The 250786-nt window shown below is 48.9% G+C and overlaps 18 protein-coding genes and 6 long non-coding RNA genes across 41 annotated transcripts; 10 read left to right on the top strand and 14 right to left on the bottom strand.

Annotated features, from left to right (window-relative positions):
• The first annotated feature begins 17292 nt into the window (after positions 1-17292).
• LOC144983648 (uncharacterized) lies at positions 17293-19648 on the top strand. Its single transcript, XM_078930641.1, has 3 exons — positions 17293-17932; positions 18263-18684; positions 19156-19648. Exons 1-3 carry the CDS (start codon positions 17900-17902, stop codon positions 19292-19294), a joined length of 594 nt encoding a protein of 197 aa, XP_078786767.1. The 5' UTR covers positions 17293-17899; the 3' UTR covers positions 19295-19648.
• A 6152-nt stretch (positions 19649-25800) lies between these two features.
• Positions 25801-31486, bottom strand: LOC101163462 (voltage-dependent L-type calcium channel subunit beta-4). Of its 3 annotated transcripts, XM_023949090.2 has the most exons (9): positions 31415-31486; positions 31059-31078; positions 30091-30171; positions 29937-29995; positions 29735-29844; positions 29502-29653; positions 27256-27351; positions 26969-27154; positions 25801-26899 (listed from the first exon to the last, which is right to left on the bottom strand). In XM_023949090.2, the coding sequence occupies exons 3-9, from the start codon at positions 30133-30135 to the stop codon at positions 26639-26641; spliced, it is 909 nt and encodes a 302-aa protein (XP_023804858.1). In that variant the 5' UTR covers positions 30136-30171; positions 31059-31078; positions 31415-31486; the 3' UTR covers positions 25801-26638. The 3 variants fall into 3 exon arrangements, with proteins under 3 accessions (XP_023804858.1, XP_023804856.1, XP_078786700.1); XM_023949088.2 differs by having other exon boundaries at positions 25801-26902; positions 31059-31486; XM_078930574.1 differs by lacking the exons at positions 31059-31078; positions 31415-31486 and having other exon boundaries at positions 25801-26902; positions 30091-30575.
• Positions 31487-34656: 3170 nt separating this feature from the next.
• LOC144982095 (ribonuclease-like 3) lies at positions 34657-35064 on the bottom strand. The gene has a single exon (XM_078930227.1). It carries the CDS (start codon positions 35062-35064, stop codon positions 34657-34659), a length of 408 nt encoding a protein of 135 aa, XP_078786353.1.
• A 4010-nt stretch (positions 35065-39074) lies between these two features.
• On the top strand, positions 39075-41862 carry LOC144983666 (uncharacterized). The gene is made up of 3 exons (XR_013647432.1): positions 39075-39979; positions 40312-40903; positions 41377-41862. It is a non-coding gene; the product is annotated as an uncharacterized LOC144983666 (long non-coding RNA).
• Positions 41863-48617: 6755 nt separating this feature from the next.
• On the bottom strand, positions 48618-52561 carry LOC144983660 (uncharacterized). The gene is made up of 3 exons (XR_013647423.1): positions 50989-52561; positions 50779-50909; positions 48618-49450 (listed from the first exon to the last, which is right to left on the bottom strand). It is a non-coding gene; the product is annotated as an uncharacterized LOC144983660 (long non-coding RNA).
• Positions 52562-54659: 2098 nt separating this feature from the next.
• On the bottom strand, positions 54660-65797 carry cacnb4.1 (calcium channel, voltage-dependent, beta 4 subunit). 4 transcript variants are annotated; one of them, XM_023961304.2, is made up of 14 exons: positions 65664-65797; positions 64544-64627; positions 60825-60995; positions 60441-60563; positions 60234-60361; positions 59438-59514; positions 59082-59101; positions 57684-57764; positions 57530-57588; positions 57328-57437; positions 57095-57246; positions 56077-56172; positions 55790-55975; positions 54660-55723 (listed from the first exon to the last, which is right to left on the bottom strand). In XM_023961304.2, the coding sequence occupies exons 1-14, from the start codon at positions 65724-65726 to the stop codon at positions 55460-55462; spliced, it is 1614 nt and encodes a 537-aa protein (XP_023817072.1). In that variant the 5' UTR covers positions 65727-65797; the 3' UTR covers positions 54660-55459.
• On the top strand, positions 62687-88970 carry LOC110016524 (uncharacterized). Its single transcript, XR_013647409.1, has 6 exons — positions 62687-63021; positions 64450-66289; positions 82563-82733; positions 86258-86383; positions 86456-86623; positions 87377-88970. It is a non-coding gene; the product is annotated as an uncharacterized LOC110016524 (long non-coding RNA).
• LOC101155173 (semaphorin-5B) lies at positions 69017-85930 on the bottom strand. Its single transcript, XM_004066755.4, has 22 exons — positions 85661-85930; positions 79038-79203; positions 78765-78864; positions 78648-78693; positions 77598-77660; positions 77434-77532; positions 77146-77359; positions 76784-77069; positions 76395-76530; positions 75494-75701; positions 75212-75419; positions 75021-75138; positions 74753-74937; positions 74524-74667; positions 74206-74353; positions 73896-74121; positions 72274-72495; positions 72034-72204; positions 71661-71810; positions 71395-71430; positions 70862-71073; positions 69017-70668 (listed from the first exon to the last, which is right to left on the bottom strand). Exons 2-22 carry the CDS (start codon positions 79171-79173, stop codon positions 70507-70509), a joined length of 3270 nt encoding a protein of 1089 aa, XP_004066803.1. The 5' UTR covers positions 79174-79203; positions 85661-85930; the 3' UTR covers positions 69017-70506.
• Positions 88971-91138: 2168 nt separating the features above from the next.
• On the top strand, positions 91139-92310 carry LOC144983663 (uncharacterized). The gene is made up of 2 exons (XR_013647427.1): positions 91139-91871; positions 91971-92310. It is a non-coding gene; the product is annotated as an uncharacterized LOC144983663 (long non-coding RNA).
• A 1933-nt stretch (positions 92311-94243) lies between these two features.
• On the bottom strand, positions 94244-96880 carry LOC101174898 (OX-2 membrane glycoprotein). Its single transcript, XM_004066750.5, has 6 exons — positions 96736-96880; positions 96155-96244; positions 95832-96083; positions 95250-95570; positions 94902-95010; positions 94244-94819 (listed from the first exon to the last, which is right to left on the bottom strand). Exons 1-6 carry the CDS (start codon positions 96773-96775, stop codon positions 94780-94782), a joined length of 852 nt encoding a protein of 283 aa, XP_004066798.1. The 5' UTR covers positions 96776-96880; the 3' UTR covers positions 94244-94779.
• Positions 96881-102291: 5411 nt separating this feature from the next.
• LOC110016526 (uncharacterized) lies at positions 102292-107364 on the bottom strand. The gene is made up of 8 exons (XM_078930597.1): positions 107083-107364; positions 106697-107014; positions 106496-106625; positions 106338-106422; positions 105143-106272; positions 104757-105074; positions 104544-104685; positions 102292-104470 (listed from the first exon to the last, which is right to left on the bottom strand). The coding sequence occupies exons 1-5, from the start codon at positions 107141-107143 to the stop codon at positions 106165-106167; spliced, it is 702 nt and encodes a 233-aa protein (XP_078786723.1). The 5' UTR covers positions 107144-107364; the 3' UTR covers positions 102292-104470; positions 104544-104685; positions 104757-105074; positions 105143-106164.
• A 988-nt stretch (positions 107365-108352) lies between these two features.
• Positions 108353-122697, bottom strand: LOC101174650 (uncharacterized). 5 transcript variants are annotated; one of them, XM_004066749.5, is made up of 7 exons: positions 122640-122697; positions 112323-112402; positions 109836-109980; positions 109499-109768; positions 109296-109428; positions 109054-109087; positions 108353-108688 (listed from the first exon to the last, which is right to left on the bottom strand). In XM_004066749.5, exons 3-7 carry the CDS (start codon positions 109891-109893, stop codon positions 108542-108544), a joined length of 642 nt encoding a protein of 213 aa, XP_004066797.1. In that variant the 5' UTR covers positions 109894-109980; positions 112323-112402; positions 122640-122697; the 3' UTR covers positions 108353-108541. The 5 variants fall into 5 exon arrangements, with proteins under 5 accessions (XP_004066797.1, XP_078786751.1, XP_078786747.1 ...); XM_078930625.1 differs by lacking the exons at positions 109836-109980; positions 112323-112402; positions 122640-122697 and adding an exon at positions 118059-122611 and having other exon boundaries at positions 109296-109425; positions 109532-109768; XM_078930621.1 differs by lacking the exons at positions 109836-109980; positions 112323-112402; positions 122640-122697 and adding an exon at positions 118059-122610 and having other exon boundaries at positions 109532-109768.
• Positions 112242-114073, top strand: gemin8 (gem (nuclear organelle) associated protein 8). Of its 2 annotated transcripts, XM_078930636.1 has the most exons (4): positions 112242-112383; positions 113135-113327; positions 113370-113516; positions 113583-114073. In XM_078930636.1, exons 1-4 carry the CDS (start codon positions 112381-112383, stop codon positions 113840-113842), a joined length of 603 nt encoding a protein of 200 aa, XP_078786762.1. In that variant the 5' UTR covers positions 112242-112380; the 3' UTR covers positions 113843-114073. The 2 variants fall into 2 exon arrangements, with proteins under 2 accessions (XP_078786762.1, XP_023805081.1); XM_023949313.2 differs by having other exon boundaries at positions 113135-113516.
• Positions 122698-125513: 2816 nt separating the features above from the next.
• On the top strand, positions 125514-138168 carry LOC101175630 (neuronal membrane glycoprotein M6-b). 2 transcript variants are annotated; one of them, XM_023949308.2, is made up of 7 exons: positions 125514-125756; positions 133522-133708; positions 134861-135020; positions 135301-135469; positions 135910-135983; positions 136061-136126; positions 136519-138168. In XM_023949308.2, exons 1-7 carry the CDS (start codon positions 125687-125689, stop codon positions 136672-136674), a joined length of 882 nt encoding a protein of 293 aa, XP_023805076.1. In that variant the 5' UTR covers positions 125514-125686; the 3' UTR covers positions 136675-138168. The 2 variants fall into 2 exon arrangements, with proteins under 2 accessions (XP_023805076.1, XP_078786709.1); XM_078930583.1 differs by lacking the exon at positions 125514-125756 and adding an exon at positions 126447-126474.
• A 334-nt stretch (positions 138169-138502) lies between these two features.
• LOC101174406 (ras-related protein Rab-9A) lies at positions 138503-142543 on the bottom strand. 2 transcript variants are annotated; one of them, XM_011486223.4, is made up of 2 exons: positions 142368-142543; positions 138503-140263 (listed from the first exon to the last, which is right to left on the bottom strand). In XM_011486223.4, the coding sequence occupies exon 2, from the start codon at positions 140139-140141 to the stop codon at positions 139539-139541; it is 603 nt and encodes a 200-aa protein (XP_011484525.1). In that variant the 5' UTR covers positions 140142-140263; positions 142368-142543; the 3' UTR covers positions 138503-139538. The 2 variants fall into 2 exon arrangements, with proteins under 2 accessions (XP_011484525.1, XP_004066796.1); XM_004066748.5 differs by having other exon boundaries at positions 138503-140239; positions 142368-142537.
• On the top strand, positions 141027-145447 carry LOC144983673 (uncharacterized). The gene is made up of 2 exons (XR_013647438.1): positions 141027-142225; positions 142330-145447. It is a non-coding gene; the product is annotated as an uncharacterized LOC144983673 (long non-coding RNA).
• Positions 142614-145058, bottom strand: tceanc (transcription elongation factor A N-terminal and central domain containing). Its single transcript, XM_078930557.1, has 2 exons — positions 144704-145058; positions 142614-144632 (listed from the first exon to the last, which is right to left on the bottom strand). Exons 1-2 carry the CDS (start codon positions 144841-144843, stop codon positions 143669-143671), a joined length of 1104 nt encoding a protein of 367 aa, XP_078786683.1. The 5' UTR covers positions 144844-145058; the 3' UTR covers positions 142614-143668.
• Positions 145448-176009: 30562 nt separating the features above from the next.
• On the bottom strand, positions 176010-181666 carry LOC101173845 (ribose-phosphate pyrophosphokinase 2). Its single transcript, XM_004066745.5, has 7 exons — positions 179910-181666; positions 178531-178714; positions 177904-178002; positions 177704-177828; positions 177411-177584; positions 177166-177325; positions 176010-176756 (listed from the first exon to the last, which is right to left on the bottom strand). Exons 1-7 carry the CDS (start codon positions 180029-180031, stop codon positions 176664-176666), a joined length of 957 nt encoding a protein of 318 aa, XP_004066793.1. The 5' UTR covers positions 180032-181666; the 3' UTR covers positions 176010-176663.
• Positions 181667-182631: 965 nt separating this feature from the next.
• LOC101175137 (histone deacetylase 4) lies at positions 182632-216739 on the bottom strand. 3 transcript variants are annotated; one of them, XM_078930390.1, is made up of 28 exons: positions 216722-216738; positions 216355-216616; positions 214045-214309; positions 207263-207331; positions 201579-201871; positions 198965-199115; positions 198155-198278; positions 196311-196429; positions 192790-192918; positions 192611-192720; positions 192400-192534; positions 192153-192324; positions 191515-191732; positions 190023-190238; positions 189705-189900; positions 189325-189458; positions 189151-189253; positions 189026-189072; positions 188055-188162; positions 187274-187329; positions 187093-187180; positions 186892-187011; positions 186723-186820; positions 186531-186649; positions 186326-186459; positions 186122-186206; positions 185897-186041; positions 182632-185190 (listed from the first exon to the last, which is right to left on the bottom strand). In XM_078930390.1, exons 3-28 carry the CDS (start codon positions 214064-214066, stop codon positions 185148-185150), a joined length of 3234 nt encoding a protein of 1077 aa, XP_078786516.1. In that variant the 5' UTR covers positions 214067-214309; positions 216355-216616; positions 216722-216738; the 3' UTR covers positions 182632-185147. The 3 variants fall into 3 exon arrangements, with proteins under 3 accessions (XP_078786516.1, XP_078786524.1, XP_023804915.1); XM_078930398.1 differs by lacking the exon at positions 207263-207331 and having other exon boundaries at positions 216722-216739; XM_023949147.2 differs by lacking the exons at positions 214045-214309; positions 216355-216616; positions 216722-216738 and adding an exon at positions 211051-211264.
• Positions 216740-221187: 4448 nt separating this feature from the next.
• Positions 221188-228873, top strand: aamp (angio-associated, migratory cell protein). The gene is made up of 11 exons (XM_023949221.2): positions 221188-221509; positions 221590-221727; positions 225756-225875; positions 225960-226099; positions 226169-226313; positions 226387-226470; positions 227218-227333; positions 227404-227498; positions 227568-227658; positions 227992-228146; positions 228545-228873. The coding sequence occupies exons 1-11, from the start codon at positions 221416-221418 to the stop codon at positions 228618-228620; spliced, it is 1254 nt and encodes a 417-aa protein (XP_023804989.1). The 5' UTR covers positions 221188-221415; the 3' UTR covers positions 228621-228873.
• Positions 226905-236314, bottom strand: LOC144983654 (uncharacterized). 2 transcript variants are annotated; one of them, XR_013647414.1, is made up of 4 exons: positions 235932-236314; positions 229655-229947; positions 228901-228945; positions 226905-228599 (listed from the first exon to the last, which is right to left on the bottom strand). It is a non-coding gene; the product is annotated as an uncharacterized LOC144983654 (long non-coding RNA). The 2 variants fall into 2 exon arrangements; XR_013647415.1 differs by having other exon boundaries at positions 229655-229821; positions 235932-236313.
• Positions 231062-234272, top strand: LOC101158991 (G-protein coupled bile acid receptor 1). Its single transcript, XM_011492791.4, has 2 exons — positions 231062-231211; positions 233042-234272. Exon 2 carries the CDS (start codon positions 233089-233091, stop codon positions 234112-234114), a length of 1026 nt encoding a protein of 341 aa, XP_011491093.1. The 5' UTR covers positions 231062-231211; positions 233042-233088; the 3' UTR covers positions 234115-234272.
• An 876-nt stretch (positions 236315-237190) lies between the features above and the next one.
• Positions 237191-241868, bottom strand: LOC101158742 (keratin, type II cytoskeletal 8). 2 transcript variants are annotated; one of them, XM_011492790.4, is made up of 9 exons: positions 241713-241868; positions 240633-240841; positions 240504-240564; positions 240336-240431; positions 240093-240257; positions 239893-240018; positions 239601-239821; positions 239495-239520; positions 237191-237905 (listed from the first exon to the last, which is right to left on the bottom strand). In XM_011492790.4, exons 1-9 carry the CDS (start codon positions 241791-241793, stop codon positions 237898-237900), a joined length of 993 nt encoding a protein of 330 aa, XP_011491092.1. In that variant the 5' UTR covers positions 241794-241868; the 3' UTR covers positions 237191-237897. The 2 variants fall into 2 exon arrangements, with proteins under 2 accessions (XP_011491092.1, XP_011491091.1); XM_011492789.4 differs by having other exon boundaries at positions 237191-237868.
• A 363-nt stretch (positions 241869-242231) lies between these two features.
• LOC101158252 (keratin, type I cytoskeletal 18) lies at positions 242232-244912 on the top strand. Of its 2 annotated transcripts, XM_004084524.5 has the most exons (8): positions 242232-242621; positions 242692-242774; positions 242839-242995; positions 243065-243226; positions 243296-243421; positions 243612-243841; positions 243990-244024; positions 244470-244912. In XM_004084524.5, exons 1-8 carry the CDS (start codon positions 242232-242234, stop codon positions 244652-244654), a joined length of 1368 nt encoding a protein of 455 aa, XP_004084572.1. In that variant the 3' UTR covers positions 244655-244912. The 2 variants fall into 2 exon arrangements, with proteins under 2 accessions (XP_004084572.1, XP_011491090.1); XM_011492788.4 differs by lacking the exon at positions 243990-244024.
• Positions 244913-250786: the final 5874 nt, after the last annotated feature.

The following is a 250786-nucleotide window of genomic DNA, read 5'->3' as shown; positions in this document are numbered from 1 at the left end:
AGGACATTTCACTGTCGCCTCAGGAATACAGACATCAGAATCCAGGTTAGTCTCTGTCACCATGAAAGTGAACAGGCAGGTTGTTCTCACACTTGACCAACAGCTTCCTGTTAGTCAGCACACTGCCTTGATATTGGCAGTCGGGGTACTTGGCTCCTGGCGCCAATTCGCACCTGACGATCCTGAACGTTCCTTTGCTCAGTGTTTTGTCTCCGTATGGCTCTCCTTCACCTATACAGATTTGTTTAACTCTGTAATCGGAAGAGACGATGAAACTGTTGCTATCTTTACATTTCCGCTCGCTGATGTGGCTGTTTATTGCTTCCATCTCTTGGTGACAGTGAAGCAATTCCATGCTGTCACGTACGTGCTTCCAGGAAAAGCTTTCATATGTAGCCAGAGATGAGTCATCAACCAGCATGAGGATCAGCAAACAGCTCAGCAGGATCTTCATGGTCACCTGGAAGCAGAAACAACAACATCTGTTGGTTTTTCAGCTTTTCTACCAAAGCAGCTGCAGATCCTCAACACTTTCTTCCAGAAAGCGTTTAGCAGAAACCAACACGTCTAGAGATCCTAATGGGACCAGGATCACAGTGATGGATGGCGTTTCTGCAGAAACCATGACATTCCTGGAATTCCCTGTTTCATCCCCAAAGAAGGACCAGGACCTTCTGTTCTAAACGTCTGTCTGTCTCCGTTCAGAAGAAGGAACCAGCAGATAAAGCAGTTTTCTAAGGACACTTTCAAAGTCCCTCAAACTGAAAGGTCTGAAAGGAACTCCAGACTTTCTGGAGAGTGAACTGATGGCTGATGGTCTCACCCACAGTCTCTGGTTCTTCAGGAGCTTCAGAACGGGATGCTGGACCCACGCTGGTTCAGGCAGGAGGACCTCTGAGGCGTCAGCTGCTGAAGGTCTTCAGTCTCTGAAGATCTCACAGGCTCTTTATAGAGAGCAGACGGACAGGAAACGTCTGCAGGGACAGATGCAGATCAGAGAAAGGGAAGTGAAGACCAGAGATACAGATAGAAATGCCTTTATGGCGCTGGTAGGCCGCCCGACCACCGCTGATCGGCTGGTGGGAGCCGTCCACAGTCTGGTGAGACGCCACAGCAACGAGAGGTGTCTTAGTACGCGAGCTGTGCGTTCGCTCCAACCAGTTCCGTCGTGGCGGGGGTGGGACCCGGACAGAAATCACGGTTAAAAACAATCAAAGCACAGCAGCAGCTTTAATCCCCTATTTGCGGGGAGAGAAGGGCGTGCAGCCTGAAACACCTTCCTGAAGAAAAAGAAAAATGGTTTGCAGGAGCCTTAATTGTATGTGCAGGAAGAAGGCCAGTTTAACATACCGGTCACTGAGAGGAGGGCGGATCTAGGGGAACAGAGTCACGTCACGCTTGCAGACTACTGCAGCCACGCCAAAGGTGCGTCAAAGTCTGTCCGATTTCTCGTGTCCAGGGAGCTGCCTGCCAACCCCCGTTCCACTTCCCGATGCCTTGATGTATGGCACAGCACAAGTTCATGTCCCAACGGGGAGGAGGAGGGCTTTTAAAGCACCGCCACCAAATGAACACAAGCCTCATAATTAGTGGGCGTGGCCTACTTGCCACATGTTCAAATAAGGTGGTAGGGGGCAGGGCAGCTGATGGAGCTAATGCCAGGTGGGCTAGATTTAGCACACTTTTGGTGCTGGGTTATGTGTTGTGTTGTTTTTTTGTAGTACTGTTGGCTGACAACATTTGTGTGGTTCCTTTCTACTCCCATTGTGTTAGAATTTGAAGAAAAAGTGGAAAAGCATCTAATTAGTATGAATGAGATTGAAAATGATGAACAAAACTCTTAATATATGAAAAATGTTCAACATCTTAAGGTTTAAATGGAATATGAATGTAAAGACAAGATTTGAAAATGCATGAAAAAGAAAATTCAATATGAATCCTTGGATAAATGGAGAAGGATCCAACTATTTAGAAGATGAATAAAAAAGATGAATAAACTGGTAATGGATGAAAAACATGGAATGTTTAACGGCTTGAATGAGAATCTTAGATGAACAGTTGAGGAGAGAGGTTTAACTGGCAAAAACAGCCTAACTTCAATCCACTAATGGGAACAGAGACTGAGTGGTGATGGGGACAGGTTACCATGACAACAGCTGAGGTTGACATCCAGCCAGACTTTTGGTTTGCCTTCTCTGTATTCACCGTGTATTCATGAACATGTCCATGAACCAAACATACTGGCTGTTAGGAGGGATTTCAAACTCACTGAATTAGAAGCCCAATCATTTCTGACAGTTGGTTCATACAGGATTTCTAATTCATTAGATCAACCTCAGTGTCGTCATAGTAACCATCAACTATAAGCCCAACATGTGTCTCCTACAATCTAAAGAAAAAAATCAATTTTCAAAACCAATAAGATTGTTTCGGCTGTGGCTGTAATATTGTTTTATTTGTATATTTGGAGTCTTTTTCTGTTTTCTTTGGTTTTCTCTGTCTTTCCTTTTCCTTTCACTCCTATAGTTGTGTGCAGATTGGATTCCAGTATCCAGAGCAGCTGATTGGCTGTGGAATTCCAGAAGCAGCTTTAAAAACTGCCACATGATCTGTTGGAACCCCCCCCCCCTCTCCAGCTGACAGCAGCAGAGCATTTGACAAACATTGTTAGAGGCTTTTGTCCTTGAAATGTGGGTTTGGTTGTTTTTCATTGTAAATAAATCCCCAGCTTCATTTCAGTCTGGGTCCCGTAAGAGTTTATGAGTCATTGGTGAAGAGAATTTTCCTTTATGTTACACCCATTTACAAACCCCTAGACAGGGTGTAACAAAGATATATAAACATAACTTCAGAATAATTGAAAGAAAAAAAAAACGACACAAGTTTGAGCTCAAAAAGCTCAATATTTAATAACCGCCAATCAAATCAAATCAAACTTTATTTATGAAGCACTTTTCATATAAAAATATATCACAAAGTGCTTTACATTAAAACACAACAAAATATAAAAACAAGCTTTCCTTCCACTTTCGGCTTCTCCCATCAGGGGTCGCCACAGCGAACAAGTCGCATGGTAAATTTGGCAATGTTTTACGCCGGATGCCCTTCCTGACGCAACCTTCTCAAGCCGGGCTTGGAACCGGCAGAGGTGGAGAAGGGAAGAGGGAGCAGCCCGGAGTCGAACCTGGGTTTCACGGACGGAAGGCGCCGCAAACCAGCACGAGCTAAACTGGCTCATACAAAAATATAAAAACAAGCAAGACGATTAAAAAATAAATAAATAAAAATAAATAAATAAATAGGGCCCCCCTCCCGTTACCTAGCCCCCCACTCCTCTCACACCTCCCACCCCCCTAACTGATGGGAAAAGACACAAAAACATGATGCTGGAAACGCTGGTAATTGGAACCTCCCCCTCTGTGAACAGCCGCATACACAGCCAAATGCAGCTTCACAGGCGGGGGCCGCTCCACCACAGCTAAGCGGTGATGCAGGTCCCCATCTAGAGCCGCAGTGGCTGAACAGCAGCCGTCCCAGAGGGAGGGGTTCCAGCTGAGGAAGCACCGGAAATAAAGATGAATGAAAATGAGAATAAAACAGTAAACATATTGATAAAAACAATAAAACATTGAAATACGGTAAATTAAAATAACATGATTAAAAATCAGGTTCAAGTTCATAAAACAAGATAAAATGGATCTTCTTCTTTCTCTTTCGGCTTTTCCCATCAGGGGTCGCCACAGCGAATCATCCTTTTCCACCTCACTCTATCATGAACATCTTCTACCCTAACATTAGCCAACTTCATGTCCTCTGTTAAGACATCCGTGTATCTCCTCTTTGGCCGTCCTCTTGCCCTCCTGCCAGGCAGCTCCATCTCCAACATCCTTCTACCAATATATCCACTATCCCTCCTCTGAACATGTCCAAACCATCTCAGTCTGGCTTCTCTGACTTTGTCGCTGACACAGGCAACATGAGCCGTCCCTCTGATGTACTCGTTCCTTATCCTGTCTAACCTGGTCACTCCTAAGGAGAACCTCAACATCTTCATCTCTGCTACCTCCATCTCAGCCTCTTGTCTCTGTCTCACTGCTACCGTCTCTAACCCATAGAGCAGAGCTGGTCTCACCACTGTCTTGTACACCTTTCCTTTGAGTCTTGCTGACACTCTTCTGTCACACAACACTCCTGACACTTTCCTCCATCCGCTCCAACCTGCCTGCACTCGCCTCTTCACCTCTTTTCCACACTCCCCATCACACTGAACTGTTGACCCCAAGTACTTAAACTCCTGCACCTTCTTCACCTCAGCCCCCTGTAACCTAACGCTTCTACCTTGATCCCTCTCGTTCAGACACATGTATTCTGTCTTACTACGACTGACCTTCATGCCTCTTCTTTCCAGAGCAAACCTCCACCTCTCTAGCTGTTCCTCCACCTGCTCTCTACTCTCACTGCAAATTACAATGTCATCCGCAAACATCATTGTCCAGGGAGATTCCTGTCTTACCTCGTCTGTCAGCCTGTCCATCAGCATAGCAAACAAAAAAGGACTCAAAGCTGATCCTTGGTGTAGTCCCACCTCCACCTTGAACTCCTCTGTCTGACCTACAGCACATCTCACCACCATCATACTTCTCTCATACATGTCCTGAACTACTCTGACATACTTCTCTGCCACTCCAGACGACCTCATACAGTACCACAGCTCCTCCCTCGGCACCCTGTCATACGCCTTCTCTAAATCTACGAACACACAATGCAGCTCCTTCTGACCTTCTCTGTACTTTTCCATCAACATTCTCAAAGCAAAAATGGCATCAGTGGTGCTCTTACGGGGCATGAAACCATACTGCTGCTCACAGATCTCCACCTTCTTCCTAAGCCTGGCTTCCACTACTCTTTCCCACAGCTTCATTGTGTGGCTCATCAACTTTATTCCTCTATAGTTGCTGCAGTTCTGCGTGTCACCCTTGTTCTTAAAGATCGGAACCAGAACGCTTCTCCTCCATTCCTCAGGCATCTTCTCACTCTCTAGAATCCTATTGAACAACCTTGTTAGAAATTCCACTGCTGTCTCTCCTAAGCACTTCCATACCTCCACAGGTACGTCATCAGGACCAACGGCCTTTCCGCTCTTCATCCTTTTCAGAGCCTTCCTAACCTCATCCTTTCCAATCTCTGCTACTTCCTGCTCCACAACAACCACATATTCCTCCCTTCTTTCCCTGTCATTTTCCTCGTTCATCAGCTCCTCAAAATACTCCTTCCATCTTTTCTGTACACTCTCCTGGGTTGTTAGCACCTTTCCATCTCTGTCCTTAATCACCCTTATCTGTTGCACGTCCTTCCCATCTCTGTCTCTCTGTCTGGCTAGCCTGTACAAGTCCTTCTCTCCTTCCTTTGTGTCTAACCTGTCATATAGCTCATCGTAAGCCTTCTGTTTGGCCTTTGCCACCTCTCTCTTCACTCTACGCTGCGCTTCCTTGTACTCCTGTCTACCTTCCTCAGTCCTTTCTACATCCCACTTCCTTTTAGCCAACCTCTTCCTCTGGACGCATTCCTGTACTTCCTCATTCCACCACCAAGTCTCTTTACCGTCTTTCCTCTTTCCAGATGACACACCTAGCACCTTCCTACCTGTTTCCCTGATAATCTCTGCTGTAGTTTCCCAGTCATCTGGAAGCTCATCCTGACCACCCAGGACCTGTCTCAACTTCTGCCTAAATTCCTCACAAGTTTCTTCATTCTGTAGCTTCCACCACTTGGTCTTCTTTTCTGTTTTCCCTCTCTTCTTCTTCCTGGCCTCCAGAGTCATCTTACACACCACCATGCGGTGCTGTCTGGCTACACTCTCTCCTACCACCACTTTGCAGTCAATAACCTCTCTCAAATGACCTCGTCTACATAGGATGTAGTCCACCTGAGTACTCCTACCTCCACTTCTGTATGTCACTCTATGTTCCTCTCTCTTCTGGAAGTAAGTGTTGACTACAGCCATTTCCATCCTCTTCGCAAAGTCCACCACCATCTGTCCCTCCAGATTCCTTTCCTTCACACCAAACCTGCCCATCACCTCCTCATCACCTCTATTGCCCTCACCAACATGCCCATTAAAGTCTGCTCCAATAACAACTCTCTCTCCTCTGGGAAAACTCTCGATGACCTCATCCAACTCACTCCAGAATCTCTCCTTCACTTCTAACTCACAGCCAACCTGTGGCGCATACCCACTGACTACATTCACCATCACCCCTTCAATTTCTAACTTTAGGCTCATCATCCTGTCTGAGACTCTTTTCACCTCTAGAACACTGTTTACAAACTCCCCCTTCAGAATCACTCCTACCCCGTTTCTCTTCCTATCAACACCATGATAGAACAGTTTGTATCCTCCTCCAATACTACGTGCCTTGCTGCCCTTCCACCTTGTCTCCTGCACACACAGTACATCTACCTTCCTTCTCTCCATCATGTCTGCCAGCTCTCTGCCTTTCCCTGTCATTGTGCCAACGTTAAGAGTCCCTATTCTCAAACCTATGTTCCTGCCTTTTCCCTTCTCTCTCTGGCCACGTGCCCTTCTGCCTCCCCTCTTTCTTCGACCAACAGTAGTCAAATTTCCACCGACACCCTGTAGGTTAACAGCATCGGTGGCGGTCGTTGTTAACCCGGGCCTCGACCGATCCGGTATGTCTAAAGTGTTGTGGATGATTCGCATGGTTATTTTGGCAATTTTTACGCCGGATGCCCTTCCTGACGCAACCCTCTCTATTTATCCGGGCTTGGGACCGGCACAGAGGCAACTGGCTTGCAACCCCTGTGGCTAGATTAAAAACAAGATAAAATGGATAAAAAATAAAAAAATACATATAAATGAATAACTGAATAAATACATAAAAGTAGTAATAAATGAGCTAAATGCCAGGTTAAACAGATGGTCTGGAGCCTTTTCTTAAAAGCATTAATGCTCTCTGCGGCTCTCAGGTCCTCTGGCAGACTGTTCCATAAACGGGGGCCATAGTGCTGAAACGCAGCCTCCCCATAGGTTTTAGTAATCAACTGAATTGAACTGTTCCTCATTCAAGATGAACAGGATTACTGCTCCTCCATTTTAGTTGAAGTGACTTGCTTCAACAGCATTCTGTCCAATGACGTTCAAGCAGAAACATAGCTCAGGTGAAAACTGAACTTCCATTCATCCGTTTTCCACACAGTGACATCATCAAGTCCAAAGGGTGCAGCTGGCAGAATTCCCTCCATCATGTGTTGTTTGAAGGCTTCATAGGAAGAGTGCAGTGGCAGGCGGAGTCCAAGAATCCAAGGATTTGCTTCTGGGAAGATTCTGTTGCCCTCATGTAGGAACTGAATTAGTGGACGGTGTGGAAATCCCAGTGGAGGCTCTGTTGAAGCTCCAGATGGAAACTCCAATACCTTCTCTAGGGTGAATGGACTGCATTCTCCTTCTGGAACCCAAGAAAGTGGTGAGAAACACGCATGTTGATGTGATGTTTAGGCCAGAACGTCTAGCCCTAACCTTTGGCATGTGTTACTTTGGAGCAATGTGCACGCTGACAGAGGAGCACAAAAGCCTCAGTCAAGTCCATTTTTGGTCAAATATTCCAACCCAACATGAAGAAGTTTAAGGGAGCTACCCACGTTCAAACAAGCAGACTTCACAATGTCACTTCAACCATGGCATTTTCAGCATTTCTGTTCCTGCCAACCAGGACAACATAAGGACCACTGATCATTGTATTGATGAAGTCTGTTAGTAGAACTTGGACCTTCAATATCAATGAAACAGTCCCGCCAAAAGCATGTGGTCATGTTTTCTGGGTCTCTCCTGTTGCTGCCTTGCACAGAGAAGTCCACATCAAATAAAGTGCAGAGGTCCTTGGCCTGCAGTGGAATCTCCTCACTGACAAACATGTTGGAGAACACTGCCGGATTCTTCCTCAGCTCCTCCAGTAGACCAAGTGTTTTGAACCCCTCAACAAACCTATCCAAACATTTGAGAATGTGGGAATGGTCCTGGGCAAATGAGGGTTTCATTTTTCAGACAGGTGAGACAGGTGAGACACTTACTGGTCCAGGGCAGTCGCCAATCTTCCATTGACCACTGTATTGTCCATTCAATGGAGAACAACGTTCTCCTGCTGACTTTAAAGAACTGTTCCCTGAAAGCATGGTCACCAACTTCATCCACCGTGGACGGGGGGGTTGGTGTCCCACAGATTGGATTGAAAAGTCTTTGGGAAAAGAAATGTGGACCGACTCCTCCATGGACCACACACACAGCCATCATTTTGCCCCCCCCTCACATGTCCAGTTTAGTCTGCAAAGCTAAAATGAAAGAAAGAACAGTCAAATCTAGCTCTGCTGTAATGCTTGTTCATTTAACACCTTCAAATACTCTGATTCATATTAGTGCTGCTACAAATAACTTTTTATTGCATTTCAAAACATGCTTCAAAAAGGGGATTCAGTACATTAAAGAAATGAAGAATCAGGGAAAAATCCTAACCAAGAGTTAACAAATGAAGGCAAAAGAACTAAAAAGACGATCCAGACAATAAACACATGAAGAAACCTGCCCAATACATCAAAAACAAACAGAATCAACAAATCAGACAGGAGAAATAAGGGAGCAATCATGTTTCAGTCATCTACATTTCTAGAATTGTTCCAGTTGAAGGAGGACAGTCCTAAGAATTTGGGCTTCCATACCTTGAGGATCCAGAGACAACTGCCGGTCTTTCTGGTGTCCCTCAAAGATCTTTGACTGGTGGACGGCCCTCATCAACAGCCTTAGGGCCTCTCTTGTGGGGCCGCCTTCATCAACGGTCAATCATGGTGAGTGAATCCTGCTGGAAAACTCCGTGGATGCTTTCCCCTTTCAAGTGGGGCAGAAGAACTTGACAGACATGAAGGTAACCCAGAATCATTTCTGTATCCAGAAATGTTTAGTTCTATTTCCAATCTAGTTTCACTTCCATCCAGAACATATTTGTATGTCTGCAGTCCACAAACAGATGAGAAATAGTTTCCTCTCAGCTTTAGAGAACAGGGGCCTCATTTCTAAAGGTTGCGTACGCACAAAAGAAGGCGTACGCCACTCTCTACGCAATAGTTGAGATTTCTAAAAAGCAAACTTGACGGGAAAATGTGCGGTCCTCCACGCTCTGACCCAGGCGTACGCACAAAAACGGGTGAAATGAGAAACGGCGACACCGTCGGCAGATGGAAGAAACACGTGAAAGTGACAATGACAATCCTGTCATGGTCGGACTACTAGGGAGACCCAGATGCTGGAACCCGGAAGAAACTCGAGCCGAGGTATAGTCAGGAGGTTTAATCAGAAAAGGGGTGAAGGTCGTGGATGCAGAGAACGGCTGGGAGCAAGGTGGAGCACCGAGAAGGTGTAGGCAGCTTGGACGATGGGGAGCGCCGAGGTCGGCGTAGACAGTCTGCGTCGAGGGGGAACGCTGAGGACAGCGCAGATAGTAAGCGATGAGGACGGCGAGAACAGCTTGGCGTGAGTGGAGACACCGAGGACGGTGAAACAGGAACGGGGCGAGGAACCAGCGTGTCCAGTGGAGAGATGACCTGAAGGCATGAGACAAGGGTGAGTACACGGCTTGGATTTTCTAGAGCAAAGTTACTTTGACTAGAGGCCAGCCGTAAGCACCGGAGTGAGTATAACGGACTGGCGCTGGATACTGGTGTGGATCCCCTTAAGAAGGTCTGCAGCATGATGAAGTGATGAAGGGCAGCTGGTTCCAATCAGAGAGCAGGGAGGAGGAGGCAGCTGACGGAGGCACCGTGACAAATCCTGCCTCTCATAAATAACATGAAGACTTCACAAAGCAAGTCTTACAATTAACAGCCTACACCAACACCCGTTTGAACGATCAGCAGTGAAACAAACAAAAAAGATCAAACGAAAATTCAAATGAACACATATTTGCAGAAAGAAAAGTGAAATATGTTCTGCAATATTGGCATGTTGTGCAATTCATCCTCATAAATAATATAGTTAACAGAACGAAATAATGTACAAAACTGATATTCTCGTCAGTGTGTCCGTCTGGAGGAGCAGATATAGATGCAGACAGACAGATGTACTAATTGTCCACTGGGGAAAGTTGTTTTCATAGTAAAACATTTCTTCATAAGCTATGGAATTATGGTATTCATGCATATGCCTTTAGTTTGTTTTATTCTTGATAAAACAATGTATGGCGTATGTCTCAACCATTCAGAAAGCAACAAGAAATTACATTTGCGCGGAACAATTTCCCATTTCCACGTGGATTATTACCGACATCTGTAGCTTGTCAGATGTAATTAAATGGAGGGAAATAAAATGCCCCATCACAATGCGTAATGACGCACAATGGCTGATCTTAGAAGATGTGGCAAATGGAAGAATTCGGAGTGAACGCATCTTTAGACAGCAAGAAGACTTGCTAACAAACGAGGACGAGTGGCTTATGAGCCGGTTCTGACTTCCTCCAGCCGTCCTGTTGGACCTCTGCGGGCTTTTGGGCCCGGCGTTACAGAGGAGCACTCGGAGGAACCACGCGTGTCACCCGGTGCATGCATCTGGCGCTCTTCTGTACTAAAAACCAACTGGAGACGTTTTGTTCCTGACAGTTTCTGGAGGAAAGGCTGGAGTGTGACCCAAACATTTATGATAAATAATAAAATGAAAGAAGTTTCTTTGAAAATAATTCACTAAATTTACCCCCCCAATCAATTCATGCTAAAATACATTGAAAAAATGTATCCTAACTGTACTTTTTGCAGAGAATATCCAGAAACAATCAACCATCTTTTTTGGAATTGGACTGAAATTAGAATTTGAAATTAGAAAGTGTTTACGGGGCCGGGGCCTTGGGGGGTTGACGGGTCGGGGTCTCCGCTGAGGCAATCGGCGGTTGCCCCGACCGGTTGGCTGCCTCGGTCCCGTCGAGGCCTGACTGGAGCTCTTCTAGGGCCGGAGCTTGGGGGTGGGGGCCTGGGCTTGCTCCGGGGGGCCGGCACTTTCTGGTTCCTCTCTCTCTGTGTGGGGTGGGTGGTGCTGGTCCGGGGGTGTCGGCGCCTCCGGGGATGGGGCCCCTGATCTGGGGGGGGCGGGTCCCTATGCTGGGGGGGGGGCTGGGGGACGGCTGTTTGACCACCGGGGGACAGTCTACCAGCTGTCCCCAACCTACCCCTTCCTCATATAACCTCATATTAGGGTGAGGGGGTGGGGGGCTTAGCCTGCGATGCGCCTTAGGGGGGGCTAGTAAATGTCCAACACAAGAGGCCCTCAGCTCTCATCTGCCTGCCCAGCTGTTGGACAGGACAAGTTGAAAGTGTTTACAATTTATTAGACATCATATTAATCCCAACTTTACTTAAGTTTGAATATATCATTTTTGGCTTTCCTAATAAAAACTTGAACTCGAATAAAAAAACTCTTAATTTTTTTAAATTTTATATTCATAAATGTAAATTTTCTTCATGTTGTATTTTTCCCCTGTGTTAAAATATAAATGTATATCAGTAACATCTCCAAGAGTCTTAATCAGAAATGAGGAACCATCAGACATTCTTGTCAGAGAGAACATTGACTCAGTTCAAGTTTTCCTTCAAGATCAGAAGTCATATTCATGTTTTCTTTATATGATTCTGACAAGCGCGTAAATACTTGCTCTCTTCTTCTGAGTGAAAAGCGACTTTAAGAAGCATAAAGTTGCGCAGCGCCACCTTGTGTACAGGAGTATTTCTGTTTAACATTAAGCGCCATCTAATGTCAGGGAATGAAATTGCATGTTCACTCGGCTCATCGTCAGCGAAAATCGCAAGGGTGTTAACACAAAAAACGTGTTGAAAAACGCTGGCAAATAACGTGCGCCAATATTCGTCCTGTGTGCACGACCCTTAAGCATGTCTGGGTTGTTCCAGATGGGGTCATTTTCACGGTAAAAGTGAAGATTTTGACACTTTCAGAAATTCCCACCAGGCTGTTAAAGTGGATTTACATGAATACTTTGGAAACAGTCCTGTTTTGATCATAAATGGTAGATCTGACAGGTTGATCTTTCCACATAACACCTATTCTAAGTCTAACCATGAGTTAGATTCTGGATTGTTTTATAACCATTTGAGGATTGTAATCTATATTGTAATCTGTTAGTGGAAGTGAGGTCATTCTAAGCCTCCACAGCTTTCTGCAGAGTTTAAAGGTTTAGACTCATTCCTGCAGGTTTATTGATCCATCATTGGGACCAGAGATACTGGCTCTACAGAAGTCCTAGTTCTGAACTGATCAGGATTCCAAATGTGGGTCAATAACTGAGTCCTTGTGAGTCAACTTGATACTTTTATTGATGAAAGCAGAACTCCTCTTTGTTTGGAGTTGGAGCAAGCAGAGTACAGGAATGCAAACTGTGAGCAGCACAGAACAGGATCAGCTGATCTAGATAGGCGGCTCTGCTGTAGTAAAGCCAGATGTTCAATGGGATTCAGAGAAGGTCAGCAGGACATTTCACTGTCGCCTCAGGAATCCAGACATCTGAATCCTCGCAGGTCTATCACCATGATAGTGAATGGGTTCCTTGTTTCTACACTCAACCTTCAGGTACATTTGGTCTTCATGAGTGCCTTTATATTCGCAGTGGGGGTATGTGGATGTTTTGACCCAGTCGCAATTGACAATCTTAAACATTTCTGTGCTCCACGTGAATTTTCCATCTGCGATTCCTTTATCCTTACAGATTTTTTGGACCTTGGGCTCGCTAGAGACAATGAAAGTGTTTTGATCTTTACAGCTCCTGCCGTTGCCCCAGTTTTTATTTATTGGTTTCATCTCATCGTCACAGTTACCCGCTTTCATTTGGTCGTGGATGTGCTGCCAGCGAAACATTTCGTATGTAGCCTGAGAAGAGTCATCAACCAGCATGAGGATCAGCAAACAGCTCAGCAGGATCTTCATGGTCACCTGGAAGCAGAAATAACAACATCTGTTGGTTTTTCAGCTTTTCTACCAAAGCAGCTGCAGATCCTCAACACTTTCTTCCAGAAAGCGTTTAGCAGAAACCAACACGTCTAGAGATCCTAATGGGACCAGGATCACAGTGATGGATGGCGTTTCTGCAGAAACCATGACATTCCTGGAATTCCCTGTTTCATCCCCAAAGAAGGACCAGGACCTTCTGTTCTAAACGTCTGTCTGTCTCCGTTCAGAAGAAGGAACCAGCAGATAAAGCAGTTTTCTAAGGACACTTTCAAAGTCCCTCAAACTGAAAGGTCTGAAAGGAACTCCAGACTTTCTGGAGAGTGAACTGATGGCTGATGGTCTCACCCACAGTCTCTGGTTCTTCAGGAGCTTCAGAACGGGATGCTGGACCCACGCTGGTTCAGGCAGGAGGACCTCTGAGGCGTCAGCTGCTGAAGGTCTTCAGTCTCTGAAGATCTCACAGGCTCTTTATAGAGAGCAGACGGACAGGAAACGTCTGCAGGGACAGATGCAGATCAGAGAAAGGGAAGTGAAGATGAGGAAGAAGTTCCACATTCAGGAGAAAAGTTTCTCAGATAAACTGTTTCCTTCAGGTTTCCTCTCTTCAGCCTGACTGTTAGAAATGAAGAATCATGTTCAGACTGACAGTCATGTCAGATTTAGCAACAGAGGTGGTTTCTAGATGTTCATCAGAGATTCTCTACCTGACCGTTGAACATCATCCCTTCCCTTTTGATGAATCACAGTGAGAAAAGCAAAAAAATGTCTGAGAGAACTGATCAACAGATCCAATGTTTCATCTGTGAAGGCGTCTGCTGGAACTGAAGATGTTCAGGGAACCACACAAATAAACCAAAGTGCTAGCCCTGGGGGGTCAGCTCACCTTTGGATGGGGCCCCTGGGCTGGGGGGGTTGGGGGACGGTAGCCTCACCAATTGGGGGCCAGTCTGCCAGCTGTCCCCGACCCACCCGCCTTCATCTTACAGCCACTTATTAGAGCAATGGGGGGGGGGGGGGGGTCAGCCTTCGATGCGCTTCAGGTGGGAGCTGCTTGGCAGTGGCCCCCCTCCTATTGTTGCTGCATGGAATTGGACCCCTCCCCTCTTGGTTTTAATTGCACCTAAGACATGTAGAACCACTGTGGGGGGGGGGTTGGACATCACTAGCCGCGGTTACATGGACAGAATATCTTGATGGGATCAATGGTCGTGTTAAAATTCACCCGTTCACATGGGATCAGAAAACCTTTTTCCGATTAGAACAAACGTTCCCATGGCTCACACTTTCAGTCGGAATGAATAATCTGGGCATGCGCAGTAGTGTAAAATCACCCGGATGCGGAACTAAGTCCCGTTGTAAACAAACCACTGCCACAGAGAGACAGCATGTGCTGCAGCTCTGTAATACGAGACGATCTTCCAAACGTGCTTTTATTAATGTCATGAATATTATGAAGCGCCTGTTCGCTCATCGTTATATTTAATCTGTGTGATCAGTGCTGTTTTGTGGAAGAAACAGAGCTGGAAGAACAAGTAGGCTTAGGACAGGCTAACACGGGCTAACAACATTAGCCTTGATGGACACAAAATCCAGGACCGTGCGAGAAACGCAGCAATCTGCATCTTAGCTGCACATAAATATGTGGGAATAACATCAGCCTTTATTTTGTCGGGACACAACTGGAAACACAAATCCACGTGACTCCACGCGACATTTATTTCTGCTCTGAAAAGTTCACACAGACCGCCCCAAAGCCACTCTGTGCTAGCGGCCCGAGCTCTGTTCGAACACGGTTCCTCCTGAGTCCTGCAGCCGCTAACCCAGAGCGGCAGGGCGGCTCACAGTCTGGATTCTCCCACACATAACAAAACGCACACGTAACAAAGCATCCTCCCCCCTCGGACACAAAATTATTAATCCAGCTCCTCTGATCACTCGTGTGCCAGTGGACTGAGTGAGCGTCGGGGGACACGAAGCGCTCCTTCCCTGCATCTCCTTCGTGAGGGGTGTAAGAGAGGGGAGAGCCAGCGGGGCGAGAGCAGAGCGGCGCTTTTCACGGGGCGTCCGCAGAGCCACACACCATCTATGCATGACGTAACCCAGAGCAGCAGTGACACACGATTGGAATGACCGTTTACCTGCTCCACGATCGGATAAACGATCAGTATAACCCACCTATCTCCATCGGAAAGAAATTCTGATCTGAACAAGTCTGACCGGAGCAGAGTATTCTGAAGGGCACGTTTAAACGACGCATTTTCTTTACGATCAGGCGTTCATTCCGATTACTTTTGCCCATGTAAACGCTGCTACTGCCAGCAAGCAGGAGAGGTCCTCTTAACTGTCCCCTTTATCACACACACCTTTTACACCTCAACAATATACACTCCAACACACACACACACACACAAACACACACTCACAAACACACATACTTCACAAAAGGAAGGTGGGACCTCGGACCATCTGGCCCCTACCCCATCACTGGTGGGGGGCCCTGGCTCATGCCTGGGGTTGGGGAGGCTGTCCGGGTATGGGGTTCAAGGCTTGAGCCCCTGGCAGGATGGGGGGCTGTCTGGGGATGGGTCCCGTGCTGGATCCCCTGGTGGGTCGGAGGCTTTCCTCCTGGCTGGGGGCTGCACTCTCCCTCCGCCTGTACCTCCCTGTTCTTTGGCATTGGGGGCCCCTGGGGTGGCCCTGCTAGCCCTGGTCTGGGTGTCTGACTGGATTGCCCGGCGGGTGGATTCCCTCTTTCTGCTATACTGTGCGGGAGTGGGGGGTCCCCTGGCTATGTCCACCGATTCGGCGGGACAGCTGGGCACCCTCCCTCTTTTTACATTCCATCATCCACCTCAGCAAAACATAAATACTCACCTGAACACAGGTGTGGCTCACCTTTACCCAAACAGCATGTGTGATTTACATGTGTTGGTTTGTGTGCATGTGTGTGTGTGTGTGAACTGTAGTTGTGTTCAATACATGTTGACATGATTGCATTTGAAGATTTTTGGAGCCAACAGGTCCTTGACCCTCGGGGGAGGTGGTATCGTGTGACCATCTACTCTGACTCTCTGTGTGTGACTGGAGGGGCAGCCGCTGAACCACAGCAGGTCGAACGGGGCAGTTCTGGGTCCTCCAGCTTGTGTCGGTGGGTGGTGTTGAAGGACAAACTATTATTATTCTCCCGATCCAGTTGGAATCGTCCAGCGTGCTGCCCTGTACACAAACTGGTGGGGGTCTAAAAACCTGGACATGTACAGAAACCATGAGGGGGACGTTCTGGAGGATGAATCGCTACACTATCCAATGAAAGATGATCTCTATGACCGTCAACACTTTGACTCTGAACAGATTGAAACTGATCTGGATCAGAACTTTGATGGAGCTGGGAGGTTCTAGAACATTCAGACGTCCCGGTTGGATCTTTGGAGATGATCTGATTGATCAGAGGTAGCTTGGTTTGTGTGGTTCCCTGAACATCTTTAGTTCCAGCAGACGCCTTCACAGATGAAACATTGATCTGTTGATCAGTTCTCTCAGACATTTTTTTGCTTTTCTCACTGTGATTCATCAAAAAGGAAGGGATGATGTTCAACGGTCAGATAGAGAATCTCTGATGAACATCTAGAAACCACCTCTGTTGCTAAATCTGACATGACTGTCAGTCTGAGGCAACGGCAGAAAACAAACTGTTGGTCAAAGAAGACGAGAACCAAACAAAATACGTTGGAAATGATTTGGTTTCAATTCTTTATTATTTCTCTTCTGGTGAATTTTAAACTGAAATAATAGAAAAAAGCTCAAACTAAATGAATAAAAAGCTTTTGTCCAGCTTGGGGGTTACTGCCCCGAGTGCTCCTATTACCACAGGCACCACTGTCACCTTCACTTTCCAGGCTTTCTCCAGTTCTTCTCTGAGTCCCTGGTATTTCTCCAGTTTCTCATGTTCCTTCTTCCTGATGTTCCCATGGCTTGGCACTGCCACATCCACCACAACGGCTTTCCTCTGTTCTTTATCCACCACTACAATGTCTGGTTGGTTCTCCATCACCATCCCGTCAGTCTGGATCTGGATCAGGATCTTTGCTCTCTCGTTCTCTTCCACCTTCAGAGGTGTTTCCCATTTAGACTTTGGGGTTTCCAGTTATCTGACGACGTTGAAACCTTGGCATGTGGCGAGCAGAGACAGCAGAACCCTGTGTTGGTCATCTTATCGCTTTAAGGAAAACCACATGACCAGAACAGTCCATGTATCAGAACCAAGTAACCAATACCAACTGATCCAGGGACTCCATGGACGCAGGAACTGCAGCCGATGAGGTGGAGGAACAACCCAAGTCTGAACACAGCTGAGGTTCTGGTGGTCGCCATCATCAGGCGCTGGGATTTAAAGCCATCTGATTGGTCAACAAAAAACGGACATAAAAATGGACATTTAAAGACCAAAGAGGATGATTTCCTCCTCCTCCTCCTCCTCGCTCTTCATCCTTCATCTCTGGTCTCTGTCTGACTGTTACTGAGCTTCCAGTGGAGCCTGTGAGGTGATACCATGAACCGCGTAAAGCAGGGGTTTGAACTCATTTTGGTTGGGGCCACATTCTGTCACGGTTTTAGGTTTTTCTGCTTTTGTGTTCTAGTTGTTTTTTGTTCTGGGAGGTTTTGAGTTTAACTTCCTGTTTTATTTTGTAGGGTTTCCTGTCTTGAGTGTTTCCACCTGTGTCTCGTTTGTCTGCATGGATTTAAGTCTCGTCATTCCCTTCCTCCTGTGCTCGTCCATAGTTTGTAGTTTGATGTTCCTCTTTTTCGAGTATTTGAGTGTTTCGAGTTTTGGTTTTCCTGCATTGCAGTGGTTTTTGGTTTCTAGTTTTAGTTATTAAAATCCTTCTCCACATGAAACTCCTGCCTCCTCCTCTCTGCACCTGGGTACTTCCTCACTAACCCCCCCGTAACACATTCTGATCTCAAGTGAGCCAGACCGTAACATAAAAGCCAAAGAACTTCTGGTCAGCTGGTTATCTGTGGCTTTGTTTTGGGGTTTTTTCATCTCAGTTGGAAAAATACCAACATACCTAATTACTTATTATGACTCATTCATTCACAGAGGCCAATGGATCTGAAATAAAATACATTTCACTTTAAAAATTGGTTTACTTTTACTGGAACTTCAGACACCTTTCCTGCCATTTTCCTCCTTTCAAAGTACCAGCTCTACTAACTAATGTCAACTCATGTTTAGAACTTGTATTTCTCCAGGTGGGAGACTCCTTCAGGACCACGGCCAGCAGCTTCATCCCTGAGGGGGTCACTGCCATCTGGGACGGGCTGGTGGGGGACTTCATGGCTGCACCTCCTGCAGAAGACTGGAGCTCCACAGCAGAGGACGTCCATCAGAGGAGGACGTCCGTCAGAGGAGGACGTCCGTCAGAGGAGGATGTCCATCAGAGGAGGACGTCCATCAGAGGAGGACGTCCCAGCAGCTTCATCCCTGAGGGGGTCGATGCCATCTGGGACAGCCTGGTGGGGGACTTGATGGCTGCACCTCCTGCAGAAGACTGGAGCTCCACAGCAGAGGACGTCCATCAGAGGAGGACGTCCATCAGAGGAGGACGTCCGTCAGAGGAGGACGTCCATCAGAGGAGGACGTCCTCTAAATGCTGTGGATCCACGGACAACAGGTACATGGGACGTTGTCCAGAGAGACCCTCCAACTGAATGTTGATGGACGGATGATGGATGGATGGATGTTAACCTGCAGTATGTGTGCAGATCCTATTGATCCTTGTACTTTTTTTTATTTTATGAACATATTAATAAATGATCCAGCTGAGAGATTCTTTGAACCATTTTGTCTGTAGAAGATTCAACATTGAATAGAAAATCTAAACATTCAGATAATGAACAAACCACCCACCCTCCCCCGCCCCATCATGAAAATGAGAGAGAATAAAAATAATATTGACATAGATCAGAAGACCACAGACACAGACTCAACCTGGTAATCTGTCTGCAGAGATCCTCAGATCTCCTCTTCCCCTTTAATCCCACGTCTGTCCTGCTTGACACATGTAGCGTGTCTCTCATGAGGACTCGGTCAGAGAACTGGCTACATTGCACGTCTGTCTTTTCTCCACACCTTCTCTCTGCAGAGATCCTCAGATCTCCTCCTCCGTTCTCCAGTTTCTCCTGATTTCTTCCCAAACTCTTGGTTGGAGCCCGGCTGGGTTTAAAGGAGAACATGCAGTGGGAGCTGTCCGGATGGTGGTGCTGAAACCTTCTGGAGGCTGAGACACAAAGACATCAGCTTGAAATGTTGAGCATGAAATCAGAAATCCAGTGAATGGATGACAGAGAAAGACGTTCAACATGAAGGAAGCTTTGTGGGACATGTTCCAAACACTGATTGGACAGAGAGCCATGACTCACCTCTCTGGCCAATCAGAGCGCTCCACCAATGTTCTCATTTCTTCATTAAACCTAATATTCCAACCAAGCTGTCCAGCATCAGCTGTTCTGTTGTGGAGGCGTGTTGATTGGTGAGGCTGAACTACGTCTTTGGACCTAAACTGTGATGAGACACATTTCCATTCCAGCTGACATCCTTTCTGTTCAGCATTAGATGGAGAAATATGACCATCAGAACCTCTGAAGGTTCTAGTTCTAGATTCTATTGGGTCTGAGTCTTTATGGTGAACAGCTCTTCATCACAGCTCTTCATGGAGTAAGGTTCTGCAGGTCCTGCATCAGTAGAACCTCTGAAGGTTCTGGTTCTAGATTCTCTGTGGTCTGAGTCTTTATGGGGAACAGCTCTTCATGGAGTTAGGTTCTGTCGGTTCTGCAGGTTCTTTAACACTGAGTCCAGCACTAAACTTGTTCTGCATCAATGGAACCTCAGCTTTTATTTTGAAAAGTTACTTTCCTGTCTTCAGACTCTTAAAACTGAAATAAAGTTTAACAATCGGACACTAAAAAAGAATGTTGGTCAGGACTTTCACATTAAAACAAATAATTAAGAAGTATGTCTGTTTTTTCAAAATAAAATAGTTTCCATTCATTCATTCAATTGTTTATTTCAAATCAAATCAAAAATTACATAAAATAAAATAAGTCAATACAAGACTGAAAATTTGATTTGAAAGGGGATTGGAAGTAGTTTATGCTTATAGGAATCCAATCCCCCACTCATAACCGACAACAACAAAATTAAACATTTGACATTATAATGTTAACTCAATACATACATTAGACAAAGACAGACAAACACGCCCAAACACTCCGACCACACCCACGTAAAAGAGAAGATAAAAAGGGAAGAAAGAAACAGAACACCTCAACTGAAAACCAGAACAAACCAAAACACACCAACAACACGAGTAAGCATATATACACACATGTTCTTTTGTCTGTTCCTCCTCCCTCCTTCATCATCCCCACCTTCCTTCCTTTTTTTCTCCTCCTTTATGTATCTTTTTTTCTTTTTCTTCCTTTCCCTTTCCCTCTCCCATAGCTTATGGAGATTCAATAGAGAAAATAAATAAATAAACCCACTAACTCATAGATGTAAAACATGTCTACCATGGCCCCACTGTATTCCTAAGCCTGTTCATCATTGTTGCTTTGCTTCATGGTACTTATTCATTAGGTATCTTTTAAAGAAACATTTAAACTGGACAAGACTTTTACAAGTTTTCATGTCCTCCAGCAGATCGTTCTAGAGTGTGACACCCTTCACTGAGATCCACATGGACTTTAGGGTTGTCCTTACTTATTGGTTCCTCTCAGGTTGTTGTCAAAATATGTATTAATTTATTTTTGTATTTTTTATTCTTCAGTTCAGCCTCAGTAGTCCTGTGTTTCAGAAATTTTTCATATAAATAATTTTTCTTTTTGCATTTATTTACTAGTCCGTTGGTTAACCATGGAGTATTGAAACTTTTTTTCTTTTTGCATTTTCTAATTGGACAATATTTGTCATAATATAAACTGAAAACTTCCATGAATGAGTTGTGAGCTTTGTTTACGTCTGACTCGTTGTAAATAGAATCCCAGTTAGGATAGATCCCTCCTTAAATGCTGCTCAGATTTAATCCTACAGTATGTGTCATCATTTTGATTGCTTATCTTATGTCTTACATCACATTCCATAAAGATGGGAACTTTATGGGAACTAATGTCATTTAGTAATGCACCACTAACCATATTATTATCAAAAATATTGGGAAAAAATGATCAATTAAAGTAGTACTGCATGATGTTATCCTGGTTGGTATTGTAATGAGAGGATGCAAATTAATTCTATACATAATATCCATGAAATCTTCTGTATTTTTGTGTTTGTTTGAATTTAATAAGTCTATATTGTAATCACAACAGATTATAATATCTTTCAGTTTTTTAATAGTAAATATCTTTTCCATCCATTCATTGAATAACTTAATGTCTGATCCTGGTTCTCTGTAAACACAACTTACAAGAATATTTCTCCTTTTCTGAAACACAATTTCAACTGTGATGCATTTGAATATTTCATCCACAACAAAAGACATATTTTCAATAAGTTGACTATCCATGTTTTTATCAACATATAAGGCCACCGCCTCCTTTCTTACATTGTCTACTCTTAAAAAATATTTCATAGCCACACATTTGAAAATCTGTACCTTTGTCTTCATCTGTTGTTGTTTCTGACACAGACACTATGCTGAACGATGACTCACAGTGAGACAAGTAATCCTTAATATTTTCAAAATCACAATATAAACTCCTACTATTAAAGTGAATTATTGATAACTTGTCGTTCAATTATATTGTTTGTTTAAATGTAGTGTCAGTAATATAGGCACATTTATTGCTATATTTCAAAATGTTACAATCTGGATCTATGTCAATCATCCTGTTTTGGTGTTTGTTATCAATCAACTGGGGAAAATCGAGATCCTCATCAGAAAAATCTTCTGATGAGGAAGAATTGTCGGATCAGATCAACACGCTGCAGAAAAATCCTCTCAGATTGTGTGAGGCAGAAAGAGAGAGAGAGAGAGAGAGAGAGAGACATTTATGTTGGTTATGTTAAACACACAAACTTAAAACATAAACATTGAACAACATGAACAGAAAAAGGTGTCTGGTGAAGCCAAGGCTTCTATCTACCTACAAATTGATAGAACCTAAATAATAAAAGTAGAAAAAACAAAAACACTTCTCAAAATTACTTCACAACCACCAGAGTCTCTCAGTCCAGAAGGTATTTGGATAGATTTGAAATGCTCTTCTTGTCGGTCGTTGAATGGAAAGTGTTGACCTTTGTTCCAGGCAGCAGATTTGAATATGCAGCTGTTTGGTCACCGGTAACTGCAGCTGCTGTGTCTCCTGCAGGTTTGATTCCACATTCATCCAAAGAATTTAAAGAATTACTCAAGTATTTATACATTTATTTGAAAAAAATAAGACCCATTTCATCAGAAAATCTCCACTAATTCAGGAATATAATTAGGGAGGAGTGAAGACGAATGATTTAGAATCAATGGTTGGAACTTTCAGAATCAAATGTTTCCAGACTTTCTAGCTAATCCTGACTCATTCTGGTTTCATTTTCCCAAAAACATCTTCAAAAAAGTTGCTGGATTAGATTTTTCTTGATGTGACTTTGAAATTTCCGAACTTCCTCTAAAGATTTCAGAATTTCACCAACAAGTACTTTTCCAGTGGAAAATGCTATGTAGTCCTAGTTTTGGCCTCACTGCGCCCCCCTGTGGAACAACAGAGTAATGACCACAAACAGGAAGACAATGTTTCATCAGAATTGGTTTGACCTCAAGATCATTTTGGAAACGATGTTCTTGATTCAAATGGAGAAATTCTTCAATGAAAAGACTTAAAAAGTCAATTTGATATTTAATGTTCAACCAAGGAATTTCAGAAAACCTGCAGAGAAATTCCAATTGCTTTAATCCATTTAATAAGAAATAGAAGATTGTCTTCCAATGTTCAAATTAAACTACCAAATTTAGTCATAGATGAAATAAAACTCACTGAAAAATGTGATGATAAATATGTAAACAAATCCTTTAAAGGTCAATTCTACCATGACTTTAACAGTAAAGTATCATCAATCTAAAATAACAGACACATCAGGTGATCAACTATGGAAATTCATCAAATGGCCCGTAGTCCCCAAAATGAAAGAAATGCATCCAAATGAAAACAGATCATCTGAATTGACTGTGTTTGAAATTGAAGTCAGACTGTATTTCTCCTCATTGAATGGATTCAGAACTCAAATCCTTTATTGATGACATTTGGAAATCTGCTACAGAATAGTTACTGATCTAGAGTCCAGATTGTTAAATGCCTTGAAATGTCATTGATGCTGAAAGATTTCTAGATTTTTAGACATGTAGACGTTGTTTTGTGTGTGTAGAGCTGTGCCTTGCATCATTGTGTGGTTGTGTCTGAGAGTTTGTAATGATTATATTTCAATAATAATCAAATCTAAAAAGAGGGCGTCAGCAGCTTTAGCATCACCCACCAAGCTTTAGTTTGATGTTTTCTACTGGATTTATTTCCTTTTTGTGGAATAAAGTTGTTTTTAAAACATGATGGCGCTGAAACCAGGGAATTCTGGGATATGTCGGCATGTATAAATGCACTGTAAACTACAAATTTGATGAGATTACGTCATTTCCGCCGCTACTACACGATGGCGGTGTCGATCAGAGAAACTCGGGCTTTTCCGCGCGCCCGTCGGTGCCCGCGCTCCTGAACGGGTCAGACTGGATTCGTGATTCGTTGCTCCTGACCGGAAGTGACTGATATGGGCAGGTTTACGGTTTAACGGAGAGTCACGGCTGTTTGGGTCCCGTAGATTCAATCCCGCATAGAGAAGAGAATATCAAAGATAACAACATCAACTCAGAACTCTCACTCTGTCCCTTTTTGTCTCCAGCAAACCTTCAGTAATCTGTAAGGGATCATGGATGATCTAATGGATTCCCGCTGAAGGATCCATGTGATGTTTGGTTTGATCGTAAAAAACTACAATTTACGTTGAAACGTTTCTAAAAATGGTTAAAGCTATTTTAATGGCTTCGACAGAGGGAAGAAAATTCCCTTTTAGATCCTAAAATTCAATTTTAAGATCATTTTTCTAGTAAAACCACAGATGCTGCGTTCAAGTGCAGCTCTGAAATGAGCCAGCAGGTGGCGCCTTTCCTGAGGCGCAGCAGGTGTGACATAGTGATCGTTCGCGTCACCAGCTGAGCCAACAGGTGCGGCGGCGTGGCTCGTAGATTCAATGACAGTTGAGGCAAATGCTTGCACTGTGTGCGCGTGCGCGCAAGTTCCCGCCTTAAGGTGACAGAAACATGAACAGTTTCATGTTAAACGGAAAGTGATTTTTTTTTTTCTGTCCTCTGATCATCAGAGTGAAGATGATCCGCTGCAGCAGGAATCTTCTTTTTAAACACAGACTGAGCGTCACTGAAGCACATAGACGATCTTTGTGATCCTTTCAACATAAATCAGAACTTTTATTGAGACTAAACAGATGATGAATGGCTCTTTTATTTTGAAGCTGTCATCTTCCTGCCTGCTGGGATTCCTTTGTCCTCCTTCCTGTTCTGCGGGGAGAGGGTTCTGGATCATGTTCTGCCGGTGTGGACCGGCGGAACACGGAGTCGGATCTTCAGACTGCGAGACCCAAACCCAAAACCCAGAAGAACTTTCCTGTCTGTCCTCCGGTCAGAACCGCTCCAGACGCAGAGGTTTGTGGATTTCTTCTAGAGTTCATCACATGTGGGACGTTTTCCTGCAGAACCTCAGGTTCTCATGTGGACCAGGTTCTAGGTTCCTGAAGCAGCAGACCCGATGTTCTGTCACATCCAGCTAACCATTCAGTCCTAAAAACTCTAAAACCTTCTAAGAACCGTTGATCCGGATGTTCTTCTCTGTTCTACAAATGTTCTCAGACCAGAACCTTTTCACAGGAACCATCTGGGTTTCATCTGGTTCCTGCTGAGAGAAGGATCGATGTAGCTCGACCCAAACGGACCTGGAAGACGGTGGTTCTGCTGCAGGAGAACCCATTCAGTGGAGGCACCGCTCCTGCTGTGAGTTAAGACGGATCCTGGGACGTGAGGAGGAGTCTGCTCCTGCGGGAGGTGCTGCTCCTGCAGGAGGTGCTGCTCCTGCAGGAGGTGCTGCTCCTGCAGGAAGTGCTGCTCCTGCGGGAGCTGCACCTCTGTGGTTCAGAACCAGGATTTCATGGAACAGGAAGAGGCGGAGTCTCTCAGAAGTTAAAAAAGAAAAACTAGAATCTTTTAAAATCGACATTTTTCACAAACTCAGAGACCAGAACCTCCATGAGACGGATTCAGGAGGAGATGCTGTGAGGTGGTAACCATGGTAACCATGCTCCATCCACCTGCTAGACCTGCAGCACATTTGCATTTATTGGACGATAGTCTGAACTTTTTTTAGCTGTGGGAGCAATGCATCATGGGATTTTAACGCTTAGAAAACAAAACGATGAAGAATCGGAAACTGAGGAAGACGAAAAGAAAGTCGTAAATGTCTAGACACTTTGAAATGTCACACTGACACACACACATTAGAACACACACACACATTCGTGCACACACATGCACACACATTCACACACACACAGAGGGGTTTGAACCCCCAGCAGTGGTAGAGCGGGAGCCCCCACCTCGTTTCTCTAAAGTAAACAGGTGGTTTCCGTGTTTCAGGCGGGAGCCGCTCTGTGACTCCGCCCCCTCACCACGCAGGACTGCTGCTTTGGGACTTCAGGTTTTTATTTTGCTCTTCTTTCATGGGGGGTGGGGGGGTCGATTTGATCAACATCACCTCAGAAAAAGGAAGGGGGGGGCTATTTAAGGTTGGATAGAGCATGCTCTGCAGTCCGGACAACATGCCAGCGGCGCCGAGCCGGACCCGTGGACCCGCCGCTTCAGAAAAGAGTTCTGATCTTATTTTGAAGGAGTCTCTGTGGGCCTGAAGCTCCAAAACCAACAGAAAGTTCTGGAAATGCATCAGATATTTGCTGCTGTCAGAGAGACCGGCTGCTGTTCCGCCTCAGAACCGGGTCTGGGTTCTGCTCACTGAGATGAGATGCTAAAGCTACGCTACAGAAAAGCTGGCCTTCCTCCTCCTCCTCCTCCTGGTTCTCCTCCTCCTCCTCTTCCTCCAGCAGCAAATCGGTTTGGGAATGTGAAGCACCAGAATCAAAGCTACCTGAACGGCAGAACCGCTCCGCCGGGCCACCGGGACGACCCGTCCTGAAGGTCCAGAAGGTCATCTGGGTGGATGCAGAGGTGGGTCATCTATCAGCATGCAGTAAGCTAAAGGTGGAGGTTTGTACAAGGCCTGGGGGGCTGTCCCTGGATCTGCCGCCATGCTCCAGGCGCCGCCGCCGTCTCAGGGTTCTGAGTGGATCTGCCGGCGCTCAGACATCCCATCTCCTCTGCGCAGCCGGAAGGTTCTTTAAAAAAGTGGAGTGGGGGATCCTCCTGTTGACTCCGGGTCACCGCGGCCCCGGCGGTGGCCCCGGCGGTGGCCCCGGCGGTGGCCCCGGCGGTGGCCCTGGCGGCGGCCCAGGCGGCGGCCCTGGTGGGCTCAGAGTCGATGCCGGGAGTCGTGGCTGTAGCCGCCCGGGGAGCTGCGGTTGCGGTGCGGCTTGTAGGCGTCCTGGTACGGGTCCGGGTAGTCCTGGTAGGGGTCCTGCTGTTCCCTGCTGTGCTGCGAGCCCGACGACATGCGGTTGCGGCCTTTGTGCGCCCGCTCGTTGTGGTAGTTCTCGTCCGCCGCCATCAGGTTCCGGCGCTCGTTGGGGGTGGCGTGGTCTCCGGCATGGTTGCTCTGCCGCAGCTTCTGGCTCTGCTGATCACAGACAGGTTCTAGTCAGAGAACGGGTCCAAAGTGGCGAGGGCGGCGCCGCGGCCGTACCTGCAGGCCGGAGATGCTGGTGGAGAAGGGGGTCAGAGCCGTGGAGCCCAGGTTACGGCCCAGCAGGGGGTTGAGGGGCGTGGCCAGGGAGGTGTGGGTGGCCTTCCAGTACGCCTCCAGATACTCTGCCAGGTGCTCGCAGGCGTCCTCCAGCTGGTTCTCGTCCAGGATGACGTCAAACATCTCCTGATGATGGACAGGCAGACGGTTAAGATAGACCCTTCAAAATAAGAGCCTCTGGTCTGCAATCAGCCCGCAGGAGGACTGGAGCCGGGACGGTCACTCACCGGGGGACACTGAGCCAGTTTGTCTGCCGCCACCAGCTGGACGTTCAGGTGTTTGCTCTGAGACTTCCCTCTGGATTTGACCAACCGCTGAAGAACCTGCAGGACAGAAGATCCGACAGACGGTTTGGACGATCACAGGTTCACCTCCAGGACATTTCTCTGAAAACTCAGAGGTTTTCACATCATGATCGCCTCCTCATCCTGGCTCCTCCTCTCTTTACCTTTAGGAGAACTTTGGCGCTAACCTTCACCAGGTGACCTGTGATCGTCTCCCGTTTTTTCAGAGTAAGAGTGACTGTTAGTTTGGTTCAGGCAGGGGAGCGACGGGAGGCTTTTAGAATAATAAATCCTGCTTCATGGTGTTTTCTGTTTGCCACTAGAGGGCGCTGTAGGGATCAGTGTTTGCTATAGAACAGACATGGAGGAGAACGTGATCTTTCTCCTGATCATTTGCATCGATGCCTTATTATTTTTCTCCCTCTCAGACAGGAAATCATCAAAGCGGGTCACAGAAGAACCGCTGGAATCGCCCTCATTCAGACACGGTTCCTGTAGAACGCAGCTAAAAAACTGGACTGATGTCGTGAACCCAGATGACCGAACTGATCAACTAAATCACGCTGACGTCTGAACTTCATCCGTGTTTTCCACGCACTACAAACAGAGACAGACGGTCAGAGCTTCTGTGTGGCGCTGAGGCTAAAACCTTGACAGTAGCTCCTCCCACACGCCACGGGAGCGTCTAGACCAGGGGTCGGGAACCTTTTTGGCCAGGAGAGCCATAAACGCCACATATTTTTAAATGTAATTTCCAAAGAGCCATACAATAATGTAGAGTCCCTTTCCCACACGGAGACTTAACCTCTCTTAAGGTTCTTTATTCTGGTTACTGTAGACCACAACAAACTCCGTACAATTAATTCAGCAACTTCTGAATCTCTCCCGCTGAGAGTGAGATGAGAGCGCTTCTCCCAACTTTATATTCCCCTGCTCCCGCTCCTGCCCTCCCATTTCCCTTATTTGGCCCATAGCTGAACCCCATTGGTCCAAATTACCTAACAACAGGCTGAGCGACAGAACTGAGGGCCAATCAGATCTTTGCTTCAATGAACTCCAGAACTTTTTTTTTTTTTTTTTTTTTTTTATTGAACAATTGCAACTTACAAAACAAGAAAATACAACAATTATGCAGAACTCCAGAACTTATAACGCGGCCCAACAGCCACCCAGCCCAACTCAGTCCGCGACAATATGTTTAAAACTAAATATACAAATGAATGTGTGTATTTGATGTAATTTCAACATTTTTAAAGTACAATAAGTCTGTGGATTCTTTTCAATAACATTGTTATGCTGTTGCTGATAAATGATGAGTATTTCTCGTGGTGGTTTTGCTGATTGTCTAGTCTGGTTGATACGTGTAGTTTCTGCTTCATGCAGGCGTTAAGACTTTAAACGTGATCTTAGGTTGGTCTGAATGTTCTTTAGATGTGAGAAAGACTGCTCACATGCAGACGGGGAGCCAAACACACACTCACGCTGCAGTGAGTGATGGACAGCGGGTTTTACATTATTACAATCCCTGCGCGATTCACCTGCTGCCGGTCCCCACAACCCCTCACCCCCACCCTCTGCTTTCTTCCTCACACATCCCGTCCCCGCAAAACTGTGCGCTCTTTCTCAGACACTGGAGCGCGCAGTTTTAGGCACGGCAATTCACAGGTTTCCGGGTGGTACAAACTCTGTGAATTAATAGACAATTGTAAACTTATACTAGTGCTGGCGCAGATTTCTCTCTCCAAGCACCGCTACTACTGCGCGCCTCTGGCATCGCATCGCGCCCGAGAAGGACTGGTCTAATGAAAAAAAAAAAAGTATATTTAAAGATTTGTCTGCGTGCCACATGTGACCATCAAAAGAGCCATATATGGCTCGCGAGCCATAGGTTCCCGACCCCTGGTCTAGACCATGAGCACGTCGTTGGAAGTGCATTGAAAAACGTGTGAACGCAGCGTCACGCCGGGCTTGGATCTGTGCAGAAGAACCCGACCCATTGATAAACGGGAGCGACTTATTTTCTGATTCCACGTTCTTCATTCTTCTTCTGGTTTCCTTCTTTTCGTCTCTTCGCTGCAGAATCATTTTGACTAAGCCGATGGAAACATTCCCTGCTGGTTCTGGATTCTGGAGTCCGGTCTGGATTCTGGAGAACCTGTTGGTGTGTTTGTCAGGGTGTGAAGGCCCACCTTTGGCGAGGACACTTTGACGTGGACGATGATGGGGGCCAGGGAGGTCTTGAGCAGCTGGGCGGGGTGGTTGATGGTGTCTGCGTCCAGGACGACCAGCTGCAGTGAGCGCGCCAGCTCGAAGATCCTCTCGATCTCGCTCTGGACCTCGGCTGCGGGGCAGATCAGAATCCGTCATTTGCACGGGCAAACCGGAGCGTGGCGGGCAGAGCCGGCGGGGCGGGGCCTCTGACCTAAGCTGGAGCGCGTGTTGGACCTCTCGATGATGGCCCGCTTGCTGGGGTTGTTGAGGACGGACCTTTTGGCCAAAGAGATGTCGGCCGTGACCCGCGTGATGGTGATCCTGCAGAGGAAGAGCAGGAGAACAGCATCACGTCCTGCAGCCTCAGGTCTCTAAACGGACCCTGTTCTCCTCCTCAGACAGTCGGTCCTTACCTGCCGTCAAATCTGTGCTTGAGGAAGTCGAACAGAGCCTTCTGCATCATGTCGGTGACCTGCAGAGAACATCAGCAGTTGAAGCTTCAGCCTCGCTGGCAGAAAGGAATCTGAGGTCCAGAAGGATGAAAATGTCTGCAGAAGAAGTCCTCACCTCATAACCCTTGAGCGACGGTCCCACCAGCACCACGGGCCTCATGGAAGGAACCACGTCGTACGGGGGAACGTGCTCCGTCTGACGACAGAGAACAGCTGACTGTGACACACGCTTCAGGAAACAAACCGATCAGACGGTGGAGAAATGAGCCAAACACTCGTCCATGAATGGTTCTCATGTGACGTCTGTGCAGCGCCCCCCGGAGGCCAGAGCCGTTTATTTTCATGTAATAGATTTATTTCCAGCCCTGAAGATAACGTTCCTGAAAACAGCGTTCATGACTGACGACTAGCTTTAGCAAGCTTCCTGCCTGTTATTCAGTTCTGCCATGTTCTGTGTGAGGCGAGAACAGCTGATTGAAAACATCACTGAATGTCAAGAACAGACAGGAATGTTTCTGCAGGAGCCTGTAAGGTTTTCTCTGGGTTTTTGTTTTATTAAGAGGTGTGAAAAGGAGACTTTCAACACCCTCCTGTCTGCGCAGCTGCATTTGACCCTCTCTCTGCGCAGATGCATTCGACCCTCTTTCTGACAGATGCATTCAACCTTCTGTCTGCGCATTTGACCATCTGTATGCGCGCCTGCATGCACCCCTCTGCGCTCCCGTCCCTCTGTCTGCATGTGGTTGACCCTCTATATGTTTGTGGTTGATCATCAAGGGGGCTGAAGACTTCACATGACAGAAAACTATGTAGTGATGTTCTCATCAGCTGCACAGACGCAACGAGAACCGTCCCATTTAGAGAGGAGCAAACTCCTGAAAGCAGAACTAGAGTGATGGTCTGTGTGTGGAAATCATCTGAACATATGCGTCATCAGAAGCTGCTCCATGATGGATGAGGGGTATGTGTATACTTCAGCAGGACTGAAGTATCACTTCCTGCAGGCGCTACGAGTCCTGTCGCTTCACGACGGCGCCAACAGGAGTGGAGCGGATAGGAGAGGGGCGGGATTCACCAACTTACCACTTTCTGTTTCTGCTTCCCTGTGGGGGGAGAGAAGACAGGCCGTCAGTGGGGCAGAAGCTTCAGCTCTGCATCATAACAAAGGAAACCTATCAGCTTCTACATCCAACAGTGGTTTCTGTGGTCCTAAGGTCATATTCACAAAGCCTCGCCGCTGAGTTCACTGTGGTGAGCCCCAGTCTCTGAGCGCCTGCAGTCCTCAACTGGAGGAAGAGGAGGATGATGGGAAAATGTAGCAGCAACTCTATGCAGTGACCTTAAGCTCTATGTGCAGCTCTGAATGTGTCTGTGTTCATCTAGCAGCTGGGGCTCTCAGCTGGCAGGTTGACCCCCCACCCCCCAGCAGGTAACCTCACCTGCGGAGGATATGAGCGGCCGGATTGAGGCAGAGACCTCATCCTCTACACTGGAAGAGGAGTTCCCTCCAGACTTACTGGAAAAGACAAGAAGGAATAAAGAGACAGGAACAGCACGGCATTAATGCGGAAAAAACAGCCTTCACGACTACACTTCCCACAATGCACTTAGGACTTCTGTAGGATTCCTACTCTGACCAGAAAGTTACTTTATTTAGAGGGAAGCCGTAAAAGATTTAAAGAAAAACATTTGTGACCCTCAAAACCCAAATCATTTCAATGATGGTTTTAAAACATTTCGATTTAAATATTTTACTATTTAAATGAATCTTTTCCTTTATAGGACATCTGTTTATTCTGTTAACCCTTAATATGGAGACGAGGAAGAACAACGTGAAGGGGAACGCCATGGAAGTGGGTGGAGCTAACGGTTCCTCTGTGATCTCATCAACACGTATGCAAGCTGGCCGTTCTGGACCCCATATGCATTGAGGTTCTGGTTCCCTCATGGATTGAGGTTCTGGTTCCCTCATACACTGAGGTTCTGGTTCTATAATAGATTGAGGTTCTGGTTCCCTCATGGACTGAGGTTCTGGATCTTTAGTAGATTGAGGTTCTGGTTCCCTCATTCATTAAGGTTCTGGTTCCCTCGTACACTGAGGTTCTGGTTCCCTCATACATTGAGGTTCTGGTTCCCTCGTACACTGAGGTTCTGATTTCATCATAGATTAAGGTTCTGGTTTCCATCATGCATTGAGGTTCTGGTTCCCTCATGGACTGAGGTTCTGGATCTCTAGTAGACTGATGTTCTGGTTCCCTCATTGACTGAGGTTCTGGACCTTTAGTAGATTGAGGTTCTGGTTCCCTCATACACTGAGGTTCTGGTTCTATAATAGATTGAGGTTCTGGTTTCCTCATTCATTAAGGTTCTGGTTCCCTCATACATTGAGGTTCTGGTTCCCTCATACACTGAAAGAAGACTGAAATATCCTCTTCATCACTGCTCAGGTGTGTCGGGTGGATGACATCATGACCCCCTGTCCATGCAGATAAGGAGAGCACAGGGGAGTGAGGATGATGATGATGATGGGTTAGGATGAAGAGGAGGACATAGCCACGCCCCCTAATATTTACATCCCATGACAGAACAGGAAGAATCATCAGAGAGGAGGTTGATGGAGGAAGAGGAGGAGGACTGGAGGGAGGAGGATGAAGAGGAGGAGACCAGGAGGCAGATGGTCCGCTGTGGATCTGAACTCAGCTTTGAGGATTCCCCTCATCCGTCCTGGAGAGGGTCGGGTTCTGGTCGGGTTCTGTTCTGTTTTCTGTCACATCATTCTCAGAGATCTTCATCCGGTCAGTCCTCTTCCCCAGTGATCTTCATCAGGTCAGTGTTCTGCCCCCTGCTGGCCAAGCTGGGAACTGTGCCATGTTTTTGTTTCTAAAGGCCTGTACACACCGGGGCGAATTTCACGCATGATATTCGCCGACGTTTAACGCCTCGTGACTAAACAAAGGGCACCAATGTGAGTGTGCACGCCAACGCGAAAAACGCCACGTGTCAAAGCGTCATTTTTTTAAAAACACCTTTTTCTGGTTTGAAGCACCAAAAACTGTACGACCAATGAGAATGGCGCTTTTGCACACGTGTCTGCAGCTTCTGAAGTTACAGTAAAACACAACTTGGGGGCGCTCAAACACAAAACTGTCTTACTGAGCACACATACCAGCGAAGAAGATAGACGCCAAGTAGCATCTACACTGCCGTTTCATTCTAAAATATCCCATGATACATTTTCCGCTGCACGGTGGTGCAATGGGTAGCGCTCTTGCCTCACAGCAAGAAGGCCCCTGGTTCAAGTCCCGGCTGGGGGACATGAAAAACAACATCAATGGGGGACCTTTCTGTGTGGAGTTTGCATGTTCTCCCCGTGCATGCTTGGGTTCTCTCTGGGATCTCCGGCTTCCTCCCACCATCCAAAAACATGCTTCATAGGTTAATTGGCAACTCTAAATTGACCATAGATGAATGGGTGTGTTATTGAGGACATTCTACCCTGTGACAGACTGGCAACCTGTCCAGGGTGTCCCCTGCCTTCGCCCACAAGTGGCCGGGATAGGCTCCAGGAGCCCCGTGACCCCGAAAGGGACAAGCGGTATAGAAAATGAATGAATGATGAATGAACATTTTCCGCTCCTGTACCAGTCGATAAAACTCCCCATGTTCTTCTCTTCTCTTAAATATGGGATCTACCCAAAATCGGCGTCTTTCATCATTCTACAGAACAATAATTTCTTCATCGCTGGAGCTGGAGTTGGAGCTACTGGTGCTGGAAATATTCATGTTTGCTTTATATGAATCTGACAAGTGCGTAAATACTTGCTCTCTTCTTCTGAGTGAAAAGCGACTTTAAGAAGCATAAAGTTGCGCAGCGCCACCTTGTGTACAGGAGTATTTCTGTTTAACATTAAGCGCCATCTAATGTCAGGGAATGAAATTGCATGTTCACTCGGCTCATCGTCAGCGAAAATCGCCTGGGTGTGAACACAAAAAACGTGTTGAAAAACGCTGGCGAATAACGTGCGCCGATATTCGTCCCGGTGTGTACGACCCTTAAGCATGTCTGGGTTGTTCCAGATGTGGTCATTTTCACGGTAAAAGTGAAGATTTTGACACTTTCAGAAATTCCCACCAGGCTGTTAAAGTGGATTTATATGAATACTTTGGAAACAGTCCTGTTTTGATCATAAATGGTAGATCTGACAGGTTGATCTTTCCACATAACACCTATTCTAAGTCTAACCATGAGTTAGATTCTGGATTGTTTTATAACCATTTGAAGATTGTAATCTATATTGTAATCTGTTAGTGGAAGTGAGGTCATTCTAAGCCTCCACAGCTTTCTGCAGAGTTTAAAGGTTTAGACTCATTCCTGCAGGTTTATTGATCCATCATTGGGACCAGAGATACTGGCTCTACAGAAGTCCTAGTTCTGAACTGATCAGGATTCCAAATGTGGGTCAATAACTGAGTCCTTGTGAGTCAACTTGATACTTTTATTGATGAAAGCAGAACTCCTCTTTGTTTGGAGTTGGAGCAAGCAGAGTACAGGAATGCAAACTGTGAGCAGCACAGAACAGGATCAGCTGATCTAGATAAGCGGCTCTGCTGCAGTAAAGCCAGATGTTCAGTGGGATTCAGAGAAGGTCAGCAGGACATTTCACTGTCACCAATACAGACATCAGAAACCAGTCACGTTTGTGTCATCATAGAAGTGAATGGGCAGGTTGTTCTCACACTTGACCACCAGCGGCCTGTTAGTCAGCACACTGCCCTGATATTTGCAGTCGGGGTACTTGGCTCCTCTGTTCAATACGCACCGGACGATCGTAAACTTTCTGGTGCTCGTTATCATGTCCAGATTTCCTTTACCCTTACAGATGTCTCTGAGTTCGATCTCGGTAGAGACAATGAAAGGGTGGGCTTCTTTACAGGTCCTGACGTTGATCTCCCTGCCTCTTATCATTTCTTCACATTCGTTCTCCCCTATTGGGTCACGTATGTTCTGCCTGCGAAACGTTTCAAATGTAGCCAGAGATGAGTCATCAACCAGCATGAGGATCAGCAAACAGCTCAGCAGGATCTTCATGGTCACCTGGAAGCAGAAACAACAACATCTGTTGGTTTTTCAGCTTTTCTACCAAAGCAGCTGCAGATCCTCAACACTTTCTTCCAGAAAGCGTTTAGCAGAAACCAACACGTCTAGAGATCCTAATGGGACCAGGATCACAGTGATGGATGGCGTTTCTGCAGAAACCATGACATTCCTGGAATTCCCTGTTTCATCCCCAAAGAAGGACCAGGACCTTCTGTTCTAAACGTCTGTCTGTCTCCGTTCAGAAGAAGGAACCAGCAGATAAAGCAGTTTTCTAAGGACACTTTCAAAGTCCCTCAAACTGAAAGGTCTGAAAGGAACTCCAGACTTTCTGGAGAGTGAACTGATGGCTGATGGTCTCACCCACAGTCTCTGGTTCTTCAGGAGCTTCAGAACGGGATGCTGGACCCACGCTGGTTCAGGCAGGAGGACCTCTGAGGCGTCAGCTGCTGAAGGTCTTCAGTCTCTGAAGATCTCACAGGCTCTTTATAGAGAGCAGACGGACAGGAAACGTCTGCAGGGACTGATGCAGATCAGAGAAAGGGAAGTGAAGATGAGGAAGAAGTTCCACATTCAGGAGAAAAGTTTCTCAGAAAAACTGTTTCCTTCAGGTTTCCTCTCTTCAGCCTGACTGTTAGAAATGAAGAATCATGTTCAGACTGACAGTCATGTCAGATTTAGCAACAGAGGTGGTTTCTAGATGTTCATCAGAGATTCTCTATCTGACTGTTGAACATCATCCCTTCCTTTCTGATGAATCACAGTGAGAAAAGCAAAAAAATGTCTGAGAGAACTGATCAACAGATCCAATGTTTTATCTGTGAAGGCAGCTGCTGGAACTAAAGAAGATGTTCAGGGAACCACACAAATAAACCAAAGTGCTAGCCCTGGGAAGTCAGCTCACCTTTGGATGGGGCCCCTGGGCTGGGGGGGTTGGGGGACGGTAGCCTCACCAATTGGGGGCCAGTCTGCCAGCTGTCCCCGACCCACCCGCCTTCATCTTACAGCCACTTATTAGAGCAATGGGGGGGGGGGTGTCAGCCTTCGATGCGCTTCAGGTGGGAGCTGCTTGGCAGTGGCCCCCCTCCTATTGTTGCTGCATGGAATTGGACCCCTCCCCTCTTGGTTTTAATTGCACCTAAGACATGTAGAACCACTGTGGGGGGGGGGGTTGGACATCACTAGCCGCGGTTACATGGACAGAATATCTTGATGGGATCAATGGTCGGGTTAAAATTCACCCGTGCACATGGGATCAGAAAACCTTTTTCCGATTAGAACAAACGTTCCCATAGCTCACACTTTCAGTCGGAATGAATAATCTGGGCATGCGCAGTAGTGTAAAATCACCCGGATGCGGAACTAAGTCCTGTTGTAAACAAACCACTGCCACAGAGAGACAGCATGTGCTGCAGCTCTGTAATACGAGACGATCTTCCAAATGTGCTTTTATTAATGTCATGAATATTATGAAGCGCCTGTTCGCTCATCGTTATATTTAATCTGTGTGATCAGTGCTGTTTTGTGGAAGAAACAGAGCTGGAAGAAGGCTGAGGACAGGCTAACACGGGCTAACAACATTAGGCTTGATGGACACAAAATCCAGGACCGTGCGAGAAACGCAGCAATCTGCATCTTAGCTGCACATAAATATGTGGGAATAACATCAGCCTTTATTTTGTCGGGACACAACTGGAAACACAAATCCACGTGACACCACGCGACATTTATTTCTGCTCTGAAAAGTTCACACAGACCGCCCCAAAGCCACTCTGAGCTAGCGGCCCGAGCTCTGTTCGAACACGGTTCCTCCTGAGTCCTGCAGCCGCTAACCCAGAGCGGCGGGGCGGCTCGCAGTCTGGATTCTCCCACACATAACAAAACGCACACGTAACAAAGCATCCTCCCCCCTCGGACACAAAATTATTAATCCAGCTCCTCTGATCACTCGTGTGCCAGTGGACTGAGTGAGCGTCGGGGGACACGAAGCGCTCCTTCCCTGCATCTCCTTCGTGAGGGGTGTAAGAGAGGGGAGAGCCAGCGGGGCGAGAGCAGAGCGGCGCTTTTCACGGGGCGTCCGCAGAGCCACACACCATCTACGCATGACGTAACCCAGAGCAGCAGTGACACACGATTGGAATGACCGTTTACCTGCTCCACGATCGGATAAACGATCGGTATAACCCACCTATCTCCATCGGAAAGAAATTCTGATCCGAATGAGTCTGACCGGAGCAGAGTATTCTGAAGGGCACGTTTAAACGACGCATTTTCTTTACGATCAGGCGTTCATTCCGATTACTTTTGCCCATGTAAACGCGGCTACTGCCAGCAAGCAGGAGAGGTCCTCTTAACTGTCCCCTTTATCACACACCTTTTACACCTCAACAATATACACTCCAACACACACACACACCCACAAACACACACTCACAAACACACATACTTCACAAAAGGAGGTGGGACCTCTGGCCATCTGGCCCCTACCCCATCACTGGTGGGGGGCCCTGGCTCATGCCTGGCGTTGGTGAGGCTGTCCGGGTATGGGGTTCAAGGCTTGAGCCCCTGGCAGGATGGGGGGCTGTCTGGGGATGGGTCCCGTGCTGGATCCCCTGGTGGGTCGGAGACTTTCCTCCTGGCTGGGGGCTGCACTCTCCCTCCGCCTGTACCTCCCTGTTCTTTGGCATTGGGGGCCCCTGGGGTGGCCCTGCTAGCCCTGGTCTGGGTGTCTGACTGGATTGCCCGGCGGGCGGATTCCCTCTTTCTGCTATAATGTGCGGGAGTGGGGGGTCCCCTGGCTACGTCCACCGATTCGGCGGGACAGCTAGGCACCCTCCCTCTTTTTACATTCCATCATCCACCTCAGCAGAACATAAACACTCACCTGAACACAGGTGTGGCTCACCTTTACCCAAACAGCATGTGTGATTTACATGTGTTGGTTTGTGTGCATGTGTGTGTGTGTGAACTGTAGTTGTGTTCAATACATGTTGACATGATTGCATTTGAAGATTTTTGGAGCCAACAGGTCCTTGACCCTCGGGGGAGGTGGTATCGTGTGACCATCTACTCTGACTCTCTGTGTGTGACTGGAGGGGCAGCCGCTGAACCACAGCAGGTTGAACGGGGCAGTTCTGGGTCCTCCAGCTTGTGTGGGTGGGTGGTGTTGAAGGACAAACTATTATTATTCTCCCGATCCAGATGGAATCGTCCAGCGTGCTGCCCTGTACACAAACTGGTGGGGGTCCAAAAACCTGGACATGTACAGAAACCCTGAGGGGGACGTTCTGGAGGATGAATTGCTATCCAATGAAAGATGATCTCTCTGACCGTCAACACTTTGACTCTGAACAGATTGAAACTGATCTGGATCAGAAATTTGATGGAGCTGGGAGGTTCTAGAACATTCAGACGTCCCGGTTGGATCTTTGGAGATGATCTGGATTGATCAGAGGTAGCTTGGTTTGTGTGGTTCCCTGAACATCTTCTTTAGTTCCAGCAGACGCCTTCACAGATGAAACATTGATCTGTTGATCAGTTCTCTCAGACATTTTTTTGCTTTTCTCACTGTGATTCATCAAAAAGGAAGGGATGACGTTTAACGGTCAGATAGAGAATCTCTGATGAACATCTAGAAACCACCTCTGTTGCTAAATCTGACATGACTGTCAGTCTGAGGCAACGGCAGAAAACAAGCTGTTTGTCAAAGAAGACGAGAACCAAACAAAAACGTTGGAAACTATTTGGTATCAATTCTTTATTATTTCTCTTCTGGTGAATTTTAAACTGAAATAATAGAAAAAAGCTCAAACTAAATGAATAAAAAGCTTTTGTCCAGCTTGGGGGTTACTGCCCCCAGTGCTCCAATTACCACAGGCACCACTGTCACCTTCACTTTCCAGGCTTTCTCCAGTTCTTCTCTGGTGTTTCTCCAGTTTCTCATGTTCCTTCTTCCTGATGTTCCCATCTCTTGGCACTGCCACATCCACCACAACGGCTTTCCTCTGTTCACTACAATGTCTGGTTGGTTCTCCGTCACCATCCTATCAGTCTGGATCTGGATCAGGATCTTTGCTCTCTCCTTCTCTTCCACCTTCAGAGGTGTTTCCCATTTAGACTTTGGGGTTTCCAGTTATCTGACGACGTTGAAACCTTGGCATGTGCCGAGCAGAGACAGCAGAACCCTGTGTTGGTCATCTTATCGCTTTAAGGAAAACCACATGACCAGAACAGTCCGTGTATCAGAACCAAGTAACCGATACCAACTGATCCAGGGACTCCATGGACGCAGGAACTGCAGCCGATGAGGTGGAGGAACAACCCAAGTCTGAACACAGCTGAGGTTCTGGTGGTCGGCATCATCAGGCGCTGGGATTTAAAGACATCTGATTGGTCAACAGAAATGGACAAAAAATGGACATTTAAAGACCAAAGAGGATGATTTCCTCTTCCTCCTCCTCCTCGCTCTTCATCCTTCATCTCTGGTCTCTGTCTGACTGTTACTGAGCTTCCAGAGGAGCCTGTGAGGTGATACCATGAACCGCGTAAAGCAGGGGTTTGAACTCATTTTGGTTGGGGCCACATTCTGTCACGGTTTTAGGTTTTTCTGCTTTTGTGTTCTAGTTGTTTTTTGTTCTGGGATGTTTTGAGTTTAACTTCCTGTTTTATTTTGTAGGGTTTCCTGTCTTGAGTGTTTCCACCTGTGTCTCGTTTGTCTGCATGGATTTAAGTCTCGTCATTCCCTTCTTCCTGTGCTCGTCCATAGTTTGTAGTTTGATGTTCCTCTTTTTCGAGTATTTGAGTGTTTCGAGTTTTGGTTTTCCTGCATTGCAGTGGTTTTTGGTTTCTAGTTTTAGTTATTAAAATCCTTCTCCACATGAAACTCCTGCCTCCTCCTCTCTGCACCTGGGTACTTCCTCACTAACCCCCCCGTAACACATTCTGATCTCAAGTGAGCCAGACCGTAACATAAAAGCCAAAGAACTTCTGGTCAGCTGGTTATCTGTGGCTTTGTTTTGGGGTTTTTTCATCTCAGTTGGAAAAATACCAACATACCTAATTACTTATTATGACTCATTCATTCACAGAGGCCAATGGATCTGAAATAAAATACAGTTCACTTTTTAAAAATTGGTTTACTTTTTCTGGAACTTCAGACACCTTTCCTGCCATTTTCCTCCTTTCAAAGTACCAGCTCTACTAACTAATGTCAACTCATGTTTAGAACTTGTATTTCTCCAGGTGGGAGACTCCTTCAGGACCACGGCCAGCAGCTTCATCCCTGAGGGGGTCGTTGCCATCTGGGACGGGCTGGTGGGGGACTTCATGGCTGCACCTCCTGCAGAAGACTGGAGCTCCACAGCAGAGGACGTCCATCAGAGGAGGACGTCCGTCAGAGGAGGACGTCCAGCAGAGGAGGACGTCCATCAGAGGAGGACGTCCATCAGAGGAGGACGTCCATCAGAGGAGGACGTCCGTCAGAGGAGGACGTCCGTCAGAGGAGGACGTCCGTCAGAGGAGGACGTCCTTCAGAGGAGGACGTCCATCAGAGGAGGACGTCCATCAGAGGAGGACGTCCATCAGAGGAGGACGTCCGTCAGAGGAGGACGTCCGTCAGAGGAGGATGTCCATCAGAGGAGGACGTCCCAGCAGCTTCATACCTGAGGGGGTCGATGCCATCTGGGACAGCCTGGTGGGGGACTTGATGGCTGCACCTCCTGCAGAAGACTGGAGCTCCACAGCAGAGGACGTCCATCAGAGGAGGACGTCCATCAGAGGAGGACGTCCATCAGAGGAGGACGTCCTCTAAATGCTGTGGATCCACGGACAACAGGTACATGGGACGTTGTCCAGAGAGACCCTCCAACTGAATGTTGATGGACGGATGATGGATGGATGGATGCTAATCTGCAGTATGTGTGCAGATCCTATTGATCCTTGTACTTTTTTTTATTTTATGAACATATTAATAAATGATCCAGCTGAGAGATTCTTTGAACCATTTTGTCTGTAGAAGATTCAACATTGAATAGAAAATCTAAACATTCAGATAATGAACAAACCACCCACCCTCCCCCGCCCCATCATGAAAATGAGAAAGAGAATAAAAATAATATTGACATAGATCAGAAGACCACAGACATAAACTCAACCTGGTAATCTGTCTGCAGAGATCCTCAGATCTCCTCCTCCCCTTTAATCCCACGTCTGTCCTGCTTGACACATGTAGCGTGTCTCTCATGAGGACTCGGTCAGAGAACTGGCTACATTGCACGTCTGTCTTTTCTCCACACCTTCTCTCTGCAGAGATCCTCAGATCTCCTCCTCCGTTCTCCAGTTTCTCCTGATTTCTTCCCAAACTCTTGGTTGGAGCCCGGCTGGGTTTAAAGGAGAACATGCAGTGGGAGCTGTCCGGATGGTGGTGCTGAAACCTTCTGGAGGCTGAGACACAAAGACATCAGCTTGAAATGTTCAGCATGAAATCAGAAATCCAGTGAATGGATGACAGAGAAAGACGTTCAACATGAAGGAAGCTTTGTGGGACATGTTCCAAACACTGATTGGACAGAGAGCCATGACTCACCTCTCTGGCCAATCAGAGCGCTCCACCAATGTTCTCATTTCTTCATTAAACCTAATATTCCAACCAAGCTGTCCAGCATCAGCTGTTCTGTTGTGGAGGCGTGTTGATTGGTGAGGCTGAACCACGTCTTTGTACCTAAACTGTGATGAGACACATTTCCATTCCAGCTGACATCCTTTCTGTTCAGCATTAGATGGAGAAATATGACCATCAGAACCTCTGAAGGTTCTGGTTGTAGTTTCTCTGTGGTCTGAGTGTTTATGGGGAACAGCTCTTCATCACAGCTATTCATGGAGTAAGGTTCTGTAGGTTCTGCAGGTCCTGCATCAGTAGAACCTCTGAAGGTTCTGGTTCTAGATTCTCTGTGGTCTGAGTCTTTATGGGGAACAGCTCTTCATGGAGTTAGGTTCTGTCGGTTCTGCAGGTTCTTTAACACTGAGTCCAGCACTAAACTTGTTCTGCATCAATGGAACCTCAGCTTTTATTTTGAAAAGTTACTTTCCTGTCTTCAGACTCTTAAAACTGAAATAAAGTTTAACAATCGGACACTAAAAAAGAATGTTGGTCAGGACTTTCACATTAAAACAAATAATTAAGAAGTATGTCTGTTTTTTCAAAATAAAATAGTTTCCATTCATTCATTCATTCAATTGTTTATTTCAAATCAAATCAAAAATTACATAAAATAAAATAAGTCAATACAAGACTGAAAATTTGATTTGAAAGGGGATTGGAAGTAGCTTATGCTTATAGGAATCCAATCCCCCACTCAACCCCACTCATAACCGACAACAAAATTAAACATTTGACATTATAATGTTAACTCAATACATAGACAAGACAAAGACAGACAAACACGCCCAAACACTCCGACCACACCCACGTAAAAGAGAAGATAAAAAGGAAGAAAGAAACAGAACACCTCAGCTGAAAACCAGAACAAACCAAAACACACCAACAACACGAGTAAGCAAATATACACACATGTTCTTTTGTCTGTTCCTTCTCCCTCCTTCATCATCCCCACCTTCCTTCCTTTTTTTCTCCTTTATGTTTCTTTTTCCTTTTCTTCCTTTCTCTTTCTCTCTCCCATAGCTTATGGAGATTCAATAGAGAAAATAAATAAATAAACCCACTAACTCATAGATGTGAAACATGTATCCCATGGCCCCACTGTATTCCTGAGCCTGTTCCTCATTGTTGCTTTGCTTCATGGTACTTATTCATTAGGTATTTTTTAAAGAAACATTTAAACTGGACAACACTTTTACAAGTTTTCATGTCCTCCAGTAGATCTTTCTAGAGTGTGACACCCTTCACTGAGAGCCACATGGATTTTAGGGTTGTCCTTACTTATTGGTTCCTCTCAGGTTGTTGTCAAAATATGTATTAATTTATTTTTGTATTTTTTATTCTTCAGTTCAGCCTCAGTAGTCCTGTGTTTCAGAAATTTTTCATATAAATAATTTTTCTTTTTGCATTTATTTACTAGTCCGTTGGTTAACCATGGAGTATTGAAACTTTTTTTCTTTTTGCATTTTCTAATTGGACAATATTTGTCATAATATAAACTAAAATATAAACTGCCATGAATGAGTTGTGAGCTTTGTTTACGTCTGACTCGTTGTAAATAGAATCCCAGTTAGGATAGATCCCTCCTTAAATGCCGTTCAGATTTAATCCTACAGTATGTGTCATCATTTTGATTGCTTATCTTATGTCTTACATCACATACCATAAAGATGGGAACTTTATGGGAACTAATGTCATTTAGTAATGCACCACTAACCATATTATTATCAAAAATATTGGGAAAAAATGATCAATTAAAGTAGTACTGCATGATGTTATCCTGGTTGGTATTGTAATGAGAGGATGCAAATTAATTCTATACATAATGTCCATGAAATCTTCTGTATTTTTGTGTTTGTTTGAATTTAATAAGTCTATATTGTAATCACCACAGATTATAATATCTTTCAGTTTTTTAATAGTAAATATCTTTTCCATCCATTCATTGAATAACTTAATGTCTGATCCTGGTTCTCTGTAAACACAACTTACAAGAATATTTCTCCTTTTCTGAAACACAATTTCAACAGTAATGCATTCGAATATTTCATCCACAACAAAAGACATATTTTCAATAAGTTGACTATCCATGTTTTTATCAACATATAAGGCCACCGCCTCCTTTCTTACATTGTCTACTCTTAAAAAATATTTCATAGCCACACATTTGAAAATCTGTACCTTTGTCTTCATCTGTTGTTGTTTCTGACACAGACACTATGCTGAACGATGACTCACAGTGAGACAAGTAATCCTTAATATTTTAAAATTACAATATAAACTCCTACTATTAAAGTGAATTATTGATAACTTGTCGTTCAATTATATTGTTTGTTTAAATGTAGTGTCAGTAATATAGGCACATTTATTGCTATATTTCAAAATGTTACAATCTGGATCTATGTCAATCATCCTGTTTTGGTGTTTGTTATCAATCAACTGGGGAAAATCGAGATCCTCATCAGAAAAATCTTCTGATGAGGAAGAATTGTCGGATCAGATCAACACGCTGCAGAAAAATCCTCTCAGATTGTGTGAGGCAGAAAGAGAGAGAGAGAGAGAGAGAGACATTTATGTTGGTTATGTTAAACACACAAACTTAAAACATCAACATAAACATTGAACAACAGGAGCAGAAAAAGGTGTCTGGTGAAGCCAAGGCTTCTATCTACCTACAAATTGATGGAACCTCAATAAAAAAGTAGAAAAAACAAAAACACTTCTCAAAATTACTTCACAACCACCAGAGTCTCTCAGTCCAGAAGGTATTTGGATAGATTTGAAATGCTCTTCTTGTCGGTTCTTGAATGGAAAGTGTTGACGTTTGTTCCAGGCAGCAGATTTGAATATGCAGCTGTTTGGCGCCCTCTCGTGGCAGTCACCGGTAACTGCAGCTGCTGTGCCTCCTGCAGGTTTGATTCTACATTCATCCAAAGAATTAAAAAAAGTTCAATTATTTATACATTTATTAGGAGAAATAAGACCTATTTCATCGGAAAATCTCCACTAATTCAGGAATATAATTAGGGAGGTGTGAAGACAATTGATTTAGAATCAATGGTTGGAACTTTCAGAATCAAATGTTTCAAGATTTTATAGCTAATCCTGAATCATTCTGGTTTCATTTTCCCAAAAACATCTTCAAAAAGTCGCTGGATTAGGTTTTTTGTTGATGTGACTTTGAAATTTCCAAACTTCCTCTAAAGATTTCAGAATTTCACCAACAAGTACTTTTCCAGTGGAAAATGCTGTGTAGTCCTAGTTTTGGCCTCACTGCGCCCCCCTGTGGAACAACAGAGTAATGACCACAAACAGGAAGACAATGTTTCATCAGAATTGGTTTGACCTCAAGATCATTTTGGAAACGAGGTTCTGGATTCAAATGGAGAAATTCTTCAATGAAGAGACTTCAAAAGTCAATTTGATATTTAATGTTCAACCAAGGAATTTCAGAAAACCTGCAGAGAAATTCCAATTGCTTTAATCCATTTAATAAGAAATAGAATATTATCTTCCAATGTTCAAATTAAACTACCAAATTTAGTCATAGATGAAATAAAACTCACTGAAAAAATGTGATGATAAATATGTAAACAAATCCTTTAAAGGTCAATTCTACCATGACTTTAACAGTAAAGTATCATCAATCTAAAATAACAGACACATCAGGTGATCAACTATGGAAATTCATCAAATGGCCCGTAGTCCCCAAAATGAAAGAAATGCATCCAAATGAAAACAGATCATCTGAATTGACTGTGTTTGAAATTGAAGTCAGACTGTATTTCTCCTCATTGAATGGATTCAGAACTCAAATCCTTTATTGATGACATTTGGAAATCTGCTCTAGAATAGTTACTGATCTAGAGTCCAGATTGTTAAATGCCTTGAAATGTCATTGATGCTGAAAGATTTCTAGATTTTTAGACATGTAGACGTTGTTTTGTGTGTGTAGAGCTGTGCCTTGCATCATTGTGTGGTTGTGTCTGAGAGTTTGTAATGATTATATTTCAATAATAATCAAATCTAAAAAGAGGGCGTCAGCAGCTTTAGCATCACCCACCAAGCTTTAGTTTGATGTTTTCTACTGGATTTATTTCCTTTTTGTGGAATAAAGTTGTTTTTAAAACATGATGGTGCTGAAACCAGGGAATTCTGGGATATGTTGGCATTTATAAATGCATACAGACATCCCGCCGACGTCGGTAAACTACAAGTGGATGAGATGACGTCATTTCCGCCGCTACTACACGACGGCGGCAGTGTTGCCAGATTGGGCGGTTTTCCGCCCAATTGGGCGATTTTGGTTCTAAATTTGCGGGTAAAAATGGCTTTGGGCGGGTATGCATAATTTGGGCGGTTTTAGGGTCTGTTCGGCGGGTTTTTCCCCCTCATGAATACATAATAACGGACTACTTTAGTAGTGCGTGTGGGCGGAGCTACGAGCTAACGTTATGGTCTGATCGCTGCATGTCTGTGTTTATCAGTGCATGGTAGACACGGAGAATGTGGAGAAATAAGGTTTAATATTTTGAAGAGTTCTACTTAGTAATCATGTTTCCATGTTTGAGTTCATAAAATCATCCCAGAGAAAGTCTCTGCTTCAACTCCCGCAGTGAAAGCTGCATCTGAATCTGACGCCCGTGTTTCCACAGTTTGAAGCCAAAGCCCCTCCCCCGCTGAAGCCAAAGCCCCTCCCCCGCCCCTCTACCTGCTTTTCCGCTCCACCTGTTCACATCCTCTGCAGCTCAGAGTTGTTTTCCCCCGCGCTCCTCCAGTGTGTCCAAGCAGTGGCGGTTCTACACTAACTTACTCCCTGGGCGAGTAACCCCACCAGCGCCCCCCCCCCCCCGCACACATACAAAATTTGACAACATCCTGTTGTGTTCCCTATCTTCTATTTAGCCATTTTACTCAAAAAAAATGCATGAATTTTCTAGACTCGTATTACAGGGGGGTCAAACTCAGTCACACAGGGGGCCTAAGTTAAAAACACGCTTAAGGTTTTGGGCCGAAGAAGATAAACATTTACTGAACACACTAAAGCTAAACTTTAAACCTTTTAACTGAACTTTTTGAACATAAATATGAATAAAAACAGGAACATTAATCCAGAATAACTCAAGTTAAACCTTAAATAACTTGTAATATTTTGTTCTCCATATAAATATATTCTGTCAAAATTATACAAATATGAACATGCTGCAGAACAAAACAAAGAAAGCCTGGAAATATTAATAAGAAATTATATCAAATAATTCCATTTTTTTGCTCTTTCATCTTTCTTTAGAGCATTTTTTTAGAGCTGGACTCCTGCTTCATTTTTAGCAATAATTTCTTAATGTGTGACGTCCTGTGTGTGTCTTTGTGAAACATATCAGAGGGATTCGATCTAAAAAATAAAACTTATTGTGATTAATATGTTTAGGTCTTATAAAACATTAAAGACTAAATCTTAGAACTCATCAGTGGGATTACTCCAAAAATATTTGGCATTTCCCTAAATTTGTGCAACACCAACAGTAGAAATCCTCCAAAAAAACTCAATCCATGAAAAATGGTCTGCGCTCAACCCCCCTCCCCCCCTCCCCCTCCCCTTCCCTCTGACACACGCGGCTCCGTCTCTATGACGGGGGGCGCAGCTGCGGCCCAGAGTTGATAGTCAGATAGAAAAAGACTCCTAATCACCTGTTAGTGTGATTCAGCCAGCCACCGGCGAGTTGCGCCCCCCTCTCGAGTTTTTTGACTAATGTTCCAAAGACTACCGCAAAGAGGTGTGGCTGCAAGCGTCTTGCAGCAGAGGGCGGTGGTCACGTGCGCGTCGGGTCTGCTGTGACGGAGCAAAGAATTGTGGGAAATAATCCCCATTGCCTGCTTTTGTCGAAATTGGGTTGAGCACGGATGTTTGTTATGCCTAAATCCTTTTCATGTGCCTGTTTTACGTTGTTTCACTCTGAATTATTCTTTTTTTTTTTTTTTTTTTTTGCACCATAAGTGTGAAGAGGAAAAAAAGGAAGACATTATTAAGAGTCTGATGTGTCAAAGTAAAAGCATTAAGTGTCGGCTACTGAAGCAATTTCAACTTAAAAGCTTCAAGCTATCTCTTTGAATATAGTATATACCACATTAAGCATTGGGCACGGCAAATGCCGCCCCCTATGAAGTGCCGCCCTGGGCGACCGCCCACATCGCCCATATCAAAAACCGCCACTGTGTCCAACACAGAGGCTGTGTCCGAATTACCGCCCTAACCCCTAACTACTAAAACCCTATATAGTGCGGCACTATATAGTTCTCTATATAGTTCTCTGAATTTTCAAAGCAATTCGGACACCCGTGCTCACTAGTTTCCTCTTTTGGGTGTTTTCGAATGGCGCTTGGCACGAAAACAAAGTGGCGCATTACCGCCACCACCTGGTCTGGAGGGGAACTACTTCTATTTGACGCCGAGAATGACACCCATTTGTCAAAGTAAAAATATAATAAATATAAACATTTTATGAAGACTATTTATGAATCTGCTGTGTTCTGATCATGGAAAATGTGGCTGATTTATAAATAATAAGATTACAAACACATTGGTGTAGATTTTATGTATTAGTTGATAAATAAACCCTCAAGTCATTAGTCCATGGCAATATTTATTTTTGTGCCGCTGAACGATTTACGGGCTCTTGCGAGGAGGCATTTTTTTTCTGTAGTTTTCTCTTCTACCTTACTGAAAATAGCTTTGTATATGAATTTGTCCGTGTTCCTGGCAATAATTCAACCGTTTTTCATGGGATCAAACCAAAAACGAGCAGATATGCACCATCACAGGGCGGCAAGGAGAAGCAGACGTCTCAGAAGATTTCCTCTGGATGCCCCTGACCAGACATGAACAACCTGTGAGTTAAACTTTAAGTTTTTTTATTAGTTCAATTTAAGCATTTGTTACTAATTGTGCTCAAGGTTACACAGTCTGCTGGGTAAGAGTTTAACATTCTTTTTCAACACTGGACTATGAACTGTATAGTCTAACTACATGAAACACTTGTGAGATCAAAGTTTAGTATTTTTTATTCAGAGTCAAACCATATCACTTGTTTTAAACAAAAATACTTTAATTTTTAAATATTTATATAAAAATCCAAAAACCCAGCCAAAAAAATCCACGAGATTTTCCAGCATTTATAAATACGTCACAAACTAAAATGTAAGACATAAGAATAAAATGAAACATTCAAAAAAATCAGATTTAATTTTCTAAATGAAATAATATATTTTTCTATTTTACAGGGTCTTCCACGTCTCTACTGCTTTGCCAACATAAAGGTGTCTGTCGTGGCCCTTCACGCTGACGCTCAGTCCGACACAAGACCAGACCGGCAGACCTGCAGATCGGTTGACCCGCAGGACCATTGAGCATCTGGTAGAGCAGCTTCGGGTTCCTCACACTCTGGGGGGGGTGTACAGGAGACTGAGGTCCTGGTGTTTCTTTTCTGGCTGGCGTGTGGCACATCATACAGTGTGATAGCCAGGGCCTTTGACATGCCACGGTCCACTGTAAGTAACGTTGTCCACAGGACGACAGACCGCATCCTCCAGCTGATGAGCAGGGTCACCCAGCATCCAGTGGGAATGAACTGCCATTAGTCACCTCAGGTTTTTTAGCAGCTCGCTGAGTCTTCCACCTTCTAAAAGGTCGTGGGGAACACTGATGGCTGCCACATAAGAATAAAGGCCCTAAAAGAAAATGCAGCTTGTTATTTTTTTTTTTTTTTTTTTTTTTTTTTTTTTTTTTTTTTTTTTTTTTTAACTTGTCCTGTCCAACAGCTGGGCAGACAGATGAGAGCTGAGGGCCTCTTGTGTTGGACAGATTTTACTTTAACAAGAGGGGTTATTAATCTTCAGACAAACCAAAGGTATGTCTGGATAAACCCCTTTTGTAATTGAGGCCAAACTTTATTAATTTCAATCATGTCTGAAAATCTTTGGTGTTGGACCGGACGGAAAAGGAAAGAGGGGAAGAAGAGAGAGGGATGTCAGAGGGGGGGGGGGGGGGGGTGATAATAGGAGGGGAAGGGGGATAAGACCATGAAGCAGCATAAAGCAACAAGTTTACTGGTTGTTAATCATTATGGTAACGTTCAAATGTAGTACAATAAGGGCGGAGCCTGTCCACACACACACTCAAATGTTATAAACACACCTGCTAGCTGCAAAAAATGTCCACCTGTCGACATATATACAAAACAGATAGTGTTCACACGCATACTTATGCCTTAAAACCAACTAGTGTGAAATATTTCAGTCATTCAGTCATGCAAACTGTAAGTGCAAAGGTGAGCTAACACCTGTGCTCAGGTGAGTGTTTATGTTCTTCTAAAATGGATGGTGGAACGTGGAAAGAAGGAGGGAGAGTGCCCAGCCATCCCCACCCCAAGACCCCCACCGCAGCAGCAGCGGCAGCCGGAATCCCCCCAACGCCACACGGGAACCGGCAGGGAACAACCGCCGCCCGGGCGACCAAGCCCGCCACCCAGGCCAGGGCCAGCAGGACCGCCGCAAGGCCCCCAGAGCCAGAGAGCAGGGAAGCACGGAGGGAGAGAGAGCGCCGCCCCAGCCCAACCAGGAGAGCAGCCCCCCCGCCGCGCCGGGAGAACCCAACGCAGGGCCCCACCGGAGACGGACGCCCACAGCCCCAGACGAGCACCCCACCACCACCCAGGAGTTCCGGGCATCCCCCCGCCCCAACCCCAGGTACGAGCCAGGACCCCCCAAGGGAGACCCGCTCCGCGCTCCAGGCAGCCATCCGCCCGGCCCGCGGCTGGTCCAGGGAGGAGCGGGGCAGGGGCCCGCCGCCCCCGCCCAAGAGGGGGGGAACCCCGGGAAAAAAAAAAAAAAAAAAAAAGCTTGTTATTTTAACAGGAAGCTTTTTTATTCCATTCAACTGCAGGCTGTATGTGACTCTAAGCCAAATTTATAGATATTTTTGTTGGGAATCCAGGATCAGTCCACAGTTCACAGGTTCTACGTAAAAGCCCAATTTATGTAAATCAAACATTACCCACCTGAAGGATCCTTTTGGGTGATGGTGGGTATCCCTGCATTGCACATCCCATCACGCTGCTGACACCCTACAGGGAACCCATGAGGAATGCGGTTCAGGCCCATTACAACCAGCACCACGCCAAGGCACGCTCTGTGGTGGAGAGAGGATTTGGCATTATGAAGATGAGGAGGAGAGCAATACTTTTGGCGGCACTGGAAGTAAAACCAACCTTTGCAATGAAAATCATTGCCTGCAGTTCAGTTCTGCACAATCTGTGCATCAGCGAAGGGGACTGCTGGGAGCCACAGATGTTGAGCCACAGCAGGAACCAGTAGGACGGGTAAAGTGGCGTCCGTCTGCGAGGACAGATCTCTGCTTTCCTTTCAGCTCCAACTGTGACACACATGACTCCAGAAGACCAGGATTATTGTTAAGATGTATAAAAATAAATGTTAACATATAAAACGTAAATGTAAATATGTACATTTGATATTTATATGAAAATTCTTTTGAGATTGTTAAAAATGGCTCAGATTTAAATAATGCATGTAAATAATTCATTTGTTACTGCATTTATTAAACAAATGGCAAAAACAACGACGACGTTACATTTTGTGAACAATATTTTAAACTCAGGTAAGCTTAACAGACTCTCCTGTCACTCTTTGTCCCTTCTTGCTCTTTCCTCCTCTCCTCTTTCAACAACAACCTTTACCCCAACATGACAACGATTACAGTTTAATGATAAATAAATACAAATCTGATCAAGTGTCTCTTACTCCCATCCGGCACGAGCTTGACTGATAACAAACAGGCTATCTTTCTCCATCCACAGATGGATCAGATTTTCTTCATCCTCGTCATTCCCTACATATATAAACACATTTAAAAAATGTGTTAATAACTTATTACTACGGTTAGAACTCACTCATTTTTTATGTAATATCAACAGCGTTTGTTTTTAGCATTCGGCGCTAATTCGCGCTAGCGTTAGCTTTAGCATTACCGAAATTGATGAGCTTCAAAACAATGTAGATAGTCGATTGAGGAATATAACATATTAAACACATCATCTTACTTATTTACAAATATATTTTACAACAGATACTTGATACTTTTAAATATACTTACATTTTTAAGTCCTCTTTCTCGCGCAATCGTCCGCCATCTTCGAATAATTCAAGCGCAGTGTATTGTGGGTCACACGCAATGCATTCTGGTATGAACGCAGTGCATTCTGGGCAATATTGGCCGATCGAGTGAGCATCGGTCCACACTGGTTTTTCGTAGAGAATTCTGGGAAATTTCTAGTGCACATGATTTTTGAACTGTAGATTCGGACAGCACTACAAAATGGCGACCGCACTATATAGTGCACTATATAGGGGTTAGGGCGGTAATTCGGACACAGCCAGAGAGCACTAAATACGGTCATCATAGCAGCAGGTTGACACGGTAGTAGTCGGGGCGCTTTGGCGCAAGCGCAGCACCAGGATGGAAGAGGTTATACATAGGTTATAGCGGGTTAAGAAAATGAATGGAAGAATGCCGGTCCGAAGTATTCAATACTGTACTCCTTTTATTAATAGTCTGAACTATCTTTGATTTTGAGAAATGTTTTATTTTGAAAAGTCACCGCATCGGGTACTTAATCAGTCCAGTAGGGGGAAAAAATCTACAAAAGCTGTATACTGTTGTTTCTCCCAATCATAGATAGATAGATAGATATGATTGTGCTTTTAGACTGCACAGGTAGCTGTGAAAAAGCAATTCGAGTAATATCCCCTTCCTACATCTGTTTTGAATTTGTGAATGTGTAATTCATTTGACTTGATCTTATTTTTTGTCCCCCCCCCCCCCCCCCCCCCCCCGTTGGGCGGGTTTTGGGCGGGGTCTGGCGGTTTTCAGATGACTTTTGGGCTGGAAAACTGTGACTCTATCTGGCAACACTGGACGGCGGTGTCGATCGGAGAAACTCGGATTTTTCCGCGCGCCCTTCGGTGCCCGCGCTCCTGAACGAGTCAGACTGGATTCGTGATTCGTTGCTCCTAACCGGAAGTGACTGATATGGGCAGGTTTGCGGTTTGACGGAGAGTCACGGCTGTTTGGGTCCCGTAGATTCAATCCCGCATAGAGAAGAGAATATCAAAGATAACATCAACTCAGAGCTCTCACTCTGTCCCTTTTTGTCTCCAGCAAAAATTCAGTAATCTGGAAGGGATCATGGATCATCTAATGGATTCCCGCTGAAGGATCCATGTGATGTTTGGTTTGATCGTAAAAAACTACAATTTACGTGTTTATTATTGTTGAAACGTTTCTAAAAATGGTTAAAACTATATTAATAGCTTCATCAGAGGGAAGGAAATTCCCTTTTAGATCCTAAAATTACAATTTTAAGATCATTTTTCTAGTAAAACCACAGATGCTTCGTTCAAGTGCAGCTCTGAAATGAGCCAGCAGGTGGCGCCCTTCCTGAGGCGCAGGTGTGACAGAGTGGTCGTTCGCGTCACCAGGTGCCAACAGGAGCGGCGGCGGGGCTCGTAGATTCAATGACGGTTGTTTTGGGCCAAATCCTTGCACTGTATGCGCGTGCGCGCAAGTTTCCGCCTTAAGGTGACAGAAACAGAAAGTGATTTTTCTTTCTGTCCTCTGATCATCAGAGTGAAGATGATCCGCTGCAGCAGGAATCTTCTTTTTAAACACAAGCTGAGCATCACTGAAACACATAGACGATCTTTGTGATCCTTTCAACATAAATCAGAACTTTTATTCAGACTAAACAGACGATGAATGGGTCTTTTATTTTGAAGCTGTCATCTTCCTGCCTGCTGGGATTCCTTTGTCCTCCTTCCTGTTCTGCGGGGAGAGGGTTCTGGATCGTGTTCTGCCGGTGTGGACCGGCAAAACACGGAGTCGGATCTTCAGACTGCGAGACCCAAACCCAAAACCCAGAAGAACTTTCCTGTCTGGCTCCGGTCAGAACCGCTCCAGACGCAGAGGTTTGTGGATTTCTTCACAAGTGGGACGTTTTCCTGCAGAACCTCAGGTTCTCATGTGGACCAGGTTCTAGGTTCCTGAAGCAGCAGACCCGATGTTCCGTCACGTCCAGCTAACGATACAGCCCTAAAACTCTAAAACCTTCTAAGAACCGTTGATCCGGATGTTTTCTCTGTTCTACAAATGTTCTCAGACCAGAACCTTTCACAGGAACCATCTGGGTTTCATCTGGTTCCTGCTGGGAGAAGGATCGATGTAGCTCGACCCAAACGGACCTGGAAGACGGCGGTTCTCCTGCAGGAGAAGCCATTCAGTGGAGGCACCGCTCCTGCTGTGAGTTAAGACGGATCCTGGGACGTGAGGAGGTGCTGCTCCTGCAGGAGGTCCTGCTCCTGCGGGAGCTGCACCTCTGTGGTTCAGAACCAGGATTTCATGGAACAGGAAGAGGCGGAGTCTCTCAGAAGTTAAAAAAGAAAAACTAGAATCTTTTAAAATCGACATTTTTCACAAACTCAGAGACCAGAACCTCCATGAGACGGATTCAGGAGGAGATGCTGTGAGGTGGTAACCATGGTAACCATGCTCCATCCACCTGCTAGACCTGCAGCACATTTGCATTTATTGGACGATAGTCTGAACTTTTTTTAGCTGTGGGAGCAATGCATCATGGGATTTTAACACTTAGAAAACAAAACGATGAAGAAACGGAAACTGAGGAAGACGAAAAGAAAGTCGTAAACGTCTAGACACACACACATTCACACACACAGAGGGGTTTGAACCCCCAGCAGTGGTAGAGCGGGAGCCCCCACCTCGTTTCTCTAAAGTAAACGGGTGGTTTCCGTGTTTCAGGCGGGAGCCGCTCTGTGACTCCGCCCCCTCACCACGCAGGACTGCTGCTTTGGGACTTCAGGTTTTTATTTTGCTCTTCTTTCATGGGGGGTGGGGGGGTCGATTTGATCAACATCACGTCAGAAAAAGGAAGGGGGGCTATTTAAGGTTGGATAGAGCATGCTCTGCAGTCCGGACAACATGCCAGCGGCGCCGAGCCGGACCCGTGGACCCGCCGCTTCAGAAAAAAGTTCTGATCTTATTTTGAAGGAGTCTCTGTGGGCCTGAAGCTCCAAAACCAACAGAAAGTTCTGGAAATGCATCAGATATTTGCTGCTGTCAGAGAGACCGGCTGCTGTTCCGCCTCAGAACCGGGTCTGGGTTCTGCTCACTGAGATGAGATGCTAAAGCTACGCTACAGAAAAGCTGGCCTTCCTCCTCCTCCTCGTCCTCCAGCAGCAAATCGGTTTGGGAATGTCAAGCACCAGAATCAAAGCTACCTGAACGGCAGAACCGCTCCGCCGGGCCACCGGGACGACCCGTCCTGAAGGTCCAGAAGGTCATCTGGGTGGATGCAGAGGTGGGTCATCTATCAGCATGCAGTAAGCTAAAGGTGGAGGTTTGTACAAGGCCTGGGGGGCTGTCCCTGGATCTGCCGCCATGCTCCAGGCGCCGCCGCCGTCTCAGGGTTCTGAGTGGATCTGCCGGCGCTCGGACATCCCATCTCCTCTGCGCAGCCAGAAGGTTCTTTAAAAAAGTGGAGTGGGGGATCCTCCTGTTGACTCCGGGTCACCGCGGCCCCGGCGGCGGCCCCGGCGGCGGCCCTGGCGGGGGCCCTGGCGGCGGCCCCGGCGGCGGCCCTGGCGGGCTCAGAGTCGATGCCGGGAGTCGTGGCTGTAGCCGCCCGGGGAGCTGCGGTTGCGGTGCGGCTTGTAGGCGTCCTGGTACGGGTCCGGGTAGTCCTGGTAGGGGTCCTGCTGTTCCCTGCTGTGCTGCGAGCCCGACGACATGCGGTTGCGGCCTTTGTGCGCCCGCTCGTTGTGGTAGTTCTCGTCCGCCGCCATCAGGTTCCGGCGCTCGTTGGGGGTGGCGTGGTCTCCGGCGTGGTTGCTCTGCCGCAGCTTCTGGCTCTGCTGATCACAGACAGGTTCTAGTCAGAGAACGGGTCCAAAGTGGCGAGGGCGGCGCCGCGGCCGTACCTGCAGGCCGGAGATGCTGGTGGAGAAGGGGGTCAGAGCCGTGGAGCCCAGGTTACGGCCCAGCAGGGGGTTGAGGGGCGTGGCCAGGGAGGTGTGGGTGGCCTTCCAGTACGCCTCCAGATACTCCGCCAGGTGCTCGCAGGCGTCCTCCAGCTGGTTCTCGTCCAGGATGACGTCAAACATCTCCTGATGATGGACAGGCAGACGGTTAAGATAGACCCTTCAAAATAAGAGCCTCTGGTCTGCAATCAGCCCGCAGGAGGACTGGAGCCGGGACGGTCACTCACCGGGGGACACTGAGCCAGTTTGTCTGCCGCCACCAGCTGGACGTTCAGGTGTTTGCTCTGAGACTTCCCTCTGGATTTGACCAACCGCTGAAGAACCTGCAGGACAGAAGATCCGACAAACGGTTTGGACGATCACAGGTTCACCTCCAGGACATTTCTCTGAAAACTCAGAGGTTTTCACATCATGATCGCCTCCTCATCCTGGCTCCTCCTCTCTTTACCTTTAGGAGAACTTTGGCGCTAACCTTCACCAGGTGACCTGTGATCGTCTCCCGTTTTTTCAGAGTAAGAGTGACGGTTAGTTTGGTTCAGGCAGGGGAGCGACGGGAGGCTTTTAGAATAATAAATCCTGCTTCATGGTGTTTTCTGTTTGCCACTAGAGGGCGCTGTAGGGATCAGTGTTTGCTACAGAACAGACATGGAGGAGAACGTGATCTTTCTCCTGATCATTTGCATCGATGCCTTATTATTTTTCTCCCTCTCAGACAGGAAATGGTCAAAGCGGGTCACAGAAGAACCGCTGGAATCGTCCTCATTCAGACACGGTTCCTGTAGAACGCAGCTAAAAAACTGGACTGATGTCGTGAACCCAGATGACCGAACTGATCAACTAAATCACGCTGACGTCTGAACTTCATCCGTGTCTTCCGCGCACTACAAACAGAGACAGACGGTCAGAGCTTCTGTGTGGCGCTGAGGCTAAAGCCTTGACAGTAGCTCCTCCCACACGCCACGGGAGCGTCTAGACCATGAGCACGTCGTTGGAAGTGCATTGAAAAACGTGTGAACGCAGCGTCACGCCGGGCTTGGATCTGTGCAGAAGAACCCGAACCATTGATAAACGGGAGCGACTTATTTTCATTCTTCATTCTTCTTCTGGTTTCCTTCCTGTCATCTCTTCTCTGCAGAATCATTTTGACTAAGCCGGTGGAAACATTCCCTGCTGGTTCTGGATTCTGGAGTCCGGTCTGGATTCTGGAGAACCTGTTGGCGTGTTTGTCAGGGTGTGAAGGCCCACCTTTGGCGAGGACACTTTGACGTGGACGATGATGGGGGCCAGGGAGGTCTTGAGCAGCTGGGCGGGGTGGTTGATGGTGTCTGCGTCCAGGACGACCAGCTGCAGCGAGCGCGCCAGCTCGAAGATCCTCTCGATCTCGCTCTGGACCTCGGCTGCGGGGCAGATCAGAATCCGTCATTTGCACGGGCAAACCGGAGCGTGGCGGGCAGAGCCGGCGGGGCGGGGCCTCTGACCTAAGCTGGAGCGCGTGTTGGACCTCTCGATGATGGCCCGCTTGCTGGGGTTGTTGAGGACGGACCTTTTGGCCAAAGAGATGTCGGCCGTGACCCGCGTGATGGTGATCCTGCAGAGGAAGAGCAGGAGAACAGCATCACGTCCTGCAGCCTCAGGTCTCTAAACGGACCCTGTTCTCCTCCTCAGACAGTCGGTCCTTACCTGCCGTCAAATCTGTGCTTGAGGAAGTCGAACAGAGCCTTCTGCATCATGTCGGTGACCTGCAGAGAACATCAGCAGTTGAAGCTTCAGCCTCGCTGGCAGAAAGGAATCTGAGGTCCAGAAGGATGAAAATGTCTGCAGAAGAAGTCCTCACCTCATAACCCTTGAGCGACGGTCCCACCAGCACCACGGGCCTCATGGAAGGAACCACGTCGTACGGGGGAACGTGCTCCGTCTGACCACAGAGAACAGCTGACTGTGACACACGCTTCAGGAAACAAACCGATCAGACGGTGGAAAAATGAGCCAAACACTCGTCAATGAATGGTTCTCATGTGACGTCTGTGCAGCGCCCCCCGGAGGCCAGAGCCGTTTATTTTCATGTAATAGATTTATTTCCAGCCCTGAAGATAACATTCCTGAAAACAGCGTTCATGACTGACGACTAGCTTTAGCAAGCTTCCTGCCTGTTCTTCAGTTCTGCCGTGTTCTGTGGGAGGCAAGAACAGCTGATTGAAAACATCACTGAATGTCAAAAACAGACAGGAATGTTTCTGCAGGAGCCTGTAAGGTTTTCTCTGCGTTTTGTTTTATTAAGAGGTGTGAAAAGGAGACTTTCAACACCCTCCTGTCTGCGCAGCTGCATTTGACCCTCTTTCTGCGCAGCTGCATTTGACCCTCTGTCTGTGCAGGCGCATACGACCCTCACTCTGCGCAGATGCATATGACTTATCTGCGCCACTGCATTTGACCCTCATTCTGCGCAGCTGCATTTGACCCTCTGTCTAAGCAGCCGCATACGACCCTCTGTCTAAGCAGCCGCATACGACCTATCTGCGTAGCTGCATTTGACCCTCTGTCTGCGTAGCCGCATACGACCTATCTGCGCAGCTGCATTTGACCCTCATTCTGCGCAGATGCATACAACCTATCTGTGCAGCTGCATTCGAGCCTCTTTCCGCGCAGATGCATTCAACCTTCTGTCTGCGCAGCTGCATTCGACTTTCTGTCTGCGCAGCTGCATTCGACCCTCTTTCCGTGCAGCTGCATTCGACCTTCTGTCTGTATAGCTGCATTCGACCCTCTTTCCGTGCAGCTGCATTCGACCTTCTGTCTGCGCAGCTGCATTCGACCTTCTGTCTGCGCATTTGACCATCTGTATGTGCGCCTGCATGCACCCCTCTGCGCTCCAGTCCCTCTGTCTGCATGTGGTTGACCCTCTATATGTTTGTGGTTGATCATCAAGGGGGCTGAAGACTTCACATGACAGAAAACTATGTAGTGATGTTCTCATCAGCTGCACAGACGCAACGAGAACCGTCCCATTTAGAGAGAAGCAAACTCCTGAAAGCAGAACTAGAGTGATGGTCTGTGTGTGGAAATCATCTGAACATATGCGTCATCAGAAGCTGCTCCATGATGGATGAGGGGTATGTGTATACTTCAGCAGGACTGAAGTATCACTTCCTGCAGGCGCTGCGAGTCCTGTCGCTTCACGACGGCGCCAACAGGAGTGGAGCGGATAGGAGAGGGGCGGGATTCACCAACTTACCACTTTCTGTTTCTGCTTCCCTGTGGGGGGAGAGAAGACAGGCCGTCAGTGGGGCAGAAGCTTCAGCTCTGCATCATAACAAAGGAAACCTATCAGCTTCTACATCCAACAGTGGTTTCTGTGGTCCTAAGGTCATATTCACAAAGCCTCGCCGCTGAGTTCACTGTGGTGAGCCCCAGTCTCTGAGCGCCTGCAGTCCTCAACTGGAGGAAGAGGAGGATGATGGGAAAATGTAGCAGCAACTCTATGCAGTGACCTTAAGCTCTATGTGCAGCTCTGAATGTGTCTGTGTTCATCTAGCAGCTGGGGCTCTCAGCTGGCAGGTTGACCCCCCACCCCCCAGCAGGTAACCTCACCTGCGGAGGATATGAGCGGCCGGATTGAGGCAGAGACCTCATCCTCTACACTGGAAGAGGAGTTCCCTCCAGACTTACTGGAAAACACAAGAAGGAATAAAGAGACAGGAACAGCACGGCATTAATGCGGAAAAAACAGCCTTCACGACTACACTTCCCACAATGCACTTAGGACTTCTGTAGGATTCCTACTCTGACCAGAAAGTTACTTTATTTAGAGGGAAGCCGTAAAAGATTTAAAGAAAAACATTTGTGACCCTCAAAACCCATTTGGGTTTAAATATTTTACTAATTAAATGAATCTTTTCCTTTATAGGACATCTGTTCTGTCTCCTAACCCTTAATGTGGAGACGAGGAGGAACAACGTGAAGGGGAGCGCCATGGAGGTGGGTGGAGCTAACGGCTCCTCTGTGATCTCATCAACATGTATGCAAGCTGGCCGTTCTGGACCCCATATGCATTGAGGTTCTGGTTCCCTCATACATTGAGGTTCTGGTTCCCTCATTCATTAAGGTCTGGTTCCCTCATACATCGAAGTTCTGATTTCATCATAGATTGAGGTTCTGGTTCCCTTATGCATTGAGGTTCTGGTTCCCTCACACACTGAGGTTCTGGTTCCCTCAAAGATCGAGGTTCTGGTTCCCTTATGCATTGAGGTTCTGGTTCCCTCATACATTGAGGTTCTGGTTCCCTCATTCATTAAGGTCTGGTTCCCTCACACACTGAGGTTCTGATTCCCTCACACATTGAGGTTCTGGTTCCCTCAAAGATCGAGGTTCTGGTTCCCTCACTCACCCTTGGACTCGTCCCCTCTTCTGCTCCTGCTGGAGGCGGATGTTCTCCAGCTTCAGAGGGCTGGGAATGAATCCGATCTCGCAGCCCTCCTTCACCAGCCGGCCGATCCACCAGTCGTTGTTGAACTTCTGAGCGGCGGGAAGCAGAAGCAGACGATGGAGACGGACCTTCCTCCTTCATGACGCCTGCGGCGGCGGCGGCGCTTACCTCTTTGATGTGGAGAAAGTCCTTGGCGTCAAAAGAGATGGCGGTGGCTGGAACCGGGACGTCCTCATCCAAGGCGCCGCAGTAACTGACGTTGGTGCGGACGGCGAACGCCACGGGTTTGCCCTGCAGGACGCCACCAGCAGACATGAATCAGCACTTTTCCTGCAGCTCAGACATGACTGTGCAGTTTTCACGATGACACAAAGATTCAAGAAAATGTTTCTGGTTGAAAAAAAAGCATAACAGGATCAAATCCAACAAGATTTCATCAAAAAAGGATTTCAGAGAAATTCCTTTCAAAATAAAGCAGGAAACAGCAGCAGGGATAGGCTCCAGCAGCCACATGACCCCACGCTGCGACCCGGTGACCCTCGTCTGCGTCACCTTGGCTCGCTCCAGCTGCACGGCGGCCTGCTGCTCCCGCTCCTGGCGGCTCTGGCCCGGCGCCTGGCTCTGGTTGGGGCTCTGGCTCTGCACCTGGGCCGGCACCTCCCGCTCCTCCTCCAGGGAAACATCTGAGTCTGACGGTCTGCTAGTGTAGGAATCCGCTGAGCCCTGCCAAGAACAGAACCACTTCAGGGTCGGTCCATCCACCCCCCCACAGCACAGGGAGACTTTCAAAATAAGAGCACATTTTCACAAACTTCCTGCTTCTTTAATCTCAAAGAGTTTAAGTCAGAAAGTCTCCACTGTGGTTTGGGTCTGGACTGAATTCTGGCCGGATTCTGTCCTGATCCGGGCCGGCGGCACATCGGCGCCTCGGCTCTGTGAGAAGAAAGGAGCAGGACAATCCGGCCGTTTGACTCGTTCTGAAAGTCATCAGCAGAATCCGCGTTTTGCTGGATCCGGTGCTGCTTTCATCAGAACGTTCCGCTCAGAACCATGACTCGGCTAAACGAGTCCATTAGTCTGAAGCCGCGGCCGTCGTCACAGCTAAGCACTTTTTCTTCAGACGGCAGCAGGAAGACAGAAAGAAAGACAGAAAGCACAACTTCAGCACCCGGCCGGCCCGGCTCCATCTGGGCCGGCCGGGTGCTGAAGCAGCAGGAACGGGCAGAACATTACGACCCAAACGGCAGAACATTACGACCCAAACGGCGGAACATTACGGCCCAAACGGCGGAACATTACGGCCCAAACGGCTCTCATTCTTTCTGAGAATCTGGCTGGGCTTTTCCTGATCCCTTCATTCCACCTTAAACGGCTCTTCCATGTCTGCTCCAAAGTTTTCCCGGATCTGGAATCACGTGTCGCTTCCCAGATCCCAGCGTTCCTCTGGAGCTCCGGCATGTGACTCATCATCATCTTCATCTTCCTCATCATCATCAACATCCTCATCCTCATCATCAGGAGCCGCTTCATGACATCACGCCGCGTGTCTGCGGGCGCCTGGTCGCCCGGGCGGGACGCGGACCGGACCGTTCCGCTCCTTACGCTGCTCTGTCCTCCTCGGGGAATCAGGAACTGCTTCATCTCTGGGGGGTTCCTCTGCCTCCGGGGGGGTTCCTGCTGCGGTCCTGCCAGCGTCAGACACCCACCGTGACACGGAGATGCTAACGTAGACCATTCAGAGCGGATCAGCCCCCCCCACACACACCCAACCCCTCCAGGATCACGCTGCACCCATCGCAGGCCTGTGTGTGCGTGTGTGCGTGCACGTGAGCAGGTGCGCACGGCGAGCACTCACCGCCTCCGAGTCTTCAAATCCATGCAGGTACAAATTGTCATACATGGAGGTGTGATGTTCCAGCCAGCGCCTCTAGAAGAACCGGGAGAAAAAGTGAGGGTGGAGGAAGACGAGGGGGGAGATGACGACAGTCCTTTCTCCACAGCAGAGAGGAAGGATTCAGAAAACAGCCCCCCCTTCCACGGGACGGGGGCTGCTGCTGCGGGGGCGGGTCTGCGGGCGGCGGCGGCTTCACGTCCGAGGATGGAGGCGACGGTCCTGCAGGAAGGCCCAGCGTTTCATCTCCACCAGGAACCAACACCGACACGGCAGCACATCCTGCCTCTGTATCCGGGCCCGATGACACGCGCACAAAGCCGCCAGCTGATTGGCCGGCCGGGAGGAGGCTTTCTTTCAGTGCAGTGATGCAGAAGCAGGGAGGGGGAGGGGGTGGAGGTGTAAAAGGGGGAGCGCAGCATCTCTCTATCTCTTCTCTCCCCTTTCAGATTCTGATTCAGAGGCACGAATGCCCCCCCCCTTCATCTGTCCCAGTCCTCTCAGATGAAGGTTTGATTCCCAGTCCTAATGATTAACCCCCCCCTCCCCCATTTCACGGTTTGTGACGAGCCTTTAGGGCTTCATTATCAGGTCTGCCCCCTCCCCCCACCCCCTACCACACACCAGAGGGGCCGGTCCTGGGGTGTAGTGTGCATCCATGTGAATTGTCTAGTTCAATGAAAAAAAGCCCCCTCCTCATTTCCAGTTTCTTTTGTCGTCAGCTTTACCCCCCCTGCCTTCAGACCCCCGGCGAGGACGGCCAGTTCCACTGCCGGAGCGAGGACCAGGATGCTCCAGATGCTGCGGTTCCTATGACGACCACTAGAGGCTGGTGACCCACACAAACACTGAGAGCAGGTGGGAGGGGCTTCTTAGATCTATGACATCATCCACAGGAAGCTAAATTATTAGAACAGGAGTTTGCTCCGCCCACTTCAACAGTGTCCCCAGTATGATGTACTAAATGGGCGGGACTACAGGAGAGTTTAGTCAAAGCTCAGACACAGGACACGCCCCCATGACACGCCCCCATGGAAGAGGAAATTTGAATTTTGTTCAAATAAACAATGATTTTGATAAACAGCTGATTTTTTTAAGAGATGAAGAAAATAGAAAACTAAAGAAATGAATAGAAGTGAGACGATTATTTGATCCTTTGGGACACGGCGGGTTCAGATTTAATGACGGAAACGTTAAATGATTACTGCAGGAACAGGAAGTCACACAAGACGCCAAAATAAAAGCCAAGTGTCTGGAAATCTTACCAAACGTGGTCGAGGCCTGGATACGGATCTGTCCGTTTAGAAGTGACGTCTGACTACATCCAAACCTCTGACAGGCTTAACAACATCACTGCTTTCTGTGTTTATTTTTTAAAGGGTTTTCCTGCAGATGTCATGAAAAAGTATGTGACCGGTGTTCATTTATTTCTTTGTTCTAAAATCTTTTTCTGGCAGAAAGCCCTGGAAATAGCATGAAAAAATGGTCATCCATGATGTAATTGTTGAGTCAGGAGGCTGTGATGTCACAGCAGTAATGAACATGAAGGAAGGGTTAGTGACCTTTTTGGATGGATTTTATCCTGTGGAATCATGGGAAATGGCTCCTTTCTGGAGCAAAAAAAGTAAAAAGTATAAATTTAGGACAAACTGTGAACGCTAACCGTCTTTCTGCCCAGCAGCAGATCAATGACGCACACGTTCTAAATGATGCATTCAGGTTCCAGCTGTTTCCCCCTGAGATGTTTGATTCATTTTCTCATTTCTATACCGTTGATAGCAGATTTGGGTGAGTAATCAACCACAACTAAATCCCTGAAAACCCAGTACTCTGATTACAAAACACACCCGGAATGTAAACAGAGTACTCGATTACTCTCTACATGCAGCATCTATTCAGGATTATATTCAGAAAAATGATTCATTTTTTGGAACTGGAGACTAATGTCGCCCCCTGCTGGCCGCAGTGACGCATGACTCTGACCTTTGTTTCAATGAAAAGTGATTGACACTTTTTAAATTGACAATATGTTGTGTTTCCCATTTAAAAACAGTTTTTATTCAATCATTTGTGGTTGATCACTAAATCTATACTTTAATGGAAGACTATAAGTGTTTAAGTTCCTCCTGACGGCGTGTTCAAACACGTTCATGTTTACGTGATCAGTTTGTTGTAATCCCAACCATCAAACCAAATCCAGCAGCTGTTTAGTTTTTTACAATTTTCTTTCAGGTACAGAACCTAAAATATGTCATAAATCTTCCTCTGCCTGCTTCATTTTAACAGGTTAGATGGTGCTGAAGGAACCCAGAGCTCTCCTATACAGCAGAGGGGTTGGACTTTGATGTGAGGGGTCCGGGACCGGTTCTGCAGTTCGTACCTGTCTGAGGATGAAGCTGGTGGAGGTGGTGCTTCCATCGGACCTCTTGAGACGGCTCCTCCTGGAGTAAGTCCCTCGATTCACCTGCAGAAACAAAACTACAGATCAGACGCACCTGGACAAACCCGAGCGGCCTGCAGCAGAACCAGAGGAGTTCTGGACCAACGCTCTCCTGCACCGAGCCGGATTTAGCGGCGACCGTCTCCTCCAGGGACGCGCGTTAATTATCTGCTGGCGACTCGGCCTATTTCTGCCGAGTCTCTGGAGTGAACGACAATGTCACCGTTTAAAGTCTGCCTCCCCCCAGCCCGGGAAACGGGGCCGCTAATGTGGGTCACCGCGGTGGTTCTGCCCCGGGGACCGGAAGAAAGGCTGGGAAAGAGGGTCTGAGGGAAACGGACGGCTGTCCATCAGGAGGACGCCAAACATCTGGGCTGATCCTGAGGCCTCTGACACCATGACAACCATAGAAAAACACGCAGAAACACCCATCGATGCATCAAACCACTTCAGCTGCAAATCAACCCAAAGTTAACAGGAAAAAACATAAAAGGAAACTTTATTTCATCATAGCTGGAAATAGATCCAGGCATCATCAAGGGGTTAAAAAAGCTCCACAATACATACATGTTGATAATTATATAATTTAGACATTTAATTACCAAATTTGTTATTTTTGGGGTTACTTTGTAACACATTTAGCCTAAATCTCACGTTATGGAAACGGACACACAATCTCAAACTACATCGCTTCATCTCAGGGAACGGTGCGTTTACCTGAGCTATGACGTCATGCCGGTATATTTTTTAACCTACGGACTTTAAACGTAACAAAAACACATCTTTATGTATTAGAAAAGTTTGAGTCGAGTTGAGTCGAGAAAAACGAGGCGCCCTGAACGCAGCGCAGAAAAGAACCGTTTTCCACAGAATAAAAAGGAGGGAAAAAACTTTATTTGCAAACTTTCCTCCTATTTTTGGATCAATAAAGTTTTTTCAAACTAACAGCAGAGACGGTTAAATTGTACTTTAGCTCCACCGGATCGATCTGGGATCAGTTCAGGTCTTTTTATTCCGGAGCTCCGCGCGCGCATCCTTGACATGCCTAACACCCCCCCACCTGGAAGATGGGCGCCGGGATGCCCTCCCCGATCTTGTTCCGAATGTAGATGTGGCGGGACATCTCTGCCAGGACGTCCGTCCAGACGGCGGGCTGCTCCGCTCCAGCCCAGCGCAGGGGTGGCGGGTTCCGGCCGGCGTGCTCCAGCTTCACCGCGCGCGCGAGGACATGAGCGCTCGCGAGGCGGCGGGCAGACAGGTGGCAGGTGAGACAGACAGGCAGGCAGGCAGGTGCCGCTGCTTCCCGCCGAGGGGCGACAGACGCCGCCTGTCAGAGGCAGATGATGGACGGAACCATCACAGGGACGGAGGGAGGGGGGCGTGTGGGTCATTACATTAACTACTTTGGTTTAATTTTCTAAACAAATAATGTAAAAATATTAAATGTTTACACAAACGATGAGAAAATTCATTAATAATTTAAAATAATGTTAATCATTGAAGCCAATAAGGATGGACGGAACTATTACACAGAGGGACGGGGGGAGGGAGGGGGGTGGTTTCTTTTTATCTTGTAATCTTCACTACAAACATGGATAGAAATTATCAAATGTCTATAGGATATAACATTAATATAACCCCCACCCCCGTCTGTGTTTGGGTTGGTACGTCCAAGAACCATTGCAGGTGAGTCTATTGGAGGCCAATCAAAATCTGGCTGCTGGATTGGAGCTTTAGAAACGATTGAAAAAAGGAGAACATCCCGGAGCTGTGAGCGTCCGCGTGTCCGGGTCTCACAGAGGAACCGAGGCTCAGAACCGCCTCCAGAACCAGGTGAGTTCTGTCAGTGGGATGAAGTCACTCATCACATGCAGACGATCTTCTCCTGTCGTTCTCACTCCTGGTTCTGACCCGTTTCTCTGTCTGTGGGCTCATTTATTTATCAAAAATCAGTCTGAGCATGAAGCCTCAACTGCTTCAAACTGTTTCATCAGTTCACTGATAAAAACATCGAGAAAAACTGCCATCGCCCCCTACAGGCCAACTGGTGCACTGAGGTCTGTGGATCAGAACCCGTCGATGGTTCCTGGCACACGGTTCCGGCCCAGTGGAGACAGAACCTTCCAGGCTGCTGAGGCGATTGTTCTTCTCGGCGGTGCGTGTTCTGGTCTTTCCTGGTTTTGAACTTGTCAAGCAGCTGAGAAGGAGCTCCAGACAGAAAACGTTTTAGGTCCTTTAAAGACTTTTTGAAACTCCACAAACTTTAATCTATGAAGTCATTTCACTGTTTCATGATCCAGAAAACTCTGAGTTGCTTTATTGTTTTTTTATCTTTAAATAGAATAGTTTATAGATAAATGATCTTGAACTTTTTTACAAAGTTGTTGTTGATCCTCATGATTTCCATTTTCAGAGCAGATTCCTAAACGTGTCATCGGTCCAGCTGGTGTCACAGTGATGGTTGTCGTCAGACTTTATGAATTCTCTCTCTGAATGTGTTTTATGAAACCATAAAAACTAAAATGTCAATAAACGACACAGAAATGTTTTTACTGGATTGGTGGAAGAACTTTGATCCAGACTCACTAACGTCACGTAGAAGAACTGGTGCAGAAATGAGATAGAAATGCAGCAGCAGATGTTCCTCAAACTCTGGTTTCCGTCGCCGGTTCTTCCCTGCAGATGGCGGCATCGTTCTCTCATCTCCGTCTTTAAAGGCGTCAGAGATCCTCGGGTTTCTGAGGCAGCAGGTCCGGGTTCTGCTGGGTCTTAAGGACGGGTTCTGCCTCAGCTTCATCTGGAGGCAGACACGGTTCCTGGACACTTTTGTCTGAAGGTCACTGAAAGCTTCAGCCGTTCTGTCCGCATGGCCAAAGGTTTTAGGAGAGGAAACCGGACTGGAATGTTCTAGAACCGGACTGGAATGTTCTAGAACCGGACTGGAATGTTCTAGAACCGGACTGGAATGTTCTAGAACCTGACTGGGATGTTCTTGATCCTCACTGGGATGTTCTTGAACGTCACTCATTCAGTGTGAGTTCTATAATCGCATATAAATCAAGTTAATACAAATCAAACACTTCCTTTTACAGTAAAGTAGGCTTTGTATTCAGTAGAATCGGTCAAATACGTCTTCATTTCATTCTGGAGTTTACATTTTGCTGCATTCACTTCCTTCCCCCTCTGAGGTCTCTGGCCTGAGGTCACCTGACTGGAGGTCACCTGACTGGAGGTCACCTGACTGGAGGTCCGGGTTCTCTGCCTCTTTCAGCAGGTCGGAGCGTTTTAGTGGCAGCTTCTGGAGCAGAAACAGCGGATCCACTTTGCAGCTCAGCGTCGCATCAAACCATGCGTGAATGTAAACAAACACATGCAATGTTAAAGACCCGCGGCCGCCGCTTCTGACGGTTCTCAGGGACTTTGATCAAGTCTTCTGGCAGGAAATGTGCTGGACTATGCAGCTCCTGGGATCAGACCGTCCTGCCTCATGACCACGTCGCATCACCGCCATGACGATGTTCTTCTGCTTCTGGAGGAGAAAGTGTTGAAGGCCTCAGGTTTCTGCTCTGAATGACACCTTCGGGGGGGGGGTACGTCATTCTATCTTCAGGTTCTTTCTTCCAGGTAGAGGTCTTTGACGGATCACTAAACTGTCTTCAGACTCTGATCTCTCTAGTCCACAATGGACCAGAATAAAGTCCACCTGCAAATGGATGAAGGGATTCTGACCGGAACCTCCAGCCGGTTCTGATTCGGATTGGGCTGATCCAGTCATTGACAGAAACTTCCTTTGTTTTTCCATGAGAGTCTGACGGAGTGAATCAGAGTCGGGGGTCCAAACTGCAGATGGAGACGCAGAAACGTCGGTCTAACCTGCAGGAAGATGGAAGCTGATGAATTATTCAGAAAAGCTGTTTGTTGATTTCACAAACGGGTTCTGGGGTCCGACAGTGGAGCTGCTCGCTGGACTGTGAGCTAAAACCACTGCAGCTCCATCTTTACACGGCGGGTGGGGGGTCAATCCCGTCTGTTAAAGTGGGGGCTGCAGGTGCACCGGACTGGTCCACAGGTTAGATTCTCTGCTTCTGTTATACATTATTGAAGCTTCTCCTGCAGAAATAGAACCATCAGGTTCCAGGTGGACCTCCCAGCTTTTTGTCCGTCCTGCAATATTGATAGAAGAAGAAGTGGGGGGGGGGGCTGTCAGACGAGCCCCTTTCTTCCTGCGAGTGCATCCATCCGGACGCCCTCCTCACCTCCTGCAGGGCTACAAGCGCCGTACAGAGGAGTTACTGAAGCTCAAAGCTTTTAGTGCGGAAAAGTTCCTGCCCCGCCTCCGGGGGGGGGACAGTCATCTCCAGGTTCACTGAAGAAGCTGCCATGATGCTTCTTTGGCAGTGAAGACGCTGACAGTTTTCAGGAGGAAAATCCAGTTTTATTCACATTTTGGATCAATTACATCAAGGGAAACTGACCTGATGCTTTTATTCTGAAAGAAACATTCACAGAATTGACTGACGTCTTTGATGTCATGGCAACAACGTCGTAAATATTCTGCCTGATTTTTATTTCTACAGTGCACGTCTGACAAAAACTTTTAAGTTTACGGTGTTCAACGTTTGAGGCTGTTAAGAAATAAAACTACAAAGATTGATTGTGAAGCCTTTTACTGTGAACCCCCCCCCCCATAACTCCCTGTTGAGTACTTCACCCCCCCCATGCAAATACTCCAGACCCTTACATGACAGTGACACAAGTGACACCAGAGACTCGACCTGCAGTTCCAGTCAGAGAAACCACCTCCGAGTCTGAACCGGCTGTAAAAACATTTTAAATATTTTCCTGTTTAGAAAAGGTTCTCCATCAAATTTGACCAAAGTTAACAGTAAAACCATCAAAACTGGCGAGATGATTCATGCAAAATTCAAATTTGACTGAAACCTCGGCTGTAAAACTAATTAAAAAACGTCCATTTAGTTTAAGGAGCTGACGGTTGATGAAGGTCGTCTTCACATCCAGTTCATTTCATTAGTGCTGAACTGAAATCAGTGTTTCTGTTTGAAACCAGGAAATCCTAAAAAATATATATATAAACAGAGTTGAAAGACAAAAATGTCCAAATAAGAAGTTGAAAGGGAAATTTAGAGAAAAAACTCAACTTTTCTGGACTGAAAAACTCTAAACCAGAGCATTGGTGCAGGTCCATCTTCAGGTCACGAGTCGCCTCATCAACATTTTTGGTCAACGTTTCGTCGGTTCCTTTTCCAAACGGATGTTTCCGTGAACTCAGTTCCTTTGAAGCTTTTTTTCAGTAATGTGAGGAATGAAAATGTGCCGACAGGAGCTGCTCCAAAGTGAAAACATGAGATGAAAGCGTCCAGACTTTCTTCTTCACGGGTCTCTGCTCCTCATCATCAAATGTCGTCTTCTAGGAACTCCCAGAACCACAAAGTGGATCCTGAGAGTCCAGATCTTAGGCCGACAGGAGGTCCAGAGGAGGTTCTGCCTCCTAACGCTCCCCTCAGACAAAACAAGAAGCTGTTTGGAAAAGTCATGAAAGGTGAACCGACTATCAGAGGAAAAATGAAAAGCTTGAGAAAAAAGGAAGTCTTTGAAGTTCCTGATGTTAGATTTATCTTTTAGAAATATCAAAGTCTGCAGATGAAACCTGGAGTTGTGGACTGAAGACTTTGGAGGCTCCTCCCTCTGGCCTCAATGTTCCTGTGACGCCATGGAGTCAATGTTCCGAGCCAAGGAACCGAGACGCAGGTTCTGGATCAGAACCTTTTTCTACAAAAGGATCAGAAATTTGGCCTAAAAGCATCAAAACAGAGTTTTTATTCTAACCGTAAAAGCAGATGATGAGGAGCAGAAGGAGGCGTGGTTTGGAGCCCCGCCTCCTCTCAGCTGTGGAGGAAGGTCCTGCAGGGGGAGTCGGGGTGGAAGTCGTACTTGCTGACACAGGGGGGGTAGTAGGTGGTGGAGAACATGTTGGTGGAGGACAGCGGGGGCGGGAAGTGGTTGCACGTCTCGTCATTGACGTGAAGGTTGTTCTTGTTCAGCATCTGCAGAGTGAAAAGAGAGTTATGGTACAGCGGACGGACCACAGCATGACCTTCAGCTGGAGGACCCTCAGACGACCTCTGATGACCTTCTGATGACCTTCAGATGACCTCTGATGACCTTCAGATGACCTCTGATGACCTTCAGACAACCTCCTCCGGTCCTCCAGCAGTGTGTCCAGCCCAGCGCGCATACCTTGAACTCCATGGGGATGTACTTGTCGTTCTTTGGTGCAGCGTTGCCCTGCTTGTTGTAGGTCAGGTGGTTGGGGGTGCTCGGGTGGATGACCGCCGACTCCGCCGATGGGCGGTTCAGGTGGTGGCAGTAAGAGTAAACCAGCGCTGACAGCAGCGCCGCGGCGAAGAAGCTGGCTGAGCCCACGGCCACCAGCTGGAACAGAGTGAAGGCTGAAGCACCGAGGGAGGGGGGCAGAGAAGAGGTGAGATGGTCAGCATCAGTGAATCCTTGTTTAGCCCCCGCTAAAGAAGGGCGGAGCTACAGAAGCTCAGGTTCCTCCATGTTTGGAGTCAGAGGTTAACCTCCTCTTACTGCAGTAACTGAAACGTCTTTAAGAAACATTTACATTTATTGATTTATCTGAACTAAACTAAGGTCAAACTCCAGAAGATGGAGAATTTCAGGAAGCAGAGCGTCTCCATGGAAACGCTGACCGACGTTCATGTTTGAGAGGATGAAGAAAAGAGCAAACCTTCGTCTTCAGCTCTCACCTCCACAGCTTTGCTCCTCTTGTCCCGGTAAAATCACTAAAGACAAGAGAAACAGCAGAGTCAGAGCTTTCCGTCCCACCGCCGTCATGGCGAGTTCTGTCACTTCTGAAGGAACGTGTCCAGACAGAATTAAAGGGAAGTCACATGCCCCCCCCCTCCCCACCTCCGACAGCCCGTATCCACCCGTAAGGGCCTTCAAAAGGTCAGAGGTCAGCTCCCTACCCCATCCTGTCATGTTTTCGGGTTTCTCTGTGACAGTGCCTCACCCGGGACCTCGTGGGGCCGGCAGGGTCGGCTCTGGGTCAGGTTCCCCTGGCAGAGGCGGAGCTCCGCCTGCTGCTGCTCCCCACAGCGGCGAGCGCGGTGCTGCAGCCCGTCGTCATCGCACTCCCCCCAGTTTGCCCACTCCCCCCAGCCTGTCCGCAGACAAAGAAAACTTCTCAGGACATCCGATCCAAACCAACACATTTGCTGTTTTCACAGAAGAACCTTCTTGAACGTCCAGCGACCTTCAGGCCGTGAACGGTGCAGCGTGACGCCACTTAGCAGCAGATGATGGTCATTTTCACTGAACATGATCAGAACCTCCACTCTGCTGTTCTGGTTCTAATGGAGAAACACCGCCGGGTTCCCGCGTACCTTCACAGGCGTGGGTATTGCAGAGGGCTTCCTCCGTGTGCAGGCCGATGCAAATGTCTCCCCCGTTCGCAGGAGGTGGGTTGCTGCAGGTTCGAGCCCGCTGGTAGTACCCGCCCCCACAGCTGGATGAACACTGAGACCAGGAGGACCAGCACGTCCAGGCTCCTCCCACTGTAAGGCACAGCAAGCGTTAATGTTTTGGGCGGCGGCGCTGAGCATGGCCCGGATGCAGGCGCCTACCTTTGCAGGGCTGGGTGTTGCAGTCCTGATAGTCCACTGGAGATCCAACACAGGCGGCGGGGTTGGTCCTGCCTTCCGCTGTGGAGCAGCTACGTTTCCTCGTCCGGAAGCCTCCAGAACACGGGTGGGAACAACCGGACCACATTTCCCAGGATCCCCATTTGGCATTTTGGGGGTGGGACAGAGTTCGGCCACTTGACTTTAGTAAGTCTTCAACCAAGGCTAGAAGTACACAAAAGAGTTTTTTTTTAATTTCTTGGAATATACAAGTATTTTCATCCTCTTTTTCTTTTTTTTTAAGCTTAATTTCTTGCTCCACAGTACATATGGTTGAAATGGAACAAACCAAGAATTCTCAGGTTTCTGACCCTTTCCTGCTTCTTTAGTTTAGATATTGGTTTTCTTCCAGAGGTTCAACACCTCTCATGTCATAAATACCAGACTGTGATTGGTCTGGGGCGGTGCAGTGGCGGCCTGTCTCTAGGCGTAGTGTTTACAGAGATCAGTGTGTGGGTATCAGTGTCAGAGGATAAATGTCTTTCATTTGAATTTTCTGACCGGTCAGGAGAAGTGGACTAAGATAAGATAAGATAAGATATTCCTTTATTCGTCCCACGATGGGGAAATTTCCTTTTTGCGGCAGCAGTACAGGGCAGAGAGAGAGCAATATATATAAGAAACAAACTATGGAGTCAATATACTCACATATATACACAATATACACATACATTTCCAAAAAAAAATTGCACAGGATGACCATATATCGGTTATTGCACAGGATAAAAGAAATAAAAGAAATATGACAGAGCCAATGATGTTGGTTAACGTGGTTCACTGGGAGCAGCTAACGTTGTACAGTCTAACGGCAGCAGGTAGAAACGACCTGCGGTGTCGCTCCTTCAGACACTTAGGGTGTCTCAGTCTGACGCTGAAAGAGCTGCACAGTGAGGACACAGACTCATACATGGGGTGGGCGTCGTTCTCCATCATGGATGATAGCTTAGCTACCATCCTCCTCTCTCCCACCTCCTGCATTGAGTCCAAAGGCAGCCCCAGAACGGAGCTGGCCTTCTTCACCAGCTTCTCCAGCCGCTTCTTTTCTGCAGCCGAGATGCTGCTACACCAGCAGACCAATCCATAAAAGATGGCTGATGCCACTACAGAGTCATAAAAAGTCTTTAGGAGTGATCCCTGCACTCCAAAAGACCTCAGTCTCCTCAGCAGATAAAGTCTGCTCTGTCCTTTTTTGTACAGTGCTTCTGTATTGTGTGACCAGTCCAGTTTATTGTTGAGGTGAACACCCAAGTACTTGTATGAATCCACTCTCTCTATGTCCCTTCCTTGGATGTTCACCGGTGCTAATGTAGAGTGAGTGTGCCTGCGAAAGTCTACCACCAGCTCCTTGGTTTTCCCTGCATTAATCTGGAGGTAGTTCCGCTGGCACCAGTCCACAAAGTTCTGAATCAGTTCTCTATACTCTCTGTCATCGTCATCCTAGCACTAGCACTCCAAAGGTGTGTGTGCGAAGCACAACCGAGCTGTTTCAACCAGGCAGCAGTGGATGCGGTTTATTTTTCATTGGCATAACGGCTATGATCGTTCTCGTCATGTCTGGTACTCACGTTCAGACTGACAAGCTCCAGAACCATCGTTGGGGCAGAATCGGGTCTCCAGCTTCTTCTTCCCCAGCTGAAGCTGCTGGGGGTCGGCCAGGAGGGCCCGGCAGGTGTACCTGAATCTCTGCTCTTGCCGCGACCCGTCGTGGCTGACATTGACTGGCATCCAAGGGGTCCACGGGGTGTTGCGGCGAACATCAGGACAGGCCTCTAAGTTACAGACCTTAAACTCCTGGAAGATACGAAGCACAGACGATGTCAGACTGTGCTTTGTTCACTGAAAAACAGTCCCTGCATTCTGTGTTCGGTTTAGTACTGTGGCGCATCCCGGACACACGGCTCCGTTCTCACAGGTCCGAGTTCTGGAGTGGACCCCTCCTCCACATTCAGCACTGCAGTGGGTCCAGGAGCTCCAGGAGGTCCATGACACAGGCAGGGGGCATGGCGTCTTCTCATTGCAGAGCCTGATGCAAAGACAGAAGCTTTGTTACGTGATGATGAGGATGATGATGATGATCCGGTTCACTCCAGACATCTTTAACTTTCTAAAACCCCTTTCTCGTTCAACTTGTGGAACTTGTGACACCTTAAAGTAGCAGCAGAACTAAGCAGCGGTGCTGAAAACTATCCTCACCTCTCCTCCCGACCCTGTCCCACGCAGATCCGACCTCCATGGCGAGGCGCCGGGTTGTTGCAGGACCTCTGCCTCACCTCAAACCCAATGCCACAGCTGCTGCTGCAGTGGCCCCAGGAGGACCAGGGAGTCCAGCCGCCATTCCTGGGAGACGGGAGACACAGAATGAGAAATCCTGAATCTACATTTGAAGCTGGAAGAAACCAGGATTTGGTAAAAATGAACGAACCTGGAACAGTTTGCCACTTGGATGGTTGGCCCTTTGCACTCTAGACCTCCACATTTGGCAACCGGTTCGTCGCAGGAGCGGGACCGACACCAGCAGCTGCTGAAGAAGCCGTCGCCTTCATCTTGGTTGCACGGTTGCCATGGTGCCCATGGACCAAAACCCCCATCCTGCGTCAGGTTCCTCACCTCCACAGAAGCAGGCAGAGGAGATCTGTGGATTCAACCCCTAACATCTACACGTTGGTCCCATAACTGCAGCTCGCTCTTACTGGACACTCAGTGATGTTTTGGGTCCACTGGTTCATGTTGGAACTCTCTTCAAATGTGCAGCAGCGCTTCTGTTTGTGATCCCAGCCGCAGTAAGGGTCTCGGGTGTCCAGGCAGTGACTGTGGAGTTCAGAAAGACTGTGAGCACGCTTTGGTTGTCAGACATGCAGGAGAGACACAGAACAGTCAGTACCGCTCCGTTAGGTAGCTGGAACAACGCTCCAGCGGGATCTTCAGCAGTCGATCGTCAAGGCCTACAAACAGGGATCTGTCACTGTGGAGTAAATGGAGGCTTTTGATTGGTCCGGTGTGACCCTGAGGCTGGATCCTGAGCTCCTCCAGGTAGCAGCCATGAAGCCTTTTGTTGGTTGTGGCCAGGGCTTTCAGGATGGTCCCGTACTCTGTTTTGAACAAGAAGAACATGAGGTTCAGTAAATTAATCCCTGATGTCCAAAAGCACATCCTCACTTCTCACCGGTTGCAATGTACATGACGTGGTAGAGAGCGTCTTTGCCCTGGACGATGTCCACCACCAGCCTGGAGAAGCGCACGTTGTCCTGGGTGAGCAGCGGGTTGATGGTGGCAGGTTGGACAACGTCGTTCATGAGGAAGAGGCGTTGGGCGTCCTGGAGGCTGCGCTCGGTCAGGTTTCCTCCGGGCCCGTCTTCCTCCAACGTACCGCACTGATTAGCAGAGAACAGGACATTTTCACGCCAATACTTGAGCCAGTGCCATACTGGAGAGCGTCAAGGCAAATACTACTTAATGCTACGTACACACCGGGATGTGATGCGGGTTCAAGAGCACATGAAACATCTGCAGGTGAATGTCAGACCTACAGTTGGATGAGTCTTGGTGTGAAATGTCGTAGCGGTGTGAATCTGGTGAAAATTGTTCCAGACATTTTCCTTTACAGCTTTATTCTGATAGAATAATGACAGAATTCCAGCTGGACACAAACCGCTATTATTCATTTCTTCTTCATCATCAATTTTCAAACGGTTGGCACTTCTGTGAATTGAAAAGGACACTACCTATACGTCACTATCAAATCCAAGTCCCTAATTGGTCAAAATTAGACCAAAACTGGTTTTACTTTCAACGGGCATTCATTGGCCGTGTCTTTTGCTGGTAGAGCCCCAAAAGCAGTCGTAGAACTCACATAGGTACACATGAACGCAGGCGTTTTGAACACGGAAGCCCAAAATGTGCATTTATGCACATTTACAAAGATTCTGATTGGAAGTGACCGCTTGAGCGCGCATTGCAGAGGGCCGTGTGACGTAGTTAAGGAGTACTTCATGTGTCAGAGAAGGTTGCATATATTTTCCAAAGCGTCTTATTGGGGTAGGCAGGGTAAAGGTAAATGGAATTACCTGAAAATTGGGGATGGGGTTTGGGGTGGAGAGCCAGGCGGTGCGGGGGTTCTCCTGGTAGCGGAAGGCCCCGTTGAAGGCGAGAGTGATGGCGCTCAGATTGAACGCACACACAGCAGAGGCTGAGAGACTGTTCCTGTGAACACAATCATGTCATCAGCATATATTTGCAGAACAAAATCAAAGGGTACCTTGATTGTGTAACCAAACTAAAACAATGTTTGTAATTCAACAAGTTTAAGGAGTTTGTGTTGAAAAGATGAAGCAGGGAAGGGAACTTTGGTGTCTTCATAAAGACATGGCGTTTCTGCCAAAGCATGGAAGCTGTCGAAACTCTTTTCAAGGTGGAGGACCTTGAAAGGATCAGTTTTCCAGACTAGATTTCTCACACATTCGTGGTGAAGACGCCGTAAATCAGGTCTTGCTCTGGTAGGTGGAAGGTGCTCTGCAGCTCGTTGTAGTAGAAGGGGATTTCTCCGGAGCGTGAGCAGTTCAGCCGGGCCTTCATGAACGTGGTCCATGTGTCCTCCAGCAGGAACCGCCCTCCCATGTCGTTCTTGCAGACCCGGGCCACCCTGGAGAACACCATCTTCCCACAGTCGTTTTCCACAGCGGACTCTCTCAGGAAGAAGTAAGCAAAGGGGCCGATGCCGTAGGATGACACAAAATGAGGCTCTGCAGGAACAGAACAGAGGTGCTTCAGGGGCGGCGGTTCCGCTGTAGTGGCAATAAACGGCCACCGTCCTCTAACCATTCAGCCACTTGGAGTTGTACTGAGCGGTGCGCAGCGGCGGCATGTTCCCCAGGCTCCTATAGATGACCGGGTCCCGGCCGGAGAAATCGATGACGGTGGCGGCGTACAGCTCCCCCCGCTCCGTCACCATGGCAGTGGAGTTGTGGCGGGGGTCGTAAGGACATCGGGCCACGCCGTTAACCGTCTCCAACACCTTACTGATGTTTGACATCTGACAGCAGAGGAACAGCCGTGTCCATCCATCTGTGAGGACCGCAGTCTGCAGAGGAACGGAAATGCACCCACCTGTCGGGTCATGCAGACCGGGGTGAAGGCGTTGGTGCCGCAGGTGAGGAGCCACGCCCCACTGACCAGCAGAACCCGGATGTAATTTTGGCATTCGTCCTGCAGAGAAGTGCATCAGTGAGGAAATGTCCTTCTGTCATGAGTTCAGTAGATGAACGTCTCACCTGAGATTTGCCTTTACTCTGACAAGAGCGCCTCGTGTCTTCATCAGGAGCCCATTCTGAGGCCTGCAGACACCCGGGACTTGGATCAGCAAACGGACTTCAGAGACCACTGTGTACTGATATGTACTGACCGAGTGCTGACCACGTACTGACTGCACACTGACTGTGTACCGACTGCATCCTATATGCGTCCTGACCAAGTACTTACCATGTACCGACTCCGTATTGGCTGTATACGTGCTACTAACTTTGTATCAACTATGTACTTACTACTTATTGGCTGTATACTGTGTACTGATTGTGTATTGACTGTGTATTGGATTTGTACTTACTACAAATCTGCCTACTGACTATTTACTGACTCTATATTGACTATGTATTTAATGTTTACCTTGTGTCAGCAGTATTCTGACTGCACTGACTCCACACTGACTGAACTAAGTACACACTGATTGTGTATCTGCTATGTATTAACTACGTATGGACTGTATTGACTGTGTACTGCCTGCGTACTCTGATTCTTTTCAATACTTACCAAACCTCAAATACATCGTTAAAATAAAAACTAGAAGAGAAAAGAACTTAAACTATTTAAAAACAAAAGTAAATTACCTTTAAAGTAAGAACAAAAATAAACTAAGAAACCTGAATTAATACATTTCATTTTTTTAATTATTTAAAACTTTAGATCTATATAGAACTTTAAAAATGGACACAAGATGGATTAATAAGATAAAAAACTAGAAATGAGGGTTTTAATCTTAAAAATAAAATGCAATCTGCTTCATATGTGTATTTTTTACTGTTCAATACTGTATTACTAAACAAAAATACTGCTTTAATTTGAGCTTTTATTGTTAATTTGAGTTTTCTTTGTTCAGTTTAACGTTCAGTCTTTTATTTTGGCGGACCGTGGTCCTGTCTGCCCTCCTTTCTGTATTTACTCATCTGCATGTTTTCAGGCTCAGCGTTTGATTCCCTAAAGACGTTTTGACCCCTCCCTGCACATCTGCCCCCCCTGCCCCTCTCAGAGGCAGACAGGAAGCGTACCTGTATGAGGGAGACGTTGTTCAAAGTCAGGCGGAAGAGGGCGTTCCTGTCAAAGAGACGTGGTTCTGTCAGCAGAAGAGCAATGGCGTGTTGGGGTTGAGGGGGATGAAAGGTCACCTGGCTCCTACGATCAGCTGCTTCCCGCTCAGGTCCACGGCCAGCTGGGAGAAGTCCTTGGCCTCTGGGTGGGAGAACTCCCACATCCACGGGCGCAGGGCTGAAACCAGGAGAGACTTACAGAGACATGGATCTGTGTGCATAAGTTCCTGTAATGAGACCTTTGACCTTGAATCAACTTTAGGGACTTAATCATTCATCCAAACACCCGTTTGTGTGGTCGGGTTGTCGTCTGACGCAGACGTGGGCGAGGCTTTGCGGCGTGGAGCTCACCTTGGTAGGAGGCGATGGGATGCTCCTCAGAGCTGCAGCATGCAGGCTTGACCTCCGTCTGCTCCGACCGGCAGACGAGCAGTGCGAGGACGAGGCAGGGGGAGAGGGTCCACACCCCCCGCCCTGACGTTACCATGGTTACAGCCGCATACAGTCCAGGAGGACCCTGTTGGAGCAGAGGACAGATTTGTGTCAGACTGCAGGTCACCTTTGTTCTGCCCCTAATGGGGGTGGGGGTTGGGGTGCATCGGCCCCCTCCCTGTCAGCAGCTCAGTCATGGTTAGTTTGTCTCAAAAGCCCCTGCTGTCAGTCTCTGAGCAGACCCTGAAACGGAGGAGGGGCTTCGTGTCAGGACCACAGACTGTAAATGAGAAGTGGACTGAGTGGAACCTGGCGTTCCAAACAGGAAGTGGTTCCCAGTAGCCAAAATCCCATAGATTTCTACTGAGACATAAACAGCTTCTATTGTTCAGAATAAATATTCTGGATCTGGTTCTTTTATTTAACAACCTCTTGATAAAATTATTCAAGTTTTAAACGGACCAATCAGATGCCTCAGTAAAAGCAGGCGGAGCCTGTCGGCCCCCACGTCCAACATTTAAAACGTTTGACAGATTTTGTGTATCCCGCTTTCACGGGGAAGGGGCGTCGCCTTCAAACAAGGTCACTCCTATTTGGTGAGAGTGGTTGCCATAGAAACTCAGACCGATTCGGACCAATCACTGTCTGTTATGTCTGGTTCCAACAAGGCGGCGTCCGTATTGCAAAAAAACGAAGGCGACTGAAATGACTTCATTTCACGCCAAGAAAAGACGAAGACGAGAAGCTGAATATTTTCCGGATCTCTGAGTCGGGCTGTCAGAACCAAAACCAGAGCCGGTTAGAGCTGCTGTTACTTCAGTTGACCACCAGATGTCTCTGTTTTGGTTGGTTAGTCCTTCAGTACCGGAGATGTTTCTGGTGACACGAAATAACGCCCTCTTTTTGAATCAGCTGAACTTTGGACCAGAATTTGTTTACGTTAATTATGTCAAGACTTCACTATTCTAGTGTCGCATTTCAGCCCAAAGCTGTGAGAATCCGTTGGAGTCACGTTAATTGCATTAACATTGAAGAGTTACGGTTTAAAAAACATCTGGAGCTTTAAGGACGAATCTTTTTGAAGCATCGAAGCCTCAAATGTTTTCTGTCCAAAAAGAAGAAAAAGATCATTAAAAGTTAATTCTATGCTTTTAACATTAAAGTAAAAACGTTTTGAAAATGTCTGTTCTCGTTGAATCCGTTTCAGCGTAAACATGAAACGTTAACACGTTTCCATGAAGAGCAACAGAACCGAGCAGCTGACGAGAAGCGGGAACAACGACCCGGTTCAGCAGAGCCTGAGCCTGCAGCTGCCGGGCCTCCAGAACAGGAGGCGTCTGTGCGCAGAGGGAGGTTCCACATTAATGAAGCCACAGGAGCTGAACGCCCAGCTGCCGCAAAGCGGGCCGACCCAGGAGAAGCCCCCCCCCAGGTGGGATCACTGCTGCAATTATTATTCCTGAATCACTGAGACGTCATGGATAGGCCGTTTGCACCGCTGCAGGTCAAATCTGACCCGATAAAAACCAGTCTATTTCATTTCATACTTGTTTTTACATTTGGACTCTGCAGCTCTAGGTCCAAACCAGTTTTTCTGCTCCTTTGACATCTTCATCTTTTTTCAGGTTAAGATCTCTGAATTTTGTTTTTAGCAAAAACATTCACGACTTTGCGTTTTAATTCTAAAAGTCCAACAGCGTAAAAGAAACTCATGTAAATAGAACGATGATGTAATCCGTTTAAAGGAATACAGAATAAATTTGATGAGCAGAAGGTAAAAAACGCCGTTTTAGCCGTGCGTTCAGAGGCTGCTGTTACATCGGTCGGCCACCAGGTGTCCTCAATATTTTGATGGAGATTCAAGGTTTGAGTTTTTATGTGTTTAGACAAAACTATGTGTCAGAAATGTCTCTGTTTTACTTTCAGCTCTTTGTGTCTGTGCTTTTATTTCTGCTGGTCTTCTGTTTCTGCACTTCCTGTAGTGAGGAGGTGAGGGACTACAAAATAAAAGCATTTGTAAAGCATAAACAGCAGATTTTAGTCCATTTTTCCCTCCGATTGCAAACATTGTTCAAAGTGAGACTTGAGATGATGCGTTCAATGCCCCGTTTTCACTCCTGAACTTTTGTGCTCCGCTCGGTTGATCCCTGAGATCTTTCTGGACAAAGTCCTGATGTCCGGCTCTTTCCTTGCAGATAAAGCTGCTGATTGTTGATGTGTACCTAAAGTTTAAACCTTTCTTCTTCTGAGGTGACTTTTCTGCTCTGACCTGAAATCAAAGGTGGGGTTAATCTGGTCAGCCGAGTCAGAAATCCATCCAGTCCTGTTTTTCCGTGAGGATTACAGCGGCTCGGACTCATGTGACCGTTGGGATTGTGGGAAAAACAGCATCACGGAGCCAACATGTGACCTTCTGGCTGCAGCTCACATGGCCAGGTGTGTCCTGATGACTGCCCCCCCCCCCCGCCTCTAGGAAGCCCCCCAGCAGTGGAGCACCTCACTTTTATCACATTTAAAGGTGGAAAAATCCTCCCCCTGACGAGCAGAAACGCCTCACTTCCTGGATCACCTGCTTCATTTGTAGGACGTTAGCCTTTTTCTTCTCAGCAGATCTAGATCTGAGATGCAGTCTTTGAGGATTCAGGTTTGTTACCTGAGGATGGGATCTACCAGTACAAGGCCAGACCATGATGACCCCTCCCTCGTGCTTTTCAGTTGGAAAAGCTTCAGACATCTTCTGTTTCCTTGACTTTAAAGCTACGTTCACATCGGCCTCAGAAACGGGCATTTCCACTTCCAGTGAAAGGTCGATGTAAAACGTGCGTTTTGGCCTCTGCATTCGCGATCACGAGTCGCTACGCAGGTTAAGTAAATTCTGGAGCTCTACACGCATTGAACACGCAAGAAAAGTTAAACCTTTGATCAATCGGGGACTCCAAACATAGAAGTACCAACCGTTTGAAAATCGATCACGAAGTGGAATTAATGAATGAAGGTTGTGCCCGGCTGGAATTCTATGACACCAAGTCTTTCGTTTATCGGAATAGAGCTGAGAAAGAAAAAGACTGGAGTGAGATTCTCCAGGTTTACACGTTTTGACATTTCACACCAAGACTCTTCCAGCTGTGGATGCAGAACATCAAATGCAAAATGTCCAGCGCGTTCTTCAACGCCTGTCAAATGTGTACGTATCTTCAGAAAAACAGACCTTTATTGACGGACTAGAGACTCGATGGAAGACAAAGGACTCGTGAGGATCTCTGCTGAAAAGTTAGAAACTATTTAATCTAAAAAAAGGGTTTTACCATCAAATCCTGAAATAATTTACTGCTTTGTTTTTTTGTTTTTTTTCCTTAGAAAACTTTATTGATAAACGGATGTTTTGAACATAAAAGGTCCTGAAGATCTTCTTCTATGCAGACGATTCTGTTCTGTCCCTCACAGCTTCAGGAAGGATGGAACCTCCACTCCTGAGTCTGAACTTCATCCCAGAACCTCTACATTAAGGAGGTGGTGGTTCTTCTCCTGGGGAGACCAAAGGGTCCTGATCAGGTGGAGCATCCTCACACCCCTGCTGACCCTCTATCTGTCATCGGATTCGAGCCGCTGTCACTGGTAAGTCGGGGGTTGACCGTGAGGGGATCTGGACCCGGCTCTCTAACGGTTAGCATCCGGCAGGACGCTGTCTGTCCTCTGCGTTGATGCATGGCAGTAAATATTTGTTCAGCCCGTAATTTGTTTCTACTCGGCTGGTATAATGAGGGGGGGTCAGCGTCTGACCCCTGTGTCCCGGCCCTTTGTTCCGCTTCCATCCACCCGAGCGTTTGGACTCCATCCAGGAGCCGAGAAAGGAAGCAGGAATTCCTCTGTCGCCCACGAAGGGAAGATGAATTTCTGCTGATGACTTCAGCTCCAAACTGAGGTTTCAGCCAAAGGCTTCAGGCCTGAAGTCAGGTCACGGATGTTTGAGAGCAGACGAGCGCGGAGAGGGCGCCCACCGCGCCTCCATCCAAACACTGAGCGGAGCCTTTCCGAGGCGGCGCTCGGCGCTCCTTCCTACGGGGTGAATGGCCTCTCTGTGCGAGCTGCCAACTATCTGCCAAAGGCGGCTCTCTTCTCGCCCTGAATGGACGGAGTTTAGCCACAGTTAGAAAGACACTAACGCGCCGTGGCCCCCCAACAATGGCCGCCGGGGTAATGATGCCGGTTTGGCCCCGGCGAGAGGAGGTGGAGAGGAGGAATCCTAAAGAGGAGCACAGCTGCACTCATCCTCTGGGCTCCATTTCAGCATGAAAACCCCCCCAGTCATGATGCTGACCCCCCCACCACCACCACCCCTCCCTCAGGAGAGGATGAGTGACGGTGAGTCTCAGCCTCAGTCTGAGCTTATGGAGGAAAATGTGGAAAGATACAGTACAGACCAAAAGTTAGGACACACCTCCCCATTGAAATGAATGGGGAGGTGTGTCCAAACTTTAACAGTAACTTCCTGTTACTGTTGGGTGAAGGTAACCAATCAACCTGTTTTAGGATGGTGGGAGGAAGCCAGAGAAAAACCCACGCATGCACGGAAGAATGCACGGAGAGAACACGCAAACTCCATAGTCGGGAATCGAACCAGGACCTACGACAAGACCGCTTAGCCACAGCCTGTTCTCTACATTTTACTGTTAAACACCTTTTGTTTGAGGCAGAACGTTTAAGTTCCACCATTGGTTCTGTGTCTGTGAACAGTTTGATCCTAAAAGACCAAAAGTTTAGTTTTTCATGAATCAACATTGAAATCAAACTTTAAATCAACCAAAACTCATGAATTTGATGATGAAAGTGAAGAAAACCAGATAGTAAAGAAAAAATAAGAAAATTAAAACATATTTTAAACTCAAAAGTACACATAGTACATTTGAAGGAAAAGCAGAAAATGAGTAAAATAAAATTAAAAAATGAAACAATATATTTTAAACTTAAAAGAATGTTAAAAGTCTGAAAAAAATAATTGTAAATTTGAAAAGAAAAAACTTTAAGCTTAAAAGATTGTCAAAATAAAAAATTAAAACTATGAATTTCAAATTGCAAATTCAAAAGAAAAATATTATAAACTTAAAAGAGTATTAAAAGTCAGAAAAATAAAATTGTACATTTAAAAATAATAAATTTCTAACTTGACAGAATATTGAAAATAAAATTCAAATAATTAAATCATAATACAATTAAAATATAAAGTTGTTTATATGTAAAAATAGGGAGGCTGGTTTATAGTTTTTTCCTCTTTAAGTTGATTCTGATGTGACTCTATAGAAGCAGCTCTGACCAGCAACAAACAGCTGGACCCCCCCCCCCACGATGATGCGGGTCATGGTACGGTCCACTGACCCGGAAAAACGGTTCTACAGGCTGAAAATCACCGTAAGAAGCTTCACTCATTCGTTGCTATGGTTACCGTTTCTGTGGGTTATCCTTCATTGTGGTTGATCTTCTGAAAGTTTTTTATCCACTACTTTCCTAAAATTCGTACAGTGAAGGTGAACCTAAACTTGAATGGTTTTTCCCTGAAACCTTTCAGTTTATGAAGGATTCCTTAAACTTTTCCGGTATTTTTGTTTCATCTTTTGTTTTTGCTGGAAACCATCTTCTGCTCCGACGGCTGTGGGAGGGGCTGAGTCACTGACTGCAGCATCAGCTGACTTCTTTAGAATTTTTTTTTTAAAATCTGCAACAGGAAATAGGCAGCGTTGATGCGCAGAACAAGACGGTCCTCATGAAGCCAGAAACCCACGTTTTTCATTTCCCCCTGTTTGCATGCCACTGTGTGTGTGTGGGGGGGGGGGGGGTGTCCCCCGTCTGTGGCTGTTTCAATAATTCAATAAAGTTAAAGCGACGCACACGGCAGTTCAACCCCGATCAAACGGTCAACCAGCATCAAACGTGGAGATTCTGGTTGAAACAGCCACGTCTGAGACCGCCGGCGCCTCTGGAGCTGCTCAGAGGATCCAGCAGGTCTCTACGTCTCACGTTTGAAGGAAAATCATGAGGAAGTCGATCAAAACACTGAAATGATCAAAGAAACTTTAGTCTGTGGCTCCAAAATGTTCAGACTGTTTCTGAGTCCAACGCTTTATTCTGAAAATCCCATTAAAGTTAAGAGAATAAAACAAAGTCTGCAGTCAAAATCAGCCTCATTCAGCTGCACCTGTTCTATTAAACAACATGATTAAACGGGGGGGGGGGGGGGGGGGGGGCTTTAGTTTCCAGATCAGCTGATTTATAAGATCCAGAAGATTTAGTGCCCCCCCCCCCCGGTCCCAGAACTGAATCTGAAGATGTTTCAGTGGGGGGGGGGCAGCAGCTGAAAGACATGAGAACCCGGCCTGAGCCCCCATCAACCATAGAACGGGGGGGGGGGGCTCTAACGCGTGGTTCTTCTGCAGCTGGTTAAACAACAGAAGGGGGGAGAAGGAGTTCTGAGGATCCATGCTGGAAGAACGCTAAAGACCCAGGAGACCCCCCCCACACCCCCCTGTACTGAGAAAGCAGGAACTTACTCGCTCATGAAGACCAGCACGCGCTCCAGCAGGTCCGGCCGCTGCACATGGCGCCGCTCAAACTCTGCAGCACAGAGCCTGGGCTGAGAGGGGGGGCCGAGGGGAGGAGCACTGCCTAACTCTCTGGGCAGGCAGGGATGCCCCCGTGTGGGGCTGTTGAGGGCATGTTGGAGCAGAACCGCATCCAGAACCAAGCGGGTCCAGAGAGTGGAGCTGGACCGGCATCAGTGTTCTCCTGGGATCCACAGTTTGACCTCTGGGGAGTTTCTGCAGACCCCTGGAGGGAGGCCCCGCCCTCTCTGGGACAGTTGTTGACTCCCCCCTATTTTGGCTCATTTTGCTCTGAGGAGGAGAACCAAAGACTGAAACGGACCAAAGCGTGGTCCTGCAGATGGACTCTGGTTGGGTCCCAGCCTTTGGTGTGACGGTCATGGACAGAGCAGACGGGTCGGAATCCCAGAGTTTGATTCAGAAACAACGGACTCCTGGTTCTGTTCTTTAGACTGTGTTGATGGTTGATGGTGGAGCTGACGTCCACTTCCTGTCACCGCTGTACCTGTGTCAGAATAAAAGCATTACATTGTTTTGTTTCTGCAGATCCATCACTAAGCAGCACAGCAGACGCACTTACGCCTCCTGCAGGTTGGTTCTGCCCCCTGCTGGTTCCCCCAGGCCTGTGAAGGATGAACTTCAACAACTGGGATGAACATTTGGAAACCTTAAGTAAGAACCGGATCCTCACCACAGCTCTGACTCCTGCCACCTCCTGGTTCTCACTGGTTCTCCTGCTGGAAGGGCCCCTGCAGACGGGTGGGAGGCCTTCCTGAGGGGGTCTCCTCCGTGTCATGATGGACTCCATGCAGGCGTGGAACCGTCTCCAGGAGGAGCGGCAGGAACCAGCAGCATGTGGGGTAAACAGGAGTCCCAGCAGAGGAAACAAAGCACCAGGAGATCCTTCTGCTGGTCTGCAGTTTGGTTACGTTTGTGTCCAAAAAACCAATAACACTCTTTTAGCGGGTTTTCTGCTTGGAAAAGTCCTGAAAACTGTCAGAAAGGAAAATACGTCACGTTTACAAGAAGAAAGTCGTAGAATTCTGAGAAAAAGGTCCAAAAGTAATGAGAATAAATTAGGAAAATAGTGATTTAAAGTGGTGGTTTTACAGAGAAACATTGGTGGTTCCTGAAGATCCAGTTGTGGTTCCACTAACAGATTCAGTGAGGATCTCCTGATTCTGCAGAACTGGATCAGCTTTCAGGGTCTGTGTGGAAACATTTTCAAAGATAAATGGAACTGTTTCCACGTAAAATGATGACTATAACTTTATCCTCTAAACATTTGAACTTCTGTCATTTTCATAATTACATCACTTTATTCTTGGAGAATATTTACTTTTCTTAAAGTTTTCAGACTTTATTTTTGTATTTTATGACTTTTTTCTCATCACATTTCGACTTTTTTGTCATAGTTTTACAACTTTATTCTCCTGAAACTTTGACATTTTAAATTATGTGACATCTTTTTTCCTGTAAAATGTTGTTTTCCCCATAATTTTACGTCATCCTCACAAAATATTAACTTTTTTATCATTAAAGAAATGTATTTTTGTATTTTTATGACTTTATCTTGGAAAAATGTGACTTTTTTCTCTTCATTTTTCCACTTTCTTTTGTAACTTCGGCATTTTTCCTGCTCTTCCTCGTGTTTTTTCTCTTTAGTGGTAGAAAATCCTCTGCAGCAGCTGGTTGCTCTGCTGAAGTTCCTGACGATCGTCTGGTTCTGCGCTCGGTTCTAGTGGACCCTGGTTGATGTGACTGTGCCATAACGGTGGGTTCTCCAGCAGCTCAGGTGTTCCAGGAGGCTGCGGGACGTCCCAGGTGGAAACTTTTGTTCTTGTTTTGGGTCAAAAGAATGAAAATGTGGAAACTCTCCGTTTGTGAAGGTCCTGAGAAAGTCATCAGATCTGCATGAATCTGCAGGAATCGGCCGCCCCCCCCTCTGTGTGGGGCCGTACCCCCACACAGAGGGGGGGGCGGCCCCTCAGAGGGGGCTTTGTGCGGCGCATAGAGCTCCACTGTTCAACACCTCTGAGAAATATTGACTCTAATGGTAAAAACCAGCAGCTCAGCCGTTTAGAGACGACTGTGTTGATCTTTGGAGGTTAGCAGGTACTGACCCCCCCCCATATTATATACAGAGTATTTTCAGAGGGCGGGGGTCACAGTGACCCCTGAAATAATTTTAAAAAACAGGGAGGGGGAGTTAGAAAAGCTTAACCAATTATTTAAAGAAGCAGATGTTGAATCTTTTTCACAGTTAAAGGAACAGTTCTGACTCCCGTCCAATGATCTTCACAGATTAGACATTATATCAGAAAGAAAAACTTTAATGAGTAAAATGCCCAACGCAATTGAAGAATACTTTATAAGTATTCAGGACAAAGATTTACCACATAAGAAACATGTTTCTAATACCTATAAGAGACTTGTGATGAGGAACACATTGTCTGTCAAAGAAAAGTGGGAGCTGGAACTAAACACTATTATAGAAGGTGATGTGTGGGAAGATCTGTGTGCAACAAGCCAGAAAGGACCTAACAGTCAAATGTGGAAAGAAATGAATGAGGAGATATTCCAACACCCCTCTGGTCGTCTCTAGACTTCTGAAATCACCCTCATTGCAACTCTGCTGGAGAAAATGTGGAAAGTGGGAGACCTGACTCACGTTTTCTGGGACTGCCCTGTAATCCAGAACTACTGGAGGAGTATAAAGACAGAAACAGAAAGGATGTTACAGAGATCCCTGTTGAACCTCTATTATTTCTACTAGGATTTACTAAAAAAGCAGAGTTACATTTGGAACAGTCAACATCTCAAAGATACTCCTTCTAATAGCCAGAAAATGATTACAATAAACTGGAAAAAGGAAGAGGCTCCAACAAAAGATGGATACAAAAACTCAAACAAGTATATTTAATGGAGCGAATGACGGCATGAAAATGGAAGAATTTACCCAAAGATGGGCTTGTGTTGCCAAATACATCAGAGACTAAAATGTAAAGGTTGCACTGTAGAGGATCCTAGTTAATTGAATTTTACGGAATTTGTTTATCTTACTTTTCTTGTAACTATGATTGTTGTGTAATTTTGTTTAGTGTGAAGAAGCCATCTTTATGTGTAATAATACCTCTGCTCACGCTGTACCCATGTGTGATGTTCTACCAAGGAACAAAAACTCAATAAAGTACAAGTTCAAAAAAAAAAAAAGAAAAGCTAAAAGCTTAAAGAAGAAGCTGAAAGAAATGTCTGTTTCTCTGGGGGGGGGGGGTCTTCCTGTGCCTAAATGTGTTTTGTTTGTTTGTTTGTTTAGGAGGTTTGAGGGGGGGTCTGCAGGAAGCAGACCTGGACGGTGTTGGATCAAGAAGAGCTGGAAGAATCTGGAGGATTCCAGCTGGAGACGGACGCTGATCGTCCAAAGCCTGGATCATGCTAATGCTAGCTGAAGAATGTTCTAAAGGAATAATTCAGATTCATGAAGGTTCTGCAGCTCACAGAGAGAGAATAACTGGGTTAGAACCATCTGTTCATCAGGTTGATCCCCACAGCTAAATAAAAGTGTTTGACCCCCCCACTCCCACTTCCAACGGTCTCTGTTCTAACATGAAGGTCCATCAGAACTGAGTGATGGGTTCCACCGGGTTCTGACAGAAGAACCAGACTCCTGGAGGAGTTCTGAATGAGTTTCAGAACAAACCTGCAGCTCATCAGCATCGATGAGTCTCTGCTGGAAGGAAGGAGAAGCTGATGGACGCTAAACTGAAAAGGAGGAGATTATTCTGAGACCTGCAGGACCGTGAGGTTCTGAAGGTCCAGAAGAACAAACAGACAGAACCTGGAGATGTTCAGAACTTTAAAACATAAGAAAAATCTCATCCTGAAGGGTTGAAGTGAACAGACAGGTGATCTCACCTGAGGAGTCCTGTCACACGCCTGAGGAGGAAAAGTGACATCAGCGTCTTTGGTTCTGGTCCATGTGTGGACTTGAACCCACAACCTTTCCATCTGCAGTCAGCTGTTTAACCTGTGAGCCACTGAGCAGTGCTGCAGAGAGGAGGTGCGTGCTCCTAGGAGGTGGAGGAGAGCAGAGGAGCGTCTGTGGAGACGATGTTCAAAGACACCTGAGGAGGTGCTGCTCTGCTGCAGGTAGAATAGCTCAGTGGTAGAGTCAGTGCTGTTAGAGCGAGAGGATGAGGGTTCAATTCCTGAGGCAGTAACTCACCTCGGGTCTCACTAGGAGAAACATGGAGGAGGTAGAGGAGCAGTAGGATGAAGGACAGGTTCAGAGGAGAGATAGGAGAGGATAGAGCAGGGAGGAGAGGTGGAGGTTGACCTCAACAATGGAAGAGGAAATGATGAGGTCAACCTCCACCTTGATGGGTTGAGGTAGAGAAAATGTAGGACAGGTTTTTTGATTCAGTTTGTGTCCTGCCCTCTACAGCTAATCACCTGTTTTAGGGAAGGAGTGTAATAGCACTAGAACTCCCAGACCTCATTCTGCTACTCCTCAACCCATCAAGGTGGAGGTTGACCTCATCATTTCCTCTTCCATTGTTGAGGTCAACCTCCACCTCTCCTCCCTGCTCTATCCTCTCCTATCTCTCCTCTGAACCTGTCCTTCATCCTACTGCTCCTCTACCTCCTCCATGTTTCTCCTAGTGAGACCCGAGGTGAGTTACTGCCTCAGGAATTGAACCCTCATCCTCTCGCTCTAACAGCACTGACTCTACCACTGAGCTATTCTACCTGCAGCAGAGCAGCACCTCCTCAGGTGTCTTTGAACATCGTCTCCACAGACACTCCTGGACTCTGCTCACCTCCACATCCTGTAGGAGCACGCACCTCCTCTCAGCAGCACTGCTCAGTGGCTCACAGGTTAAACAGCTGACTGCAGAGGGAGAGGTTGTGGTTTCAATCCACACATGGACCAGAACGAATGACTTTGATGTCATTTTTCCTCCTCAGATGAGATCACCTGTCTGTCTGTGACTAATGCTGTCAGGAACATGAATGATTCATGTTTTATCACAAACATCTGCAGACTAAGTTCACGTTTGTTTGAAGGTTCAAATCCATCACTCATCAGGAGTCATCTCCATGATGTCTCTGCTTTCAGACCCTGTGGTGCTGGACCTTCATGACACAGAACCTCACAGTGCTGCAGGTTTCTGGACTCAGAGCAGAACCTGAACAGAACCAAACCACAGAGTTCCTCTGGAAACAAACAGAAGAAACTCCTAAACTTTGGCCTGAGCATCGATGAGCTGCTCCATCTAGCAGAAGCTCATTAACGTTAATGAGCTTCAGGTTCGCTTTAATATACTTCCGCTTCCGGTGCCGCCCCCCCCATCGCGCGCTAAAGTTGAGGGGAAAAAAAGTAGAACATTGGTAGTTACTGTTTATCTGTGGACCACAACCTGCATGGCTCTCAATAAGTCACAACTGCGGCTGCGCCGAATAAGAGAAGAGCTAGACCCGCCCACTTCCGGTTAAAAACAGTTTAAAAAAACAATAATCAAAATGTCCACAAAAAAATCAAAATAATTGAGAAATGAAAGTTTTAGCGGACGGTAACGGCAGCAAAAAGAGGACGTGTCTATGGCAGGCCATTTTAACATTAAAAGGCTAAGTTTGACTATCCGGAATGAACATTTTAGATATCAGCAACGTATTTCTGACTAGTCGTAATTACATTTTGGATAGTTGGAATTGTAATTCAAGATATCTGTAACGTAATTGTGACTAGTCGAAACAACAGATAGAGATATCTATAATTCAGTTTTGCCTAGTCAAAACTGAATTACAGATATCTGCAATGACGTCATTGAAAACGACATTCAACTCGTCACACATCTTAAATGACAATTGTAGATATCTGTAATTCAGTTTTGCCTAGGCAGAATGACAGTTACAGATATCTCAAACGTCATCATCACTAGCTCCTCCTGTCTTGCACGGGCTGCAGCATTAAAAAGACGATTAAAAATCGCTTCGCCCGCTGGCTGCTCTACGACGGAGATTTAGGGCCACCAAAAACAGTAAAATTAAAAGATTTTAAGTCCTAAATTAAATTTACGAGATTAAGTGGAAGTGAGCATGCTGAGCAGCAGGTGAACGCCACACAGCAGCAGCAGACCGACTAAACTTTGTTGAAGAGGTGAGCTGAATGTTTATTGATAACGTTCTAAATGTTTGGAAATTCGTTAGTTTGATTTATGATTTATTCATGTTTTATTCATTGATGGGTGGTTTGCAGGATCTCTGCAGCCCGAAGCCGTCAGTGTCCCTGCAGATGTCCACCTGAATCCTTTCTTTCTCCATTAAAGACCAGATCTCTACGTTTCTGTGACGCTTCCGTCTGTGGAGGAGCACTTTTGGCATTTTCAAAGTTGTAATGCTAACATAACAGACTATTTTCATTCCTCTTTATTGTTTTATGTTGGATCGGGACGCTTCATGTGGAGGAGAGGTGTATGTAACACTGTTTACTTCTGCATTGGTGTTCGGATGACAGGTTCATGACATAAGGTGACAGATGAACTTCAGGATATGTGAATGAAAAGGAGAATAAAGGCTGCAGCGGTTCTCTGCACCCACACGTGTCTCTGAGCTCCTTATTAAACACATAAAACCCCGCTTTACCGACACCGAACCCCGGAAAGCCGGCTCCACTAATAATCTGATTTTGAGTCGCCAAAAGGTTCAGAATCACTTCGGTTAAAGCTATCCGGAAATAAAGCTAGGCTCCGATAAACAGAAGACTTGGTGTTTTTCTCTTTTCTTTTCTCTCTTTCCGATCGCGGTCAGAAGCGCAGGGGAGATTTCCTCCGCCGAAGGCGATTCTTCCTCGGGGTTCACTGTCCTGATCGGAACCCTAAGCCTCCAGTGCGGATTAAGAACGACTCCAAACCATTCTGGGGGGGGGGGGGGGGGGACACCTTCTCTTTATTACGGTGCTCCGTCCTCCGAACACACAGTATCAACGCACACACCTCCGCTCCGTACTCACCCCCATCTCAGCACACACACACGCACGCATGCGCGCGCACACACACACACTCCACAACACTTTTATCTCCTAAATTTACGAGATAAAAGTTGTAATTAAAGAAAACAAAACGTTTTTTGTAAACTAGTCCTAAAACCCCGTCGTACTGCTGCAACATGGTGCTAATCAGTGCTAATTACAAGTTAGCAGGTGCAATTTAAATGATTACAACAACACGCTCTGCTCCTCCCCTAAAGTGCGATGCAGAGCTAATTTGCATACAGATATCTGCAACGTCATTTCGCCTAGTCGAAACTCTAATTCAAGATATCTGTAATTACATTTTGACTATCCTGAATGAACATTACAGATATCTCAAGTTTCAGATATCTCTATTCAAATTTCATTTCAAGATATCTGTAACTTGATTATAGATATCTACAATTAAATTATGACTATCCCTAACTCCAGTTTGAGATATCTACAACGTCATTTTGACTAGTCACAATTCCAGTTACAGATATCTACAACGTCATTTCGCCTAGTCAAAACTTAATTTAAGATATCTGAAAAGGAACATGTAGATATCTTAAATTGACTTGAATTAAAGATATCTTTAACTTGAGTTTTGACTAGTAAGAATGAAATTGTAGATATCTGAAACTGGAATTACAGATATCTACAATTCAGTAACAGATATCCGTAATTCATGAACTGGATATCTGCAACTGAATTGTAGATATCTGTAATTGTAAACCCCATACAAATGAATGGCGAAAGTGATGTCATTTGTCCTAGGAATAATATCTTTGAGGATATCTAAAATTACGATTACGGATAGGAAGAATGTAGTTGCAGATATCTGAAATGTTCTTTTTGACTAGGCAAAACTCAAATAAAGATATCTGCAACACACATCCAGTCTAGCCTTTTAATGTTAAAATGGCCTGCCATACGTGTCTTTATAGTTCAACCACTAGATGGTGCTGTGACACTGAAACATGTCCCGACATAGATGACGTCATCTAAGGTGGCAGCAGGTTCATACAGACTGGAATTAAATGGGGTATTTTAATTCACAAATAAAATTCTCTAGTCCGGCCTCATTTATTCTTTTGCTTTTATAATCCAACACTTCCGGTTTGAACCCTTGAAAAACAAATCAAAATTAAAAATATTGTATAAACTGGTTTAAGACACTCTAAGCAGTTATGATAATATTCTACCTTTCATTTATAAACAACATCTGATTCAGAGGCATAAAGGACAATAAACTGACCTCATGCATCCTTTAATTATATAAATGTGAAAAAGAGGATGAAACAAAAATGAATTTAGTCAAATGTTAACAACTATTTGCCTGATGGTGAATATTTTTCTGTTCATTTCAAGTCTGATTGAACAGAGAAGAAGCTAGAGTTTGGTGAAAACTCCAAGAACCAGAGATGATGATGATGATGATGATGGAGGAGGAAGCTACAGTCAGCAGTAAAGAAAATGAAATGTGGACTTTTATAAAGAAACGACACAAAGATAAAAAGTGTTTTCCAGAGTTTTAATGAGAAACGTTTTTGTTCACACGCTGACCTCCATCCATCCTGAAACACTGGAATCTGCATTTAATACCAGACAAACACAAAACTCTGTCACACCTGCAGCTGAACCACAGCTGAGTGACTGGGAATGATTAGTGCAACAAACGCTGAATAACTTATTATAATTCTGAACAATAAATACAACATAAATAGGAATAAAGTGCATGAAGCAGCTTATGCAACAACTGCATGTGCAAAAACACAAGAAGAGCAAAAAACACATGAAATGTGGCTCCTATTGAGGTAAATGTTGGGAAACCAGAGGCTCTGTGAACACTAGAGGGCGCCAGTCTGAGTCTGCAGGTTTCACTGAACGATCAGAAGAAACAACTTCTCCAGAAGAACTTTGTGGACCAAGCGCCTCTTCTGCTTCACTGAAGCTGCACAGAGCGGCGGCGGCGGCGGCAGCTGTGGCGGCGGCGGATGCAGGACATCTGCAGCCTCGATCCTGGACTGCAGCTTCTGAACTGCTGAAACGCAGATCAAACCTCCTCCACCGTCTGTGTGTCCGTCTTTAACCTCCTGCAGAGAAACAGAGTTTCAGCGAGGAAGAGGAGCTTCAGAAAAGATGAAGAGTTTCAGGGAGGATGGTCCCACAGCTCACCTTTTCCACCTGGAAGCAGCTGCTGCGGCTGCGCAGATGCAGACGGCGAAGCATGCGGCCGTGACGATCAGCGTGATGTGCGACCGAGAACGCCCGGACTCTGAGGAACCTGAGGAGAGAAAGGAAGACCTTTGACTTCCTGAAGGAGCACCTCAGAGTGAAGCGGCCTTTCCCTCAACATGAAACCTAATCAAAGTGAAACCCAGAGCCATGACTCAGCCTGGAGTCATTTACCGGAAGCATGACTCAGCGTTTAATGTTGCATGTGGGGACTTTTCCTGACACGGATACTGCAATGCCTCATGGGAGTTCCTTGCAGAACAGCTCATCTGTACTCTGAACACCAACCTTTGGTCATCACCTCCTGATTCCTGGAGGTGATCCTGTGTCGTCTTTCCCTGCCGGTTCCCTGGTTCAGGACGCAGTCCACGCCGCCGCTCCAGAGGGGCGGAGCTCTGAGCGTGACGCTGCGGCTGCTGGTGACGGTGCCGTCTGGGTTCCTGCTGGTGCTGGTCTCTGTTTGGTTTTCCACCGCGGCGTTTGGGGGAAGCTCCCAGTGGATGGAGGGAGCTGGTTTTCCCGTGGCGGAGCAGCTGAAGGCGTGTAGCTCCTCCCCCCGCTCCTCCTCCTGCTGCAGGAGCGCCGCGCTGGTGTTCACCGAGGAGACGCCTTCAGGGAAAAACAAAAACCACAGCGATCATTTTCTCTGCATTCGCTCCAGAGGCGGCTGACAGAACAGCTGACGGCGCAGGAGGTGCCTCCTGCAGCCCGTCAGGACGGAACCGCCTCCTTCTAAACGACAGGTACGGCGGGACGACACCTGAGCAAAGGTCAGAGGTCAAAACCAACAAGGAAACTCCGAAAGAAATCATGAACCCTGAGAGGGAGTGACATGATCAGATTATTGATCATGGAGGACTGGAGGCTCACCTGTGACCTTCAGACAGGTGTGCCTCCTCTTGGAGCCTTCGGGGTACATGTGGAACAGACAGATGTAGCAGCTCTCGTCCTCCCAGGAGGCGCTCCGCAGGCGGATGGCGGTGGAGTTCAGCGCCGCCCTGGTGAACTCCACCTTCCCCCGGTACGCCGCGTTGACCTCCTGCCCGAAGCGGCGGCTGAAGGTGGCCAGGTTCTCAATGGACTCGTCCTCAAACGACCTCTGCCAGGTCACCTGCTGCACACCTGAGAGGGGGGGGCGGAGCCATGAGGGAGGCTCGCAGCAGGGGGGCAGGTGCCGCGGCGGCGGCCGTTACCTTTAGCGGGATCCACGGTGCATTCATAGTGGGCTTCTCCACCGAACTCCACCTCTGTGCTGCCAGCTCCACTCACCTTGGAGGCGGAGCCTAAGTTTCAATGAAAGAAAAGGTTTTTGATTAAGGTTTAAAGTCATTTATACAAAAATAAAAAGTACAATTAAAAACAAAAAAAAACAGAATTAATAATGAAAGGAAACGTTTTATTTTTTTACATTTTATTTTTTCATGGAGCTTATCTGTAAGTTTGTAAGTTTGCCCCTAACGTAATTATATGTCAGTAAATCCGGTCAAGGTTTAGTGTTTACAGTTATAATAAATCAAACTGACACCACAAATCCAAAAAATTGACTATTTTTGATCAATAATTCACTTTCAAACGGCTTAAATCTGATCTTTCTTAATAAATATTTTTAGATTTTGACTGTAGGTCGGTTCCACAAACGCATCTGGACGTAAAAATGTCTATTTTTGTGACAATCTTCCTCTAGAAATCACAGGAAAAGTAATCAAATTAAAACCGTTTGTCTGTTTGTGTCAATAAAGTTTGATTCAAACCGGAGAAAACAGCTGATTCTCACCTTGAGCGGCGGCCAGAGTGAGGCAGAGGAGGAGCAGCATGATGCTGGTGTGCCGCTCCGATGAAGACCGCACGTTATAAACAACACCCCCCCCCCCCCCCTCTCCTGATGCCGCCGCCGAAAAACGAAACAGATAGTTAAAAGGAGGAGGGGGGGTGCACGATGACGTCCCGTGTCAAAACAAAAGTCTGTGAAGCAGCAGCTGATTCACATCCAGACTGAAAGCAAAATATCTGAAAAGATTAAACTGCTGCAGATTTGATCCTAAACAAACATTTTTATCTCTGAAACGGGATTTTTTCCGTTTTCAGTCTAAAAGCAGCGATCAACAAGATAAACATTAAACGAAGGTCATGTTCCTGAAGGCGTCTGCTGCCTTCAGGAACACGACCTGACCAGAGTCCAGATTGTAGAAAATCACCCACAGAATCAGGCTTTGATTTAAAAATAGTTTTTATCCCAAACCCACAAAGTGTTTGTCTGTTTGGGCTTTTACTTTGAAAAGCTGCATTTCTCTTCCTCTCTTTACTGGACGTCCTCAGAACGAAACATCCCCAAAAGCAGAAGTTCATGTAACAAGACTGGAGGCCCCCCCGCAAGAGACACTTCTCCCTCCTGGGGGGTTTCATGGAAAGCATTGATGGTCGACCCCCCCCCAGCTGACCTTCAGTAGAGCCTGATGACGCTTCCTGAGAGGAAACACCTCCACTTCCTGTATCCAAGATCATTTCAGAAAAGTTACATCACCCCCCCCCCCCCTGCTCTAGAATGTTTCCACAGGTTAATAATAATGAGGGATCTGATCCTTCCAGTAAGACAGGAAGTTCCTCCTAATTTACAGGAGAAGGATTGAATCACCTCAATCCCCTGCCTCTGATGGTCGTCGCCGCAGCACGCCATGACCGCCATGTTTTAGGAACAGGCGGGGTCAGGAAAGCACCCAGCTTACCTGACAGGCACCACCCCCCCTCCTTCCCAAACACCAAAGCTTGTTGTGTCACATGACCCCCGTCCTGTAACCGGGCCACAAACACAGCCCTCAGACCGCCACGGCGCCGCCGCAGGAACGGTGTCATGTGACCTCTGCTGCCAGGAAGGAAGGAGAGATTCTGAGATTTCTGCCCAAACAAAACATCAGCAGATCTACTCCTAGTAGCTCTAGAACGCTCCACAGGTTCATTCCAGACACAAAGACACCAGACAGGACCACCGTAGGTCACCTCTGACCTCTGAGCCTTTCTGCTTTCGTCACCGATCAGAAAAACTCCCAACCAAACCTCTGAAACACCGTTGTTCTGGTCCTGATCAGTCACGGCATGAGAAAGCGCTTCAGCCGCATTCAGAGCAGAAAGCAGAAGCGACTGAAAAGAGGAAACAGCAGAGCGGCTGACAACGGCCTTTGTGTCTGCTCCTCTGAAGACGGGGGTTCGAGTCCCGGACCTGCTCTGCTTTCGAATGCGAGACGGTCTGGATGTCGGTCAGGAGGCTGAGCGTCTGCTCCTTTCTGCATTTAAAACAGGAACACATGAAAATGTGGGGGTGTAGATATATGCTGCATAGATCAGAGAAACATCTGGAGTTTTTACCACAAACAGAAAAAAGGTCATTTCTGCAGAGGAAATAAACAAACAATCGTGCATTAACCTGAAAATATCACTGTAAAACGGGTTTGAAACAGAGAAAACCATTTTTTAATCGGGGGGGGGGAGGGGTGTCTCCTCACTGAAAAGAATAACCTCATCAATGGGTGTGAGGACGACACGCTCAGAGAGCCACTAACAGACCTGGCAACCCTGCAAACCAAAGCAAACACCCAACAAACGAACCTTAAGTGACCCCAGGGGCTTAAAGTGTCACATGACCTGACTGAGGGGCATCCACTTCCTGTTTGAAGTGGAAGTTAGTCTGAAACATTCCTGTCTGGGCAGGATTATTGCCAGACTAGCTGGTAATCAGAGATTATTTACCTCAATGTTAACATGTTTGAATCAAACTTCATAACAATTACAATTAGTTGCTAGTAGGCTTCTCCAGATCCTGCCTGCATCCCAACCAATCTACGACCTGACTCGACCTGACCCGACCCGACCTGACCTGACCTGACCCGACCTGACCTGACCCGACCCGACCTGACCTGACCTGACCCGACCTGACCTGACCCGACCTGACCTGACCCTACTTGACCTGACCTGACCTGACCCGACCCGACCTGACCTGACCTGACCCGACCTGACCTGACCCGACCTGACCTGACTCGACCTGACCCGACCCGACCTGACCTGACCCTACTTGACCTGACCTGACCTGACCCTACCTGACCCGACCTGACCTGACCCTACTTGACCTGACCCTACAGGGCTCCAGAATGCGACTGATTGGTCGCATTTTGCGACCAAAATTTGAGAGTGTGCGACTGAATTTTACATCCAGTTGCACATGTGCGACCAGTAAATTTGCCTCCCCCACCCTCCGTATTTTTTATACATTTAACGTAAAAGGGGCACGTTAATGATTAATGAAATAATCAAAGAGACGCGAGCGCACACGCACGCAAACACACACACTCGCATACATACTCATGAAACGCGAGCACACACTTGCATGATGCCCGTCTGTGAGGCGGCCACTGCGTGTGAGAAGAATAGGGAAATGCGTGGAGGGGGAGGGGCCTAGAGATATTCGCGCGCGCGTAAACATCTGTGGGAAGGAAACGGAGACAAATGTCATCACAACCTGATGTGTGCGTCTGAGCTATGGGTAAGTGAACTATTGATTCGTTATTCCGACCTGCAGCTAGTGTACCAGTGCCAGAGTGTACAGCAGGGGTCTCAAACTCGCGGCACGCGGGCTATTTGGGGCCCCCAAGATGATATTTTACGGCCCCCGCCTTAATATGAAAGTTTAATGTTACTGCAGCCCACCAGTTTTAATGAATGACACTTTTTCATCGTCGTGCACGGAGATGACCAACCAATCACAGTGGGGTAAATGACTGTTGGGGGCGGGACAATGACAGGGCTTGAAAGCAGGACACCTGACAGCCCCCTCCCTCCCCGGACCACATTAAGGAGTTCCTTAATTTCCTTTAGAACGTATCTATTTTCACATACATGCAGTCCGTGCTGAACTTTTCTCTGGGTCACACAGACCCGGAGGAAAGTTTAGGTTTTGGTTACGGTTACGGCGGCGCATCAAACGGTTATGCACGGCTGTTACGGCAGCACACCGTTCCCGCGGGAGTCGGGTCAGCTGAGGAGAATAAATGTCCCCCACGTACGTGACAGCTAACGGGGCTTGAACTTTAAACACGTGTGAGCAACAACAAGATTAGCCTCAGACAGACTGAAAATACGTGGGGAAAATGCAACGATAGGCGTGTTTGAGATGAACCGGCACCTCGCCTGGATCGTTGGGGAGACCGGGGGTGTGGGGGGGGCTGTGAGATGAAGGCGAATCTGCAGCAAGACTAAAGGAGAACAGGAAGTTGGAGTTGTCTTTAACATTCTATTTAGTTTTAATATTCCTCTCCCCCTTAGTGTGATCTGTGTTATTATATATTTTATGATTATTTTAATGTTTTGTAATGTATGTAGCCTTTTTTTTAATGAATTGGTATTTTAAATTATTTTAATTAATCACTCAACTATAAAAACCATCAGGACCCATGTCCCATAATGCATTGTTTTGTAGTCTGTAGGGCAGCTTTCAGTCAGTTCAGTACTAAATTTCCAGCTGTGTTCGCTCAGGTTGGGGTCTTGCTCCCACCCCTTTCTCGCGATATTTTTGTCTCACACCAGGTGATCTGCGCAGCGTTGAGTTCACCTGGGTGATCTCAAACACGCTTATTGTGCATCTTGGCTGCACTTATTTGGTGTTGCCAAGATAAATTTCCATCCATTTTCTTTACTATTTTTACTGTCATGACAGCGACGCTGCAGTCAGTTTACCTTCTTGTTGCATCTTCAAAAGTGCAGAATAAAATGTGACTATTTCAGTTATTTCAGTTCAGTTTAGTTCAGTTTAGTTTAGTTTAGTCATTTCCTAATGAATTCTATGACTTTATGTATTTTATGGTTCATGTTTGTTACACATTTAGCGGTTTGAAGCCCACTGAGACGACTCTTGTTGTAAACATTTGTCTGTAGAAATGAAACTGAATTGAAGCCGGTGTGGAACTAGCCGATTCAGTTCTTAAATTGACAACTAGGGGTCTGACGCGTCGGTCTCCGTTCGCTCGGAAGGACATGTTCCAGCTTCACTACGGCGGTAAGCAGACATGCGTCTGACCAGCTGGGATGTGGGCGTGTCCTCTGACTCCTCAGATCTTTCACTTCCAGTACCTGCCAGGCTTCTTAGCCCCGCCCTCTTTGTCCTTTTGGTTTGGTGACGTCACAGCCAGTGATGATCCCAGAGCTTCAGAGATGGACCGATTCCTCCTCCTCATCTCCTCACGCCATGGCGCCGTGAAGCACCAAACAGCAGTTTCCTCCTTGAGGAAGATGAAGGATGAAGCTGCTGTTTTGGGATAATCATTCCACCTTATAACCTTATAAGAGGAAGCAAAGTGCAGCTATGGGAGAACTGAAGCCTTTTCTTTTCCAGACGGGACTTTCAGCTCCAGAAGGTCAGCAGCAACGTTCTAGAGATGTGGAGGACGCCGTTTCCACGGATGCTGACCACGCAGAATCACTTCTCCAAACCGTGCGGCTGCAGACTCAGACCTCCGTGCAGAAAGCACCTTACATGATCCTGGAAAGTCTGGAAACTTTGGAGGCGGAGCTCGGTGCAGAGAAGCTCCGCCTTCCAACTGTTTCAGCAGGAACCGGTTCTTTAAGCCCGGTGGGCTGAAGGAATGGAGAAGCTTCACCGTTTGACAGATCCTCTGAAGATGTGCCTCCCCAGCTGCTCCACAGAAAAACCACAAGTGAGTCAGAGCCTTTCAGGTGTTTACCTGCTGGAGCTCATGGTCATGACTCATCAACATTTGTAAAAGCTTTTATTTTGAAATGACATTTCTAAAGCTCCAAATGAATCAGAGGAACACGACACTTCCTCAGAAGTCTTCTGACCTGGAGGACAAAAGTTCACATGAGGTCATCAGTTCCACAATAAAAAATGTCTTCAGCGAAGCTGCAAGACCCCCCAGAGGAGAACCCACAGGTTCTTGCAGACGTTCCTGCTCTGATCTGATGTTCCTCTCTGAGGAGATCAGACTCTCATGGAACCAAAACTGAAGATCAAAAGTTCAACCTGAGACGGTTTGTGTTTCTCTGGAAGCCTGAACTTCCTGAAATCCCCCTGAAGGATCTGAAACGTCCGGAGTGGAAATCTGGATCCCATCAGGAACCTGAAACTTCCTGGAGGAACCACAGAAGAACATCTGGGTCCATCCCAGATGATCCTCCTCCATGTTCTCCCAGGGTTCTGGTCTCCAGGTGGACGTTAGAGACGTTCCTCTGATCCTCTGATGTTCCAGCAGTGGATGGAGAATTAAGGTCCTTGATGTTCTGATCCAGTGATGATCAGGACCGCCCCGTTACCACGGGGGGGGGGGGGGGGGGGGGGGGGCGTAAACATTCCATAAACAAATGTAAACATTCCATAAACAAACGTAAACATTCCATAAACAAACCTAACAGACTAAAGGAGAGAACTCAGAAGAAATGACCATGAAGAACTGAGAGACTCTGAGGATCTTTATCTTAAACTGGTTTGATTGACAGGAAGCCACATCATGACCACAGAAATCCTCACGGCTCATTGGCTGCTCAGACTCTGACTTCAGTCAAAAACCACAGAAACCATCGGGGGGGGCGCAGCTCCTTCTAAAACGAGCTTCAAGGAGTGAAAGTGATCAGAAAGTTCAGACAGGAAGTCAGATGGAGCTGCAGGTCCAGCTGACTTCCTGTGTGAAGCTGCAACTTCAGCAGAAGCAGACTCGACTTTTCCACTGCTCAGGTTCAAACACACTAGAACTCCTTCAGAGGCGGTCCTCTGGGGTACAGCCGTCACGTGAGGACACTGCTGATGGTGCTGCAGCTGTGGGCTCTGCAAGGTTCATACAGAACGTTCTCCGTCTGCAGGAACACGTCGTACGCCTCAACGTCCTCCACCAGCTGCAGGAAGACAGGCGGGTCAGAACTGCTCTGCAGGTGAAGACGCACCTGGACCGGTTCTGTACTGGGGGGTGCCAAAATATCGATATGGTGATATATCGCGATATTTAGTCTCGTGATTGATTCTTGATACGTCTTCCTCAAGTATGGACCTTTTATTTACGTTTGAAGACCCTGTAAAACGTTAAATTAACCATTCTTTGGTGAGACGATTCTTCAGAGGGTCGATAGGGGGCGCTCGTTGTGAGATTGGCTGTTGCGGGCGGACGAAGAATACGCATTCAAACAAAGATGGCGGAGGGGGAAAACAATCAGAAGCGAGAGCAGCAAGTTAAAAGACGCTCCGGCAGCATTGAAGCTGCATCACCTGAGTTGTGTGAAAAAGCCGTGGTTGTTGCTGGCCTGAAGCCGACACGGCCCGGCGTGGATACCTTTATCCAGACTAAGGTACCGCCGTCTTCTGGAGAGCAGAGACACAAACGGAAAACGAGCTCCGTCCCTGCAGCGAGGTGGAGAAGGAGGGATTTCTGTTTTTATTGAATGCATTAGAGCTCAGAAATACTGAAGCAATGATCCCTGCACTGTACGTTCAGACCAGAGCTGGAAACGGAAGAAAGAGGGGCATCCCTCCCCTTAGACCCCCCCCCCCCCCTTAGAAAGCAGTTTATGTCTTAAATAACTTAAAGGAAAGTTTCTAGCTACTTGATTTTTTTTCTGGAAGAATTTTATTTTTGTTTCCACCACATTTGCACTAAATGGTGTCATTTATTTTAACAAAGACAATATAATTTGTTCACAGAATTAATATCTGATTCACAGCTATCTTTTTAAAGCAATAGCTATAGCTATTGCTTTTCAAAAGTTAATACCAATGTACCTGGCAGCTACTTGACTTATTCATTTTTTATCCTGTTTACAGCAATTCTGTACTAAATAATAACACTGCTGTTCATGTTCACTATTGTTTAAACCAAATTTTACAGATATTTCCAAATGAAAAGTGTCGTCGTTTGTCAAAGACAGAGTGTTACTGATTTCAGCAATGTCACACAAAAGTCTGTTATTCATTACAAAAAAATAGAACACAGCATGTTCATTATCATGGTGTTTAACCCTTGTGCTATCTTAGATGACCCCCCCCCCCCTTCCATTGACGTGTTCTCCCTACCATGACAAAGGTGGATAAAGGTGGAAAGATTTCATGTAATCCATGGACACCAGTGAAGATCACAAATCATTGAAGAAAAAAGGTTCAGAGCACTGTCTAGTGGGTCTAGATGACCCTACTCCCAATGGTAAAGTGCCTAGGATAGACCAAGGGTTACAAACTAAAAAATAAATGGGGAAACATTTTCCAAAAAACAGTTTTTCAAGTTCTTCTTTCTTAAAGTTTGATATATCGTGAGTTGTTAGAGACGAAATATATCGATTATCACATTATCGGCATATCGTGATAGTATCGTTATCGTGAGCAACATATCTCAAATCGTATCGTATCGTGAGGTACCCTGTGATTCCCAGCCCTATTCTGTACCGTCTGTGGAGGGCTGCTGTCGGGTCTCTGTCGCCTCCTGCTGGGTAAACGATGCAAATGCAGCTCGAGGCAGATGTTCTCCCTCCTTCAGAGGAGAGACGCAGGTGAAGCGGACAGCATCGCTCCTGAAGAGCTCAGGGGAGGGACTCCTGTCTCACCTGAGTGACAAGCATCCGCAGAAAACTCCCAGCAGGACTCCAGAGAAAAGCAGCAGAACCAGAATCAGCACCAGAATCCGTATCCATCCATAAAGGTTTTCTTTGTTAGTTGGTTTTAGAAATGAGTCGATGGTTCGATTCTCTGAAGAGAAAGAGGAGGTTCTCTGTGAGGCAGTGTGGAGACGTCAGAAGGTTAGGGAGGAGCCTCCTGACCTGTGGTTACCACGGTGATGTTCAGCTCCACGGTGAAGGTCCCTACAGCATGAACACACTCACAGCTGCTGTTCTCGCTGTCCTCTGCTCCCAGAGAGCTCAGCTGCAGGAACACCGTCTGGTTCTCCACCGTCATCCTGAACTTGGAGCCACATTCTGGATCAGAGCTGCGTCCAGGTCTGAAGGTCAGTCTGCAGGGCCCCCCCTCGGTGTGGATCCTGCAGACTGTCAGTATGATGACGTTACTGGAATCGTTTCTGCAAACTGGAATCACATCAGGCTGATGACGAACGATCTTATGAATCCATTCTGAAGAACCTGCAGAGGAAGAACAGTTTCAGATGCCAAACCAACGTTAGTCTCAGAAGCTCAAAACTGGAACAAACCTTCAGCGGCGCTGAGAAGCAGCAGCAGCAGCTGCAGAAAGCAAAGTTTGCTGGTTCCCATCCCAGCAGAAGCTTCTCTGCATGAGAGCAGACGTGAACTGTAGACACACAGCTCGTCATCTGCTGAAGAAACCTCACCTGAAACCCCCAAGACAGGAAGTGAACGGCGTTTCGCTCCTCTTGTGATGCCGCTTCAACAAACATGTACCCACAGGAGGACAGGAGCCAGGAACCTCTGCAGCAGCAGCAGGTCACTGACCTGCAGAGGTTCTGTCCAGAGGAGCAGACCTGGACCTCACCAGTTCCCTCTTCAGGATACATGTTACCGGACTGCAAGTTTCTAGAAGTTCTGATGCAAACGAAACTATTCCAAACTATTGGACAGCGGTTCCTGCAGGTTCATGTGGATCTCCTGTTCCTGCTGAGTTTGTGGGTCTGGTTTTTTCTCTGCGCTCACGTCAGGAACTGGAGGAGGAGGAGCCAAAATGCAGGAGACCACGTTTGGTGGCAGAAATGTAAACATTCCATAAACAAACGTGAACATTCCATAAACAAATGGAAACATTTAATAAAAAAATGGAAACATTTAATAAACAAATGGAAACATTTCATAAAAAAGCATAAATATTCCATAAACAAACCTAACAGACTAAAGGAGAGAACTCAGAAGAAATGACTATGAAGAACTGAGAGACTCTGAGGATCTTTATCTTAAACTGGTTTGATTGACAGGAAGCCACATCATGACCACAGAAATCCTCACGGCTCATTGGCTGCTCAGACTCTGACTTTAGTCAAAAACCACAGAAACCAGCGGGGGGGAGGGGGGGCAGCTCCTTCTAAAACGAGCTTCAAGGAGTGAAAGTGATCAGAAAGTTCAGACAGGAAGTCAGATGGAGCTGCAGGTCCGGCTGACTTCCTGTGTGAAGCTGCAACTTCAGCAGAAGCAGAGTGGACTTTTCCACTGCTCAGGTTCAAACACACTAGAACTCCTTCAGAGGCGGTCCTCTGGGGTACAGCCGTCACGTGAGGACACTGCTGATGGTGCTGCAGCTGTGGGCTCTGCAAGGTTCATACAGAACGTTCTCCGTCTGCAGGAACACGTCGTACGCCTCAACGTCCTCCACCAGCTGCAGGAAGACAGGCGGGTCAGAACTGCTCTGCAGGTGAAGACGCACCTGAACCGGTTCTGTACCGTCTGTGGAGGGCTGCTGGCGGGTCTCTGTCGCCTCCTGCTGGGTAAACGATGCAAATGCAGCTCGGGGCAGATGTTCTCCCTCCTTCAGAGGAGAGACGCAGGTGAAGCGGACAGCATCGCTCCTGAGGAGCTCAGGGGAGGGACTTCTGTCTCACCTGAGTGACAAGCATCGGCAGAAAACTCCCAGCAGGATTCCAGAGACCAACACCAGAACCAGAACCCACATCCATCCATAAAGGTTTTCTTTGTCGGTTGGTTTTAGAAATGAGTCGATGGTCCGATTCCCTGAAGAGAAAGAGGAGGTTCTCTGTGAGGCAGTGTGGAGACGTCAGAAGGTTAGGGGGGAGCCTCCTGACCTGTGGTTACCACGGTGATGTTCAGCTCCACGGTGAAGGTCCCTACAGCATGAACACACTCACAGCTGCTGTTCTCGCTGTCCTCTGCTCCCAGAGAGCTCAGCTGCAGGAACACCGTCTGGTTCTCCACCGTCATCCTGAACTTGGAGCCACATTCTGGATCAGAGCTGCGTCCAGGCCTGAAGGTCAGGCGGCAGGACCCCCCCTGGGTCTGGATCCTGCAGACTGTCAGCATGATGACGTTACTGGAATCGTTTCTGCAAACTGGAATCACATCAGGCTGATGACGAACGACCTTATGAATCCATTTTCGAGATTCTGCAGAGGAAGAACAGTTTCAGATGCCAAACCAACGTTAGTCTCAGAAGCTCAAAACTGGAACAAACCTTCAGCGGCGCTGAGAAGCAGCAGCAGCAGCTGCAGAAAGCAAAGTTTGCTGGTTCCCATCCCAGCAGAAGCTTCTCTGCATGAGAGCAGACGTGAACTGTAGACACACAGCTCGTCATCTGCTGAAGAAACCTCACCTGAAACCCCCAAGACAGGAAGTGAACGGCGTTTCGCTCCTCTTGTGATGCCGCTTCAACAAACATGTCCAGAAAGAAGGTTTCTGGACATGCAACTGATGCAACTGAATTGAAGATGGGTTTTCAGATTATATCCCAGACTATTCTTTATTTTTTTTAACTAAACAGTTTTTTTTAAGCATAATCTGCACAAAAGAAACTAATTTATCAAAAAACCTTACCTTTCAATGACAGAAAGGATCAAAACACGTTAAACAGCAGAAGAAATGAGAATAACAATGATTTAATGAAAGGTTTTAGTTTCAAATGGAGAAACCAGAGCTGAGATCTGCAAACTACGTTTCTGAGAAACTGCAGATGAAGAACTTCCCAGGAACCTCTTCAGAGGTTTCTTACCTAAAGATGAGGAGCAAGAAGACGGCAGACTCCACCGGTTATGGTTGCTTCGTCATGTCAAGTTTTTACGTATGTTTAGGTTTTGGATTTTGCTTTGTTGTCTTTCGGTTTTTGGTTTGTCAAGTTTTGGTTCTTGCTTTGCCATGTCAAGTTTTTGTAATGTCATGTTTTATTTAGTCATTATTTGGTTTTTACCTTGTATTTCAGTTTTTGCTTTGTCATGTCAAGTTTTTGCAAAGTCATGTTCTGGTTTTGAAATCTCATGTTTGGTTAGTCATGTTTTTTTTTTTGTTTAGTCATTATTTGGTTTTTGCTTTGTCATGTTAAATTTCTGTATAGGTATGTTAAGGTTTTGTCATGTCAGGTTTTTGCTTAGTCATTATTTGGTTTTTGCCTTGTCTTTTGGTTTTTGGTTTGTCATATTTTGGTATTTGCTTTGTCATGTTAAGTTTCTGTATAGGTATGTTAAGGTTTTGTCATGTCAGGTTTTTGCTTAGTCGTGTTTTGGTATTTGCTTTGTCGTGTTTGCTTTGTCGTGTTTGCTTTGTCATGTTTTGGTATTTGCTTTGTCGTGTTTTGGTTTGAGTCCCGAGTCAACCTCCAGGGCTTCCATTTAAACATGCTGCACCTTCAAAATAAAAGCTCTGTAGTTTCTTCTGGTAAATGGAGGTAAATCTGTTCTTAAGCGTCAGCCATCGCTCTGTCGAGCGGCAGTAAATCATGCGAGACAAACGGGTTTCAGAAGCAGAACTTTAATCTCAGTTTTAAAGATGATGTGGAAAAACAAACATTCCTTCGTCCTTTGATGAGGATCTTCTGCTCCTGTCACCTGATCAGTTCCTGTTCTCAATGAGAACCCATGAAAACAAAGTTCCATATTTTCATTCCATCTGAGAAGAAACTGGAATTCTGGAGTAAACGATCCTCACGGGTTTTCATAGATCTCAGTCTCCTGTATGACCCACGTGACCCGTGTGACCCTGGGGGCGGGGTCACGTCTGTCAATGGTCTGGTAGAGGTCGTCCGTCGGCTGCTGGAGGCTGGCGTACGTGCTGTCGTCATCGCCTTTGCTCTATTTGGACAAAACACACGTCTTCAGGGAAGAGATTGTCCTTTATGATGCTGAAGATCCTCCTGAAGAGGATGAAACTACAACTGTGGAGCTTAAAAAAGGTCAGGGGGTCAGAGGTCAATGATGAAAACGCTTCAGGAGCCCGCCATTTGACCACGAGAGTGAACGCCCCCGGTGGTCATTCACAGAACTGCGTGCTGGTCTCCTCCAGCTCTTCACACCTTCAGCAGAAGCTGCAACACCTCCCTCTGGCTAACCTCATGACCCCGCCCCCACCGTCTGACAGGTGACCTAAAACCATCTGCTGGCCTCATTTCATGAGTCAGTGAGACGCTGGAAGGAAAAAAAACGTTTTTTTAACTTACAGGTGGTCTCTGCAGCTCCGCCTGTCGCTGAGCTCTGAGGAGAGAGCAGAAGGTTCTGTCATGTCCAGAAGGTTCTGTCATGTCCAGAAGGTTCTGTTATGTCCAGAAGGTTCTGTCATGTCCAGAAGGTTCTGTCATGTCCAGAAGGTTCTGTCATGTCCAGAAGGTTCTGTTATGTCCAGAAGGTTCCGTCATAAAGGTTCTCCTTCAGTCCGCACACACCCCACAGGAGGAGGTCTCACCTGAGAGCCGCGTTCCTCAGGACGAGTCCCAGCAAAGCTGCAGCCACCATGACGAGTCCGGAGGCGGAGCTGACCGCTGTGGTGAAGCCGAGCATGCTCAGATCGGACATGACGCCTCCTTCCTCTGCATCTGCTGGAAACAGAATGCCCCCCTCATGCAGAAGTGCTTTCAGGTGGCGGGGCGGCAGAGCGGTGGGCGGTACCTTCCACGGTGCCCTGCAGGTGCGAGCACTCACAGGTGTGGTTCCGGCCGTCCTCCGCCTGCAGAAACAGCGTCTGGTTCTCCGTCACCAAGCGGAACCCGGAGCCACATTCAGAGCTGAAGTTCTGCTGGTGTCGGTACAGAACTCTGCAGTCCTCTCGCCTCCACCGGGTCCGGATCTGGCAGACGATCAGCGTGATGTCCTGCAGCGCCGCCCCAGAGCAGACGGGGGTCACGCCTGGATCTCCCCTCGCCGTTTTCACCAGAGTCACTGCAAAGACAGAACACACCCTGGTCTAAGCCGGTCCTCCAGAGAACCCGCCGCTGCTTCTTCATACCGTCAGAGTCGAAGCACAGAGACAGCAGCAGAAGGAGGCCGGCGTCACGGCGAGCCATGCTGCCAGAACCGCCGTCCGAGAGGCGCCAGAACTAAAGCGCCTGAGGCGGAAGAACGGTTTCAGACCAGAGGCGGAACATGCTCCTCTGCAGAGAAACAAGAACCGAAAAAGGCTTTTTTAATCCTCCAGAACCCCCCCTCCACCGCCGTGAGCGGCCCCGGTTCCTCTGCTGGCCTCAACCTGAGACTTTCACAGATCTGAAAGCAGAGCTGAAGGTGCAGAGACGCTCTGACCGCTGCTGTTCTTCAGAGGGCTGAAGACCACCAGGAGGGGGAAACCCCGGCTTTGAGGTCCCCCCCCTCGCTGCTCGTAAACGTGGACATCTTCCTGTCAGTTCAGGAGGACCGGCGAGAAAAGCCAACCGCCACGCCCACCCAGAAAGAGACTAAACAGACCTTTGACCTCCAGAGAACGGGAACAGGTTTCTGTCTGCGGGGTCAGAGAAGAACCACAGAGAAATCCACCGATGGGAACCAAGAGTGTGAACAAAAAGCTTTTCTGCACTGCTCCACTTTAGCGTCAGCGGGTTTGAAAAGCCTTTTCTGTGAGCTGGGAGGCCTGCAGCTACAGTGTGACCCACATCTACAGTGCAGCGTCTCTGACAGCCTCAGACGCCGCGCTCTCTCAACAACAAAACCCCCAGAACGACCGCAGGTTCTGCAGCTCAGCGCTGCTCACAGAACTAATCCAGACGGAACTTCCTGTTCACCGATTATTCCCACTTCAAAGAGTTTGTTTTTGATTGATTATGAGAAACATTTCATGTCTTCAGTCCAACAGGAAACCACGTCCAGGTCATCCAGAGATGAGCTTATTTGATTCAAACGCATCTTCTGGTTCTGCTGGAGGCTTCAAAGCAGCAACTTCTCCACTCTGACCCAAAAAAATGTAACTTCCTGTTGAAGTTTCAAAGAAAAACAGGTGCTTTTTGAAAGAAATGGTTTTAGGTTATATTTAAATCATTTATGAAGATTAAACCCTGTCTACATTAAAGACGTCATCACAGTTATACCCATATTTGGTCAGATATTCTTAAAATGAACTAACAACAACACATGTACCGTTTAATGTGAATTATTTGTATAAACCATGAATAATTTCCATCCTTTTAGCCAGTAGCGGTTTTAGGCACGGGCTATACGGGCGATTGCCCAGGGCGCAAAAATGCAGGGGGGCGGCACCGGCGGCTCGGCCCTTGTAAAATAATATATACACCACTATTGGTTTACTTATGTCACAGAGTTTGTAACAGCCTAAAACCTGGCGGCGCCCCCGCCCCGCAGCTGCGCTCTCTCTCCTGTCTTTGAGAAGTAGACGCAAATGTGGGTGAAGGAGAAGGGAGGGGGCGCGGGGTGAAGGGTGCAGGCTGAGAGGTGAGCACGGAGCGCCGCCGCGTTTACGCATGCACAAAACCTGGCTAGATCATCTTCTAGGGGGGGCGACGGTCGCGGGCCGCGGCTCAGTGCTTGATGAAAAAATAAAAATAAAAACTGCGACAGCGCCACCATGTAGTGAATTGGCGCCCCTGGCTGCAGCTGCACGCGCTCCTGCTGGCAATGTGTAACAAAAGGGGGGGGGGGGCTGCGGGGAATGAGTTCAACTGTAGGTCGCTTCCAAGTTAAGTGGCCAGATGGGGGACAAGGGCGGGGGTGGAATCCACTTTATAAAACTTTTTTAAAGGTCAGTCATACGGTGACATTCTATAACCTAAATTTTAATAAAGGTATGTTGTGTAATGACTCTAAGTCTCCTCGAGTTTATCACTTTCATGTCTGATGAGGATCTATCAGAAATCTATCCCAACTTTTGGACTGCTCTCAGGATTGCACTCAGTCACTGTGGCTCAAGCAGAGAGGAGTTGATCACGTCATACCTGAGGTCAACAATGTCTCAGGAGCGACTCACTAACCTGTTGTTGGTATCAATCATTCAGTAGGGAGCAGATTTCATATGATGGCGTTATTGACGAGTTTACATCAAGGAAGGCTAGAAAGGTTAAGTTTTAGTCAGTGTTTTCTGTTCTTAGTGCTGCAGTTATATTTATTTTAGCGTGTTATTTGTGTGATAAAAGATTTGTGCTTTGTAATATTTATTTTAAATTATCTTTTCAATATTATGTTTGATTTTATATTTTCCTACCTAACTGGTTTTTATTTTGAAGGGTTTCAGTTTATTCCCGCAGTTTCCACCGGGGGGCGCCAAATCGACAACAATTTTAGAACCGTTTAGAACCCCAGAGGCTGCTGGGAAATTTTTCGGGTTGCGGGATCACGTGAGCGGCGGACCGGTCGCTACGGTCTGGATGCTTAGTTTCTGCGCTGATTTCAGCCCAGACTCGTTTCTAACACACATGTGAGGAAAACGAACCTGCCGATGCGTTCAAGGAGCCAAAGCAGACTCAGTAAAACGTAGTTTGTGTCCACGAACCGGTAACTTTCCAGAGAGCCGACCCGCGAGGGATCGTTGAGGTTGCAGCGGTCCGGTCATGGTGAGGAGCAGCTGTGTGTCTGTAAAAAATAAATTAAAGGTTAATAAAGTAGGTTTGTCAGCAGAAAGCTAGAAATTAAGGTCTCCTGTTTCTACGGTGGCCCGGTAGGACAGAACAAAAATAAAGGGTTTGCCTGAAAGGCGCTTTATTAGTTGTTTTTTTTAAGGTCAACAGATGTTAAGATTTATTGTTTTGCGTTTTGTTTAGATTTGTGAGATGTGGTAAGTTGAATAAAAATATAAACAATCATAAACACAAGTTTATATCGCAAAGCGCCCATTTTTATACACATTGTCGTCACTTCCGGTTTCAGTCCGTTTTTGCAAAAGTAAATAATCGAAATACTAAAAGACTTGTTATAAACCACCACAATAAATGCAGTTAATTTAATTCTGTGACCGACAAAAAATGATACTTATATGCATTAATATGCAGCAAAACATTTTTTACGCTTTAATTTGACCTTTTTTTGTGAATTTTGAAACTTCAAAGTGTTCCAGCGTGTTTATGGAGAAGCTTTAAACTCTAAAATTGATCATAGCCGGCCGCTGATCAGTAACTTAAAGTTACCCAACTGTAACTTTTACTCTACCAAAGTGTAGAAACGTGAGGAAACCAAATAGCCTGATGGGGTCATCTAAGGTTAAGCAGCTTCCAGGTGATGGGCGGAGCCTCATGCTGCTTTATAAAACGCAGGTTTTGGGGGAAAACGTTCTCAGACGTTTCCGGCTCTGGTCTTCCTCCTTCACAGGACATCGACGCCGTGATGAGCCGCTTTTCTGGACCCATGTTTAGCCGCTACTGGCAGCACTACCATCAGGCCATGTCCTGGCAGCAGAGGCACAGGCGCGCCTACTGGAAGGCGATGGAGGCCGCCGGCGGGCCCCTCTGCTGGCAGCAGCAGCGTCCAGACGGCGGGCGGCAGCGTCCTGACGGCGGGCGGCAGCGTCCTGACGGCGGGCGGCAGCGTCCTGACGGCGGGCGGCGCTACGAGGACTGGCACGTCGAAGACGAGGAGGAGGACGATGGAGAGGACAGCGGCTCGGAGATCGAGTGTGACGTCAGCAACATGGAGATCAGCCAGGAGCTGCGGCAGTACTTTGCAGAGACGGAGAGACACCGGGAGGAGCTGAGTGAGTCCGGGAGTCCGGCGAGCTCCGTGTCTGCGCAGCGGCGGCCAACCTTCTCCTGTTTTTCAGAGAGGCAGCAGCAGATGGAGGCGGAGCGGCAGGACAGCTACGTGCCAGCGGACCAGGACCTGCACGCCGCCTCCTGGAGACGCAGCGCCGCCCCTCCCCTGGAGCGGCCGGGCGAGAGGCGAGCGGCCGAGATGAAGAAGCTCTACGGCAAAGACGCGCCCAGGATCCTGGCCATGGAGGCGGCCATGCAGCTGACCTTTGACAGGAACTGTGACCGCAAGCAGCCCAGATACTGGCCCGTCATCCCGCTGAAGCTGTGACGGCTCCCTGTGGGTCAGCGGAACCGCAGAACCGGGAGCCGAGGAGGACGGCAGACATGTTCTCCTACAGCCAGATCTGCGTCTTCCTGTGTCTTTGGTCGTTCCTGCGGTTTAGTTGCACATTTCCTGAAGCTACTTTGGGCTTCAGCGTCTCTGTCCGTCCTTCAAACACGGATTTGCTTTTAGGATTTTATACGGACTCGGTTTGTAATAAAGGTTCTGCTGAAGGAGTTCCTCAGGGTTCTGCTCCCGTCTGTCTTCAGGTCCATGAAGTGATGAAGCTCCGTGTTTCTCAGATCTGTCCTGCAGCTTCACTAGACGAGGAATAGGAGGAAGAAGGGGGGGGGGGGGGGTTCAGTCATTACGGCTCAGATGGTTTCTAAGCGTTCAGGTTGAGTCGTTGTAGCTGTAGCTGTTGTAGCAAAGCTAACAAGTTTCTGTCATTCGAGAACAGTGAAGGGCAAATTTGTCCAAACTACAGATTACTAGTTACTGTAATCCATTACTTTAAACATGGAGGAGTCAGAATCTTAAATGTCAGATGTTCTGCAGGAGCGACCAGAACCCTGACGGGCCGCTCCTCCCCCGTGACGGAGCTCTGATCATCCTCCGTGACCAAAAGACAAAGTTCTTTTTGACGGGTTTTTAATCTGCGGCGGGGCTTCACGTCGCTCCTGGCGCTGTTCAGACGGATTTGGACTTGAATCCCACTCCTCCTCTCCTCCATGACTGCTCCTCCTGGTGTTGATGGGATTAGGAGGAGCGAGGGAGGGGCTCTGCTGAGTCATGACAGGACGAGCAGGAGGACAATCAGCTCAAACTTTGAGGCTGATCTCTTCCTCCCACAGCTTCCTGTCCTGTGTTTATATCTTTATTTCAATCTAAATTCAAAACCTCAAACTGTTCTATAAACCCTGATGGTTTCTAGTGGCGACGCCTCGGAGCAGCATCTGCAGTGTAAACACAAACCCGCAGCGTTGGCTTGTGGGTAAACGCCGCTCCATGACGGAGGACCGTTAGCGACGCGTGAGGTTCGTGTGTTTTCAGTTTCACTCAGATGTTTCCATCAAGGTGAACTGAACTAGGATGCTAAGCTAACAATGAGGTGCAATCCCGCCGACTGCCACTGGGGGCTCCACAGTCAGGAAGGAGACGTTGATGCTCATCCCTTTGACACGGCTGAACGACAAACGCGTCGACTGTTAACGCCATTCTGGCTTCCCTCCACGCCACACTGCTAATTCACGTTAGTTGCTAAACGTGTTGCATGTCAGACGGTTAAAGGTTTAAGGAAAAACGACCCCCCAGGGGTTATGTGGGGAACCGAGACCTGCTCCTAATCCAAACCATTGGGGGCCACAGGTTAAGGGGGGCTGTCTCCAGCCATAAAGGCGTCCAGGACCGGCCTGCCGTGGTCACTCAGGGGCCAAACGCCACCAGAACATCCAGAATTTGGGGGCCATCTTTCAACCACCGGGTCGGTCCAGGTTTGCAGTGCTGCTGCATCTCTGTCCACCTTAAAAAGAGCAGCTGCTCCATGGATTTAAGCAGAACATCAGACTGAAGCCCCCCTCCCTCCGTTTGCCTCCTTCAGCCCTCCTCCAATCGGCTCCTCTTCCTGCACTGGATTTGCCTCCATTTCCTCCAACATCTGTTTGCAATGAGGCGGCGTCCAGTTTGTGGCCTGCATGTCGCCGTCAGGAGCAGACAGGAAGTAGTCTGGTGTCACGATTTACTCATAATTCTGCAGGACGCCGTCGTAAACGTCTGCTCTGACACCCCCACCCCCCCATCGGCTCATTCTAACCTGCAACTTCAGCCGGATCATCGAGTCCGTCCTCCTGCATCGAGTCTGTCCTCCTGCATCGAGTCTGTCCTCCTACATCGAGTCCGTCCTCCTACATCGAGTCCACTTTCTTACATCGAGTCCGTCCTCCTGCATCGAGTCCGTCCTCCTGCATCGAGTCTGTCCTCCTACATCGAGTCCGTCCTCCTACATCGAGTCCACTTTCTTACATCGAGTCCGTCCTCCTACATCGAGTCTGTCCTCCTACATCGAGTCCGTCCTCCTACATCGAGTCCACTTTCTTACATCGAGTCCGTCCTCCTACATCGAGTCCGTCCTCCTGCATCGAGTCCGTCCTCCTGCATCGAGTCTGTCCTCCTACATCGAGTCCACTTTCTTACATCGAGTCCGTCCTCCTACATCGAGTCCGTCCTCCTGCATCGAGTCTGTCCTCCTACATCGAGTCCACTTTCTTACATCGAGTCCGTCCTCCTGCATCGAGTCCGTCCTCCTACATTGAGTCCACTTTCCTACATCGAGTCCGTCCTCCTGCATAGAGTCTGTCCTCCTGCATCGAGTCCACTTTCCTACATTGAGTCCGTCCTCCTGCATTGAGTCCGTCCTCCTACATCGAGTACGTCCTCCTGCATCGAGTCCGTCCTCCTACATCGAGTCCGTCCTCCTGCATCGAGTCCGTCCTCCTACATTGAGTCCACTTTCCTGCATCAAGTCCGTCCTCCTGCATAGAGTCCGTCCTCCTGCATCGAGTCCGTCCTCCTGCATCGAGTCCACTTTCTTACATCGAGTCCGTCCTCCTGCATCGAGTCCGGCCTCTTGCATCGAGTCCGGCCTCCTGCATCGAGTCCACTTTCCTACATCGAGTCCGTCCTCCTGCATCGAGTCCACTTTCCTACATCGAGTCCGTCCTCCTGCATCGAGTCCACTTTCTTACATCGAGTCCGTCCTCCTGCATCGAGTCCGGCCTCTTGCATCGAGTCCGGCCTCCTGCATCGAGTCCACTTTCCTACATCGAGTCCGTCCTCCTGCATCGAGTCCACTTTTTTACATCGAGTCCGTCCTCCTGCATCGAGTCCGGCCTCTTGCATCGAGTCTTTCCTCCACCTCCAGCTGGAACATCTTCTGTTCTGATCAGATCCCAGAGTTCTTCTGGTTTTCACAGAAACATGTCCATGTCCTAAAGTCAACCAGACACCAGTCCTGCTGGATTTTGGTAGAACGTATTGATTCCACCTAACGGTCCTGATGAGTCTAGAACTGTAAAGAATCTATGTTTCACTAAAAACGTCATGAAGGGAATCATGTCTGACTTCAAACAACAGTCCAGTCCAGACTCTGCACCACGTGACCATGATGGTAAAATGGCGTATACTTATATAGCGCCTTTCTTCCTACAAGGACAAAGTCATTTACAGTCACTCACACATTCACACACTGGTGGCCGCTCCGCTGCCAAACACAGGCGCCCGCCTTCCACCAGAGGCAAGGTGGGGTTCAGTGTCTTGCCCAAGGACACTTCGACTCATGGGGCGTGCAAGGCGGGAATCGAACCTGCAACCTTACGATCATGGGACGACCTATGGTGTCAAATTCATGCCTAAACTATTTGGCATCAAAACTGTAAAACCAGCCCTACCGCTGCTCCACGGCCACCCCTTTCCTTTCAGAACCCAAACCGGTCCAGACTTTAACTTTCATGGATCATGCTTGGGGGGGGGGTATGGTTGACATGAACGTTGGTAAAGTCCGTCTGCGTTTCCTCGTCCTCCTTCACGCCAAAGAACGCCGGGAAAACGGAGGTTTGAAGGAGGGAGGGAGAACTTCAAGGTTTCTCTGGTTTCTTTGTGGGGGGGTTTAGGCAGAGATCAGCCACTGTCTAACTGACTCCATGATAAAATCCCAGGAAGACTGTCAATCACTCCTGCAAGCTGGACTCTACTGATGGTAGAAATGATGAGGCTCTCTATCACGGAAACAGATGTTTGATAGTCTGCTGACGTTCTGAGTGGAACGGTTCCGTTGGGTCTCATGCAGAACGTCTATATCTATATAAGTCGAAGATCAGGGACAGAGAATGGAGTTCTGAGTGCTGCAGACCTTCAGAACCTTTGAACCCAAAGCCCGTGGGTCAGGACTGAGCTGACAGGAAACCTTTTTCCATCTTCTTCACTGTTCTTCAGTCTTCAGTTCCTCTAATCTGAACGTTTTGTTCTCTTCCGATGTGTTGGAATCGGTCATCATGGAGACGACCTGTTGCCTAGGCAACCCGGCGACGCACCAGCCGTTTCAGAGCAGGGCACGTGCGCGGCGCCGTCACGCTGCCGCTCGCGCGCTCGTGCCCACACATGCAGAAATAGCCGGCGCATAAATATAGTATGAGCCACGGGCAGCGGGGGCCGCCGCTCTGCTCACCGCTGTTCTCCCGCCTCTGCGGGGAGGAAGAGGAGGAGGAAGGAGCAGCTCCACGTCCCGACATCACAGCTCAGGTGTCACGTGGCGTGCATCTGTGCGCCGCTCACACAGAGGGTCAGCTGCTGTGATGGCGAAGACGACGTCACATCACGAGGAGCAGACTGCGGTCCAAATCTGGGCCAGCGGGATTAGCCGCTGGCTGGATAAACCGCGTTGGGGGGTGGGGGTGGGGTGGGGGGAGGTTAAGTCATCCATCCTGACAGGAGTCAGAAAACATCAACAAGACGAGAGAAAAACGTCATTTTGGCCGCAGACGGAGGAAACATGCATGTACGGGCTGTAGCAATGCATGATGGGATCTGTGGGGGGGGGGGGGGTGCATGGAGCAGAGAAGGAGAAAAAGCGCTGGGAAAAAGGTTTCCCAGGATCCCGTTGGGTTGGAGCGTTCCTGAAAAACGTGGACTCGGACGTGTGACCTGAATCTCTGACACTCTTCCTTAATCCTCGTTTCTCTGCGTTTCCGCGTCGCTGTGTGTCTGTTTTCGCTGGGATTAACCTTCCTCAGCGTCTGATGTTCCTGCAAAGCCACGAGAGGGAAGCGTCTCCTTGGCGACCGGGAGCTGAGGGCGGGGCTGGAAGTGGGTCAGCATCATCCTCTCACATCAGGACCTCCGGAGTGGTGCTGATGCTGAAACCCAGCAGAGACCGGGGTTCCTCTGATGGGGAGCGCGCACGAGGGTCAGGTTCTGCGCACGTGCACGTGGATTAAGAACCGAATCAGGAGAGGCAGAACACGTGGAACGTCCCAACAGAACACAAACCCTCCAGTAAAACCAAACATTCCTGTAAAGACGAGAAGAACTCCAAGTAAAACCGTAAAAAACGCTTTGAGAAACTGATTTCTGCTTCATTTTTGACTTTGTCGTCTTAAATCGGAATCCAAAAGTCGTTTGTTTATTAGAACATAAACTCGACTAGTTTAAAGTTGTACTGTGATCAGATAGTCTCCCACAGTTAGAATCCTGTACCTGAGCGTGTCCCACTCTACACCATTTGTTCCCTGAATATAAATAAAACAGAATAAATACAAATATTTCTCTGAAACTCCAACCAAAAAAAAACAAAGACTCAAGACGCTTCAGACGCCACAGTAAAGATGACTTGGAGGAACGAAGAGGATCCAGAAAAACATAGACGCGTCGCAGAAATGAAGAACCCTCAGAGGAACCGAGACGCCTGAGCGGAACCAAGGTGCTCAGAAGAACAAAGACGCTTCAGAGGAACCAAGCAGACATGAAACGCCTCAGAGGAACTTTTAAACGCCTCAGAGGCCTCCAATCAGGTGTTTTCTATGTCTGCGTTTTTACAAATCCAGGCGGTTCCAGGGTCAAAGACAGGTCACCCTCCAGAACCTAAACTCCGCCCACTTTAGGGCTGAAAGCTCAGGCCTCCATTAAGGCCATTAAACAGGAAGTGGTTTTGAAAAGGAGAGACCACTTAAAGGAGGTGAAGCATCAGATGACAGAGGAGGAGAGCCTCGTTAGTGAGGGGAGATAACGGGTTCTCCCAGAGAACCTCTGAGGACTGTGGTCCAGGTGAGGAACAAAGGTGCAGTTCATCCAGCTGCCACTGGGGGTTCCTGCATACCTGAGTCAGCCGGGACGCTGAAAGGTCGCATACTTCCAAAAATCCCAAACTGTTGATGTGATGTAAAGGAAGGTGATTGACAGCTGGCTGTGGAACCCTCAGTTCTGGCACGGACGTTCTGGCCGCGTTCAGCAGCCGACCGCGGCTTTGGGTCCTTTTGAAAGGCCGGAGTTCTATGAGGTCATTTCCTGTTAAGATGGCAGCGATCAGAGAGCTAAAAAAAACAACCAAAACACTACAAATGTCTCTGCCTTTAATGACAGAGTGCTGACTCCGCCCCCTTCTCGTGCACTGACCGTCAGTCAGATGCTTCAGCGGTTCGGCTCCGATCTGTTAACGCTTTTCTAAGAACTGACAACATCTCTGAAAGATCTGATACGCCGCGGGCCTGCGTCTCCATGGCAACAGGCAGAGCCGGTATCACTGCCATCTCTGATGTTGGGAGCCTCAACTTTAGCAGAGAGTTTTCAGCTGTGGCCTCCTTTTCTCCTGCTCCTCATTAAGCGGGCTGGACTTCTCCTCCCTCCACTCTAACGGGAGACGACAAGCGTTCCACAGACAGACCTCATCGCCTCCTCTGGAGCGGGCTTTGAGAGCGGCGGGGGCGGATGAGAAGCGGCGTGCTCAGGTTGAAGAGGTTCTTGATGAAGCGCCGCTCAAAGATAAACCATCCGTTGTCATGGTGACCACGCTGCTGGGTGGATGGAGCGCCGTTGGGAACAAAAACGCGTCCAGAGGATGAATCCAGTCAATCGCGGTTCTGCACGGATGTTCGGATTCCAGCGAAGATCGTTACGAAAAACAGAAACTACGAAGATCTTCATGAAGCTGGAACGGCGGTTTTGGAGTCCAAGCCAGCATTTTGGCATTAGAGTATTTAGCTCCGCCCCATCTTCAGGCATGTGTGCCTCATTGAAGTTAGTCCTACAGCTTTGTGCTAGCCCCTTCCTGGTCTTCCCGCTGCCCTCGTACTGAAAACCAACGTCCCAGAGGCGTTCCAACACGGTTTGGCGGCGTGAACCCTCCCCTAAAAACAAAAACAAACAGTCCCAACCAAGAGTTCGGCTTGCTTCCCTCTAGGATTTATGGGACTTCTGACTCGCTGGATTGCAACCCAGTCCAGTCGGAAGCGCCTTTCCAAGCCTCCATTTGGGTCAAAGTGTTTAGCTCCGCCCCTATCTTCCAACACCTGTGCGTCTTGGTGGAACCACAGCTTTTTGCTGAATTCTTTTGAGGTGAAGCTTTATGGGAACTGCAGTCTTGCAGAAACCCGGAGACATTTCCCGCTGGACTCTGACGGCTCTGAAGACGGCCGACGCCTCAGGCAGCGTTCACGCTGCCCTCGCCAACACACGTTCAGGCGTGTGTCAAAGTAAAACCATGCAAACGTGTGTAACCGCATGTTCACGCGTCACTGCCCACATGTGCACTCGGGACAAAACGCAGGGCTACTGGACTTCCAGCGGGTCGGGTGGGCGGGGGCTATCTGGAGTTTGGGCGGGTCTCCCATGGGGGGCCCTGGCCTGTCCCTGGCGTGGCAGGAGAGTCTTCTCCTGGCTGGGCTGGAGCCTGCATGCTCCGTGCTCCTGAAGGCTGAGTCGGGTTGCCTGGCGGGCGGATTTCTTCGATCTGCCATCCCGTGGGGGCGTCCGGGGGCCCCCACTACCACTGCTGCATTGCCCTCAGTGGGGGTCTTGGTGTGGTGGCATCCAGGGGCCCTTCCCCTCTTTCTACATTCCATCATCCACCACAGCAGAAGTCAGACACAACAACCCCTTTGTGATGGAAGGATTTGCTTGACGTGTGTGTGTTTGTGTGCATAAGTGAGTGTTTGTGTGTGTGTCAGTTGTGTTTGTGTTGCACGAGCGTCACATGCCGGGTGCGATCGTTGCATCAGAGATGTTCCGACCAGAACTTCTCAACCAAAACCAACCCGTTTGGCGTTTTCTCTGCAGGATTTACCGGCTTTCTGCCGTTCTGGACGGCGACCCGGTTGGCGGATTGGGCCGTGGTCCAGACAGCGCGCTGACCAAGTCTGCCAGGAAGCCCTGTATCTCATCTTCTGGACACGTCCTTAATCTGCATGACCCAGCGAGAGATTAGGGGGGTTCTGGGAGGAAGGCGGGCCTGAAATCCATCTTTTTAGGCCTGGGGGGGGTTTTTCCTTCATCGTTTCTGCTGAGGTTAGGAATTTCTAAAAAGAAATCCTCCAAAAAAAAGTGCTTAAAGTCGGAATAAAATCGGATCCTTTGAACAAAAAAAGGGTTTTGAATTTCCCGGATTAGTCTCAGTTCCTGCTTCTATTTGAAGTTTGTATTTTAATCTCACTTCCAGAACATTGAAGGGAAGCTGTGATGGTAAATGATGTCAGAGTTATTTTCATAAGGTGTTATTTATGATCATCCATAAATGTGATGCGCCTCTGATTAAGGACTAACCTGACAACAGAACTTTATGGACGGAGCTCCAACAAAAAGACTCTTTCTGCCGTCTAAAGCGTCTCGTTTTCCTCTTTTGCTTAACGGTTATCGGCAGGAAACAGGTTTATAGCCCCCCCACCCCGCCCCCCACACCCCGGGGCTCATTCGACCCGACTCACAGAAATAACGAGCGGCTGCTTTTCATTATCTGAAAACTGAAACCGAGGAAGCTCCACACTTCACTTCACTTCTCCGACAAACGCTCCGCCAACTTCCAGGTGGAAGCGCATTTCAAAACAGATCATCTACAATCAAGTCTCATTTAGGGGGGGAAGGTTCAATACAGGAGAAAAGAAGTTAAAAGTTCTAAAAGGACCAACTCAGCGGCCTTGTGGGGGAGTGTCCGCCCTGAAATTGGAAGGTTGTGGACTCAAATCCACAGTCGAGTCACACCAAACGGGAGCCAAAGCCTCCCTGTTTCACACCAAGTGGTTCCCGAGTGTTTGCAGCTCACCCCTCCCCCAAGAAAAGGTTCCTGCTGGATCCTCAGCCTCGTCTTCCTCACGCGTCTGTCTCAATCAGTGAACGGGACGCTACACGCCATGTCCGAGTCCCGGGTCTGTGAGTGGAATGGAACCGACAGCGTCAGTCACAGACTTTAGAATCGCCTGATAAACGAGAAGAAGAGTGGAAACATTATAGGATCATCGGGAGGAGAGATGAAGAAGAGCAGAGAAACCTTCACTTAGACTAAAACATCGGGATTCCTCGAGTCGTCACTCGACAAAAGGTTCCCGTCCGCCCGTCCGGAGGAGCTCCAGAAGGAAGCAGGCCTGCATCTAAACCAGTGATGAAGAACTCTGTTGTCCTCTGGTGTTGATGGGGGGGGGGGGGGGGGTCACGGTGAGGTTCACCTTCTCAGAACCTCGTCTTCACGCGGGTTGAAGAAGGGCGACGCTGTTGAACCGGTTTCACGTTGTTCCTTCATGGTGGGAACCAGGAGGCTGCGTCTGAAAAGAAAGAGTTAGAAAGAGTCTGGAGACACGGATCCAGATATTAAACCAGATAATAAACGGATCCAGATTTTAAACCAGATAATAAACGGATCCAGATATTAAACCAGATAAACGGATCCAGATATTAAACCAGATAATAAACGGATCCAGATATTAAACCAGATAAACGGATCCAGATATTAAACCAGATAATAAACGGATCCAGATATTAAACCAGATAATAAACGGATCCAGATATTAAACCAGATAAACGGATCCAGATATTAAACCAGATAATAAACGGATCCAGATATTAAACCAGATAATAAACGGATCCAGATATTAAACCAGATAAACGGATCCAGATATTAAACCAGATAATAAACGGATCCAGATATTAAACCAGATAATAAACGGATCCAGATATTAAACCAGATAATAAACGGATCCAGATATTAAACCAGATAAACGGATCCAGATATTAAACCAGATAATAAACCAGAACACGTTTTCTTTCTTTTAGGAGTGTGACTCAGAAAAAACTCTACCTGTATTTCAAAACGTCTTCCACGGTAATAAAATGGTCAAATTCAGTTTATTTAATGATCACAATGCTAAGAACTGCAACTGTATCTCACATACAAGTTGCTTTTCTCATTTCCACAATAAAATATTTTCAGTATTAAAAATGTAATGAATGTTTTTAAACCAATAATGTTCTAACAAAATGACTGAGGAAATAAAGTTCTGTTTATATCAACATTAATGTAGATTCTCCAGAACTTTTAAACAGTTCAGGACTCTGACCGGTGCTGCAAAAATAAAGAAAAAAACACAAATTCTTTCCAGAAACAACAAAGTTATGATGATGATGATGATGACAGGATGAAGAACTTCAATGTGTCTCAGATGCTTTATTCCCATCAGTCTGCTCTGCAGCTCCACCTTCTCACACGTGGAAGTAAACACGGATTTCACCGCTCATCGCCACGGCGATGGCCTTTTTTTAGAGTGTTGGACACATCACTGTGATCCATCAGAACTAGAATCTATTGCTGGGAGGTTCTGCAGAACTTTGACCCGCTTTGCAGACAGCATTTTGCCTCCGTGCATCAGCCGCTGAGCAGCTGACGCTCAGAAAACAAACATTATCCAGACAACATTTTGAATCCATACGAGTTTCGGCAAATGAAATATCACGATATATCGCTGAATCGTTTTTTTCCAACCCTCCTACTGAAAAGGAGCCTTTGCTCCTTCTGTCTGCTCTCTCTGGACCGGAACATTTGAACATTTAAATATTTAAACATTTAAACATTTAAACATTTGAACATTTGAACATTTAAACATTTAAACATTTGAACATTTAAAAATTTAAACATTTAAACATTTGAACATTTGAACATTTGAACATTTGAACATTTAAACATTTGAACATTTGAACATTTGAACATTTAAACATTTAAACATTTGAACATTTGGCAGAAACTTCCGTTTCTCTGACACCGGCGGTTCTTCAGAGGAGAACCTCTATGAATTTCCTCATGAGGAGGACTGCATGGGGGGGTTACGTTGGCTCCATGTTGCATGGAAACATGTCTGCAGTGAGTTGGGGGGGTGGGGGGTCCTGATGCTGAGCTGTCCGTCACTCTGCTCCCATGAAAATCTGCTCTAAGAGGATTGGGGGCAGATGGGGGGGCATTGTTTCAGGATGTTTGTCAGGAGAACTGGGGTGCGAGGTGGGACACCCCCCTCCCCAAAACCCCACCCATCCAGGGAGCCTCTTAAAGGTTCACCTTGCTGAATTGAATGTTTTTGGGGTGGGGTCTCAACCAATCAGGAGGCAGAGTTTGGAGGCAAACAAAGGAAGCGGTCTGCGGCTCTGATTGGCTGGAATCAGTATCCAGATGTGTTTGAAAGATTCTAAATGTATCATTTTATTTTATTAGAACATCAAGCAGTTGTTTTATTTTCGCGGGGGGGGGGGGGGGGTTAAAACCCTGATTTCATTTCTCTCTCTCTCTCTCTCTCTTTGTCATCGTCTCTCTGCCTCCAACTCTCAGTTTTTCGCTGAACAGATGGAGAGGGGGCGGTGCGCGCGTGCGTGTGCTTCATGCATGCACATGAGTTTGCATATTTATGCACATTTTGTCCTCGTTCAGGTTTGTGTCAGATTTAGAAAGCAGCCTTTTTGTGGAACAGTCTGCGGGAGCTGCGAGTGCGCAACATATGAAGGCAATCAGGGGGGAGGGGGGGGGGTGTAGGAATCCCGCCATCAGGAAAATCGTCCCCCGCGCTCAAAGATGCGTTTGGGGTCAGAGGAAGGGTTCATTGGGGGGAGGAGGGGGTAATCCACGGGGGTCATATAAATCCGGTCCGTCGGCGCCTTTGAGAGGCGGCGGGAAGCTGAAGGAAGGAGGGGAGGGACAGAGGAGCGGAGGGAGGGGTGTGCACGAGAGAGAAAGAGAGAGCGAGCGCGCATCCAGCCAGCAGCTCCCCCCACCCCCCCGCGCGCACACACACAGTCGGGCATTCACGCGCAAAGAGGCTGCTTTCTGCTGAGATCATGGACGGGACGAAGCCGGTCATGGAGTCCAGCGCCGAGGAGGCGCAGGATGAGGGGCAGGAGAGCAAAGGTACGCGGCCGCTCACGCGCGGACATCTGCGGCTGTCCGCGCGCTTTGCGCCAAACCCGCGCGGCTCAGCGCGCCTCTGTGCGCGGCGCCTTTTCTCTCCGTCTGTCTCTCTGTCTTTCCTCTTTCATCTTTTCTCAGATTCTCAGCTTTGCGTCACGCAGGTGTCCTTCCCGCGGTTTGGCAGCGCATTTCCGAGGATGGGGGTTCGGAAGCAGATGCAGGGAAGGAGGAGGTGGGGGGTGGATGGAAGGGTGCGTGAACGGAGCGTGCATTCATAGATGTGCGTTTCTGCTCCACTGCGAGCGCATTGTCTGTGAAGGCGCGCGGGGCGCACGGCGCGCGGCTGCATTGTTCTCCTCAGGTGGATCCTCCGTCTGCGCGCGCGGGGGCTTTTTCGTCAGGATCCTGAATAATGGCAGCAAAGACGCCCCTGACGCGCAGGGACTCAGCTGTCCATCAATCCCACGCACCAGCGCGCGGCGCGGCTCCAAACGTGTCCTATTGGCACGCGGCCGTGGCGCCAGCAGCCGTCAGTTCTCACACGGTCACTAACTGCAGGATTCCAGCAGAAAACGGAATAAAGAAGCTGGAATTCATCTAAACTGCAGCTGTGAAGGCGTGTCGCTAGTGGGCGGAGCCTCGCAATTGGCCTTTAATGAGGCTTCACAGTCAAATCGTTGTGTTGATGACGGCTGTCATGACCTGATGAGTCATCCAGGTAAATAAAGGCCGTTATTTACCTTTTGTTTACTGATGCGCCTGCTGGGTGTGTGTGGGTTCAGGGGGATGCCAGGTCTTCTGGTACGCTCAAAGTTCAGCATAAACGGTGGTGTCTGGTTCCCTGGGGGCACCGGCTGGATTTTCCCTGAGAACTGATGACATTCAGAGGCCAAACCGGATCCAAACGTCGCTGATTCTCAGCTGAATTCGCTCATGTCACCAAACCTGGCAACGCTCTGGAACCAGAAGATGAGGAGATCTTCCGGGACTAAAGTTTGAAACGGGGAGGACCTCCCCCTCTGCTGAGCCACATGACGACCTGTCATAGAGGGGGGGGCATGGCCAGCACTCAGCCATCGGACTGCGGCGCCACAGGTGTGGCGTTACGCAACAGCCCACCTCCAGCCGCCTCCTCCAGCAGATTGAGGATGTAATCATCTGGCATCTGGAGCGGGAGCATAATCTACTAAGACGCTGGTGATTTGCTGCAGGGGGGTGGGGGGGGGGGTGTCCTGTAAGGAGCTTCTGTCGACTCCTGATTCAGAGAGTTTGGGGAGGGGGGGTCAGAGACCAGAAGAGAGAGTCTCACTCCAACTCCAGGAGGAGGGGAAGGTTCTTCATTTTGGTTCTCCTGCTCGTAACGGGTTTGGATGAAACCCTGGAGGGTCAGGTGGGGGTTAGAATCCGGGCGGTTTGCTCCTGAGCCCCAGGCCTCGGCTCCTCCTGGATCTGCTGTTCCGTCCGTCGCTTGTTCTGAGGCGGATCTACGTTCTGGAGGTGGTTTCAAGTGTTTATGGTTCTAGAGGAGAAGCTTCAACAGGAGGCGCAGATGGAGGCGCTGCCCCTCTAGTTCTTACCAGCATCTGCTGACACAGCAGTCCCGGTTCCTCATTTCTGCTGGAGCTCCGGACCCTCAGAGGTCTCCGCCTCCTGCTCTTCATCATCTGAAGGGAAACACAAACATCGTCAGTTCAGAATCGCTGCACCTTTTTCTAAGGTTAGCTTCTGACACCTGCTAACGTTTCTGTTATCAGGAAGTCCAGAACTGGATTTTTACTAATTCCAGCTTCAGTTTTTTGTTTCTTTGAGGTTAGGTTCACAGCGGGCGTTCAAGACCTCGCTGGACGGAATCTTTGGCACACGCCGTTCACCCTGGACCGTCGCTGACACCGGCGGGTGTGTCCACAGCTAAGCGTCTAAATCTGCAGAAACTCGCTGCAGACTTTTTCTTTCTCAGCTCTATTCCCATAAATAAAAGACTCAAAGACACAAACCGCAGTGATCAACTTCTCCTTGATGATCAACTTTCAAACGCTTGGTGCTCCCATGGATGAAACGGGACGCCATCCATAAGTCACCACCGAGTCTGATTGGTCAAAGTTCAACGGGTTTAACTTTCAACGCGCGTTCAAAAGTCGCGCGTTATGAATGCAGAGCCAGAAAACGTACCTTAAAAATGTGCGTAGCGATGCGTGAACACTGGAGTTTTGAACGCAGAAGCCTGAAAAGAGCGTCGACGTGGACTTTTCCCTGGAAGTCGTGGCTTGAACGCGTTTTTCTGAGCTTGGTGAGAACGTCGCATCAGGCGGGTCTTTGCGAACTCGTCTAGAATCACCTGAACGGGTCCAAAAAGCTTTTCTACACAGGTGACCTGAGAGAGGGCAACACATTAACCGACAGGTGAAAAACTGAACGTGGAGCCAACGCACTTCAGAGTGTGGCCACCAGGGTGCTTATCACAAAACTTTACCCCTTAAGCATCGGAGCCTTAGCTCCAGCGTTGACGCTCTGTGAAACTCTTCAACCGTTCACGCCATAGACGCCATGCCAACGGATTCTGATGCGGCTTTGCATCAATATGCAACACATTCCAATAGTGACGTGTTTGTTGACGTACGTCAGCTGATTCTGTCGCTTCACGTTAGGAAAATGATGCATTTCGGCGCAAAATTACGTAAACTGATAGGGAGATGCGGTACATCAAAGAGCGCCGTGGAACATTCTAAAGTTTGGCTCCGCCCTAATTTCACCTCTGTGGATTGGTTTGACTGACATGCGACCATCCAATACTGAGCCCAGAAAAGGCCTGAGTGGGCGTGTCCTAATAACCAGCAGAGTTTTTACTGTTCCTAAAAATAAAAAACTGCAGTTTGATGATGACAGCAAAGCCGGATAACCTGGACAGCCATTGAGCAGCGACTCAAAGCTCTTCCACAAACATCCTCCTCTTCCTCTACTTTGCCTGAAACCAGCTGGTCTTTTGTTTCCTGTGCCTCCATCTAACTACTTACTCCCCTCAGAGCCCCCCCAGCTCTGGAGGAGGGTGAGGAGGTGGGATGCAGGAGAGAGAGAGAGAGGCTCATGTGTTCTCCGCTCGCCCAAAGCGGGTCAGCCTCCATCTGGATGTGCGCGCTCTTCAGTTTTTCACGTGTCAGCGAACCGGAGTCTGCAAGAATGCAGCCAAGAAGAAGCTTCTGCATTTATGGGCGGAGCCCTGCTTCTGTCCATCAGCCGTCTTTGTCCGCACGCTGCGGTCGTGGTCAGTTCTGAATGCGCTTTCTTTTCAGCGTGCACGGGCTTAACAGCCGTCTCTGGGGTCACGGCGCCGTGGCTCTGATGTTTACAGGGTTCTGCTGTCTAGTCTACTTCTATTCCCTCCTCTCTGATGCCCCCCAGGGGGGCAGAAGGCAAAAGTTGTCCCCTCCCTCTTCATCCTCTAGAAAGGAGAGATGGCTGCTCGAAATCCTGCTCATTTATCGTAAATTAGGAAGTAAATGGAGACAAAAAACATTCTCTCTAACAAGTTATTAGTGTCTCCAGCGGGTCTCAAACTCTTCACCACAGTCTCTAACCAGTCTCAAAGTCATCGCCAGTGTCTCTAACGAGTCTCTAAGTCGTCACCAGTGTCTCTAACGAGTCACCAGCATCCCTAACAAGTTTAAAATCTGTCACCAGCGTCTTTAAAGGATCTTAAAGCCGTCACCAGTGTCTCTCACAAGTCTCAAAGTCGTCACCAGCGTCTTTAACGAGTCTCACAGTCATCAACAGCGTCTCTAACGAGTCTCCAAGTCGTCACCAATGTCTAATGAGTCTCAAGTCGTCACCAGCATCCCTAACAAGTCTAAAAGTCATCACCTGCGTCTTTAACGACTCTCAAAGTCGTCAGCAGCGTCTTTAAAGAGTCTAAAACCTGTCACGAGTGTCTTTAACGAGTCACCAGCGTCCCTAACGAGTCTCAAAGTCGTCACCAGCGTCTCTAACGGGTCTCAATGCCTTCGCCAGCGTCTCTAACGAGTCTCAAATCCATTTTTTACTTTAACCCTCAACTTTTAAATTTGGCCACATTCTCCCAGGAGTCAGCGAGAATCTTTAACTTCGTATAAAAACTGTTTATTTTGCCTCAATTAGAAAAACAAAATTGGAAAAACATGAATTCAAAGTTTGAGGACGAATTATGTAATTTAGTTTCGGCTGCTTCCATCAACATACAAACTAGAAACAAACATCTGTGCGGATAAACAGTCTGAATGAAAATATTCCCAGAAAAAGAGTCGGATTCACCGAATGAACAAAAAAAAGGCTGATAATATGCCCCCCCCAGTGTGTTTATGAATAGCAACGAGTGGCAGGTTGTCCCAGCATGCCCTGTTCCTGAGAGATGCCAGCCTCCTCTGGCCGGCCTCCATAACCCACTGATGCCCAATCTGCTCCTCTTATCCTTGGCCCACGAAGGGGCCGGCGCCGGTTACCACACGTCACCTTCGCTGATGACTGCCCTTGAGCTGCTGCCGGGGGGAGGGGGGTAGCGGTTGCATAACAGCTGAACCAGGAGTTTGTGTCCACTGGGGTCGTTTTTGGTGGACTGAGAGCTGCTGAGGGCGTTCAGCGGCTTTTTGTCATCAGAGGTCAGAGGTCAACAGATCACCTGGAGCTTCCTTACTGCCTCGTTCCAGCCGCAGAGGACTCTCTCATTGGAGGAACCTTAGCTAACAAGAGTTTGTGGTTCGGAAACATCACAGAGGGGTCCACCTGCAGGCCTGAGCTCCTCCCCCAGGGCGGAGCTTTTACCCACCTGGATGCAGAAGCTAAAGTCTCCTGACTTCCCTCTTTGGCGGGACGTCTGGGAAGCGGTTCCATCCATCTGCAGAGTGAGCTCTGTGTTCTGACCCATTTTCACAAACAAAGAGGCTACAAAGAGGGGAGCCAATCAATCACCTCTTTAGTGGCTTATCGGGCGTTCTGAAGAACCCGCATGTCCCAGTTCAGCGGTAGAAAGGCTTTAAATGGCGCCGCGGTCCCTCTAATCAGCGCGATCGGCGAATCGATCAGACAGGACGCGATTTAGCGGTCCATCAAGCTCGGTTACGCTTGGCGGCGCCGTGACCCCGTGGCCTCGTGAAGCTGCAGGCTTCCCCACAAACACCAGATTAGGGTCAGTTCTGCACGGCTTTGCAGAACAATGCCGGCTGGTCTGTAATCAGGGATGTTTGGCGTCAAATGTCGCCGGGCAGCGAGGGGTTGAGGGTAAATACCCGGATGACAGACGTGCGGTTCAGATCGGGTTTCAGGCTGAGAGGAGACGCTTCTTTTTGACGTGGAGCTCACACTCTATCGGCCAATCAGAGTGGAGCCTGAGGCCGGCCGTCAGAAACACCTGACCGTCTGAATGCGCCGCCGTTCTGGTGAAGCTGGTTCTGATTGGACAAATTCCAAACTTGCTGGTCCGGTTCGGAGTTCTGTTTGTGTTTCTTTCTGGAACCAAAGGAGGAAACAGAGGAGCTTTAAGGAGGTTTTCTAAAATCAGGAGACAAAGTTTACTGAGAAGGTTCTGTCGCAGAGCAGAGCTTCATCTCAGGTAGCCCCGCCCCCTGCTCCTCGTGCATCCACCTGCCCCTCTCTCCGTTGTCCCTCTGCTTCTCAGAGGAGCAAAGTCAGCCACTGCCAAAGAACTGGGTCGCGGGTAACACGTTGCCATGGCTGCGGCTGTTTGCCAGCCCCCAGGGCCAAGACCCGATCCTGTTTCCTCTTCGTCTCCCGCTCTCTGTGAGCGTCTGTGAAGACGGAGACAGACTCGCTGAGGTTCTCCTGCCGACCAGCAGAACCTCCTGCGGGTCAGACGGAACCAGAGAACATCAGCTGTGGTAAGACTGGTTCTGGTGTGGCGGCTGGAGGCGGGTCGTCTCCCCGTCTGTTGAACGGCGTGGAGCTGCCGTCTTCCTCTAGCGGAGCAGAGGTGAGGAGGCCTCGCTGTGACTCCTAAATCCTCCTCTAATGAATCGTCCATCGATTTCCGTTAGCGCCGCCGGCTGACCGCTCCGCCTGCCTCCCATCAGACCAATTTAGAGCTGACAAACAGCCGGAGCGGTCCCGCTCCGTCCAGAGCAGAGGTAGAGAGGAGGGGGCAGGGACCCCCCATGATAGGGGAGAGAGAGGGGGCAGAAACATCTCAGGCTTTGTCCCTAGAAACCAGGAATCCCAGTGAAACTGCAGCGTCGAGGAGGCGCTCCTCCTCACATACACCTCCTCACTGCTGCCTCCACCCATCCATACATCCACCTTCTCACTGCTGCCTCCACCCAGCCTCCTCACTTGCACCTCCTCACTGTTGCCTCCACCCATCCATACATGCACCTCCTCACTGCTGCCTCCACCCATCTTCACATGCACCTCCTCACTGCTGCCTCCTCAGAGGCGCTCCTCCACCCATCTTCACATGCACCTCCTCACTGCTGCCTCCACCCAGCCTCCTCACTTGCACCTCCTCACTGTTGCCTCCACCCATCCATACATGCACCTCCTCACTGCTGCCTCCTCAGAGGCGCTCCTCCACCCATCTTCACATGCACCTCCTCACTGGTGGCTCCACCCATCTTCACATACACCTCCTCACTGCTGCCTCCACCCATCTTCACATACACCTCCTCACTGCTGCCTCCTCAGAGGCGCTCCTCCACCCATCTTCACATCCACCTCCTCACTGCTGCCTCCACCCATCCATACATCCACCTTCTCACTGCTGCCTCCACCCAGCCTCCTCACTTGCACCTCCTCACTGTTGCCTCCACCCATCCATACATGCACCTCCTCACTGCTGCCTCCACCCATCCATACATGCACCTCCTCACTGCTGCCTCCACCCAGCCTCCTCACTTGCACCTCCTCACTGTTGCCTCCACCCATCCATACATGCACCTCCTCACTGCTGCCTCCACCCATCTTCACATGCACCTCCTCACTGGTGGCTCCACCCATCCATACATGCACCTCCTCACTGCTGCCTCCTCAGAGGCGCTCCTCCACCCATCTTCACATGCACCTCCCCACCACTGCCTCCTCCTTCAACGTTAACAGGATTTGGATTTATTGCACAACGCTGCTCTGCTGTGTTATGTAAGGCAGCAGCTCTCTGGAGGAACCGGGTCGTTCATCAGAACCGGATCATATTTTAAAACACACAAAGACCGGCTGCTGAAGCCTTTTCAGTTTTGGGGGATGAAGCCGTGGGCGGAGTCTCACGCGGAGGTCGGTCGAAAGCTCTGCAGACAGAAGCGTGGAAACAATGATGCTTTCTAACTGGAGCAGGTTGTCATGGAAACAGCAAAGTGGCACACGGCTCTTTTTTTTCCCTCCATTGGAGTAACTTCCTGCGATGCTGGAGGAGTTATTTTTAACGCCGTTATATAAGACGCCGCTCTTCTGCTGGAAAAGATCTTCCCTGGTTTTGGCTCCTCTTTCAAAGCAGGAGGTGCTCTGTGGAGCAGCGGAGCGCCTCCTTCAACCTGATGTACGAATTCATCAGTGGAGAAGGCTGAACGAATAATGAAACGCTCCCAGCTTTTGGCCACTTCCTGTTGGGTCTGGAGGTTCTGGAGAACCCACCAGAGCTCACAAGAAGGATTCAGCCGATTAGCTGCTGTCCACACACGGCAGACGAGCGCGGCGGCGCTGGAGCGTGCACACTCCAGCCGTGCCTCAGATGTGACCTGAACCCTGAGGGTTCTGGAACCTGCAAAGCCCTGACCCAGCTCTCTGTCTCCCCCTGCAGGATGCTTCGAGTGCTGCATCAAGTGTCTGGGCCGGGTGCCCTACCCCTCGCTGGTGGCCACCATCCTCTGCTTCTGCGGCGTGGCCCTGTTCTGCGGATGTGGTCACGTGGCGCTGACCAGCACCCTCGCCATGCTGGAGAACTACTTCTCCACGGTCACCACCGACCACGCCACCCTCACCGCCGTGTAAGTTCCCCCTGTGCTTCCAATCCAGGTCCACCGCAATGCCGTTCTGGTAATCCTGAGGTGTTGTTGAAATACTGACCTTCTTCCTTCCTGCACAGGCCCCGCCCACCATCTGTGCCACAATTCATCTCTAGAAATTCTTTTTTTTTAAATGAAAAATGACCATATCGTCTAAAAAAACAGAAATAAAGAAATGTGTGGAAACTAACGATCAGATTAACAGTTTTCTTAAATTTGAACTTTAAAGCGTCATAAACTAGGATGTAAACAGGCTTCATTTAATGTCTGATCTTACTTTTCCTAATCAAATAATTCATTTCCAGGCCTGAATATCACCTCCCAGAAAGCAGCTGTCACAGTTAGCAGCTAGCATTAGCAGCTAGCATTAGCAGCTAGCATTAGCCGCTAGCTTCAGATTTCCCTCATAGATCATGTCTTTGAACTGACTGGGAAAGACTCGGACAGTTAATTGAAAAGCTTGTTAAACATGTTTGGCAAGAAAGCGACTTCGGTCGGGGTCAGAGCCGTCAGATCAGAAAATGATCAACAGGAAGTACAAATCTAAGTAAACAAAGTGAAAGCGAACACACAGAAACACAATTGAAACTGAAGAAAGAGGAAGAACAACAAGAGGAACCAAAGACGAGGAGAATGCTCTATACGAGAACAGAACCAAAGGATTATGGGTAACAGTATGACATGAAGGACTTTCTCTGTTCAACCACGATAGCTGTTCCATATTAGCATGAAGCAGCTGTCGTTACAGTACCATGGTCCTTGTTGTGCTAACACGCGTCGCGCAGAAGCCTCTGAAGCATCTGAAGCATCTAAAGCTTCAGATGCTTCAGAGTTTGTAAAAAACTATTTGATTTAAATTCAGCCCTCCTGGCATTTACATCAGACTTGCTCAATTAGCAACTCAAGCCCCGCCCACAACAACAAGTTCTGCAAGCATTGAGCAAAACCAGCACATTTCGAACGCATATTATTGCACTAGCTTAATGCTAGTGTTAGTACTGCACCTTCAAAATAAGAGCCCGCTTGACAGAGCAGCTGTGGGACCCAAGTTCTCCACCACAGACAGTTCTGATGAAGACAGGGAGTGTTTCTCATTTGTAGAGTTTTAAGGACGCCGTCTCCTCCTCTGTGCAGGATCCAGGTCTTTCAGTACATCATCTACGGCATCGCCTCCTTCTTCCTTCTGTACGCCGTCATCCTGCTGGCTGAGGGCTTCTACACCACCGGGACCATCAAGAAGGAGCTGCAGAGCGACTTCAAGACCACCGTCTGCGGACGCTGCCTCACCGCCTTCGTAGGAACTCGCACATCCTCACGCCACTCGGCCAATTAGGGCCAAATGCAAACGAACAGAAGGCTGATTAGCTGTGAAGGGCTGGAGATTCAGTTTGAGCGATTTCAGACACATTCCTGTGTCTTCAGGCTGACTCTGGCACAGTTTGTCCTCTCTAGCCTGATTATTTACAGCAGATGTCAACTTGGATTAGCACAAACACACTCATCCGTGTACGGCTGGCTGCTTTGGCCTTTAAAGGGGTTTTTACGGACTCCCAGTCTCCTCCTGCTCTCTGCAGTTCATGGTTCTGACCTACATCCTGGCTCTGGGATTCCTGGCCATCTTCTGCTTCACCGCCATCCCAGTCTTCGTCTTCTTCAACATGTGGAACACCTGCGCCGGCCTCAGATCTCCGGACTCCAACATCACCTTCCCCGACTCCGTGTGCGTGGATTTCCGGCAGTACGGTGAGTTTCTGCAGGGCAGGTGCAGGCTGCAGGCCTTTGAGACCGGTTTGGATTAGAGCGGGAGAACGCCACATTTGCGAGCTAGCCACACTAACGTAATTAACGTAACTCAAAATGGTCAAACTTTATTTTCAAACATTTTTTTCCAAAGTAGTTTCCAAAAAATGCTCCAGGAGGAGATTTTTGTCTTTATTTTCAAAAACATGGCCTCTGCCCGAGGTCAAAGGTCAATGATACCTTGACTGTGGTTGCAGACTTAACCTAGCAGCATGTGTGGGAAATTTCGTGAAGAATGCTCGTTTTCTTTTGCCGTATTCTGCCAAAATGCTACAAAATATCGGTCTTGTGGCCATTCCATAATAATACCAAAGCTTCTTTTGGGATATACTCGACACACACGCCTTCAGTAAAAAACCATGCCGTCTCCTCTGATCCGGCAGGTATCATCCCGGTGAACGCTACTCCAGGAAAAGCGTGCGGAACCACACTGGTGGACGTCTGCAACACCAGCGAGGTGAGGAGTCCATTTTCTGGGCGGGGCTCCCTTTAGTCCCGCCTTTTCCCCCTGACGTTTTTTTCTCTTGTTCACAGTTCTACCTCTCCTACCACCTCTACATCGTGGCGCTAGCTGGCGCCGGAGCCACGGTCATCGCACTGGTAAGCTGAAAAGGAAATATGCACGTTGCCATGGTGTGCTCATCTGTTGCCGCGGCAACCCCGCCTCTCAGATTGTGAGAGCCTTGCTGAGCAGGCGGACGCTCTGGTTTTGTGTCCAGGAGCGCTAAAGCTAAAAAAAATCTGCTTTGGATCTACTAGGTTTTTATTTTTACTAAATATAAAAAGATCTTTTTTGATCCCGGACAAACCCCCGTCTTTGGTTCCTCTGAATGTTAGGAGGAGGGGTTTCATCCTTTCCTCAGACTTTGTAATGATACTCGGAACGGTCACCTAGATCAGGTGATCACCTGCTGATCCAGGTGATCGTCACGGTAACCAGGACAACCGTGGCGATCGGTGATGCATTTTTTTCCTCGTCTCCCCCCCCTCAGCTCCACTTCCTGATGATCTTAGCGGCCAACTGGGCTTACCTGAAGAGCGCGGCGTCCACGCACGACTACCAGGACATCAAGACCAAGGACGACCAGGACCTGGAGGCCGAAGCTCGCTCCAAGGAGGGCCAGAACTCCTCCTCCTCCTACTCCTAAGGACAGGAGGTCCTGCCCCGCCATCGCCCGCCTCCTCTCCGCACCTCCACCCCCCAATAAACCCCCCTGTAACATCCAGAGCTGTTCCTCACTCCGATACAAAACCATCTCGGTCGCGTTCGATGGCCCGCCAACGCCCTGACTCTCCATCCTCTTCGCCTTCCCACGGGGGTGCTTACCCATAACACCTTCGGGTGCCCGCCCCAGGGGGGGAGGAGCATAGAGGGTCAGGCGGCGAGAGAGAGCCCGCCCGTCGGGGCGGAGCGCGGCTTCCCCCCTCGTGCTCTGGGGCGGCGGCTCGTGAAGGTGGCCCGGCTGTGACGCCCCTCGCCGCCTCCTAAAAAAAAGAAAAAAAAGGAAAATAGAGAAACCATCGTCGTCCTCCGTCCGCGTCGGGGAAGACGAGCAGCGAGCAACTTCCTTGGTTTTTGGTGTTTTATATGCATATATATATGAATATGAATATATAGTGTGAATGTGAATGAAAGTGGTTTTTTTATTACTCTGAAAGGAATGCCAGCTTTTCTGTTCGCTCCTTTCCTCATCTTTTAATCGCTAATTTTCCGGTTATTGTTGCACTATTTAAGAATTTAAACCCCCAAAGGACCCCCCCCCCCGGATAAATAACTAAAATAATTATTGTACATTCTAACAATCTGCTTTACCGCCAAATTGTGGTCTGATCCACACACCTGATCCAAACCAACCGGGGAGGGCGGTCTGCAGGCGTCAGGGCAGATCCGATCCCGGACGAGCCCCCAGCAGCGGTTCCCCCTGTAAATAGCCGATCAGCACCCCTGGGGGGGTCCGGCGTTAATGTACATGCGCCCTTTGGCCCCCTGGTTCTGCATTTGCTTTGCTAACTGTGACGTAAGGCCGTGGGCGGCGTGTGCTGGGGGGCCCGTGTATGTTGGGGGGGCCCGTACAGTCATGACATTGGTGTTCTGGGTTCCGTGGTTTGATGGATTTTTATTTCCCCCCCCCCCCCACGCCTCTCCCCCCTCCCGCCGCAGAGACCGTTTGGATGTTTACACTGAAAAAACTAAAGTCAGGAATTTTTTCGTACGTTCGTTTTCTAAGCTGTCCTCTGGGCGCGAGGGGGGGCGGTGGGAGGAGCTTGTGGTGAGGTGAAGCATGTCGGTATCCGTGTCCGTGTGTGTTCTGTTCCGTGCTTTGCTGCAGGTGCTGTGACGGCCGAACCCACTTCCTTTTGAGGCGATTTCCTCCTTGTTTGCATGAAGGAGGCATGACTGTCTTTGCAGTTTTCAGGTGATGTGTCGTCGTTTGTACTGACAACTATGGTCGGCGGTGTTTGCCCCTCCCCCTCCCCACCTTTTCTAAAGAAACTCCATTGTACTTGGATGGCATTGTAGTCCCTGTAGGTGTTTCATTATGCTTTGACTTTTTTTTAAGTTGGGAAATAGTTCTACGACTCCTATATAGTGATGATTTTTGTAACCTTCTCTAGTAAAACCGATATTTTTTATTATCGTGGCCTCGGTGTCTCCGCCTCTTTATTCAATTAAAAAGGGCCTCCCACTTTTATTTTGAAAGAACCTTTCCGGTACTTTAGCCTTTTTTCAACAGCAAAGTGTAATTCTAGGATAAAACAGGTTCTAGGTGGAAGGTTCTGGGTTCCTGTCATTCCAACATTGCCAAAATAAAAGCACGTCAACAGGAAGTCCTCCAACGTTAGCCGAGGTTCTGGTTTAGGTCGTCTTCACACGTTCCAGCTTTTCTATGAAGCCAAACTGTCGTTAAATGAGAAACGACCAAAACCAGAAGAAAGTTTAGCCAGAAAAACATTTAAGCGTCTAAGAATCTCCTGTTTTTCAGCAGACAACTTTTAATGGTTCTGTTTTAGAACGAAAAAAAGTTTGAACAAATCAACACAGACGTTCAGCAGAAAACATTCAACTTTTAGGCATCAAACACATTTTTTTCAGATGTTTTCCAGATTCATTTAACATCAAGCTCAATAAATTATGATAATGTCAATCATTCCAAAACATTTTCCTTTACAAAATTGATAAAACAAACCTTTTTTTAAAGAATTAAGCTAAATCTATAAAGAATGTGCCATGAATTAAAATTCAATTAAATGTTCAAACATTACAGGTTATTTAATTAAAAAATTGTTCTTGTAGAAGATTCAAACTGTGTGATTTAAAAGAAATACACAAAAGTACTTTAGAAAAACGTCGGAGTTTGCGCCAAGATTCACTGTTTTTTTCCTCAGGAGAAAATAAAACTGCACCAAGAAAATGGTCAAGTTTTAGTTAAAGTTTGATTAAAGATGAAAATAACAATAATTAAGTCTGAGGATGTTCTGAAGGTTTCTAGAAGCTAAAATCTGTTTCTGCATCGGCTGAGAAAACCTTTGACTTCCTGAAAACCATCTGAGAAGGAAACAAAGAACAGAAATCTGGAGAAAAGAAAAAATACAGAACAAGAAAACAAAATTTGGGTAAAAGAAAAGAAAAAAAATCAAAACACACAAATAAAATAAAAGCAAACATGAATTAAAAGAAACAAACCAGGAAGGAAAAAAAGGTGAAAACAATCTAAACTGAGAAAGTGAACCGTTGAGCTGCTGTGGAAACAGGAAGTCCCACTTTTGTCTCTTTTCAAAATAAAACATTTAGCTTTCCTCAAAGTTGTTTAAAACCAAAAAGAGTGAGCAAAACAAATATCCACAAATGTGAGATGTGTGAGCTTAGTACCTGAAAAAATGTAAATCATTCGTTTCTCCACATTGTGTGGAGATCTGAAAAACGGACTGAAGATGAAGAGTTGGTTTGATCGTGACTCCAGACTCGCTCCAAACGTCCCGCGGCGCCTCTGCGGGTCACGTTCCGCGGCGCTCAGCAGCAGCGGGGCTCGCTCTGCGTCTTCTTCTGCAAACGCACCGTGTCGGCGTGAATCACGTGATCGTCTCTGTCGTCGGACGCCAGAACGCGCCGCACGGCCTCCTCAAATGCCGACGCCACATTGGTGGCGTCCTTGGCGCTGGTCTCAAAGTAGGGGAGTCCGCCGTTCTCCCGGCACCACTGCCGCGCGTCCTCGCCGGACACCTGGCGCTGCGGCACGTCCAGCTTGTTGCCCAGGACCAGGAAGGGGAAGTGGTCGGCGTCCTTGACGTCGGCGTAGAAGCTGAACTCCTTCTTCCAGTTGGCCAGGTTGCTGAAGCTCTGGCCGTCGTCCAGGCTGAAGGTGAGCAGGCAGCAGTCGGAGCCGCGGTAGAACGGCGTGCGGAGGCTGCGGAAGCGCTCCTGCCCCGCCGTGTCCCAGATCTGCAGGGTGACGCGCCGCCCGTCCACCTCCAGCTCCTTGTTGAGGAACTCCACCCCGATGGTGTGGAAGAGGTGCGAGTCAAACTTGTTGGTGACGTAGCGGTTCATGAGCGAGGACTTGCCCACGCCGCCGTCCCCCAGGAGGATCACCTTCAGGAGCGCCGACTTGGCCATGGCGAGGTTCCGGCCCAGAGGGGGCGCACGGGTCCGGGGCGGCCGGCCTCAGCTGAGGAGGGGCCACATGGCGTGAGAGCGACGAGGAGCGCCGGCGTCTGAGTTTGGGAGGAGAACAAGCTCTGAAACCACAGGATGCAAACACAAGACCCCATTTGTCCTTTCAAAATAAAACCACCCTAAAGAGCATTTTCTTTTGAAGGAAAAAGTACTCATAAGTTTAAAGTTGACTGAGAAGTTTGCTTTGTGACCTCATTGTCTGATATAAAACTTTATTTAAACAGCACACGGTTGACAAAGAAGTCAGAGCAGCGAGAGGAAAAAGATCTGATTTGATTCTTTGGAGAATCTGCAGCATCAGGAAGAAACGGACCAACCAAGACCATCGTCTTCCTCACGGAGAGAAACTCCAATGGGTTTATGGGAACAACGGTTTCACAAACATCAGCATGAAGACTTTCTAGAGATCAACAGATCCACACTTTCCTGCATTAAAAGGCGTTGTTTCCACTAAAACTTCTAAGAAAAAGTCTTAGGCTCCTCCCTCCCTCATAAACGTGACCTCTGACCCCCCCACGTGACTTCAGATGCTGATCAGGATAAACTTCACATGATCCGCTTTCATCCTCAAACTGATGGAAACATGATGGAGTTCCTTCAAAATAAAACAACAAACAATGCGGCGCCTTAGAGGTCTAAGACAAAACAATCTGACCTTTGACCTCAAATAGAAGCTCTAAAAGTGACTAAAAATTAGACTTATGGATGTTTAGAGAAAATGAAAGTAAAGGAGACTAGGTTCCTTTTTTAGAGACACATTTGAAAACTTTATTTTACTTTTATTGTGGGTTTTTTGCAGTTCTTGGTGGTTTTTGTCATTTTTTATGTTTCAGTTTTGATTTGAAAACTTTTATCCAGTTAAATGTCATTTGAATGAAGTTCTACTGAAGCAGAACTACTTTGTTAAACATTTTAAAGGATTTCACATTTATCGGTCTAGATTGAGTCCACGGCTGTGAAAAGTTGGTCTTTTGGGTTGAACGTTTTCCGTGATTCTGGTTCTGCTGCAGGTTCCTCTGCTCATAGGATTCGGATCGTCTGGACTGAGACGGAGTCAAACACCGACGGTGAGGTTTTGCCTTTAGCGGAGAACTTTGAGACGACTCAGTTACGACCTGCAGCTTTATGAAGCCCATCGGTCTGCAGCAAATACAAGTCTGTGCGTCTGCAGTGAAGGTTTCCTGAGGGTCGCAGGTTTCTGACCGAAGGCGTCATGCGGCGGAGGCGTCACATGAACAGAAACGCCCAGCAGAGAAGCAGAAGAACGCCGTCTTTGTTGCCGCTCTGCAGATTTTCCTCACAGCAGAACGGAGGCAGGAATGAAGGGATGACTGCGCAGACGGCCGTGCAGTCACACGCGCAGTCATGTGCTTCACTCTGTGCCTTTATTCAGAGAAAGCTGAAAGCCGACCACGCGAGTGGGCTGTGGTCTGTGCGGCTGCTGCACGTGGGAAAAGATGAAATATTTAAACCGCAGAGGAAAAAAGAATGAAAAAATACATCAAAGCACAAAAAGTGAACCTTTGATGCAGCTACTTTAATCTGAAAAGGTTAAGAGAAGAGGAAAAATGTATGTAAATGCAAAATATTAACTGTAACAATAAAAAAAAGAGCTGAGTCACAAATAAAACACAAAACTGCCCTTAAGCTAATTTAGCTTAAATGAAAGCAGGTTGTGGAAATGATTAGAATTAAAATATAAAACTGACAGAAGAATAGACAAAAAAACGAAAGTCATGCCTGTAAAAGATAAATAATAAATGTTATACATGATAAAGCTTCATGGAATAATAATTAAAGCCTGAATCAACGATTTAAATGAACTTTTAGCAGAAAGTTGGATGTTTTTATCGCTCATTTGTTGGTTTGACCTTTTCCCTTCATTAAGTTAATGAGCATAAAAGTTTACAGCGACCATAAAAACACCTGAAAGAACAAGCAGGATCCTCCTGAAGGAACGTTTGGAAACTCATGTGGTGCAACAGACGTAAACTCGACTTTGCGTCAAAAGAAAACATTTTACGGTAAGAAATTATCCAGGGGGGAGAGAGAGAGAAAAGCGGTTTTTCGGTCCTGACCGATAATGAGCTATAGTTTTCCCGCATTTTGCCTCCAAAAACGTCAACAGAACCGTCCAAAGTTCCGCTTTCGCCTCCATCTTAGTACCTGTCATGAACGTGGCTCGTCCTGGAGTTCGGCGATGACGTCTAACGTTCAGAAACCCTCACGTCCGTCCCGCCGCGGATCCACCTCGTCCGGTGAGACTTCCTCCGAAGAAAGTCCTCGCGGCTCCAACAAGCGCGGACGGTCACATGACCACTGGACTGCCACACCCCCTCCGGGATGACGTCAGCACCACCACACATAATAAATAATTTGACCAAATTAAAACTATAGAGGTTTTACTGCCGCTTAATATGTAACAATAAAAGCTTTATTTTTATGTTGAAATCTTCAGAGAAAAGGATAAATATGCAAAATACAATAAATATACAGAATAAATAAAAAATGTTAAAGATGTAGAAGTTAACGAGCTACATCCAGTAGTTCAGAAAAATACCATTACAATTGGAAAATAATGAAAGGTCAGTCAATAAAATCAATAAAATGTGGTAGTAAAACTTTACGCTTTTATTGGGAATATGTTCTGTAAAAGTTGTTTATACTGTTTTTAATTATATATATATATTATTTTATTCCTTCATATTTTATTCTGAACTGCGTCTGAACTAATATAAACTACAAAAATACGCTTTAAAAAAGCAGAAATATGTCTATTTTAGTGGAGCGTTTAAAGAAGCTAAAACATGTCAGTAAAACGAGATGATTTTTGGTGATCAGAGATCATTAAAATGTGTCAATAAAGCTCCAATAAACAGAGAAAATGTGCAACATTGACTATAAATACATCTATTCTAGGTTTGTAGCCTTTTTGATGATAAAGTTCATAAAAATGTGGACAGACAGCATCATTCTGGGTTCTCTGAACTGAACCGGATGCTTTTCTGGAAAAGATTTCACATGTAAGTTCCCCCTTTGGGGAGAAAATCTGTGAATGAAAGAGGACTGTCAGACGCTCCTCCATGAAGACGAGGAAGCCCCTCCTCCAAATGTGACGTCTGGTTCTGGTTCTGGTTCTGGTCTCCTTTGTGGTCCAGACAGAACCCGCTTTCCCCGACATTCCTCAGATTCCTTCCATGTGATTTCACAGCGATGTGGAGTCACCACCTCAGGAGGAGGAGGAGTCACATGACCATCATCCTCAGCCGTCACACGTCTCCTGACTCCGTTTCCCATGATGCAACGGAACCGAGAAGATGAGAAAGCTCGAGGACCAACAAGAACATTTGGAAATTTAAGGTCAAACGGCTTCCTTCCTCATTTCAAAATAAAAGCTGAATCATGCGAGTCACTGGTTCTGTCTGAGGAACCTTCTGTCCTCCTCTGATGACCTTTGACCCCTGGAGCTACAGGCAGCTCCAGCGGCTGTGGTACCACTGCTGCCCGCAGACGCTGCAGGTCACGAAGGTCATGGCGTCCTCGCCGGGGCCCCCCCGCCTCACCCACGCGGGCAGGAAGAGCGCCCCCCTGGACACCTGCGTCACCCTGCAGTCGGACCCCCCGCACCGGCGGCACCGCACCCCCCGTGTGGGCGTCCCCTCCTCCAGCCGGGGGAGCTGCCTCTCGTTCACGCCCCGCCTGCAGATCTCCTCCCGCAGCCTGCGCAGCTCGGGGCCGGCCATCTCCTCGGCAGACATGCGGGCGAAGGCCTGGGGGAGCAGGGAGCCGCTCAGGAGCCCCCGGCGGAGGTGCGGGTTCTTGGGGTTCCTCAGGTTTGCCACCTTGCTCCTCACACAGGTCTTGTACCTGAGCTGGTTGGGTTTGTGGAGCTGGTGGATGTGCTCCTCGATGGCTCCCGCCAGCTCTGCTGCCTGCTCTGGGTCAGGGGGGTCAGGGAGGTCAGGGAGGAGGGCGGCGAGGAGGAGCTGGACACATTTGGTTCTGGCAGATTCTAAGGACGCAGATCTCCTCTCTGCAGTGGATCCTGGACTCTGGAGACCCGGTTCTTCCCCCGGGGACTGTGGCTCCGGAGCCTTCACCGCTGTGGGTTCTGGATCTGCTAGAACACCGTCCTCCTCAGAACCTCCAGGAGAACCCGTGCTGCTCAGCTGATCCTCCACCCCTCCTCTGTCTCCGCTCCTCCACCTCCTCAACAAGCCCTGGACCTTCTCCCTGAAGCTCAGCTCCTCGCTGCTCCTCAGCAGCCGGAGCAGAACCTCCTCCAGGCCGGTTATTTCCACCTCCTCCGCCGTGACTCGGAACTTCTCCAGCCTGTTGAGGAGAACGGCGGCGTTCCCGGAGCTCCTCCCCGCAGAGATCTTCTCCAGCTGCAGAAGGAGCCGGAAGAACTGCTTCCGGTCTTCAGGGGAGCTGAAACACAAACATCCCATCATGATCCTTCCTTTAAAACGGATCGAGTCCTTCAAGGAGGACCAATCTACCTGATTTCCTTCATGACCGGCGGTTTTTTTTTCTTGCTAGCAGTCGTCACCGGCGCGCGGGGGCGGCCATGTTGTTTCTGTGAAAAAACAAAAACAACAACAGTTCCGACATTTGCCGCTAGATGGAGCTCTGGTGTCATATTTCACATGAGGAGGAAACCGGAAGTGCAGAACCCGGAAGTTCAGAGTCCGACGACAACAAAGATTTAATTTAACTGTTTGGTTTGACGGATAACGAAAATAAACCATAAACACAATTTTATCTGATAAAACTCAAAATTTCTTTAGGTTATTTGCCCAAATGACACATTAATTACACAATTTCACCCAGAAAAAATTCAAAAAAGCAGTTAAAACCTAAATTATCTTTCTAAAATTTGTAGATTAACATAATATTAATTTAATTTGTCTTCTTTTTTTACTTTTATAACCCATACCTAAGACTTCGTGCTGATGGATTTAATCTAGAAACATTGGTGTACAGTTTTATGTTTAATGTTCCTTACTGTTTGTCATTTTTATGTTCTGAGAAAAGTTTTTTATGATTACAGTTTAAAAAATCTTTATTCACAGAAAAAAAATGTGAACACATTTGAAAGCGATATTATTGACTGCATTTGATAAGAACACGTTCAAAACTATCTTATAAATAAATAAATACACAGAATAATTTACCAGTAAAGGTAAAAAAAAAAGGATTTGACCAGTTAGAAGTAATAAACATAAAGTTTCTAAATAGTCTAATTGTTTTTGTCATTTATGGTCTCTCATTTTTAATTTTAGGGACAAAATAAGCTTGAGTCAGTTTCTTTAAAATTATTTAGTTAAGAGATTGACTCAATAAACATTTTGGATGTACATTCTTTATTGGTAGAATACTTCAGTATAAAAGTAGACAGCAGTTCATTTAGTGCCGTTTTGTTTGTTCAGACCTATGAAAGCAGGAAAGAAACCACTTCCAAAGCTTCATTTGGATGAAAACGTTTGCCTGCATTCCAGGTGACTGCTGTTGGAGGCTTGGCCTGTGGTGGAGCGGCGTGCAGCAACATGCACCTCTCCTTCCCAGCAGCTGTTCTGTGGTGGAGGAAGCTGACATCCATCCTCCTGACCCATTCAAGCTGCAGCAGGAAGCTGCACCGACATGATTCAGCGGCATATATGTGCAAATTCTGCATTTTTCTGAGCCCCTCGGAACCATGATGCAACCAACAGCAGATCAGAGCTGATGTTTGAGGCTGCAGACGCCTGTCGGGGTTTCTCCCAGATGCAGAACCATATTCTATAGAACAAATCTGTGAAAATTCTTTACCTTTTTTCCCTCTTTTCTTTTATTGATGTGATGTTTTTACTAAAACAAGACATCTGTTTTGTCACCAAAGAGCGTTTAATTGAGCTCCGACTTAGATGAACCAGTCTTCTACTGGTTCAACCGGATCATCGGTTCAGCCGTGGAGAACGCTCAATGGAACATGCAGAGAACCTGCAGTTGTCAGGACGACAGATCATGGATCAGAAACCGTCCAATTCGAACCAGAAACATCATCATGAATGAAGGAATGGGTGTAAACCTGTTTAAGTTAACATTTAGTGGCAAATATTGATCGATTTTCGTGTTTTCTCATCTGTTTAGTAAAGAAAAGTGTGAACCTTTGATGGTTTTAATCTAAAAGAACCTCCAGCCTCGTGGATTCTGTCCTTTTCTGCTTCAGATCCTTAAAAACAGGAGTTCTGCTATCAGAACAGGTAAAGCCCCACTGCAATTATCCAACAGTCACACCTGTGGGATTACGATCACTGGGCGTTTTTAGACGTTTTCCTGCACGAAGGAGCCCCCGCCACGCTGCAACACGCACACGCCAAGAGACATCTGTGGACAAGAACAGGCAGGTCTTTCAGCTGTGCAGCACCAGGAGGACGTTAGTGTTTTCCTGCTCAACGGCAGGGATGCTGCTGCAGGAGCAGAGGGCCGGGGGGGGGCATCTGATGGGGTCCAAACGAGTCAGAACCAGGGGGGTGCAGAGTCTGTGGAAAGACCCCCCATCAGTGACAAAACATGAATAAATAAATAAAAACTTTATTTAAACGTCATCTTGATTCACTGATCAGCAACATTCAGCGAGTCGACAGCAGGATACAGAGCCTATGCTGAGGGGGGGGGGGGGGGGTGCTTCAATACTGTGAGGTGTTCAGCTGGACCCCCCCCCCCCCCATCCTCCCTACAACACCCTATGGGGGGTGGACTCCCTCTGAGGAGTCAGTGGAGGTAAAACCATTTAAACGAGTTATTTTAGAGACAGACTCTAATCTTCTCATAAAACCTGACTTACCGTGCAGGAAAAAGAGAGTGACCCCCCCCACCCCCCGACTCGCTCAGATTTCTGCACAAACTGAGCAGAAACTGTGTTCATCTGAGTCTCAACAACAGAAGAAAAAAAAACAATACCACACAAAGATTTTGTGTTTATTGATCAAAATGTAAAAAATTCCCTGCCAAAGAGAAAAATCTTTAATCCAGGCGTTGATTTAAAACAGACTGGAATTCAATCCGTGTGAGACGGACGGCCTCACAACAAAAACGCCACAACAGTTTGATTTGTCTGACGGGAACAGAACTCTACAGTCAAACCTTCAGAGAAGGCAAACGGAGAAAACGCTGCTGCTCGCCGTGGGCGTGGTCACCCTGTGAGGACGGCTGCAGGAGAGCAGCAGAGACGAGGTGAAGGAGAATCCTGGTGGTTCAGCCGAACACGCACACACTCGAACACGAACACGCACACAAACACGCACATGCACACGCTAACACTGTCGTAGACCAACCCACGCTGAGAAAACCACCGAACGAGAGTTCAGGGGAGCAAACCTCTGCTGCCCTGCAGAACGTTGGAGAACCTGGAGGTTCCACAGCGCTCAACTGAGAGACCAAAGAACACACAACACATCCAAACCTCATCCCAACAGGTGGAGGGAGCATCATGGTTAGGGGCAGCCTTGCTGCCTGACGGCACCGTCATCAGCAGGAAAACAGAAGAAAAGGTCTTCCAGAGTCCTGAGATGCTGCAGCTCAAGAGAGGAATTCACGCCAAACATCCCATAATTAGGATAAACGTTGTTCAAAGAATGATCCAGAACTCCTCCTGACTGTTGTGCAGGTCCGATTACACTCTGCTGGAGGACAGTCGGCCTACAGGTTCACTTACTCTGGAGAATTTGTACGTGTTGTGTTCAATAAAACACACAAAAACATGTAACGTTTGTTTGTGTCTTTCTATTGTTGTGACGACACGTTTTCTGTTCAGTTCCTGCAGAAGTCTAAGCGATCTCAACCGGTTCACGTACTTTAGAACCACCGCCTTCTAAAGTACGTGGAAGACAAAGAGAGGCAAGAAAAATGCAAAAAAGAGGACAGAAATGAAGAATAACATGAAAACAGAAAAAGGGACGTTTGACAATAAAGAGACATCAGCTGATCAAGAGACGGATCAATGAACGTCACACTGAATGTTCAGGACCGACGGGCCTGCAGCCGGCACTCCCAGAATCCTTCATGATCTGACTGCAGCTCAACTTCCTGTTTGTTGGGATAAATGGAGGGAAGGCGGCCAAAGGTTTTGTTCTTTTGTTGAGTCCCTGAAAGCCTCTGAACAGGTTTCAGATTAATTAACCCTCGAACCACCGACAGGTGGAGGACAGAACTCCTGACAGCAGAAACTCTGGATTCTTCTGCAGCTTTTCATGAACGGACGTCAGCCGAATGCATGTTTCACCGTTTGAGGAACTTTCTGAATCTTTTGCTCTTTTGGGAGTCAACCTTCATCTTATGAAGCCCCGCCCACCTCTCCCCCTTTTTCTGTGTCAGCCTTGATCAACTTCCTGTTTCGTTTTGACTAATACGTGTTTGACTGAAGTGCGGCGTTTTGCTGAGAGGTTTGCAGGTTGAGGGGATGACTGAGATTGGGGAAAAAAACAACAGGAACTCTTCTTCAATCGACCAATCGATGATGGGGGCGGGTCTTTAATACTGACGCTCGGCTAAGCTAGCCTCTGATAGTTTCTACGACGTCACTTTTGCTTATAGCTTTCATTAGTTACGGTCATAAAGTGCAGAAACACAAAGAAAACCAGGAAAACAAGACGATGTCCGGATGACCAGCATCCGTCCGTCGTGGGGCGCCATGCGGCTTTGATGAAGCAAAAACTGAAAGATTCTTAAAGTAGAACGTCTTCATGGTGTCTGCAGGTGGTGCTCCTCCAACGCTGCAGATGTTCCTTCATCGTCGACCGATCAGACATCAATGCTATTGATCAGGAAGTGACAGAAAACACACTTCCTGTCTCCAATGTACAGAGACAAACATGTGGTTCAGGAAGAATCGGACCCATTGGGCCTGTGATCACAGAACTGTGCAGTAGTAGACCCGGTGTTCACAGAAGGTCCTGCTCGTTGGGACGGGTGGGGTCCCCCCCGCAGAGCCCTGCTGTGCACAACAAGCCCCCACGCTGCTGTTCGTTTACCCACACATGAGAGGAATTCCCAAGGATCTTATCACGTCCTGTTGGCGCTTGTGCGTTCTTTATCGGTGGGAGTGGAATTTTACCAGCCCCCCGCCGCTCTGACAGCAGCTCGCCATCGGGTGGCGCCCTCGGCGTGGCTTTGGGACCCGCAGACAAAAGTGGAAGTGGAGGAGTGCTGTCTCACATCCTGCTCTAGCGACCACGCCACAGTTGATGGAGGGAGGGCGTGACGGCACAATGGTTCTCGCCGCTGCCCTTATAAGGACATGGCGTCGAGTTCCATTCATTCTCACAGCCTGATCGGGCGCCGCTCGTCACACCTGAAGCTTGACCACAAACCCCGACTGCAGGGGTGATGTCTGGACTCCACAGAGGCCTCAGAGAAAGGCGGGTCCCCGTAAGCATCAAAGGTCAACTGCAAAGGTCCCAACAAGGCCACAAAAGCGAGAACGCCAAAGCCTCAGGAACCCTGAGAAGTTCTGACCACATCAGCAAACGCAGAACATGCAGAACTCTCAGATTTAAAAGGAGGACAGTTGTGTTGAAGAAGTCTTCCTTCAGTTTGCACTTTGACCAGACTTCCTGTTTCATGTGTGGAGGTGGAGAGGACCTATTTGAAGACAGACTGACACGTTGGCACTCTGAAGGTGCGAACAACGCGACTTCCTGTTTGCTGGTTGAAGGCCTCCGACTGACGGAGGAAGACTCCGCCATAGTCTGGGTCTCCACAGACAAAGACGGCGGAACGCTGACAGACGGAGGCAAAGAGCCGTTCAGACCCAGACTGGAGCTTTATCAGGACGATGCGTTCAGGGTCACGTCGTGTTTTCACTCAGACACAGAGACATGAAACCACAAACATGTTTATCTGTGCAAAACACGGAAAACGCTCCACCACCTCTGCTGAGGCTCTCTAATGGCTGTGTGTCCGTGTGTGTGTTTGTGCATGTGTGTATGTGTGTCGGTGTGTGTGTTTGTGCATGTGTGTATGTGTGGCGGTGTGTGTGTTTGTGCATGTGTGTCAGTGCAAGTGTGTACGTGTATCTATGTGTGTGTTTGTGCATCTGTGTACGTGTATCTATGTGTGTGTTTGTGCATCTGTGTATGTGTGTCTATGTGTGTGTTTGTACATGTGTGTATGTGAGTGTGTGTCAGTGTAAGTCGGTTTGTTTATATGTGTTCCTGTCAGTGTTGGTGTGTAACTCTATGTATTTGTGTCTGTGTGTGTGTATATCTTTAGCTGTGTGTGTGTTTCTATGTGTATCTTTATATGTGTGTTTCTGTATTTGTGTGTTTGGTTCCATGTTTATCTTTATGTGTGTGTGTGTTCTTGTGTGTGTTTCTATGTGTATCTTTAGACGTGTGTGTGTGTGTGTTTGTGTGTGTCTCTATGTGTGTGTGTTTCTGATTCTCGTCTTTCTCTCTTGTCAGGGTCCGTCAGTCTCTCGTGGTTACCCGTTAGGCTCCGCCTTCGCTCAGGAAATGAGAACCTCCAAACCCCAGCGTCCAAACAGTGTTTTGTCTGCTGCAGGCCTCCGTAGTTTAGTTTCCGTGATGAAACTCAACAGTCACAGGATGTGTGAAGCTGCGTGGTCAGTCCGGGTTTGGCCGCCGCCATCAGATTGCAGTTCAAAGCACTTAAGCTCCACTTTTCGGATCGATGGCGGGTCGAGCCGTTCCACCGCTCAGGAAACCAGGACATGGATTTTCCCGTGAACACATGACAGCCCAGGGTTTACGACCACGGCCGGCGCTGAAACATTGATCAGTGACCGCGCCCCCCCAGGCAGCAGCTGGACAGATGGGGACCCCCCCCTCCAGGAGGCCTTGCATGGTCACGAATAACCACATCCTGGTTTGGCTCCCAGAGCTCCTCCAGGCTGGAATGTGGGCGTAGACCCCCTCCCACCTTTAAAAGAGAAGCAGACGGCGTCCTGCCCCTCCTCCTGTCGATACAGTGCACATTGCTGTCAGACGATCGCTGACCTTTAACCCTTCTGGGCCGTTTTAATCCGTCTTTGTTGCTGTGTGACGGCATCAGCTCAGCGACAGACACGTCCCTAAAGGCCATTTGTTCTGCGAGGAAAGACGTCTCTGCAGACGGAAACGGATTCTTCCTCCTGCGTTAAACAGCCGAGCTGCTTCAGAAGCTTTTGAAGCACCGATCACCACGTGGAGCTACACCAGCGGTTCAAGTCGCTTCCCAGTCGCTCTGAGTCACGGTTTCCTTGGCAACCGCTCTCACCAATCAGGAGCGAGCTTGTCGGAAGGCCACACCCCCACCACTTGAGAGCAGGCAAGACAAAACCTGTCCAACGTTTTGGACGCTGGACGTGGGGGCCAGCAGGCTCCGCCTACTTTTATTGAGGCATCTGATTGGTGCAGTCAGGCCACACGGCTGGGTCTACCTGATCCGTACTGCACATGTGCAGACGTTTTCTTCTTCTACTACTTGGTTTGATGGCAGTCTGCTCTCATCTGTGCGAGGATGCAGCGCCCCCTACCGACACTCTGTTACCTCCGTTAACACAGACACAAAAGCAGCTGCTGTTGCCCCGGGGGCATTAATCACTCGTCCTCTTTTCCTGTTGCAAACAGAGAGCAGAGAGACAGACGCTGTGGTTCCATCATTGAGATTTTCTGCATTTTGCTGATGCTCTTTTATTTTCCAGAGCTGTAATTAAGTTGGAGGAAGCTCTCCGTTGTTGAAGTTACGAGTGTTAAGGTTTACAACATGCAAAAAAATGTTAGAATTATGGGCGCAAATCGGAATCAAACTGCTGAACTGTTGTAAAGTTGGCCACAAACAGGAAGTGATGTCATATCCGGGGACCGACTAGGTAGCAAGAAGTCCTTTCCTTCTCCCGAACACTCACTACTTCTTTTTCTTTAAATGTCAAATTTGACGTCACAAAGTGAAAGTGGAATCGATTTGAGCATTTTATTTATGAACCACTGTGTTCTGAGGATGAAAATGCTGATGGTTTATTAAAAAATAGATTTTTTCATAAAAATTGATCGAGAGCAATGCATTGTGGTCTATATTCATCAACTGAACTGTAGATTCAGACAGAACTATAGAACGGCGAACGCGCTAAACAGTGAAGAAATTCAGCCATAGTCTAAGTTATCTGGGCTTCCTGGAGCTTGTGTCTACTTCCTGTTTGAAACGCCAGGGGGGGGGTCTCACAGTGGGCGTGGTTCACCTGCGGTGACCCGTTCCAGATGCTTCACCACGGAGGTTTCAGTGGAGATAAGCAGGTTCTCCTGATAAGAAGAGGTTTGTGTTTAGCCTCTCGGTGGGAGGAAGCTAATGTGATGCTGGTTTGGCATGATCTTTCCGCCCCCTTCCCCCCCTCCCGCGGCTCTCCGTGGTCATTTCCGCTGGTCGATGGCGCCTGAATTCCAGATATCCTACAGTTTAGATCTTTTGACCTCCTCTCAATCCCTCCACCTTTCGCTCCTTTCCTCCTCTGCATTCCATCGTTTCTTTCTCCTTCATTTCCTGCTTCTCTGCCCCCCCCCCAAAGAGTTACCAAACACATTCCTGCACCTCCCCCCCTCCTTCTTCACCTCCAGCCATCTGATGCTTTGCAGCCAGAGCAGTAGAACAATGAGGGAGGGAGGAGTCGAAGGAGGAGGAGGAGGAGTGACCAGGATGAGCGGTCGGCATGCGCTCTTTATTAAACACATGTGGACGCACGCACACAGATGAATTCCTGAGTGGTCATGTGGGAGAAACACCCACATCTGTGACCCGTGAAGAACTCACACTCGGACAATCAGGAAAGACAAACGTCGACGCGCTTGGATGGGGATCATGGGAGAAAACAGGACGAAAGATTAAAGCATGGAAGCAACGGAGAACGCCATGGAAACGGGACAGGCGGAGGCTCCAGCTGATCATTAACAGACACCATACTCGGGTGAAGCAGATCAAAGTTCTGAACAGTCCCGTGGTCACAGCTGAGAAATGACCACGCCCCCTTTACACACGGCGCTCTCAGGAAAACCAAACCTGCAGTTCCAACAGATGCTCATTGGGTGGCGCTGTTGTCCGAACCGAGGTGTAGAAGCAGGAAGAAGAAAAGCCTCCTGTAGAAGTGCAACCAGGACTAAAGTCCTACTTCTCTACTTCCTGGTGCAGATCTGTTTCCTCCATCACCCATAAATGTTTAACCGGACTTCCTGAATCCCGACTTTGACCCAAAGCCAGCAGAAGAAAAGAAGAAGTAATGATGAACAACAGAACACGGAAGGCGTCTTTAGTGCGGCATGAACATAGATGGACGGGGTTTTGACCTTACACCAAAAGAGGATAACTAGATGTAAACCAGTACAACCAGAGGGAGACGCCAAACACATCATTTGATGACAGAACCTTTGCAGAAACCTCTTAGATTTAGGGTTCTGTTGAGTTCTGATGCCCTCATAGATCACATCTGAGTCCAAAACCAATCCTCAACAAACATAAAGTATAATTACGTTTTCCTTTTCCACTAAAGTAACTTGTACGCAACCGCCGTACCAGATGCTACTGGACCATTATGAGCTTCTTGCTCAAGGACACTTCTTCAAGTAGACATGCATCTGAGACCGCTCTACCTCAGCGCCACAGCTGCCCCATTGGTCCCTCACAGTCATGGTGTTCAGCTATTGGAAACCATTGTGGACTTCTGCTGTCGGAGGAGCTCAGACATCCAGGAGGAACACAGTTGATGTCCTGGAACGAAGCAGCACAGCAGAAGGACACCTGGACACTGTACTGGTGAGGAGGTTGTGGGCGTGTCCAACCAAGAGGAGGCGGGGCATGAGCCCCAGGACAAGATGAGGAAGTCATCTCCTGCAGAGCCCCAAGATCTCCAAACAGTCAATGGAGCAACAGATGTATGGATGAATGGATGGTTGGATGGATGATGGATGGATGGATGATGGATGGATGGATGGATGATGGATGGATGATGGATGGATGAATGGATGATGGATGGATGGATGGATGATGGATGGATGAATGGCTGATGGATGGATGGATGATGGATGGATGGATGATGGATGGATGATGGATGGATGATGGATGGATGGATGATGGATGGATGATGGATGGATGGATGGATGGATGATGGATGGATGGATGGATGATGGATGGATGAATGATGGATGATGGATGATGGATGGATGATGGATGATGGATGGATGATGGATGGATGGATGGATGATGGATGATGGATGGATGATGGATGGATGAATGGATGATGGATGGATGGATGGATGATGGATGGATGGATGATGGATGATGGATGATGGATGGATGAATGGATGATGGATGATGGATGGATGGATGATGGATGAATGGATGATGGATGGATGGATGGATGGATGAATGGATGATGGATGGATGGATGGATGGATGATGGATGGATGAATGGATGATGGATGGATGGATGGATGGATGGATGGATGATGGATGGATGGATGGATGATGGATGGATGGATGATGGATGGATGAATGATGGATGATGGATGATGGATGGACGGATGGATGATGGATGGATGATGGATGGATGGATGGATGGATGAATGGATGATGGATGGATGGATGGATGATGGATGGATGAATGGATGATGGATGGATGGATGGATGGATGGATGAATGGATGATGGATGGATGGATGGATGATGGATGGATGAATGGATGATGGATGGATGGATGGATGATGGATGGATGGATGATGGATGGATGAATGATGGATGATGGATGATGGATGGATGATGGATGATGGATGGATGATGGATGGATGGATGGATGATGGATGGATGATGGATGGATGAATGGATGATGGATGGATGGATGGATGATGGATGGATGGATGGATGATGGATGGATGGATGATGGATGGATGGATGGATGATGGATGGATGGATGATGGATGGATGAATGATGGATGATGGATGATGGATGGATGATGGATGGATGAATGGATGATGGATGGATGGATGGATGGATGGATGGATGGATGGATGGATGGATGGATTAAAGTTCCTGAAATGACCGCAGTATAAATAAGTGACATAAAAAAGACTAAAAGCAGAACCAAACAGTGGAACAGTAGAACCCAGCAGCAGAGCAGAACCTCAAAGACATGAAAATGGTTTGAAGTCGTTTTTTTAAACGTGTACAGAGACGATGCTGCTGCTAACTGGCAGCTTTCCTGAATATCTGGTCAGTCTGTGGAATGTTCCACACGTCGTGTCTCTGGATTAAGTTGCATTCTTTCATCTTCAGAACTTCTGAAGAAACCGAGCCGCCTCCTCTCAGAACCCTCTCTGCTGGTGAGCAGAACCTCCTTCTGAAACCACAGAGCTGCAGCTCTGATTTGTGGATGAAAGACTGACGACAAACTCTGAGGAATTCCTGGAATGACGGAGGAAGAGCGGGTCACGAGGCCCGTCACTTCTTCAGAACCTGCATTCAGTGGCTTGCCCATCAAAAGCTGCTCATGAAACCAGCCCCTCTCTGCCCCGCTCTGGGGCATCTGAACCCTGGGGGGGCAGGTCAGGATCCCTTCATTCCCCCTCGGGCTTTGAACTATCATCTTTGCCCCTCAGAGGAAGACGCTCCCTCTCACCTCCTCGCCTTCAGCTCTCATTTCACAAGGAGGAACATAAAAGGAAGAAAAACACACAATGTGTTTCAGGAAGTGGCAGCCAACAGGAAGTTGGCGAGCGGAACTGCAGTCCGGCGCTGAGCTTTGCTGTTCTGAGAACAATCCTGAAAGCGTCTGTGCATGACTGAAACCAACGCTCCGTCTCTGCTTCCATCTGGAACCGCTGATGCAAATGAGGAGAAGTGGATTCCCGCGCTCAGGAACCACTTCAGAACCGTGCTTACAGGAAACGAGGCCTCTGGGAGCACGGCGGCCTCCTTCCACCTGCATCCAACGCCCCCCACCCACACGGGCGGTGCAGGCGGGGTCGTCTCAGGTCCCTGAATGCAGCACTCACACTATCCCCAAGCAGTCTGGACTGAGAACTGCAGCAGCTGCTGCCAGGGGTTGAAAAGGGGGGGGACTTCACGTCCACGTGGTGCGAAGGGTCCCAGTCTGGCTGCCATGACGGTTACGTAACGGCAAAAACATGAGAGAGGAGGAGGAGGAGGAGGAGGAGGAGGAGGAGGAGGAAATGGGGAGAAGAAAACAAATGATGTCAGGCGTTTGACAGTCAGAGGCGAGGATGGAGTCAGAAAACAAAACGCCGGACAAAAGCCGGGGACGCTGCACCAACAGCTGCAGCAGCACCAGCAGCTGCAGCAGCAGCAGCAGCTGATGCAGCGTCCCCCTGCAGCAGCAGCAGCCTCTCATTCGGCTCAAACGGGTGGGGATCCCATGGGGAGGACGGGCCGGAGCTGCAGCCCCACAAACGTTCAGACAGAACAGCCAACAGGAAGCCCCGCAGACCCCCCCCCCCCGCTGCATCGAGTCCGGGTCACACTTCCTGCCTTTCTGTGTCAGCATCGGGGGTTCTGGGTAAAGACCAAAGACACGCCCCCTGCCGCTCGCTGCCTTCCTGCCGTCTCCGCCCACTCGCCTTAAGCAGCAGGAAGTGAACCGAGCCACTTCCTCCTCGCTGAAAGCAAATGCAGAAGTGAGGAAGACTCAAGGAGAGGAGGTCCACTCTCAGTTCTCCATCTGAGCCTCTTCATCGTCCTCTTCCTCTCAGCACAGAACAAGCCACTGTTCCGCATTCAGTGAAGCTCCTGAGATTTGGAGTTTGGGCTCAAGTTATAGGAAAAAAATGTCTCCTGAAAGAAACCTGAACGTAGATCTGACAGATTTAACTGCAGATGTGATAAAACATCCTAAAAAAACAGGAAGTGTTCTGTTCTACCCCCAGAGTAGAGGATCCTCAGAGAACTGTGAGGGAACTCTTTCAGGTTAAAGGTTCTAGACTGCTGGAGATCCCCGACATCCTGCAGTTCCAGCTGCTGCTCAATTGGAGGCGCTGTTGTCTGAAATGAGCGCTGATGCGATGAGAAGGAGGCCGGAAGAAGAACCGCGGCTCTGAGCGCCGTGAGTAGAGAAGCAGGAGGAACTCAGGAGAACAACGAGGAACCTCCTCCTGATGAGAACAGGACTCTCTGCTACGGTTCTCCTCTGACGTTCTGCCTCAGTGATGTCATGAGTTTCACCTTTGACCTTTTCTTCTGCTCCACGTGACGCTCTGATGCTTTTCTACCCAACTACAGCATTTTGGGGAGAACCATCCCGACCGCAGAACCGCACTGAAGGCGTTTTTCAGAAAACACGCCGTAGCTCCTCCCACATGCCTTTGAACAATGGCTGCCCTCTGCACCAACGGCAGAGAAAGCAGCAGAAAAGTCCCACCAGGGGGGCCACATTGTCCTTGAGCGGGCTGTCGGGGGAGTTTGGGCGGGGGAGACGGCCCACATTCTTCAGCGATGACCTCGGGTTTGGGAAAAAAGAAAGAAGGAACCCAGAAACCTGCTTCAAACGCCGCCTGCTGCCCCAACCAGAGTTTCTTACAGCCAGCAAAAGAGGCAGAACGGAGAAAATGGGGTCTTTGTTGCCCCCCTGCCCCTCCCCTGGGATGGGGGCATATCTTATCTCACCCTCCATTACCACTGATAAGAGGCCAGATGAAGAAATTCCTGCATGTTTGTCCAAATATGGCGGCCGGCAGGCGTTCAGCACAAATGATCGATTGACGGAAGGTTTCCTGGAGCGCCTCCTGCAGGAGAACCTGAGGACTGTTAATGAGCAGCAGTCAGTGCAACAGCAGCGGGGGGGGGGCGTGTAACTGTAACAGGTGTTCCAAACAGGAAGTACCTGCTGGTTCCGAGACGCCAAATTCCTAACCGACCAATCAGATGCTTAAAAAAAAGTAGGAGGAGTCTGCTGGCCCCCACGTCCAACGGTGAACATGTTTAACAGATTTTGTGTCGCCAACTTTCTAATGGTAGGGGGTGTGGCCTTCAACGAGCTCGCTCCTGATTGGCCATGAGTGGTTGCCATGGAAACTCATCAATGACAGCATCTGACTCCAACGCGGCGGCATCCCGTGTTAGGAGGGAATGGCGACAGAATGAACTTGATGACATCACGCTCACTCAATCCAAATCTGTGGCACAGTCACATGCCAATCAATAGACCACGCCCCCAATACTAGTCTAAATCGCTAAACATTGAGGATAAAAACTGTCCCTTTGTACATAAAAAACATCTTCTGTAAATTTCCTCTGTCCACCGACTGTCACTCATTGTAAGCTCCGCCTTTCCAGCATCACCTTTAAGCTACGTTCACACCAGGCGTGTGACGTGCGATCCATATGGCGCTAAACCGGGGTTCTAGAGCATTCCCAGCAGGGAGGGGCTTCTTCTTCTTCTACAGTTTACTAGCGTCTGAGAGGTCAGAGTTCACCTGGTCCGAGGACTTAAAACACGTGAACACTGGCGTGTTGAAGCCCAAAGCGTGAGCATATGCGCCATGACGCAGACTCTCTGGAGGACGTGGTCGCTTGAACGCGCGTCTCTGCACCCGGCGTGAACGCAGCTTGACGGGCCGCTTGTCTGTCCCGCATGGACCGGAGCAGTCCAGACCAAACGGCTCACTGTGAAAGTCTGAAGCTGATTTCTGCGGGTCGGTTTGACCCTGAGAGCGCGGCGTGAGGACGCGCTCCTCGTGCACGGTGACGGCTCAGAAGGCAGGACGACAAATGTCTGTGAGACGCACACGGTTCCTGGTGTGAACGCACACAGCATCACACAGCCGGAAGCTTTGAGTTCTGTGCTCCACAGGAATCCTTTAAGCCGTTTCGGCGCCATAATAGGCGCCGTTTGACAGAGGCAGAGTGCAGGACAAACAAAGAGCCGGTCATCATGAAGGAGTCCACAGACGGGTGCGTCATGTTTCAGACACACGGGGGGGGGGGCAATCAGTGGAGCAGCAGTGGTTTGCTGCAGCGGCTCGGTCTAACGCCTGGAATGCAGCGGCGCAGCAGCAACGTCTGCTCTGCACGTGTGCAGCAGGAGGCGTTCAGGTGCGTTTGAGTCCACACTCCAGATGGAAACAGGATTACATAAGGTCAGCTCTGATTGGCTTCTTCCAAGCATTGTCACTGGACAGCGCAGCATGCAAGCACTGCAGGGGATTATGGGTAATATGGGACGGTTGAGGGCAGACTGTCTGTCTGGTGGATTGTATTGATATTATCATTGCTCATTGCAGTGAAAGGCAGATGCAGGAAATAAAAGATAAGATTTTCACGGCCTTTTCACAATAAAAGCTCAGCTGTGGTTCACGGCAAAAGCCTGCAGAGGCGATGAGATCACATGACGTGGTTACATAAGAGCAGGATCTGTCTGTTTTCTGCCATTTCAGCAAAACATTAGCTGACTTTTAGGTTCAGACTGTGATCTAAAGAAACTAGGTATGGTTTAACATTTAATTTCCTTTTAAATTTAATTTTTTAACTTAATTTTATGGTTAATTGTTTACATTGAATTCCTTTTTGTTATACCATCATACTACCACCACCATGTTTGGAAACTGTTTTGACCTCTGACTACCAGAGAGAAGTTAAAAAAACTACATTTCCCAGAGCCCCGCCCCTTCACGTTTGCTATCATTGGAGAGCTCCAAATGTCCTCTGCAGAAGAACAGCAGGGGTCCTCTCTCCCCCTGGGGGAGTCCTCTCTCCCCCTGGGGGAGTCATCTCTCCTCCTGTCAAGCTTCTCCTCATTCTCTTTCTTGGAGTTTGCAGATGCTCCACTTTGTTTACAGGATTTTTGGCTTGAAATTGTCGTCTTGTCCTCAGAAAACCGAATCTGTTGGTTTGTTTCTCCCTGAAGTTCTCCTCTTGGCGTCCCGGCGACACTGAAAACGTCTCGGCTCGTTTTCTGGCCTCCAGGCGATCCATGGATTCACGCCTCTGTGCGGAATGTCTGACATGTCGGTGCAGAGGACGCCGAGCCTCCGTGGCCCGTGGCAGCAGCAGGATGGTGCACGCTCGACCTGGTGTCACCCCGCAGACGCACGCCCCCGCCCTGCCGCTGGAGCCCCTCGCTCTTCTCCTGGGGTCTGCGGCAAAGCAGCGGCGGATCGGCCCGCTCGAGTCCAGGCCATCGATCTGCTCGAGCCATCTGTTCGCTTATGGCCCGGCGCACGTTTCCATGACAACACAGCGTTGATGAATGCGGTCTCATTGGGTTCTGCAGGCTGTTGGTGTGCGGGATGCTTTTCTGTCTCGGGTTAAACATTTGCTTTAGCGGCTTGAGCCGGGACATTTCTGGATCTGCCTTTCTGATTTCTGACCCAAACTCGGCCGGGCCGTAGAGACTGGAAGCAGCTTCATCAGTTTGTAGCATCTCCCATCGAGAAACATTGATGCAGAAAATACAGACGTGAAAACAGTCCATGACGGTGAAACACGTGAGGTTAAAGGAGAACAAAAACCTCCGTTCAGAACACGCTACGGTTCCAGAACACCAGAACCTGCAGAACATGGTGCAGGACAGTGAAGAAGACAGACAATGGTCGTGAGGACGTCTGCGATGGTCAGACGTCCAACACGCCATCATGTCTGCAGATGATCACGCATCAGGAAGGAGCTGCACTTTCAAAACATCGTCTTATCAAAGTGTCTCCTCATCAGGATGAAGCTCGTTTTGGCCCAGATAAGGGACATAGGTTCTGCAGAACGGCATCAGAAAGTCACCGGGACTGTTGGTGAAGAGCAACCCCGCCCCCCTTCCCCTCCCCGTAGGAGCAGGGAGCTTGTGACCCACACGGCGTATCTTCTACGTGGAGAATACGATCTTTCTCAAATGTTATATATTTTGACACCATCATTGTCGCTGTGAGTCCCACCAATAAGGTTATAAAAAGCACACAAAGAGACCCCCCCCCCCCCCCCCCCCCCCGTCCTGCTCTGACATCTCTGGTTCTAAAGAGGTTTCAGTTCCTTAGAGGTTTGTCCAGTTACGCTTCAACACACACACACACACACACTCTGGTATGTGAACACTTGCTAGATCTGGAAAAAAAGCCTGAATCTTCACATCAGCTGGGACTCATGTCCGTGACCTCCTGACCTCAGCTTGTTGGACCGGTTCTCTGGTTCAGAACAGCTGATGCTAACCCGTTCATCAGCTTCTTCTCTGCAGGCTGAGCGACTGTCAGACAGGATTTTGTGCAGCTGGGTTGCTGGTTCCATGCCTGCTGCTGTCTGCAGCTTCATTTAAATGAGCAGACTTAAGGTCAATTCTGGAATTCTGTTTTCTACATTCAGTTGGGATGAAAGGTCAGCATCCTGCAGCAGGAGCAGCAGGAGGAGCAGCAGCAGGAGGAGGAGCAGCAGCAGGAGCAGGAGCAGGAGGAGGAGGAGGAGGAGGAGGAGTTCAGGCTGACAGTGCTTTCCCTCTCTGTGTCCGGCAGCACCAGTCGTTCTGTTTTCATCTCTGGACTCTCGGTCCATCTGAGGCGTTTCTGCCTCCTGAAAAGCGCCACAGATGTGTTCACGTTGGAGCTGCTGCAGACTCGGTCTGTGACCCGAGTCGTCCTCGTCAGACCTGTGCAGGACGGCGAGGGTCCGGAATGCAGAGGAACCGCCCCGCCCTGGGCTGCTCTGCTACCCATGATGCTCTGGGGGTGTATGCTCTCCTGGTCTCGACCTTAGAAGTGACCTTTCACACACGGTTTACACAAAAACAATGAAGGGGAGGGGCTATGCAAGGAGTCTGGCCTGCAGGCCGAAGCGGTTCTGGGGAACAGACTCCAGAACCGTAACGGCAGCACACGGATGTGGAGAGAATGTTGAGGGATGAAGTTCTGCATCATGAGGGATGACGGCGGGATGACGGCGGGATGACTGAAGGCCTCCATCGTTGGAGGTTTGGTCAAAGGGAAACTTTTGTTCTGGTGGACAACAGGAAGCTGCTGTGCAGAATCCCAGCAGTTCACTCTGTCAGCATGCAGAGGAGCGGACAACAGAAGAGGAGTGGCCATCCCAACAGAAGAGGAGCGGCCATCCCAACAGAAGAGGAGCGGCCATCCCAACAGAAGAGGAGTGGCCATCCCAACAGAACCCGCCCAAACTTGCTGCCGGCTTCATGTTTGGTCTACAGGACAAGAACACATTCCTGGTATTGTCACATCCTCATGGCGGGTCGGCCCGGTTTGTCAGAAGAACTGGAGGAATTGGGATCGTCCTGGATCCTCCTGGATCCTCCTGGATCCTTCTGGATCCTCCTGGATCCTCCTGTTTGGGGGGGCATTGTCTGAGTTTCCCGCCTCCTGCTGCAGCGTCCGGCTCATTTACGGTGTGAGTGATGATCTGAGCGCTGCAGCAGAGTAAATGTTTACATTCTGCAGAGATGAGGCTCCCTTCTCTGAAGGAGGGGTTGGACCACATTCACAGAAGCAGCTGCTTATCTTCGTAGACGCCGCCGTGGCGTCCTGCCACGACCACGAGCGGCTTTGAGAGCCGCGCTCGATGGCGAAACTGCTGCTTTTCCCAGAATCTGCTGGTCTCTGCAGCTCTGAACAGGCCTCTGAGCTGCTCACACAGTGAACGCCGCGGCCTTCAGAATGTCTGCTGGGGGGGCCAAATGCCCCAGCGCCACATCCCATCACGGCGTGTTGTTGTTCTGGTTTTGGCGCCGGGCCAGAAGAAGGCACGAGGGAACAATGGCGGCGTGGGCGGCGTTTGGCCGTCACGTGGCAGATCGGCAGACAGAGGCCAGTTGCTGCGGGTCTGGGAGGGAGTCCAGATAGACTCTGGATGGTAGCGCACTAGGGGGGTAACGTCTGACCACAGCTCCCTGTTAGAGGACAAAGACAGACTCAGGAGGGGTTCGCCTTCATCCGACGGCTCCCAGGTCATTTTAGAAACGTGAAACCTTTCTGCTCAAACCGTCAAAGTTCATCGATCCAGAAGGAGGAACTCCTCCCAGGAGGAGAAACCGCCTCCTTCACCTCCTTCTGTTCCCTAAACTCTGCAGCCTTGTCTTCACTGATGATCACAATCTCTGCAGAGAGCCACAGTCTCAGCTCAAAGTCCAGCGCCGCCGCCGTTTCAGCCCCTCCCTTGGTTGAGGGGGCGGTCCGCGGCGTTTCTTTCATCTGACAGTAAACGGCGTCTGCAGAAGCTCCTCCCACCCGGTGAATGAGTCACAGAGCTGACCTGACACTGAAGCGTGTCGTCACCTTCCTGCAGAACGCCGCGCTCTCCTAAAAACACAGACGCCAAAGTTTCTACATCTGACAGAAACGTTTTAGGTTTCATGTCAAACCAACAGCTGGACTTTAAAAACCTCTGGAATCAGTTTGTCTCCAGCTTCCACACATCCATCAGCTGAACACGGGGCTCTCTGCAGGAGAAACGCTCCTCAGAGCTCCTCCCAGGCGTCCTGCAGACGTTCTGTTCAGATCTCTGAGGGACGCCTCCATGTGGTTCTGGTGTTTGGATCCTATAGGATGAACTCTGAGCAGAAGGAACCTTAGCTGCAAAGCTGAATGAGAATGCAGCAATGCATTGTGGGAAACACGTGACATCAGGTGGGGTCTTTGGGGTCTTGTTTCCAGGGTGAGGCTGCTGGTCCGTTGCCATGGAGACAGCACATGGACCGGTCTGACTGATGAACATTTAGGAGTTCAAGTTGTTTTCTGACGGTTCTGCAGAGAACATTGTTGTGTTTGGAACTTCCTGCTCCTCACAAAGGTCACATTTCAGGCCAAGTTTGGCTTTGGAAGAGTCGGTCCGGCCGATTCGGAGAGTTTCTGCCAAAAACAGCAGATTTTGGAGAGGAAGTTCCTGACTTCTCCTTTTGAAATGACAGAGTGGAACAAAAGGTCTTTTCACAAACACACACACCCGGGGGAGGGGGGCTTTCAGCAAAATCAGCCCAAATCCATCAATGATGTGTTTGATGGAAGTCTGAAAAGGTCAAAGGTGAGCCAAAGAACGTCCTGTTTTCTGTGTTCAGGCTGCAGCGTTCTCGCTCTAATCTGCTTTAGCGTTTCTATTCATTTGTAGAAAAGCAGAAAACAGATTCTGTTCATGCAGCAGAAATGCCACAGCAGCAGCGTTTCCCCTCGCAGCGTCCCGTGTTTGTCTCAGACTGGCCTCCTTCACACCAAACATGTGGTGCAGAATTCCTGCCATGCCGGAGCGGGACGGCTAAATGCAGCTTTTGTCCTCCGTCCTCGCAGGTCCGTTCCTCTGCGCCGGAGCCAGAAGAAACTCACAATGAGGAACAGGTGTGGAGCTCGTAAAAGCCGCGCTCTTCCTCCTGGATGCTGATGCGGCGAACAGAGAACGAGCGCCGGGGTCCTGGTATGCGCAGAGCACGGCCTCCCGCTGGAGCTGGGATGGAAACGCTTCCATGAAACCCAAGGCGGGGCCAAACTTTCCGCTAACGAGGGCAAACGCAGCATTTCTGCCCGCTAACATCACCTCAGCGGGGCGATGCTGTCAGCGGCGCGATGATGTCAGCGGCGTGATGCTGTCAGCGGCGTGATGCTGTCAGCGGCGCGATGATGTCAGCGGCGCAATGCTGTCAGCAGCGTGATGCTGTCAGCGGCGCAATGCTGTCAGCAGCGTGATGATGTCAGCGGCGTGATGATGTCAGCGGCGCAATGCTGTCAGCAGCGTGATGCTGTCAGCGGCGCGATGCTGTCAGCAGCGTGATGATGTCAGCGGCGCGATGCTGTCAACGGCGTGATGATGTCAGCGGCGTGATGATGTCAGCGGCGCGATGCTGTCAGCGGCGCGATGCTGTCAACGGCGTGATGATGTCAGCGGCGTGATGATGTCAGCGGCGCGATGCTGTCAGCGGCGCGATGATGTCAGCGGCGCGATGATGTCAGCGGCGCGATGATGTCAGCGGTGCGATGCTGTCAGCGGCGCGATGCTGTCAGCGGCGTGATGCTGTCAGCGGCGCGATGATGTCAGCGGCGCGATGCTGTCAGCGGCGTGATGCTGTCAGCGGCGTGATGATGTCAGCGGCGCGATGATGTCAGCGGCGCGATGCTGTCAGCAGCGTGATGCTGTCAGCAGCGTGATGCTGTCAGCGGCGCAATGCTGTCAGCAGCGTGATGCTGTCAGCGGCGTGATGATGTCAGCGGCGCAATGCTGTCAGCAGCGTGATGCTGTCAGCGGCGCAATGATGTCAGCAGCGTGATGATGTCAGCGGCGCAATGATGTCAGCAGCGCGATGCTGTCAGCGGCGCGATGCTGTCAGCGGCGCGATGATGTCAGCGGCGCGATGATGTCAGCGGCGCGATGATGTCAGCGGCGCGATGATGTCAGCGGCGCGATGATGTCAGCGGTGCGATGCTGTCAGCGGCGCGATGCTGTCAGCGGCGCGATGCTGTCAGCGGCGCGATGATGTCAGCGGCGCAATGCTGTCAGCAGCGTGATGCTGTCAGCGGCGTGATGATGTCAGCAGCGCGATGCTGTCAGCGGCGTGATGATGTCAGCGGCGCAATGCTGTCAGCAGCGTGATGCTGTCAGCGGCGTGATGATGTCAGCAGCGCGATGCTGTCAGCGGCGCGATGATGTCAGCGGCGCAATGCTGTCAGCAGCGTGATGCTGTCAGCGGCGTGATGATGTCAGCAGCGCGATGCTGTCAGCAGCGTGATGCTGTCAGCGGCGCGATGATGTCAGCGGCGCAATGCTGTCAGCAGCGTGATGCTGTCAGCGGCGTGATGCTGTCAGCGGCGTGATGCTGTCAGCGGCGCAATGCTGTCAGCAGCGTGATGATGTGAGGGGCGCGCAGATGTCAGCGGCGCAATGATGTCAGCGGCGCAATGATGTCAGCAGCGCGATGCTGTCAGCGGCGCGATGCTGTCAGCGGCGTGATGATGTCAGCGGCGTGATGATGTCAGCGGCGCGATGATGTCAGCGGCGCGATGATGTCAGCGGCGCGATGCTGTCAGCGGCGCGATGCTGTCAGCGGCGCGATGCTGTCAGTGGCGTGATGCTGTCAGCGGCGCGATGCGTGATGCTGTCAGCGGGGCAATGATGTCAGCGGCGCGGCATGCTCTGACTCCCAGACCTTCTGTTTGTCTGCGTACACCTCATCCTGGCAACCGCCTCTAGACAACAGCCACTTTAGTTTGTTGGAACGCTTTTAGGGGAATATACTTTTTGTTTAAATGTGTAATGACAAATATAGACAACTAGCTAACCAGCAGGTAACCAGCAGGTAACCAGCAGGTAACCAGCAGGTAACCAGTGGATAGTAGAAGACCGCAATAGTTGTGTCCAAATTCCCCTCCCTCCCCCGTAACCCCTCACGCCTCCCAGTGCCGGACCGCCGTTCTCTGGATTTGAAGGCCGTTCAGAGACTCGTTTATCTTAAACATCTCTTCTCCACAAACCAGTCAAACACTATGCATTGTGGTCTATATTCGTCCGTCTAGGGACATCGATGCAGACTGGGTTTTTGCAGAGACTTCTGGGAAATTTGTAAGAAGTGTTTCTCCATGTCAGCGCTTTAGCATCAGCTCTGTGATGCTGCTGGTTTACTGTTCAACGTGTTCAGCACCATGTTGGTGATGGAAGGTGCTTCATCAGTAAATGATGATGATGAGGATGAGGATGATGATGATGAGGATGAGGATGATGATGATGATGATGATGATGATCCATTAGAGCGAACTCACTGGCAGATGGATCAGTTACTGTGATCAAACAGGTCATTTCACTAACAAACCCGTTTCTCTGTCGCAGAAACCAGCAGCAGTGACACGTCAGGACGGACTCCAGGAAGCTTTTGGGTCAGGTGACCGGGTCAGGTGCCTGGGTCAGGTGACTGGGGCAGGTGACTGAGGCAGGTGACCGGGTCAGGTGACCGGGTCAGGTGACTGGGTCAGGTGACCGGGTCAGGTGTGACCTTCAGCCATCAGGATGGATGGCAGTGGAGGTTTCCTCCGCCGCCGTGACTCGGCCGCTCCTCCAGAAGGCGTGAAAATGAGCGTCTGACTTCATTCTCTGCATTTCCTGTTTGGACTTCAGATAAGAGAAGCAGGTTTGACCTCCAATGCCGGCAGACGCCACGAGAGCGTGACCTCACGGGTCAGACATGCAGAGCCTCTGGATACGAGGCAGAACCAGAACCAGCCGAGGCAAAGAAAACTGGGGTCAAAGCAGCATTGTTGGGTCAGGGTTTCTCTCCTCTGGGGAGTTTCTCTACGTTTACACAAACGTGTGTTTGTCTGTTTTTGCTCTCAGAGCTTCGGCTCAAACACAAAAATGCGCCGTCAACCATTTCCATCTGCGAGCCGACACACAACATCATTATCACGGCGTGGAACCGACAACAATGAGAACAATCACTGGAGGAATCTGGACTACAGTCCCAGCAGAACCACTGAGGGGGGGGGGGGTATCTGAGAAACTGCCACGCTGACCAAGCGTCACGCCGACACCATCAGGTGGAGGGTCTGCAGCCTTCCTGTGGTTCCTGACCTCGGCCTGACTCACCGCTCAGGAAGGGGGCGTGGCCTCCTGAAGCACAGAGCCTCCATTCTTCAGGCTCCATTGAGCAGGAGGCATCACAACGTGTGCAGATGTTGTGCATCTCATTGTGTAACGATGCCTTTGGGCAACAGCGTTGAGCAAGTCTGGAGTCATCCTCTCCTCACGCTGCAACAGCGTGGAGAGGAAGGAGGGGAAGGAACCTGCCTCAACCTCAGGACCTCCCAGCAGGAGAACCGCCGTCAGCCTGTCTGAGGTTCAGACGGGGAGACGCATCGTTCTGCTGAAGAGGGGCGCTCAGGCCCCCCCAGGAACCTCAGCTGAACGTAGACGGGCAGATCTGTAGGGAGGTGGCACTCTGAGGAGGTGCAGTTGCAGGAGAACCCAGAGAGGAGGTGCAGCTGCAGGAGAACCCAGAGAGGAGATGCAGCTGCAGGAGAACCCAGAGAGGAGGTGCAGCTGCAGGAGAACCCAGAGAGGAGGTGCAGCTGCAGGAGAACCCAGAGAGGAGGTGCAGCTGCAGGAGAACCCTGTGAGGAGGTGCAGCTGCAGGAGAACCCACAGAGGAGGTGCAGCTGCAGGAGAACCCACAGAGGAGGTGCAGCTGCAGGAGAACCCACAGAGGAGGTGCAGGTGCAGGAGAACCCTGTGAGGAGGTGCAGCTGCAGGAGAACCCAGAGAGGAGGTGCAGCTGCAGGAGAACCCTTTGAGGAGTTGGAGGGTCTCCAGTCTGAGCTGCAGACGTCCACATGAAGAAACAGAACCTTCAGACTCTTTACTACGTTGAATTGGATCAGAACCGACTCAAATGTCAAATTATTAAAGTTTGTTCTTTGATCATTTTTAGTGGAATTGCAGTTTTTGTTTTGTATTTTCATCTCAAAGTCTTATAGCACACATTATGTAATTTTTTAAATCTGCGTTGTAATACCCGCCGTTGCTGCCCCTGTTTACCCCCTTTTGCCCCGCCACTGCAGGGCCTTCACTGTCCCCCTCTGCCCCTGGTGAGAGCTGGAAGAAATGCTTTTTTTTTTTTTAAATGGCAGCTTTTTTTTTGTTTTGTCAATAGAAAAGGAGGCAGGCCCGGTTCTGTTCTGAGTGGTGTGTTTGGTGGTGGGAGGATGATGGTATGGGGCTGATTGTAGCTTAGTCAGAAGGGTCCGGGTTCTTCAGCAGACCCGTCCAACGGTTCTTCTCGAGGTTTGGTTCCGTTTCCAGCATCAGGTCCACAGAGACTCGGATGACCCGGTTTGGTCTGGGAGAACCGGACCGTCCTGACCAGACAGCAGACCTTTGATGGAGGAGGCCCGCATCACAGATCTGTCTTTGAGGGCGGGGCATGGGAGCGCCTGTTGCCCCCGAGGGGCAGTAATTAGGCAGGTCTCTGTGGGGATTAGTGGGGTAATTAACCTTCCTTCTCCAGCAGGAGTCTGGAGGCCGCCTGCTCACACCTCCAAACGCCGCTGTGAAGCCTGGCGTGAGCCGCCATCTTGGACTGTGTCATCGTCACGTGACAAAGATGCGTCAGCCAGGAAAAAGGCTGAAACGCTTTGACCTCCACTGTGTTTTGGTCTGAAGACACGGATCCTTCCTGCTGCAGATCCACCAACACAACCGCCGGCCGCCTTTAGGCAGCCCACAGGAAGTGACGTCAGCAGCTGTCTCCACTTCCTGTTCTCATGCGTCTCTGGTTCTCCACTTCCTGCAGACTCTGGATGGGAAACGTGCGGCAGCTTTTACCAGAGAGACGATGTTTGTGTTTGTAGACCCCGTTACCATGGAGACAAACCAGCATCTAGAACCCAGAACTGTCAGAATCAACCAGACCCGGCTCTCTGAGGGTCACCGTGGTTCTGCCCATAAAATCTCCTCATTCTCCTCGTCCGCCTGAGGTTATGCAGCGCTTTAGAACCTCCTTCAGCATCGAAGTCCCCAGAGAGACACGAGCAGAGAACCAGGAGGAGGTGGCGGTTGGACGCTCCACAGGATGCAAAACAAACGACCAGAACCGCTCTCTGCAGCCGGGCCCATGCCGGCAGCGTCTGCACCTTCTGTTGCCATGGCGATCAGAGTTTGTCCACCTGTAGATGGAAACCAGGCCGTGGATCCGTCTGAACCCGGGAATGCGGGTGAGGGAGCCAGAACCACGACCCGCCATCTTCTCCGGTTCCAGAGGGCCGCCCCCCTCCTCCATGTGCGTACCTGTCAGGTGTTTGGAAAGGCTGCAGGGCCGTGGAGAGGGAGAACCAACCAGCATGCTAGCATCAAGCTAGCAGCAGGAGCAGAGCCGGGTTCCTCTGCTCCTGCATCAGAACCCTTTTGGCCGGACTGTCAGTGAAGTAAACACGCTCTCAGCATGGGGGGGCCCCCACACACAGCTCACCTTCTGGGGTCGGGCCTCACTGGCGCCGGGTCCTTTAGGCATGTGGAGTCCATGTGGTGCCACCAAACCTCCACCTGCTGCTCCTGCAGAAACTCTGCTGCTCCTCCAGAGAGCAGGAGGAGCAGCAGGAGCAGCAGGAGCAGCAGGAGCAGAAGGAGCAGCAGGAGGAGCAGCAGGAGGAGCAGGAGCAGAAGGAGCAGCAGGAGCAGAAGGAGCAGCAGGAGCAGAAGGAGCAGCAGGAGGAGCAGCAGAAGGAGCAGCAGGAGCAGAAGGAGCAGCAGGAGCAGAAGGAGCAGCAGGAGGAGCAGCAGGAGCAGCAGGAGCAGAAGGAGCAGCAGGAGCAGAAGGAGCAGCAGGAGCAGAAGGAGCAGCAGGAGGAGCAGCAGAAGGAGCAGCAGGAGCAGAAGGAGCAGCAGGAGCAGGAGGAGCAGCAGGAGCAGGAGGAGCAGCAGGAGGAGCAGGAGGAGCAGCAGGAGCAGCAGGAGCAGCAGGAGCAGAAGGAGCAGCAGGAGGAGCAGCAGGAGGAGCAGGAGGAGCAGCTTTACACCCAAAAATCAACTTTGGTTTTTCAGATGTTTGTCATAATTTAGTGGTGATGACCATCCTCCTTTTTCCTAGTTTGTGGATTTTAGGGGCGGGGTTTATGATTGACAGCTGGGTTCACAGAGCTTCAGACACCTTGCTGAGGTTGGCCCCTCCCACTCCAGGCCTTGTTTCCCCCAGAATCCCACATCTAGATTATTAATAAACACAGTAGATGAAACGAGACTAAAAGGGTTGAAGAGAAATCTTGCCTTTTTTCAGCCCCTGATGATCTGCATGTTTCTGTTGTCACACATTCACATTATATTCTGCTCCTTTGCATAATGGGACATTTTTGTATTTATTGATCCATCAGTGACTTTTTGTAGTTTGTTTAAACCTTCATCCAGTCCGTTTCATGAATCCACACCACAAATAGAAAATGGTCTTTTTTGTTTTAAAGCTCTGCTTTTTGATGATCAGCTGATTTCTAAACTGGTAAACCCGTCTCTGTCTTTGAACAGTTTACTGGAAGGAAGTTATTTCTGTCTCCATACATGAGGACAGCTGTTTTCAGTCACTAGTTCCCATCATTTCAATGAACCCGACTTTAGAAACATTTGTCTGTAATCTGTAACATAATCCACATGAACTATTCCAACAGCTGTTTTAATAAGATATACAAACACTGTAGTATTTCCCCAAACGTCAACGATGTACTGTAAATGTGGTAGTACTAACGATGAATACACGAGTATTCTGGATGAATACATGAGTATTCTGGATGAAAACATGAGTATTCTGGATGAAAACATGAGTATTCTGGATAAATAAATGAGTATTCTGGATGAACATGTTAGTATTCTGGATAAATAAATGAGTATTCTGGATGAATACATGAGTACTCTGGATGAATACATGAGTATTCTGGATGAATATGTTAGTATTCTGGATGAATACACAAGTATTCTAGATAAATATATGAGTATTCTGGATGAACATGTTAGTATTCTGGATAAATAAATGAGTATTCTGGATGAATACATGAGTACTCTGGATGAATACATGAGTATTCTGGATGAATACACGAGTATTCTGGATAAATAAATGAGTATTCTGGATGAATACATGAGTATTCTGGATGAATACACGAGTATTCTGGATAAATAAATGAGTATTCTGGATGAATACACAAGTATTCTAGATAAATATATGAGTATTCTGGATGAACATGTTAGTATTCTGGATAAATAAATGAGTATTCTGGATGAATACATGAGTACTCTGGATGAATACATGAGTATTCTGGATGAATACACGAGTATTCTGGATAAATAAATGAGTATTCTGGATGAATACATGAGTATTCTGGATGAATACACGAGTATTCTGGATAAATAAATTAGTATTCTGGATGAACATGTTAGTATTCTGGATGAAAACATGAGTATTCTGGATGAATATGTTAGTATTCTGGATGAATACACAAGTATTCTAGATAAATATATGAGTATTCTGGATGAACACATGAGTATTCTGGATGAACATGTTAGTATTCTGGATGAATACACAAGTATTCTAGATAAATATATGAGTATTCTGGATGAAAACATGAGTATTCTGGATGAATATGTTAGTATTCTGGATGAATACACAAGTATTCTAGATAAATATATGAGTATTCTGGATGAACACATGAGTATTCTGGATGAACATGTTAGTATTCTGGATGAATACACAAGTATTCTAGATAAATATATGAGTATTCTGGATGAACACATGAGTATTCTGGATGAACATGTTAGTATTCTGGATGAATACATGAGTATTCTGGATGAATATGTTAGTATTCTGGATGAATACACAAGTATTCTAGATAAATATATGAGTATTCTGGATGAATATATGAGTGTTCTTGATGAATACATGTTAGTATTCTGGATGAATACACGAGTATTCTGGTTAAATTTATGAGTATTCTGGATGAATACATTAGCAGACGTGCTTTTAGTTCATGTATGGCGTTTTTCTCACACTGCAGGTTCAGCTCTGATGTTCTTGTAGCTTCCAGGTCGTCTTTTCTCAGGATCTGGATCTCAGTCCGTCTTTCCAGATCATTTCATGTCCAAACCTGCAGGAATGTGTGATGTCTATTCTAGGGGGATGTTAGCGTGAACGTCTGCAGCGTTGGACTCAAAGATTTCCTGATGTTCCACACATCCATAGAACCAAAAAGATGCCTTTGAGAACCCGCCTTCAGAGACGCCCCATGTGGAACCACAAGGTTCTCCTGCGGCTGGGTTCTACAGAACATCAGGCTCTGATGACTCCTGAATGTACTCTGTCCTCTTCCTGGTTCATTTCTCTTTGCCCTGTAAGCCACCTCGGAAGCACAAAGCCCCCCAGGGGGAACCATCAGAACCTCTCCCCCCAGAGCAGCAGACCAATGAGGATCCTAGATGATCGATGTGGTTTGGGCTGAACTGAAGCTGCAGTGACTCAGCAGCAGCTGTTGTCATGGTTACCAGGCAGGACACCCTGGAGGGAGGGGGGGGCTTATAAGTGACACACCAACCCCTCCCCAGCACTTTCTGCTAACAGAGCCACCACCCCCCCATAAGCCTCATTAGCAGCAGCTGTTAACAGAAATCCACTTAGATCAGGATTAGCAGGTTTCCCTGCAGTGGAACCAGGAACTCCAGAACCCGGACCAGGTCTTTAGAGTCCACATCAGACCCCCCCCTTAAAGGTGACCCAGACAGAACCACAGGTTCTGAAGTCACACTAGTGCCCCTCAATGCCCCCCTTACAGACAGAGCTGCAGGTCAGCCGGTTCTGCCCCATCAGAACATCCTGGGCGGGTCAGAACATGCAGGGCGGAGAACCCTCACGCTCCATCTGAAGAACCACACGGCAGAACTCTGCTTAGTAACAAATTCTTTTATTACAACATCTGACGGTTTTTCAGCGTCTGGTGACGGTTTGTGGCAGCTGCTGGGGGAGGAGGGTGAATTTACAGAACATGATTTACAGTTTGAATCAGAACACAGAACCCATCAGGATGTTCCTCATTTCAGAACCAACCCCCCCACCACCAGATCAGTGACGGCAGGGGGCGGGGCCACAGGAAGTGACAAGCCCAGCAGAGGTCCGGTGGGATCTCCTAGATCCAGATGGAATCCAGACTCAGATTCTAGATTTACATTTGGGCCACCAACGGATCCACAGATCAGAAAAACAGACAAAGCTCGGCGCCGCGGCGCCACAGAAGCAGCCACAGGAAGCTGGAGTGAAGGTTTTTGGTGAGACGGGCTTCCTGGGTCGTAGGTCAGGCCCCGCCCCTCAGACGGTGCTGACAGTCCGGTTGGAGACGTCCAGGTGGGAGGGGGCGGGGCCGACCGCCCCTGGCGAAGGCATCAGGCTGTGCATTGGTTTGAGGGGTTATACGCTGAGGGGAAGTGACTGAAGACGAGGCGGTGCGGGGGAGGGGGGGGTACAGTGCATGGCGGCAGGGGAGGGGCTTCATGATGAGGCCTTCTCCTGTTCGATGGCTGTGGAGGAGCAGAGGAAGGGTCAGCCGTGTGTGGGGTGCATGTGGTGGGTCTGTGTATGTGGGGGGGCATGTGTGGGGGGGGGGGTGACTCACTCTCTTTCGTGGGCAGCGGGTTCTTCTCCTGCGTCTCCGTCTTCTTCAGCTTGGACTTGTCGAATGACTCCACCTCAGAGATGTCGGGCTTGTCGCTCATGGTTGCAGGTTTTCCTGCAGGACAGGGATTCAAACCTTCAGCGGGGTGGGCGTGGCCTAAACATATGTCATTAGGCAACCCCCCCCCCCCCTCCTCCAAAAAAAGAAAAGAAACTTCCGACAAAAAGAAAGGAGAAAAACTCCTCCCTTTGTCCCCCCCTCCAGTCTGCTTCCAGCCCCCCCCCCCGTCGGGAACGGCCGCGGCCCAAACCCGCATTTCCATAACAAAGAGCGGCGGCAGGTGCTGCCTTCAGAAATGCTCGGAAATCAGAACTAACCGTCTAGATGCTCATTTTCTTAACTGTCCCACAACATCCGCATATTTGCTTATCACCCACAGCCCCCCCTCCCCTCCCGCCCCAAGGGCGGAACCCCCGCCCAGACCGACATTCAGCTTTTCCGCCATGGCAAACCTAAAATCTCGATCTTCTGAAGAAAAGAGCGAAGGAGAGAAAACCCGCCATTTTCAGAGGCGTTTTCAAACACGGACGGCAGTGCAGCGCGTGCTGCTCACGCGGGAACAACAAAGGAAGCTAGCATTAATGTGAGCGCGTGAGACAAAGAGCACGCTAATGTGCCCACAACATTAACACATTTTTACCGCCCCCCCCCCCTTCCCTTTTCAAATGCAAATATAAAAGATTTTAAATGAAAGCAAAAATCCTAACTTAATCACGTGACCCTGAATCTCCCTAAACACCGAGAAAGCCTCAGAGGAAAGTGAAGCGTCAGAATCAAAGACTCACAGGTGATCTCGGAGATGCGTGAGAAGTTCTGCTCGGTGGGGCTCGACTGTGGCTGCTTCGGCGCACACCGCTTTATAGGCTGAAATGCTAATGAGCGTGACGTCACAGCGCTGCCAACACGGGCTTCGAGCTCCCCCTGCTGGACAGGCGGGAACCCTGCAGCTGAACACGGAACAACGCGACTCACTGAAGCCTAAAACACAATGACATGTTTTCATTTTTACTAATACTTTTATGTTTTATTGCTTGGTTAAAGTTTAACGACGCTTTTGTATAAATCTATACATTTGGTGATTAAAAGAAAAACTCTTTAGTAATGGTCAGGACGGACTCCTGTACACTGGCGACCCCTTGTGGACAGATGTATTCACTGCTCTTCCCTGATTTTCATACGTAAAAAAAGTTCAGATTGAAAAAGGTTCATTTGAGAAAAAAAGATTATTTTGATATTTTAGGAAGTGTTTGAATGAATGAACTTTATTAATCCCAACAAGGGGAAACTCTGTGTTTTCATTAGATGTCTAAACTCACCTGAACCCTACAGGTGTTTGGAATTAAGTCACAAGGTGGAATCAATTAAGATCCAACAAAGTGGAAGTTCATCACATCAAAATCCTACTTTGTTCAAGTTTACGGATAACTTTATAAAAAATATATGTTATATTATGGGTGACGATAAATTGGTTCCTGGATTTATGAGCATGTTGCAAATAAGTGACGTGTGGCGTGAAAAGCTTAAAGCTAAAGCGTTTTTACACAACTGCAGCTGTAAGCAGGACTTAAAGGAACAAATTTACTTCCGTTTCTACATACTGAAGCTTTATTTAGTTTCCTCTGAATTCTGCAGCAACACAACAGCTTCAAGGTTTTATTCTTCTGTCAGAAACAGGCAAAGACGCTGATGATGTTCAGACCTTTATTATTAAAGAAGCAGCTCGTCTTCAATTACCTGTAAAAAAAAAATCTTTTCCATCCATTTTCAGGCAATCGGTGACGATTTTCTTCTTTTTAACAAATCAACGCTGGAATCTCTAACAAAAGCTTTTTGGCTTTTTCAGGATTATCTAAATCTGTTAGTAAGGAGTCAGAAGGTAAAATAGGAGAAAAAAATCCTCTGAGAAAATGACAGAGGCTGAAATGTTCTGGGTTTGTGGCATCAGACTGTTAGTGAGTTAGACGCTGATGTTCAGTCTTCATTTAGAAACAGGAAAGAGTCTGGAAGGTTCTTAAGACATGCCAGAGCGGGTTAAAAGAAGGAAAAACAAGACACGATAAAAATGGACCCTTTGGTAAAAGTCAGAAAAAACTCATAAATAAAACTTCAAGGAGAAAAAAAATTGAAATGGTGTTTGGCTCCATCTGCTGGCGGAAAAATGTCACTGCACCGCGTGGGCGTGACCCTTCAGAAGGTCACAGGTACTTGGCTGAAGCCCATCAGGTCCTTTTTGGAGGCTTGTTAAAGGAGGTGTGGGGGTGAAGGGGTCAGTCCAGGTGCCTGATGGGAAAACTATGAAGGCAGGGAGGGAGGTAGGTTTGGGGGGGGCGGCGTCTCCCCCTCACAGCGGCACGTGGCTGAAAAGATACGACACGGACTCGCCGTTGTGGGTTCTCCTGATCGCCTCCGCCAGGATCATGGAGATGTCGATGACCTGTAAAGGAGGGGGGGAGGGGGGGAGGAAATATTCACGTTGGTTTGAACTTTGGTGTCTGAAAATAACCCGAGTCTTTGTTTTTCCCTCTGAAAGTGACCCCCGCCCCCCCACGGCAGTCACAGTGAGCCCTCACACCAGACCAGGAGGATGTTCCATCCTTCCTTTGAGAAGCAGAAGTCAGTACTTGATCTGATTTTCATCCTAAATGACGTTTTCCTGCTTTTTAAATGCGGAAAAAAAAAGTTAAATAGATGTAATGACACCCTGCAGCCACTAGATGGCAGCAAACTCCTCAGGTCCAGCGATTGGGTCACTGAGCTGACATGACCACTCTGACTTGTGGAGGTTCAGTCTCCAGGAATCCAAACCCTTTCTCAGAGGTTCTGGAGAACCTGGCCCCCCATACCTGTATTTTGGGGCACGCCTTCATCTTCTCCTCCTGTGGGATGGTGTTGGTCACCACCACGGCCTCAAAGGGGGCGTTGTTGATGCGGGAGATGGCGGGACCCGAGAAGATGCCGTGTGTGAGGATGGCGTAGACCTTCAGGGCGCCGGCCTCAATCAACCTGGTCGACACACAGAGCAGAGTTTGGGTTGAAACCTGGCGGCCCAACGGACCTGGGCGGTTCCGAAGTGCTCTGAGGTGCCGACTTGTCTGCGGCGAAGCAGATGGTGCCGCAGGTGTCGGCCATGTCGTCCACCAGGATGGCCACGCGGTCCTTGACGTCCCCGACCAGCACCATGCGGTCCACCTCGTTGGCCTTCTTCCTCTCTTTGTGGATGAGAGCGAAGTCCACGTTCAGGCGGTCTGCGATGGAGGTCACGCTGAGGGGTAGGAGCAGAGAACCAGCCTTCAACCACCTTTAAAAACGCTCTGGATGCCAGGAGGTTCTGGTTCCGGTGCAGCTTCAGGCCCAGCTGGGAAACTCTGAATCTTGGCTCACCGCTTGGCTCCGCCGGCGTCTGGAGACACGATGATGCAGTTCTTCCACTCGGGGATGTTCTCCTTGATCCACTGCAGCACGGCGGGTTCTGCGTACAGGTTGTCCACGGCGATGTCGAAGAACCCCTATAAGAGACACAGGCTTGCTCAGGAGGGGGAGGGGCTTGCAGGAGGACCTACCGCGCTCCTCCCGGCGCTGACCTGGATCTGCGAGGCGTGCAGGTCCATGGTGATGATGTGGTCGGCGCCGGCCACCGACAGCATGTTGGCCACCAGCTTGGCCGAGATGGGGGCCCGGCTCTGAAAGGAGGAGAACCGGCTTCAGGGCGGACACCGTCATCAGAACAGAACCCTCCGCTTTTGGGTGGAGTCGCACGTCGCCATGACTACCAGGCATCTTTAAAAGCCTTTTCTGACCTTGAAACTGAAACCTGCGACCACAAACGCCAAACGGACCAGCGTCAAGCACCCCCCCCCCCCAGTCACATGACCCCTTATCAGCTGAATGTAAACGTCCCTGAGAAGCGGATCAATAAAGATGGAAGCAGCAGGAGAGAAACGCTAAAGCAGAACCTCAGCTGGACTCTAAAAACTCCAATGTTGTTTCAAAAACTCGTTTCACTGTAAAAAACAGAAATTTAAAGACGGAAAAAGCAACAATTTTAGGGATTTTTTTACTAAAAGTCCCATTGAAGACCTGGTCTGTCCTCAAACCCAAACGGTTTTCTCAGCAATAATCTGACTGGATTCTTTAGAACTCTGCTCCTGCAGCCGCCGCCCCCCAGGCAGCGACATCACGACGCCGCAGCCTCTGGCCCCGCCCCTTACCTTGTCCTTCTTGTCCTGCCGGGCGTACGGGAAGCAGGGGATGACGGCGGTGACCCGGGACGACGAGGCGATCTTGCAGGCGTTGATCATGATCAGCAGCTCCATCAGGTTGTCGTTGATCTCACCGCAGCCGCTCTGCACGATGTACACGTCCTCGCCGCGCACGCTCTCGCCGATCTCCACGCTGCCGACACAGAGGGGAACACGGCCTTCCCGTCAGGGAACCAGCAGAACCAGCAGAACCTTCAGATCCAGACTGAGAAACCCGGGTTCTCTGTTCAGTTCTAAACTGTTGGTCACTGGAAAGACGTTTGTTCCAGAGCGCCGGCAGACTGTCCAGATGTGTTCACGCGTGCAGCGTTCCCACCATTAGGAGGGCGGTGGTTTGAATCCCACTAAACCCTGGCTGGCATCCCTGACCTCTGAGAACCGTCTGGTCCAAACAACATTTCACCGTCTCTGTAATCGCCGGATGATAATCCTTGTTTTGTGTTTCTGTGGCGTAAACATTTCCTGGAAGGGAAAACCTGCAGCGGTGGAGTCTGTGAGAGAGAATCCACAAACCCATCCACAAAAGAACACGTTCAAAAAAGACAATTATGGATCAGAACATCCAGAAGGACTGAATAACCTTCATGCTCATCAGAATTCAGAGTAAATCCTGCAGAGAGATGGACTTTTCCTGATTTAAATGGTTCTCAAAGCTCCAGCAGAAGAACCCTGAAGCTCCAAGTCTCTGCTCAAAGGTTGTGTCACTAACCAGGTTAGCTGTGCATTAGTTACCTGCCTTAACCTTCATGGCAACAGAGCAGGCAGCTGTGTTTACACGTGTCGTCTGTAGCCAGCCATTTCCATGCAATGGAGTGGCAACACGGGGAGCATCCATTATCGGACAACACCGTGGTTCGGTTTGGTTAAAGTGGAAGATTTAATTTAAAGCAAAACAACAAACTTACACTTAATAAATGTTTACACAACCAGAATTTAAACTTCAACGCGGATATTTACATTTTATTTTTTTCCAAAAATGAGCATTTTAAGAAAATGCTAACAGCGCAACACGGGATCAAACCGTGACCTCACCGCGGGTTTACCCCGCAGCAGCGCCACGCAACGCTGCGGGGGTCTGCCCCGCTTCAGGCGGACCCAGTGCAGACAATCATCCGCTGCGCAGAGCGCCGCAGGCCGCGTCCAGCAGCACAAACCGCCGTTAGCCTCCTAGCTTCGTGTGTTTACATGTGGCGGAAGGATCACGTGCACAAGTCTACGAGCTAGCTTAAAGCTAACTCGTCCACGTGACGCCGATGACACCCGCGAGCCGCGCAGACGAGCGCTTTTCTGAACAAAGTGTGTAGCGCGAGCGGCCGCCGCGCGCTCACCACGTCTCCTGGTTGCTGAACTTCTTCGTGGTCACCTTCCCCAGGTCCAAGCCCAGCCGGTCGGCCACCTTCTGGGACAGGTCGTGGTGGGAGCTCCCGCTGAAGAGCACGATGTTCGGCATGTCGAAGCCCGAAGCCCCGCCGCTCCGCTGCGGCCGCTGAGAACGAGAGGAGGAGGAGGAGGAGCGACGAAGAGGACGCGGCTACAGCAGCAGCAGCTCTGGCATGGCGCTGCCGAAGGTCCGACTCTGCACGGAGGAGGAAGGACTGCGCGCTGATTGGACGGAGGGCCTGTGACGTAGGCTTTTTGTTTACAAAGCGCGCGCGCGCACTCCGACTTTTTCTTAAGTAAACAGCTTCAAATGTCTTAATTACTCATGTTTGTAATCATTAAAGTTCACATTATTATTACTTTATTCATTTTTACACATTAGGTATAATATAGTTTACAAAAAAGTTTAAAAATTATTGCAGTTTATTCAAAAATGGTGTAATTATCAAATATGTTTTAAAGAAACGTGTATAAGTCATTTACGGACATCTTTAAAGGCCATAAAAGACGTCAGAAACCTTCTGCTGGGAGTTAACAACTGTTCCCTCAACCCCCCAGTTTTTGTTAACTCTGCCCCCCCCCCTAATCTGTTCTGTATTTGTTCAGTTAGTTTTAAAAACAGCAGTTGGTTCTGATCCAAACAGCTTTTTACATCAATGTCAAAGATCCTCAGAACTTTACTCTCCACCCAATTTCACGTCCACGTTACCCAGAATTCTCTACTCACCATTTAAGTCTGGTTTCCGTCACAGGTCACTCAGCTTTCCTCTGTTCCAATTACCTCAGGGGTCCCCCAGGGCTCTTTCTTGGGGCCCTTCCTTTATTATTGGGTATCTATTTGGACACTCATCCACTTCTACGCTGATGACACCCAACTCTATCAGTCAACCCAACCAGTCGTCTGTCAGAAGTTAGATTCAGATAAGTTCATCAAACAGAACTTCTCCATGTTGGTTCTGACTCCATCATCTGCAAAGGAAACTACGTTTCTCTATTTTATTAATGACTATTGTTGCCCGCACCCCCACCCCCCCATGTAAAATGTGACATTATATGATCATTCAGTACTGATGTGTACATTTAAATTCGTGTATCATCAATTGTCCCAAACATTAGAAATCACTAACCCCCCCACCCTTCAAAAAGACTGTTTTTTTTGGGGGGGGGGGGGGTCTTTCAACAAAAACATTTCAGAGTAAAGTTGAGATTCATGAAACGTCTGCACACTAGACCCCTCCCTCAGTTTTTCTGAAAAAACTTGGATAACTTTTGATAAAAATCCTGTCAAATTAAAATGAACTGATAAAACCGTGTGACGTGTGGGTTAGACTCCGCCTCCAAACGACCACATAAAAAGTGCTCAAAGACCTGCAGACTGAAGGCCAGCAGTGGTTCTTTCCCTTCGGGGACACAGACGCCGTGGATCAGCTGAGCGCGTGGATGTTGATGCGTGTCACGCTGCTGCATCACTTTAGTGCAGAAGACGCAGGTTTTTATCTGCAGCAGCTCTGTGCACACGCGTGACCCCCGCTTGTGTAATCCAGTTTTCTACTTAGGAGTCACCTGAGTCTTCATGGGTCACATCCTGCAGCAGCAAAAGCAGCAGCAGCAGCAGCAGCAGCAGAAACAGCAGCAGCAAAAGCAGCAGCAGCAGCAGCAGCAGCAGCTACAGAACAGCAGCAGCGTCACACGCCGCTCTTCCACTGAATACTAAACACGATGTGGTTGTGACTCCTAAAGAGTTTGTCGTCGTGTTTGATGCCGTTTCCAATGAAAAATGTTTAAAACAGCTGTTTTAAATATAAACAATGTGTTTCAGCCACAACAAGAAAACAAGTCTAGTTTCAAGGGGGGGGGGGTCATTTCTGCACCAAAACCCACTGGAGAACAGGATGATGGGGGACCCAAACATTTATGATAAACAATTAAACCAAAGACATTTCCTTTAAAGTAATTTATCCACTGATCCATTCATGCATTAAAACAATCGACCCAAACAAAGAAAAACCAGAAACAATGAACCGTCTTTGTAGGAAAGTGTTTAGAATTCATCAGAGAACATTTTCCCTCCAACTTCACTCTGAGATGTGAACTTAGCATTTTTGGCTTTCATAGTAAACATGTGAATCGAAAAATCAAAGTCATAATTCATCTTGTTATAATATTCAACCATTTGAATGTTTATAAATGTAAATTCTCATCATTGTTTCCTCCTGTCAATCAAATTGAAAAGCATCAGTTCTGTCTGTAAAAGCCTGAATCAGAAAGCTGTGAATGTTTTTGTGTGAAATGAATGTTATGTCTTCTCCAAAACTCATTTGTTCTGCTTTACTTCAACTTAGTAGCTAAAAAATAAAAAGAAAGTCCTGCACTGCTCTTTACATCCCAAAAAGGTCAAAGAAAAAACTTTTTTTCCATCATTTTAAACCTAAATCCTGTTTTTTTCCTGACTCTGAGTCCGGATTTTTCCAGGATAAAACTCTCAAATAGCCAGAAAGAGCCGATAAACGGACAGTGAAGCGGCGAATCCAGAGACACTTCCTGCTTTATTGACGGCTGGGACGGTTTTTCCGCTGGACTTTGGGTCGTTGCTCGGCAACCGGAGCCCAAACCTCCACAGCATCAGAGAATTGATGGATTCCTGAAGGGAGCAAAAGACGACAGGAGGCCTTTGTCTGTTTGAGAAATATATTCTATAGATGATGAAATGTTCAAAGCGTAGGTCCCAAAGAAAGAACAGTTTCATCAACACGGACAAACGACAACCAAAAATAGTTTTAGCATTTACATGTAAACCAGGTTTGCTCTGGAGCCACAGTGGTTATATCTATAGAGAACTGGCCCGGGTGGGCGTGGCCACCCATGCCCTCCCCCCCTGCCGTCTGTGGACGCAGAAAGGATCCGTGAACAGGAACATTCTTTGGAGTCTCTGTCCTCAGGGCGCCGGCTCGTCTCTCTCAAAGCGTCCCGGCGCGTCCCAAGTGCAGCAAAACCCAGAAATGCTTCCCGTCGTTTGGACCCGAGTGTCTCTCAGAGGATGGAGACCTGATCGCTGGGCTGCAGAGTCCTCCAGTGTTCTTCTTCTGTTGTGCAAATACATTTCAGTTACGTAGACAAGCAGGCATGCGGACTCACAAACCATGCAGAGTAAAAGTCGGCGCCAGCAGACGGCGAACGCAGGAAAGAACGTCCACAAAGCAAGCCGGGCTCCACCGGGAAAAATGGAAACTCAAACGAAGGGAAGGAGTGGAATGTTTCTGATGATGTGGAGACGCTCTGCTGAACGCTGGAGAGACGCTCACCTGCAGGTTACAAACTAAGCTCCAGAGCAGGAGGTCCATCTACGGAAGGCCAAAAGGGACAAAAACACTTTATCTACAAACCAGATCAAAAGAACCAAAATCCTGTTAAATGACTTTGATTTAAACTGAACACACATTCATGCTAAACCTTTTTAACGTGTTTAGTTCTGATTTATGTTCATTTGTTTAAATACTGAATTTGTTTTCATTTCATAAACTATTTCAAGTATGAATGTTTTATTTTGACATGTTTTGGTCAATTTAAAGGACACTTTTTAATTTTTAAAATGTCCCTTTTTGCCTTCCGTACTCGCTGGCTGCAGAGTGACGCTACTGGACTTGTGGGTGGATGAAGCAGACGGCTCCTCCTCTTCCTCACGCCAAAGTGACGCCGGCCGGCCGCATTGAACGGCCTCCTCTCAGGACTTACAAAAGTGAGCGCGCCCCCAAAAGCGATGGCGGTGACGCTCTGCCCTCGCAGGGCGACTGGAAAACAACAGAGTCTGAGGAGGAGGAGCCTCCAGCAGGCCGCCTCCCACAAGATCACAGCTGTCATCAGTTAGGAAATGTCCAAGTACAAAGTATAATAAATACGACGCTGATAAACGCGGCTGACGCAGCCGCAGAAAGAAAGAAAGAAAGAAAGAAAGAAAGAAAGGGCGTCGCTCCTGCTTTTGGATCAATGCAGTGAAGGAGGCGTCGGCGTGTGGACGGCGCCCCTGCAGCGCCGCAGAAACCGGATCAAAACACGACAGACGCATGACAGAAGTTAGAAAAATAATCTCACGCAGTAAAAAACAAAGAGCGGACAAACGGGCCGTCTGACGTCGACGCGTGGGAATCGAACGTGCTGCCCGTCATACTAGAAGCGCGCCGACCGCTGTCAGCTCACGGCGGCCGGATCCGCCTGGAAACGGGTCGTAAACATCCAGACGCCAGAGTCCTGGCCAGGTGGGCGGCGCCAGGGTGCAGACGCATGCTTTGGCCTTGAACATTCAGGAGCGTGGCGTGCTCGGAGCGTGGCGTGCCCGGACGCATGCTCTTCCGTGGAGAAGGAGGCCACGCCTTAAAGGGAAGCTACATGAGAGGCTGGACCTTCAGCCAGAGCCGGCCGTCGTCTTTTCTTCACGCCGCCGTCTCCGTTATAGTTTTGTACAGAAAAATAGATCCATCCAAAAGTAAAGGAACTCTTCGCCGCCGTCTTCGTCACCAGTAAACATGCTGAAGGACTGCTGGCTTCCCGCCCCGCCGCCGGTTTCCACGGCGACAAAAATCTTTAAGGCAATCTCATCCTGAATGATCCAGACACGGAGCGGATCCTCACCAAGGCACTCCTCCCGCCCGCCAAGCCGCCCGCAGGCGGCGGCGCTTCGCCAAAGCCTTCTCAAGCCAAGAATCCACAGTGAGCGCGGCTCAAGTCGCCGTGGCGCCCGCCCCCCCCTCTGTTCTGCAGGGAAAGAAGTTAAGAAAAGAGGACCCCGCCCCCCCGACTGCAGAGGGGCGGCTGTCTCTGAATGTCAGACGGCGTGAAGCACCGCAGTGTTGCCACGCCTTTCCACGGCGCTCCCGCTCCAGACGCGCTCCACGCCGCCGCCGCGGGCTCACGTGGGGGGGCGCGCGGAGACTGGGAGCAAAAAAACGGAAGTCTCTGAGCGAGTGCCGCCAAGCAACGCCGTCGTGTTGAAGGCTTCAGTCTTCTGGCTTCTGATTGGCTCCCTACTCTGAGGCCGAGCCCACCCCCCTCTCCCTGGTTTTAGGCCGAGGGGCCGCCAATCAAGGTGACTGACGGGGTGAGTGGGGGTTTAAGGGGGGAGTAAATGAAAGGATCGGTCGCCACTTTTCTCTGGAGAGGTCGAAGGTTACGCTGCGACACCTTCGCCGCCGTTACAGCGGCGCCTCCTCCTCCATAGGCTCCTCCTCCTCCGGCCTGCAGGGGGGAGAGCAGAGCGGGACACTTTAAAACGGGAAACGCCCCCCTCCCTTCAATATTTCTGATTCCTAAGAGGAGAAACATCAAAGTAAGCAAAAGAACGGCAGCAGAACCGTTCTGGTTCTGACCGGCGTCAGAACCATAAGTGAGAGTATTGATCGTTTCCAGCGGCCGCTCTTCTGAGTTTGGTCCAGAAAAAACAGAGAACGTTCTGACTAGAAACACTGAAGTGAAGTAACGGGTCACGTTCTGTTCTTTCTTGGTGTCATTTGGGCTTTCTTTGTGGTGAAAACTGTTTCTCTCCTTTCAACAAAAGCAAGTTCCTAAACGGACCACCAGAGGGCAGAAATATGCCTCCAAATGAAGAAGCTGGTTCTCTGGATAGAAACACCTTTAGCAGGCTTTTATTGTGAAAGGGTTGCTGAACAGGAAGTCTGGAGCTGCATCCCTGCAGGATGACGTCAGGTTACAACGATAAAAGCTGATCAAACTGATTATTTTCCTGCAGGCAAAATGTCTTCTGCTGTGGTCTGCTTTGGCCCCGCCCCTTCTTTACTCTATTGGTTGAATGCTATAAAGTATTGAACCACTGTTTTCCTGCAGCTCCTTCCAGTTACATCTACGTTCTAATGATCTCATTAAAATGCATAAAGAGTCTCAGTAAAAACCTATAGAAAGGTGTAGTGAAGCCCCGCCCCCTCACCTCTGGTCCATGGTGCTGGTGTTGGCCACAGACAGGGACGCCATGGCGCTGACGGCCTCGGCCTCCTCCGAATCCGCTCGCTTGGCCTCCAGGAGTGACAGTCCCAGCCGTGGCGAGAAGCGATGCACGGAGCGCCAGTATTTACCTGTGGGGACAGCGGGGAGCAGAGCTTTAGACGCACACCTGCTGCAGCCGCCGCAGACTTTACCGGCGTGGAGGACTCACAGTGGGTCTCTATGACCTTCTCCAGAGAGCGGACGGCGTTGGCGTTGGGCCTCTGCTCCAGGACGGACTTCGGCAGCGGGTCCAGCTGGGCGGAGCAAAAACACGAGTTCATAAGTCAGCAGGCTGACTTCAGGAATGAAGCCAGTTGATAAAACACAGCTGCTTCTATGAGCTCCTCCTCCGCGCTGCAGGAGCAGCCCTCACCTCCTGGCCAAGCAGGGCCGCCACGCAGGCCTCAGAGGCGTCGCAGATGGCTGTGAGGTCGTGACCCCCCTCCAGCGCCAGCACCAGCCTGCCCCCGGCGAGCGTCATCAGCTGCTTGGTCAGATACCCGAAGCCTGGGGAGAACCAGAGAGGAGGCTCAGAGGGGGAAGGAGGCCGGAGAAGGAGGCGCCGGGCTGCAGCTCACATTTGGAGGTCAGGGTGTAGCCGCCCAGCGGTGGGGGGTGTCCCTCAACGGCGTCGAAGCCGGACGAAACCAGCACGATGTCGGGGGCGAACTCGTTGGCTATCGGCATCACCACCGACCTGAAAGGGGGCGGGGCAGATAGTGACCGCAGGAACCACACACATTCATCAGAGGGGGCGGGGTCTCCTCTACCTGAAGGCAGCCAGGTACTCCGCATCTCCCATGGGGGGGTCCAGGCCTCCTGTGAAGGCCACGTTGACGTTGAACCCGACTCCAGGACCGCTGCCCACCTGAGCGACAGAACGCCACGTCACTTTCCACCCACAACAGCCGCAAACACGCTCTTCCTCACAACAGTCACCTCGTCAGGAGCGCCGCTCCCGGGGAAGAAGTTGCCGTCGTCGTAGCGATGCACAGAGACGTACAGGACGTTGGGGTCGTCGTAGAAGGCCTGCTGGGTGCCGTTGCCATGGTGCACGTCCTGAGGGGCAAACACAAACGTAAGCGGACGTGGCGGGGCAAAAGGGGGAGCGGGGGGGGGGGGGGGGGGGGGGGCACTGACCCAGTCCACGATGAGGACCTTGCTGACGCTCAGCCTCTGCTGCAGCAGCCGGGCTGCAATGGCCACCGAGTTGAAGTAGCAGAAACCCCTGAAACCGCAGCAGAAGTCCTCGTCAGGAACTCACACACACACACACACACACACACACACGCACGCACACACACACAGCCTGCAGCCTTACATGGGCGTGCTCTCCTCCGCGTGGTGTCCAGGGGGCCGCACCACGGCGAAACCGTTCTGGAAAGACGGGCAGGTTTCAAACACGGAGAGCTTTGCGGCAAACAGGACAGTCTGAACATTTCAGGATTCCTTTGATCACCGTTACTTCAGCTCCCGGCTCTCACATGAACCAAAACTTCACTGCTCTGCTGCAATAGAAGCCTCTAGCGGCTGCAGTGCCGTCATTTGGCCACTAGATGTCAGTTTCTGAGGCCTTCTCTGCTTCATTGAACCCGTTCACAAAATAACCGCAGCTCTTTGTCCGGTTACGAACTCCAAAGTCCGTTGGGTTTTGACCCAGAGGAAGGCGGCTTGGTGCTGATGTGCAACACTTTGAAGTAACGCCGTTTTCACGCCATCAACGTACATCATGCTGCACTTTACGCCAGAATATTTCCCGTTTACGGCAGACAGACTCGTTAGGTTTCACATCAGAGTTTGTTGGAATAAACGGCTGACGGTAGTTCAAAGAGCGACGGTTGTTTTGGCGTCGCCGGCGACAGCTCCGGCGTGGAAGGGTTATCCCAGCTCATCTTTATCTAAAATACTGAAACTTTATCGGGTTAACTTCCTGAAACAGTTATGCTAGCTAACAAAACACGCAACATATTCAAAGTTTGTGTCATTAAAGTCAACAAAGACAACAACAACATGTCCTGATCACTGCCGCGCTAAACGCCTGAAAGAAGACGGACGGACTGCAGCAAACTGAAGGGGCTCCGGGACGGCGCCCTGAGGACTACCTTCAGCTCTCCTGTCGCCACTTTAAAAACCAGCTCCACCACAGAACCCACGGCGAGGCGAGCGGCGCTGGATGAGTGGACCTCGTTCCAGATGGTGTCGCTGTCCACCTGAAGCAGAAAAAGACTTTTATTGACCCCGCCCACAAAAAAAACGTGAATATTGTTCATCTGTTACAGCTGCTGTTTTTCCCTTTTCACTTTCCAATCCTTAATTTACAGTTTTGAGTTGATGCTGATTTTATGTGGGGGCGGAGCTTTGAGCCCATTGGCTAGCGGGACACGACGGACATCGAGTGACGGGTTATGCTGGTACGATTTCACATATGTCAACCCGAAAAGATTCAAAACAAATAAGACCAAAACAAAAATACAAAAAAACAAACAGATGGTGCTCCAAATAAATTTTTCATTTAGTCAGTTTTATCTCTTTATTCACGTTTTAAGTCTAAATAATACTTTAACCGGTTTCTAAATTTCATTCTTTTGTTTCAAATTTATTTTAATGTCTGTTTTTCATTGACTTGAGATGATTTGACTTCATAATCTAGTCGTCAGAACATCAACATGTCATATGCACTTTTTTTAATCGATTGTACAACAGAACGGGACTGAGTGGCCCCTCCCCCTGGCATTCCAAACAAGAAGTGGCTCCAAGTCGCCAAAATCCCGTAGACATCTATAGAGAAATAAACAGCTGTTACTCAGTCGACTTATTTTGACATCTTTTTTATAATCCTGTTTTAGCTATTTAAACGGACCAATCAGAAGCCTCAGTAAAAGTAGGCAGAGTCTGCTGGCCCCCACGTCCAACGGTCAAATCGTTTGACAGATTTCAAGTGGTAGGGGCGTGGCCTTCCAACAAGCTCACTCCAGACTGGGGAGAGTGGTTGCTATGGAAACACTGACTGGGACCGATGACGGCCAGTCCCTCGTTCAGAATCAGGAGTGAAAGCAGAGAGAGAGAGACTCACCCCCACCCCTCCACACGGAAGCCGCACAAACATGGGGGTGATGGAACCTGGAGATGAGGAGTCAGAAGAACAGTTCAGAGACCCGGCAACACACGGCGTCCCCCCCGACCCGAGTCAGCGCTTACAGTCCAATTTCTGCCTCAGCGGGTTGGTTCCGTACAGCAGAACGTGGGCCTCAGAGTGGACCGTCTGTAGTTCTTCCAGCGTGGCCTTCCTCCCTCGGATGCACTGCACGCACACACAGGATGGGTCAGGGCTGTGACCCGGCCCGGTCTGACCCGGTCCGGTCCCCCACTCACCTCGCACTGCGCCCGAAGCCCCGTCTCCTGCAGCCGCGACCAGATGCTCTGGATGCGTCCGGCGTGCTCCGGGTGGCTGTTGGTGTTCCCGCACATGCACTGGTGCTTCTGCATCAGGGAGTCGTACACCAGCCCTGAAAGACGCACACGCTCAGAGGACACGCCCCAACTCAGTGGACCCGCCCCCGTCTCACTCGCACGCTCAGTGGACGCACCTAACTCACCCACATGGCGGATGCGCCCCCACTCAGTGGACGCGCCCCCGCCTCACTCACACACATGGCAGATGCGCCCCCACTCAGTGGACCCGCCCCCGCCTCACTCACACGCTCAGAGGACGCGCCCCCGCCTCACTGACACTTGCAAGGAAGAGGCCCCACCTGTGGTGAAACGAGGCTTGATGGGAGGATCTGGCAAAGGGACACTAATGGGGAAGGAGGAGGCGGACGCCGGCGAGGACTGCGCCCTGGAGAGGGGGCGGTGACCCGGGAAAGAGACGGACACGCCGGCAGCCTCCAGGGAGGCCTGATAGTTCCTCAGCTGGTGGATCCTCTGCTGCTCCAGCAGGAGAGCCTGCTGCTCACAGAGACACAGGAGCCCCCGTCAGCAAGGAGGATCACAGGAGGCGCCGCCTCCAGCCAGCAGGTGGCAGCAGACACCACAGAACCAAGTCAGAACCAACCCATCGGATCCTCTACCTGTCGGAAAAGCAGCTCCTGCTCCGTCTGGCTGTCCCGCTCCCTTTGCTGCTGCAGCGCCTCCTCCTGCACCTCCTGGGGGTCGAGAGGCTCCTGCTTGATGATGACCCCTGGTGAGGCTCCTCCCTCTTGGTGCTCCCTCAGCTCCTCCTCCGTCTCCTCGGGGTGGCTTTGATGCTGCCGTCCCACGGGGGACTCACCGGGCTTGGCCATGATCTGCAGGGGGGGGCAGAGGAGAACATTTAGAAAGGGGGGCCAAAGGAGGAAAAGATGGAGAACAGTGACGGTGGGGGTGTAAAGAGGCTGCTCCTGTTCTGAGGGAACATGCCGCCTCCCCAATCAGACATTCCTCACCCCCCCCTTTCATCGACCCATTTGGGTCTGAGTCACAATAATGTCTGAAGAGTCGCCTTTGTGTGTTTGTGGGGGGGGTGTTAATGATGTAAATTAGCGTGGGGGGGGCAGATATTCAGGTGTGATCCTGGCGTCCCTCGACTCAGACCCAGAGGACGCCATTGACGTCAGAGACCTCACTCCCCCCTCCCTCTGGGCCAATGTTCATGTCTTCTGTGCATTCATAGCTCAACCCCCCCCCCCGCCCTCACACAAATTCTCACCATAATCACCCCCCCCCCCGCTCCACTTTCCCAGGAAACTCCTCATTAACAGACTCCTGATTCTCCTCATTTCAGGACAAAAACATGAAATTATTCTGAATGTTTTACGTTAAACGATGCTGATAATTTAGAGCTGCAGCAGATTCTGCCCCCCGCCTGAAGGAGAATGACAAACGGTTTTGTTCTCCCCAGATGAAACAGCTGAGCCGTCCTCGCTGTGCTGCCGGCCGCCACGGAGACGCTCTGGTAAGAAGCGGCGCCGCAAACGGCAGGCAGCAGAGGAAACCCCTCCCCTCATCCGCCTCCTTCTCCTCCGGCGTGAATAGGTAAGAGCCGTCAGACAGTGACGGGCTGCCTGCTTCCTCCATGCCCATATAAGGAAGGGGCTTCCGCTCCGTTGCCATGGCAGCGCAGAGTTACCGCCGCGCAGGCCGTAGCAACCGCCTCAGCACCAGAGGCAAACATTTACACGTAGGGGAACCTCGTGCTCGCCATCGACCCAATGCTGCCCACACGCCCCCCCCCCCCCCCCCCCCACCTCCTCTCTGACCAATCAGACCTCAGATCTGAACCAGGAAGTTTTTTTTTCTAAAACATTAGAATAAATTTGAATTATTTCATTAAGAAAAAAAACTAACAGATTAATCTGAATGTATTCTGGATCTAATCTGGATCTAATCTGGATTTAATCTGGATCTAATCTGGATCTAATCTGGATCTAATCCCATCATTTTGATCTAAACTTTTCCTGTCGTCTTCTTTCTTTCAGCTTAAGAACATCAGACATCTCCAGAAATCTTTTCTCGTCTATGCTGGGGTTCCCTAAACTCCGCCCAGCCCCGTAGCCCCTCCCCTCCCCCAGGCTCCGCCTTCACCTTATTGAGGTGCAGCTGCTGCTGGAACTGCTGCTTGTGCTTCTCCAGGAACTGCTGGTGCTGCTGCTGGACCACCAGCTGCTGCAGCGCCAGCGCCTGGGCGTGGGCCTGGGCGGCGCTCCCCTGGGGCAGCGGGGCCGACTGGGTCCTCCCCAGGGGCCGGTGCGGCCGCTGCAGCTTGGCCATGGACGCCGACGACATGGACAGACCGCCAACGCCTGCAACATCAGAGGAGTCCGTCAAGACCTTTGGGGGTTTGGAGGCTCAGGAAAGGAAGGAAGCGCTGAGCGACGAGACGACGAGAAACGAAAACCTTTAAGTTTCTGAATCAGTGAGCGGATGCATCTGTGCTCTGGGGGGCTGTAATGGGCTGTAATTGTGACTTTTTTCTGAATATGCCCCCCAGGATGGGTGAGCTCAGCCCTCCTGGTTGCTCCTGGTTGAGGATCAAAGGTAGTGATTGTGAGGGTGGGCGGGGCCTGCTCTGTCTGGGTCGTTCTTGCTGCTAAACGGCAGATGTGAGGCACTAAGGCCCGATAGCTTAGACCCCTGAACCTGTCACCACATGGGGGGGGGGGTGCACCCCTCCACCCCACAGCGTCAGCTCGCGCTGACCCGCACCGGTCGGACCCTCTTACCCGTCACCAGGGGGCTCTGAGCCGGACTCTGCTCCATCAGAACCATGTGCTGGAGCAGCGGGCTGTGGGCGCCGTGCCCGCCGGCCGGTTCTGCCAGGTAGGGGGTCAGGTGGAACGGCGGGCTGAGGGAGAGCGCCGGCTGCAGACCTCCATCCTGCTGGGCGGAGGTGACCTGCAGGAGAGGGGAGGGGTTTGGCGTGAGGCAGAACCACGGATGAGTCATGGGGGAAGTTGTCTCCTGGCATACGTTGGAGGCGGCGGTGGCGGTGGCCGTGGCGGGCAGCCCCAGGGTGATGTTGGGTAGGGACGGCGAGGTGTAGAGGGAGAGGGGGTTCACGGAGCCCGCCTCGGCGCCGCCGCACAGCCGCTGGGCTAGAGACACCTGAAACACACCGGAGAGTCACGGGCTTTGCACTGCAGAGCGGTGAAATCGTAGAAAGGCGGCGCCCAGCCGTTACCTCCATGCTGTTGGAAACCGCCACGGCGACGCCGTTCTCGTTGGGGATGCTGTTGGAGCTGTTGTTGGGGGAGCTGGGGCCCGAGCCCGGAGCGCTGCTGCACGCCGAATCTGCACACACAGGAGCATGGTCACGCCGCCGCCGGTCGGGGGAGACGGCAGCCGGGCAGCGGCCCCCACCTGCCATGTCCAGTGAGCGCTTCTTGGCGGTGGCGATGGGGCTGTCGCGGCGGCGGAGCAGAGGACTGCTGCGGCGCTCGCTGACCTTCTGCTTCAGGCGGGAGCGCAGCTTCAGGTTCGGCTCGGAGGCTGGGGGGGGAAGAACGAGTCAGAACGCCGCTTCACCTCCTCAGGAGACCGCCAGGCGGGGGGACACCCCCCCAAGGATGCATCAGTGAGGGGGGCAGGCCTCTCAGCTCCAAACCTGGAAAGGTGCCCCCCCCTTTTGTGACACAAACCGTCTCACTCAGCGTGACCCCCCTCCCCCGCTCAGATGCTTCCCAAACAGCAACCGGCTGTAATCTGGGAGGGGCGTCGGCCCGCTGAGGCGCATTCTGGTCTTTTGTGCGGATGGGAACGGCATGTGACACTAATGACGTGTTTATGCTGTCCGGCCAATCAGCAGCCGCCTTTTCTGTCCCTTCCACCACGACAGACGCCGTCTTCCCGCTCCTCGCCTCTCTAACTCCGGTAAAAATAGGTAACAATAAACAGCAGTGTGAAGTCACGCCAACACAACGTGGGCCGCCGGGCGCCGCCGTCCAGACTGAGTCAGACCCATCAACACCGATGGACGTCCAACCTACCCCCCCCCCGTTTAAAACAGTTCCCTTCCCGCCCCGGCCCAGTTCCACGGGTTCCTCCTTTCATTGGCTTCATCTACGCTGTTTTCATGAGGATAAAGGGAGACTTTGGTCCAAAAAAAGTTCATCTTTAAATCAAAAACTAACAGAAAAATGTAGTTTGACCAAAAACAAGAACTTCCTGAGAAGAGATCAGTTCAGGTGGATGTTTTAAGAAAGTAAAAATCAATTGTATAAATAGAGGATTTCTGTATGAAAGCAGGAATAATCAATAAAAAGACACGTTTGACGTTTTACGGCTGCTGTTCTGGTGGAAATAAGCAGCGAATCTGTCATTTCTTCTTCTTTTTATTCAACCGTAAATAACTGAATGTGATTAGAGTCTGTCTGATTCATCTGTGGTCGCTCTACCTCACAATGTACAGTAACCCCCCCCCTCTCTGAGGCTGGGGGTTTGATGACCAGCTGTCAATCAAAGACCACGCCCACATCGGCATCAGTGCTGCGGCGGGACGAGCGCCATGTTAGAGTCATCGTTTCCATGGCAACCACTCCCACCAGGGGTGAGCTTGTTGGAAGTCCACACCCGTTTCGTGGAAAGCGGGCTCGTGGAATCTGTCAATCAAACATTTCCAACAGTCGGGGTGGGGGCCAGAGGGCTACTTCTACTGAGGCATCTGATTGGTCAGTTTATAACTTGAAGAACTTCTTTAAAAAAAGAGGATTATCAAGAAGATGAAGCTAGCAGATCCAGAACGGTTCTGCTGACCAATAGGATGACAGCTGTTTATTTCTATAGACGTCTGTAGGATCTGGCACCTGGCTCCAGCTGCTTTGGTTTCTGGTTGCAGTTCAATCTGGAAGTCACAGCGTTTCCTACAGGGTCAGGCTGATGGACTTTCAGAAGGCAGACAGCTCAGCCTGCATATGCGGATCCTGTTTTGTGTCTCTGTGGTGCGTTTATGGTTCCAGGTAAGAGCTATCAGGATCATTCAGAGAAAAAAACACTCACCTAAAAAAAGCTCCTGATAGAGTTTACAGCCACCAGAACCAGATCGAGCGGCGTCCAAGACAGATAACTTTCTCAGAATCAATCGCTGAGACAAAAATGCTCTGTTCTTCTGGGGTCATAAACTTTGGTTCCTGGTTGTGAGACGCAGGAACGTGGCGTCCATGTCACGAGGGTTGAGTGTAAAAATGGTCAAACGTGTTTCTGTTGCTGTGAAACTGTGTAACTGAGGATCTGGGCGTCAGCAGACATGAGTGGTTCCACTTTAATGGAGGCTTTGAGGGAGCATGAAACCACAAACGCTGCATTGAGGGAACCACAGAGTGCTCTGCATCCCCGCTGACCTGCAGTCGGCTGCAGACCTGCAGTCGGCTGCTGACCTGCAGTCGGCTGCTGCTCTGCAGTCGGCTGCTGCTCTGCGTCCACTGTGGGTTTGAAGCGCCGCCCCCGTGCCCATCCGCCTGTGTGCAGTTGAATCTGCGCCAAGGACGCCCCGCTTTTACGAGACGGCGAGCCCCACGCTTTCCCACCGTTTCTGTGAGACTCTGACCTGCGTGACGAAGGTCAATGACCTCCAGCTGACGGAGGCCTCCTATGTCACGCAACCCCCCCCTGCATTCCTGCCAAAACAAACACCTGTCGTGGTGTAATTCCTATTTGGGTCGCCGTGGTAACCGCATCAGAGATGCACTTGTCAGTCAATCAATCGATGGGAATCGGGAAAACTTCCTGTCCCTTAGCGAACTTTATTTTGAAAAGCTGTTCACCTGAAAAGCAGGAGCTGCTCTGTGGAATAAAACAAAATAAAAGCAGGTTTTTCTTTGTGTTGTTTGTAGTTCTTAGGAAAGAGAGGCGGGGCTGGGTCGGATGCGCCGCCGCAGGAACTGCAGGAGGTTTCTGGGGGGGGGGGTGCAGGAGCGCTGCATAAAGGAGGCTCTACACTCCACGGAGCTGCCATTACCATAAGTAAACCCGCAAAGCACGTCAGCGCCGGGGGCAAACACCCGGGTGGCACAACAGCCCCACAGAAACCAGCCGCCAGCGGACACCATCCCCACTAAGAGTCTGGTTTTCTTGGAGGGGGGGTGTAAATTGTGTGACATTGCTTGATTAGGTTTAATCCCATTAACCAGCTCTGATTTCCTGAACTCTAATCCTCAATCTCTACAACACTTGGAAAAAAGGAGAAGTTTTTATCCTCTTTTTTTACGTTCCTCTCCCTTCTTTCCCCCTAAGGTGTCGTGTGTTTGTGTGGGCCGCCGTTAAACCGAACACCAGCCGCTGTGGCCGGCAGCCCAAAGGCTCAGAGTCAACAGGGCCCGGCCGAGCCGCCGGCACGCTAAGTGAATAATTGCACTGTAAGACGACCGCCGCACACACACGCGGCGGGCGCGCACACACACGCGGCGGGCGCGCACACACACGCGGCGGGCGCGCACACACACGCGGCGAGCGCGCACACGGCCGCACACACGGCTGACAAAAACACCCAGAGGAAAGAGGAAACCTCCAGGAAACCTGCAGCTGAGGCTCCGACACTCTGTGAACCCTAAAGAAGCCAAAGAACCTGGAGATAAATCATCTCCGCTCTTCTAATCTGCACCAAGAACGTTCATCAGTGGATAAAAACCACAAGGGGGCGGGGCATTAAATGCTCCTTTCCCACTGTTTGAGAGGACTGGAAAGAAAAAATAAGCAGGGGGCCGACAACAAAGCCCTGAGGAACTCCAGATGTTTAAAAATGAAAATGTCCCCTTGCTGTAGGACCCCCCCAATGTGCATGTGACTCAATGAAACCAGAACGGAGTCTGCAGAGTTCAATTTCCTCTGACTGTCAGTCTGCTAGCAAAACAAGAGCAGGACGTCAAAATAAGAGCGCGTGGAAGTACCCGTTTTCCGAAGTGGGAAGTCGTCCCGGGGGTTGTAGACGCCCAGCACGGGGTGGTTGTAGGTGGACACGCCGGTCTGTGGCGGGGAGCTCTGGTCCAGAGAGCTGTGCTGGGTTTTTCTGTGGGTCAGAAGCATCAGTGAGAGGAGGCGCAGCATCTCCAGAAACCAAAACCACACGCAGGACCGAGTCCAGCCGAGCTGCTCCTGCTGCCAGAAACCATAGGAGGAGTTTCTATTTACAAGAGTCTAGAAGAACTCTCTGGAACTGGGAGACGCAGCAGAGTAGATGATCTGGATCACATTATTTAATAAAACATTTTCTGAGATTCTGGATAATTTTAGTGATCAGGAATGAGATTCTGGATCATTTCTTCAAACCAGAACCCATAAAGACTTTGAAAGAAACGATCTGCTGAACCAAAATGATCTAAGCGATGACCTGATCCCCCAGCAGCCATCTGAATGTATGAAGGTATGTGCCCCCCCCCCACGACATTTTATTTCATTAAAAAGCCTTCCAGCTTCTTCTGGACTGAGGATTATTATACGCTGTGGAATCAAACCAACTTCCATTAAATCAATAAGGTTTTTCAGATGGCGGGGCTCAGGGTGCCCCCCCCTCGCTCCTTTAAGTCTATGTAGTCACTTTTAGTCAGTTCCTGGAGGCCAATCAGATGCTGATAACGTTATCTGAGCACGGAGACACACAGAAACTCAACCGTGAGGCTGAATGGAGCAGATAAGAGGCCCCGCCCCTCGTGGCGTTTATTGGACTCCTGGATAGCTGGAAGAAGCTTCAGGTCGTGTGATCGGAAAATTTTTCCGATCAAATGAAAAGAAAAGAACAAAGTAATCCTGCAAAGCATTATGGGAAGTCTGAACTCATTGGAGGAAACTGTCAAAGACTTTAGAGGTTTTGCTTCTTTTACTCTTTTAAAATGTAACTTGTGGACAGAAATATCAGGAAAACACTAGAAGTTGGTGAAATACTGTCACTGCCTTCATCTGCAGCATCTGCCCGCAGTCATCATCACCTCACAGGTGTGCACACCTGCAGACGGAGGCTGCCTCAAGGCCTCAGAGTCTGTCATCGCGCTGCAATATCCTCCATCTTTGTTTTTCCGTGTGCACGCGTGAACCCGCTGACAGAGGCGGCGTCCACCACAAAGGCCAGGTGATGTCGTTCGACCATCAGAGACGCCACGCGTCCCATGAACAACACGCTATAAAAACGTCGGTTTACCTTTGAAAACAAAGACTTTTAAGGCTTTTTAAATATATTGGTTTGCATTTAAAAATATATATTTTCAATGTTGTTTTCAATGTTTTAAGGTTCTTTTATCTTTACATTTCGTTTTATAAATATTTTTCAGTTTTGCTTTTTTAAAAAGGTTTTAGGCTGTTTTCTCTAAAAGCTTCCAAAAAGTCATTTTTAAAGCTTTTCAAAATGATCTTAAGCTTTTTTTAAAGTATTATTTCTACTTTTTAAAAATTGAAGTTTAACTAAAAAAATGGTTTTAGGCCTCCAAAAGACATTAATTTTAAGATTGTCCAAAAATGTTCATTTACTGGCAATTTTTTTAAAACTTTGCTTAAATTTTCTTTTCCCGCTCAACTGCAGCTCTTTAAAAACACGTCTAAAGCTTTTTAGGCTTTTGAAAGGACTTTTAAAGACTTTATAGAATTGAATTGTCTCTTTTAAAGTGATTTAAAAAAGATTTTAAAACCTTTGAAACCAGGTTTTTTAGGCGTTTTGAATGATTTTAAAAAGAGTTCAACCTTTTTGATGCATTTTTAAAATGTTTCAGATATTTTCAGGGTTTTCTAAAGTGCAGTTCCTCACCGGTACCAGTAGGGGGCGTCGTTGGGGACACCGGCCTGGTTCAGGCTCCTTTGGGCCAGGGCCTTCTTCTTGTTTAGGACAAACTCTTGGAGACGCATCTTCACCTCCGTGCTCGCCACGGCGCCTGATGGCGGAACGGGAGATTGGTTTGAAAAACAGGAAAATGTTATTTTTCTTTTTTCTAAATTCTACTTTTCATATTTTAAATAAAGTCTGTTAGAAATCTGCTCTGGAAACACAGAAAGGCTTTATAATGAGGGTCCCTTTGTTACTGTTAGTAACTGCATAGTTAAGCATCATTTAACTTATAGTTTTATTCTTTACTTTCCATAAGAATTCAGTGTTTGAACTTAACAATAAATGATCAATTCATTCTATATTAACTACAGTAAAATAATTATTATCTATTCTATTAAGGGTAAACAAACCTTATTTGCTCCAAATAACATAGAAGTATTGATTACTGTAGACATTATTAAGGCTTTATGAACATGTTAACTAACATGTAGTTAATGCATAGAAAATAGTAATTATTAAGACAGCTTTTACATACACAAACTGACAGCACACACACACAAACACACACAGAGACACACACACACACAGACAGACACACACACACAAAAACACACCCACCCACACACACAGACAGACTAACACGTCTTTCATCTTCTCGTGTTCTTCTTCTTCTGTCAGATGTGAGGGAGTTTCATGAACTTCCTGAGGAAACCCCGACCGCCGCTCGCCGGCTCCAAACTAGAGGGGCGGGGTTACTGGGGAAAGGGGGGGGGGGGGGTTGCTCTGACTCACTCTCTTGGCCCCTCTCCTTGTTCTTCAGCAGCTGCAGCTTCTGCTCCCGCTGCTGCTTCTCCAGCTCCTGCTCCAGACGGTGGTTCTCCATCTTCCTCTGGTGCTCCAGCAGCTCCTGCTGGTGCTTCAGAGCCAGGAGCTCCTGCTGCTGCTGCAAGAGGAGGCCAGGGAGGATCAGAGGAGGTGCAGAGGAGGATCATAGGAGGTGCAGAGGAGGATCAGAGGAGGTGCAGAGGAGGATCAGAGGAGGTGCAGAGGAGGTGCAGAGGAGGATCAGAGGAGGTGCAGAGGAGGTGCAGAGGAGGATCATAGGAGGTGCAGAGGAAGATCAGAGGAGGATCAGAGGAGGTGCAGAGGAAGATCAGAGGAGGATCAGAGGAGGTGCAGAGGAGGATCATAAGAGGTGCAGAGGAGGATCAGAGGAGGTGCAGAGGAGGTGCAGAGGAGGATCAGAGGAGGTGCAGAGGAGGATCAGAGGAGGTGCAGAGGAGGATCAGAGGAGGTGCAGAGGAGGTGGAGGCTTAAACCTCTTCCGGAGTCTCTCAGGTAAAAAAAAGATCTAAAGCGGAGCTCAAATAACAACCTACAGACAAACCAACAACCTACAGACAAACCAACAACCTTCAGAAAAACCAACAACCTACAGACAAACCAACAACCTACAGAAAAACCAACAACCTACAGACAAACCAACAACCTACAGACAAACAAACAACCTACAGACAAACCAACAACCTACAGACAAACCAACAACCTACAGACAAACCAACAACCTACAGACAAACCAACAACCTTCAGAAAAACCAACAACCTACAGACAAACCAACAACCTACAGAAAAACCAACAACCTACAGACAAACCAACAACCTTCAGAAAAAACAAACAACCTACAGACAAACCAACAACCTACAGACAAACCAACAACCTACAGACAAACCAACAACCTACAGAAAAACCAACAACCTACAGACAAACCAACAACCTACAGACAAACCAACAACCTACAGACAAACCAACAACCTACAGACAAACCAACAACCTACAGAAAAACCAACAACCTACAGACAAACCAACAACCTACAGACAAACCAACAACCTACAGACAAACCAACAACCTACAGACAAACCAACAACCTACAGAAAAACCAACAACCTACAGACAAACCAACAACTTACAGACAAACCAACAACCTACAGACAAACCAACAACCTACAGACAAACCAACAACCTTCAGAAAAACCAACAACCTACAGACAAACCAACAACCTTCAGAAAAACCAACAACCTACAGACAAACCAACAACCTACAGACAAACCAACAACCTACAGACAAACCAACAACCTACAGACAAACCAACAACCTACAGACAAACCAACAACCTACAGACAAACCAACAACCTACAGAAAAACCAACAACCTACAGACAAACCAACAACCTACAGACAAACCAACAACCTAAAGACAAACCAACAACCTACAGACAAACCAACAACCTACAGACAAACCAACAACCTACAGACAAACCAACAACTTACAGACAAACCAACAACCTACAGACAAACAAACAACCTACAGACAAACCAACAACCTACAGACAAACCAACAACCTACAGACAAACCAACAACCTACAGACAAACCAACAACCTACAGACAAACCAACAACCTACAGACAAACCAACAACCTACAGAAAAACCAACAACCTAAAGACAAACCAACAACCTACAGACAAACCAACAACCTACAGACAAACCAACAACCTACAGACAAACCAACAACCTACAGACAAACCAACAACCTACAGACAAACTTACAACCTACAGACAAACCAACAACCTACAGACAAACCAACAACCTACAGACAAACCAACAACCTACAGAAAAACCAACAACCTACAGACAAACCAACAACCTACAGACAAACCAACAACCTACAGACAAACCAACAACCTACAGACAAACCAACAACCTACAGACAAACCAACAACCTACAGACAAACCAACAACCTACAGACAAACCAACAACCTACAGACAAACCAACAACCTACAGACAAACCTTTTCTCTGGAGTTTTGTCCGTTTTAAAGTAAAACGTTAACATTTTATTTAAAAAAAAAGACTGACAACTGAGGGTAAGGTGGGCGGGGCCACGAGAATGGGAGGAGCCAGACCCGACCCAGGTACCAGGAGAAGTGCTGCAGCCCGCTGACTTCCCCCCGTTTCTACGTGCTCGCCAGGCGGCGGCAGTTCTAACAGAGTGTTTTTATCCTATCTGCTCCCAGAGGCGTGGACGAGATCATCTCCGTCACTATCATACGGGATTCCAACCGGAGCTGCGGCTCCTGTTCAATTCCTGCACAAAACATCCTTGGAAGACTGGCCTCCCAGACATTATGGGATGCCTGTGCCGTGGGATGGCTAATGTCAGGCTTCAGAACGACCCAATCGGGTCGATGTTCTGCTCTGAGGAACGTGAAGCTAAAGCGCTTCTTCCTCTGCAGCTGCTCTCTGAGTGGCGTTGATGCCGCCGCTCTCAGTCGCCGAGCTTCATGGCGTTCTGGTTGGGCCCACCGCCTGCAGCTGCGGTTCTGTCCCGGGGAGGACGGTCTCACCTTGATGTGCTCCTGAAGCTGCGCCTCGTGCTGGCGGGACAGCTGCTCGTGCTGCCGCTGGAACTCGGCGATGAGGATCTGCCGCTGGATCTGCTGCTTCTGCTTCAGCGTCAGCAGCTCCTGCTGCAGCTGCTGCTCGCGCATGGAGGCCGCCACCGCGCCCTGCTGGCCCCCCGTCCCCCCCAGCGGCCCGGGCGACTGCTGGCCAGGGGGGGACGCCTGGTGGTCCACGCGCAGGTCCATGGGGATGGCGGCCGGAGGCAGACGCAGCGGCAGCGCCGAGCTGATGTCCACTGCAGGGAGGAAGAGCAGAGGATGAGGAGCACTCAGCGTTCATGCAGCCTCTGCTGCTTCATTCATGTGAAATAAAACTCACCAAAGATGGAAAAAAATCATGATTATGTGGAAAAAAGATGCAGAAACAGAGATGAAGAGACGGCAAATGCCTGGATTTATGAAAAGAATCAAGAACGGATCAACATCTACAACAAAAAGAGTAAAAAGAGAGAAGTAGACGTTCAGCAAAAGAATAAACCTAAACGTTTCCTCAAGATTCTAATGGACAACAAACCAAAACACTGTTTATTCTTTACAAATATTCAAATGTCCATCAGCATTAACCTGAACAATGGAACAGAGATGTAATCTGATCCTTCACTCCCTCCAGAACACATGTGGGTCTCTCTCCTGCTGGTGTTTGTCTAATAATCGGTGTTTTTACTGCATGAACTCCGTCGTCACAGACATCATGGTCCCTCTGCCATCCGCCTTCTCATGAAGCTTGTAGCCAAAATCCAAAGGTTCTGAAACGGTAAAGAAACGTGTCCCTCTGTCTTCCAAAGTAAAGGCGTCTGCAGCATCGCCACTGAACAGCCGTTGTTGTTTCTGACCTCCATGTTTACAACAGGAAGCAGGACTCGAACCCTCTGAGGCTCTAGAGCCTCCTCCTGGTTGCCCCTCCCTCTGCAGGCATCAGCCCCCCCACACATAAGTGGTTGCGACTTTGCACTTTTTTTTTTTTGCCGTGAAGATGCTTTGCAGGAAAACGGCGATGGAGCCATAAAGCGTCTGCAGAGGAGCGTCCTAATGGACGGGGGAGGGGCTCCTGGGCCGCACGCCGCCGTCAGCAGCAGCTAACGGTAATTGTGCGTCCAGATAGCTTCACTTACTGTCAAGACCGTATGGCGCCTAAACACTCACAAACCCAACTTCCTCTGCGGATCAGCGGGCAGCCCCCCCCCCCACGTGGCTGTCGGTGCCATGGGAGACCAGCAGCAACACATGTGGGAGGGGGGGGTCCCACCTCCCTACGACTGGAGGACGGCGGGTTTTGACGTTTCTATGAGCTCATCTGGATCGAAGGGAACCTAAACTTTACATGTTTCCCAACAGGAAGCGGATTTCCTGCTTTTCTGGTCGTCATAGAAACGTTTAAATTCCTCACTTTGACTCTAATGTTGCTTCTGTTCCTGTCGTCTTCTCACAGTCACATCCTGATGTCTGAGGTCTGAGTCCAAAGAGTCGATCAGCGCTAAGATGCTGTGATGTGGCCGTTTTTCATGCTGAACACCAAATGTGGGCCGTTTCTGCAGGGTCTTTGAAGCCTGGGGGGGTTGACCCGTAAGGGGGGATGTGGGTTTTCAGGTTGTCCGGGTCTGCGGTGGAGCGGCTGCCTCTAAACTCTGGGGAAGCCCAAAACCATTTTCTTCAGGGCTTTTCAAAAGTTAAAGCCACAAATCTGGTTTTTAGTTTGTTCGTTTTGGGACGCAGACAGAAAATACATTTTAAAAAATTATAAATGAATCAAAAAGCAAAGAGGGCAGCCTTGGACCTGGTGGCGTCTCCATGGTTACGGGAGCACCGCTGTGGCTCGTATGGCCTCCTCATGTGACGTCATGAAAATGGAACTGACCCCTGGTATGACCGTGTTCTACCTGCAGACGCCCCCCTCCCCCCCCAGGACAGTTGGGACTATGGCAGAAGGAGGAGCTCCTGAACACGCTTTCAGTACACGGCGTTCACGCTGGACGCTACACGAGCGTGCACGTACGGCTGGAAGAGTGGATCTCGCTCTCTCGCTGCTCTATTCAAACAGACGACTCGGCATCCAAGAACGCCACCAACTATTGATACGCCAGTCACTTAAAGGGACGCCATCCACACGTCACTACCACATCTGAGTCCACGATTGGTCAGAGTTTGAACGGTTGAACTTCTGACGCGCGTTCGATGGCTGCAGGATTTGTACGCTGAGCGTAAAACGTGACCCAGAGAGTCTAGAAGGCAGACGCCTGAAACGCAGATTCCCCGCCGTTCCACGGACTGTGAGGAGCTCGCCGTAACACTTCTGACGTCTCTGTCGACTCTGGTTGAGCTGAGTGGAACGTACCAACATGTCCTGATTTCTTTGTGTTGCTTTGCTTTGGTTTCTGTTTCTAACCTCATTTTCACATCAGCAGTCAGTTCAAAGGGTTCTGTGTTCTGTTATTGGAGGATTTGGTGGAATTATTTATGATTATTAGGTCAGTTCAGTCTCATGGTTTGTATTTAGTGAGGACACTCATGCAGAAACATCAAACTTTACTTTAACTCATGAAGATCATCACTTTTACGTGACTTTTATTCCACAATCTTCACTTTGTTCCACATGTGGCCTTAATGAGGCTTTTTAACCTTTTATTTACTTTGATCAGCAACTTGTTTAGATATTTGAACATTTTTGTTGTTTAATCTAATTCAGAATTTTACGTTTTTACACCACTTAAGCTAATAAGTTCCTGAACTAAATTAACGTTTGTCTTTTGGGTAATTTAGCTGATTTTCATCTGTTCTATTTTTTTTTTTTGCTCTTTTTTTTGCGACTTAGCATTTTTTTAGTTGAAGTTGCCCTCCGTCTGTTCATCAGACCTCCTCCTAATTTTAGAAAGACGACGACCGATTCAAGGAAACGTTCATTGCAGTAAACAGAAAAACCTCACACACCTCCCCCTGCACAAAGGGAGGAGGCGCACAAACCTCACATCTCTGTCACAGGCCTCCTTCCTTCATGCACCTCCTCTTTCTCCCTCAGACTCCAGCCAGCACACTCCTGCTCCTCCTCGTCTCCTCTCGCTCCCGGTCTCTGTCCCTCTGGCCCCTCTGCTCCCCGTTTTAACCAGATGGGAGTCACCCTATTGGCTCCTCCCCCTCTGCTGACATCACAGTCTGTTTGTTCTGCAGCTTCTTCCAGGAATCCGTCGCTCCCTCTCACTCCTCTCTGCGCTCCAACCTGTTTCCGAGGCCAAGGAAAACCCTGATGTGCGCCTCCTCCTCCCCCCCCCTTACTTGCACGCCCCCCTTTGCTTTTAATAACCATCTCTCCTCTTCCCGCCTCAGTCTGATCCCACACGCTTGAGTTCCTGCACCCTCAGAATTTGCCTGCATTTTCCAAACAAATGTGGCCGCAAACTAGCTTCAGGTGAAGCGGAGTCTCTGTCCCTGCAGACGGGCTCCTGCAGACGGGCTCCTGCAGACGGGCTCCTGCAGATGGGCCAATGCAGACAGACTCCTGCAGACGGGCCAATGCAGACGGGCCAATAGAGGAGGGCTCCTGCAGACGGGGTCCTGCAGACGGGCCAATAGAGGAGGGCTCCTGCAGACAGGCTCCTGCAGACAGACTCCTGCAGACGGGCCAATGCAGACAGACTCCTGCAGACGGGCCAATAGAGGCGGGCTCCTGCAGACTGGACCCTTCAGACAGACTCCTGCAGACGGGCCAATGCAGACAGACTCCTGCAGACGGGCCAATGCAGACAGACTCCTGCAGACGGGCCAATGCAGACAGACTCCTGCAGACGGGCCCCTGCAGACGGCCCAATAGAGGAGGGCTCCTGCAGACAGGCTCCTGCAGACAGACTCCTGCAGACGGGCCAATGCAGACAGACTCCTGCAGACAGGCCAATAGAGGCGGGCTCCTGCAGACGGGACCCTTCAGACAGACTCCTGCAGACGGGCCAATGCAGACAGACTCCTGCAGATGGGCCAATGCAGACGGGCCCCTGCAGACGGGCCCCTGCAGACGGGCCAATGCAGACGGCCCAATGCAGACAGACTCCTGCAGACGGGCCCCTGCAGACGGCCCAATGCAAACAGACTCCTGCAGACGGGCCCCTGCAGACAGGCCAATGCAGACGGACCCCGCAGACGGGCTCCTGCGCAACCTGACCCGAAGCAACCGCGGCGTGACGTTGTTTCAAGCGTTTCAGGTCACTCTCTGATCATCTGTGGATCTACGTTCCCGTGGTTTTTTCATAACGATAATTCTTGCCGTTTTCTGCGACATCATTTCTGCAGAGCAGAACTCATCATCCGTCTGTTTACTCTCTCTCCTGCTAGCTTACAGCCCCTCTCAACCCCAACCTGACGTTAGCGGTAGCTTGTGGCCCCGCCCAGCGTGTTTTCTACGTACCAAATACGATATTTTCCAAACAGCTTTTGTTTTCTGTCTTCCCCGGATTCACAACCATTAGAATAAACAATAGTCAGTAAATGTTCCTTCTGTCCTCCATCCTCAGAACATTTACGTTAAGACGCCTCTGGCGCCGACCCGTCTGCAACTTCCAAAGAGAAAACGGGGATTCAGACCTGCACCTGCTGTTCCCTGCAGGACAGGTGTGATGTCATCGCTGTGAGGCCACGCCCCCTACATCCAGACAGGAGGACCTGACCTCTGCAGATGAAACGCTGATCTCTGAGAGGATCCATGCGGAAGCCTCGTCACCTCCTCCTCCTCCTCCTCCTTTCACTCCTTCAGCTTGCCCTTTTCCTCAGGCTCTGCTCCCCCCACAATCTGTTTACAACTCCTCTGGCTCCAATTGCAGATCTATTTATACCAGACAATGCAGAGAGGAGGAGGAGGGGGGGTCTTATTGGAGGTGCAGGCCGTGGAGTGAGCCCCAGCTCCTGGTAACTCCTGATAGAAACGGCATAAACCAGGAGGAGAAGCTCTGGTTTGACATGAGGAGGTAACAACGTCTGTGGAGGAGCGGGCTCCTCCTTCAGCTGCTCCAGACCAGAGCGGCTTCTGCATCCACTCCCCCCGGTGCAGGATCTGGAGGAGGAGGATCCGGAGGAGGAGCTCCGTATCCGAGACAACAGATCTTCAGGAGATCAGATGGAGGCGCTCTGGGGAGGAACCTCCATCATCCGAGCCGGAGGCGCGAAGACGACACAAGCAGAACCCCAACTTCTCAGAGCTGCTCCTCCTGGACTCACATGTCACATGACCTCACTGTCCTTCCTCCTTCAGATTACCTCACCTCCATCCGAGCCCCTTTCTGCTCTCCTCCTCCTGCTGCTGCCTTTTCATTTTCCTCACTCCTCTGATTAATCATCACTTTCACTGGAGTCCATTAAAGCACAAACCAGCGATTCAGAGCCTTTTCCTCCCCCAGGAGTACCGGCAACCCCCCCACAGCCGGTCGGAGGCTGAACTTGCAGAAGTTGCGGCGCTCAGAGAGGAGCGCTGACCCTCATGACGGCCGGAGACGGAGCTCAGGAGGAGCCGCCGAGCTCCTTCTCCAGCCTGGAGGAGCTCCAGAGGAGGAGCTAAAGAGGAGGAGCTAAAGAGGAGGAGCGGCGTCTCCCGGCATGCAGTCAGCACGGACACCACGTCTGCACGCGTGCGGCACGGAGGAGCGACCTACCTGTTGGGATGTGGTTGAGCGCAGACGTCTTCAGCACCTCCAGCGGCGGCTCCTTTCCCAGAATTCCCTCTGTCGGAGGAAGAGAACATTCTGCTTCAAATATGGTCCGCAACATGGGGACGGGCTTCTGTGAGGGGGGGTGGGGGGGTCACAGCACGTGAGGACGGAGGAGGATGCTGGGGGGGGCTCAGCATAGCCAGTGTGGCTAGAACAGCGGAGCAGGAGATGGAGAGGAGGGAGGGGGGAGGAGGAGGAGGAGGAGGTAAAAATAGCTCAGCCGTTTGTGTGTCAGCACATGCAGTGAGCGCGCACGTACCAACACACACAACGATGTGTGTGTGTGTGTGTGTGTGTAGGCTGTAATTATAGTGGCAACATGAAAAGGCTTTTGTAGCTGCGAGCCGCGGGAAGACGTGGCTATAAAAAGAGGAGGAGGGGGGGGGGGGGGTGGAGGAGGAGGAGGAAGATGCATGAGGGGGGGCACGAAAACAGGAGCGCCGCTCCTCCAAGCATTTCTGTTTGGTGATCCCAGCCACCTGATTCATAAGTATTCAAGCAGCGGCGGCGCTGCTGAGCGGCGGGCCGCGCCCCCCCCCCGCCGTGAAATCCCTTTGAAGAAATAAAAGCGAGGAAAAAACAGCCTGATCTATTTCTGGAGCTCTGAACACACACACACACACACACCCACACACACACACATACACACACACACCCACACACACTCACGCACACACATGGAAACATCCACACACACACACACACACACACACACACACAGATGGTTGTGTCTTCGTCTCACACCTCCTCCTCCTCCTCAGTCGGATGGCGGCGTCCATGAATCCCTGCAAAATGTTTTTTGGGTGAGGATCCCCCCACCCCTCCCCCACCCCAGCAGAGTTCGTTAGAACCGCGGGAGGGTGACCCCCCCCCCCCATCTCCGGTCTATTCAAAACGACACGCGGTGAAAGTTTGCAATTGAAATGAGGCGCGCGTGTCTGCCATGACACCTGTGGCCTGCAGGTAATTCAACGCCACTTTTGGCGCAAATTGGCGGCGGCAGCTTCACGCCTTCAGCTTCAGCGGCGGGAATTAGAGCGGCGGGGGTCTTTGTCTGCGGCCACTTAGGCAAAGTGGATCAGCTTTCTGTCCCAAAACCACACGTGGACACCTGACACTCACGTGTGTGTGTGGGGGGGGCAAAGGTGTGTTCACACACACACACCCACACTGACACAAACACACACACACACACAGACAAACACAAACACACCCACACAGCAGCAGCCTCAGACTCCGTCCTGCACCAATAACGACGCATCAATCTTGGATGTAGCCTAGTTACCAAGCAGCCCCCCCCCCTCTGACTCCAGCTCCCCCCATCCTTTGGATCCTTGGGAGATGCCAGGCTATAAATAGATCCTGCCCCCCCCCCCCCCCCCCCCCGAGTCATTTCTAGCTACTTCTGTTGAAAACATGCGAGTGAGGAGGAGAGGGTCTCCTTTCCACCATGCCCCCCCCCCCTCAGTGACAGTCCAGGCTTTGTCCTCCACAGAAGTGAGATGTGGGCGTGTCCTCTGAGGCGTTCCCGCCGCGTGCCAGACAGGAAGGAGCTCCGGCCTCATCCGGCCATCAAGGTGAACCCGACAGGAACCATTAATCAAACACGCCCCCCCCCAAGAGCCTTCTTCCTCTGGGGGCACAAATTGGCTTCCCGAGGGCAGCGGTTGACGTCACGGGGGCCGATGGCAGAGAAGGGGTGCCCCCTGACGCTGGATTCAAACATAGAGGACGAGTTTGGATTTTAAATGAGGGATACACCAACAGAGCGGCGTACGGCAAGCAGAAACCGCCATAAAACACCAGAACGCCGCTCTTTACGTGCAGCCTGGCAGAGAAAAACGTTTTTTTGTAGCTGCCTAGTGAGTCCAAAGACGTGTCACTTCAAAAACATCCGTTAAAACGGCTCTAGGAGGAAAAAACATGTTTTTTTTTCACATCACATGCGACTTTTTAAACATGCGGCGTTCAAAAACGTTCTTTTCCCACCAGAATGCTGCATTTTTATGTCTGTTCTAGTTGGGTAAAATCAATTTTTAAAGTTTGTAAGCCTTCAAACGAACGACGTTTGAAGCCTTACAAAGTTTCTTTTTGAACCCTAGAACCTGCTGGTCATGCGTGTTCTAGTAGGGAAACAGGAACAGCTCTCTACGCCCCCCCCTCATGTGTCCAAAGACCCACATAAACTGCGTTTTGGAGGCTTTATGGCGCTGCTGACGGGGTTTTCCCTGGAGTTTTCTGACCCAGCCGGCTTGCCGTACAGGAAGACAAACGCCAACCTCCAGCTGAAGGTGCAGCTGTGGTTGATGAATCCAACGCCACTCTGACGCTGAACGGAGGATTTCTGAACACGTTTGCAGAGTCTCACTCAGAGAGAAGACTTTCTAGTCCAGCTTTGTCAGACGCTGACAGGTCTGCCTCTGAAGGGGGGGGGGGGGGGGGCTCCTCCTCCTCCCACAGGCTCCTCCTCCTTCCAGAGGAGGCGCTCTGCTCTGCGCTGCAGTCACGTGGTTGAACACTTTTGGATGAAACGCTTTTTAATGAGTGTCCACCGCGTAGCCGCATGGCTGCCTTGTAACAACAAACACCCCCCAGTTGATGCGGGCGCCGCACACACGGCCCCCGCCGCGCCGCCGCCGCACGCTCCTTCTCCTCCACGTTCCGGCAGGAGCGGTTCTCCGTGAACTGCTGGGGTAACCGCGGTCCTCCCCGCTGCAGCTCCAGGGCCCCCCCCGTGTCAAAAGGCGGCGGGTCCGGGCTGGGGGGGGCAGCAGTGTAAAGCATAATTGCTGCAGACAGCTTGTTGGCAGAACACGGCGCGTCCCGTTTCTGGACCGGGACCAGACAAAAGAGGCGGGAACAAAGGGCGCGCCCCGCCGCTTCCATCAGCTCATGTTCGCTCGCCGCCGTCTTTGTCCGGACACCAATTAGAAGCCGGGAGCGGGACACCCACCCCAAGGGGGCCCGGGGGAGGGGTCTGGAGGGGGAGGGGCTCCGGGCCGGCAGCGGCTGAGCGTCATTTGCACACAAAGTGGCGCTTGTGTGTGGCGGGAGGGCCAGTGGTTGAACAAGGCCCCCCCCCCCCGCCCCCCGGATTTGTTCCCTGAAGAAAATGTTCAGCATGGGGGGGGGGCAATCATGCCCCCAATTCCAACCAGCGGGTTGCAGGAGAGCATCAAAGTGACACGGAATCACCGACACGCCGCTGTCACGCACGCCGCCGCCGTCCCCCCCCCCTGGATGTGAACAGCATCAAGCCGTGAGGAGAACAGACCATAATAATGACCGTTTGTGCCCCACATGTGCACGTGCACGTGCACATATCTGCCGTCTAAAAATAGCTCCGGATAATCCGGCTCTCTGTATTGTAGTGAAAGCTTTTAACCCTTTCACCCCCGGGGGGTTTAGGCAGAACCGACGGCAGACTGAAAAAAGATCACTGAGGGGGGGGCAGAAACACACATGAAGGAAGAGTTCCCTTTCCGTGTCTTAAAGCAAAACAAGAGCAGGAGGCTCCGCCCCCACTACCTGACAGGTGTAATAAAAGGCAAATCCACCTGCAGCTCACCTAAACAGTGCTGTGATACGCGCCCCCCAGGAGTAAAACCCAACAAAAGTAAACAAGGAAAAAGAAGCTAAAGAGTTAAATCAACAAAATAAAAGAGCAGAGTTAAACAAATATTCAATTAAATATCATTGAATATTACAAAAATAGGTCAGATTCAAAGTACCTGATCCACAGGTGAGGAAGGTGAAATAGGAAGTCGCCATGCTCCCCCCAGGACTTCACAATAATACCAGAGAAGCTTTTATGCTGAAAGGTCGCGTTCTGGTCTGGAAAAGTCTGGACTTTCCTTCCAGATCCGGCTCTGATCCCCAGATCCCTGCAGGTGATCCGGTCTTTCACAGACGCCTAAAACAATCTCACTCTAACTCACTCTAGCCCGCCGCTCTATAAAGGAGGGGCGGGACATCGTGGGACGGGTGGCGGCGGGGGCATCTCTTCCAGGGAAACCTCTCCAAAAAACACTTTGCTCCTGTCTGCTTCAGGCGTGCTGATTGGCCGGCAGCAGCAGGAAGTAACCTTGAAGCAAACAGGAAACGCTCGGCGCACACAAAACCAATCCCGGCTTTTTCCTCGCCGTTTGTAAATCTGACCACGAACAAAGCTGGAGATAAACCTGCAGAGCTCCGCCCCCTTCTCTGCAGGAGGATTTCTGCGATGCACGGCCCCCTGTTAATGATTACAGCCGTGTCGTCTCCACGCCGTATAAACCTGGAAACGGACGGCAGTAACCTAGAAACCGGCGAGCCTTCGAGGAAAGCAGCAGTGTGTCAACCTCTCTGGTTCAGAGCCATAAAAAGGCTTCACGCCCCCACAAATGCTGCAAAATAAGGCAGTAAATCCAATCTGAGCGCCGTTTATGCTGCGGCGCTGTGCGATAGCGTTCCTGGAATGCGTCAATGTTTGATTTTAGCTCATTGTGTTGTCATTTAAAGACCGTCTCATTCACAAATAAAGAGACGCTTTTAGCCTGATGGTGTCGCCCCCTCCTGCCCCCGTCCATCATCCACACGGCAGCAGTTCCTGGAAGGACAGTGGACTTCTAAGAAAACCGTCCACCTGAAAGAAGTTTGAGGACTTATTTTCTACCGACGTTAAAGTTTCTCTGACTTTTTCAACTCTTGGTTTAAAAAGGAAAGAGGACGGGAATCGAACCCTCAACCAGAGCTCTGACTGAAGCATCGTGGGGCATTCAACCCCCTCCTGTGCTGAAAGTGTAAATGAATCCCACTTTAAGCTCTGGCACAGGTCAGGATCCACTAAATGATCTGGATCTGTTCTGGATCAGATCAGTTCAGGATCCACTAAATGATCTGGATCTGTTCTGGATCAGATCAGTTCAGGATCCACTAAATGGTCTGGATCTGTTCTGGATCAGATCATTTAGTGGATCTACTAAATGGTCTGGATCTGTTCTGGATCAGATCAGTTCAGGATCCACTAAATGATCTGGATCTGTTCTGGATCAGATCAGGTCAGGATACACTAAATGATCTGGATCTGTTCTGGATCAGATCAGGTCAGGATCCACTAAATGATCTGGATCTGTTCTGGATCAGATCAGTTCAGGATCCACTAAATGATCTGGATCTGTTCTGGATCAGATCAGTTCAGGATCCACTAAATGATCTGGATCTGTTCTGGATCAGATCAGGATACACTAAATGATCTGGATCTGTTCTGGATCAGATCAGTTCAGGATCCACTAAATGATCTGGATCTGTTCTGGATCAGATCAGGTCAGGATCCACTAAATGATCTGGATCTGTTCTGGATCAGATCAGTTTAGGATCCACTAAATGATCTGGATCTGCTGGATCAGATCAGGTCAGGATCCACTAAATGATCTGGATCTGTTCTGGATCAGATCAGTTCAGGATCCACTAAATGGTCTGGATCTCTTCTGGATCAGATCATTTAGTGGATCCACTAAATCTTCTGGATCTGTTCTGGATCAGATCAGTATCCACTAAATGTTGTGGATCTGTTCTGGATCAGATCATTTAGTGGATCCACTAAATGGTCTGGATCTACTGGATCAGATCAGTTCATCCTGTTGTTGACGTTCACACGCTGCTGCACTAAGTTGCAGAAAATGTAAGTCTGGGGGCTCATGTGCAGATATTCCTGCACTGACAAATCCCTCCCATGCAAACCCTGCAGCCTTCCTGCTGGGGGGGGGTCTTATCATCCTGCCCCCACTTCTGGTTCTGGGAATATTAACCCGACAAAGGGTTTTACATTTCTCTGTTCTGGGAAGAGATTTGCATGAGACGACATTTAATCTGAAAATCCTGCAGCCGCTGCTGTAAAAGCAGAAAATGTTTTGGTGGAGCTCATTGACAGATTACAGGGGGGGGGGGACGTTTTCCCGTCAGGTGAGGGCCCACCAGTGGGAGCGATGCTTCAGGTCACGTGTCCGGCTCCTGAGCAGGTGTTTTTCTGCCTTCAGGCCTCCTTCAGGAACACGTGAGAACCCTGCAACGAGGCTGGGGAGGGACAAACGCCACTGCGGACTTTAACCGACGCCCCCCAGCTCCTCTGTGGGAAAGGAGCCTCCACCTGGGAATTTCTACTTCCCATCGCAGGAGATAAGAGGCGACAGAGGGCAGCGTGGGAAACAGAGCCAGAACGCTTGGCCCTGCGAGGGCCGGCAGGTTCAGGGCTCCACCCGCTGCTCCGACCACAGGAGGCGTCTGGTGGCGCCGACGGCGTCCCGACTGATCACACGTGTTCATCAGAAGATGGTTCAGGAACCGCTTCAGAGGACGGACGAGTCCACGTATTTACTGATGCGCTTGCTTCACCCGAGAACCAAACGCAGGTCAGTTTCTGACAAACGCTCATAAAAACGAGGAGGAACCCGCAGCACCTCCCTCTCATCCTCTCACCCCCCCTCCATGAAGCTAATAAACAGCCGTGGGAGGGGGGTTCTGCCCCTGAGGCCATGCTCATGGGTCCACGGCAGCAGCAGATCCCCGTGTGGTTCCAAGCTCCAGTCAGAGCTGGAGGACGAGGCTCCACGATCTCATTTCAGTCTCCATGGCAACGTTAGGATGGAATTTGAATAATCTTTACATCATAACCATTAAGTTGTTCCTACAAGCCAGAGGAACAATTTAAGAGGAAAAGATGTGTGTGAAAAGGGGCGTGGTCTTACCTTGCTGGCTGTGGGACGTCATGGCCGACAGGTGGGTGAACGGGTGTCCAGACGGAGCAGCGGGCGCCTCAGAGAGCGTGGCGGGTGTGCGGCGTGTTCGGGTGCAGGCGGTGGCGTGGCGGCGGGGCGAGTGTGGGCTCAGGTCCGTGTTCTGGCTCAGGCTGACGCCACAAATCCGGCCGGGTCGCGTGGAAACGGGAAGCGCACGTCCAGCCAATCCCCATCAGCCTGACGGGTCAACAACTGCAGCTTTCTAAGCATCAACCTGCCAGACGAGACCCGGGGCACGGTGTCAGCGCTGCCGTTTAAGAAAATAATCTGAGGCATCAGCTGATGAGCGGCGCAGATGATGGTTATGTAGATTATCCGCGTGGTTATTCCGGGAGTGTTCATCTGAAAGTGAACTGATGGACCTTTGGAGCCAAACCTGGAGCCTTCATAAAGTCACAACCAGAGGCTTTTATTTTGAAAATATCACACCAAAGGAGAATTCATGTTTTGAAAAGTTTTCCTCGTAGATCCATAAAATAATGTTGGAACACTTTTCCTGATCTTTAACAAACACATTTTTAAAAGCCTCCATAATTATTAACAGTTCCATCTGCATCTCACCAGTGAGGCCAAAAGGCTTCCTTCCTGCTGGTCCTGATCCGGATCTGTGATGTTCACACCGGGATCAGAACCGCGGGTTCCACTTCCAACATAATGGATGCCCGTTCTGGACCTCTGCATCCAAAACTCCCACGTTCATTCACAGCAACATTTACGGCCCGTTTCCGGGCTCTACATGAAAATAACACGACCCCCGAACGCGTGTCGAAGGTCAAACCGGTTTAGACCAATCAGGGACTCAGCGTTGGTCGAGACGTAAACACGGAAGTCCAGCCGTCTGAACACGGACCATGGAGGAGGAATGAAGAACAGCGGTTTGAGTGAGTCTGTCATCTATCGATTGGTGCGCTCTACACGCCGCCTAGTGGTCCCTTGGTGAGGCTCCACCCACTTCTGTTTCTGAATGAGCTTCAAACAGGAAGTCAAAGTGTCGGGCTTTGACCAAACCCCATAAACTTAACCTTTCTGCCCCAGGAGAGAAATAAGTGGTTTTAAAAAAAGAAAATGTTCCTAAATTAGCATTTTGCCCCCCCCCCCCCCCCCCCAATGTTATAAAGTTTGGTCTAAACATAAAATAAATGAGATTATTGTGTTTTTTTAAGCTTGAGATAGAAAAAACAGTCTAAGGAACCGTCTGACATGTCAGGTTCCTTCAGCTGAGATCACGGTACCGCCCCCGCCCCGGGAGGAGGGGGGCATCATGCCCGGGGCGGGGGTAAAGCAGGATGGGGGGGTGATGGTAGTGCTGTGTGTGTGTGTGTGTGTGTTGGCTCTTTGAAGTGGGATGGACCCACATGTGTGTGTTCATTAAAATAGGAGGGGGGGGGGGGTTGTCAAGACGACAGGGCCAGACAGTGCAGCCTCAGGATGAATCGCCCCCCCCCACCCAAAAAAAAGTCGGTCAGTGTCCAGCGAACGCACACTGTGATGGAAAGGCAAGGAAAGGATGGGGGGGGGGGGGGGGGGGGGCAAGTGTGTCATGGGGGGGGGCTTAATACAACACTATTGTCCCAGGGCATCCCATCCGTCTGGAGGGGGGGGGGGGGGTAATGTGAGCATCCGTAGCTTTTGTCTCTAAAACGGTTAGTTTGATGCAGCTTGACAGACAGACCCCCCCCCCCCGAAAAAAAGTTTACCCCCCCCCCCCCATAAAGTGCGGACTCCTTCATAGGGAGGGGGGCGGACTCCAGCCCCAGCGCGGGCGCCCCCATTCACAAAAAAAGGGAGGGGGGGACTGACGCATGCGGAGAATCACGCAGCCCATCCCGCAGCTCTTTCCCGCAAACGCGCTCCCGCAGGCCCGCGGTTCCGTTCCCCCGGTCCCCCCCGGGGGGGCGAAGGAGGCCGGAAAGTGTCGAGGCGGCGCCGCCGCGCAGCAGCCCGAAGGCTCGGCCGCGGCGCGCGCGCTAAAAATAGCTCGGCAACAATCGGCATAACAAACAGCGCCGTCTCTTCCTCCCTGTTGCCCACGCGCTTCCCGCCCGCACGGAACCACAGCCCCGCGCCTTCCGTCTCCGTTCCGCCCCGCCGGTGCCGAAACAAACCCGAACCAGACCCCCGACGAACCCCGAACCCGCCGCGAAACTCCTGCCGGACGCGGCTGCGGCGAATCCCGGCGGGTCCGCGCGAGCGCCGCATCCCTGCGTGGACATCAGAGCGGCGCCGCCGGATCCACATCCACGGACGGCGCGTGCTCACCTGCCGCGGGCCGGCCGTCCTGTCCGCGTGCCGGGTCGATGTCTGCGCCATGTCGGGCCCCGCGAGCTTCGTCGGTGTGAGCGCGGGACGCGGAGGGGGGGCGGCAGAGAGAATCATCTCCTGACAGATTCCGCCATACTGGATTTTTGTTCCAGCCCCGCGTCACTCGGAGCGCCCCTGCGTGCAGAGGCGGGGTCAGGAGGCTCCTGCCAGGGCGGCCCAAAGCGGGGTACCGGAGGGGGGGTCGGCCCGGTACCCCGCTCTGACAAAACGGGAAAAAATCAATTACGTCACCGTAAATAAACAAACACACCGTTTTTAACCAATCAGAGTCTGTGTTTTCATCTGAAATCTGTAAAAGTCTCACCTGTGAGTTTGAGTGACACCTGTCAATCACCTCCAGACCTCCAACAATGGAGTCCTCTGAAAACAGAGTTTTGGGGGTTTTCTTCATGATGGAGGAAAACAAAAAGTTTTCCTTTAGTCAAAAGCTTGAGGAGCAGACGAAAAGACAAACTCAAGTATTCATGACGTAGAAAAGACACTGGGCGGGGCCACAAGCTCCGCCCCTTTCTGGTCATCCATGCAACAACGTCTTTGTTTTCCTAGAATCTGGATCAGAACCGGACTGATGTTGCTAAAGCAAATGTCGGGGGGGGGGGGCTGTAAGCTAGCCTGTAAACATATGGATGATGGGGAAGGGGGCGGGCTTACTCTGACCCCGCCCACAACGTGAACATGTGATGAACTCCTGCCGCTCTGCAGAAACTTTGTCCTAGAAAACCACACAGGGTTGGGTTTGGAACCCTTTGACAACAATTAAACCTTGAAATGATTTTTTCTGATCACTTTGGTTCAATAAATCAGTCAATGGATCATCAATAATATTTAGTGTTTTAAATGAATATAACTTCTCTTTTTCCTATAAATCTTATGTTAATATCACAGCAGCAACACTAGACAAAAGAAACAAAAACAAGCTTTGTGTTTATAGTGACCTAGTGGTAGAGTGTCTGCCCTGGGACTGGGAGGTGAAGGGTTTGAATCCGCAGCATAAAATATGATGAAAGAGCGTATGGAGACAGAGGATGTGTTGAATCTGCTCCACAGTGTTTGGTTTTCTTCATCCGTTCCTCTCATGGTCTTCCTCTGTGGTTCCTGCAGATCTGCTGTCTGAGGATGACTGAGGATGAAGATGCAGCGTCTGCAGAGACACAAACACGTTTCTGAGTTCAGACACTGACGGATGAAGCATTCCTCTACACAGACTGTTGGTTCATCTTCCTCCTCCTGCGGCTCGTCTTCAAGGCCTTCAGTCAAAGTTTCAGCGTTTACTCCGTCCTCTAAGTTACTGATTACATCAACAAAAGTATCGGCAGCATCTCATAGTAAAAGTAATCTATTACTTTACCAATGAGCCCAAAGTTTCTGTCACTGTTTTTAATGTTTATGAAATCCTGCGTCCTCAACACAGAAAGTACCTTCAAAGTAACAGAGTGGAAGTAATAGATTACTCTAAAAGTAACTTGTTCTGGGATCATCTGCAGACCAGAAGAAGTCACCTGGGCGGGTGTGAGCATCTCCTGCTGATGGTTTCGTTCGGTGCTCTGCTCAAAGGCACGTGGGCAGCAGAGGCGTTCGCTCTCTTCTTCTCTGCCTCCTTCAGTTATTTCTGCTGCTGCTCTGACATTTATTAATTGGGGTCAGTATTACTTCAGAGTCTGGGGGGGCCGTCGGGACAGCCGTCTCCATGGCAACGGAGGATTATGCTTTACTTTGTGGATGTGCTGTGGCGCTCCGGTTATGTAAGGAAGGGGGGTCTGGGGGGCTCCTCTGAGGATCTGGGGCTTTTTGGGCTAAAGAAACCTAACTTCACCTCCTCCTGCTTCACCTCCTCCTGCTTCACCTCCTCCTGTTTCACCTCCTCCTCCTCCTCCTCCACAGACTCAGCGGTCAGGAGTGGAGCACTCAGAGTCTCTCCTGCACATCTGCTGCTTTGTTTGCACTTCTGCTGATGCAGATGTGGATTGAACACAGCGGTGTGTGTGTGTGTGCGGGCGCACGCTCCACCACAGCCGTGAAGTCAGAGCGGGGAGCAGCTCGTTCAGGTTTCCCCATGCCGTCTCCTCTGTGGGCTTTCTGCTGTGGGAGCTCTGGTCAGGGGGGCAGGTCTTGAGTGATGGCGTTTCCCAAAATACACCTGGTTTCTGGGCTGCAGAGTCAACAGGCCAGAGCGGCGGGGGCCACGGCGGGCGGGGGCCTCCCCGACCTCAGCAGACACATCACACGGGCTGCGGCCCAGACCACTTGCACGGCGCACACAAGTGGCTGTTAGTGGTTTTGGGGAGGAAGCTGTCGCCCCAGCGAGCGCCGGGCCACACGAGTGGATGTGGACAACGCTCGCCGCCTCACAAAGCGCCGACCCCCCCAGTTCTGGCAAACAGACGCACCTCTGAGCGGCAGGCGGCGCTGCGGACCGGAGGAGGGTCTGACCGTCTGGAACCGGAGAAGATCATGACCCGGAAAACTGAGCTTCGTTGGTTCTGCTGTCGCTGCAGGTCAAAGGTCACACTCTCTACACATATGTGTCCTGGTTTCAGCTGCCTTTAAGAAGATCTGTCACAGTTCAGACCCCCCCCCCCTCTGACATCATCTTGTGGGTGGAGTCAGAATCGATGTTCACCATGAATAAAACCTGAGGCTTTCTATTCATGTTCAGGGGTTGGAGGAGGAAGTGTCGTGGTTTTTTGCCTGGAGACCTGCTGGCTGAGTTTTGGTCTGAAGGGGGCGTGTCCTCATGAAGACGCCACCCCGAACGCCGAAACACGGGAACCAAATGTTTAAAATGTTGAAACGATTTCAGCTCCTCTGAACTGCAGAGCAGAAACTGCAGAAAAACCCTTTTCTGTGTTTAGAAATAATCCAGTAAAGACAGAAAGTGTCTCAAAACCGGAGTGAGACTGAAAAACAACACAAAGGATGAGGAAGATGAGGAAGATGATGACAGAAAATGGGTTTTATAAAACCAAAATACACTCAAACTAAAATGATTTACAAACTACAAACAAAAGAAAATCCTGACTTTGTTATGATTTCTAACAGAAATCAGATGAATTTGAGTGTTTTCATCAGAGGATGATTTTAAATCAATTCAAACTAAAACGGTTTTTGACTCAACAGAATTTGGTTTTTCCCGTCAGACGCTGCAGGTCTGAGGAGCTGCAGGTCAGAGTCTGCATGCAGAGACCCTGCAGCCTCTGCATGCAGCCTCTGAGCTGCGGTCCAGACGTTCCAGGTCTGAGCTCAGCCTTCATGAATCTGCAGGTCTGGAGGGTCTGAGTGGATGTTTCCACGCCTCACCGCCTCAGGAGGGGCCTGTGTTTTTCCACAGAGTGGAGCGTCCCACACTGACGCACGCCGTCAGCCTGAAGTGCTGCGTTCAGAGTCCAGAACAGACGTCTGGATCAGGAGAGCGCCGCTCCTCTGAGGAGGAGGAGGAGGAGGAGGAGGAGGAGGCTTCACCTGCGGGTCCAGATCCGAGGAGATCCGCTGATCTCCTCACAGCAGACGTTCCCTCCTCTTCATCTACTTTTAACGAGACTTTGTTTTTTTTTTTGTTTTACTATGGAGACATTTTCTGTGTAAAAAATTAAAAGTAACCCCCCCACACACACACATATTCATGTCCTAAATAAAGGTGAGAGACTTTTGTCAGCAGAGCTCTGCTCAGTGAAAACATCTGCAGCAAAGCAGCAAAACAACGACGGTGTTCTTCATCAGGGGACTAATAAACAGCATCTGCTGATGCCTGATGACGTCATGCTTTAGGAAAAATCTGTTGATCTTTGCAGCCAAAAACCCGTTTAGAGCATCTGGAACAGCTGGGGGCCGCGGTGCTGCCCCCTGTGGTCTGAACGGGTATTACAGGCAAAAAAGTAAATATCAGGGGCGGGGCTACAACTCAATGTTTCTCATTAATTCAAATTTTCCTCTGACATGTGACAAAAACAAAGATTTGAAACTTTTTTAAAAGAAAGAAGTTTTTTGTCTAAGAAATAATATTATTAGATTCTGAAAAAAGGAGGAAAAAACCCTTAAAAATCATCTCTAATACAAAGAAAACTGTATTTGAACTCATAATGTCTGGTTGTTGTGTTTTTTTCCCAATAATTTTAATATACCAAAACATTTGTTTCAAAGAACATAAAATGCGATTTAACAAAAAGAAAACAGTAAAATCCCAGTAAATCCCTGTGGGAACCTAAAATAAAAGCATTTTCAGCTGTTTCTCTTTTTCTGGGGTGATGGCGCCCTCTTGTGGACTACATTCTAAATGTCGCAGATTGCTCCTTTTTTTAAATAAACTTTATTAGCACTTCCTTATTTACACTACTCTCTACACTCTGTTCTTGAATAACAAATGTTATACCTGCTCTACTTTAACATAAAGTAAACAGTACATTTAGCTTGTTACCGCCCACATTACGTGTAACACGCGGACGTTATTTTAATCTTTATGTTAATATTTACAAAAATCTCCATATAAATAATTTTACAGACGCCTTTAAAAATATATTTAAAAATATACTTGTGTTGTTTCCCACGAGCCCGCTTACTTCAGTAAAATGACCAATTATCTCTGAGAATGTGATTCTCTCAGCCAATCAGAACGATGGACTCCTCCCACTTTGACGGGGACATTTTTAAAACATTTATTCTGTCAAAAAATAAATTTATCTTTGTTAGAAAAAAATAAATTTATAACTACACAAATCAGACAACATAAATAAACGAAAATAAAATAAATCAAAAAGACCAGAAATCTCCGTCTACGTCATCACTGTGCGACTGCGGGTCAACGTGACAAGCAACATGTGAAGAAAACATGCCGCTTTTCGGACATTTAAGTTGTAGATTTACTTGATTTAGTCTCTAGAGACTCGTGTTTGGGTCACACCGTGTTCTGGTTCCGATTCGGGAAGGTTCGGAGCCCAGAGGACCGTCACGTTAGCTAAGCTAGCGTTGCTTCTGTAGGGTTTGTTGGGGAGTTTTCCTAAAAACATGGATGATCATGCAGAGGAAAACACCGTGGAGATCCACGGAGATGAAGAAATCATTGAAGTCATCGATCTCAACGACACCGAACCAGAACCAGGTCTGTGGTCGCGACTTCCTCTTGCGCAGCGATTGTTTTGTTTTTGTCTGTGATGACGTCATAGTAACCATTCCTCACAGAGGATTTGGCTGACGACCTGGACAATGTGGACTTTGAGGAGGCGGAACTGGAGGACGACGAAGGCTGGGAGACGGAGGACGAGATGGAAGCTGAAGCTGAACAAGATGACAGCGAGCTCACCTTCTCCAAACACACAGGTGACCCCATGGAGGCTCCTCCTGCTGGTGGAGGCTCCTCCTGCTGGTGGAGGCTCCTCCTGCTGGTGGAGGCTCCTCCTGCTGGTGGAGGCTCCTCCTGCTGGTGGAGGCTCCTCCTGCTGGTGGAGGCTCCTCCTGCTGGTGGAGGCCCCTGTAGCTGTAGATGGAGGCTCCTCCTCCTGATGGAGGCTCCTCTAGCTGTAGATGGAGGCTCCTCCTCCTGGTGGAGGCTCCTCCTCCTGGTGGAGGCTCCTCCTCCTGATGGAGGCTCCTCCTCCTGGTGGAGGCCCCTGTAGCTGTAGATGGAGGCTCCTCCTCCTGATGGAGGCTCCTTTAGCTGTAGATGGAGGCTCCTCCAGCTATAGATGGAGGCTCCTCCTCCTGATGGAGGCTCCTCTAGCTGTAGATGGAGGCTCCTCCTCCTGGTGGAGGCTCCTCCAGCTGATGGAGGCTCCTCCAGCTGATGGAGGCTCCTCCTCCTGGTGGAGGCTCCTCCTCCTGATGGAGGCTCCTCCTCCTGGTGGAGGCCCCTGTAGCTGTAGATGGAGGCTCCTCCTCCTGATGGAGGCTCCTTTAGCTGTAGATGGAGGCTCCTCCAGCTATAGATGGAGGCTCCTCCAGCTGATGGAGGCTCCTCCAGCTGTAGATGGAGGCTCATCCAGCTGTAGATGGAGGCTCCTCTAGCTGTAGATGCAGGCTCCTCCTCTTGGTGGAGGCTCCTCCTCCTGATGGAGGCTCCTCCTACTGGTGGAGGCCCCTGTAGCTGTAGATGGAGGCTCCTCCTCCTGATGAAGGTTCCTCCTCCTGATGGAGGCCCCTGTAGCTGTAGATGGAGGCTCCTCCTCCTGATGGAGGCTCCTCCTCCTGGTGGAGGCCCCTGTAGCTGTAGATGGAGGCTCCTCCTCCTGATGGAGGCTCCTCTAGCTGTAGATGGAGGCTCCTCCTCCTGGTGGAGGCTCCTCCAGCTGATGGAGGCTCCTCCAGCTGTAGATGGAGGCTCCTCTAGCTGTACATGGAGGCTCCTCCTCCTGGTGGAGGCTCCTCCAGCTGATGGAGGCTCCTCCAGCTAAAGATGGAGGCTCCTCCTCCTGGTGGAGGCTCCTCCTCCTGATGGAGGCTCCTCCTCCTGGTGGAGGCCCCTGTAGCTGTAGATGGAGGCTCCTCCTCCTGATGGAGGCTCCTTTAGCTGTAGATGGAGGCTCCTCCAGCTATAGATGGAGGCTCCTCCTCCTGGTGGAGGCTCCTCCTCCTGATGGAGGCTCCTCCAGCTGTAGATGGAGGCTCCTCCTCCTGGTGGAGGCTCCTCCTCCTGATGGAGGCTCCTCCAGCTGTAGATGGAGGCTCCTCCTCCTGGTGGAGACTCCTCCTCCTGATGGAGGCTCCTCTTGCTGTAGATGGAGGCTCCTCCTCCTGATGGAGGCTCCTCCTCCTGATGGAGGCTGCTATAGCTGTAGATGGAGGCTCCTCCAGCTATAGATGGAGGCTCCTCCTCCTGGTGGAGGCTCCTCCTCCTGATGGAGGCTCCTCTAGCTGTAGATGGAGGCTCCTCCTCCTGGTGGAGGCTCCTCCTCCTGATGGAGGCTCCTCCTCCTGGTGGAGGCCCCTGTAGCTGTAGATGGAGGCTCCTCCTCCTGATGGAGGCTCCTTTAGCTGTAGATGGAGGCTCCTCTAGCTGTACATGGAGGCTCCTACTCCTGGTGGAGGCTCCTCCAGCTGATGGAGGCTCCTCCAGCTATAGATGGAGGCTCCTCCTCCTGGTGGAGGCTCCTCCTCCTGATGGAGGCTCCTCCTCCTGGTGGAGGCCCCTGTAGCTGTAGATGGAGGCTCCTCCTCCTGATGGAGGCTCCTTTAGCTGTAGATGGAGGCTCCTCCAGCTATAGATGGAGGCTCCTCCTCCTGGTGGAGGCTCCTCCTCCTGATGGAGGCTCCTCCAGCTGTAGATGGAGGCTCCTCCTCCTGGTGGAGACTCCTCCTCCTGATGGAGGCTCCTCTTGCTGTAGATGGAGGCTCCTCCTCCTGATGGAGGCTCCTCCTCCTGATGGAGGCTGCTATAGCTGTAGATGGAGGCTCCTCCAGCTATAGATGGAGGCTCCTCCTCCTGGTGGAGGCTCCTCCTCCTGATGGAGGCTCCTCTAGCTGTAGATGGAGGCTCCTCCTCCTGGTGGAGGCTCCTCCTCCTGATGGAGGCTCCTCCTCCTGGTGGAGGCCCCTGTAGCTGTAGATGGAGGCTCCTCCTCCTGATGGAGGCTCCTTTAGCTGTAGATGGAGGCTCCTCCAGCTATAGATGGAGGCTCCTCCTCCTGATGGAGGCTCCTCTAGCTGTAGATGGAGGCTCCTCCTCCTGGTGGAGGCCCCTGTAGCTGTAGATGGAGGCTCCTCCTCCTGATGGAGGCTGCTTTAGCTGTAGATGGAGGCTCCTCCAGCTATAGATGGAGGCTCCTCCTCCTGGTGGAGGCTCCTCCTCCTGATGGAGGCTCCTCCTCCTGGTGGAGGCCCCTGTAGCTGTAGATGGAGGCTCCTCCTCCTGATGGAGGCTCCTTTAGCTGTAGATGGAGGCTCCTCCAGCTATAGATGGAGGCTCCTCCTCCTGATGGAGGCTCCTCCAGCTGTAGATGGAGGCTCCTCCTCCTGGTGGAGGCTCCTCCTCCTGATAGAGGCTCCTCCAGCTGTAGATGGAGGCTCCTCCTCCTGGTGGAGACTCCTCCTCCTGATGGAGGCTCCTCTTGCTGTAGATGGAGGTTCCTCCTCCTGATGGAGGCTCCTCCTCCTGATGGAGGCTGCTATAGCTGTAGATGGAGGCTCCTCCAGCTATAGATCGAGGCTCCTCCTCCTGGTGGAGGCTCCTCCTCCTGATGGAGGCTCCTCTAGCTGTAGATGGAGGCTCCTCCTCCTGGTGGAGGCTCCTCCTCCTGGTGGAGGCTCCTCCTCCTGGTGGAGGCCCCTGTAGCTGTAGATGGAGGCTCCTCCTCCTGATGGAGGCTGCTTTAGCTGTAGATGGAGGCTCCTCCAGCTATAGATGGAGGGTCCTCCTCCTGGTGGAGTCTCCTCCTCCTGGTGGAGGCTCCTCCAGCTGATGGAGGCTCCTCCAGCTGTAGATGGAGGCTCCTCCTCCTGGTGGAGGCTCTTCCTCCTGATGGAGGCTCCTCCAGCTGTAGATGGAGGCTCCTCCAGCTATAGATGGAGGGTCCTCCTCCTGGTGGAGTCTCCTCCTCCTGGTGGAGGCTCCTCCAGCTGATGGAGGCTCCTCCAGCTGTAGATGGAGGCTCCTCCTCCTGGTGGAGGCTCTTCCTCCTGATGGAGGCTCCTCCAGCTGTAGATGGAGGCTCCTCCAGCTGTAGATGGAGGCTCCTCCTCCTGGTGGAGGCTCTTCCTCCTGGTGGAGGCTCCTCCAGCTGATGGAGGCTCCTCCAGCTATAGATGGAGGGTCCTCCTCCTGGTGGAGTCTCCTCCTCCTGGTGGAGGCTCCTCCAGCTGATGGAGGCTCCTCCAGCTGTAGATGGAGGCTCCTCCTCCTGGTGGAGGCTCCTCCTCCTGATGGAGGCTCCTCTAGCTGTAGATGGAGGCTCCTCCTCCTGGTGGAGGCTCCTCCTCCTGGTGGAGGCCCCTGTAGCTGTAGATGGAGGCTCGTCCTCCTGATGGAGGCTGCTTTAGCTGTAGATGGAGGCTCCTCCAGCTATAGATGGAGGGTCCTCCTCCTGGTGGAGGCTCCTCCTCCTGGTGGAGGCTCCTCCTCCTGGTGGAGGCTCCTCCTCCTGGTGGAGGCCCCTGTAGCTGTAGATGGAGGCTCCTCCTCCTGATGGAGGCTGCTTTAGCTGTAGATGGAGGCTCCTCCAGCTATAGATGGAGGGTCCTCCTCCTGGTGGAGTCTCCTCCTCCTGGTGGAGGCTCCTCCAGCTGATGGAGGCTCCTCCAGCTGTAGATGGAGTCTCCTCCTCCTGGTGGAGGCTCCTCGTCCTGATGGAGGCTCCTCTTGCTGTAGGAGGTTCTCCTCTCTTTCTGCTTAAACCACTCCCCGGTTCTCCCTGCAGGTTCCGTGTTCTGCGTGAGTTTGGACCCGGTCACCAACAGCCTGGCGGTGACAGGAGGAGAGGACGACAAGGCCTATGTGTGGAGGGTGAGCGACGGGGAGGTTCTGCTGGAGTGTAGCGGTGAGTTGAGGACCGGAACCACCACCGGATCCATCTGCAGCAGAACCTGAAGAACCACAGACAGCTTTTGTTTTTCCTCACCAGGTCATAAGGACTCGGTGACGTGCGCCATGTTCAGCCACGACTCCTCCCTGGTGGCGTCCGGCGACATGAGCGGCCTGATCAAAGTGTGGAGGGTGGAGACCAAGGAGGAGGTGTGGTCCTTTGAAGTGGGAGACCTGGAGGTGAGCGCCTGTTCTGGGTGTCGGGGTTAACGGCATGCTCGCCGCCTCACCGTCTGGATTCCCGCTTAGTGGCTGGACTGGCATCCCGCCGCTCCGGTGTTGATGGCGGGAACCAACGACGGCAGCGTGTGGATGTGGAAGGTCCCGGCGGGAGACTGCAAGACCTTCCAGAGCCCGGCGTGCCAGGCCACCTGCGGCAGGATCCTCCCCGACGGTGAGAGACCACCACGGGTTCTCAGAGTCAGACGGAGGAGAACCGCGGTTCAGTCCAACCGTCGTGTCTGCAGGGAAGCGGGCGGCGGTGGGATACGAGGACGGGACGGTGCGCGTGTGGGACCTGAAGCACGGGAACGCCATCCACGTGGTCAAAGGTACGGTTGACGGTTTTCCAGTTGACCCTCAGTCGTCTCCCGTTTATGATGTGGTAGGAGGGACAGAGACCCCCCCCCCCCCCCCCCCCCACCGTTAAAATGGTTTATTCCAAACTTATAGCTTTGGTTAAACAAAAATAACCAGAGTTATGATGCAGAAACTCTGAGCTGTAGCTGTTTGTTTAGGCGTTTATAGTTTTATACATTTAATTTGGTCTCTACATGTTTGATCTCTGTTATAAATCCTAAAAAACTATTTTTGTTATTTTTACACTTTAAAAAATGTCCACATTCACTCTCAGCAGATGTTTTTGAACACTGTCACTTATTGTGTAGAGAAGATGAGAGAAAAGGAAGCGGTTGGTACAGTCGTAAAACGATGATTATCAGTTATTATCCACAAAAAGGAATTAAGGACAAAAATAAAAAGCATATTTTAAAACTTTTTAAATCTTTTATTTTTTTCCCGCTCAGTTTCTTGAAATATTTTCATAGAAAATGTTTCAATCTTGTTTTTTTGCCACTAAATACTCGTTAGTATCTTCAGTTTGAGAACATTTTTCCATGAACCTGCATCCGTTTGTTGCTCTGCGGCTGCGCAGACGCAGACGCAGCAGTTTGGACCCTCCAGAATGGTTGCTTAGAGCGGCGCTGCAGCTGCATCCATCAGGGATTTTAGCTTCTTTTGCTCCTGAAACGGTTTGAGGCGAGGAGGCGCTGAAGGGGGTTTCTGCCCCCCTCCCACAGGTCAGGACGGCCACCAGGGGGCGCTGACGTGCCTGGCGTGCAACAAGGACGGCTCCCTGCTGCTGACGGGGTCTGTGGACGGCTCCGCCAAACTCATCAGCAGCAGCACAGGAAAGGTGGGTGTCCCGGTGTCCCAGGGGCGTCGGGATGGGGGGCGGCGGCTTCTGACGTCTGCTTGTGTTAAAGGTGGTGGGAACGTTCTCGGTGGAGGGGGGCAAGGCCACAGGATCCCGGGACGAGGAGGAGTCCAACTCTGTGGAGGCGGTGGGCTTCTGCAGCATGTGAGTTCTGACACGCAGCCGTGCAGGTGGCGCCGGCGCGCTGAGGGTTTGATGCCGGTGTCTTTGCAGCCTCCCGCTCATCGCCGTGGCGTTTCTGGACGGGACTCTGGCGATCTTTGACCTCTCCACCCACGTCCTGAGGCACAAGTGTCTCCACCAGGTGAAGAAAACTCCGCCTCCGGTCACCTGTGGACGGAAACGTCCGTCTTTGTGTTTCAGTTTCTCCTAAAATGTTCTGAACGAATGAAATAAAAAAAGTTAAAAAAGCAAAACCAACATTTCAACACAAAGTGTCACATTTATGCAGGAAAATCCCTAAAATCCTTTGTTTCCTGCAAAGGTTCAGGCTTTTATTTTGGCGGTCGTTAGTTGTTTATATTTAACACTAAAGAAAATGTTTGTAGATTAATTGTTTGTGTTTGTTGTGGTTTCTAATGTTGGGGGGGGGGCTGAAGATGATGAAGATGATGATGAAGCTTGTGTGCTCCCCCAGGCCGGCATCGTCCACCTGCAGTGGGAGGAGTCTTCCTCGGTGGTCTCCACCTGCAGTTTGGACGGAGCGCTGCGTTTGTGGGACGCTCGCTCCGGCGGCCTTCTGTCGGAGTACCGCGGCCACGGCGCCGAGATCCTGGACTTCACCGTGAACAGGTGAGCCGGTCCTGCTGCTGGGGGGGGGGTTGTCTACATCACCCGTGAGCAGGACGAAGATGCTTCACAATAAAAGCCTCAGAACGGGCAAACGCAGCTGCGGGCCGCATTTCCATGAAGGTAGGTTGGAAGAAACTGAACTTTCATCACACCTGGAGCCTGAACGCAGCACCACAGCCTGCAGGTGAGCTCTGGAGGCTCCGCCCTCCTCAGGTGTGTAGCAGGCGCCTCCATGAACATCACTTCACCGCTTCACTGAGGAATTCTGCAGGCGGAAGGAAAAGTAGTTCCTCCCGTTTGGGTTTGGACCCGCTGACACCTGCAGAACCGTCACTGTTGTTCTGACTCCTGAAACTCTCCTCTGAACACCTGTCCTGTTTTGTGTCTGCTGCTCGTAGGGAGGCGTCGCTCGCCGTCACGGCGTCAGGGGACAACCGGGCCAAAGTGTTCTGCCTGCAGAGACCCGACCGATAGGACGAGAAAAAAGGACAAAAGTTTAGTTTGGAGAGAAGCGTTTCTCCTCCTCAGGGTTGGAATAAATGATAAAAAATTCATTTTCCTTTCCTTAAAGAGTCTTTAAAATGAAATAATCCAGTTTTTTTTTTTTTAGTTCACGTTTGCTTTTATTGTGAAGTGATCAGAAATCTCTTCTTCCTTCCTTTTCTCTGCATTGATTTGTGTTTTTTTTCATGTAAATACAGTAAATCTGGATTAAAAGTGCTGTTCAGTGGCATCTATTTCTGTCTTTGTTTACCTCCGCTGGGATGAAGCCTGAAGAAGACGAGGAGGACGGCCCGTTCTGTGGCGAGGAAGCAGGAAGAGCCCAGAGGAAATAAATGAGGGATTTATGGTTATGGAGGGAAAAAACAAACATTCCTGCTGAGTTTTCTGCTCCTCTGCCTCTGAAAGAGTTTCCTCTCCTAAAAACAGCGTTTTAGCGTCTCTGCCATCAGTTTGAGGCAGAAACAGACGTTTTCCTGCAGTCAAGTGCAGCTTTCCAAAGCAGAAAGTCTTCAGTCTGATTGAACAAAACGATAAAATAAACACATTTAGGGAATTACTAATACACAAATCACCAAAAACACATTTTACTGAGTTTTCATGTAAATAAAACACTCAGAGAAAAAAAAGACAGAACTAAACTTCATCACCATGGCGATGAAGAAAACGCCTCTGTTGGTCTAAAGATCAAAGCTAAACTGTTAAAGACGTTTTGGTCAGAAAATAAATGAATGAATTTAGACTGAAGCTCTCTAATTATGACTTTATGTTCTGTTTTCTAGATTCTACTCTTTATCTTTATTTACCCGTTTACTTTCACTGTTTTGAGGACATTTCCGTCCTTTTCCACGCCGCCGCCAAAGTCTCGCCGTTTGCCTCCATTTATGGAGTTTGAGGAGCACCGCAGTGCAGCGGTTCTCCTCTCAGTGGAGGATCTGTCCTCTCAGTCTGCTTCATCTTATCGCGTTACATTTTTGTCACAGAAACAGATGATATCAGTGACTCACGGCCTCCTGGAAACGTCTCCTTCTGGATGCTTCCACGTCCAGCCGCGCCTCTGCCTAGTGTCTGCTTCCAGACGTTATCTGCCTCCCCATCCTTCATGTGTCCCAGCGTTTACTCTGAGCCCCCGGAGGGGGGGGGGGGGGCTCTGTGTTTGGCTTTCCACCCAACGCTGTGTTTAAATGGGAGACGTCTGGTTTCACATGTTGGAGTCAAGCATTCGGCCTCCTTATCCTAGATCCCATCCTTCATCAAGAGTCACACGATGGAACACAACATTTGATTAAATAGGAGGTTTCTAAAGCAGAAAAACCCAAGAAAATGCAAGTTTAAAACACTTTAAGTCTTTAGGTCTTTTATGTAAATTGATCTCTTTCTGTTTTCCTGTCATTTAGTGATATTTGGCCTGAAAACAGAACTAAACTCTCCTGATTTCAGCATAAATGAGACCTTTAGAACAGCACAGCGTCATCAACAAACATCCAGACAGTTTCTGAACCTGCTTAGTCCTTTTTTAGGGTCACAAGGTTGCTGGAGCCTATCCAGGTCGCCAGTCTACCGCAGAGCCAAACGAAAAAAAAAAAAGTTGACTTCCAGGTTGAAGCCCTTCCAAAAGACGAAATAAAGAAAATCTGTCGTTCGTTAAGTCGTTAAGTAACCACTGGGAACAGTCCACACTTTCCTGAGGACGGGTTAACAAACAAGGTTAATCGTGTTTTTTTCCTCAACAACCACTAGGTGTCTCGTTCCAAACGTTAATCCGATCCTTTTGACTACAATGCAAAGGGGTACATTTAGGAAGCTGAGGGTGGTGTAGTGGTCAGCACTCTTGCCTCAAAAAGTTCAATTCCAGGTTGTGTCACATTCTTGTTTTCTCCATTAAAAAGCCACGCCCCTTGCATTAAAGACCACGCCCCTTCGGTTGATTGGATCCTTCCTTGGATGACGGCGCAGACGGGCGATGGTCCAGGTGAAGCCCACCTTTGGTCTCCGGCCTCCCCGAGACCCTGAACAGGAGTACGTGTTCATAAAAAGGTGGATTGATGGGTAAATTTGACATTTTCATTCGTACACATGGGGGTGTGGCCTACTGGCTGACATTTGAGTGTTAGGAGAAACTCACAGGAGAAAGATGCTTTTTCCCTCCTATTTTCAGAACTCCTGATTGGATGATGTGAGTGTGAGGAATGGGAGGGGTCATTTCCTGTGACGGGGGCTTTGTGTGGGGGGTTAATATCATCTCACCCTGGAATGGTTTCATGAAAGCCAAAGGATGTCCAGTCTCTGACGTGGTCCAGAAACGTCCAAGTGGACGCTGCCCTCTTTCCCACCAATCCCTCTGAGGAAAAGCCACTTGGAGCTTGACTGCCTCCTCCTCCTCCTCTTCCTCCTCCTCCTCCTCCTCCCTCAGAGCTCACTTCCCCCTCTCAGGACCTCAGAGAGGCTCCTGCTGGCGTTCCCGCTCCTGCTGTGAGGTGGTTCGGCGTCTCCTGGCTGTGGATGGACCCGCAGAGATGAGCGTCCTGCTCTTCTGACTCGGCTGGAGGACTCACCTCTCAGAGGTAGGCGCCTTATTTCCACGCCTGCTGCTGATTGTCCAATCACACCAAAGGGTTCTCAGCCGGTTCTAAAGCAGAACCCTCTTTGTTTCTCGTCATCACAGCATTTCCAGGCAGAAAGCGCTCAACTAAGCCGTAAAAAGATGTTTTTTCTGTGCTCATTCACCATTTTAAGACCCTCTAAAAATCCCATTACCCGGACCTGGACAGGACTTTGACACCATAAAGTTGGGTTGGCCTTATTTACATGCAAAAACGCTCAAACTGTTGTTTAAAAGCTGCTGAAAAGCAATGAATATGTTTATTATTAGGATGCTTGGTGTGAAGTGAAACGCCACAACTAACGGGGACTTGATAATCCAGGTGACCTGAGAAAGGACTTGATGAGCCTGAAATGTGAGGCGTTAGAGCAGAAGGCAGGACAGCGAGCGACCAGAAACCGGGGCTCCAACACTCAGCGGTCCAGTTCACTCCTACAGATCCATCAATCAGAGGCGAAAACACAAAACAGCACTGAAGAGGCTCCAGCCTCACAGACAGGAGGTTCTGCTTCTGTTTGGAGTATCCAGACGTGGAGGATTCATCACTCTGAGACAGAAAACACACCCCAGGACGCCATAACTCTGCATCCCTGATGATAAACGAGTCCACCTCTCCAGACCTTCATGTAATAACTGCTGCCGGCTGACGGGGAGAAACGATGTTTATGAGCGTCCTCACATCACAGAGAAACGACTGAACATGAGGAATTTCTCAAACGGTGACTCGAGTCTTCAGCTGCATTTTGAAGAGTGGATATTTGAAGGAGTTTAGCAACAGCTGAGGTCAGATGTAACCCTTGTTCTATCCTAGGCACTTTAATGTTGGGAGTGGGTCATCTAGACCCACCAGACAGTGCTCTGAACCTTTTTTCTTCAATGATTTGTGATCTTCACTGGTGTCCATGGATTACATGAAATCTTTCCACCTTTATCCACCTTTGTCATGGTAGGGAGAACACCTCAATGTAAGGGGGGGGGGGGGGGGTTATAGGATAGCACAAGGGTTACAGCCTATCAGTCCTCCAGAGACCTTCTATTCCAGCCTACACGTCTGTACTTTCAGCATCACCCGTCCATAGATCTAAAGCACTAGAGTCCCAAGCGGTGGCTAAGAGCAAAAGATGGTCAAACCTGGTGACCCCATGGAGAGAAAACACTCATGCTCAGTTTGTTGTGGTCATAGAGAACACTTCAGCAACACGTGAGCCGGATTTCCACAGGTCCGTCTGCAGAGCTCCTCCCTTGCGTTGCCTGGGGAGTCCGTCTCATGGCCGTCACTTAGTGAACGTTGTTGCGTCTCTGGTCTGTCCCTCTGCTTCTGGAGGAGTGGTTTGTCCGGCCACCCCCATGTTGAGTAGTTTGCCCCACCCTCTTGGCCCAAAGCTTTGGTAACCACGCCCTTTCCTTGCATGTTTTGTGTCATACATGATGTTGTTGTCCTTCCCAAATGAAACTTTGACATCCATGACAGAAATGGACGACGGTGTGATTCAGAGTATCCGTAACATGGACGTCTCCTTGACAAATTTTACTAATGTTTTATTTTGAACCAGTTTCTCTGCATTTTTGTTGCAAATTTTCTGTGTTGCATGGCATTGCGTTGCGTTGCGTTGCAAAGGGGCGTATGTCAGACGCAGACAGATAAACTTTCTGACTGATGAACGTTCCATCTTCTTGTGTCAACGCAGACGCAGACGCAGACGGACCAGACTAAATCCGGTGCCAGACCTTAAGAATTACCCGACCGTGTTGGTGAAACTGTTCCACTCCAATGTTTCTGTCTTCTATCTAGGATCTCTGTGACCGTTTGGACTGGCTTCTGGCCTGAGGACCGCTGCGATGGACCCCAACGGTTCCCGCTCTCTGCTCTCGAAGGAGCACCTCATCTACACCATCACTGTGCCGCTGTCCACCTCCATCATCCTGGCCAACCTGCTCATCATCGTGGGCATCGCCTGGAACCGCCAGCTGCACAACACCACCAACTACTTCTTCCTCAGCCTGCTGGTGGCCGACATGTTCACGGGCGTGGCGCTGCCGTTCATCCCTCTGATGGGTCTGAACCGGGACCTGAGCTTCAGCTCCTGCCTGCTGGCCCACGTCTTCCCCAACTTCCTCTTCTTGGCGTTCCTCTTCAACCTGGTGATGGTCCACTACGAGCGCTTTGTGTGCATCGTGGACCCTTTGCACTACAGCAACCTGTGGATGCACCGCCACTTTCCTCTGGCGCTGCTGGTGGTGTGGACGCCCCCGCTTTTGTTTGCGTCTCTGCCTGCTTTCGGGTGGAACGACTGGGCGGGGCCAGATTGGACCCACTGCTGTGAGAGCAGCCAGAACCTGACGCTCCTCTCCAACTGCTCAGTGAACAGAACCATCTGCTGCTCTTACCGCCGCGTGTTCACCGACGCCTTCATCTACCTGGAAGTGTACGGGATTGTTTTGCCCGCCATTCTCATCATCGCCGCCATGACTGGCCACGTTCTGCGGATCACCCGCGGCCAGATGAAGGACATCTGTCGCCTCCACCGGGCCGTGGATCGAGGCGGCCAGGCCTCGGACCAGGAGCACCGGCTGAACTTGCGGTACACCCGTTGTGTCGTGGCGGTGTCCCTGACCTTTCTGGCGTGCTGGGTCCCGTACCTCATCTACATGCACGTGTGCGTCGCTTTCCTGATCAGCGACAGCAGCTGGAGCTCCACCGCTCACATTGTGATGTCCTGCATCGGCATCGGCAGCATGGCTGTGGTGCCGCTGGTGCTCGGCCTGGCCAACAAGCAGTACACGGAGCCGGCGTTCAAACTCCTGCAGAAATTCAGGGACAGATGGAGGCGATCCGCCAAGAGGGCGGAGGAGGTTTCACTCTAGAAGAATGCAGGAGCATCTAAATATTTATTTAGTTCATTCTGCAAAAGAAACACAACCTGTGGTGGTTTACATTTGTGGTTCTCTTCGTGTGTCGTCATTTTCACTCCAGAAGTCTGTTTCAGCCTCACTTGTCTTAATAAATTCAAGACTTTGCAGTTTTTCTGGTTCTGAATTATTGACCTTAAACAGTGGATTCCTCTGTTTTATGGCATTCCAGTTCTTAACGGAGACCTCTGTCCTCATGCCGAGCTGGTCACAGACGTTTTCTACTCTGTTTCCATGAAGCGGGCTTTAGTGGGTCATGAGAGCGGGAACACCATAACCGGAAGACGAGGAGGAATGACGGGAGGACAGAAAAGAGCAAAGACAAACAAAAGCAGCTGCTGAGGAGAGTTTTAAGACCATCCTCTTCATGTCAGGAACTTGCCTTGAAAAGCGTGACGATTAAAACGTTTTCTGTTAATATAACTATATTTTACCAAAAAACGTCCCCAACAGGAAGGCAGTCAAAGAAAAAGACAGGAAGTTTTATTTTGAAGTTTTTACATTTCCTGTTTTGATTTAGAAGTTTAAATTGTTAGATAAATCCAGGTTTTTATGAGTAACATTCTGTTTTTTGATAAAGTACCAAAGCCCCCTATAAGATGAATACATTTGAAGGTAGCACTGGTGTTCATGTGTGTACTGACGCTCATCAGAGGCAAAGCAGAGGAATCATTGTTGAAATAAAAGAGAATCAACAGCAGAATAATCATTAGTTTGATGCAGATCACCAGCTGTTGAACTGGTGTCCAGGTGTAGCAGGTAGATTTCACTTGATGTCTTTTTAAGGGGCTGGTTCAGGTTTTCGGGTAGAATGTCTGACGTTTTCTGCCTCTTTATTTACATTTCTGAAGTTAAAGACAACGGGTCAAAAATCCATCCAAATGTTTTACCTACTTATTCCCTTTTGGGGTCACAGGATCACTAGAGTTCACTCAGTCACCATTGGGTGAACAGTTCGCCATGGCATCAACTGAATTATTGGTACAAAGATACCAAAGAGGCACCCTTTGGCGGCATTACGCATCTGTGAAGATGAGTTAAGGTCCTGAGGCAGAGCGGCTGACCTCTGGTCGGAATATTGTAGGTTCAGTTCCTGAGTGTCCTTGGGCGAGTCACTGAACCCCACATTAGTCCTGGTGGTTATAGGCTGGTGCTGGTGTTCAGCAGCAGTGTGTGAGTGTGTGTGTGTGTGTGTGTGTTGGTTGAAGGAAACTGTGACTGTAAAGGTAGTACAGCGCTACACCAGTACACGCCATTTACCATTTCTACTGTCTAGACTTTATTCAACCTTACAGAACTGTTATGAAACCATGGATATGTAAGCTTGTTGTAGCTTTGAAAACTACATTTTTAAACTTAAACTTGGTCCTTTCAAAATAAGAGTCTGACTACTGAGTTTAGTAAAAATCAAATGTGGATGCCTAAAACAACTACGTCAGCCGCAGTGGAACAAGCAGGCAGACGGAATTGGGCTTTAATTGAGATAGAAAAACAAATAGAATCCCACAGACCCCCTCAGAAGACAAATAGTCAGGGGCGCCCCCCAGACCTGCAGATACCTACATACTTCATGAATAGTCTAAGTCTCTGGATCTGTAAAAGTGTGGTAGAAAGAGCTACATCTTTCTTAAAGTGATCCAGGTTTCCACCACAGCAAATTCTTGAACCACTTTGTGTTTTACTAGCTAGAAATTCTGGAAAAGCCTCCAACATCAAGGTGGTACTTTCAATGGCCAAAATGATGACATTGAAGGTAAAATCCACTACATCACCTGGACTGATGTCACCAGGCCCAGCCTGTGGTTGGGACTGACAGGTGAACGCCTGGTCGCCGGCCTTCCTCCCAATGTCACGTTGGGGGGTTAAGGAAGTACCCAGTCGCAGAGAGGAGGAGGCAGGAGGTTCCAGGTCTAATAGGGTCTCAAATTACTCAACAAACTAAAACAACCACTGCTGAGCAGGCAAGGCAAACTCAACACTCGAAAACCACTTGAAACAGGGAAACAGCGTACTATGGAGCAGCACAGGAGGAAGGGAAAGACAGGACTAAAATAGACAGAACAGACGAGACACAGGTGGAAACAATCAGGGCAGATTGGAACAAAAAGGAAAACTCTAAACCATGATACAAAACAGGAAACCTTTCAAAACAAAACTGAACTAAAGTAGAACCAAAAACAGAAGCAAAGAACTCAAAACGTAACACCCAAGGTATCCCGCCAGGCGCAGCCCAAAAAGACTATCTGGGATTCTCTTCCGTAGGCCCACCACCCGCAGGAAGGAATCATTTGGGGGACGTTCACAGCCCAATCCACTGAAATATTTTCTGACCATCAGGACACAAAATGTCACCTGACTGAGTGGGAGGGGGCGTGAGACAGCCTGGCTTATCTTCACAGTTTGGGCTCTGACACCAAATTCTTTTGGAGGGGTTGAACTCTCATCCCCTTTGGAGATGCTCATGGTGACAGGCTGGAGTGGGTTGGCTCTAAAGCCCTCAGCTTGTGTTGACGTTCACTCCGTGAAACATGGGGACCCTATTGGTCAAACAGCAGCGGGTCGGGTCAGAGTCAAGATGTTCTGCAACCACAGGGGGATCGCACTACTCACAATCCCTGGAAAAGTCTCCACCATGGAATCGGAGAGGAGAATTTGACTGACGGTGCAACCTTTGCTTCAGGAGGAACAGTCTGGGTCTTGTCTGGGTCATGGGACAGTGGATCAGCTCTACATGGAGCTAGAGGATTTCATTGGCCTTTACCCATCCAGTACACATGTGCTTTGTAGATTTGGAGAAGTTGTCTGATCTTGTCCCTCATGGAGTCCTGTTCAAGGCACTCTGGGCCTTCTACTGAAGTCCAACCAGAGCAGAATCTTGGGTTTGTACCGTGTTTCTGATGCCTTTTGTCCTCAGATCTGTTTTTTATGGACAGATTTCTGAGAGCAGCCAATGAGGGTTTAGAGACTAGCAGACAAAGCTTTGCTCCATCCATCCAGAAGCTTCTTCTTGTAATGACACAAGATAACCACGTTTTTGCTAGTTTTTTATTAACAATAGAGGTTTTTCTCCTACAGAGTTCAAAGATGCAGACAGACATGAGAACATGGCGAACTGGAAGGACAATAAACAGAAAGCCTTTTTTTTCTTTTGCATCCCAGGACAAACAGCTGACATTTCCCCAAAAAGATCATTGAAAGCAGCTCTAGCTTTGCTCTCCATCAGACAGAGGAGAGACGAGCACAGATTTAAGGGGGACGTGATGATCTAGTCACTGATGTCTGAGGAGAACAACAGCAAGACCAGCACCCCCCCCCCAGAGGCCGAACGCCTGGAGAAAAGCTGGAAAACACTGATGTGAACTACTTCAAGCCCCTACTGCAGCACACTGTTGAATCTGTCGGAGCCACTGTTGGATCACCGAATAATATTAGTACAAGTTAATTTATCAGATGAATTATTAAATAATGAATTCACATTTGTGGATATGGAGCAGAGTTGGAGTTGATCAGTCGGTGTAGTGGGAACTTTCTGACACCACCCGGCCTGACGACACCTCCAACCGGATCAGCAGCCGCTTCTTGGGCACTGTGGGGATTTCGATGGGTTTGGGGGAACTGCAGGTTACCGGGGCAACGGGGCAGTCTGGGACAACAGTGGGTTCCCTCCAGAGGGAGGGGGGCTTCTGGGGCTCCGACGTCCGTTTAGCGTCTGCGTGCAAGTAAGGACTTGGTTTGTATTTAGACATCTGAGCAAAAGACAGGTTTGGTTTTAGTGGAGCACAAACACACAACAGCTTTGTTGGTGTATCTTTGTTAGTGTTCTGTTTTCTGCACATTCTGAATGTTTTCTTCCTTCTGTCCATCAACGGCTTTGAATCAAAGCTTATTCTTTATAAAAATAAAAATAAAAGTTTAAGCCTTTGCTGACCTGAGCTTAGCCCTCACCAGAAGGAAAAGAAATAAATTAATAATAATAAATAAATAAATACATAAAAAAATGAAATAAAATAAAATATAGATCTAGAAAATATAAAAAATTAGAAAAAAAATAAATTAAATACAATAGTTTTTATGAAAAATTGAGAATAAAAATAAAACATAAAATTTGACTTTTATGCTGCATTGAAACACAAACTTGAAAAGTTTAAATATAGAATTTGTTCTTAATGAATTTGCTGGTTCATTCTGGTTTAGTGAGTTAGTATGGAAGCATATTACATTCAAATAAAAAACTTCTGCCGTGATTCTCGTTCAGATTTTTTCAAGAACTAGAAAGCTGATAACTCCAACCATGGGGGGGGGGCGCTGACCTCATCTGCTCATGAAAACTAGATGATGATGATGAAGATGAGCTGCAACATCCCCATCATCATCATCATCTGTTCTGTTCTTCCTACCGACTTCATCCACAAACATCACAGAGAAAATCCTTGAAGAAGTCATAAATATTGAGGAGCAGTGTTTTCAGTTGTGAGTCCATCCTGACGACAACATCAGTCACACAGCAGTGAGCGGCTCACAGTCTGGAATTTTTTTCTAACTTCCAAATCAAATGTTTCCGTTTTTGCTATAATTTTTGTTGTTGCCAGTTTTCTTTTCATTTTTTGCTCCAATCGTTTTTTGTTTTTCACAAATTTTATGTTTTTCGCTAAAATGTTTTACATTTTGACAAATTTTTCAGTCTTTTTGATAAAAAGTTTTAATGTTTTTTTCATTTTTCACTCTCACTTTTTCGTTTCTGTTTTTAGCTCTAATTTCCTGTGGGACCACAGCCAATGCAGTCCTACAGCGACAACTTAAGGAAACGTCTACAAGTTGCATTATTTAAACGTGATGGTTCACTGTAAAATAAAATAAAAACGACATTTGGGATTTCTGTGTAGTTTGTTTTAAGGAGTTCTTGTGATGTTTGTGAGATTATTTAGGGCGAGTTACTGAGAAGCTGCTATTGTTTGTCTGCAGTGTTGTTGTGTACTTTATTGACGGTCCCTGCCTGCCTCTGCAGCTTCAGACCTGTGTCTCTCCACAAACATCACACACTAAACGTCTCTGGCACGGACACTCTGTGGGTCAGAGGTCATCTTTGTTTTACTGAATGGAATACGCTTCCATGAGAAAGAAATGTTTTGAGATGTTTTACATCCGCTGATTACAACAGGATTTCGCCACAAGGGGGCGCACCACTCCAAGGGATTTTTCTGTCTCATAAGTCTTGAAGTGTCAGAACTTTCTTCTAAAACGTATTTCTTTGTCATAATGAAGTCACTTTGCAGCTTTTTCAGCTCTCGGGTTTTAAAAAAGCCTCATCAAGAGAAGATGACAGAGAGGTTCTCACCTATGAGGTGCATGGTGTGCCTCATCCTGTGAAAGGAGGAGCAGAAACCGCCGTTAGGAGACTCCTCCCACATTTTCACGCCACGTTGACCTGCTGCCTCTCCTACCTCTGCTCCTCGTTCTCCAGGAGCTCCCGATAGGTGGCGATCTCGATGTCCAGGCCCAGCTTGATGTTCAGCAGCTCCTGATGCTCGCGGAAATGCCTGGCCAGCTCCTTCTTCCTGTCCTTCAGAGCGTTCTCCAGAGCGGCGATGTCCGCTCGAGCCTTCTCCATGTCGTGGTCGCTATTCTGTCTGGCGTCCTCCATGGCTTTTCTCAGCGACTCTTCCTGTCAGGAGCCACAGAGATCATCAGGTGGACAGACGGGGGAGTTTGAGGAGTTCTGTGTTTGGTCTGTACCTTCCTCCTGAGAGTCTCCACCTCCACCTTCAGCTTCTGGATGATGCGGATCTGATCTGCGATGTCCCGCTTTATGTCGCGCAGCTCCTGCTCGCGCTGTCCTGCAGTCTGGACCAAATCGTTCATCTGAGGAGCAGAGCAGCCACAGTGTCAGCATGGACGTGTGACAGACAGACCTCCTCTTCTTCTCTGCTCCTCACCTTCTTCTGGTTCAGCTGTTCTGCTTCCTCTTTGGCACGAACTGCCATCTCTGAGTACTTCATCTCAACGCTTTGGATGATGGGCTCCAGGTCCAGGGAGCGTTTGTTGGTGTCAGAGATGACCCTCTTCTCATTCTGGACCTGAGACTCCAGCTCCTTGATTTCCTGAAGGTCAGACGCACAGAAGGGTCATCTGGAGGAACGTCTTCTTTCTCCAGAAGCAGGAATGGAACCTCTCTGTACCTCATCAAATCCAGCCCTGAGGAGCTCCAGCTTTCCAAGCAGATCCTCCAGCTCCAGTTTGAGGTCAACAGTTGTTATGTGGCCTTCATCCACTTCCTGTTGCACAAACACAATAAAGACTTCCAGATGATGGATGAGAGCAAGAGAAGAAGACACACCTGTACCTACCTTCTTGGTTATGACAAAGTTGTTCTCCTTCTCAACTCTGTCACTCAACTCTTTCTCGTACCTGCAAGCATTTCCATGGTTACCGTGCTGACAAACACTCAGAGCTTCAGAACCAGAACCTGTGCTGACCTCTTCTTGGTGTCCTCCACCTCTTCCTGTTTCGTGGACAGCTCATCCTTCAGCTTCTCCTGGTCCCTGAGCAAAGTCTCCACCTGCTGTTCCAGCTCGATCTTCTCCTGCCTCACGATGTCGTCCACCCTCCCGGCGTAGTCCTCCTTCGACCGCAGGATCTTCAGTTTCTCGTCCAGCTTTCTTTTCTCGTTTTCCAGGTTTTTCACCTTTGATGCACAGAAACAGGAATCCGTCACAGGAAGAAACATGTTCCCACCAGATGATGGTGCTGCTCCTACTGTTCTGGATGTTTCCACCAGGGGGCGACAAACACCCCTTCAGTCATCGTTTGATCTGTTTCCTAAGAGGTCTTTTAATCGTTTTTAGACAAAATCTAAAATCCTGTGTTTGGGAAGCGTTTTCTAGGACTGCAGGGAAATTCACCTCAGGGTTGTGGGCGGGGCTGTTGGGGCGGAGCAACTCCAGTTGTTGCTGCGCCCATGCCCCGCCCACACTATTCTCTACATCACAAATACAATATTTTTCAAACAGCATTTTTTGTCTGCTCCAGTTTGGATAAAAATATACACAGAAACAGAATTGTTCCTAATTTTCCTCACACATGACCATCATGAGAAAATGCTACAAAAACATATTTACAAACACCGTTTTTCTCTTTCAGAACCCGCTGTTCTGGATTTCTCCACCAGGGGGCGACACACACACAGACTGTTTCTGTGCCTCCAGGGAACGGATTCATTAGAACAAAAGCCTTCAGTCTTAAAGCTCTAAATTCCTCCAGGACACTTGTTGGTGAAACTCTCTTTATTCCCCTCAGCAGCTTCACATTCTGCAGATATTTTATAATCCAGATATGAAATATTCTAAATGAAGGAAAAACGTTTTACGCAAAGTAAAAAAAAGAAATCATCAAAGAATGCATTTGCTGTTCAAATCAAAAATATTTACGCATTTTTTTCAATCTAAAAAGAGATTTTTGTTGCAGAAATAATTTCTATTAATGTAAGTTTGTTCTTCAAAAGCGGTTTCAGCAGAAAACAATGAAACTGTTGAACATTTTTAAAGGAAATTACGCACCGTGTCAATCAACTGGACGAACTTGTCGTTGAGTCCAATCATCTCATGCTTCTCTTTGGTTTTGCTGTTCGGTGATGACATGATGGAAGGAAGCAGGTGAGGTCCGCTGAGCAGGTGAGGTCTGTCTGAACAGGTGAGGTCTGTCTGAACAGGTGAGGTCTGTCTGAGCAGGTGAGGTCTGTCTGAACAGGTGAGGTCTGGTGAAGCCGCGTCGTTTCTCCCGCGGAGCAGCAGCTTTTAAACGCACAGGAGTCTCCATCTCCTCCCCATACCTGCGCTGAGGTCCAATCATCAGATGACACCTGAGGAGGAGAGGTATGTGGTCGAGGTGAAAAACTGGAATTTCTTCTCAGAACCAGTTTTCCTCGGACTCTGGAGCCAACCAGGCCGCTGGTGGGCGGATTTACGCGCAGACACCTGCTATAAAGAGGCTTCCCAGCATCCGTCCGGCGACTCCAAGTCAGCAGAAGTGATCCGTGTGGTTGTCGCTCCGTCTCATCCTCATCCTCATCCTCAATCATGCAAAGGAACAGCAGCAAGAGCCTGTTCGGGGTTCCCGGGTCCAGGGGCGCCAGGGCGTCCGTGTCCAGCCTGGAGGGGCTGCGCAAAGTGCTGCGCAACGAGCAGCAGAGCGACTCCATCCCGCAGGCGCGGGCCTCCCTGCAGAGCCAGCAGAGGGAGGATGCCCCGGACTCCCCAGCTCCCTCCACCACCGACGACATGGAGCACCGGCAGACCCTGAGGGGCCTGAACGACCGGCTGGCCGGGTACCTGGACAGGGTGAAGCTGCTGCGGGAAGAAAACCAGGACCTGCAGAAACAGATCGATGAGATCGAAGCCAAAAGGAAGGTACCTAGTGGACGAGACTGGGATCAAACCCTGGAATCCCTGGAGGATCTGAAAAAGAAGGTGTGCTGTTTTATTCTGAAGCAGATGTTTTGGTTTGAAGTTATTTCTTATGACATGTTTCTGTCTTCAGATCAAGGAGATCACCATGGAGAACGTGAAGATCCTGCTGCAGACCGATAGCTCTGTGCTGGCCAACGAGGACTTCAAGAAGAAGTGAGAACGTGGCAGAACTCTTCTCCACACCTGGACACAGAACTGAGCTTTCTTCTGTTTGCAGGCTGGAGGCAGAAACGAAGGCAAACAAAGAGCTGGACAAAGACCTGGAGGATCTGAAGAGGACTCTAGAAGACACCAAACTGACCCAAGAAAATCTGCAGCAGGAGATGGAACTGGTGAAGTCAGAGCTGGATGGACTGACCAGAGATCACCAGAATGTGAGGCTCCTGTTTGCAGAGTCGCTCTCTGCTCATCTGAGGCTGAACTTCAGCTCTTTTGTCCTGCAGGAAGTCAAGGATCTGTGTGAGAAGATCAAGAACTCAAAGGTGACGGTGGAGATCGAGTCCCAGACCTCCAACCTGGCTGACCTTGTCAAGAACATCCGAGTCCACTACGAGAAAGTAGCAGACAACAACATGAAGGAGATGGACAACTGGTACAAAAGCAAGGTATGACGCTGCTGTCGGGGACCTCTCCACCCCCCCACCCTCCTGACTCTGTCATGTTCTCCTCTGTAGTTTGATAACATCAAAGTGGAGGACGCCCAGAACCTGGAGGCGCTGGAGTCTGGCAAATCTGAGCTCAAGGACCTGATGAAGCAGAAGAAAATCCTGGAGATTCAGATCAAGACTCTCCTCGGCACGGTGAGCAGACAAACACATGAAACACGAGCCGAGCCGCTCGGCTGCTTCTCATTCCTCACAGGTCTGTCATTAACGCTCAACCGCTTCTGCTTCCAGCCATAAAAAAATCTGTAGCCTTCAGGAACACCTGGATGTGGCTGTGAAAACCCAAATAAACACCACGGAATGTCCTCTCCTGCTTTCCGTACAGATCAACAGCCTGGAGGAGAACATCAGGAGGACCAAAGACGAGTGCGCCCTGCGTCTGCAGCCCACCTGGGCCGTCATCCGGGACCTCCAGAGGCAGCTGACGGAGGTGACGCAGCAGATCGAGCAGCAGGCCGCGCAGAACCGGGACCTGCTGGGCATCAAGACCAAGCTGGAGCAGGAGATCCAAAAGTATGACGACCTGATGCGCGGCATCACTGCCGACCCTGAAAGGTGAGCAGAGTTCCAGGCTCCTCCCCCTTTTGGAAGTCGTTCTGTTTAGCCGTTTAAGCGGGTTTTAGCAGAGGAGCAGCCAGAACCTCCAGCGTGTGCTTCAACATGCTCGACCTGTTTGTCACTGGTTGCTCTTCTTCCCTGACAGCCTGGAGTTTTCTTTAGATGAAGCCCTGAACTGTGGTAAGTCCGATCCGTCCAGAACCACAACCACAAACAAACCAAATGTAACTTTTCAACCCGTCAAACCGGAAGGTTTACCTCCGTCAACAGACTGAGATGCTTCAGCCTGATTCCAACCATTTGATTGGCTGCTTCCCAACAGGAAACAAACAAGATTGATTAAATAAAAGTGCCAGAAACCTGGGCCTGGAGGGCGTGAACGGCGTGATTACGCCCTGCAGGCGCTGCACGGAGACGCTTCTCCTCGTTTCTGATGGGTTTGGGAAGAGAGGAGGAACAGGTCACATGATCACTAAACCTGTCAATCACAGCCATCCTGTAACCTTTACTCACCATCTAACATCCGCAGAAATCAAAGAGCACTAACTCTGGAGAGATCGATCAAACAAGGGTTTCCAGTCCTGCTTCTGAACGCCACACCAGAACCTCTCCTTTGTCTCCACAGAGCGGTCCGCGCTCAATGAGGAGCCGCTGCGCATGGAGGAGCAGGAGGTGCAGCAGCAAGCCTTCTCTCAGCCGCCCGCTGCCCTCCAAGCTCCTCCAGAGGTCAAAGGTGAAGGAGCCCTGGAGGCAGAGGAGGGCGCCGTCAACGTCAAAGAAGCTGCTGTCAGCAAGAGTGCCAAGAAATAAAAAACCAAAAAGTCCAAGAAATCCTCTAAGAAATCCTCATCTTCCTCCTCCTCCTCGTCATCCTCTTCCTCATCTTCCTCCTCCTCTTCGTCCTCATCCTCCTCCGACTCAGAGAAAGAGGATGAAAAGACGGAGGACGTGACGGCTGATTGACGTGTTCAAGCTTTTTCTTGTTGTCTCAAATGATTCAAACCTGTGGGGTCAAAGTTTTTCCTTCTCTCATGCTACAAAAATAAAAGCATCTGGTTTCAAAATAAACTGTTTCCTGTTGATTTAAAGCTGCTGCAGGTTTATGGTTCCTGCAGCTGCTGGACATTAAATGTATCATCAAAGAGAAAAACGTAAGAAAGTTCATGAGAAACGACTTTATGACAAACCACCAAGACATTTCAGACACTTATGGTGTAAAACATGGAAGAACAACACATCCCTAAAATAATGAGAAACATTTCTGTTTGGACAGAAACATCCTGGAAATGTCCCTCAGCTCCACCAGCTCCAAGTTTGGGGCGGGGCTTCCTGTGGCGAGCTCTGACCATGAAAGAGAGAAACTTGACTTTATAGACCAAAGTTCTGCTTTTGACACTGTTGATCATAGGATCCTTTTAGACAGACTGGGTTGGAATTTCAGGCTCTGCTCTAAGTTAGTTCAAGTCTTATCTAGAAGACAGGAAATATTTTGTTGACATTCGGGGTTTGTGTCTCAGACTACATGGCCTTGAACTGTGGTGTGCCCCAGGGATCGATCCTGGGACCCCTTATGTTCAACCTCTATGCTGCTACTAGGTCAGTTAATTCGCAGTGATTACATTATTATCAGAACTATGCAGATGATACTCTGATCTATGTGTCACTGACAGCAGGTGAGTGCGGGCCTGTGGATTCACTCAGTGGCTGCATCCAACAGATCAGTGGTTGGATGCAGAACAACTTTCTGGAGCTAAACTCAAACAAGACTGAAGTCATCGTCTTTGGTCCACAGAAACAGAGAGAAAGTGTCAGCAGTTCCCTTCATTCTCTGTCTCTAAAAGCTTCACATCAGGTCAGAAGTCTGGAGGTCATCATGGACTCTGACCTGAACTTTAACAGGAACATCAGCAGCTTTTTACAATCTAAAAAACATTGCCAGAATCAGAACCATAGAGTCAAGGTCTCTGCACTGACTTCCTGTAGCTCAAAGAAACCACTTGAAAGCAGCTCTGCTTGTTTCCAAGTCTCTCCATGGCCTTAAGAGGCAGGGGCCCAGAGTCAGGACTAAACAAGGGGCATCAGCGTTTCAGTCTGATGCACCTAAAAGCTGGAACAGTCTCTCTGAGGCTGTGAGACCGACCTCTACTGTGTTAAGGTTCAAATCCAGACTCAGAACATTCCTGTTTAGCCGTGTTTATACCTAAAGGTTCCTCATCCTCACCTCTGTCCATGAATTTTCTCTTTACTTCATTTAAAGTCAATTTTATAATGATTATGTATGTTTTTAATCTTTGCACTGTTAGGTTTTGTGATATTAATGCATTTTCCTGTTTTGTGAAGCATATTAATTACCGGTACTTCCTGTACAAATTGTGCTAAAGAAATAAACTTGCCTGCCTTGATCAGTTTGTCCTGCTGTCACATTAAATGAAAAATACTGACTGATGGCTTTGAATCTCAAACCATTCATCCATCAAACACTTCCAGGATTCTGGCCTTATTTGGTTCCCGTCCCTCACCTGAGACGTCTTTGGCTGCTTTCACGCTGCTGCTGTTGAACCACAGCAGGTCCAGCGGCTGAAACCAAACCCCAAAGTTCTGCTGACCCGCTTCAGGTCGGCTCTCACACTGGCCAAACCAAAGTGACGCTCGGAGGAAACCAAGTCTGGTTTGGACCAAAACGCCCAGTGTGAATGTGTTCCTGTTCATCTGTCCTTCTTCAGTCAGACCCAGAATCACCAATCAACCTGTGAAAGATGTTTCTGGACTGTTGGAGGATCCAGACAAAACACATACATGAACCAGGAGAACATGACACGTTCTGGTACGGGTTCTGTGGGTTTTGGGTGGTCCGGGTCCGTGGTGGGTCGTAGAGAGGAGAGCGGCTGCATCTTAAAAGGGCGTGTCTTTCAGTTTCCTTGAGGCCTGACGGCCACCTCAATGGATGTCACCAAAATGGAGCGTACCAAAAAGGGGGTTTATTCAGTCATACCTTTGGTTTGTCTGTAGATTAATAACCCCTCTTGTTAAAATAAAACATGTCCAACACAAGAGGCCCTCAGCTCTCATCTGTTTGCCCAGCTGTTAGACAGGACAAGTTTAAAAAAAAAAAAAAAAAAAAAAATGGAGCGTCCCATTGTTGGATGATAGAAGTGACGCGCTCTTATGGCGGACGGCTGATGATGTTGTACGGCGTCCTTACGCCACGCTCTAGTGGTTAGTGAGGTGTGAGTTCTGGCTCCGAACTGACCGCTCACAAATGCTGCACACGTGTACGTGTGTTCAGGACCTGTCTACAAACATATGCATGAACATTTTCTCTCGTTTGGGTTTGGTCTACAACCTCCATATTACCCATGCAGCTTTGACCATATTTCACCCGTGAGGACCGCTGGAACTATGACTTAACCCCAGCGGCGCCGCCGTGGAGCCGCAAGGACAGTTTTTTACAATTTTTTTAAGAATGCTTTAAACTACTGAGTTTGCATGAGTACGCCGACCAACCGTCCACGCCGACCAACCGTAGCTGAAACTGAATCACCTAAACTTCAGATTGTAGAGGTTTATCTGAAATAAAAATGGATTTCACGTATCCCAGCTGCACATAAATCTTAAACTTTGTTTTTAAACGTTTCACAAATCCATCCTCTCTTGGTAAATTGTTGAATGATCTGCAGACCGGTTCTGGTGGGTGGTTTCTATAATATAATCCATTTTCCAGAGAAACGGCATCAAAAACATTCCTCACACGTCAGAATGTCACTTCTTTTGTTCCCCTGAAGCCTTAAAGCTGGTTTGCATGAATTCTCCTCTAAATGGACCACAACAGAAAGTTCCTGATGGTAATCAGGGTGGAGCGGCCAACACCTGATCAGGACGTTTGAGCGCTAAACTTCTCTCAGTTTCAATTACGGCTGTATATTTGTTTTTCAGCTTCTCCTTCAAACAGGACGGTTCTGGAGGCTCCCAGTGCTGCAGTTACACATTAGCTGCAGAACAAAACCTCTGTGTTTGTTCACCGATGCAGATTTCTGCTGGAAAAGCTGTAAAAATCTGCATTCTGACTCGTTTTACAGACTGAAATCTGTACAAACACGGCTACAAAGAGGTTGGTGGACAGAGGTTTGGTTTCTGGATGAATCACTGCAGTCGTGACGGAACAATGGCCTTCATTCAGGAACATTTCTGCTGAATTACACTAAAACCAGCACTAATGTATGTAGATGGATGAATCAGAGCCTGAAGGCCGCGTCACACAGCTGCTATGTGCATTTAGTACATTTTCTGAGTGGGACATGTCGGTCTTTCGTGGTCCATGCCTGATAATTACACGTTTGTCATCGTTGATGTGCTCGGATGGTTTCAGCCGACGTCTCTTTACGTAAATTCAGTTTTGAGATGTTCAAAATTCTTTGGTTGGTTGAGAATTATGCAGTTTACATGTATTTTACATAGTTTACATGTAATTAGGACTTAAATCTGACACAATCGTGGTGGAATGCAGATGTGTGTCTTTCCACAATCGTTTCACGTTTGTCTGACAGACTTTTCACGCATGAATCACTGATGTAGAACATTTATATCACATATACGGCTCACAAATCATGTTAAACTGATGTCATTGACACACAAATCACTAATGAATTGCAGATAAACATCACAATAATCACACGGTTCATGTTCTACGTTGGTTTGCGTGTTCTTTGCGTGTTTATTCGTCTGTGAACATGTCACCCAAAGACTACAACGTTTCTCACTTTTTCCATGTAGATTCACGTACGAACAGTTTACATCTGTGAAATAAGCTGATGCTTCTTCATCCACAGACAACAACTTTCTCCAAACCAACCAACCAACCAAACAACCAACCAACCAACCAAACAACCAACCAACCAACCAACCAACCAACCAACCAACCAACCAACCAACCAACCAACCAACCAACCCCAGGACGGCTTCCTGTTCCAAAACTGTGAAATTAAATATTTGTTATTCGATTTCTTTTTAGTTTGCCGGTTTCTCCTGAAATGTTTCCAGACCTCGGTGTGGAAACATCGGCGGTCAGAGATGGGGTTGTCTGTGACAACGCCATGAACATCACTGATGAGCTGTTCTGGTAGGACGGCTGGTGCTGCTGGGCGTTGGTGGATTCTGCTGGATGAAGACCTCGGTAGAACGTCCAGGTGCAGCAGAGACACCGTTGAAGGATTCATCTCTCGCTGGGTTTGGACAGAAAGCAGACAGAGATGTGAAGACCACAAACTGGAGAAGCTCACAGGAAGGAGACGTGAACCGGGAGAGTTCCCATGCATGCTTTAACTTAGAGACCAAACCTTCACAGGAACAGAGGACAATGATCTACCGGGGAAAAGAGCTTTTCCATTTGACAGGAATTCAAAAACAGAGCTTTGAAAATGCAGAGGCTGCTGTGAAGTGAAGCTTTAGGAGACTTTTCTGTCTGAAATGAGTCTGAAGCTGCAACGTGAAAGAAAGGAAAGCAAAACTCTGTAGAAACAGGCGTGTGGAGCAACAAGAGCCTGCAGGAGGGAGAGAACCTGTGCCAGGTGTCTATTAAGGAGGGGGGGGCTTCCTCCTTAATAGACACCTGCTGCTGTGGAATGAGCTGAGCGGGACACGGCTATATGCAAATCTGGCTGCATGGCTGGAATGTAAATAATCCTTGTTTTAGATCCATCTTTACTTTCATATCAGGATGTTTGTTTGTTTTTTAGAAAAAGCTCCTTTATTTGTAATATTTTTATTGTCACAGATAAAAAAAAAGTTTTCATTTCAAGTTTATCGAGAGCAAAGACGCATTTAGTTTGTGTTTCTGTCACAGAACATTGACAGAAGTCAAAAGAAAACCTGAAGTTTGTATGGAATGAGTCACAGCTGAAAATAACTACCTCAGGTGACAGCCCCCCCCCCCCCCCCCCCCCCCCCCCCCACAGGTGATAATTTCAGGTTCAGTGTCACCTGTCTTTTACTTTTGACAGGTTTTCATTCAAACAAGCCCATACCATCACCCCTCCACCGCCGTGCTCCACCGCTGCTGTGAGGAGATAAAGCTTCAAAGACCATCTTTCCTAACAGTTTTTACTGGTGGGGGCTGGTTGGGGGTCTCCTCGTGTGTCAATGTTTGTGTGTTTTTGTGTGAGAACAGGAATAATAGTCTTAAGCATCACCATTACATTCATTGTTGTCATTAGTGACATAAAACTATGAGGGAAATGTTGGCCAGCAGCCAAACCACCCGCAGAGCTCATGCTCTCCTTTACTGACATGACTCACTTCCTGTTTCAGCTCCAAGCCTGAGCGGCGGCGTTCTGCAGTGAGCGCTGAAGCCGTGGATACGCGCCGTCTGCAGGTCAAATGATCAGAAGTTACCAGGTCGCAGACCGCTCAGGGAAGCCATGGAGGGAAAATGTTCACGCATGGTTGTCTACGGTCGTGCTGCAGCGACGGCTGGTAGTGAATTCTTCTACGACCCGTAGGGGAAGTGAGGACTGTAGTCTGTACTCACACCTGACTAGAACCAGGCGTAAGGACAGCGGTCGACAGCATCACCTGTACCACAAAAGTGTGTGTGACTTCTGTTATCTGTACATATGCTTTCTGATACACTCACCACACGCACGACTATGGTGCGTTCTGTTTTCACGACGTCCCTTGAGGGGGTCGTATGGGCCTCAAGAGCACTGAAAGACACACCTGTGCTCCCGTGAGACAGCCTCTCCTCTCCACGACCCTCCACAGAACAGTCCAGGGTTTCATCCCGGGGCATCAGACTAGCCAGGACCGCCTCTGGCCCAGGTGTGCCTGAGGAACCCTGGAGGCCCGTACGGACACATCAAAGGTAAAAGGTACGGATGAAGTATTCATAAGGTTAATGGAAACAGGACGTACGGGAGATGCTGTCGTACGGCGTCCTGACGCACGAAT

Source organism: Oryzias latipes, chromosome 2 (assembly GCF_053564925.1).
Source record: "Oryzias latipes strain Hd-rR chromosome 2, Olatipes_Hd-rR_3.1".
NCBI classification, from domain to species: Eukaryota; Metazoa; Chordata; class Actinopteri; order Beloniformes; family Adrianichthyidae; genus Oryzias; species Oryzias latipes.
This window is presented reverse-complemented; position numbering and strand designations above follow the sequence as displayed.

Coding starts and splice junctions, on each gene's coding strand:
- LOC144983648 (XM_078930641.1), top strand. CDS start 17,900: ATGAAACTCCTGCCTCCTCCTCTCTGCACCTGG. Junction 17,933..18,262: donor CTCCTCCTCTCTGCACCTGG/GTACTTCCTCAC, acceptor GTATTTCTCCAG/GTGGGAGACTCCTTCAGGAC. Junction 18,685..19,155: donor TGTGGATCCACGGACAACAG/GTACATGGGACG, acceptor TTCTCTCTGCAG/AGATCCTCAGATCTCCTCCT.
- LOC101163462 (XM_023949088.2), bottom strand. CDS start 30,135: ATGAGGCCCGTGGTGCTGGTGGGACCGTCGCTCAAGGGTTATGAG. Junction 29,996..30,090: donor CGTCGCTCAAGGGTTATGAG/GTGAGGACTTCT, acceptor TGTTCTCTGCAG/GTCACCGACATGATGCAGAA. Junction 29,654..29,734: donor CAACACGCGCTCCAGCTTAG/GTCAGAGGCCCC, acceptor TCTGCCCCGCAG/CCGAGGTCCAGAGCGAGATC.
- LOC144982095 (XM_078930227.1), bottom strand. CDS start 35,064: ATGAAGATCCTGCTGAGCTGTTTGCTGATCCTCATGCTGGTTGATGAC.
- cacnb4.1 (XM_023961304.2), bottom strand. CDS start 65,726: ATGTCCCGCCACATCTACATTCGGAACAAGATCGGGGAGGGCATCCCG. Junction 60,362..60,440: donor ACTTTCTCCACATCAAAGAG/GTAAGCGCCGCC, acceptor CCCGCCGCTCAG/AAGTTCAACAACGACTGGTG. Junction 56,173..57,094: donor TCAAAGTGTCCTCGCCAAAG/GTGGGCCTTCAC, acceptor TCTGTCCTGCAG/GTTCTTCAGCGGTTGGTCAA.
- LOC101155173 (XM_004066755.4), bottom strand. CDS start 79,173: ATGGTAACGTCAGGGCGGGGGGTGTGGACCCTCTCCCCCTGCCTCGTC. Junction 77,070..77,145: donor CAACTCCAAGTGGCTGAATG/GTTAGAGGACGG, acceptor CTGTTCCTGCAG/AGCCTCATTTTGTGTCATCC. Junction 71,811..72,033: donor CAATACCCACGCCTGTGAAG/GTACGCGGGAAC, acceptor GTCTGCGGACAG/GCTGGGGGGAGTGGGCAAAC.
- LOC101174898 (XM_004066750.5), bottom strand. CDS start 96,775: ATGCTGCTCCTCCTCTGCCTCACTCTGGCCGCCGCTCAAG. Junction 96,245..96,735: donor CACTCTGGCCGCCGCTCAAG/GTGAGAATCAGC, acceptor ATTGAAACTTAG/GCTCCGCCTCCAAGGTGAGT. Junction 95,571..95,831: donor CACCTGTCTGAAGGTCACAG/GTGAGCCTCCAG, acceptor TTTTCCCTGAAG/GCGTCTCCTCGGTGAACACC.
- LOC110016526 (XM_078930597.1), bottom strand. CDS start 107,143: ATGGGAACCAGCAAACTTTGCTTTCTGCAGCTGCTGCTGCTGCTTCTC. Junction 106,626..106,696: donor CATCACCGTGGTAACCACAG/GTCAGGAGGCTC, acceptor CTTTCTCTTCAG/GGAATCGGACCATCGACTCA. Junction 106,423..106,495: donor TGCCGATGCTTGTCACTCAG/GTGAGACAGAAG, acceptor TCTCCTCTGAAG/GAGGGAGAACATCTGCCCCG.
- gemin8 (XM_023949313.2), top strand. Junction 113,517..113,582: donor GAGACACCGGGAGGAGCTGA/GTGAGTCCGGGA, acceptor CCTGTTTTTCAG/AGAGGCAGCAGCAGATGGAG.
- LOC101174650 (XM_078930616.1), bottom strand. CDS start 118,122: ATGTCGGGACGTGGAGCTGCTCCTTCCTCCTCCTCTTCCTCCCCGCAG. Junction 109,769..118,058: donor GCAGAGGCGGGAGAACAGCG/GTGAGCAGAGCG, acceptor CTGTCTTTGCAG/TGACTCTGGTGAAAACGGCG. Junction 109,429..109,498: donor CCTGCAGGGCACCGTGGAAG/GTACCGCCCACC, acceptor TTCTGTTTCCAG/CAGATGCAGAGGAAGGAGGC.
- LOC101175630 (XM_023949308.2), top strand. CDS start 125,687: ATGGACGGGACGAAGCCGGTCATGGAGTCCAGCGCCGAGGAGGCGCAG. Junction 135,470..135,909: donor CGTGGATTTCCGGCAGTACG/GTGAGTTTCTGC, acceptor CTGATCCGGCAG/GTATCATCCCGGTGAACGCT. Junction 136,127..136,518: donor GAGCCACGGTCATCGCACTG/GTAAGCTGAAAA, acceptor CCCCCCCCTCAG/CTCCACTTCCTGATGATCTT.
- LOC101174406 (XM_011486223.4), bottom strand. CDS start 140,141: ATGGCCAAGTCGGCGCTCCTGAAGGTGATCCTCCTGGGGGACGGCGGC.
- tceanc (XM_078930557.1), bottom strand. CDS start 144,843: ATGACACCAGAGCTCCATCTAGCGGCAAATGTCGGAACTGTTGTTGTT. Junction 144,633..144,703: donor CCGGTCATGAAGGAAATCAG/GTAGATTGGTCC, acceptor TTTGTGTTTCAG/CTCCCCTGAAGACCGGAAGC.
- LOC101173845 (XM_004066745.5), bottom strand. CDS start 180,031: ATGCCGAACATCGTGCTCTTCAGCGGGAGCTCCCACCACGACCTGTCC. Junction 178,715..179,909: donor TTCAGCAACCAGGAGACGTG/GTGAGCGCGCGG, acceptor CTGTGTCGGCAG/CGTGGAGATCGGCGAGAGCG. Junction 177,829..177,903: donor TGCACGCCTCGCAGATCCAG/GTCAGCGCCGGG, acceptor TGTCTCTTATAG/GGGTTCTTCGACATCGCCGT.
- LOC101175137 (XM_023949147.2), bottom strand. CDS start 211,090: ATGGCGACTTCCTATTTCACCTTCCTCACCTGTGGATCAG. Junction 186,650..186,722: donor GAGTACCTGGCTGCCTTCAG/GTAGAGGAGACC, acceptor GCCCCCTTTCAG/GTCGGTGGTGATGCCGATAG. Junction 186,207..186,325: donor CGGCCCTGCTTGGCCAGGAG/GTGAGGGCTGCT, acceptor TGCTCCGCCCAG/CTGGACCCGCTGCCGAAGTC.
- aamp (XM_023949221.2), top strand. CDS start 221,416: ATGGATGATCATGCAGAGGAAAACACCGTGGAGATCCACGGAGATGAA. Junction 221,728..225,755: donor CACCTTCTCCAAACACACAG/GTGACCCCATGG, acceptor TTCTCCCTGCAG/GTTCCGTGTTCTGCGTGAGT. Junction 227,334..227,403: donor TCAGCAGCAGCACAGGAAAG/GTGGGTGTCCCG, acceptor CTTGTGTTAAAG/GTGGTGGGAACGTTCTCGGT.
- LOC101158991 (XM_011492791.4), top strand. CDS start 233,089: ATGGACCCCAACGGTTCCCGCTCTCTGCTCTCGAAGGAGCACCTCATC.
- LOC101158742 (XM_011492789.4), bottom strand. CDS start 241,793: ATGTCATCACCGAACAGCAAAACCAAAGAGAAGCATGAGATGATTGGA. Junction 240,019..240,092: donor AACAGCTGAACCAGAAGAAG/GTGAGGAGCAGA, acceptor TCTGCTCCTCAG/ATGAACGATTTGGTCCAGAC. Junction 239,521..239,600: donor CTGGAGAACGAGGAGCAGAG/GTAGGAGAGGCA, acceptor CTCCTTTCACAG/GATGAGGCACACCATGCACC.
- LOC101158252 (XM_004084524.5), top strand. CDS start 242,232: ATGCAAAGGAACAGCAGCAAGAGCCTGTTCGGGGTTCCCGGGTCCAGG. Junction 243,842..243,989: donor ATCACTGCCGACCCTGAAAG/GTGAGCAGAGTT, acceptor CTTCCCTGACAG/CCTGGAGTTTTCTTTAGATG. Junction 244,025..244,469: donor AGATGAAGCCCTGAACTGTG/GTAAGTCCGATC, acceptor TTGTCTCCACAG/AGCGGTCCGCGCTCAATGAG.